This window comes from Rhineura floridana, chromosome 6 (genome assembly GCF_030035675.1).
Source record: "Rhineura floridana isolate rRhiFlo1 chromosome 6, rRhiFlo1.hap2, whole genome shotgun sequence".
Classification (NCBI taxonomy): Eukaryota; Metazoa; Chordata; class Lepidosauria; order Squamata; family Rhineuridae; genus Rhineura; species Rhineura floridana.
Window position 1 is genome coordinate 109,792,798 of NC_084485.1, and position 288,358 is coordinate 110,081,155.

Consider the following 288,358-nt stretch of genomic DNA (forward strand, 5'->3'; position numbering starts at 1 on the left):
CCTCGTGTGCCCGTATATAGCTAAACAGAAAAAGTGAGATGTTCTTCCTTATGATTTGAATGGACAGGGGTTTTTTTATGCCAAACTTCTCTTTGTGTGTCAGTGTGCAAAGCAGGAGTGGGGAACCTTTGGTCCTCCAAATATTGCTGAACTATAACACACATCAACCTAGTAATCACGGTCAATGGCCAGGGATGATGGGAGTTCACCAACATCTGGAGGGCCAAAGGTTCCTCATACTTGATGTAAAGTATGTGCTTTTCCATAATAAACATAGAATTCTTTTTGACATTCTATCCCTGTTAGATTTGCCAGGTCAAAAGCATCCTAAACCCTGAGATTTCTGGGGTGGTCCCTAGTGATGCCATGGGATGGTCCCTAATGATGTCATGGTGTCATGGGGTGGTCCCTAGTGATGTCATGGGGTGGGTCCTAGTCCTAATCATGATACATTAAGTATCAACCACAGTTGCTTGGAGCATACAATTTAAACAAAAACATTTCTCTGCTAGAAATTTAATATAGAAATCTTTGCTAAATGAGGGTGTTCCCAGGTCCAGCTGAAGTGATGGAAGCATTCCATCTCAACTGATTTGGGAGCCTGGATAGGGAACATTTAATCTAGCCTACTTGCTTCTGGCAAGTGCCCTCAGGCCAGTCCAGGCACCAGAAGGCCACTGTAGGAAGAAAGCCTAGTGTTGTGGAGATGTTAGATGGGAGCACTCAGGAATAAAGATGGATGCCCCTGCATGGGGCTGCAATTCTAAACACACTTACTAAGGGACTGTGCCCCATATAACTCAATAGTACTTCTGAGTAGATATGGTTAGGATTGTGCTGTTTGTAAGGCTTAACTAGGGATCCTCTGCAAAGATATCCATATCCAAGCAGGGTTGGCAACCCTCTGTCTGGAATGCCCTGCCCCTACCTTTTAACATGGCTGATCCAAACTTCTTTACAGATTTGACCCTTCACTTCAGAATGAGGTTTGAGAAATGAGTAAGAGTAAGACCATTCTCTACCCTTTCTGCCTATCCTGTGGTCTGCTATAAACTCACTTTGACAGCCAATCCAATTCCAGTGAGTAATAATTGACAGAGAGAAAACACACATGATTTAGTCTACCTTCACAGGCAGCAGCTTAGGAACAACAATTGCAGCCACACTTCCAAATATGTGAATTCTCTTTTACCACTATTGGGCAAGAAACAAACTGTCATTCAACCAACAAGGTGCATCATCAGTGGATTTAAGGGGATTGAGCTGAGTGCATAGAACCACTGTTGTTTCTTCTATGGATGTAAGGGAGTGAGGTTAAAGGTAAATTAAATGCAAATAGAAAAAGAAAAACCAAAGACAGTGATGATTTCCTAAATGCAATACCATACGAACCACAACAAGATGCCTATGAGTAAGGCAGAAAACTCAGCATCCCACAAGCAGTCAGGATTCATAACCAAAAACCAAAACTAAAAAAATCCTGGCAGCCAGTCATCCAAGGTCATAGAAATCCCTATGCAGCACAACCTGACCCGGGGGCTTCAGTTAGTGCAGAACGCCGTGGCACATTGCTGGCATGAGTGAGACCCTGTCCACACATAATACCTCTGCTATGAAATTTGCACTGGTTGCCGATTTGCTACCAGACCAAGTTCAAGGTGTGCTTTCCATGTTACAGGTGCCACATAGTACTTGTTCTGCTCTTGTAAGAAATTGATCCTTTAGTGTGGCAGCACCTATGCTTTGAAAGTCCCTGCTTATTGACATTAGGCAGGCAATTTCATTGTACTCTTTTTGGCTCCTGCTGAAAACATTGTGGCCCTTGGGTCTCTTTTCTCTTTTAGGAACAAAGGAATATGCCTTATGCTGACTCTAGCTCAGTACTGATGATGTGGACTAGTATTGGCTCTCCAGGATTCCAGGCAATACACTTTTCCAGAAATGGAATTTTGGACCTTTATATGCAAAGCATATGCCCTACCGCTGAGCTACAGCCCTTCCCCTGTTTAAAAAAGTTACTTTTAAAATTGTTCTTTTCACTTCACTAATGAATGCACAGCATACCTAGGGCAGATCCACAACATTCACTGAAAGCATATTCAACACACATTTGAAGCATATGAATCCCACCATAAAATCATGGTAACTGTAGTTTGGTAAGGGTGGTGGAAACTATAACTGTCAGGGGGAAACTATACTACCCAGAATTCTTTGGGGGAAGTCATGTGCTTTAAATGTGAGTTGGATATGGTATACAAGCATTGTGTGGATCTACTTCATAAATTCTGCCTGCATGTAAATCATTTTAATTAGTTTTTTAAAATGGAAATCAACTATAAAGTTTACTGGGTGGCTATGGGCTACTTACCATCGCTCAACCTAATCTGACCCTCAGGGTGAAAACAACAGAAGGGGACCATGATCACCCCAAGCTCATTTAACAGAAGTGGGGGGCTGATATTATGGTGTATATCTCTTGAACCAGACCACCTAGGAACTTAATTTGTGTTGAAATGAAAGCTGGAAGTCCAGAGATTGGGGTGACTCACCCAGAGTCCCAGAGAAGACCCCACAAATCTGGAGTCTCCATACAAAAATCAGAGACCAGGCAACCCTAACCCATTTACACATAATGTTTCCAGGATTACAATCCCTTGTTTAGAATATCAGTGTCCTGGTCAGAGTGAGAGTCACGAAACCGAGGCGAGGCTGGAATTAATTCCTGTTTTATTAGAGTAACATTAAAGTCAATGTGTTTCATAGACTGAGCTGTGCTAACTCACTACATTCCCTAACTAAGGTACCTAGGCTTACTCTGCAGCATGTGAAGTTGACTCAGCAACCAGTTCAGGGGGCGCCGCCTTAAGTAGGGAACGTCTTTGCTCGCAATCTCTGACTCCTGCGAAGTCCCACTTTCTCTCGACGTCTCATGCGGGGCAAAGGGGGGCGAGCCTCAGCCAGCTCATCTGACAGTACAGGCTCAATAGATGCCTCAGGAGGAGGGAAAGTGTTTGAAGTGCCAGGCTGGGAATCCTAGGGGGTGGAGCTGGTGCGCCCACCCAGTCATCCTTCAATGGCTCTGTTGAGGCATCTGTAGGGGGAGCGAAGTCTGCTTCGGCGGGAGAACTGTCTGTGGGAACTGGCAGGCTGTCAGCTACTCCCCCTCCCTCATTGTCCTCGAAAGTCTCATCTACCTCTGATTCCTCCCCCTGCCCTATCTGAGGAGGCTGGGACTCGGCCTTGTTAAGTGGGGCAGCCACATTTCTAGGTGGGGCATTGGGGGGGAGAAGGATATAGTGCCAGCCAATCCCCCGTTCCCCTCACTGGTGAAGAGGATGTGAAGGCCAGGCCATGAGAAGGGAAAGGCAGTGACCTTCCCTGTCACTGCTTCTCCACCAAGAGAATGTGTTAACTTACATGAATGAAGTTTAATCTATTGAATTGTCTCAGCTGTTTTTGAGACATCCCCAGGAATACCAGACTCAGAAGCCTGACATTGCCAATAGCTACAGTACCCTTTCACCTGTGGTCTGTCCCTGTGTTCTGATTCTTCGTGAATGGTACTACTTTGGTAAAGACAGTGTGCTCCTGAGTTTGGCTTTGATGCTGCGTTAGGTATCTCAGTTTTAGATTCCAACTGAAAAACAAACTTATCCATACTATATGTTTAGGGAAGGGCAAAGAGAAAATAAATTCAATAGGGTGTGTTTGTTAACTCACTTCTAGTCCCTCTTTCTAGTTTTGTTCCTGGCCTTTATATTTTCCTTCCTGTTGGACAATCAAGGGGAAACTGTTTAACTGGCTGCTATATAAAGGGCAAACTAAGCAACTGAAAATTAACTGTGGAAAGCAATTGGAAATTATTTTACTATTTTCTGGGTGGATTTTTTTTGTCCAGAAACCCTGCAAAGGCCTCATGATGAGTTCCACACATTGGGAAAATCAGAAATTAGGCCTGATTTACAGCTTAGGTGCCCAGCTAGCCAGCCAGCTAACTGTAGTGGAATATTTCTATTCCTCTAGGGTTGTTTTCATCCTTTGCCATCAAACACTTAAGTTTAGCCACAATGATTATGAGTATAGTGAGTGCTTTAAGAGAATAGGGTAGCCATTTTTTCCAGATCACTTTGTTATCTCTTTATTTCACCCTTTAGCAATAAGCACCCAATCCTGCTCTACTCATTATAATAACTGCAAAACAAACAAACTCTTATTTCTTACTGCGGGCAAACAAACATGTTTCTTTATTGCTGGCTGGGTAGATAGCACAAATGAAACTGAAACTGAAAACCAGAGCAAAGGAAAGTCCAAGGGGTGGAGTCTAACTCTAGCTCATAATACAAAATTCTAATATTTAACTCTACTATGCAGGTTATTTTTTCAGGATCACTTAAGTAATTATTGGGTGATTGTGATCATGGAAAATCCACCTTCAGTCAGGGATAGTCTTGAGTGAGCAGATTTTGGGGGGCTCTTCCAGATGAGGCTTTTGTTGTGCACTCACCCCACCTTATTCACTGAATTTTTCAGAGGGTCCTATTCTTAAATTGCTCCTGTTCTTAAAACAAGCTATCATTCTTTAGATGGAAGGTGTCATTCTCTGTCATGTCCCAAATTAAAAAGAAGGCAATTTCCTAAAAAAAAATCTGGCAGAAGCACAGCTGTAGGGGTGGTACTGCCCCCCATCTCACCCCCGCTACAGGCCCGGCAGCAGGACACCCTCAAGAATGTTCCACAGCCCAGAGCAGCTGGTCTCTAGAAATGCCCTTCACCTTCAAAGGAGCCTAAGGGTGCTCACTTCTTCCCTTACCTAACATTAACTTTTCCCACACTTTTCTGCCAACAATGTGACCAAAAACCAGAGCTTGGAAGATGATGATGATGATGATGATGATTAGTAGTAGTAGTAGTAGTAGTAGTAGTAGTAGTAGTAGTAGTAGTACAGAGCTTGGAAAAGTTACTTTTCATTGAATGCAATGGGGTTACTCCCAAGTATGTGCATCGAGAATTACAGCTCTAGCCATCTTCAGATATTGAACTGGCAAACACTATTATGCATATATTCTTCTGCATGCAACGTGTGTGCTCTACCAGTAAGCTATGGCTTTCCTTCAACCACATTTTTGATCGCCTAGACAGGGTCCTCTGTGAAAACAACTGTAAGCATGCAGGCTCTCTACACATATTATAGTGAATGTCATTGGTCAGTGGCAGAGCCTGATGCAGCAGTGCCAACCCTCCCCTCCCCTCACAAGCACTCATTATATCCATTTTGATATCTGTACATGTCTTCAGCAATAATGGTGACTGCAGTTTAGATCTCATGAGACATCTCCAGCCACAGAGGGAAAACAACCAATTCTTCCCAGCCCAGCAGTCTTATTTATTTAAACCAATCAGACAAAAAGATTCATGCATTTCATGAAGGACTATCTGAGGAAGCAGGCCTTCTAAGATTTATATCTGTAGCTCTTCTTTGTCTTCTTCATCGTCGTCGCCGTCGTAGTAGTCAGAGCTTGGAAGATTACTTTTAAAAAGTAATAAATTACAGTTACAATTACAATTGATTTGAAAGTAATTGATTACTTTGCTTTTTCTCAAAAGTAATCACTGTAATTACATTTCAGTTACCGGTACTTTGATTATATTTAAATATAAAAATAATGGATATTCTAAAATACAGAAGGCTTGACAAAAGATAGGAAGTGCTACAAAACAAAACAAAAATATTAAAAGTAAACCTGTGATAGCTGAGGAGGGGATGTTGGAACTCAGGGAGAGAATTTGCAGCAGGAGCCATTTTGTATATGTGCTGAACATAATAAAGGATATAGGCCTACAACTCCATGTGGCCTATAACTTCATGAGAGTCACCCTTTGAGAGCCACCCACACCACATGATAGAGACTTCATTGGGATCCTAGAATTGGAGCAGCAGTGCACTGAAAGCAGAGCATCAAATAAGTAGGGCTGCCAGGTCCATGGCCTGAGACTGATCCTGTATCTTTAGGAGAAGAGAAAGTCAGCCAAGTGCAGGTGTTCTTGCAACTCTGTAATGAGAAAAACTACAAGGTGGAATTCTCCCTTCCCTCTGCACAACTTTTAAAGACCTGTTGGAGGCTGGGCCTGGCAACTTATAGCTTTATCTTATTATTATTTATATAGTGCTTATAGTGTTTATAGTATTTGAAGTGCTAAGCACTTGGTCATGTTGCCTCAAAATAAAGCTGTGTGTTCCACTGATTTTTACCAAGGGAAAACGATATCAAAGTGGAAATTGAAAAAGGAAACATACTAAAAAGCCAATTGATTTTTGTAGTTGGTACCCAAATAACCTGTAGAATCTTGCAAAAGGGTTACATACACTTGCTTATTGACACCCTAGCTCTCTGCAGACAGTACATTAAAAAAAGAAGAAGCTTGGCACCCCTGTCAGCTCAGCTTGGCGCACCCCTCAGCTTGGCGTCATGGGAAACCATTCAGCTTGCCCACCCCTAAGGCCAGACCTGTGCGCAGGCACAGATGGTGGCTCATAATCTGACACTCTTTCCCATCCATAATTTGAGGTGACCATCTCATTCCACCTCATTCCAGTCCTGACAGTAGCAGGCATCCGCTAGTTCCTAACAGCTGGGAAATAAAGTAGTTAACCAAGGTGGCTTCTGAGAACACTCTATGTCCCTTTAGTATTGTTCTGTATCTTATAGCTTCACATAACACATAAATTTAATTAGTACTGCATATCTTTAAACCTCTGTCCCCCCCCCCCCCCAAAAAAAACAACTACTCTACTTTGGAACAGGAACTGAGGCTGTAGTCCTAAAAACAGTTACCTGGAAGTAAATGCAATCAAATATAAAGAGATTTACTTTTGATTATACAGTACATGCATATTTTCTGAAGTCCAGCTGAAATGTTGAAACTGAATAGTTCTTATTTAAAATACAATGAAAAGCTCCTGCAGCACTGTTGTAATAATTTGTTTTGCCAAGGAATCAAGAAGTTCGTTGACAATGGTTGGCAGAAAGTAAATAATAATACACAAATATATGACAATTTCATTATAAGAAAATCATGTCAAAATTGGGAGGCCATTCTTTTATATGCTTGTTAGCAACAACATGGATGCCTTGTGCTTTTGAATGGTGGGTTTGCCTTGAAATTTTAATTGTATTCTGATTCATTTGTTGTTTGTTTATTTTAAAAATGTATACCCCACTTTCCATTTAAAGTAAATCCCAGTTCAGATTACAACAAAATTGTAAAGCAATACAGAAAACAAAACAAAACCAATACATCGGCAAGGGAGAGGGGACACCCCATTCTATCTCCAATGAATCCTATTCTATTCATGCTTACTCAAAAAGTTATCTTATTATTATCTAGATTCCAAATTTTGACTAGTTTACCTGTCTCCAGTGCTGGAATTCTCTCACTGCAATGCCAACTTCATATCTCTTTGAGTAGAGCTGTATCAGCACAGCTGTTGGTATGTCATTACTAAGGCACCGAGGTGAAAATGCATATAAAATGCATATTTTAGGCTAACATGCATACAGAGATGTTAATTTTCTTTTCTTTTTTAAGGCAAGAAGGAAAAGGGCGGAACAGGCTAACACATGTGAAAGAGCACACGTGAAAGTGGCAAGGACCAGAAGTGGACTGATCTGTTCACCCTACTAGCGACACATGGAAAGTAGCTGCAGTCAAGTACCTTATGTTACCTTTTGCAATGGGACCTCCCAAATTGCTCTAACCAGGGTGCTAGCCCTAGACTTGTGGCGGTATCCAACTCACTCTTTCCATCAGCACAAGGATTTCTACTTATGCAATGGAACTTACCCACCCTCTCCTCTCCCTGTGTGCTCCCTAAATCTGTTCTGGGGTTTCCTCCAACCATCTGGAGCAGATTTGGGGAGGGCACATACAGGGAGAAGGGGGGCCAATTTCCATTGCACACACGGAAATCTTTGTGTGACCAAAAGAGTTGGTTGGACACTGCCCTTAGTGGGATTTATTTGAATATAAATCATTTTCAGGAGCAGAGCCTCCATCACACTATAGTGGATTTTAAAATGGGATCCAAGTATATATGACAAGCATGTTGAACTAGAGTCAAAGAAGAATAGCTGGATAGCTCAGATAATAGGTTTGCTTCTCTTTGTTTCATTATATATTCACCCTACAGACCTCCGGTCTCCTTCTTTGTTCTAAAATTGTTCCTATCTCACTCTCTGTTGTAACTTATATGACCCACTGTTCACCAATTCAATTTCATGATGCATTCCTCAGAAGTGACTGTGATCTAGTGATAAAGGCACTGGAAAACCAGACAGTGTAAATTTGATCATAAGATTGTGAGCCTGATGCTAGAAAATTGCCACCAATTGACATGAGACAAAAGAGGAAAGAGTCATCAGGAAGCAAAGAACTTTTGAACTCATTTAAACAAATATGTAACAGAGATGTACTTTTCTCATATGAATAGATTTTGCTAGTGCCAAGTCAAAACATGTAACACATAATAATTAAACAGAATCATCCTGCACTTGTCTGCTGTGAGAACTAATGTTTGAAGTGCAAAGTCCCTGTTTTTCCCAAAACAATAGACTGGCAATGTGCTTTCAACTACAGTGAATAAAGATCCCCATCCAATTTTGTTGGCTTGTTCCACTGAGAGAGGATGATCCCATCATCTCTGTATGCTGGATTATTGCTACACCATGCTAACCACAGCATAACTTGGTGCTATACTCAACCACATAGTCATGATACTATCAGCAGAATCAATATTAGCTATAGAAACAAAACCTAACACAGCAACACCGATGCACACTCCCACAGCATCCTGACTTTCTCTTCTCCTAAAGATACAGGATCAGTCTCAGGCCATGAACCTGGCAACCCTAATCCCATGGGATTTTTTTTAAAACATCCACCCACACTTACTGTGTAGTAGAATCTGCAGAAAATAACTTATAAGGAGTACCAAGCAGATAGAAGCCACTAGCTTGTGCAGGGGAGGGGGAAAACAGCAACTCTTTATGACCCCAGGATTTCGTGGGGTTATTCCAAATAACTCACTTATCAATCACAGAGACTGAAAGCTTATTTTTATTGAATAAAACACAATTTTGTTGTATTGCCATCCTGGGTTCCTTCGGGAGGAAGCGCAGGATATAAATTAATCAATTAATAAAATAATCTTAGAATGTTGTATAATCTTAGAAGGGGGTGTGGCTGTGAGGGACGTGAGGGGGCATGGGATGATTATCATGAAGGGGCCTTTCACTTCTCAACTTGCCATTACACTACTGGGTGCGTTAGGAGAAATTCTTGCACTGACAGAATGTTTTGTTTAGTGCTATGCTGAATACAACCAGAAGTACCTGACCTTATTTCTTCAAGGCTGTGGCTTGGTGTGGTGGAGGTGAAAGTACCTCTTTAGCAACAGATGGAAGAGATTCACAGGACAGTTCCTTTGCAGGGAAATGAGGTCCCTTTTGGGATACAAAAGATTTCTAGCTGCTGAGGTGAAAAGCATCACTTGTATGCTCAGATTGGATTTAAAAATTAAAATAGAGACAAGCGCTCCAAATCTTATATTCCTAGCTGTCAGGATTCCAATCAGGTGATAAATGGTTTAAGAGGTGTGAGTGTGAAATTAAATTGCCCTAAAACGCTCAGTAATCATACCTCTTCCTGATATAAAGAAGAAGGATAAAAATTAACATTCAGCTGAAGCAATACTTCTAGAGAATTTCTAGGCAGGAGCCTTAAGGCTGGATTTCTCAATTTAGAGGGTGATTTTTCCAGAGGGGCACAGGACATTAAGGATTAAGATATGGAGAATGATAGACATGCCAGGGATTATCACCTGAGAGGAGGTTTGCCTGCTGTTGGATACTGGCAGAGAGGCCTCTCCTTTGACTTTTATAACCAGAATGAAACCTCATTCAGCCAATGCAGGCTGCCCATGTCAAAATTAATCAAAATACATGTGATTTCATAACAGGGTCCTAAAAATACAAGGTTTGTTCATCTGCCTTTCACTTTCTTTGGTCTTCCTCACTGCTTGGTGTTCTGATGCTTGCACAAAGCAGCCCCTTTGAGCAACATGCTCCATCACCAAAGACCCTCCTTGCCTCATTCTGCTCACTTGTGTGCTCCTAGTTTTCTAGACTGGATGTAGGTCCATATCTCCCATATGTGGGTTGCAGTGATTACTAGGGTTGCCAGGTCGGAACCATCTGATAACCTGAGAAAATGGGGGCGGGCCCTAGTGACGTCATGGGGTGGGCCCTAGTGACATCATGGGGCGGGCCCTAGTGATGTCATTAAGCATGATACATTAAGTAAGGGTGATTCGATCATTAGGAACATAGACAGTGGGGTGTGTGATTGGCGTGTAGACCGCAAGGTGTTTTGCCTGCCTGGTGCGAAGGTTGTGGATATCGCCCGTTGTTTAGATAGTTTGGTAGACAGTGCTGGGGAGGAGTCAGTGGTCGTGGTGCACATTGGCACCAATGACATGGGGAAATGCAGCCGTGAGGTCCTGGAAGCAAAATTTAGGTTGCTAGGTAGGATGCTGAAAGCCAGGACCTCCAAGGTGGCTTTTTCTGAAATGCTACCAGTTCCACGCGCAGGACCAGCCAGACAGGCCCAGCTTTGCAGTCTCAATGCGTGGATGAGACGATGGTGTCGGGTGGAAGGGTTTAGATTTGTTAGGCACTGGGGAACATTTTGGGACAAGCCGGACCTGTACAAAAGGGACGGGCTCCACTTGAACCAGAATGGAACCAGACTGCTGGCACTTAAAATTAAAAAGGTAGCAGAGCAGTTTTTAAACTGACTGAGGGGGGAAACCCGACAGGAGCTGAGAAAGGTCCGGTTCGGAATAAACCTCCCCCCTGGGATAAAAACCAAAGAAATGATGAAATTTTAAAAGGGGTAGGCCTAGAAGTAGGCATTGTGAGAGCAGGGGCACAGGATATAAATTCAGAAGAGCAAAATTACCACAGGCCAAACCACAAGTGCCAAAGACACTTGAAGAGAGACACTGCTTACAAGTGCCTGTACGCTAATGCTAGGAGCCTGCGAACCAAGATGGGAGAACTGGAGTGCTTGGTCTTAGAGGAGAGCATTGATATAGTGAGCATAATGGAGACCTGGTGGAATGGAGAAAACCAGTGGGATACGGTTATCCCTGGATATAAACTATATCGGAAGGACAGGGAAGGACGTATTGGTGGCGGAGTCGCTCTATACGTGAAAGAAGGCATTGAATCCAGCAAGCTCGAAACCCCAAAAGAGGCAGACTCCTCCACAGAATCGTTGTGGGTGGTGATACCATGCCCCAGGAGGGACTTAATACTGGGAACGATCTATCGTCCCCCTGATCAAAATGCTCAGGGAGACCTTGAGATGAGATATGAAATTGAGAAAGCATCCAAACTAGGAAATGTGGTAGTAATGGGTGGCTTCAACTACCCGGACATAGACTGGCCGCATATGTGTTCCAGTCATGACAAAGAAGCAAAGTTTCTAGATATTCTAAATGACTATTCCCTAGACCAGTTGGTCATGGAACCGACCAGAGGGACGGCAACTCTGGACTTAATCCTCAGTGGGGACCAGGACCTGGTGCGAGATGTAAGTGTTGTTGAACCGATTGGGAGCAGTGACCACAGTGCTATTAAATTAAACATACATGTAACTGGCCAATTGCCAAGAAAATCCAACACGGTCACATTTGACTTCAAAAGAGGAAACTTCACAAAAATGAGGGGATTGGTAAAAAGAAAGCTGAAAAACAAAGTCCAGAGGGTCACATCACTCGAAAATGCTTGGAAGTTGTTTAAAAACACTATATTAGAAGCTCAACTGGAGTGCATACCGCAGATCAGAAAAGGTACCGCCAGGGCCAAGAAGATGCCAGCATGGTTAACGAGCAAAGTCAAGGAAGCTCTTAGAGGCAAAAAGTCTTCCTTCAGAAAATGGAAGTCTTGTCCGAATGAAGAAAATAAAAAAGAACACAAACTCTGGCAAAAGAAATGCAAGAAGACAATAAGGGATGCTAAAAAAGAATTTGAGGAGCACATTGCTAAGAACATAAAAACCAACAACAAAAAATTCTATCAATACATTCAAAGCAGGAGACCATCTAGGGAGGCGATTGGACCCTTGGATGATAAGGAAGTCAAAGGTGTACTAAAGAACGATAAGGATATTGCAGAGAAGGTAAATGAATTCTTTGCATCGGTCTTCACAGTGGAAGATATAGGGCAGATCCCTGAACCTGAACTAACATTTGCAGGAAGGGATTCTGAGGAACTGAGACAAATAGTGGTAACGAGAGAGGAAGTTCTAGGCTTAATGGACAATATAAAAACTGACAAATCACCGGGCCCGGATGGCATCCACCCGAGAGTTCTCAAAGAACTCAAAGGTGAAATTGCTGATCTGCTAACTAAAATATGTAACTTGTCCCTCGGGTCCTCCTCCGTGCCTGAGGACTGGAAAGTGGCAAATGTAACGCCAATCTTCAAAAAGGGATCCAGAGGTGATCCCGGAAATTACAGGCCAGTTAGCTTAACTTCTGTCCCTGGAAAACTGGTAGAAAGTATTATTAAAGCTAGATTAACTAAGCACATAGAAGAACAAGCCTTGCTGAAGCAGAGCCAGCATGGCTTCTGCAAGGGAAAGTCCTGTCTCAGTAACCTATTAGAATTCTTTGAGAGTGTCAACAAGCATATAGATAGAGGTGATCCAGTGGACATAGTGTACTTAGACTTTCAAAAAGCGTTTGACAAGGTACCTCACCAAAGACTTCTGAGGAAGCTTAGCAGTCATGGAATAAGAGGAGAGGTCCTCTTGTGGATAAGGAATTGGTTAAGAAGCAGAAAGCAGAGAGTAGGAATAAACGGACAGTTCTCCCAATGGAGGGCTGTAGAAAGTGGAGTCCCTCAAGGATCGGTATTGGGACCTGTACTTTTCAACTTGTTCATTAATGACCTAGAATTAGGAGTGAGCAGTGAAGTGGCCAAGTTTGCTGACGACACTAAATTGTTCAGGGTTGTTAAAACAAAAAGGGATTGTGAAGAGCTCCAAAAAGATCTCTCCAAACTGAGTGAATGGGCGGAAAAATGGCAAATGCAATTCAATATAAACAAGTGTAAAATTATGCATATTGGAGCAAAAAATCTTCATTTCACATATACACTCATGGGGTCTGAACTGGCGGTGACTGACCAGGAGAGAGACCTCGGGGTTGTAGTGGACAGCACGATGAAAATGTCAACCCAGTGTGCGGCAGCTGTGAAAAAGGCAAATTCCATGCTAGCGATAATTAGGAAAGGTATTGAAAATAAAACAGCCGATATCATAATGCCGTTGTATAAATCTATGGTGCGGCCGCATTTGGAATACTGTGTACAGTTCTGGTCGCCTCATCTCAAAAAGGATATTATAGAGTTGGAAAAGGTTCAGAAGAGGGCAACCAGAATGATCAAGGGGATGGAGCGACTCCCTTATGAGGAAAGGTTGCAGCATTTGGGGCTTTTTAGTTTAGAGAAAAGGCGGGTCAGAGGAGACATGATAGAAGTGTATAAAATTATGCATGGCATTGAGAAAGTGGATAGAGAAAAGTTCTTCTCCCTCTCTCATAATACTAGAACTCGTGGACATTCAAAGAAGCTGAATGTTGGAAGATTCAGGACAGACAAAAGGAAGTACTTCTTTACTCAGCGCATAGTTAAACTATGGAATTTGCTCCCACAAGATGCAGTAATGGCCACCAGCTTGGACGGCTTTAAAAAAAGATTAGACAAATTCATGGAGGACAGGGCTATCAATGGCTACTAGCCGTGATGGCTGTGCTGTGCCACCCTAGTCAGAGGCAGCATGCTTCTGAAAACCAGTTGCCGGAAGCCTCAGGAGGGGAGAGTGTTCTTGCACTCGGGTCCTGCTTGTGGGCTTCCCCCAGGCACCTGGTTGGCCACTGTGAGAACAGGATGCTGGACTAGATGGGCCACTGGCCTGATCCAGCAGGCTCTTCTTATGTTCTTATTATGTTCTTAAGTATCAACCACAGTTGCTTGGAGCATACCATTCAAAAAAATTTCTCTGGTTGGAAATTAAGATAGACATCTTACCTAAAAGAGGGTGTTCCTACGTCCAACTGAAGTGACAAGGTCATTCCTTCTCACCGGCTTAGGGAGTATGGATGGAAAATGGAAATGGACTGTCTTCAAGTTGATCCCTATGAATAGGGTTTTCATGGTAAGTGGTATTCAGAGGTGCTAGTTATCATGAGAATTACAAAGTCATTTCTTTTAATGCTGAAACAAGGAACCTCAACAGAATGAAGAAAAGCAAACTATCCCTTTCCATGACTTCCTTTGCTTTTAGATCTGCTTCAAAATGTTTATAAGAATTTTGCAACAGAATTGACAATGAGAGACAATGCCATAGAACAAATTTGGCCAAATGAAGGGAAACATTATTTATTATGTTATGGCCAGAGAGAAAAAAACATTATGACTATTGTCCTTATGGAGCTTCAGTCTTTATGCAGAATTTTGCCATTTTGAAGAAACACAAGTTGTTATCAGCTCAGTAGCTATTTTTTCTGGAAACAACATTTGGTTTGTATTCATTTGTCATTTTATGTTTTCAACCCTTTTCTTCATAGCCATCACCTTATCAGTTTATCTCATGGAAATGTGGGGTTATGTGAGTCAAAAAGTCAATTCATATAGCAAAAGGGATAGCACTGTATAAGGATATGCAGCATTGTGACATCACTGGACTTGAATAAGTAAGAGCACTTGGGCCTGCATAGCCAGGCCACATTCACACCATAAATTTATTCCATTATTATCCCACTTTAAACAGTCATGGCATCCCCCAGAGAATCCTGGGAAGTGTGCTTTGTGAAGGGTTCAGGAGACCGCTATTCCCCCCAGAAAGCTACAATTCCCAGAATTCTCTGGGAAGCAGGACCACCTGCGAAACCACTCTGGAGATTGTAGCTCTGAAGAGGAATAGGGGTCTCCTAAAAACTCTCAGAGCCCTTCACAAACTGCCCTTCACAGGATTCTTTGGGAAAGCCATATAAAGTGAACATAGTCAATGCAATGGCATTAGATAATGGCATAAGGTTGTATTTAACAAAGTCCTACTCAGAGTAAGCCCATTAAAATTAATGAACCTAAGTTGGTCATGTCTATTAACATCAGTGGGTCTACTCTGAGTAGAACCAGCAAGGAATATCACCCATGGCTTTGTGACTAATGAGAAGCCCTGGGATATAAATATTTGCCTGACATGAATGAAAATTTAGATAGGTGCTAACAAACACTAAAGTGTGTGTGGGGGGTGATACCTTGAGGAAAGGTTACTGAGTTTAAAGCATAAACATTGCATGAAGACAGATAATGACATACCCGTTGTCTGACATCTAGATCTAAAATTATCTACAGAACATGCTGATTGTTCAGTCAACAATGTTTTTAAAGTTACAGCTAGTAGCTTTGAAAATACACTGTACATCAAGCAAGGCACTGCAGTTACAATCTTTGGGGATAGAGGATAGTGGGGAATTGCTTCAAACCCAGGCATTTCATTAGGAGCAAGAAAAGGATATGTTCAAATGGTTATCATGCCTCCTGGTTGAGCTTAGGGACAAATTTTTAACAGCCCAATTCTCCCACCAAGGAGCCCTGCCTGAGTCACTCACCAACACTATAACAATATGCTGAAGACTTTTCTGCCACCTGCAATTTCCTATCCTGTACTAATGTTAAGGTCAAATATATAGATCGGTACATGATAAGACTACTCTCATCCATGATTTGATCGTGGATGAAGGTGACAATTTGGTGTGCATTACCGAGACCTGGGTGGGTGAGCTGGGAGAAGTTGATCTGACCCAGCTTTGCCCACCTGGATACTCGGTGGAGCACCAGCACAGGCTGCAGGGATGGAGGGGAGGAGTTGCTGTGGTCTACAGAACTTCCATCTCTGTCACCAGGAAACCACTCTGTCTTGGAGGTGACTGCGAGGGCCTGCACCTGGTGTCGAGCCAAGGAGACAGTAAACTAGGGTTGCTGCTGGTGTACCGTCCTCCCTGCTGCCCAGCAGCTTCTCTAACTGAGCTGGCGGAGGCCATCTTGGCTGTGTTGATGGAGGAGCCCAGAATGATAGTCTTGGGTAATTTCAATGTCCATGTTGAGGCTGCCTCTAGCGTTCCAGCTCGGGACTTCATGGCCTCCATGGTGACCATGGGGCTGTCACAAGTTGTCACCGGCCCAATACATAGGGCAGGTCACACCCTCGACTTGGTTTTTGCTTCAGATGGAGCAAGGGGTAGTCTGGAGATTGGGGGGGTGGATGTCACCCCATTGTCATAGTCAGACCACTTCCTGGTGAAGTTTAGACTTGTAGCTCTGATCCTTCCCTGCAGCGATGGTGGACAGATTAAGGGCTCATCCAGACGACTGCAAAATGTGTGACACGCCTGCTATGTGTGTTCATTATTTTTCGGTCGTCCAAATGACATCTCGTGCTGTTATGCATTTTCGTGGGTTAAATCCGCTCCTTGCAATACTGGCAAAAATGCGATTTGCTGTTTAAAATCGGGAATCATCTGCTGTGCCTTCAGGAGATAGGAAGCAATACTGCGGACTTTACAGCTGATGGGCGGTTCTTGGGCGTTTCCCCTTGCCCCTTCTCCTCATTCCAGCCAATCACGTATCTGCACTTTTGCGCATGTGCGAGAATAAGCCCGGGAAAATTGAACCAATCATCGCAATGGTGGGGTGTTGGGGGGGTTTCTGCAACTACTGAGCAGATGCATTTTATTTTTTGCCAGCCTGCAAACTGGGTGGCTGCTCTGGGTGAGATCTGCAATGCACAGCAAGCGAGAAAGGGGCTGCTGTTGGTTTCATGCCTGCCTCCGGAAAGCTTTGTCAATTTCATTCTACCTGCTGGGGTTTTAGTTTCAAATCATTTTGCCGGCAAAAGCCTATCACACGGCCACCGTGGCTGCCGCCTCAGCTCACCTCCCCTCCCCAAATCTTATCGATTGTTCCCCAAAGGGAGCGGTGGGCAGCCCATCCCTCACGTGTGCTCCTAGGCAGGCTTGCCTTCACTCGGGGAAAGCTGGTCTCAAGCTGCAAACAGTGGAGGGAATTCGTTTTACCTCGGCGTGATATACTTTATTCGTTTGGTGCCATGGCTTAAGCTGCTTCAGTGGCTTTAGCCTCCCCGCCTCCCCTCCCCCTGCCCCGCCACTCCTGCAAAGACCTGTTTGCTTTCTCTCTCTCTCTCTCTCTCTCTCTCTCTCTCTCTCTCTCTGTTTAAAAACAATAAACTCCAGCATGTGTTTAAGGAAAAGGGAGAGGAGCTGTTGCTTTTGTGTAAGGGTAGAAAAGCATACAGTCGCTTTTGCAAAATATCGCAAAACAAGCCAACCAAAATGCAGTAATTATTCGCATATAGGCACCTTGAGACACCTTGGACAAATAAGTGCAATTGCCAGCGTGTGTATCTCCTTAGAGACTGGAGAACCATAAAGAATGAAATTGACAAAGCTTTCCCGAGGCAGGCGTGAAACCGACCAGCAGACCCTTTCTTGTTTGTATTTGCAATATTATGCTTAAACGAATGTGTGCTTTTCTGCCTTTATGGATATTTAAGGAGATACACACACTGGCAATTGCACTTACTTCTCCAAAGAAGCAAGAAATGTGTCACCCCCCCTCCTTCTCCCTTTCCTTGTCTCGGCAAAATGATTTTGAACAAAAACCCCAGCCGGTAGAATGAAATTAACAAAGCTTTCCAGAGGCAGGCTGAAACCGACCCCCCCTCCTTCTCCCTTTCCTTCCCCAGCGAGAACTCCTTTACAGCCATATTGTGCTTCGTTGCAAAGGGGGAGAGGAGCATACGTCATTTTTTTGCTGACCAGTTGGTTGATAGGGGGAGGTTTTAGAGGCGGAGCTTGGAAAAAGCGAAAAGAATGTAGGGATCTTACAGCTGGGTGCAAAAAAGCATTTTTTTTATTGGGAAAGAGCGAACTAAAAGGCAAAGTGAGGACTATCAGATGACAAACTGAATATGGAAACCGTGGATTATCCCGCTCCATTTGGATAAGCCCTAAAATGGTCCACCTCTGGAGACTAATGGAATCCACTGGATTCCCAAATGCCCTGGGGGAGTTCCTAGTAGATAGAGCAGATGACCCTGTTGAAGCCCTTTCATGCTGTGGAACAGCAATGCGTGTCGGGCTCTTGACACAGTTGCCCCCAAGCGCCCTCTCCAGCATTGTAGAGCCCAGTTTGCACCTTGGTACACCAGTGAGCTAAGGCTAGATGATGGCTAAAGCACAAGTGGTGAAAGACGTGTTGTGAAGCTGATCGGGCATGAGTAAAACATCATAACTGTGCCTTCTGTGTGGCAGTGAGGGAGGCGAACAAGGCCCACTTCTCTGCCTCCTTCGCATCCTCAAGTAGCCATTCAGTGGAGCTTTTTTTCGTATTGTCAGGGGTCTGTTGACATCAACTCCAGGAAATTGAGTTTTAGACCCTTTGGAGGCCCACTGTGTATTGTTTATAAGGCACTTTGAGGCTAAAGTTGCTCGCCTCCGTAGCAGTCTTGATGCCCCATCCACATCTACTGTAGTTCCCAATGAGGTGTCCAGTGCAACATCTGTTGCAACTTCCTGAGAACAGTTTCAGTTGATGTGGCCTGATGACATAGACAAGGTGCTTGCGATGATGTGGCCAGCAACATGTCCTCTCAACCCTTGCCCTTCTTGGCTTATTAAGCTTGCTGAGGGGGGTTGACCTAGAGGATCCAGGGTGCGGTCAATGTGTCATTGCAGGAGGGAGTGGCTCCAGCCATCCTGAAAGAGGTGGTGATCCGACTGCTCCTGAAAAAGCCCACCCTGGACACAATGGTCTGTGACAATTACCGACCGGTCACCAATACCCTCTTTTAAGGGAAGGAGATTGAGAGGGTTGTGGCACAGCAATTGCAAGTCCTCTTGGATGAAACAGATTACCTTGACCTGTTCCAGTCTGGTTTCAGGCCTGGTTATGGGACTGAATTGGCCTTGGCTGCCCTGATAGACAACCTTTATTGGGAGAATGAGAGGGGGAGTGCGACCCTGTTACTCTTACTTGGTCTGTCAATGGCTTTTGATACCATTGACCATGGTATCCTTCTGGGCCAACTTGGTAAGATGGGTATTGAAGGCACTGTTTTACAGTGGTTCCGATCCTATCTCCAGAGTCATTTTCAGAGAATAGCATTGGGTGATTGTCTTTTGGCCACCTGGCAGTTGTGCTGTGGGATGCCGCAGGGTACCATCTTGTCCCCCATGCTGTTTAACATCTATATGAAGCCCTTGGGAGCAGTCATCAGGAGATGTAGGGCAAGGTGTCAGCAGTATACTGATGATACTCAGCTCTATTTCTGTGTAACATCTGAATCGGGAGAGGCCATGCAAGCCCTGGACCGCTGCTTGGACTCGGTGATGGGCTGGATGAGGTCTGAATCCTAGCAAGATGGAGGCTCTGTGGGTTGGTGGTTCTCAAGTTCAGATAATTGGTCAGTTGCCTTCTTTGGATGGGGTTGTACTCCCTTTTAAAGAGCAGGTCCATAGTATGGGGGTGCTCCTAGATCCATTTTTGTTGCTAGAGGCCCAGGTGACCTCAGTGGCTAGGAGTGCCTTTTATTAGCTTCGGCAGATAAGACAGCTATGGCTGTTTCTGGACCGGGATAGCCTGACCACTGTGGTCCACACACTGGTAACCTCCAGGCTGAATTACTGTAATGTACTCTATGGCTGCCCTTGAGGTTGGTCTGGAAGCTGCAGCTGGTGCAAAATGCGACTGCAAGACTGCTCCCCAGGGCAGGGTATTGCCAACATGTCATGCTGCTGCTGAAGGAATTGCACTGGCTGCCCATTTGTTACCGGGCCAAGTTCAAGGTTCTAGTTTTGGTGTACAAAGCCCTATATAGCTTGGGACCAGGATACCTGAAATACCATCTTATCCCTTATATATCCAGTTGATCACTATGCTCTGCAGGTGAGGTCCTCCTGAAGATACCATCTTATCAGGAGGTCCGTTCTACACAACATAGGAAATGGACTTTTAGTATGGCGGCACTTACCCTGTAGAACTCCCTACCCTTAAATATTAGACAGGTGCCATCTCTGTTATCTTTTTGGCGCCTATTGAAGACCTTCCTCTTTCAACAAGCCTTTTAAGTTGAGACCTTATCCCAGTCTGCTTCTGTGTTGGAATTGCTTTTTAACCTGTTTTTAAACCTTTTTTAAAAAAACAATATGTTTTTTAACCTTTTTTAAAGATGTCTTCAAAGCTTTTTAAAAAATGTTTTTAAAGTTGTTTTGCTTTAATGCATTTTAAAGTCTATTTTTATGATGTTTTAATGTGTTTTTAGTGCTTTTGTTTGCCTCCCATGGCTTCTGTTGGGAGGAAGGGCAGGATAGAAATCACATAATAAATTAATAATAAATAATAAAATAAATATACTAGAATAATATAATAGTTCTATTTTAGGTTAGCAATAGTTCCAAGTATGCCACAGTAGCTGAAGAATATGAAATGATCATGTATTTATGTGCATGTGCACAAGAGACATCCTACTCAAAGATTTGGAAATGGAGATTAATCCTGAAGAAACTGCAGCAGCTATGGTTGTGCACTGATCACAAGATTCGGTGCTTCAGAGAACAGTCCACCTGAGCCCAAGGCACTTGGTAGGCTGCCTGATTTAGCTCAGGGTCTGTCCAACTCTTTTTCCTCTTCTCTTCCCCCACACCACACATTAACTTTTGGGAATTTTTTTAAATGGCTGTAAGTCCCCCCCCCTTTTGATAGAAGTGAATGAAATTTGCAGGCATAGTAGCCCCTCCAGAGTGGATCAATCTTGTCACGTTATAGGCCAATAGATCAAGCGGGGTTTGTGCTGGAAACCTCTAACCGTTATTTATTTAAAAACCTATAACTTCTAAAAATATTTGGGCAGATCTGCATCAAATTTGCAGACAAAGTCATCCTTTCTGAGAGCTTGAATCCTGCCAAATTTAAGGACAGCTACAGCGGTTTTCCCACTGGGGCAGCTGTTACAGTGTTCGGGTGAATAAGAAAAGGGTACCTTAGGGATCTCCCCTAATATTTTGTAATTGGTCTGAAATTGTAGACATGGCAGATGTGCCCTGGGTAAGGCACTTGTCAAATTCAGAAAATAAGTCCATGGGCTATTTAATTTTGGGGATGGAAAGAACTAAAAGGGATTTACTTTCTGGTTAAAATCATTGCCTCTGATTATAAGCTTGAGCTGTCAATCAAAACAGGGCTCTACTTCTGCCCTTTTCCCACTCTGGTGTTTCCTCTCCCTTCCGCTATCATACCACTCATTATGGTAAGCTTAGTTACATTACTTTTGCTATCCACATATTTTTTGATGTTTGGATGGCCAAGGTGCCACAAAATACTTCAGGGATCCCTGCTTCTGTTCATGCCACCTCCTACAGATCATGCTTTGACTCTAACAAGCCAAAAAAACCACCAAGGCACCCTGCTTCACCTCAGAATTCGGGATTCATCCGAATGCACACCCCTAGCAGCAATTCATACTGACCACATTTTAAGAAGTAATGAAAAAAAGCAAAAATAGAAGCAAACTAGGGACGATGATTTATAGCGAATGTCCATGGTAAATGTTGGAGCATGTGAAATATGAACACTCCATCTATAGGATAGCTTTAGCTCCAACAACATTTTCTCAGTAGCATCCGTAAGAAGCAAAATGGACCGTATTAATTGAGGCTGCAATCCTATACCCACTTACCTGGGTATTAAGCCCAGTATTTGTATAACAGGTCACTTTCAGATGTTTGATATTTTCATTTGAATTACTGCAACTTGAAATAGCACTTCATGTACATATGCTATCTGGGTGGTTATTGGCAGCTGCACCTCTTGTGGTTTGTCCATGGCTCTATGGCCCAACCCATCCCCCAATGTGGCTTATATAACTTCAGGCTCCAGGACTTATTCACCAAGGCAGTATAAAGTTCCCTCTCGTGAAATTAAATAAATTAGCAAGTAGTTATCAGGGAAGAGAGTGAGAGTCAGACAGGCCCTCCCTGTCATGGATTATGTGAGGGTAGAAACAGAGAAGGAGGTAGATGGGTGACTGCCTCCTTTCTGAAGAACACCCCCCCAATGTAAGAGAGACACCAACTTACTTTGATTTCCAGTCTTATCACCAAGATGGAACCACACTCTCTTCCTTCTCAAGGCAATAAAAGACAGACAACCTTGGAGACTTAGGAGGTAATCAACCTTCTCTTGAACCATTCAGATGGATAGGGATTGGATGCCAGGCCAGCAGTAGCCAAGGGTTGAGGATGTGACCTCTAAGGCCCTTCTTTTGTTTTCGAGGCATTGCCTCATCCCCAGCAATATGGACAATTTACTCTTCTTCTACCTCAATCGCTATTTGTGTGGAATGCCACATATTATACTTTTTAATTCTGAATCCCTGGGTAGTAGTGTCTTGAGCTGCAGCAATAACATCCCAAAGCCACAGATCATTTTTTTTGTTAAGCATGGTGATTATTATGCCAACCTCAACACCTTAACTACATTATAGTAACTGGCACATCAGATAATAGATCAAGGCTTAAAAGTCATGCTTGTTCCTTTACTGTATCATCCCAAGCTATAGTAGCCAATCTGCATGGTATTTATATCACAAATGAACACTTGGTTGATGATATACACAATCAGTGTGTTTCACAAAGGCAAAAGGAATGGGGTTGAACGTCTAGACTAGAGGAAGTACTGAAGCCTTAATTAGTCAGAAGCCTTGCAAAGATGGTGGCTTTGAAGACAGCTTGCTGGAATCTAGACTTATACACTTCTCCCATTACTACAAAACTTTTTCATGCTGTGTCTACAAGGCAATTGTGTCCAATTCAGTGGCTTGTAATACCCAAATCTCTCTGGGAAGTGTTGCATATAAATCATCTATTAAAAAGGTAGAATATGTGATATCACTGGAGTTTCTTTTAAGATTCAGTATATGCCTTTTCAATTTTGCTTAGCTTCAGGGGAGATATCCCTTCAAACTGAAATCATTTGATGCATCTCTCATTTCCTCGGTAATTCATAAATCTGCTCCCCCCATCTTAAATGCTTTTGCTTTTGTGTTGCTATGTGCAAGTGTAACCCACAAATATCCCTATACTAAATAGGAGAAGTGGATGGGTTCAGTCTTTTCTGACAGTGTGATTCGCATCCATAGTTGTAGTGACAAGGAAAAGAAACAACAAGGATCAAATTTAAATGTATATTGAAGTAAAATAAATGGTTCTCATATATGATCAGAACAGGTAAGTAATAATACTCTTAACAGTCTGGTTGCTAATGCTTCGTAGCAGTAAAGAAATTACCATTTCTCCTTTTTCCAGCAGTTAACAGGGTGCAACAACAACAAAAGAAGCTCACGGTCCTTTTAGGTTTGCTGCTATTTCCTTGTGCAGGAAATAAAATCTTCTTTCTTTGTTGCTTGAATCCAAAAACCAAAGCAGGCCTGTGATTAATATTGCGTTTGCTGGCCTTCCCATCCCCTCTGGAACAGCTTCCTCTTCTTGAGTTAGACTGCACTCCTGGAATCTTCTCTGTACATACATAATTCAAATATATACTTAATGATAATTCTATATATAAGTACAGGGAGATACATATTTTACATTATCACAAAATTATGACTTTACTATTAAAGTCTATATTAATTCCACTGAAACAATATCTAACCATTCCCACAAATAATTGTTGATCCCTAATTCATAATTTGGTCCCAACACATACCTAAAAACAATCAAAGCAGGCCTGTGAGTAACAAAAGAGTTTGCTGGTCTTCCCATCCCCTTTGGAACAGCTTCCTCTTCTTGAGCTAAACTGGACTACTAGAATCTTCTGAGAAGCCAGCCCACTCAGAAGTGTACTTACTGAGCATGCGCCAATAGCTGGTTCTAGAAAGAGATGGGGAGGGAAATAGCCACACCCAATGCCAACAAACACAGGCATGCTGGATTTACCATTCTTTTTAACAATGCTGATAGCAGCAACTGGATTGTGTGTTCCACAAGCATGGGACATGTGTTTCTAAATGAGATTGTTCTGCAGCCCTTGAATATAATTCCAGAACACACCCCCCCCCAGCAAGATGCTAGCTTTTTCTGGGGTGTGGGTGGAGAATTATACCTAGTTAGAATGTGGCTGAATGAGTCCTTGATGGAGGGAGATGCAGACTTAATGTGCTGAGTGGGAAAGTAACATTGTGTCCTCTAGCTTTGCTCCTAATCTGCCCACATTGATCCTATGGTTGGAACAGTTCATATGTGCAATGCATGGATTCTGTTAGGGTTGCCAGGTTCATAGCATGAGACTGATCGTGTATCTTTAGGAGAAGAGAAAGTCAGCCAAGTGCAGGTGTTCTTGCAACATTGTAATGGGAAAAACCACAAGGTGGAATTCTCCCTTCCCACTGCACAAATTTTAAAGATACAGAAGACCTCTTGGTTGCCAGGCCCGGCCTCCAAGAGGTCTTCTGTATCTTTAAAAGGAATGGAAAGGAAAAAGCTGGCTCTCATGAATACCCCTACAGTGAGTAAGCGTTCCCCATTGACTTCCATTATAATTATTTTCTTAGACTGACTTTTTTCTAGGCGTAATTTTGGCCCAGATTGGGACCCACAGGAGCGCTCCAAATGGGAATTGGGTGTTGTCTAAGTCCCCCCTCAGCCCCTCCTCCAACACCCCCCCTCGGAAAGCCCCTTATTAAGGCCTTACACTGGTTTCTGCTGACATTCCTTCTGCCAGGATGGGCTTTCCTAGCGGACCCCCAGTTGAGCTGGCAGGGTCCTGGCTCTGCCATGGCTGAGCTGGGGTGAAGGACTTCTGCCAGAGGAGCCAAGACCCTGCTGGCTAAGCCGAGGGTCTGCCACATCCAACTCCCCTCAGCCCAGTGTAAGTACTAGTTGGATTGCACCCGAAGTGAAGGACCCATCCTCTCTTTCCCACAATACCTTAGAGCATAATCCCTAATCAAGATTACTCAGAAAAAATTCCTACTGAATTCAATGAGACTTACTCCCAGGTAAGCAGAGTTAGTATACCAGCATTAGGTGGTACAGTTCGAGGATGTGGACAAGGTGCTTGGACAGATACGGGCGACTACTTCCGCTCTGGACCCTTGCCCCTCGTGGCTAATAAAAGCTAGCAGAAATGGAACGGCCGGCTGGGCCAAGGAGGTGATTAATGCCTCGTTACGAGAGGGAGTGGTCCCACCTTGCCTGAAACAGGCGGTAGTGAGACCGCTCCTAAAAAAGCCCTCCTTGGACCCTGATAACTTTAACAACTATAGGCCAGTAGCAAATGTTCCATTTCTGGGCAAGGTTCTAGAGCGCGTGGTCGCTCGCCAACTCCAGGCCCTCTTGGATGAAACTGATTATCTGGATCCATTTCAATCCGGCTTTCGGCCGGGGTTTGGTACAGAAACAGCCTTGGTCGCCCTGTATGATGACCTCTGTCGGGAGAAAGACAGAGGGAGTGTAACTCTGTTGGTTCTCCTTGATCTGTTGGCGGCTTTTGATACCATCGACCATGGTATCCTTCTGGGGCGACTCGCAGATTTAGGAGTTGGAGGCACTGCTTGGCGGTGGCTGTGCTCCTATCTTGGGAATCGTCTCCAGAAGGTGATGCTTGGGGAACACTACTCGAGTCCCTGGGTGCTCCAGTATGGGGTCCCACAGGGCTCAGTTCTGTCCCCCATTCTTTTTAATATCTATATGAAGCCGCTGGGTGAGGTCATCAGAAGTTACGGAGTGCGTTTCCAGCAATATGCTGATGATACGCAGCTCTATTTCTCCTTTTCATCTTCTTCAGGTGAGGCTGTTGCTGTACTGAACCGCTGCCTGGCCGCGATAATGGACTGGATGAGAGCAAACAAACTGAAACTCAATCCTGACAAGACTGAGATGCTGCTAGTTGGGGGGCCCTCTGCTCAGATGGTTGATGTCAGACCTGCCCTAGATGGGGTTACACTCCCCCTAAAGGAACAGGTCCGTAGTTTGGGGATCTTATTAGATCCGCTTCTGTCACTTGAGGCCCAGGTAGCCTCGGTGGCACGAAATGCGTTCTACCAGCTTCGGCTGGTAGCCCAACTACGACCCTATCTGGACAGGGAGAACCTAGCCTCAGTTATTCACGGTCTGGTAACCTCTAGATTGGATTACTGTAATGCTCTCTACGTAGGGTTACCTTTGAAAACGATTAGGAAACTTCAGCTAGTGCAGAATGCTGCGGCCAGAGTTCTTACTGGGACGAAGAAATTCGACCACATAACACCTATTCTGGTCCAACTGCACTGGCTTCCAATATGTTTCCGGGCCAGATTCAAAGTGTTGGTCCTTACCTATAAAGCCCTTAACAGCACTGGACCGCAATATCTGATGGAACGCCTCTCCCGCTCACTCCGCTCGACGTCTAAGGCCCTTCTCCGGGTCCCAACCCATACAGAGGCCCGGAGAACAGTAACAAGATCTAGGGCCTTTTTGGTGGTGGCCCCCAAATTATGGAATGCCCTCCCAGATGAGATACGCCTGGCGCCTTCTCTGTCATCTTTCCGGTGCCAGGTAAAAACCCACCTCTTCACCCAGGCATTTTAAAGTATTTTAAGCTTTTTAATCTTATTTATTTTTTTTAGTTTTCTTTTACTTTGTTTATATAATGTTTATATTGTCTGCGCAATACACACTTGCTGTATTTTAAATATTGTGGTTTTATCATGTTGTACACCGCCCTGGGAGCTGCTAGCTATAGGGCGGTTTAGAAATGCAACTAAATAAAATAAATAAATAAATAAAATAGGGGCTCACCAATATCCTTAAGCTACTTCACTGGTAACCCTGATGGATGGCCTTTATCCACCCTGGGCTCCTACTGGAAGGGTGGGAAACAACAACAACAATCCCCCATCTGCACTGTACTGGTCATGAAAACAGCATCCCCATAGAGGGGAAGGGAGGAGCAGCAGCTGTAAATGGAGTCTAATCATGTCACTCCCTGTGACCAACAATGTGCCACTCTGGAGCCTCATACCTTTCTTCATGGAAAGTAGGGAAAGGTGCATCACATGGCATCTGCAGAGTGACAGGTCAACATTACACTTTCAAAACACAAAATGGTCCAACAATTTCCATTAGACTAACTTCTTTTTGTGTCTTGAAAAATGCAAGCTATGTTTCACTATTAAACTTTACACCATGGAATTAGCATGCATTTAAGCCTTTGTGAATGTTAACAACAGTGTTTAGGGACATAGGGAATATAGAACAGAAGGCATGGAAAGGAACTAGGATCCATGCTGAGTAAAGGTCCCACACTCTGGCTAATAGACATTTTCTAGTTTAAACACATTTAGAACAGCCTGCCCATGTGGAAACCAGACCTGCTCTTTGGAAAAAAAATAATTCATATTATCAGGAGTCCATGATGGATAGCGACCAGAATCTGTATTAGCATCCTTATTGTAGCTATTGTGGTGTGATTGCAAATAAATTAGTGTTGTGCCACAACGATTTCTCAAAAGTTTACTTCACCAGAGAAAGAAACCTCATATTTTATACTTCTTTTGTAGGACATTTTAGAATTTCTTTACACTTTTGCTGGGTGGAGGATTGAGTTTAATTTATTGTTACAAAGTGGCTGTGGGTGGTATGTGTTTTATTCTTCCTATTAAACATTGATCCAACATTCTGTAGCCTCACCAGCTGGCTGTGCCTTCTGATTTCAAAAAGCCTTATGCTTTTTGTCTCATCATATCTTACCCATGGTTTTAATTGAAGTGTGGGATGATGGGGTATTGGCGTATACTGAGCATCTGAGATCTGTGCTCTCATCGATTCTGTTTTTAAGGGAAGCCGTTCCTTTTACCTTAAAAAATTCTTTCTGCACTGATTTCTTTAAAAGTGAAAAGCCTTCACACACACAAAAACCCCAGCCATCAGTTCTGTACTTACAGGAAAGCCCAGTGAAGAATGTCATAGGTTTTTCATGAAGTATGGGCACCCAGGGAGTCTGCAGTGCAGACAGACCACAAGAGAGGCAACAGAAACCTGCACCCCACCTATGAGAATTTATCTAGAATTTTCTCTCCTCTTTGATATTTTTCACATGCAATTTCTTTTCTCAGTAATTGACGAAGAATGTTAAAAACATGTAGAGACATCTCTGGCACTGTCAGAACTCTGGAATAAGCACCAGGACTCACAGAACTACCATTACTATGTTCAATTCTAGTCCAATATTGTAAGTGACACTAACTTTCTAGGGTCTTGGGCAGAGGTGTTTACCAGGCTTGCTATGTAATATCCCTTTAACAGCAAGTGCCTGAAAATGAGCATGGCTTTTCTGCATACAAGCATGTGGTCTATCACTATGTTATTGCTTCTCTTACGCTTTGCCATCAGAAGGTATGGGATCTCTAGGGGAGGGGAATGAATGCATACTAAGGGGCAGAAAGGAGAAAGCACGGGAGAACATTACAAGGAACATAATTTAATCTTTTGTGAGTATCATAAGAGTTGTGTGTTGGCATATACATTTTCTTATCACGGATTCACATGCCATTCCTCAGATGAAGACTGCAACATGACTTCACCTTCCATTGAAAAAATGCTAAAAACAAGAGAATCTATTCAGGTAGGGATCGTCTGAAGCCATTCATTTAATCATCTAGCCAAATACTTCATCAGCATACATTGAAAGAGTGGATATAATGTCCCCCTTTATTCATATTCTTTCTGATTTTAATGTAGTTGTTAAAGGGTACCTGATCTGCTTTAGGCGATCTTGAATAAGCATACCTTAGTCATTGAATCAGTTGAGGAAGCAACAACTTAAAAATGAAAAAAAATCTCTGGTGAATGAAGAAAATGTGAAGTCTGAGTCCTTTGTATCAGCATTTTAAAAAGTCCACCTGCATAGTCCAGAGGCACTCAGATCTCAGACAATACAAAAGTGGTTTGTATTGTGTTTCCAGTAAGTTTTACATCCCTTCATTCTTCCCATTCTCGTTTTCTTCAGAGGGTCAATATATTATATTTGTTATGAGCTGTAACTTCTTTTTGTGACTTCTGCATATAAAATAATTTATAATCATAACACTGACAGTTTTATAATATGAAATTTTGAGATTTTCAGTTTTGTCCTGCAAGCAAGTATGCTAGATGTGATTTGTTGTGTTTGTATTATGACTAATAGAGGTTTAAGGTTTGTTGTATTAAGTATGTTTCATGTTTTAACATTGGTTACCTAATTATTATTAATAATTATATATATACAATCTGTATTATGGTTTATTTTATGTAGCTGTTCTTTCAAGGCCTCTGAAGAAAGTCTTCACTGAAATGCATTGGGCATTTTCACCATTTTATAAAAAATTGAATACATTTTCTTAGTACCATTTTGAGGCTTTGTCTGCCTCTTTGTTTTTTACTTTATAGTAAGTCAATTAATTCTTGCATCATCTAATTCTTGGCCTTGAATATCTACATTTCTTAACATGCTAGTAATGATTCCTAAGATGGTAAATATTACTTAGGCATAGTTCTCAGGCTCAAACTACACACTGGTCCACTTTGAGTGTAACACTAAACTGTTTTAGCATGACCTGCATGAACAGCCATGAGTTCAAGCTTTGCTGGGATGGCCATGAGGAGGCTGGTAGTGTATACATCCCCACTTTTAAACTCATCTGAGTTTTCTGTTATATCCAAACTTAGAGCTTTCTGGTTACTTGAAACTATGGTTTGTTATCAATCCAGGATCATACACCATGACTTGATTCTAGCTTGTTTGAAGTACCTATCATTTAAACAAATCAGAGTTTATCTATTTCAAGTCCAGTTATGAGTCCATGTACCTCATTGTGCTCCCAGTGAAGCTTAGTGCAACTGGATCTGATCTCTGCAGTAACCCCCTTGTGAGCCTCTAAGCACAGCCCCCCACGAGCCTTCTACCTAAACAGCCTTCCACTAATTTACTTGGCTGCTATTTCTGACAAGAAGAGACATCTCCCCCAACACCAGTGACTAGGACGTTGAACTGTGCACAGAAACATGCAAGGCAAAAGCAGACCGGACTAATATCAGTACCCCTGGCAGAATATTACATTTTACAGGTCTAACTTCTGCACTTATGCACTTGTGCACTTTTTAGCGTCCCATCAGTGCTAGAGAGCAAGCGGGGGAAAGACCTTTTCCCTTCTGGAAGAGGAGAGACTTGGTGGATCATGTGTGGGTAGAGGAAAGATGTGATAAAGGAGCTGAATTCTTTTCCAGATTAAAATCCAAGATAGAACAGGATTACGTGGCCCTCATGCTCACCTTGTACTTTAGGCATGCATTAGAAGCGACAAGGTTCATATTTCCAAGCCATGAAAAATGAGTGTTGGAGACATCACTAATTTCTTTTAACACCTCTTGCTGACTTGGAATTGCACCTGATTTTCCCTCATGCATATTTCTTCTTACTCAAAGCTACCCAGAACATTTCTTGCTCCTATGAATTATCACTGGATTAGAAGCAGAATGAAGCATGCTTTTCCTGAAAGAGATAGCACTGTATTTCACTAGAAAATTGTGTGTGTAACTTTACCATGGCTAAATTGTTTTGTACAAGGTGGATTAGGTGACGTCTGCTACAGTAAGCGACTAAATAAGATCAGCATGGTTTATATCCTTTTGGCAGAGAAACGTGAACAAAGCTGAATGTTGCAAACAACTTTATTATGCTGGCATTTGACACTTTAGCCAAGGCTAAATGGAGTGTCAGTGTAATGAACATGTTATATTTTCCCTTCTATTCATTTTGTTTATAAATAGCTTTTCCAGGCAGGCCCAGGCAGTGGCTATGTCTTGACTTACGTAGATCTAATCTAAAAGTCTAGCAGTTGACAAGTTGGTTAACATTTTATCTCTCCCAGATGTGTGCGGCTGCAGATCTTAGTACTTCTTATATACTATATTCTGGACCTTGTGCAATGCACACATCAGGGAGGATAAGTCCACAGAGGCTAAATATATATTAATTCATTAATAAGCAAAAAAACCCAACCCTTGCAGTTTAAGAATGTACCTATAGCCAATCTATAGCTTGGCTATAGTTCTATCAAACTTTAAAAAGCAAGGACATTGGGCAGCTATAGTGAATGCACCAGGGGAGCAGGAGACCTGACCTCCTCTGTGAGATATTGTACTGTTCTGCAAACTTGTCAAAATGCAAACACAATTTCGGTTGGTTTTTCACAGTCCAGTCCACTTCCTGTGGAGCTTGGAAGAATTTGGTAACAAGAGATAGTTGCTAGGAGAAGTCCTGTTCCCCTCACAGAGCTACAATCCCCAGAAAGCAGCTGACTGTTAACCACTCTGGCAGCTGGCAATATGTCAGGGGAAGAGGAGACTTCTCTCTGCACCCTTCACAAACTACACTTCTTTGGGAGAAGCCATGATTGTCTAAAGTGCAATAAAGGTCTGGTGTGGGTGTGGCCCCCAGATTAGCCTAGCCAAGCAGCTGTGAGTCTGTGTTTTAGAACACTGATGGTTTTTATTGAGCGTGCCTGACACTATAATAGACTTCTATGCTAAATTTCTTAAATTAATTAAAAATCAGCCGTGCAATTTTTTAAACTTTTAAACTGCAGAAGATGAAGGTCAGAGTATGGGGCGAGGTCAGTAATAGGATTACTGGTACTCCATGAACATAGCTGATTTTTAATTAATTTCAACAAATTATGAGACCACTGACAGAAAAAAGTGCAACAGGTGTCTGGAATTTATTTGTCTTGTTTTACACTTTGAACTCTAGATTCCCTCTGAGTGTTTCACCATGAAAACTTAGAGGGTTGTCACTTCCGGGAAGGGTGACTTCGCTTGTGCCTGCTTTTGGGACGGGCTCCCGCCTCAAAAGAAGCTTATTCAGATATAAATCAGTCAGAACATTTTTTTTTGACTGATGAAATTTCTCCCGGGCAGGGAGAAACGTAGAGATCAACCTCAAAAGCCTGTTTTTGTTGGGAGGACTGGATTTCATTAATTTATGAGATAAGGTCCAGCCAACAATGCCGGACGGACTTTCGAACAAGCTCTATCTGTTTAAGCGATACGTTTATCTTTTCTTTAAAGAGAGAACGGACTAACAGGCAAGCACCCTTCTTTCTATTATTTTTTTTACTTGGTTTAAATTGTTGCAGCAAAAGGAGATTTGTCAGATTGATCGGCTTTGGACAACTTCTGGGTGAGCTATAACTCTTCTCTGTTATTCACGAAATTAACAGCTTATCTCTGTTTCTGTCGCAAAAAGCTGTCCTGGAAGTGCATTCTAAAGATATAAACAGAAGAGGGATTTCTATTCCTGATTTCTATTCCGAGGAATATTATATTGTCTGGGACTATTCTCTTTTTGGTCTATTTTATTTTGACGAATCTGCTTCTTCACGACGCCACTAACTGTTTTGATGCTGGGAACTAAATTTGTTTTGCATTCTTGAACATAGAGAGATAAGGCAGGCTGCCCTGTTTATACTGTGATGTCATCAAGCCTGGAATATTAACCCAATTGTTGCTGAAATAAGAAGTGGTTCTTCTTTATTTTTGTTTTGCTTTGTTTTCGTGGTTTTAAAAATGGCAATCAAGAAAGTGGCTGAGAATCTGGAAGTAACTATGTTTCAGAAAATAATGGATGAGATTGAGATAATGAAACAAACCCTGCGACAGGGTAGTAAGGAGCTGAAAATTGAACTGAGCAAAATGACGCAGGAGCTTAAAGAAATAGGGGATCCTGTGAGAGAGGAGAATGAGATCAGAGATGAGAAAAGAAAAAATAAAGGGAAGATACAAGCCCTGGCGATTGGAACAAATGTGGAATTGGAAAAAGATCTGGAGTTTATGGATTTTAGAAATAAAATCTACTGTTTGGAATTTAACGTTATCTCTGAAGAAATTAATGAAGATATTAGAGATAAAGTTATCAATGGCTTGGATAATCTTTTGGACTGGAATGACGTGATGGAGTTTGATATAGAGAAAATCTATGGAATTAACTGCAGCCATGTGACAATGGAAAAACTCTCAAGAGATGAGCCAGTGCATTTTGTAAAAAAGAAGAACAGAGATATGACTTTACAACAGTATTTCAGCAACTTATTCAGAATGGATGGCAAGAAAATATTTGGGATAGAGGAAATTCCCATCAGACTCTTATTATATGACTATGGCTACAACAGCAAGATTATTATGGAATACTGATAATGGAAGATTGGACACTGAAATTACTGGACTTAACAGGACTATTGAAGATGGAAGATGGAACTAATAGGGATAATGGAATAATGGCTATTGAAATTATTGAACCTAACAGATTTTGATGAGATGGATTAATCAAAATGTTTATTTGGACTATGGTTATGACAATAAGATTATTATAATTATTAACGAGATGGATTAATCGACATGTTTATTTGGAGAAAAATGGATAGATATATTTCTTAAAGAATTGAAACCTCTCTTTGACTTTTTGTGGAAAGAATAAAGTAATGTTTATGAGATTTGATGATTAATTAAGATAACTACTGGAGGAAAGTGATTTTATAATATGATTTAAGAGACAGGATTGTTATATATTGTAGACCTATAACTGATTTGATCTGTGACAAATGGGAAGTCAATATTTTATTTTTTTTTGTTTAATTATTTTTGTTTTGTTTTTTGTCTTTGAATGTTTTATGATTTTGTTTTGTATGTTTTATGAAAATTTGAATAAAAATTATTGTAAAAAAAAGAAGAAAACTTAGAGGGTTGTTAAGCAAGCATTTCTGAGTTCAGGACTATAGGTTTTGTAAGGTTTTGTTTTGAAATGTGCTTTTGGAAAGCATCAGAATGGCATGGGGGTGTTTTCAATTTAACATTGCAGAATGCAAAATATGAATGCTGGCTATAGTATACAACCACTCTTGTGGCTGTATAATTAGGGTAGACATGTAATAAATGACATAATAAGATGCACACTATATGTACAGAGCGGACAGTACCTTCTCTACATTCTGTAGGGATCTGGGGCTATTTCTGAAGTGAACCACTGTCACCCCTGTTCATTCACTTGACTTCTTCATACGCGCCCAGTCCAAACAGTGGAGAAGTGGAGGCAGTTCCTCCTTCTCACTACTGTCAGTGCTCTCAGGGAATGACAGCAAAGAGGATAAATAGTATATAACATGTGCAGGGCCAACACATGTATCATCTCATTGGCATTTCAGAAAGTATGCTGGCTATGGAGGTTGTAGAGCACTGGAGAGTTGTGCAATGATTTTTTAAAGTTAAAAGAAACATCCCTTGATCACATTGCATGCCAAACATTCTAAATCAAAAGTGAATAAATAAATAATCTCTCACCTCTCCCCAGTTTTCACCAGCAATTTCTTTTTACCCTTTGTTCCATAAATGGTTAAAAATGAATTCAGCTGAAATTATTGACTCAGAGCTAAAATGGTAATCTTTGGGGAATGAACACATGAGAAGTGGTGGTCCTTGCAGCTGCCAGAACCTCCTCTGTCCTCAGTATGTTAATCCAAATCTTTACAGAGAGCCTATGTGCATACAAGTTGTATGCATGTAAGATAGACTTTGTATAGTAAGTTTGATAAATGTGCAATGATTGACCCTTTTCCACGCAGTCCCTCTAGATTATTTATATTTATTTATTACATTTATATCCCACCTTTCCTCCAAAAAGCTGAAGATGGTGCACACTGTTTGTCCACTCCCCATGTTATCCTCACAACAACCCTATGATGTAGGCTAGGCTAAGAGACTGTGACTGGCCCAAGGTCACTCAGCGAGCTGATTGGGATTTGGACCCTGGTCTCCTGGTCCTAGTTTGGCACTCTAACCGCTACACCCTACTGGCTGTCACACTTGTTATATACACAATGCTTGGTTTCCCACTTAACTGTGTAATAGAATCCTAGGCCTTTGATTATTTCTTTCTGTGACTTTGAAATCATGAAATCTAACAGAGATTTTAGCCCTCCATCAAGTTACTAAATGACCATGGACTGCCTTCGTCGATCCCGACTTATGGTGACCCTATGAATAGGGTGTTCATGGTAAGCGGTATTCAGAGGTGGTTTACCATTGCCTTCCTCTGAGGCTGAGAGGCAGTGACTGGCCCAAGGTCACCCAGTGAGCTTCATGGCTTTGTGGGAATTCGAACCCTGGTCTCCCAGGTTGTAGTCCAACACCTTAAACACTACAAAATAATAGCACTTCTGTGAAGCCCTACAGCAGAAGCTCTGTTAAGGCAGATGTCTGGACTGCTGAATGTGGGCTACAGTAATAAAAACAATCTGAGTGTTTAAAAAAATATTATGATTCCTGGAATTGGAATATAGGAGAGATGAGTACAAGGTCAGCAAATAATTGGTTATTACTTGTTATTACCATTTTTTTAAAGAAATAAAATAATAATGACTTAACATTAGTATTATGTTATAAATGTAATCCTTGGTTGCCAAGCGGTTGAATAAGTGGTCACACTAAGAAGCTGCTGTTCATTAGAAAATGGAAGAGTCCATGGTGTGGACATGTGAATGTACTCTTGTTTTTAGGATGGGAAATTGAATTATGTGAGTGCTTGTGACTTGAGGTGTGCTAAAACAGTAAGCTTGAGTGCATTGGTTTAGAATGTTGATAAGTGTGTTTAACGTGAGTGTGTTGGTCTTGTAATGGTGTGCTTGAGTACACTGAATGATATCTATTTCCAGCTGTAGTCAGATGAAATTCTGTTTGCTATTATAAAGTGGGCTGTTTTATTTTTTTAAATTATATAGTGATTAAGAAATGAGTTGATTTTCTTTTGTCTAATCTATCAAGTTTAAAACTAAGATTGATTTTTTTTAAACTTGATTTTTCTTATTTTCTTTAAGTCTGTGGGATCTTTTGTTCACTCTACTGTTTTTGTAGTTCATTTTTATGTGTAATGGTTATACTAAATGTTGATACTAAAGAGGATGTTCTGTTCAGTTATCAATTGTATTTTATAGATTTGTGCAGGTTTTTTGTATTTGCTGTTTAAGATGTTTTAACTTACGTTGTTCACTGCTTAGAGTTTCATTTAAATATAAGCAGTGTATAAATTGTCTAAATAAATAAATAATAAAAAGAACATTGCATGTTTCAGGCCTAGTTCCCACTGACATAGCAGACTTGCAGTTTGGGTAGACTGCAGGTTAGACTATCATAACTATATGCTGAATAACAACAACAACTCTGTCAAGTGTAAATGACAGAAAAAAGAGTTCCAGCTTAACTTCCTTGTCAATACGCTTCTTTTCTAGGTGGCTTTTGTTTTGCTGTATTGAGAAGCATTCAGTTATGTGAACTACCACCTGCAGTCTGAAGTTGTACATCCCAGACACAGGTTTGCCACCTTACTGAGAAGTAGACCTTAGTGTCATTTTGATAATGTTTTTTTCTGGCAGAAGCACACACTTGTTTCCTCACAGCAGGCAATGGTTGCAGGGGGTCTGTTCTGCATTACCACAATTGCTGCTTGAAATTTCCAATGTTTTGCTCATAGTAAGCATAATTAGCCCTTAGTCCACTACGTACTTCAGAGTCTTGAAAGTCAGTTCCACATACAGAATGGAATGGTGGAGGAGGGCAAATTACTCTGAGAACGACTAAACTTTTTGTAAAATAGAATCATCATCATCATCTCCTCTGGTATTTGAAAAAGCAGCACTCTCATTGATAGATTTAATAGAAAGGATTAATTTCACTCAGTAAGCAAACAGTTTAATACTTAAATCTAAGTATTTATGTTCACCTGTCATTTTCATGGTCCTCTAAATTTGGTTTTTGACCAAACCCCCTTGGAGGGACTGTGCATTTCTGAAGGACCCTTTATCTGTAGATTTCAAGTGATTTTTGACTCATTGAAGTCAGTGATTAAATTGAACATGGAGAGTTCTTACAGGAATCAAATGTGATTGTTTTATACAAGCTGGGTTGTGCAGACATAGGAAATTGCCTTAAGCTGAGTAAGACCATTGGTCCATGATATTCAGTGCTATCTACACTGACTACCAGTGATGCTCCAGGGTTTCAGGCAGGAGTCTTTTCCAGCCCTATTTAGAGATTCGAGAATTTGTACCTGGACTTTCTGTATGCATTCCATGTGCTGTACCAGTGAGGAACAGTCCAAAAGAACTATGTCAGAAAGGAAGGTTCTAGACCTGTAGCAGAGCATGTGGAGGGAGAAACACAGCTGGCCCCCTGACACTGGTGCTTACTTGGACAGGACAAGAGCTGGGGTGAAATTGGGGCCATATGGGTGCACCAGCAGAAAGCCAGATTGGCAGCAGATTGACCATGGAGCACCAGATCCATCCCACCACACACACTGCTACTGCTCTAGACTTAATTTTTTCCTTAACAAATTATTTCTGAATTTGCAGGAAAATATATATGAGGGAGCTTATTATGTTTCCTCACTTATCATCTGGAATTTATAGTCCAGCAATAGGTTCATCATGTGTAAAAACCAACTCCTGCTTTTTATGGGCTCTGGGCAAAAGACATAGAATGAGCCCCCTGGCCCATCAGCCCACTGCCCTGTAGGCACGTATACACATGCACAGAAGGCAAGGCTGGGCTGGCAGTTCCTCCTCATGGTGCTGGTACCCATAATGGTGCTGGGTGATGCTGTTTCTCACACCACTGCCATGCAATGCTCTCCTTCCTCTCTGGGCCCAAAAATAGGACCAACCGAGCAGCCAGTGCTGTCGTTCTTTTTCTCTCCTGCCCATTCATCTGCTGATTCCCAGTGGGTACATAAAGATGGGGGTGCGTGGTGGCAAAAACCAAGAGGCATATTCACTAATTGGCATGAATGAATGAATCATTTTATTACGGTCGCAGACCACATATTAAAAGAGAAACATAAAAACAAACATACAGCGTGGAGGATTTAGATATTTAGGAGACAGATCTACCAGAATTCCAAATGCCCATAAACAATTTTTTAAAGAGCAGGGTGACAACATTTTTTCCTAATTTGCATTGAAATGAGAAGAAACTTTGCGACATTAGCGGTGACATAAGATGACACATCACTTAGACAGATCGACACCAAATAGACAGGATTGCCCTTAGGCAAAGCAGTTAGCAAAGGGGAGATTAATTTCCTTCTATAGGCAAGAAACCTTGCGATTTAAGAATGTACCTATAGCCAACAGATATTTCTATCAAACTTTAAAAAGCAGGGAAATTGGGCAGCTATAGTGAATGCCCCAGGGGAGCAGGAGATTGGGTGGGTAGGCACTGGGCAGAGGGAAAGCCCCTTTTATTTCCAAAAGGACAACATTGTGAACAGTATCATTGCTTTTCAGCATTTTCCCCACCTTTTTATTCTACAGCAGGCATGTGTAGCCTCCCACCCAAATTTAAAACAAAGCTGTCCTTTATTTCACTTTAGACAGTCATGGCTTCTCCCAAAGAATTCTGGGAAGGGTAGTTAGTGAAGGGTGATGAGCGTGATGCCTTGTTCCCTCACAGTGCCTCAGTCAGAGCAGCTGACTCTTAAACCACTCTGTCCACTGTAGCTCTGTCAGGGGAATAGGAGTCTCCTAACAACTCTCAGCATACTTCACAAACTAAACTTCCCAGGATACTTTGGGGGAAGCCATGACTGTCTAAAGTGAAATAAAGGTCTGGTGTGGGTGTGGCCCTCTAATTAGCCAAGCCCAGCAGCTGGGAGTCTGGCTTTTAGAACACTGACAGTTGGTTCTTACTGAGCATGCCCAACGTTATCATTCAGTTCAATGTAAAATTTCCTAAATTAATTAAAAATCAACCAGGCATTTTTTTTTAACTTTTGAACTGCGGAAGATGAAGGTCATAGTATGGGGCAAGGTCAGTAATAGGATTACAGGTACTCTGTGAACATGGCTGATTTTTAATTAATTTTAACAAATTATGCGAACTCTAATAGAAAAAAGTCCCAAAGGTGTCTGGTTTTTCTCTCTCTTTTTACACTTTGAACTCTCGATTCTCTCTGTTTTGTGTATCGCCATGAAAATTAGAGGGTTGTTAAGCAAGCGTTTCTGAGTTCAGGACTGTAAGTTTTGTAAGGCTTTGTTTTGAAATGAGCTTATGGGAAGCATCAGAATGGCATGGGGTTTATTTTCAATTTAACATTGTGGAATGCAAAAAATGCGTGCTAGGTATAGTATACAGCCACTCCCATGGCTATATAATGAAGAACAGCAGCAGCGACCACCACCATCATACTGGAGTCAAGCAGTTTTCCTTTGCTTGTGTGCAGATCTCTGCAGCTGCTTAGTCAGTGGTGTAGTGGCAAATTCAGAAGTGCAGGGTCCCTACATGTTAATCATAGCCATGTCCCCTCCTCGCTTTTGGGTTTTTGTTTTGATGTGGGGTTGAGAATAAGATCTTTGTTAATGCCTAGGAGCCAATCAGCATGAAAGATGAGAGTGTTAGCACTGAGAAGAGTCTTCTCAGTGTTTGAGTCATCTCCTTTTACACTGATTGGCTCCAATCATCAGGAAAGACAAGGAAGCATAGCTGAAGACTCTTCTCAGTGGCTAACACACTTCCCTTTCTTGCTGATTAGCTTGTAGGATGCTGAAGACATAGGGACCCTGCTCCCAAAAAGTAAAGAGTCTAAGACCCCCTAAGCACCCCTGTGCTCAGTGAAGCAATCCCTTTATGTGAGGCACTGGTGCACACACATAACCACACAATTATATATAAAGAGAGAATCTTATTTTTAATCTAGCTGTTTTCAACAGTGGACACTGAGTTTTGATAAAAGTCAAATCTTTTTATTAACATTCTAATGGAATTTACTCTTTAAACAGCAATAACCAAAATTATTTTCACTTCCAAGTCAGCAGGTATGACATTAATAGCAAAGCTACTCACAAAAATGGCTTTACACATTGAGTTTGATCCCTTTTGAGCTACAGCCATTAGACCTGAAGAGTCCTGAGCTTTTTAAGAAGCTTTATTTGTTACACAATACACCAGTCTGTCTTGTACAGATATGATGTTTGTACACAATACAGTGTTCCTCAGTGCACATTTAAGTACAATACCTATACTGGAGAGAAAGTAATTGATTTAAGAGAGATGTCAGCTCAGTAGCTCATTTCATACTTTCACAATACAGCAATTTTTCTAAAGCCTCCCGCTTTCTCCTTTCTTCCACGGTGCTGCTCATCGACACTTTCCATCAATTTACCTTAAGCATCCAAAACAGCAAGGGACATTTCTGAACAACCTCAAGTATTCATCCTGGATCTGAATTGAAAATATGAAATGAACACAGTAGCTTATTAACAGGTAAATATATGTATTTAAGCATCTTCCAGAGAGTGTCACTTAGTCTATTATAAAGGTTTTTTCATAATTGGCCTTGGAGAGGATTAGGAAAGATGCTGAAGGGCTTTCAGAATGCAGGGTACAGAGTCTTACGTAAAGGCTTCAACCCAGAATCAGATAACTACAGTTAGTAAACCTCTTTAATTATTTCATAGGATTACTGCTGTACAATCTGAAATGCCTTGCTTCTTAAACCGCAGATCTGTGAGACATCAATCAGATTTCAGAGTCTTGGGACATGATTGTGAATTATGTATGTGCATGAATTACTTTATTCATGTAAGGCTGCATCCTTAATACACTTACTTGTAAGTATGGCCCACTGAAATAAATGAGTGTTTCAAGTTAATATGGATAGGACTGTAATGTAAATCCTCCAGCTCCTCTGCCTCCGACAATATTGTCCCCTTTTGTCTCTGTAGATGCTTCTCAGATATAGAGCACAGGCTTACAGTCACCAACCGTGCAACTGATGAAAATAGCTTTTCTGACTGATAACTTTGCCATTTGTAATGTTTGCAAGAACACAGTACACAAGTTGTAGCAAACCTTTGGCCCTCCAGTAAGATCTTTGGGGCTGTGAACACACTAGTCTCCTACAGCAAAGCATTTTGATTAGCCACACCTGGAGGGGAAACAGGTTGATCTGCCGATCAGTTGTTAAACCTCTTTGGAGCTGATTTTTTTTTTTTTAAAAAATGCACTTAAGTGGATCCTGCCAGGTTTTACGGTAAAAAGGGGTGGGGTTTGACTAACATCATGTGCCCCCTGTTTTCAGAAGAAAGAGGTGGAGATGTACTGGAACTGGCAGAACAGTGAGTGTGTTTCTACCATTAATCACAGCTCCCACCATTCCTGACTATTGGCCATGTTGACTGGGGCTGATGGGAGTTGGGATCCAACAACAGCTGGAGGACTACATGTTAGCATCTCTGCACTACTCCATTTACCCCCCTCACATGTTGTGACTTCCTTCATACCTCCTTCTGATGGCTCCATTCTGATGGCTCACGGTAAAGTGAGATGGAAACTCTCCAGCAGTGTTTTCAGATTATCATTTTGTATCATTTCCTCTCAGACTCCCATTTTTTCCCTTTCCCTTTTTCTTTTTGCTGAAACCCCTCTGTGCCTCCATTTTCTTATCTTTCTCTGAGGCAGTGACCCCAGCCACAGACGTGGGCTCTCATACCTAATCTAGTTTAAAGGAATGCACGATTCCTTCCTTTTTTGAACTGTTCCCCCCATCCACTGTTTTGCAAATGAACCAAAACTACAGTCTTTTCCACTGCAGTACTCCCATAGTCCAGATAGATAAAGGGTAAAACTAGACACTGTGTTAAATGTGTTTAGCATTTAACCTAAATGTACTTTTAAACAACAACTGCTGCCATAGGGAGGGATGGTAGCAGGCAGGGAGGGGGGCTTAACCTTTCCATCCCAAGCTGCACTTCATACAAAAGTCAGCCTTCTCCTCACCCTGTGCCCCATGGCTACAATTTGCCAATAGGAGAGTCCTTCCTAAAGCAAATTGTGGTTGTGAGAGGCCACAGACTCTTCCTTTGCTTGGAACATAGCAGGAGAGGAAAAAATTAACCATGCCACCTCAATCACCATGGTCCTGATCCCAATCACTCTCCTTTTCCAGTAGCAGCAATTGCTGTGTAAAACTGTACTTGCATGAAGTGCTGAATTGCACTTAATATACGGATAGAGGAGAATTGTACTTTGGTCTATATTTTTAAGTGAACAAACCTAATTTGCATCTCCAGGACTAATACGCGGATCACAATGTAATTTTCCATTGGAATTAGCACTGCTGCAAATGTTGTGATATAGTTCTTGGCTCAAAAAAGTATCAAAATACATACAAATACACATTTCATGGTAGCCTCAAGCTGTGCCTGCAAAGGATGAACAGAAGAGTCAGGAGCGCACTTAGAGTTGCTCTCGATTCTTTGCTTTGAAGTTATATCATCTGACTTCCTGGTGATATCAAATGATTGACAGGAGGGTGAGCCAAACGGCCTGTCAAAGCAGCGCACAGGTAGTGAGAGAGTTCAGAGTCTGATCCACTGGCCCGGTCCACTTTCCCAATCCTGGTCTATATGGAAGCCATTCTTGAATATGTACAAGATTTTTTGCTCATTCACTCACTGCCCCTTAGCATTGTCACACAAGGGATCTGTGCAAACCTGCCCACAGTCACATAGGTTGGAGGTATTATGTTTAAAGGGAGGTTGACTCAGCTGAGTTGGTCCGTTTTGACCATCTCAGGAATTGCACTGGTAGAAGGTTGGTGAGTTTTCCCAAGGATGCATATTTTTAATTGGCCTGACCACTGCATGCTCCTATGTGAGAGCAACCTTTGAGGTTAAAGGAGGGGGGGGGAAGTGAATAAAAAGCTTTTTCAGAGGGATGTAAAAAAAGGAGGGCTTTTTGTTGTTGGTAGGGATGGTTGTGATATGTGTGCATATCCCAGAGTATTTCTAAGCAGAAGAGAATACTTACTTTTCGTGATAAAACACAAAGAAAGATGAAGATGAACAATCCTTGAAATGCATTGAAGATTGTAAAAAGGTATGCTGTGACCACTGATCCCTGGATGACATGGAGCACGCCAAAGATCCAGGTAGCCCCAAGGAGAAAGAGGAGAGAAAGAGCCCCTCGAGCACAAGATCTAGACAGACGGAGTAGAGTTAGCATTCTCTCTCTCCCTCTCCTCTTTATAAGAGCTCCAGCAAATGCAGGAAGTAATTTGTGCAGTTAAAGAATCCCTGACAGCTACATTGCAGTTACATGGTTCGTACTTTAGGGTGTGCTGCAGTGCTATTACCAGAATGATATTTTTCTTGTTCTCATAACAAAAAGCACTCAAGAAAGGGTAAAAACTGGATGGTTTTTAAAACACTGGCTGTCTTAATCTTCAAATCTGTTTTCTCTGGTGTATTGCAGAGCCATATGATTTGATTTTAAATCTACTGTTAGTGTAATTCCCCAAGGTAAAGCATATGTCTGTTATGAAGTATACCCCCAAAGAAACCTTGGAAAAAAATGTGTAGTATGCTCTTAGGTCAGCACATGTGCATGACATCAAAGGGATCTTTTGGCTGTTCCTCAGTTTCAGCCTCGGAGATAGTGCTGGCTGTAAAACCAGACTCTCCCTTTATATTAAAAAAGAGTTTTGCTTTTACAATGCAAGGGAACTTTAAATTGTTGTGGGGTCAGACTAGTGATGTCCTAATAGCATACAAATCAATTGCTTGTGATTTCTCCCCCCAACTCTTTTCGTTCACAGTCTGTAATATAATAAATACACCCAGCCATGCTCGTAGACTCTGACAAATTACACCATGTTGTCTGGCAAATGAGCTCCCTGATTAGTTTTCCTTTTTCATTTTCAGTCCAGCAGTTGCTGGACTTCCTTCTCATCAGAAAGCCTCTCCTCCCCCCCCACCTTTTTCTCTGTTTTGGTGCTACTTCCTCAAAAATAAATAATTTTTTGACTTCATTAGAGGCAGCGCACTGCATGAAGCTGATAGGGCGAGGAATGGGAGAAAAGTGATCAATCAAACAAATGCTAAATCCTAACTATAAATCTAGTGCAGTGAGTTGAAACTGCAGGAGTGTTTCTAAGCAACAAAAACAGTAAGTTGTTTTCAATGGTCCCTGTAGCACATACTCCAGCTTTCCCAGCACAAATGGTTTTCAAGGTCTCTATAAATCAGTTTTAAAGAAAATGAATTGATGGGGAAATTATAGCAGCACACAATATAATAATTAAAAAAACCCTGAGAGAAGAATAAATGAAAGAACATGATTATTGACCCCACCCCCCATTTCTGTCTTCTCCAGAAACAGAGTGTATCATCCAGAAAGCAAAGGCAAGATACAGCCCAAGTATTTTTGGCCCCACTGAATTCAGTGGGAGAGTTAAGCACAAGCGTAGCTCCTCCTTATTGAAACAAATGGTACTCCTGACTGCAATCCTATACATGCTTACCTGAGAGGAGGGCCGCCTGAACTCAGTAGGACTTACTTCTGAGTAAACATGCATAGGATTGCACTGTTAGTTTGGTTACTTCACAATATATGGCATTTGTTGTCCAGAATAAAGGTTTTATTTTTACTTGAAGCACAGCTTTTAAGAACCAGAATCTTAAAAATGTAGAATTAGAGCCCCCCAAATCTTATCAACCCATCAATATTTCCACGTCAGCATTTTAATATGACGATATCCAACCAATCAGGTCTGCTAGGTAAGGTAAGGGGAACTCGTCCCAGACAAGTTGTGTCTGTGCCTTGTTCCGGTTCTCCTCATACCCACAGGATTGTTGGTTGTACTGTCAGCCAGCTCTCGGATCTCCAGGTGCTGCTTTTAAATGCCAGGTCGGTTGCTAATAAAACCCCCCTTATCCACGATTTGATTGTGGAGAAGGGCGCCGATCTTGCGTGCATTACCGAGACCTGGGTGGGTGAACAGGGAGGAGTTGTGCTTTCCCAGCTTTGCCCACCTGGGTATTCGGTGCAGCACTGTGGTAGATCTGAGGGCCGGGGAGGTGGGGCTGCTGTGGTCTATCGGAGTTTTTTCTCTCTCACCAAGCACCCTGTCCAGACGGCGACTGGTCTGGAATGTCTTCATATTGTGCTGGGCCAAGGAGACAGATTGGGAATACTGTTGGTGTACCGCCCACCTTGCTGCCCAACGGCTTCCCTAGCTGAGCTGACGGAGATAGTCTCGGAGGTATTGTTGAGGTCCCCCAGACTTGTGGTACTGGGGGATTTCAACATTCATGCCGAGACTGTCTTGTTCGGGGCGGCTCAGGACTTCATGGCCTCCATGACAACCATGGGGCTGTCTCAAATTGTTACTGGCCCGACGCATGTATCAGGACATACTCTTGATCTGATCTTCGCCACTGATCATGGAGATGGTGATCTGAGGGTGGGGTATTTTTCATCTACTCCATTGTCATGGACAGATCACCGCTTGCTGAGTTTTAGGCTCACGACAGCCCTATCCCTCTGCAGAGGTGGGGGACCTATTAAGTTGGTCCGCTCCCGGAGGCTCATGGATCCTGTAGTTTTCCAGAGGGCTCTGGGAGTTTTTCCGGCTGATAGCACTGGCGCGCCTGTCGAGGCCCTGGTCGACCTGTGGAATACGGAGATGACCCGGGCCATTGACATGATCACTCCCGCACTCCCCCTTCGGTGCAGAACCCATACAGCTCCGTGGTATACCCCAGAGCTGAGAGTGATGAAGCAAGAGAGAAGGAGGCTAGAGTGCAGGTGGAGGCGAACTCCTGACGGATGTAATCATTCTTTGGTAAGTGCTTCCACTAAGTTGTACGTAAAAGCAGTTAGGGCGGCAAAAAAATCTTATTTTGCTGCCACCATTAGATCATCTCTTTGCCGCCCAGCGGAGCTTTTTAAGGTGGTACGAGGGCTTTTACATTCTGGCCCTCATGAGACTAAGGAAACATTGGAAGCCCGCTGCAACGAATTTGCAGAGCACTTCCGGGATAAGATTATATGCATCCGTCGGGACTTAGACTCTGACATTATGACAGATGAATCCATTGAAGTTTCCAGAACACGGCCTTGTCCTGTATTATTGGATGAATTTCAGTTGGTGCAGCTCGAGGAAGTGGACAAGGTGCTTGGAATGGTGCGGGCGACCATGTCTGCTCTGGACCCTTCCCCATCTTGGCTGGTGAAGGCTGGCAGGGCTGTAACCACTGGCTGGGCCAAAGAGGTGATAAATGCCTCCTTGAGAGAGGGAGTAGTCCCTGGTAGTCTCAAGGAGGCAGTAATAAGACCTCTTTTAAAGAAACCTTCTTTGGACCCAGATGTTCTGAACAACTACAGGCCGGTGGCGAATGTCCCTTTTTTGGGCAAGGTCTTGGAACGGGTGGTCACTGGTCAGCTCCAGGCGCTTTTGGATGAAACCGATTATCTGGATCCATTTCAATCCTGTTTTAGGTCCGGTTTTGGCACTGAAACAGCCTTGGTCGCCCTGTATGATGACCTTTGTCGGGAGAGGGACAGGGGGAGTGTGACCCTGTTGGTTCTCCTTGATCTCTCAGCGGCGTTTGATACCATCGACCATGGTATCCTTCTGGGGAGGCTCGCGGAGTTGGGAGTTGGGGGCACTGCTTGGCAGTGGCTCTGCTCCTACTTAGCGGATCGTCGCCTGAAGGTAGTGCTTGGGGAACATTGCTCGATTCCCTGGACTCTCCATTGTGGAGTCCCTCAGGGATTGGTTCTGTCCCCCATGCTTTTTAACATCTACATGCAGCCTCTGGGTGCGGTCATCAGGAGTTTTGGAGTGCATTGCCATCAGTACGCTGATGACACGCAACTCTACTTCTCCTTTTCACCTTCTTCAGGTGAGGCTGTTGATGTGCTGAACCGTTGCCTGACCGCGATAATGGACTGGATGAGAGCTAATAAACTGAAACTCAATCCAGACAAGACTGAGACACTGTTGGTGAGCTGTCTCTCTGCCCAGATGGTGGATGCTCATCCTGTTCTAGATGGGGTTACACTCCCCTTGAAGGAACAGGTTCGGAGTTTGGGTGTCCTTTTTGATCCTTCCTTGTCGCTTGAGGCTCAAGTAGCCTCGGTGGCACGGAACGCGTTTTACCATCTTCGCTTAGTAGCCCAACTACGCCCCTATCTGGACAGTGATGATCTCGCCTCAGTTGTTCACGCTCTGGTAACTTCTAGATTGGATTACTGTAATGCGCTCTACGTAGGGCTGCCCTTGAAGACAGTTCGGAAACTTCAGCTAGTGCAAAACGCGGCAGCCAGGTTGGTGACGAGGACCAATCGGTCCGCTCATATAACACCTGTCCTGGCCCGCTTGCACTGGCTACCTATTTGTTTCCGAGCCAGATTCAAGGTGTTGGTTTTGACCTATAAAGCCTTACATGGTGTGGGACCGCAATACCTTGTGGAACGCCTCTCCCGCTATGAACCTACCCATCCACTTCGTTCAGTATCTAAGGCCCTCCTCCGGGTACCAAATCATCAAGATGCCCGGAGGATTATTACTAGATCCAGGGCCTTTTCTGTAGTGGCCCCCGAATTGTGGAACAGCTTACCAGAGGAGATACGCCTGGCGCCTACGGTACTTTCTTTTAGGTGCCAGGTTAAGACCTGGCTATGCTCCCAGGCATTTTAATGTTTAATGTTAACGTTTCATGTTTCATGTTTCATGTTCTAGTTTTAAAATCTTGCTGCTATTTGTTATTGATTTTATTGTAATACTGTATTTTAACCTTGTACACTGCCCAGAGAGCTATTAGCTACGGGCGGTTTATAAATGAAATGAAATAAAAAAATAAAATAAAAATAAAACTTTTAGCTGTGCAATGGAACTTCCCTGCCCTCTCCCTTCCCCATACATCCCCTGTGCACCCCCCCTCGTGAATCTGTTCTGGAGTTTTGGAGAAACACCTGGAACAGATTTAGGGGTCACACAGTGAGAGGAGAGGGTGGGGAAATTCTTCTGCACAGCTAAAAGTCCTTGCTGTAGCAGAACTATTTAGTGGAATAGCACCCATAAACTTTTTGTTTAAAAAACCCCCAAAGCAGGGATAGCTAATTTGTGGCCATCCAGATGTTGTTTGACTCTTACTCCCATCAGCCCCAGCCAGTATAGCTAATTGTCAGGTATGGTGGGAGGTGTAGTCAAGCAACACCAGGAATGATTATATTTCTAAATGGGCTTACTAAATGCAAGTCATTAGTCTCAGTTTTATTTATATTGGTGGCTATAATAGAAAAGCAGTGCAAGACTGAAAATGCAATATCTTACATGTCTATATATGTCATTCCCATTGAGTTCAGTGGGGCTCACTTATAGGTAAATAGGTTGAGGATTGTAGCTGTGGGCCTTTGTCAGCAAGACAAATGCCTTAATACAACGTGAAGTACATTTTCCTTCAGAAGTGATGCTAATATAGAATTACATCAGTGGATAGCTATTTTCCAATCAACTGATGTTAAAAAATTGAGTCAAAGCTGACAGTTACCTTATATTTTCATAGCAGCTGACTTCTGGCTTCAACATGGCTGTTTGTCGAAATACTTTATATATAATGACACCAAAAGCAATCAAATTAACCTGGAAATATATAAATATACATATTAAATTTAACAAGAGGAACATTGGAATTATGGCAGTATTTTATATTTAGAGCAAACAAATTAAACAGTTTTTGTACTGTTGAAAGAAAAGAGCCACTCTGATCCCTTTCTATTAAACAACAAAGAGTACTACAAAGGATTGTAACTCTATATCCTTTCAAGCATATAATAAACAGCCGTCTGCAAATGTTTATTGAATTTATTGGTAAATTTCTTTAGGTTCCGGATCCGAATTTCCCCCCATGAATGTATACATGAAAGATATATTCTCATATAGGTATTTCCCTCAAATTGAAATGATACAGATATTTCACAAGAAAATATTTTGATCACAAGCATACGATTGCCTGCAAAATAACTCTAGTAACATTATGAGAAGGCTGAAATATTGGAGTGTAAAAGATACAAGAGAAATATTTGTGAGGATTTCATAATGAATTTCAGAAGTAATTTTGGTAAAAGGGGTAACATACTGTGGATTTGGTATTAACTTTACATTTTTTTCACTAACTAAGAAGAGGTAATAGCCAGCAAAATATGGAACGGTGGCATAGACAGAACAAATAACAATATCCTGCAAGATAGTCATCCATGTGAGAGATGATATGACAAGTGAAACTACTGACCAGTGATGTGCCTTGTGCTGGCTCTGTCTTGGAAATAAGCTGAGCTATTTCCACAAAATTAAGCAATAGCTTGGTTTCTTTGTAAGACAAAGAGGAAACCCCAAGCCTTCTTTCTCTTAAACGTTGAGCCCTCTGATCCCAAAACCCCCCAATCTCCCTTCCCATTTTCCATTAAACCCTAAATACTTGCTGGGCTGGTGGTGGCAGCAGTAGCAACATAACAAGTAGCAAGTGCTACTAATGAAGAGATTAACATCTTCTGGTGCCTGGTGCACTATGTAGAAACATAACAGGACTCTTGGATAAAATACATTTCCACAAAGCCACTAGTGCCTTTTCTCCTGGTTCACTGCAATGTAATGTACCAGGTTCTGGAAAAGGCGAGGAGAGATTATCCTCCCCTCTCACTATAGCTGGATTTCCCTTACTTCTGGTGATGCTATTGTTGGCAGCACAGGCCAGTAGGTAGAATTTAAAGGGAAGGGAGAATTGTGTTGAGGAGTGGGTGGGAAGGTGGTAAACCAGGGACTCCTCTGGCTTGGCTTTTTAATTAAGCCAAAATAATTCTAGACTGGAAATGCAGACAACATCTTTGAAGTGAACATTGTGAGCCACCAAACATGTATCTGAGCTCTGCAGCTATGAACTTCACTGACATTTTGCCAACATTTGTTTATTTTTTAAAAAAACCCAGCATATTTAATATCCAACTTCATGAAATATAATATCCTACATGAAGGTATCTTCTGGAACATGTGCTATTCACTTTAAGGGACAGCAGCACTCTCACATGAAGTGATCACTAGAAAAAAATAAGGAATTGCAAACTAGGCTAGGGACCTGTGAGGTTTGCTCAATAAAGTTATGCTTGGATTTGAAGCAACTGATAGCGTCTGATTGGTTATTCACAAGCACCAGTTATTCACAAAAAAATATTCATGAGCAATAGTATACCAGTATAGTAATTTTAAAAAAAGTCTTTATATCCCGGAGTCTACCTGCACCTCTATCAATAACAGCAGCACATTGTTTGGACAGTTTGCCAGAAGACAGCTTCTGAAGTAGGCTTTGGTGTTTTATAAAACTTGCACAATACCCAAAGGAGCACCTCAACACCTTCATAACTTGCAGAGTTCCACAAATGAAAATACAGAAACTTGCATATGTATAATACTCTCTCAAGATGAAGAATCACCTCCTGAGTAACTCTCATCCAGCCCTATTATAGTCCTATTATAATCTCTAGCATGTACAGACCCTCCTCCCCATTTCTTTTTGTCATGTGAAAAAGTGAAAGAGCCTACAGAATGTAAATGGTGTGTATGCAGACTTTGTTTGCTTGTTTGCTTATTCAAAGGTCCGTGACTGCACAGACAAAGCCTACACAACTAGTGTTTGTACATACACAGATTCTTTCACACCTTCATCCACATACAGGGTGAGATCATTGGTCATAAGTGGCTATGATCCCATTCCGCCCCCTCCCCTGTATACATGGAATTGCTCCTTCAGAAAAATAAATTCACCCGGCACAATGAAAGGCTGAGCTGAGAACTTGAGAATTTTCAGGAATATAAAAAATATATATAATGAGTGAGCCACTTAAAAAAACACATTTTATTCATAATTTGTTCCATAAAAAACATAACATTAACAATAACAATAAAGTGCAATGTACACATTTTTGCATACATTGTAGATTAGCTGTATAGTATACATGCTACTCATAATACTTTTCATTGCATAACAATATTTTTTATCAAGTATAGAATTTTTTGCTTATTTTTATCCCAAAAAGTCTCTCCAAAGACTTCCATGAGTAGCAAGAGCTTTGGAACTAATAGGATTATCCTTTGTCCAATGAACAAAGCCCTACCATTGACCATAAAAGTTGTCTACAGTGTTTTCTTGTCTCATTACTTTTTGTGAATTCTTGATGTAATTGTGTTACTTGGTTCTTGTAGATTTTCAACTGCTGACTGAATAGAATTAATGAAATATCCACTTGTTTCCTCATATATATTCCACATGCCACAAAAGCAAAATATATTTAAAACCATATTTGAAGGCCCAGTGGAAGAAGACTTACTTGATGAGAGATTTTTGTGTTTAGATTGTGTCTGGACAAGATTGTCTTTAGACAATCAAGAAATGATTTGTTGTAATCACAGTCTGGGTTTGATTACATGGTACAAAGGGTTGTCATTTTAGAAACACATAAGCTCTATCAGGCCTTATACCGGAATATGAAATCTCATTACATATAGGTGGCATAGGGCCATGAACGCCAGTCCCAACCCGACACCCCTGAGTGTGTAGTCCAACTCCCTCTGCTGCAGACCTTTCTTTGTTGACCAAGAAAGCTATGACGGGGACTTCTACCTGTGTTTATCTATGTATCTATGTATCTGTCTGTCTGTCTGTCTGTCGGATTTGTATACCACCCCATAACCGAAACTCTCTGGGAGGTTTACAACAATTAAAAACATTAAAAACAAATATACAAATTTAAAAACACATTTTTAAAAAGCAATTTAAAAACACATGCTAAAATGCCTGGGAGAAGAGGAAAGTCTTGACCTGGTGCCAAAAAGATGTTGGCACCAGGTGTACCTCATCAAACAGATCATTCCATAGTTTGGGGGCCACCACTGAGAAGGCCTTCTCTCTTGTTGCCAGCCTCCAAGCTGCCCTTGGAGTAGGCACCCGGAAGAGGGCCTTGGATGTTGAGCTATGAACCTGCTCCTTCAGGGGGAGTGCCACCCCATTCAGAACAGGTTGGACATCCACCTTCCTGTCAGAAGAACCACCCACTAGCCACATCTCAGTCTTGTCTGGATTGAGCCTCAGTTTATTAGCCCTCATCCAGTCCATTGTCGCAGCCAGGCACTGGTACAGCACATTGACAGCCTCACCTGAAGAAGATGAAAAGAAGAAATAGAGCTGCATGTCATCAGCATACTGATGGCAACGCACTCCACAGCTCCGGATGACATCACCCAATGGTTTCATGTAGATGTTGAACAGCATGGGGGACAGAACTGACCCCCGGGGAGCCCCATACTGGAGAGTCCAGGGTGCCGAGCAATGTTCCCCAAGTACCACCTTCTGGAGTCAACTCCAAATAGGAGCGGAACCACCGCCACTCCCACTCCCAACTCAGCCAGTCTTCCCAGAAGGATACCATGGTTAATGGTATCGAAAGCCACTGAGAGATCAGGGAGAATCAACAGAGTCACACTCCCCCTGTCTCTCTCCCAACAGAGGTCATCATACAGGGCAACCAAGGCTGTTTCTGTGCCAAAACCAGGCTTGAAACCCAACTGAAATGGATCCAGATAATTCGTCTCATCCAAGAGTGTCTGGTTGAAAAGAAGTAAAAGCTTCCACACAACTAGGAACCTACTTTATCAGGGTTCCTTATTGTAGTGAATGTGGGTAGAATCTCCTTTCAGACCTTTCATGCTCAACATGGGAAGGTCTGGGACTGAGCAGGTGGGAGCAAGGATGCTGGGAGCAGGGCCAGTGTGTGTGTGACCCCATGGCCCAGATGGTTTGATGCTTACTATGCAGGCATAACACCTGAACGGGGTAAAGTAGTCCTATCACACAACAGTTCAAAATCTCTTATGGTTAGGAAAAACTATAGCCAATGAAGGAATCATCAGCTCCTGCAGAAACCAGCTCCAGCAACAACCTGAGAAGGTCCAGACAGGGCAACCTCTCCCCCACTTTCTCAAAAGACTTGGGTATCCTGAGGGAAGGAGGCATAGAGGAAGAGAAGCCTAAACCAGCAAGCTTCTGCACATATCAAATGTGTCAAATGCATGCTTGCTAACATACTTAACAACAACAAAAGATGTGGGGGAGATCAGGACTGTGGCAGATAGCCCTGTCCCATGCATGCTGCAGTCCCAACAAAAATCCCCTGAAGTTGTTATTTGCCTTTGGAGGAAAGCTGCTGTTCGTACTAATATTTAAAATTCTGACCTATATAATACTTCTGAAACCAGCACTTTGCAAAATTAATTATACTATTAATTTGACCTTTATGATAATTATACGTAGGCTTACTTTGTGTGATATATATTTACATAATTCACTTTGCTTCTAGATGGCATAAGTTTATTTGGAATGCTCTTATTACAAGTAGGGGAAAATGTAACCAGAACACAAAGGGGTGATACTTGAGGGATGTTTTAGGAGACTAGATATCTTAAATAAGTGGCATCAGCCAAATCATCCAGTTTCCTCTCGTCAAACTGTTTTAAGATATGCTTTCATCCTGCTTGACATCTAAGCAGTACTTGGAATGAAGTTTGGCTTAACAAAGTTTAACTAATTAGTTCAAAAATCTCTGAACTACACCTAAAAGTAGTCCCCATAATTTCTGGGTGAACTGAATGTGAATTAAGTTCATTTTGGGATACATCTTTGACCAATGTATAGTTCATCTTAAAGTTCATTATCTTAAATGTGTTTTTTATGCTTTAGACTCTTTGGGCCTTTAAGGTTAAAGATCACAATTGTTGGGAAAAATAAACGATTCATATTCCACTGTGTGTGTATTTTTGATGTTTTCTTAGTCGTCTTAAGTATATTTTATACTTCAGCACAGACAGTTTGTAACAAACTAGATGATGAAAAAAATAGCCAGGGATCATTTGGATGAACTTGAATTGAACTGCGAACTGAATGTGAACCAAATTAAGTTGTTTTGTAAAAGAATGGGAGTGAACTGGAATTAATTCCCTTTTGGACATGTTGAACCTGAACTAGAATTAGTTCCATTAAAAATGAATTTTCCACGCTCTGCATCTAAGTGGCAAACTAGGAATTTAATTTCAATTTCTTGTCTCTCTACCCTAATAATTGGTTGATTCCAGAATCCAGAGTGAAGTTCTGTACATGGAGTGGGCATTCTAGCTTCCCACTCATGGAAGGGAGGATGTAAATTTCACCGATTCCCTATTTATTCTGCGACCCCTTGCATTCCCAGCCCCAGTCTGTGTCTGAGCTTTAGGCTCTTCCAGAACAGTGTGAAATGTGTTGTGGGTGGTTTATAGAGGAAGGGAGAATCAGAAAAAATGCCTCCCACTTCATGAGGAGGAGCATCCATTGTATTGCAAAATTCCTTCTATTAATGGAATAACTCCTTCCATGGATAGAAGGGCGCCACTGGATCCAGCCAATGTGTGACCCATCCTAGCACTTACTTAGGTTTTTGTCTCCATTTGGCTACACCCTTTATCTTCCCCCTTTATTTCCGTGTCCCATCTCTCTCTTTATGTCTCTTGCCATGCTGCTTCCTTTGCATGAATCAAACTGCTTCCCTCTGTTTTGAAAGCTTTCATCTGCCCTTTTAAGTCCTTTCTCAAGATACATTTCTTTAACACAGATGCGAGCTCTTTGGAATTGGAGACAGTATCGTAACAGTCATTTTGCTTGTGGCATACACTTGTCATATCTTGTGCCTCACTGAGTCCTTAGGATACCCTATTTATCAAAGTCTAAAAAAATCACAACATTTCCAAGCTGGTATGAAATTTATAGATGTCTTTGGAAAGTTCTTAAGTCTTTAACTAACAGCCTTGAATAATCATTGCATATTATTAGAAAGGTGGGTCCCCTCCCCACCTGTTTTTAGTTTGTGGTCTTACACCATCTGCTGTAAGTGGGTGAGAAGTTGCAGTGTACCAGAGGGAGAAATAAAGTTGGAAACTATCATTCTCTGAGTTTTAAATACACCAAGAACACTAATAAAAACAAGATAAAGCTGGACAAGAGCCAACTCTAATTCCTATTGTTTGACAAAGGAAAAGCCTTGGACTTTCCTGTACAATTAAATAAACAAATACATGGTTTCTCTTACACAAAAGAATGTAGCTTTCACCCCAAAGCCACCCACATGACTATGGTCCCAATGGTGTGATTTTCTAATCTTTTGAAATCTACTAGCAGAATCTACTATTGGATTCATTATCTGCTAATTAGGATTATGACTATTTAACAGTAATAGTTACTGGTATTTATTATCTGCAGAGGTGGCTTTTTCATGAGGTGAGGTGATACAGCTTATTTATTTATTTATTTATTTATTTATTTTATTTTATTTATAGACCGCCCATAGCGAATAGCTCTCTGGGCGGTGAACAGCAGAGTTAAAATACAAAGTTACAATAAAACATATAAAATCACAACAAAGTAGAATAAAAACATTAAATATAAAACATGAACGTTAAAATGCCTGGGAGTATAACCAGGTCTTAACCTGGCGCCTAAAAGAAAGTACCGTAGGCGCCAGGCGTATCTCCTCTGGTAAGCTGTTCCATAGTTCGGGGGCCACCACATAAAAGGCCCTGGATCTAATAACAATCCTCTGGGCATCCTGATGGGTTGGCACCCGGAGGAGGGCCTTAGATACTGAATGAAGTGAACGGGTAGGTTCATAGCGGGAGAGGCATTCCATCAGATATTGCGGTCCCACACCGTGTAAGGCTTTATAGGTCAAAACCAGCACCTTGAATCTGGCTTGGAAATGAATAGGTAGCCAGTGCAAACGGGCCAGGACAGGTGTTATATGCACGGACCAATGGGTCCCCGTCAACAACCTGGCTGCCGCATTTTGCACTAGCTGAAGTTTCCGAACGGTCTTCAAGGGCAGCCCTACGTAGAGCGCATTACAGTAGTCCAATCTAGAAGTTACCAGAGCGTGAACAACAGAGGCGAGATCGTCACTGTCCATATAGGGGCGTAGTTGGGCTACTAAGCGAAGATGGTAAAACGCATTCCGTGCCACCGAGGCCACTTGAGCCTCAAGCGACAAGGAAGGGTCAAAAAGGACACCCAAACTACGAACCTGTTCCTTCAAGGGGAGTGTAACCCCATCTAGAACAGGCTGAACATCCACCATCTGGGCAGGTAAAGAGCTCACCAACAGTGTCTCAGTCTTGTCTGGATTGAGTTTCAGTTTATTAGCTCTCATCCAGTCCATTATCGCGGTCAGGCAACGGTTCAGCACATCAACAGCCTCACCTGAAGAAGGTGAAAAGGAGAAGTAGAGTTGCATGTCATCAGCGTACTGATGGCAACGCACTCCAAAACTCCTGATGACCGCACCCAGAGGCTGCATGTAGATGTTAAAAAGCATGGGGGACAAGACCGACCCCTGAGGGACTCCACAATGGAGAGTCCAGAGTGTCGAGCAGTGTTCCCCAAGCACTACCTTCTGGCGACGATCCGCTAAGTAGGAGCGGAGCCACTGCCAAGCAGTGCCCCCAACTCCCAACTCCGCGAGCCTCCCCAGAAGGATACCATGGTCGATGGTATCAAACGCCGCTGAGAGATCAAGGAGAATCAACAGAGTTACACTCCCCCTGTCCCTCTCCCGACAAAGGTCATCATACAGGGCGACCAAGGCTGTTTCAGTGCCAAAACCGGCCCTAAAACCGGATTGAAACGGATCCAGATAATCGGTTTCATCCAAAAGTGCCTGGAGCTGGCTGGCGACCACCCGTTCCAAGACCTTGCCCAAAAAAGGGACATTCGCCACCGGCCTGTAGTTGTTCAGAACATCTGGGTCCAAAGAAGGTTTCTTCAAAAGAGGTCTCACTACTGCCTCCTTGAGACTACCAGGGACTATTCCCTCTCTCAAGGAGGCATTTATCACCTCTTTGGCCCAGCCGGTGGTTACAGCCCTGCCGGCCTTCACCAGCCAAGATGGGCAAGGATCCAGGGCGGACGTGGTCGCCCGCACCATTCCAAGCACCTTGTCCACTTCCTCAAGCTGCACCAACTGAAATTCATCCAACAATGAAGGACAAGACCACGCTCTGGACACTCCAGTGGAATCATCTGTAATAACATCAGAGTCTAAGTCCCGACGGATGCAAGCAATCTTGTCTTGGAAGTGCTCCGCAAATTCGTTGCAGCGGGCTTCTGATGTTTCTTTAGTATCATGAGGGGCAGAATGTAAGAGCCCACGTACCACCCTAAAAAGCTCCGCTGGGCGGCAAAGAGATGATCTAATGGTGGCAGCAAAGTAAGACTTTTTTGCCGCCCTAACCACTTTTACATACGCCTTAGTGGAGGCACTCACCAAAGAATGACTGCATCCATCAGGAGTTCGCCTCCACCTGCACTCTAGCCTGCTTCTCTCTTGCTTCATCACTCTCAGCTCCGGGGTATACCACGGTGCTGTTTGAGTTCTGCAAGTAATCAGTTTTGGGTGCTGTTAATAATGGGATGATGTTAACAGTGGGAGGTTCATCCATGAGGCACAGGCTAATCTCTTTCAAGTACACATCTCTAGTCCCATTGAAATAAATGGAAATTCCTCAAGAGCACATTCAATTACAAATGGTAGATGTACAACAGCATGGTCAATGGTGTCCTAGAGTCATTTCTATGTCCCATTACACTAGCTCTTTTGGAATTTAGTTTCATCCCTGATCTATGTACATTTATTCATACATTGGAAAATTTATATTTATAGGCCACCCTTCTGGACATAGCCAGGTGAAGTAGGATTTTTTTTGCCTGTCAGATGATTGGACATGCTGGTGTTTTTTTCACCTACTCTCTGCTGGTTTTGTGGTAGGTGTCTTTAGGTGATTAACCTTTTAAATAAGTTAATGGCCACAATGGCAGATGGGTGCAGGGAGTTATCAGTTAGTTAAGGTCTGGTGAGCACTGTTAGGTGCCTTGAAAGGTGAAGTCCCAAGACTTGCCTTCAAGGCTGTGGGACCTGCTGGTCAAAGTCAGGGGGTCCTGGGAGGGGGTGAAGGAGGAAGGCCTCCTTACTCACCTGAAAAGGTGGGGCTTAGGGGAAGGGGTGGATGAAATGCTACTTCTTGCCTTGACAGGGTTCACTTGTCCAGTTTGCTATGTGCAGTTAGTACCCTGCACCATGATTCTCTTCTGCAGATTTGTTATATTAATAAATATGGCCCAGGTCATCCAACCTTTGTGTTTTGCCTCCTTATTTCCCTCACAAGCACATGTAAGTTGGATGTTGAACTTGCTTTCCTGCAAATACAACATCAATATATGTGGTTACAAAATGCCTAAACAGGGGTAGTGTAAAAAGAGCCACTATGCAGGACACTGAAATCTATAAGATGTGAATTCTCACATCACCACTAAGAGTAGTTATTGCTTTTTCCTCAGCTGTAATATGAATGTAAAATTTAAACTGGTTACTATGAAATTTAGAATTAAAGGTGGGTTTTTTGTGTGTTTAGGTGGCAAAATTCTCTATCATATGCTCCAAAATGCAGTCCAGCCCCCCTCTCCAAACATATTAAGTTGGGGAAAAGGGTCTTGTGAATCCATCATCTTTTAATGGTTAGGTGACTTGGAATACATGTAGGTCTCAAAATCAAGTGCAAACTCTCCTCTGCATTCTCCAAAATGGAACAAAAGAAAACAAAACAATCTTGCAAAAAAGGATGATATGAATCCATCATATGATAAAAAAAAGATGATAAAGGTAAAAAGAGAGAAGGGTTATGTCATTATAAAGAAAGAGGGAGGGCAGGAATAGCAAAGTATGATTAGTAGCTCAACAAGTAAGTAACTTGGATTCCTGCATCGAACAGGGGTTGGACTCAATGGCCTAACAGGCCCCTTCCAACTCTACTGTTCTATAATTCTATGGTAGTATAATCTCTTTGGGAGAAACAAGACAAAAAGCTGGTCTTACACAGATGACCCATGAGAGTCAATGAGAGTTTTTGAGGCAGGGGTAGTCTCAAACAGCAAGGAAAGCCATTTACAGTTTCCAACTGCAAGAAAGTTTTCTGGATGGAGACTCAGAAACAAAAGGCTTCTGGGCTCTTGAGGGAATGCAGAAATAATTTGGTCGTCTGCAGCATAGTTTCTTTGTGCTAGCCTTCCTAGAGAGAGGTGAACTGGTAACATTACAGGAACATTAACTAGGCTGAATCTAGATTCTCAAATTTTGAGAACTTGAATCTGGATTATTTCCATTTATGAAGGATATTGTATCATTCTTGTGGTCCCCAGTTACAGCCAAGCCTGCTGTGGGGTAGGAATTTGTATTTCTTTCTTAAACCATTGCAAACTGCTTGATCCCAAAGGTATTTGCCAAGGCTTAGCTGCCCACAGCTTGTTTATATTCTTAGCAATATTTGATTCTACAGCTTTCTGTGTAAACAACAAAAAAGTAAAATTTAAATGAGAAGCTATTGAACACTACAGTATACAAAGAAACCCACCAATGTACTAACACTATTGTGCCTTTTTACAGATGGAAAGAACAGCAAGTATGAATCATTGTAATTCTAAGTTCCTCCAGAGAGAATTACAAAACCACATATCCTAGTGTGTTAGATTTTGCATTAGGATCCATGACTGAGTTATAAAGACATCTAGACAGCTCCATATTGAGCACACATTTGAGAAACACAAGTTATTTCATCTTCTGTTTGCAGATTGCTTAAACATCTGGCTTTGAATGTGTTTCTTGCCTTATGTCAGCATACAGGAAGAAGAGCTGAATTTTGATTTGCCCAGCCGTAGCCTTTGTTGTGGAATTATCCAAAGAATGGCTGTGGATATCTAGTAGTTTTCCAAAGCAATTTTTGATAGTTTTTTAAAAGAATATTTTATGTATTTTGTCACCCCAGCTTCAAAGAGGAGACATTTCTCCTGCCTATTCATAAGAGGTTATAAGTGACTTGATGGTGTTAGGAGGGCAGATCATGTTAAGCTGGTGTGAAGAGAGGAATTGCATCCAGTGACTGCAATTGTTCAGTAAAGGGTGGCATTAAGGAGAGTAAGGCAGAATTTGATTATGGGAACCTCTGTGAGAAGAAAGAGGGAAAAGAAAAGTCAGCTGGATGATGGAACAGGCACAATACACTGTCTTGCTGACAGGCAGGCAGGATGGAATCTGTCAGTTTTGGTTTCTCTCAGTTTCTTGTTTTTCTGCTTGTAAGTTCAGTTCTCCACATTTCCACATCAGTTTGCCTTTTTTTCTTTTAAAAAAAAGAAAGTCCTCATGAAAATTCAGCAGCATTTTAGTGCAAATTTCTCCTTATATGCACATCTTTGTATGCAATTTTGCCTAATACACACATCTTTGGAAAGCATTTTTTTGTTATATAATGCCTTTTTGTACACTATTTTCAAGAATATATACATTTTGTGCACATTTCACCCTAGCAGATGCATCTGAATAAATGTACTGAAACATTCACAGAAGTGTGACTTTCAAAGGAAGGCTGTGTTTCAGTTCACATATTGTTTTAGAAAATGCAAAGTGGATAGGTTCATCCATAAATGTGAAGTGCATCAAATTCTCCCCCATTCCTACTGGTAGGCAGTGGAGTAAGCAGCATGCTAAAATGTGGTCCTGAATAGATAGGCAATGCCTTACATAGTATGGCATGGAAAGTTAAACTAGAACTAGGACTGAAGCACAGGGAAGTGCTGCATTAGTGAGTTGGGTAGGGCTGTTGTGCAGTCACAAAGAGAGGGCTGTTGTGCAGTCACAATGAGACAACAAAAAGTTACTGTTAATCTACTGCAGTCTCTGGCATTCATTAAACTGGTGGGGACATGAAGGGTATAATTACTAATGTTTTTCGGCCTTTCTCTTTGATCTCCTTTGTCTTCCCCTTCAGTCTGCTGAATAGCTGTGAATATTTGTGATAGAAAATGGTTTTTTTAACCTGTCTTTAGAATGGGGCATAATTACCCTGAAACAAATTAATAACTGCACACTTAAACAGAAGCAAAGATGTGACTGGAACTAGGACAGAATGTAAGACTTATTCTGCTTTTAATTACTTAAAACTCAGCAGAAGCGCACTAATGTGTAGCAAAACTTTCTGTGAAAGAGAAGTATTTGCCATTCTAGTAGCAGGGTTTTCCAGTTTCTTTCTTTTAAGCATTGGTGAAACAGCAATGAGCAGTCCCGTGGTGCCACAATGTCCTCAGGATGACCCAATGGGTATGATGCTATGTCATGATGTAACATTGTTCTTAGGGCAATTGTTGGGGGGAAAGATAGGTGCCGTCAGTGTCCATTGGGACACTCATCTTCTTCCACCAGTAAAGCACCTTGGAATGAAGCTAAGCTATATCATGTAATTCCCATTGGGCTATTCTTTAGGACATTTCAACACTACAAAGCTACTAACTGAAGCACTGTCATTGCTTGGACCAGTGGCAAAGGCTTGTTTGGGTAAGGGAAAGAAACTGGGAAATCCTCAGTGCCTCCTTTCAAAATGGGTAAGTCTTAAGTCCCTACCCAAAATGGCTGGGGGTGGGGAAATGGCCTGTGAATGTTGGGGGGTTCAGCTCAGTGGTAGCTAAAGTGCATTCTGTTTTTCTGCAGCTAAACATATAGTTAACGTGCCGTGCACAAACATGCATGTTAAACCCTTAAGTTGATTTTTATTTCTTTTTAGAAAAGCAACTTTGGAGAGGAATGATTGAGAACACAAAAAGTAGGAGCAGGGTAACCCTTTCTCTGCTGCCCATTTGTCTCCCTCCTAAATTGCCTCACCAAATAGCTTTTCTCCCTATATGGTTTCAAATGCATGTTTACAACATACATTTTTAAACCTCATAAGGGAGGAAAACAACTTCTTGAGGGGACAGCAGCCTTGGGGTAGAAGAGTGGTTGGTGGAAAAAGAATTAAGCATTTCCCCACAGCATACCTCTTTTTCACTTTCAATTGACTGCACTGAAGTTGCTTTTCTAAAAAAAAGAAAGAAAAATTACATCATTGTTCTGTGCATTGCACATAATGTGTGGCTACCCAGAAGAAAGACTGCACTTGTCCTACAGTTAAAATGCTAGTCATTAAGATTATAGGTAAACCCTCTTCAAGATGTTTTTCACAGAACAGAAGAATGCCCTGATGTTGTCTTGTGGAGTACATATATTAGTGTTTGATATTATGTAAAATAATTCTAGATTTAGCGTAATCAACCACAATTTTTAATTGAGTGCTAAGGGTTTTAAAATACACAAAACCTGTTAATGCATATGCAACAGTTCTGTGTTGACTTGGAGTCATAGTCCCAATGGAATCCATCTAATCAATTAATCATATATTGGTTTTTTCTTCTCATGGTAAGAAGGCAGAGTGCTTGTTCTTATAAGATGCTGTGTGCCTCCTGTTGTTTTTCCCTGTGCAGTCCCTATGATTTCAGAAATGCCACTCTGGGCCGCATGTTTCCAACTGGAGATGTAGGGAGCAATTCTGAAATGACTAGCTTAGGAACCTACAGGAGCTGGTTGGGCTACCCCTATTTGTTTGTTTGTTTAATGTTTATTCATTTATTAAATTTATACCCTGCTCTTCCTAACGGAAAGAGTCCAAGGTGGCAAACAAAAACATTAAAAACACTCTAAAACATCTTAAAAACAAAATACTTTAAAACACATTAAAACAAAGCATCTTTAAAAACATATTAAAAGAAAACATCTTTAAAAAAACTTTAAAAACATCTTAAAAAGCAATTCCAACACAGATGCAGACTGGGATAAGGTCTCTACTTAAAAGGCTTGTTGAAAGAGGAAGGTCTTCAGTAGGTGCCAAGAAGATAACAGAGATGGCGCCTGTCTAATAGTTAAAGGGAGGGAATTCCAAAGTGTTGGTGCCATAACACTAAAAGTCTACTTCCTATGTTGTGTGGAACAGGCCTCCTGATAAGATGGTATTTGCAGGAGGCCCTCACCTGCAGAGTTCAATGATCAACTGGGTGTATAATGGGTAAGACGATCGTTCAGGTATCCTGGTCCCAAGCTGTATAGAGCTTTATACACCAAAACCAGAATCTTGAACTTGGCGTGGTAGCTAATGGGCATCTAGTGCAATTCTTTCAGCAGCGGGGTAACATGTTGGCAATACTCTGCCCCATTGAGCAGTCATGTCACTGCATTTTACACAAACTGCAGCTTCTGGACCAACCTCAAGGACAGCCCCACATAGAGTACAATTACAGTCATCCAGCCTGGGGGTTACCAGTGCATGGGCAACTGGGTCAGGCTATCCTGGTCCAGAAACAGCCACAGCTGTGTCTATACTAACAAAGATGGATCCAGGAGCATACCCATAGTACAAACCTGCTCGTTCAGAGGGAGTACCACCCCATCCAAAGCAGGCAATTGACCAATTATCTGAACTACAGAACCACCAACACACAGCACTTCTGTCTTGCTAGGATTCAGTTTATTGGCCCTCATCCAGCCCACCACTGAGTCCAGGCACTGATCCAGGACTTGCACTGCCTCTCCTGATTCAGATGTTACAGAGAAATAGAGTTGGGTATCGTCAGCATACTGCTGACACCTTGTCCCAAATCTCCTGATAACCTCTCCCAAGGACTTCATATAGAGGTTAAACAGCATGGGGGACAAGATGGTACCCTGTGGCACCCCACAGCACAACTGCCAGTGGGCTGAAATGCTGTTCTCTGAAAATGACCCTGGAGATAGGATCAGAACCACTGTAAAACAGTGCCACCGATACCAAGTTGGCTGAAAAGGATACTATGGTCAATGGTATCAAAAGCCACTGAGAGATCAAGTAAGAGTAACAGGGTCGCACCCCCCTATCCTCCTCCAGATAAAGGTCATCCATCATTGGTCAACCAAGCCAATTCAGTCCCATAACCAGGCCTGAACCCAGATTGGAATGGGTCAAGATAATCTGTTTCATCCAAGAGTACTTAAATGTACTGCGCCACAACCTTCTTGATCACCTTCCCTAAAAAAGGGGTTATTTGTGGCTGGGCAGTAGTTGTCACAAACCAGTGGGTCCAGGGTGGACTTTTTCAGGAGTGGTCAGATCACTGCCTCTTTCAGGGCAGCTGGGACCACTCCCACTCACAAACATGTGTTGATCACACCCTGGATCAACTTGGTCATACCCCCTCAGCAAGCTTTAATAAGCCAAGAAGGGCAGGGGTTGAGAGGACACGTTGCTGGTCACATCATCACAAGCACCTTGTCCACATCATCCAGTCGCATCAACTGAAACTGATCCCAAGATGTTGTGGCAGACATCTTACTGGGGACTACAGTAGATGTGGATGGGACATCAAGATTGCTATGGATGTGAGCAACTTTATCCTTGAAGTGCCTTGCAAAAAATTCACAGTGGGCTTCTGAAGGGTCTAAAACTCTTGTTTCCTGGAGCTGATGTTAACAGACCCTTGACAGTACGAAAAAGCTCCTATGGGCCTGGTATGTAATTAGATGATTCCCAGCTTTTGCTTGATTTAGTCTGCAATGTTATATTCACTTAGGAGTAAGCCCTATGGAACTCAGCAGAACGTCTGATATATATAGGATTGTGTTGTTAGTGAATCATGCATGAATTTAAATGTATCATTAAGCCAAATCTTAATTGCTCCTATCACTGAAGCAAACTATAAAATTTTGCCTATCTACGATGTTCTATATATTCCATGAATATTATTAATGCCATTTATACAGACCTTAATTGGCAAAAGTATTCTAATTTTAGTTTGCTCCATTCCTACTCGCCTTTTTGTAATGTCCAACAAAACACTTTACACCTTCATTAAAAATACAAAGCTGCCACAAAAAAAATTATAGAATGAAAAGAAGAGCATTATAGAAATAATTAAGGTTAAATTGTTGGGGGCAAGTGCTATCAAAATAATCCATTATAAATTGTACTGTAGCTGAACAATCCAAATAGCAACTATTCTGAATATAAGCATATTCAAAGGGAGAGGGAACAGACTGTTCCCCACCCCCATATCCATTGATATGACTACTGAAAACTGTCTGGTATCAAAGCTTTTTAAGGATTAGACCTTTTGTGGCTCTCTGTTCCTACCAAGAGTCAACCTAGGAAAGGGAAAGTTAATTCCAAAGATTTTGACACACTACTTCTGAGTCTGTTGAGAGCTCCACATTCAAAACTTCAAAAATGAAGCTCCCAAATCATCCCTTTTCTACTTTCTCAGGCTCTCGCTCAATAATTGATGAAACCATCTATATGCTGATGTCAAATCTTAGAAAAACTGGGATGGTGGTAGTGGTGAGGGAGAGACATCTCCTGCTGCTCTTTTAGTTATATACTCACTTTAAAAATATCATATTAGGTATGGCTCCTTCAAAAATGTCTGATGTTCGGAACAGCTGCATAGGCATCATTCTCCTCAATCACCCTTATTATCAATGTCAGAATTAACAAGCTTGAATTCTGATGTGCAATCTGTCATGAATGGGGAAAGATTTCTGTCTTCTGGCTAACGTATGGGTAAAAAATGCCGCTTCAGTGCTGTTCCAGTCAGGATAGAAGAGAGTTAAGCTGATAACAATGCAACAGCTTAAGCCGGAAAATGAAAATGTATGCCATATTAATTTCCTGAAATTGCACACAAGCTGGCAGTCAAACAATGAAAGGGATGTCTTGCTGTCTAATTTCTCTCATTATCATCTCCCTGATGAATACACCTGCCCAAATGCTTTCGTTATTTGCTCTAACTTGACACAGTACTGGAAAATATTTAAGAACAAGAAGAAGAAGACATATTGAGGGACAACTAGAAGAGGGGGAAAACAAAAGAGGCGAGAATGGAAGATTCTGTACTAGGACATGCCTATTTTTTATTTGTTTGTCTAAGGCTGCAGTCCCATACACTTACCAGTTATAAATCCCACTGAACTCAATGGAACTTGCTTTTGAGTAAGGCATGTGTGGCATTGTACTTCAGTTATGGCAAAGGGTCAAAAGAGACATGACATTCGTTAAGTGTCTAGGCATGCCCTGTGTTCTGCAGGGGAGACCCTTCTTGGGGTCTCATCGATGGGCATGGCATGATGTATGCTGATGCAGGATATGGTAGTACGTCCATGGGGGTACTCCAGATCCTGAGCACCCTTCTTCTGGAAACAGAGCAGTCCCCCTCAATGAAGTCTTTTAGAAGGAAATCCAAAATACATGATCTTAACACAGAGGTTTAGGGGAAGAGTGTAATTTCTGTTTTATTTTAAAACAACGGCTGAATTTTAAAGCTTGAATTGTTTTATTGCTTTTTGATTTTGTATGTGGCTTTATGGCATTTTGTGCACTGCCCTTTGGCTGAAGAGCTAAATACATAAATAATAAATAATGCAACGATGAGTACAATCGACATAACGTGGAACACTTTTTAAAAGTGTCTTTTTTCAATAGAAGGTACTGAAGAATATGCTTAATCCTCCCACTAAAATCAATCAGACTTTCAGGTGCTTATCTTTGGCTGGGTCATGGTCTTGGTGAATATTTGAATAAGCCAATTCCTATGGCCATAGGGAATATTGACAGTGCACAGGCAGAGTGGACCTTGGAGAGATAAAATAGTTGAATGTTGAGAATGCGGGTAGAAGGAAGAAAGCTTGAGTTCTAGAACAGATTACCAAGAGAAGTTATATCTATCTATCTATCTATCTATCTATCTATCTATCTATCTATCTATCTATCTATCTATCTATCTATCTATCTATCTATCTATCTATCTATCTATCTATCTATCTATCGTAAGTAAAGGATAGATTTTGCTCTAAAACAGGGGTTCCCAAACTTTTTTTCCCCATGGACCACTTTAACATTGCCAAGGGTCTCGGTGGACCACAATGATTTTTCTACCTGTTATAGCAATTCTCACATACTGTGCTAGATGCTGTATGATTTGTAATTGTATTTTTAGTGCTTCTTTTATTTCTTGTATATTGTATGTTGCTGTATTGAATTCTATAGCATTCAAATTGTAATAGAATATATAAGAAATAAAAGAAGCAATAAAATAAAATGAAAATATGCCTATGGAACAAAAATGTGAGATATTTGCTGAGGGATTTGTGTGTGTAGGTGGGATTAATTGCATATAGAGTTGCCAGGTCAGAGGCATCCCAAATCCTGAGATTTCAGGGGCGGGCCTTTGTGATGTCATGGGGGTGTGCCCTGGTGGTGCCCTGGTGATGTCATGGGGTGGGCCCTAGTGATGTCATCACTAAGCATGATACATTAAAGCATCAACCACAGTTGCTTGGAGCATACTATTCAAACACAAACATTTATTTGCTTAGAAATTAAGATAGAAATTTTAGCAAAATGAGGGTGTTTCCAGGCCCAGCTGAAGTGGCAGATTCATTCCTTCTCACCTGCTTAGAGAGCCGGGGTAAGGAACATTTAATCTAGACTACTTGCTTCTGACAAGAAGGGTTTAAGTGCCCTCAGGCCAACGATGGATGCCCTTGAAGGCTGCAATTCTAAACAAACTTACTAATGGACTAAGCCCCATAGAACTCAACAGGTCTTACTTTGGAATAGATATTGTCAGGATTGTGCTGCTGCTAAGGCTTGACTAGGGATCCTCTGCAATGATATCCATATCAAAGCAAGGTAGGCAACCCCCTGCCTGGAATGCCCTGTCTGCCTTTTAATGTGGCTGTTCCAAACCTCTTTACAGATTTGACCCTTCACTTCAGAGAGAGGTTTGAGAAATGAGTAAGAGTTAAGAAGATTCTCTAATCTTTCCTGCCTACTCTGTTGGCTGCTATAAATTCAGTTTGACAACCAACCCAATTCCAGTGAGTAATAACTGACAGAGAAAACACACATGGTTTGGTCTACCTTCGCAGGCAGTAGACTGGGAACAACAGCAACTTCCCAGTATGCGAATTCTCTTTGACCACTATTGGGCAAGAAACAAACCACCATGCAAACAACAAGGTGCATCATCAGCCGGTTTAAGGGGGTTGAGCTGACCGCATGGAAACACTGTTGTTGCTTCTATGGATGCAAGGGAGTGAGATCAGAGGTAAGTGAAATGCAAATAGAAAAAGAAAAAGACAGTGATGATTTCCTAAATGCAATACCATACCAACCACAACAAGATTCCTATGAGTAAGACAGAAAACTCAGCATCCCACAACCAGTCAGGGTTCCTAACCAAAACTAAAAAAAATCCTGGCAGTTAGCCAAGGTCACAGAAATCCCCATGCAGCACAACCTGACTCGGGGGCTGCAGTTAGTGCAGAATGCTGTGGCACGATTACTGACATGAATGAGACCCTGTCAGCACATAATACTTCTGCTCAGAAATTTGCACTGGCTGCCGATTTGCTACCAGGTCAAGTTCAAGGTGTGTTTTCCATGTTACAGGTTCCACATAGTACTTGTTCTGCTCTTGTAAGAAATTGATCCTTTAGTGTGGCAGTATATTTGAAACTCCCTGCCTATTTCCATTAGGCAGGCACTTTGTACTCATTTTGGCACCTGCTAAAAACACTTTTGTTTAGGCAAGCCGACCCAGGCATATAGAAATTGTTATGTTTTTCATGTGTTTTTAATTCATTGTTGGTTTTGTTATTTTGAATGTTTTTAAATACCTGTCTAACTGTTTTGTCAATAATTTTATTGTTTTAATGCTTTCTATAAACTGCTTTGAGGATTTTTTTACAATAAAGCAGTATATAAGTGTTGTATATAAAATACATAAATAAATTTTGGAGTCACTGTAGCCCTTGGGTCTCTTTCCTCTTTTAGACAAAATAATCTGCCTTATACCAAGTCAGGCCATTTGGTACCATCTAGCTCATCAGTACTGATGACATGGACTAGCATTGGCTCTCCAGGATTCTAGGCAATAGTCTCTTCCAGAGATGGAATTCTGTACCTTTACGTGTAAAACATGTACCCTACCACTGAGCTACAGTCCTGTTTAAAACAGTATCTTTAGGGCAGATTGACACCATGCATTTAAAGCATATTCAACATACATTTGAAGCACATGAATCCCACCACAGAATCATGGAGCTGTAGTTTGTTAAGGGTGGTGGGAACTATAACTGTGAAGGGGAAACTACACTTCCCAGGATTCTTTGGGGGAAGTCATGTGCTTTAAATGCAAGTTGGATGTGCTTTAAATGTATTATGTGGATCTGCATTATTTCATAAACTTTGCCTTCGTATAAATCATTAAATTTTAAAATGGAAATCAACTACAAAGTTTATTGTGTGACCATGGACTAAGCACCATCCCTTAGCCTAATTTGCTCCTCAGGATGAAAACAACTGAGGGAGGCCATGGCCACCCCAAGGAAGAAGGGCACACTTAAAATGTAGATGAAACAATAATTTACAACTATAATGTGAAATCAGATACTTATCGGTACATAGTATGAAGAAGTATTTATATAAGCATGAACGTGAAATATGTTTATTATTTACACAACCTGTAAATATATTTATAGTGCAATCCTATGCATGTTTACTCAGAAGCAAGTCCCAATGTATTCAATGGGGCTTACTCAGACAGGAAGCATGCACTGGACTGCAATTTAATGATAAGGAACTTCACTCACCCAATCCAAAATTCAGAATCATGCCACAGTAAGCTGTTTTGCAACTGTTTTATACTTGTTTTATGGTTATTGGATTTTAAAAGGCTTTGTTTCTTGTTGTGAGCTGCCTGGGTTTCCAACCCTACCTCATAGGGTTGTTGGAAATATTCCATATACACACACACACTGGAGATGTAAAAATACACACACCACATATAATAGTTTATTGTCAAAACCAGTTGGCCATTGCAGAACATTTTTTTTGAAAAAGTATTAGTTCCCTGCCAAATAAAAGCAGTGACACCTAAGTAAGCCCTGCTTAACTTCTTTTAAAAAAGGATTGGAGGGGGAATGAACAATTTACAACACAATCCTTTTCTATGTTCATTCAAAAGTCCCATTGATTTTCAGCACAATCCTAACCATGTCTACTCAAACATAAGTCCTACTGAATTCAGTGGAGTTAACTCCCAAATATGTGGAATTAGCATTGTAGCTTTACTCCCAGAAAAGCTTCATATTGGGAAGGTTTTCAAAACAGGTGATGAATAAGACAAATAAACTGCCCTCTTCCAGTAAAATTTAAACTTGTTTGACTCCTTAATTAGAACAGTATAACACTGCAGCATGTACACTTTTTAAAACTTCTGTTCAAAAATTATTTGAAAGATAAAATGTATAATATGCCATTTTTGCAAGTAATTAAACAAACCTGCATGTACACTTTTATAATAATTATAACTAAAATTGTTTACTGTGTATGCCTGCCAACATACTGCTGTGATCTTCTGTTGTAGTGCGATCGTATACATGTTCACTCAGAAGCAAGTCCCAATCCTGTACTGAGAAAGTACTCTTTGTGTTGCTGAAAGCTATATACTGAATTCCTGATGTGAGAGAAGCAGGAAACAGAAACTGTTCTCAGAACTTGAAATTGGATTTAGGTATTGCCTGGGGGTCAACAAATCTTGTCAATCACAACCCTGACTTCACTTATTGGCTGAAAACCTGAACAGGCAGGGATTAGAGCAGCCAGTACTAACAGAAGTTGTGAGGGAGCAGCTGACATTTTGGTTTATACCTTTGAACTACTTTTTTTTTTAAATGAAAACTAAGAGTTTGGAGATTAAGGTGACTCACCCAGAGACCCAGAGAGGACCCAAAAAAACTGGGAGTCTCCGGGCATATACCAAAGAGATGACAACCCTAGCTGCATCAAAGTAAGAGGTGGGAAATGGCTGAAAAGGCTTGTACTCAAAGTACTCCATAGATGCATTGTCTGCTATCTACAAAAAAAAAAAAAATCACTTAAAACTTATCAGTATTTCCCTTCTCCTCCTTCATCCTTCCCCTTCCCCAAATAATCCCAGTTTTGCCTCTTTTTCTTCCCAAACCTCATCTTGGAGCTGATCCCATGCATATTGACTCAGTAGTAAACCCCACAGAGATTGATAGAAGATGTGCCTAGGATTGAGGCCTTAAAATCCTATGCACCTTTATTCAAAAGAAACCCTAACTATGTTCTATGGCACTTACTTTCAAATAAGCATCATGGTATGCAGCCTTAAAATGTCTTCCCCACCTCCTTCAGTCATATGGAGAATGTTCACGTAGCTGAGGAGGAACACTTTCATTTTTCAAGGGGTTGTAGTGGTACCTTAAAGGGGGCTAGAAAACAGGGGGGAAGGGAAAGGATTGTGGAAGATGTAAGAGGGGAACGATAGCAGTTATAAGGAAGGAAGAGTGCTGTTTATGAAGCCCTTGCTTGTTTGACTTGACTGCCTTGGCACACAGGCACACACAAACACCGGAAGAGAGAAAGTTCAGGAGTGGTCACCATATTGGATGCCAAGTGTGAGGGGAGACAGACAGACTACCTGCCTTTCATGGCTACTGCAGGACTGGGTAAAAGAGGTTGCTACCACTCCACCTCTTCGGGGAGGGGACTTTTCACAGAGGCTGGTGGCTCTGAGGACAGTAGGGCTGTGAATCCAGTCCAGGTTTCAGTCTGAACTTTCAAGGAGCTGCCCAAGGTGCTTTATCAGCTTTCGCACCTTGGAAAGTTCCTTGAAAGTTCAGACTAAAAGCTGGACTGGATTCACTGCCCCACTAACATTGGAGCCACCAGTCTCCACTGTACCTAGTAAGCTTCCATGTCCCAAAAGGAAGATTTAGCAGGAAAGAAAGAATGAGACAAGGAATAATCTGTTATGCTCTGCTACTCCTGAGGGAGGGAGGGAGACTGGGCAACAACATACAGTGCAAAGCCTTGGAGCAACGACAAGAGAGCAGCCAAGGCTCCCGACGTTTTTCATAGACACACTATGGACCACCAGCATGAAGCTCATGGACCAGTGATGGTCCGTGGACCACAGTTTGGAAATCTGTGTTCTAAAAGATATGCTGCATGCAGTTCAGAGACCCTATGAAAATATCAGAGGGAATCTATACTGTTTAAATTTTTAAATTGTGTTTTAAATTGTTTTTATAAGATCTGTTTTAAATTGTATTTGTTTTAATGTTTTTAGTTACTGTAAACCACCCAGAGAGCTTCGGCTATGGGGCAGTATACAGGTATAATAAAATAAATAAATAAATAAATCTAGATGTTGTCCAGTAATCTGGCTGGCTGGTGGACTCATTGGCAAGACCTTCAAAATTTCAGAAAGTTTTGTGAATTGGAGACTACATGTTTCTCCTTTGGACAAAAGGGATCCTGTACTTCCACATTATCTCCCCCAACCCTCTCCTTTTGGGGAGACTTTTTATTTTCTTCTGCTACTGCTATTTTTGTTTGTTTCAGTACTGAAAAATAGAGCAAATGGAATATTTGGAGGTTTTAGAGTGAAAGGGTTTACTGTTTGTGATATAGTGTGCACTGGATATGACTGTGCACAAGCAATTTAAAGCCTGTTTTGGAGGATCTTGCATGTGTTTGAAAAGAACTCAGCCAGTAGTTTAATTGTACCTTTTTCTTCCTATGAGAACTATACCTGTTGTCTATATCAGTACTATAGCCAAAAGCAGCCATCTTGTGGTGATCCCTAGTCTGCTGGGAAAGTTTGGAAGGTTACTTATTCATACATCTCGATGGGTTCGCCGTGACACAATTCCAATTTTGGTCCATTGTTCGGAGGATGTTGTTGGCCTATGGGAGAGACCCAGGAGCGTATGGGCTACATTCCTTCTGGATTGGTGTGGCTACTGCCACTGTCCTTATGGGCATGCCCCCATAAAACATTCAGGCCATTGGCAGATGGCTATCTGCTGCATTCAAAACTTATGTTCAGTTGGAAGTGTTGTTTCTGATTGTTTTCTTGTTCTTGCAAGTTTTCAGAAACTTCCGGATCTGGCCCAGATTGTTCTCTGTGGGCATTCTATTTTGTTTTGGGCCCACAGGAGGGCTAGTTCTTCTTCAGTGGGGACACAGATGCAGCTATCAGTTCATTGGGAGGCCAAGTGTAGCATGCTGTGGGGAGAATTGTTACCAACGGTCTGTAAGATTGTATTTTCAAGCCGCGTGCCCCATGTTCTCATTATCCATCTGGGCGAGAATGATTTTGTGCAGTGGCCAGGCTTGGATTTGCTGCAACGGGTGACCACAATTTCCATTGGATCAGGTGTTCATATCCTGATTTGTTTATCATGTGGTCAGATACGCTTGAGCGTAGGGTCTGGAGGGGTGCTATTCACCCCAACAGGTTTGATAGGTCCCAGCATTGGGTTAATAGGATGGTTAGACAATTGGTTCTGTCCTTGGGAGGGGCATTCATTCCCCATAGCAGTATTCGATTCCATTGTCCTAATCTCTTTAGGGAAGATGGAGTGCACCTCTCAGAACTTGGTTGTGATTTATTTTTTGAAGAATTGCTGCTGGGTTTGGCAGCTTTGTTTTCTTTGAGTTGAGGTGATCAAGCTTCAGCTGATCCCCTCTTGTGGCATGGAATTCGGACAGGTGAGGAAGGTGGGGGTAAACAGCTGGATATTGAGGCATTCTTGGGTTAAGAGCACCCTCTAGGGAACTGCCAGTGCTTCTTGCCTTTGGGAACTTGGGGGTGTCCTTGTGGGCCTAATTTGCGCATTAGGGTGAACGCCAGTACGGTGGGACCAGGTTGCACAGATTGGACCCACACCCTTGGTTCTACTAACAAGGAGGGACAAATTCTTCTCCACCATTTGCTGGGGAGCCACAGCCAGCAGCTGACTGACATGCCCAGGGGACTGGAGGGAAATCTCCCTGCCAGAAAGGTTTTATCCTCACCTGCCTGAGTAAGATTCAATTTGGTTGGCTTGGTTTAATTGGTTTAACATTTGAAAAAGTTGTTATATTTTTAAAATAAATATAACATTATTCCAAGTTTTGTGTCACGTCTTCTTTTGGGTGTGGTGGCAATCCACCTGCTATGTTGTTTAAAATGTTATGGTCAGGACAGGGATCATTTGCCACAAAGGTTCAATTTTTTGTGGCATTTCTGTGGGAAGAGTATTGTGTGTTCCTGCCCTATGGCAAAAAGTGTTTTATTTTAATGTTAAAAAGTGGGTATAATGGTACAATACTGTTTTACACAATAAAGGTGAACATAATTTTGCCAGTAAGGTGGAGTGGTTAGAGTGATAGAACAGGGTTCAAATCCCCACTTGGAGCTCTCACTGAGTGACCTTGGGCAAGCTGTGGTCTCTCAGCCTAACCTACCTCACAGGGTTGTTGTTAGGATAAACTGGGGAATGGGAAATGTATGTATGCCACCTTGTGCTCCTTGGAGAAAAGGTAGGAAATAAATAAAATAAAATAAAATGGCAGAATAGTCCAAACCCTGATCAGCCATGCTAGAGGGGGCTTGGATGCAGCAGACGTGTCCCTCTGTGAAACCCTGCCTGATTTAGCTGTCCTCCACCAGTTGAGGAGCTTTGTTGGTGACATAGAAGCCCCATCAGCAAAGAGCACCCCAGTGCACTGTTGACCATTGAACCGCACTGTCACTGAGTCTGTTTTCCATCAAGTCTGCAAAACTGTAACTAGGGGGAGTTATGTCTTAGCCCAGTCTGGGAACGGACTGCCAAGGCCGTTGCTATGGTAACCATCTGATAGACTGGGAAAGTTCTAACAGAGTCTGTAAGTTGTGTCTTCTGAATTATTGCCTCTGAACTGAGAGGTTGTCTTCTGTGTTTACCCCCAGAGGGGGGGGTGACTGAAGAAACTCTACATGTATTTACTCTTAAGCCTTTGGCCGTAATGTCTTAATAAAGACTCTTAACATGCTCTAATGCTCTGAAGAAGATTCTTGCTCAACTTAACTCCAACGTAATGTATGCTGTTTCACGCAACAACGCTCACACGTCAACATGCACTGGCCTAAACAGCAGGGGGATGGAAGCTATCAGTGGTGGCACCTCCGTCAAAGTTAACCACCTAAACCCCTGAATGAGGCATTTTGGGGGGCCAGAGCTGAGTTGGTCACATGATAACAATGGGCCCAATCTGGGCCTATTCAATGCACCAGCCTCGAAGGTGGTGCAATGGAAGGTTATTTTCCCCTGTCCCCCACTTTATGCCCTGGCTGGTGCGAGTGACAAGCCTATGGAAGCAGCAGTGGCTATGTTGCTCCATCAAGCCCTGCTGCTGCTGGCCAGGATTTGAACTGACCCCCGAAATAAATACCCTAATTACCCTAGCCTTTTGCATCACTTCTGTTCATGGGTCATAACTATTCTTACCCAGTCATGCAGGCAGCTTTTCTTCATTTCCCAACAGCTTGCACTAAATTTATTACTTTATTTAAAAAGTACATTATTGCAAACACCCCATCCTGCCTGACTCGGGTACTTTGATCTAATCTGAAACATAGCCTTAGAAAAAGTGGTTTTGGTGGTTCTAAAGGCTACAAGGAGAAACAAGTCGGGGAAATTATCTTTGGCTTGCAGCTTGTTTTACAAAGGTTTAAAGTGCTCCTTTCCCCCAATTGCTCAATCTATCAAAGACTCACCCAGTCCTTTTCATGTATTGTATACTTACCAAGAGAATAACAGTAAATAGGATCAATTAGGCCAGTGGCATACTCTTCAGAATTCTAATGGTATGTTTGTATTAATGAGTACGTGTCATAGGAAGGAACAGTGTTGTTGATACACTTGGAGGAGAGCAAGTACTTGGTGAAAAATGCCTACGTGAGCTCAGCTTTTATATCCAAAAGTGTACTATTCAAAAGATCTGCCTAAAACAAAGTATCCTAAGCTAAGTACCCAAACTAATCCACAAGCATGCTGTGATGACCCCATGCAGCCTTCAAAGCATAGTATGCTATAATCTTAACTCCTCAAACTCCCCATTTAAAATATACGACCTGGATCCAAAACAATGTGTGACTAGTTCTGGGTTCCCAAGATAACTTTGCACTTGTGTTTCTTAAACATTAAAAACCTTTTTTTGAAACTGAGAGAGTTCAAAAGCAGTTTGATTTATGGCATGGCAGTCTGTCTCTAAATGGGGTAAAGTGAAAAGTCCCACTAGGTGTGTCTATTGTCCAAGCCCTTTGGTTCACCCCAGGTAGTTCTTTGAATCTTGGCTGATATGATTTTCGCTCACTAAAGGTGTCATGTTTTTAAGAAAGCTGTGGCATGCTTCTTTTTCTTTTTTTACTAGAGAGTTCAGTTCTGGATAGAGCTCCTTTGAAATTGTTGCCACCTACCCATTAGGTTACAGTTGGTATAGCACAGGGGAGGAGAGCCTGGCTGGGAGTCCAGAGTCTGCAAGTTCAAATCCCCGCTTGTGTCTCCTGGGTCTCAAGGGCCAGCTAAAGATCACCCCACAGTGAGTGGCTCAGGGGTTACGTGCCCTGCCATCTGTGCAGCCGTGGGCAAGCTGCATAGTCCCAAGGAGCCCAGTTGTCCCCCAGCTGGCAGTTGCGGACAAGGAAGGGGCTGGCTTGTGAAGTTGTGGCAAGCTGAGCAGGCCCTAGCCAGTGGGGGAGGACTAGCCTCAGAGGGAGGCAATGGTAAACCCCCTCTGAATACCACTTACCATGAAAACCCTATTCATAGGGTCACCATAAGTTGGGATCGATTTGAAGGCAGACCATTTCCATTTCCAACCAATTAGGTTTACCCATAATGTTAGAAAGCCATTGTTATTTACAAATTCATTCTTGAGGTTTCAGTTGTTCTTCTAACTCCTGCTCCACAAAACAACACCACACTGCTGTTTCTGAAAGTGTACAACTACCCCACCCTTTTCAAAATTGCTACATCACTATATCAGGCCCTATGCAGAAAAAAAGGGGGGAAAGGGAGGAATGTAATGTATTAAGACAGAACTTCATAATTCGGAATGTTGGGGTAGAGAATCTATAAGCAGAGGTTATCCATAACTTGGGATGGGGGGGAAATTAAATTCCATTTGCATTTAAAGTCCAATCTATCAAATTCTCACTTTCTGAAACAATATGATAACCAAAACACAGCCATCCTTCAAAATTCATACTTTTCCAAACTTTGCTATACAGTTCTCCAAACAAACAGTGTTTACAAAATGCATGTATTAGGGGGGACTATTCATAGAAATGAATATATTAGTAACAATAACATACAGAAATGCATTATATTAGGAGAAATTGCTTGCAAAAATGTGTACATTAATCAAAGCTGCGTACAAAAATGTGTTTATTAGGAGAAATGTATTAGGTTAAATGCTGAAGAATTTTCATAATTTTTTTTAAAAAATTGCAAATTGCTGAGAGAACTGAAAATGACACATCCTTCCATCCCTATCCATAACCCATGCTCCTCAATGAATGACTATTACCATTACCACTTAGGATCATGTTTCACTTCCTCTACCTGAAATTCTCATTTGCAATTGCAATTTTTTATATTTCCAGAAGTTTTGCTGTTCAAGATAACATTATTGCTGGTGTGTCCACAAACGTGCATGAACTCCAGGCACATGGATGTGTGGTTCCATTCTCATGAGTCCCTGGATCAGGATGAACAAGTTTATCCACTTGACCAGATTTCATAGCATCTGAAAGATCTTGTTCTAAACTACAGAGTTGGACCTAGTGGTGGTCATCACACTGATCTAGCAGAGGCTTTTGTTGGTGGAAGAGAGAGGTGATATTCACTTATTCTCTCTCCCCACCAAATACTCCCAATCTACTCCATAGGGTTGAAGGACCCCATAGGGAACAGCAGTTGGGAGAGGGGATTAGCAAAAACCAACTCCCTCCCTTTTCCACTGAGAGAAGCCTTTGCTGGGTCAATAAAAACATCTTCTGTCTGCATGAGAAAGACCATTGGACTCTGTGAAATGGGGAGAAATTTGATATTGTTTGTATTTTCATGAGAAACTGCCTAATTCACACTTCTTGAAGCAATACAGAAACCCACATCTCTGAACTTTGCAATGCAGTTCTCCAAATATTGTGTCCAAAATGCACATATTAGGGAAAGGTTAATAAAATGTATATATTTGTGAAGATGACATACACAGATACATTATATCAGGGAAAATTCCTTGCAAAAATGTCAGCAACAGTTAAAACTGCATGCAAACAGGTGTTTATTAGGAGAGATTTGCACTGAAATGCTGACAAATTTCCATGAGGATTTATTTATTTATATGTAAATTATTGTGGAAATGCAGAGAACTGAATTTAAGAATGGAAAAATTAGAAACTGAGAGAAACTGAAATTAACAGGTCCCTCTTGGAAACACCATTTTTTCCTTTATCAAACTGCTGAATAGATTCATGGTTATAGTATTTCATGCTACTTTAATCACATTTTATTGCCAAACAAATAAGGGCCAGAAGTTACAGCTTAATTGCCTACTCACAGCATCCACTCTATCAGTGTGCCTGCTCTTCTAACACCTCTTACTTGATCTCAGTCCATTTTTGCATGTGTAACTTAGTGGTGCTTAGGAAATATCTTCAAGTAAACAGGCAATTTTTAAGATATTTTGTCATTGTTTATAACAGAGCACCACAAATGTTTTCAAAAGATCAAACGTTTGAAGTATGAATTAAAAAGGCGCCTTTCCCAGCAGAAATAGAGGTTATCAATTTTTGACTTGCCTGCCTGTGAAATGGTGGGTTCTTGCCTCCAATGTCGCAATTTTGTTTAAAATAGCTTGATGATGGCAGGGTACACGCGAACGATAAAATCATAAAGATGACAGCCTAATCTTCAAAGATGACCGATCACAGATAAAAGATTAAGTAACTCAGCATTTGAAATACCAGATTATCTGTCTCCTGGTATAGTGTCCGTGTATACCTCCTGCTGAGTTCTGAAGAGATATCAGTGACATGTAAAGATGCTACATCTTACACACCAGAATTGCTACAGAGAATTCTGTTCCCTCAGGCCATCAGGCTGAAAGAAACAGGACCTCAGCTGAAATATTAGTTAATCAAACATGTCTGTGAGTCAAGCAAAGTACTTGGGCGCATAAAGATACACGTTTGAGAGGGGTCATTTAAAAACAGCTAAAATATGTCATTTTGCTATATAATTAGCACTCACAGGTGGGACGGCAATGGGTTAGTGATTATTATACAACTGTTACTATCTGCTTTATGTACCCTAATAAAAAAAGGGGGGGAAAGATACTTACAAGAATGATCAGACATGCCGGTCCTATAAAACTCCATATAAAGTTGTTCTTTGTGCTGAGCCAACATCTGAAAAGTAAACAGCACATAATGTTTTGAAATGTGTTCACAGATGAAACTCCTTGTCTTGGGAGTAAGGTAGTACCGAAGACTATGAAGCTCAATGGCTACTAGTCATGATGGCTATTTATTACCTCTAATATCACAGGCAGTGTGCTTCTGGATACCAGTCACTGGGGAACATGTGTGGGAGAGAATTATTGAGCTCATGTCCTGTCTTGTGGACTTCCCATAGGCATCTGGTTGGTCTTAGGGGAAACAAAATGCTGGAGTAGATAGACAGGCCTTTGGCTTGATCAAGTATGTTATGGTTTCCAGACCTGTGGTACTTCTCATTCTGGAAATCTGGTTGCTCAGAGAAGCCACAAGGCTTATCCTCTGAATTACCAGACCACTGACCACCTGCTTTACAAGTTCTCTTTTTTAGCATTTCATGATAAATATCATGAAATTGTATTCATCATAAAATAAATACGATTCGTATGGAATTTGACATGGAGGATCTACTTAGGAAGAGGATAATCTGGTCAGATTTCAAAAAATCCTGATTATTTTATTACAATAGCTCAACATTTTGCTTTTAGTTGCTGGCGTGCCATGTTGCCAACATTTTTAGATCCATTAAGAATAAGATAAAGCCAACCAAGAGGCAAACTAGAGAGAAGAATATTACAATAGTTAACTCAGGAAAAAATGAGATAATAAACCAATGACTTTGCAGTAGAGGGAGACAGTGATGAACTCATTTTATCAATACTGATAAACCACCAGGGGGGTTAAAAGGGGGGGACAGATTTCCATACTAGGATGAATGGAAGCATTAACCACAGTGTGCAAAAAGGGAGAAGGTATAGACAGAGATGAAGAATAACACCCTGCTTGTACAGAACTGTCTCCTGTAGTGAAATGAATGGAGGACTGTTCATTTCACTGGAGGAGGCAGCTGTGCACAGGCATGGTATGTGACAGCTCACTTTGCACATCTGACCTACCACAGCCATAAAAAAACCTCTCCTGATCAGGGTGTATACATTTGAGTCTAGAGATTATCAGGGGAACCTTCTATACATCACAATATGTATTCCCCACAGCCCAATGAGTGTGGTAAATGTGTGTAATCAAGTTTCCATGCATTCATACCCTGGTGGATGTGGACTTTGCATGCAAAAGGGGATCCGTCTGGTGCTAGATTCCTTCATGCAGTACTTAGGACTTCACTAATGCATACAGACATTGCATTGGGAACAGTGTGCGTAGCACTGAAGAAATGGTAGGAGTGATCAGCATTAGCAACACCAATCACCTCTTTTGAGGACAGGAGGCTGAATACTGGACACCTTTCTTAGTTGGCTGGAGGACCGAATGGGACTCCAGATTCAGGTCACCCGTCCCTTTTTGAAAGGTGAGCACCACAGTCAAAGCTGACTGTGCCTATCATTTCTTGGATGGATAGTCACACATCAATAAATGTACATAGCAATGTTGAGGCAACTCACTTTTACATGAGCAAAGATTAATATTGGAAACATGCTCAGCCGATTGCATCCCAGTAGGCTGCTGCAGCAAAAGGATATGTTAGAACTATGATATGCTATAATAATACTTTAAATCAAATGGATACTGTCTATAACTAAAGCCAGAATGTAAACAGTGAATTACACATCAGTTCTTTCGTAGTATTTGGATCCCAATGCTGCAGAAATGCCAACTACCACTGCTGGGCTCACATAGCCAAAGATATAGAAATTCTTGTGTAAGAATCCTTTATTGTAGATTACTCCGACCACTATAAGGTACAGGTGAATGCCTTCAATACACATCCACGCAAAGGCAGCTAAGAGAAAGTAATGGAGTAATCCAGCAGTGATTGAACAGAATAGCTAGAAGAAAAAACAGAGGAAAGTATAAGTGAATAACATAAAGGACTTCATATACTGCAATACAGGTTAAAAATGTTGTCACAGTACAGACAAAGCCTCTTCCACAGAACAATTGTCTTGATATGAAAATAGCTCAGGCCCTGTTATGGCATGGAACCCATCAAACTCATTTCATTTTAAAACTCAAGCCATATGCACATTTCTTTTGCTTTGTATACCTACAATCACATGAAATATACAGATTGACACAGCAGACTATGGTCACATCTATACCATACATTTAAAGCACATAGTTTCTCCCCAAAGAATCCTGTAGCCCTCACAGGGTTACAGTTCCCACCATCCTTAACCAAGTACAGTTCCCAGGATTCTTGGAGGGAATGTCATGTATGGTGCAGATACAACCTATTTAAATTGCACACGACCAATGTCATATTTTCCACCAAATAGATCCATACCTATGTAGCCACCACCCCCTGCCACACACAAGCATATATGTACAGTAAGTAGCCCTCTTTGGCACTGGAAGAAGAACAGGGCAACCCCTGCTGCATTAAAGTGGCATAACGCCTTCTGATATTATTGGAACATGGCCAGTTTAAATGCAAATAAGAATTTGCCTTCATTTTCCTTAATTAAGGCCCCCATCAACATTCATGCAGAGACTGGGAAATGCTACATGAACCTCTGAAAATGGCACATATTTTTGCTTTCATGTTTAAAATGATGATATGGTACTAGGAAAGGCTACGCACCTTATTACTGCTCATGTTAATTCCAACAAGAAAAATAAGCTCAGCCAGGAAAAGGCTACAACAGAGATTTTTATGAATTGTTGTCCTTGTGCTTTGAATTTCACTGAAGAACCAGAACGTGAAAATGCACATGGAGAGGCAGATCAATGAGATAATTATTCCGAGCTGAGTGATTCTTGTAAGAATATAATAATCCTTGTCATCCTGGGGGAAAAAGTATAACATAACATATTGAAGAGAATGACTCAAGAATAGCTTCTTTGAAATCTCATTTGATAATATGGTTCTGATTTTCCCTCTTCCCCCCCCCCCACATTTTTTTAAAATGCTAACCAAAGTTTTTTGGTAGGAACACAGTGCAAATGTATAAGTGATTTTAGTAAGGTTTACTTGGCACAAGACTCAATGCTCTGAAAAAGCAGTGAAGAGGACTTGGTACTAGTCCCCAGCAGACAACACGCCTGCTGTTCCATTCAAGGAAACTTGTCATTTCAGAACATCTCTTTGAGGTGGAAGTTCTGTTGGGCGGGGGCAGAATTTCTGCTACTGAAGAAATGCTTGGGCCTAATTAGGAATAGGTGAATCTGTCATTTTGGTTCTTCTCATTTTTCCAATCTTAAATTCAGTTCTTCACATTTCCACATCATTTTGTGATATTTTTAAAATAAAAAAGTCCTCATGAAAATTCATCAGCATTTTAATATTAATTTCTCTTAATATGAACATTTGTATGTGATTTTGCCTAGACACATTTTTGCCAAGCAATGTTCCCTAATAAAACATATGTTGTATGTATATATTCATTTTTATGCACACTGTATTCCAGTAAATGCATTTTTATACACATTACTTGGCTGGAGAACTGCATGGCAAAATTTGGAGAAGTGTGAATTTCAAAGGATGGCTCTGTTTTGGCTCACACATTGTTTTGGAGAATGTGAATTTGTTAGGTTCACCTTTAAATGAATTTTAAGTTAATTGAATCCCCCCACCCTCCAGGTGTAGTTGACCTCCTTGGTATGAGAACATCTAGAATGGGGTTTTGAAAGTAATTCTGGAACTAAGACAGTGGCAGAAGGATAGGTTGCAGTCCAAGACACTATGAAATTTTGTCACAACATGTAGATGAGACTGGTGCAAATTTCATTGATCCAGACAAGTTGTAAGATCAAAAAGGAATAATCCACTGTGCATTACTGCCATCCTGTGCCATTCAAGTTAACTGCCTTTCTCTGGGGAATTCTCTGCTGGGTGAGTGAAGATTTGGCAGTTTTTTCTCTTTTGAACCCCACCTTCCTAGCATAGCGGGAACAAAGGAAAGAGGGCAATTGTTGCAGATTTTTGTTTTGTAACATGCACCAAAACCCTCATACTTTTGAGAACACACATAGTTTGTCCCATTGTTGTGCAGTTAGTTGATGTGTGGGATTTGGGGTATGATTTCTAAAATTGGTGGGGGTCAGATAGAACATGGGCTTCTGAATGTCTTCAAATACACCCCACTTTTTGTCCCATAATCTGAGCACAGAGCACAGCCAAAGGTTGACTGTAGTGATGGAAGCATATATTACCTGGTTGATTTGCTGCCTGACTACTACCTACTCATATACTGTCTGGGCATGGCCAAGGTCAGATGAGGAAGGTCATGTTGCCCAGATCTGGCAGACTACAACTCCCCTCCGCTTGATCTCAATGGGCCTGGAGAGACATGGATGGAGTGAAGACAGGCCTACACATCTCCTGACTCAAAAAGCTACATGCAGCCCAGCAGCTACATATTTTGGTCTGCAAGATGCTTTTGATCTTCTCTCACTCACTCTAACAGACCAGGAAAATCAAGGGATTTATTGAGTCCATAATAGCAAACAAACATGGCCACTTTTGACTTCATAAGTTACAACTTGTGTGAGATGTCACTGTGCACAAATAACTCCAGCCTATCTTTGAAATGGACAGTGGTGGCAGCAAATAAGCCCATGAGATCTGGGTGATATTAACCAGTAGCACATGTGGTTGGGCAGAGCCACATAGCTTCCCCTCCCAACGCCAGCATCACTGCTGCTTTCCTGAATGGGTCTGCCATTCTGGCACTCCCACTAGCACAACCATGAACCCCTAACCTTGCGGCCCCCTCACCTCAGTCCTGTCCAGGTAAGCAGCAGCTCTGCTTTACTAAATATGCTATAGGTAATAACTAGTCAGTACATAATTGTGGGTGGGCACATTCTTCAAATATTATATTTAGTTGGCTTTAACCACTGTTTTTCTTGGGGGTTACCTTAAAATTCCCAGTGTTGCAACTCCGCTGCTATGACCAGCTCCATTGATTCAAACTACTTACAGAAAAGAAAGTGCAATGGGACTATAGGGGAAAGTTTGAAATGGTGTTTTCAGGAGGGCAAAAGTAAACTTGACTATAAATAAATAAATGTATGAAAGGTCAGAGCCAGACTTTTAAAAGCATGGTGCTTTTAATTTTTTTAAAGAAGAAAATGTAGAATGAAACACACACACACACACACACATTTTATTGTAATGGCTGTGCATATCCATTTCCAATGCAGGAAAACAAATATATAGCACTTAGCATTCAACAAAAATAACTGCTCAAGTGCATTGCTGTATATCATGTTAAAGGAAAATAGTAATAAAATGGGCACGGATTGTAAATATAGGCCAAGCGATCACACACACACACTATATCAAAGCACTACAAAAGTCTCACCTTTGAACTGAAAATGTAAGTTGTTGTTTAGCAACCAAGAAGCAGAATTTGTGAGCATGAAGAGCCCAGCATGTGTCAGTGCAATGTGCTTGCGCTAATACTCTCAAGTTGGCCAAATCTTGAGTCCAAAAATAAAAAGCTTCCTCCCTAAAGTTATATTTAGACTCGTTCACAGCCCGCAAGGAGTCCTCAAATGCAAAAGTGTGCATTTGCATCTACGGGGTGTTTACTTAATGTGGGTTTAAAATATTAAGTACCTTAAGGGAAGTGAGGCATAACTTAGAGGACATGTTAGAATGAATTGTTTTTCTTTTCTTAAATAAATAAATAAAATAAAACAGCCTTATTCTCCATCTCTTCATTATTCTAGTGGACAATTTTCATTTGTATTAAATGATATTCATTACATTATTCTAACAATTCACTAATAGGCAAAAGCACCTTGCGGTTTAAGAACCTACCTATAGCCAACAGATATTTCTATCAAACTTTAAAAAGCAGGGAAATTGGGCTACTATAGCAAATGCACCAGGGGAGCAGGAGACCTCACCTCCTCTCAAAGATATTGTGCTGCCCTACAAATTTGTAAAAATGCAAACACCATTTGAGTTGGTCTTTCACAGTCCAATCCACTTCCTGTGTAGCTTGGAAGAATTTGGTAACGTGAAATTAGTGAATTTCTCTGCTTTTTACTCTGGGAGGTAAAAAATGGGATCCTGTGCAAGTTTGCTGAGAATGGATTGATCATTTGCATGCTTACTGAGCTCAGTGGGATTTACTCCCCTGCAATCATGCTTACGATAGGTAAAACTGACCACAGGGGGGATGTGGAGGGGAGGAGGAGGAAGGGCAGAGATAGGGGAGAAGGGCAGAGGGAGGTGGGGGATGGGAGTAGGCAGGTGGGGGAGGAGAAGGGGAGGGCAGGCTTGATCACCTGCATGTTTATTGAGTTCAGTGGGATTTACTCCCATGCAATCACTTTTAGGATAGGTAAAACTGACCATGGGGGGGAGGAGAGGAGGGAGGGCTGGAGTGGCCAGGGGAGAAGAAAGAAGGAAGAAGGGAATGGGAGGAAGAAGGGAAGAGGAAGGGAGAGGAGAGGGGAAGGAGGGGGAAGTCAGGTCTGATCATTTGCATGCTTATTGAGTTCGATGGGATTTACTCCCATGCAATTGTGGTTAAGATAGGTAAAACTGACCATGAGGAGAAGAGGAATGGGAGAGGAGAGGAAAGGAGGAAGGGAGGGGAGAAGGGAGCGGAAGGGGGAAGGAGGGGATTGGAAGGGGAAGGGGAGGGCAAAAGAGAGGTGATGGAAGGGAGGAGGAGGGGAGGGCAGGTTTGATCATTTGCATGCATATTGAGTTCAATGGGATTTACTTGCATGCAATCATGTTTAAGATAGGTAAAACTGACCATGGGGAGGAGGAGGGAGAGGGGAGGAGAGGGGAGGAGAGGAGAGGGAGGAGGAGGGGGAGGAGGAGGGGATAGGAGAGGGGGAGGGATGGGCAAAGGAAGGGAAAGGGAAGGGGCAAGAAGGAGAGGATAGGAGGTAGGAAGAGGGGAGGGCAGATTTGATCATTTGCATGCTTTTAGAGTTCAGTGGGATTTACTCCTGCGCAATCATGCTTAGGATAGATGAAACTGACCTGGGGAGGGGCAGGGAGGGGGAGGAGGGCAGGATGGGGATGGGGAATGGGAGGAGGATGGGAAGACATTGGGTGGGTGGGCACTGGGCAGAGGGGAAGCCACTTTCCAAAAGGAAAACATTAGGACAGTATCATTTTTCAGTGTCTCCTCCACTTTTTATTCTACAGCAGGGACATGTAGTCTCCTATCCAAATTTAAACAAATGATGTCCCTGGCGACATTCACACCAGACCTTTATTTTACTTTACACAGTCATGACTTCTCCCAAAGTATCCTGGGAAGGGTAGTTAGTGAAGGGTGCTGAGAATTGCTAGGAGATGCCCTGTTCCCCGCACAGACCTTTAGTCAGAGCGGCTGACTGTTAAACCACTCTGGCCATTGGAGCTCTGTTAGGAGAATAGGGGTCTTCTCTCAGCACCCTTCACAAACTAGACTTCCCAGGATTCTTTGGGGGAAGCCATGACTGTCTAAAGTGAAATAAAGGTCTGGTGTGGGTGTGGCTCCCTGATTAGGTAAGCCCAGCAGCTGTGAGTCTGGCTTTTAGAACACTGACAGTTGGTTCTTACTGAGCATGCCTGGGCTTATCATTGGTTTCAATATTAAATTTCTTAAATTAATTAAAAATCAGCCAGGCATTTTTTTTTAACTTTTAAACTGTGGAAGATAAAGGTCAGAGTATGGGGCCAGGTCAGTAATAGGATTATAGATACTTTGTGAACATGGCTGATTTTTAATGAATTTCAACAGATTATGAGAACTGTCAGAGAAAAAAGTCCAAAAGGGCTCTGGTTTTTCCCCTCTCATTTTAGACTTTGAACTCTCTCTTCTCTCTGACTGTTTTGTTTATCGCCATGAAAATTTAGAGGGTTGTTAAGCAAGCGTTTCTGAGTTCAGGACTAAAAGTTTTGTGTTTTTGTGTTTGTTTGTTTTTTGAAATGAGCTTATGGGATGCATCAGAATAGCATTAGGGGTATTTTCCATTTAACATTGCAGAATGCAAAAAATCCATGCTGGCTGTAGTATTTAGTAAAGTATTAATGAACAGTTGAATTATAGCTGCTTGGAAAGAAAATATGATAGGCTCTATGACAGAACTACCAGTTCAAACCCAATGATATTTACAGTCCCTGAAGAAGGATGTGTTTAGTCAGGCAAATGGGGAGGGAAATTAAAATATACTTCTACAATTATAGCTAAGCTGCATGTTTAGCAAAGGACTGCTTTGGACTGAAGATGAGAGATCACATTAATCCCCCCCCTTAAAATAAAAATAAAACTCTGTGATCAAATAAACTTAATACATCATGTGGGAATGCAACTAACCTTGCCTTCTCTCCAATGTGCTACAAAACAATCCTAAACATATTTAACAAAAATATCTTTCTGTTAAAGTCCTACTGAGTTCGGTGGGATTTATTCCAAGTCTGTTAGAATTGCCACATTACTGTGGAATCCTATGTGTATCTTTCCATAATTCATTGCGGCTTACTCCCAGGGAAGTGTGCATAGGACTGTAGCCTAAGTTGGAAGGTTTGTACTTAGGGGTAGCATTCACATATGCATTCTGAAGTGGTACATGCATGGCTGTAAACTGTGATCTTGCTAACAATTTAGTTGAGCTTTTCGCCAAAGGCTCGTAGTCTTTGTAAAGCCACAAGTCATGAGCTAAAACTCTATGTAGCCTGATGTGCTTTGTGTGAAGAGGTGTTAGCTTGGCACATTCAGTGTTAATGAAGCTGGCATACATGTGGATGAATTAGTGGTGAGGGGGACCTATCCATATTGGGAAGAGTGCAGTGCATTTTACACATGAAGCATGTACTGAAATGCCTGGAATAGGGCTTAAAAGATCTAAAAGGAACTAGGACTTATTGGAAGCCTCCTGGTCTCAGTGCACCCTTGATGAAGTTGCCTAGAGGTATTAGGGTTTGCTGCACTTCCCTTGGCATCAACCACATTGTCCCCAGACATGGACAACTCTGTGGGGGTGGGAAAGGTACATCAAGTTTGGAAGTCTCAAAATGTTATATATCCCTTGCCCTTTGTGGGTGGATCAGAAACTTTTGCATCTGCTTTTCCCTACTCACTGGAGATCGGGGAAGGAGGAAGGATTTGGTTAACACTGCAAATCTCTAAACTTTCCTACACATCTGCACTATATAAAAGTGGCTGAGCATCATGTAGACTTTAAGACATGTGCATATACACAAGAGTATCTAAAGCCTCTCTCCACCGCCATAATGTGCCTCTAGCTGGAATGCCTATGGTTGAATTAATGGTAAGGGGGAGTTATCCATATTGGTAGGAATGCAGGAAGGACTCTAAGTGCCTTTGCACCTGGTGTTATATTTTTATGAATAATCAATCCAGGGTAAATCTGGCTGATGATCAGACTCCTGGATCCATCACAAACTGGACTGGGCATAGATGTTCATCCCAAATGTGTAGTATTCCCTCATATAGAAGATATTCCCAGCATATAGATATTGCTGCCTATTACATCTGTTGCATGTGCTTACTAGATAAGGATATTTAAGGAATTCCATCTTTGTGAATTCGTGTGAACTGACCTGATCTGCACATCCTGGACTAAGTTATCTACTGGCCAGTAGTAGTGTGTGTGTTGGAGTGGAGCTGTCATTCCGGCTCTGGTGTCCCTGCTGCTTACCTGGAGAAGGCTGGGGTGGAGCTATCGTTAGGTCAGTGCCATGTGGGTGCAGTGGCAGGAGTGCCAATTTGGTGGTGACATTTCTACCAGTGCATCCATGTGGCCTCAACCTTGCCACTACCCAGTCCCAGTCCTGTCCAGGTAAGCAGTAGTGAAGCTGGTGTTGGGAGCGTGGCTCCACCCCATCACATTTACGGCTACTACCACCAACTTCCATACTTCCCAAATGTTCCAACACAGTTCTTGGTTAAAATAAAAAGCTGTATTAAAATGCATGTTAACCTGCACATTTTATTATGAGAGAAAAGATGCTTAAAAATACATATACAAATGTGGATTTTTTTCAAAATATAAAATGTTCAAATTAATGAGGCAACAAAGTGAAAAGGACTAACGGGTGAGCACCTTCAAAAGTAAAAATGGAAACAAACAGATTTGTCCATGTCTGTCTCCAGCTGCTCAGTGACTGTAAATTGTCTCTCTGCCTCATTCTCTGCTTGTAAAATGAAAACAGCAATGAAGTCTCAGGGTTATTAATAAAGATGAATTATATAAAGATAATAAGTACTCAGTGCATTGAAAAATTCTCTATGACCATTATACAAATAATAAACACAGGTGAAAAGCTTACCAAACCCTGAGAGTAATCAGTATCAAATGTGTGAGAGAAAATGTGCATCACATTGTTATAATGGATTATTCAGAGATTCTGGGAGGGTAAAGTTCAGGGACAACCTAGCCATGAAAATATAAAATGCTGCTGAAGAATTATTCCATTGTGTATTGGCTTAGCAAGAACAAAGTGATAGAACCAAGCAAGGAAAGAAACAATGATTTAACTACAAAAGTCACAAGATTCTGCACTTAAACTACCAAAAGAAATTAATAGATACTATATTTCAAAAGAGCACTTACAACTTCAGAATTATTTGAGGACATCAAAACAGCAAAAGGGGTAAGATGATTACATGTGCATGAGGTATGAGTGCTATTGAAATGTGTCCGTTCACATCCTTCTGTGGACCAGTTTCCTTCCATTGTGTCTTCTGAATAATTCCAAAATGCACACTTGACATCTTTTTTGTCTACAGTCTGGAACAGAAACAAAATTTGTAATGGATGGCAAAAGGCACGAAGTCATTCAATAAGAAATATCTTTTACATTAGCCAAGGCAATCCATCAGAATGTGTTTAATGCACAAATCCAAGAACCTGAACCGTTCATAATTCAGGTTAAGGAGCAACACAGGAATAAAAACAAAGAAAACCAAACAGAAATATGAAAAAAGATAGTTAAAAGAATGCACACTAAATAAAGGAGGACACTCTCTATATTCACTTTTCTCATTTACGGATATTCTTTCTGATTTTAGAAATTAACTGCTCACATAATCTATTTGAAACATATATACAATCTGTTCTTTTTGCTCCTTTCCTTTTTCTAGTGTTCTTGTTTTTAACCAGTGTTTGCTAACTGTCTGTCTTGAGGGCGTATTTGAGTCTATTGCAGTCGTTGGGCTGTTGGTACTGCCTCATCCTCCACTCTAATCTTTCTTGTTTCAGTCTCAATTTTCTTCTTTCACACAATTCCCCTTATTCTTCTGCAAAAACAAACAAAAAACCCCAAAACCTTTCCCCTGCTTATCTGCAAGGTTCATAATGTATCATATTCATTTATTATTCTGTTATTTATTTATTACATTTGTATCCTGACCTTCCAAATAGATCAGGGTGACTTCTTCACAACAACCTTGGGAGGCAGCCTAGGTCGAGAGATAGTTACTTACCCAAGAATAGCTAGTGGGATTTATGGCTAAGTCAAGATTGAAACGCAGATCTCCCCGGTCCATGTCTGCCATTCTATTTCCTAACAAACCACTATCTACCATACACTACATAATACCATGTCATGTGTTACAGGAGGAAGGAACAGTCATTCTATGGGTTCTAATTCTTCAGTGAAACTGTTACTATTAATTTCATTTATTTATTAAGAGATTTGTAAGCCACCTTTCAATGCCATTGCCCTCCCTATGTTGTACATGGGATAGTTAAAGAATGAAAAAATAACAATATAGTTACACTATAAAGAAAACAATATAAAGAAAAATCAGCAAGCTACACCTCTGAAAATAACAAGTAATTTCATCAAGACACAATAATCAATGAAAAAAAAAGATGTTAAGAATCCTATATCACAAGTGATGAGTCATACCTACCACCTGGGGGGCATTCTATAGATGTGAAGCCACCACTGAAAGGACCTTGTCCTTAAGACCCAGAAACTTCTCAGGCTAGAAAGCAGAGTATTAGAAACTGATCTGGATGCTCATAGGCTGCTTTCGCACTGCACTTTATACCATTATTCTGATGATTTCTTACCTAGTAATTTGTGCATCTTGTTTGATCATTCACGTGATGTAAAAGGTACAGTTGCAGAAATCTAGTGGAATATATTGGCATTTAGCACTCACTTTCATGGTAAATGATTCCAAAAATAATCTGTTTGCAAGCTTGGAAACCCAGAAAATTGTGCGGGTTTTGCACTAGCTGCAGCTGCTCACATGACAGGCATCCTGGCATGCAATGCATTCCTGCCCTTTAGATGCATGTTTTTTATTTTGCCTGAAAATTGTACTGGTATTCTGGCGTAGGCACGGATAGCAGATTCCTCTTCTTCCTCCCCCCCCCCACAACTCTGTGTCCAGACACTAACTCAAGCAGTGAATTATGGGGAAACCACAGTGTGCATGTGTATAACAGCTGAGGGACAAAAACAAGCCATTATTAGTTGCAGCAGTGTGACAGATGGAATGAGCAAAAAAGCCATGGTTCTTTAATTTATTATTTATTTATTAGATTTATTAGTCGCCCATCTGGCTGGTTGTCCAGCCACTCTGGGCGACGTACAGAATAAAAACATACAAATTAAAACATTAAAATCTCAACAGTAGTAATATACCTAACCCACCCCAAAAGCCTGTCTGAAGAGCCAGGTCCTCAAGGCCCGGCGGAAGCTCATCATAGCAATGGTACTGCAGTATGAAAGGAAGTTTAGAAGCACTACCATTTTAATCCACAAAACTGCTGCAATAATCTGCATGTGTGAAAGCAGCCCTAGTGAAGTAGGTAGTCCTTTCGACAACCTGATCACAAACCATTTAGGCCTAAAACCAGGACTTTCAATCGGTTCCAAAACAAACAGACAGCTAGTATAACTAGTACATAATACGTAGAATGTGTTCTGGTTCTTTGATTCCCACAAGCATACTTGTTGCCACATCATGTACTAATTGAAGTTTGCAAATCGTCTTTAATGGCAGCCCATGTACAGTACATTATAGCAATCTATTACTGATTACCCACTGCATCACATGTTTCTAAGATTTGGCTTATCCATTTTTGCTAAATTTTTGCTAGGTTCCTGCTAAATTTTGCTTATATAGTTTTCCTTCTCTGGGTAATATGACAAATGCAACAGATGCACACTTCAAAAGTGGAGAATGCCGAGAGGTAATGAGAAGATTTGGATTACACTAACAAATTATTGACAACTGTGTAGCAGAACCAACATGCATTTATTATTTTTGTCAATTCCTATCAACACTTTGCAATGTTAACACACTCCCTTTCTTGGGCTTGCTGTGCTGAAATTAGGGTTGTAATTTCCCCTCTAATCATGTTATACACATATCAGCAAACGACATAGCTGTGAGTGAACAACCAAATGAAAACAGAGCTGTACTCGTTACAAAATAATTGCAGGCTTACTTTTAATCAGGTGATGATTAGCAAGAAAACCTACCTGTGCATGTTTTAAAGTCAATGTTATTTTCTCAACTGGATAGAGCATAGGTGGCATGGAGTTAATTGCAACAGCTATAACTGATGAGCCTACTATCTCTCGATGCTCTGAAGTTTCCAATGATGTGACGTTCTGGGATGATGAGAGCAGAGAGCCAATGTTGCTGTACCGCAGAAACACAACTGCAACAGTGCCTATCAATCGAACAAACTGTGCTTAGTAGGTTGTAGCTTGTTTTTTAATAGTTAAAAAAGCGCTGAAGATATTAATGAAACAATAAATAGATATTCATACTTCTTTTGCATAAAATATACAAAACAGACAAAATCTTTGCAAAACTGTTATTAAAAAGGTTTTAGAGACAGTGAAGAAAATCTGCCTTTCACGACAATATAACCCATCAGTATTAACAATGATTATTTGTGATGGAAATTTGAGCAGATGGATCCAGACTTGCCATTTGGTGAATGTAAGGGCTATTTTGATTCACAGAAAGCACTTAGATCCAGCAGATACTCTAGCTTGAGTGAAAAGGAAAATAATTTTTGCCAGTTTCCTCCCCTGCAGCTCCCTGTGTCACCTCCCACACTGTTCCAGAAGCCCCTTCCCCCAGCCTTCCAGTGCAGATTTTCAAGAAGAATAGGAGCTGCAGAGGGGGGGGAGGAGGAAACTGGCAAAAATGGCTTCCTTCTTTCCCAGATGGGTGTGTCCTGTGAGTGGACTTTTGCTCATGAGAACTCTGGATCCAACCCATTATAGTTTTGGAAGGTGTATCTTCCAGTTGTAGGAAGTGAGATGCAAAGATGTCATTTAGGAGGGAGGGTACTGGTTTCAGATCCTGTATAAGTTTTCATCCGGAATATCTAGCTCAGGGCTGTAGAACCTCAGGCCTGGAGCCAAAGGCAGGCCTCCAGGCCTCTTTGTCTGGCTGTTGGGACTCTCCCTAGTCTATACCTCTTACCTAGCCACACCCTCTCTACCTAGGCCACACGCCTCACCAGCCTTGCATCACACCCTCCTTGGGTGGTTATGCATAGCTGGAATGTGCCCTTGACCTCCGATAATGCCTCTTGCTTACCTGGATGGAAGGCAGAGCGGGATGTGTGAATATGTGTAGAAACTAGTCTCCTGTACAAAGGTAAATATTTACATTAATTACTCCACTCAGGTTTGCCTCTGGCCCTATCCACTACTGGCATAGCACCCAGAAGGGAATGTGGCCCTTCTGCTGGAAAAAAAAATGCTTCCCCTTCCCTGATCTAAATCTATGGGCAACTTACCAGTTATTCTACACACTGAGTCCATGTTATAACCATGGGCTCCTTCATTAGATATACACATCAAAGGCTCAAGCACCCTTGCTTCAAAACCTTAACAACAAAATAATGGTTGTGTGTATGTATGTATGAAAGTGTGTGCATGCACATATCTATCTCTCTATCTACACACACAGCCAAGAAACCACAGCAAGTGCTCTTAGAGTGCTGTGGGTTGCCTGGTTCTTGACATATATTCAACGAAGTTCTGCTTGATCTCTCTCTCTCTCTCATGAGTGTGTGTGTGTGCGTGTGTTTGTGAATGGGCAGTATTTGCCACTTCTCTCATTGCAGCCTTGCAGAAAATCTGTTCTGGAGAGTTTGGGGGAACCTTCCAGAACAGCATGAGAGGTGACTCGGGATTGTGGGGGAATCAGTAAAAATCACTACTATACTCCTTGCAGCAGAGGGCCTCTGCTGGATCTTGGCTATTTCTGAGAACAGTTCTATCCATGGAAGTTACACTCTGGGTCAATCACAATGGTTGGTTTTTTGTTTGTTTTGCAATTTAGCTTTGAAGGGCAGGTATTTGAACTTTGCCAAGAATACCTCTACAATGAAATATCTTTGAGACATTTTGAAATTCCATCACTGCTTTTGAAATTCCAACAATTCCTGAAGAATTTACTCCCCTGAATTTGCAAAGAAGAAGACTTTGAGAAAAACCCATTGTGCTCAGATTCTATGTCCTAGTTCCTCAAGCCACTATTCCCCCTAACCTTTAGAAGTAGATGCTTCCTTTTTCTTTGCAGAGACCTTTATAGAGTCTCCGCCCATGTATACAAGTTGGTGAATGCGCTGCATGCGTTGCATGTCAAAGGCAAGAACTTTGAGAGCTGTAAAAGAAAGAAAAAAGAATCGTACCATAGAATAATAGAATAGTAGAGTTGGTCAGTAAAATGAGTACTCAGCATATGCTGGGGGGTAAAGAAAGGCCGGGGATGGAACTGGCAATCCTACCCCATATATATGGTCTGCCTAGTAAACGTCGCAAGACAACACCCTAAGAGTCGGAAACGACTCGCACTTCAAGTGAGGGGACACCTTTACCTTTAGAGTTGGAAGGGGCCTATAAGGCCATTGAGTCCAACCCGAGGCTCAATGCAGGAATCAAAATTAAAGCATACCCAACAGGTGGCTGTCCAGCTGCCTCTTGAATGCTTCCAGTGTTGGAGAGCCCACCATGTCCCTAGGGAATTGGTTCCTTTGTCGTACTGCTCTAAAAGTTAGAAAGTTTTTCCTGAAGTTCAGCCAAAATCTGGCTTCTTGTAACTTGAGCCCCTTATTTTGTGCCCTGCACTCTGAGATGATTGAGAAGAGATCCTGGCCCTCCTCTGTGTGACAAACTTTCAAGTACCTGAAGAGTGCTTTCATATCTTGCCTCAGTCTTCTTTTCTCAAAGCTAAATATGCCCAGTTCTTTCAATCTCTCTTCATGGGGTTTTGTTTCCAGTTCCCTGATTATACTTGTTGCCCTCCTCTGAACCTATTCCAGTTTGTCTGCAACCTTCTTAGTGTGGAGTCCAGAAATGGATGAGGTATTCAAGATGAGGCCTAAGCAGTGCCAAATAGAAGTGAACTAACAAGGGGGAAAACCCCTTTGGAAATGGCAACTACATCCCAGCCTAGGAAATCTTCTTTCTTTCTTCTTTCTTTCATTTATACCCCACCTTTTTTTTCATAATAGAAACCCAAGGTGGCTTATAGATGGTTCCCAGGTGGTCTCCCATACAGGCACTGACCAGACCTGACCCTGCTTAGCACAGGGGGCTAACTTCGTATGCCTTCAGACCATAGCCTGGGACCAATTTTACAGTTCTGCAATTAAGATTACACTGGCTTTCACATTTATTGCAGATTTTAGAAGCCAGAGTTCTGCCAGATATTTCAAGAGGGAAGACAGCCCCCTTCCACCATTCTGCAGCGCATATATTCTCAGGACTTTGTCAGTCCTAGTAGGCATATATTATTTCCATTTTTGTATCTGTACATCCTTTCCTTGGAAAAATGCAACCCCTAATTTGCTTTGTATTCAGCGACGTGCGTAAAGAATAATGGAAACTACTTTCAAAAGAGCAAGCATTTCATTAAGAATGCATTTCTGAAACGGAATATCAATTGCAGTTTCTAAAAGCATAGGAAAAGGTACCATTGAATAGATGTTATTTTATAATATTTGGAGGGGGAGTGAATATTTCATGATTACTACACAATGGTATAGAATGCCGTTGCTCAGTACTATAATAATGTTTGTTGTCAAAACCAAAGAAAACAATGCAACATGACCCGCTCAGGGCAAAAAAAATGATATTGGAGGACACAGAGTCCTTTAATTTGTTCTGTTCAGTGCAGTGCTTCAGTCATCCATAACAGAACAGAAAAGTCAATCAGACATTTTGTTAAAAGCAAAGCAAAACAAAAAGTTAACTAATGGGGCGGAATTACTCAGCTGGCTTGTCTTTTGCTTATTGCACAGAGCACACACATGAACACACAAGTGATCTAAAGTTTTTAATACACCAAATCTCAGCAAATGTTTTTTAGAGTATAAGAAATAATTCCTACTAGACTGGAGTGTCGGTGTAGCCTGTAGTTTATGCAGTTATATGCCCAAATGTTTTTGCCCATCATATTGAAAAATGAATAGCAAACAGACAGAGCTAGGTGGTATAGGTTGGTTCTGCAATTTGAATGGCCTGGGCACAGCTGTGGTTACCACCCACTGACTGGCTGTGGGCAACAGGCAAGCACTCTGCCTCAGTTTTGTCTCTGATGCTGACCTATCTCATTGGGTTCCTGTGATGACATATGACACAAAGGCCATGATCTAGTTCCTGGAAGGCACATACAGAGGGCACAGTGCAGAGGTTCTGCATATTTCCAAACACACTGAGAGATGGTCAAAATAGTGTGCAGTTGCCTTAATCTAACCTTTAGATGCAGTGTGTGCACACAGTCTTGCCATGTGCCAGAAAGATCCTTACATACTTTCAAGCAGGCCAGGCCCACACACAGGCTAGGCTCTTCCTGGACTGTGTGAAGAGTCTGACAGAAGCAAGAGGACTTTGTGCAGATGTCTTTATGAAATGACCTGATCCTCACCTCTTGGGCTAACATGAGGACCAGCTATTCCCGCGACTTTGCATTTCTCTAAATGTTATCCCACAGTTATAAGCAGTTTAAACATATTAAAATGCATGTTTTGAGAGAAAAGATTCATTTAAATAATATCTTAAAGCAGGAATGCACATTTAAATAATTTTTAAATGATGTATTGGTGTATGTGTGTTTTAAAAGAGTGACCAATTAAACTGATGAAGGAAAGGATCAGAATTATGTGTAAACACATGAAAAGTCACATGGACTGGAAATGGACAGATTTATCCGTCCTTGCTAAAGGGCTGCCAAGGGAGGAAACCGTCCAAGCCAGCATTCCAAAGTGGAGAGACCCTACAGTAATTATTATATACCCTCATTTACAAGCAATATAGCAGGAATTGGTCAAGGGTGTGAAGTGTATAGGATTCGCCTTTAGAATAAATGCATCACCATGTTGTATTTATGGGCGCGAAGTCAGACTACAGCAGCAATTTGAATTTTGTTCGTACTGTTCCATAATGTTATGGTATATATATGTTTGTTCTGCATGTTAGAGTGGACACATATGGATATGACTGAGCAAAAGCAGCTGATAGGATAGAACAGAAAATGGCAGTAAAGACATAGCTGATCATTGGATCAGGCATTTCCTTTCTAACACATGCACAGAAAATAAGGGAGAAACCCTTGTGCAAAGAGATGTTGTGTCTTCCATTCTGTTATCACCAGCTTAGAATACATCCAAGCATCTACAGGATTTCATAAAATTGAAAACAATAACAAAAATCTCCACAAGGAATTTTACAACAGTACTTCTGATATCAACAATCCATCCTGGAAGGAAAATGGAACCACTCTGCAATATTATTTGTTCCTTTTTGCGTACCTAAATCACTAGCATTAACCTCTACTTCTGTCATCTTTTGGAAGCTCTGGGACACAAGAGCCGTGGTTTGTTCCGCAGCATGCATCAGTTTAGTGAGACTTCTTTTTCTGTTATCTTCTGGGATAGCTTCCCACGCTGCAATTTTATCCTTCTGTACAAAATTGTTCAGAGTATTAACAAATTCCTGTGAGATTAATAAATTTGAAAAAGGTACTTTAGGTTATGTACTATATTTTATAAGTGGCAAAAAAAGAAAAAGAAATCAGCTCCAAAGCTCAATTCACTCACGTTAAGAGTTCGATTATAGAGCATTTCATTGTCAGAAATCGTGTTATTCATGGTGCTTAGTAAGGGAGAAGATTCAGATAATGCTTCAACGTAGGAAATCACATCTACTGGTGAAATTTGTCCTACAGTGTTTTGATTGATTTCTTGTAGTATAGCCAAGGGTCCTTTTATTTTTCTAATCTGAAAGGAAGTTGAAACCATTAGGCATGCCATTTCTAGCATTTAAAGTCAAATGAAGATTCATAATCATTTATCAACATTAGTTAACAAGATGAGCCAACACGGCTCTATAGCAGATATAATAATGGATTCATACTCGGAAGGCCCACTCTCAAATCTAGCTATGGCTCACTGGAGGAATGGGGCCTTCCAGATGATGTTGGACTCCAGTTCCCAGCAGATCCAGACAGCAGGACCAATGGTCAGGGATGATGGGAGTTGATGGGAGTTGTAGTCAAACACTTCTCCATCCCTGGCTTACTGAGTAACCTTGGGTTAGTCCCTGTCTTTCAACCATGAGTGACTACATCATACAAGGTAGCTGTGAAGATAAAACAGGAAAACCCTGTGTATGTTGCCCTGAGCATTGTGGAAGATCTGTTGGGTTCCTGTAAAGCAGTATCTTCTTGACTCTTTTCTAACCAGGATGTAAAAGAAGGACCCAGAGTTAGAATCCTGAATCTAGCAGCCTAATTCTATATGTCACTGCACTGCGCCGTTAAATAACGGGGTTGTAACCAGAGTACAGATGCTGTTCTGATTTAACTTTAAACTTTGATTGCATTACATAATAAACTGGTCCAGGGAGATGTTGTGTGGTCATAGGAGCAGCATGGGTCAAAACAAGCACAATCCACAAACACACTAGCCTTTTTCAGATGTTCCGCCTGAACACAATGAAAGCAAAAGGTATGTGGGGAAGGAATGGGTGCCACATCTGCCTCTGGTGTCCTGTGCATGCCTGCCTCAGCCATTCCCAACCTTCACAAAGGTTTTGAACGGCTTTTTAAGTACATTTGACTGACCATCCTTAGAAGCCTCCCTGTGATCAGGAATCCTGTGTTATCAGGGTTCTCAATTGTGAGGAGGCTTCTAGGCACATTCAGAACTTTCTGCTCAATGTGAGAAGGATGAAGAGGGCATGATATGTTAGGACAGGGCCAATGCGTATGCCATGTCAGATCTAAGTCCAGTGCTATAAGCTGGTGTACCTGATATACTGTAATTAATGGCTATAATGGCATTGCAACTGACAGACAGCACAGGAGCTAGAGTAATGTATGATACTATGTATGCCATTTCAGGAGAGCAGGAGAATAAGATTTGACTATAAATATATATGCGAGTCTTACTTACTTTAGCTAAAGTTCTGTTAATATTTTGAGCTATACAGACATAGTTCAATTCACACTTTGGTGTTGGGATTTCTGCTGAAAACAAAAGGGAGTATTAAAGGTCTGATAATACAATCACTGAATAAGCATGATAACAGTTTGGCTGATAACTCAAGCCCCAGTTTTCCCCATTTCGTATTTTTTAAAAATCCAAATATTTTGTGTTTATGTGCATGTCACAATGCATGTGACATTGTGCATGGGTCAGCAAATCTTAATTCATGGCTAGCTCTTTGATGGAGGACTGAATTTAGGTTGATCTTGTTGGATTTGTACATGTACCAAACCACATTTGGACAGTGCGGATGCAAAATTGACATGGACTGGAAATAGACTGAAATGTTTATCCCTATTTTAAATGCCTTTACAAATCCATAGATAGTAGCTACCTTTTCAGAAGATACATCTCTTCTTCTCTCCCATGCAGGGGAGAATGCAAGTTCTAAGATGGTGCTGCTGTGTTACCAACGGGCATTATTTAAAAGCAAGTAAAGGATGCTCTTATATCTTCTGTAATATTTTAATCATGTTCAGATTTATGTAGATATAATCCAAAATAATTATTTCTATATATTAAGTGATTATAACTCATATGATTAATTAAGAAGATTTTTTAAAAAAATGTCAAGGCTGTTTTTATTTTGTGATTTTGTATTTTAAATTTGGTTATATTTTATGGAAAGATGTTGAAGGGTCTTGAACAATTTATGGAAAGATGCTGAAGTATCACTTTCAACTGAATGTGTGGCTGCCCCAAGAGGTAACAGCACATGTGACTCCATGCTATGACTTGTTATCCATGTTGTGACATCACAACATTCTGCATTTGCCTGCCCCAATCAGTGGCAGCCAATTATGTGAAATGAATCTGAGGGAAACACAGCATATCTTGAGGATGTCACAGCATGAGGTAAGCACTTCTGCATTTTATGGGAGTTAAAGTGTGGGACTGCCACACACTTAATATAATGACTTGTGATTCTAATAAATGCAGTAGATAAATGTGTAAACCAACACTTATAGCTAAACTGACTTAGTTGAAAAATGCAATCTGAACTGCAGCACACACACACACACACATGATTCTATGGTGATTTCACTGTACCAAGTTGTTGTTTAAAAGGTTAACTTTGCCCAGTTTTTGTACGACAACTCTGAAACATCTATTTCTGTGTCTATAGCTCTATTATAATAACAAGGCGACAGTCACTTACACAGTGTATTTGGCTCCTTAACCATTAATGTACATTGGTTGGTACAGAATAGAAGAAAAGCGATTATATATTTTATAACTCATCACAGGTTACATCCATTTTTCTGCAAGCACACATGCCAGTTTTCTCTTTTTTTAATAAAAAAAATGTAGGTATTCATGTCTTGCCAGTTTTTCATATCCAGCTGATTAATCTAACTGAAGATAAAAAGTCACTGGTGGGTTTCTCAGAAGATATAGTTCTATAATAACACATAAACCTCTATAATATCATTTACCTTGGCAGGAAGTGCCGTCATTTGGCTTAAACTGTAATTTTCCTGTGGATGGTTGATAACCTTCCTTACAGGAACAGTTATATCCTCCATTCACATTTTCACATTTCGCATGATCTCCACAGGTAGCGGTTGCTGGTTCATTGCACTCATCTATATCTGCAAATATTGTGAGAAACTGAATTTTAAAAAAAGGTTTTACATACTAACACCTTCCTGCTTTGTTGACAGTAGCCCAACTTACTGCAAGCAATTTCATATCAAATTTTCATATATAGTTTTTTTTAAAACACCTGCCTTGCTCCACCCTCCACCCTTCAAAAGGGAGCTGCCTCAGGAGAAGGACTATGAGGGGAGAGAGACTCTGTTGCCATCAGGGGAGGCTGTTTCCACCTGCCTTGCTCCACCCTCCACCCTTCAAAAGGAAGCTGCCTCAGGAGAAGGACTATGAGGGGAGAGAGACTCTGTTGCCATCAGGGGAGGCTGTTTCCACCTGCCTTGCTCCACCAGCCTTCAAACGCAGCTTCTTTAGGAGGACTTTCTGATCTTTGGGTTGGGCTGTGTGGCTTGGGGAATAGCTTCTACTTAGTTGTTTAGTTTTATTGTTTGTTTTTTGATGTTTATATACTTTTATGTTTGATGTTTATATGCCTTTATTTTGTACGTCGCTCAGAGTGGCTGGGTTCCCAGCCAGATGGGCGACTAATAAATTGAATAAAATAAAAATAAATAAATAAATAAATAAATAAAAAAGAGAGAGAGAAAAAAGCCAAACTGTTCATCAAATGTAATGGAAACATATGTGACAATTAGACAATTATATCGCTGTGCAGGATAAATGTCAGAGGAGTGAGAGCAGTACTTAATTTCAAAAATGGAGAGGGCTGTGTGGCTCAACTGCAAAGGAAATCCAGCTAACTGGAAATATTGGCCCCAATTGTGATTGTAAGAGGTCTGTAGTAGCTGTTATTTCGCTGTGTGGCAGAAATGCACTCTGCTAATGATCAGGGGTACTTTTGTATTTATGATTTGTTCACATATCCCAGGCTTGAGATGAGATGTTCAGGTTAGAGCCCCAGTAAACCCTTGTTCAAAATAAATCTTGTAGAAGTAAAGGTTCAAACTAAGCTGATGTTTTCCCCTTGGGTACTTAGTTCACGTTTACATCCCTAAATGAGGAATGGGGACCCTGTTGCCCTCGCAGATGTTGTTGGGCTACAACTCCCATCATCCCTGCCCATTGACTAGGGCTCCCATTATGATGGGAGTTATAGGCCCACAACATCTGGAGGGTCACAGGCTCCCCACTCCAATGCTAAATGAATAATGATCCAATAGAGATCCTGATTTCATAACAGATGTTAATTAGAAATGGGGTTGTTGTTAACATACTTCATGTGATAAAACTGGTAGGCATTATATTGATAGCAAAAAGCAAAACACTTCATAATGAATTATGTGATATAAGTTTCTCAACACTTCCTACATATCCAAATATATGGGGTGTTCATTGGCTCGGTGTTTGGGCCAAATAACAAGGGAAACTGGGGTGATTTAAGGTTTTTCTTTCTCCACTACTGAGTCAATACCCCTCCTCTGAGTCAGATCTGGGCTCCGAGAAAGCTTCACATCACTCAGTTATTCTGTTCTTTCTGTACTTTTTTGTACCTTATAGCTCTGTGTTTTCCTATATCACTATTGATTCCCTATGTCTACAGGTTTAGCAAGAAATGAGGCCAGGCCAGGCACCAGTGGGTGGCCAGGCTGGGCACTGGCCAGGGGCCCAGGAGCTCACAGGGGCCCCTCACCACCAGCAGAGCAGGACCTGGTCACCACTTCCTGCTGCCCATCTTCGTTGCTGCAGGGGTCTGCCAGTACTGCCTGACATGACTCGAGTGAGTGTGTGATGAGAGGCAAAAGGGATAGGTGCTTGCTTGCTCACAATAGAAAGTGGCGGCAGCAGCAGCAGCGCCTCTTCCTTCTCCTGCAGGAGTTGCCGGTGGGCGAGGTGGGAAAGGATGGGTGGGAAGCAGGGAAGCTTTTGCTTGAACACCTGAGGAGAAGGAAGAGGCACATCTGTCGCTGCCACTGCTGCCTCACATGATATGAGTAAGACCCATCCCCTTCACCTTGCATCACTCCCTCCCTCCAGTTGTCCTAGACAGCAGAGGTGCCTCCTTCAGTGTGCAATGAAAGCCTCCCTCCTTCTCACCTCTCTTTTCTCACCTCAGAGACTTGCAGCATACTGGGAACTCCTGCAGCCCAGAAAGCACAGCAAGAGTGGCAGTGGTGACAGCAGCCCCCACCAGGGAGGGGCATGCAGTGAAAGGAAGTCCTAGAGGGGTCTGTGAGAGAGGGTGGAACAGAAAGGGGGAAGGGCATGGAATGAGGCAAAAGAGAGTGGTGTTTGGAGGAACAAGGAGCAGGAGGGTTAGGGGGTAGTAGGGGGTTGGAGAGAGAAAGAAAATGTGGGTGTAGGGCTGGAGGGGCTGGTGACAGAGAAAGAATTATTGGAGAGGATTGGGATGCAGGAAAAAGAAAGGAGGGGGACGGGCAGGGGGAGGGGCAGAAATGGCTTGTGAGTGTGTGTATAAGAGAGAAAGAACAGGTGTTTGGGGTGTGAAGGTGTAAAGAGAAATGGGGAATGGGTAAGGAGGAAAATGAGGAGTATAGGTATGATGGTGAAAGGGGGAGGTACAAAATGAATGGGAAAAGATGGATGGAGAACTATGGTACAAGATGAATGGAGAATTATGGTAGGGAAAGGGTGTCATGGCCCCGTCAGAGGACTCCTCAGATGAGGACGACTTGGGAGTAACAGCAGCAGACCCAGGAGCAGCAGACTCAGAAGGAGACATGGAGAAGCCTCCTGAGAATCCAGCTCCTTCTCCCCCTCAGCTGCAGAGCACCCCAGATACAGCAGAGTCCCTGCAGCCAGACACAGACAGTGAACAGGATACTCCCCCCTCACCTGCAGAACGTAGACAGCAGAAGGTCAGGCAGAAGAGAGGCAGGCCTGTCTCCTTAAGGCCCAAACGCTGAGGACTCACACCTGCTGTCAACCTTGCTCTTTATAAGGCACACCTTGGCTGCAGCTTGTTGCTGACTGCAACGTCAGGCGTGGCTTGTGTGTTCCTAGTTTCCTGGCACCCTCTTTTGGACTGACCCCTTGGCACTTGATCCCGGACCCCTACTGACCTCACTTCTGGACTCCTGACTCGGCAAGTACGCTTCGGACAAGCCTGGCCCTTATCAGCTCCCCTCCTCCTAGACCTGGCAGATTTATGACCAGACTGCCAGCTAAGGACTTTGCTTCCCTGCCAACCACCCAGGAATTTCAAGCCCCCCACCGGCACTGCTGACGCAGTGTAGAGCTCACAAAGGGGTGCATAAGTTGTTATGGCAGTGGTGGCTGCCACGAGACAACATCTGGGTGCCCTGGGGAAAAGGGGCCACTGTGCCCAATGGCCCCCAGAAACCTGGAGCCAGCCCTGAATGAGGCTATTCAAGATATTGCTTTCAGATCACTGAAGAACTCTATATTTTGTTGTTGTTAAAGCACAGCAGCAGCTTAAATGCTTCATTTAAGGGTTTGTTTGGTGTTTTTTAAAACAAAAATCCTACCTTCGTTTTCTTTAACAAAAACCAACCCAACCCATATATTGCCCTACCAGAAATTGAGGGATTCAGACTCAGACTCAGCTGTTGCTTTTTCTCTTTTTATTAAAGTAATAGATACATCCAAAGCAGTTCACCTCATTAACCTAACTTCTCTTTCTAGGAACCCAGCTCTACTCTAGCTCTGACTAAGCATGACCTCGCAACTCCAAGATGTTGACTCAGCAACTGGGTTCCCCCCCCCCGAGTCAGCTTGGCTAACACGCACAAACAAAGACTCCACCTCAGTATCAACTGTTGAACTTCCCGCCTCAAGCATCTCCAAGAGCGGGGTGAAGTCAAGTCCATAAAGTTGCTAGATGCGCCTGAGTCTACCATAGCAAACACCTGAACATCTTGCCCTATGGATAAGCCTAGGTGGACTTGCAAATGTAGGGCAGAGTTTGGTGGGAGAGGCTTAACTTGAGGTCGCTGACTTACGGTCAATCCTAGCTCATGGACCTGTACAAGAGGTAAGATTTGAAGTTTTCCTGCACCGGGGTCTTTTCCAATTTAGAGGGGCATGTCTTAGCCAGGTGCCCTGCCTTCCCATAATATAGACACAGTCCCTCTTTCTGATGCTTCTCTTTCTCTGCCTCCATCAGGCATGACCGCATCACCCTATCTGCATGGGCTCCACCCCTGGTTGCATTGAGGTTCCCATGCCAGGGGAGATCTGGGTGCAGGGGAGTGGTAAGGGAGGCTTTGCGCTCCTGGCAACGACCTTCAAGCTGGCTCTCTATCTGCAGGCACAAATGAACCAGCTCTGAGAAAGTACTCGGCTGCGGGGCTTGCGCCAGCTCGTTCAGGACCTCCATTCTGAGCCCATTGTGGTACAAATACATTAAACTAAAATCCTTAAAGTCTGTTTCCTGCGCAAGGATACCACAGGTGTAAATGTAAGTCCTAACAGAGTTTTTCTGCTGCCGCAGGTTTACCAATTGGTGGGACACAGTTTCTCTCCACTGGGGTTCTCGAAACATCTCAGGTATGGCGTCAACAAAGGCGGTATACCAGGAGAACACGGGGTCATTTCGGAGTAACAACGGGGTGGCCCACTGGGCAGTCGCTCCTCCTAAATGCCACCCTCACATCATCATTAGGGAATTCCAACTGCCACACTCGTATGTAAAGCTTGCACTGGGCTATGAATGCGGCGAATTGCTCTACTTTCCCACCATAGTGGGTGGCATTCCCACCAGCGACTTGACCCGGGGTCCCTGTCTTTGCTGTGTGGGGATCGCCTGAGTCACCATTTGAGTCATTTGAAGGCGCGAGGTCTGGTTCTTGATTCTTAGAGACTGCGTCTCAGTTCGGAGGCTCTGAACTTCGCTTATCAGCATTTCGACGGCTCTCTGTAAGTTCTCCCTGGTTCTGCCGCTTGCTTCCATTCCTTCCATCATGGGGGAGTCAATTGGAGGAGGTTATGGCTGAGTCAAACTGTCCTGCCCAAAGTCGAGGGATTCAGACTCAGCTGTGGGTTTTTCTCTTTTTATTAAAGTAATAGATACATCCAAAGCAGTTCACCTCATTAACCTATCTACTCTTTCTAGGAACTCAGCTCTGCTCTAGCTCTGACTAAGCACGACTTTGCGATTCCAAGACATTAACTCAGCCACTGGGTTCCCCCCTGAGTCAGCTTAAGTAGGCTTGGATTGTGCACAAAAACAAAGACTCCGCCTCAGCACTTACTGTTGAACTTCTCACCTCAAGCATCTCCAAGAGCGGGGAAAAGGTGGTTTGATCTCAACTTCCCCCTCCAATGGATGGGGGCTGCTAACAGTCAGTTCAGGTGTGGGAAGCTGGGCTCTGCTCAGCTGGGAAACATCTGACAGGCGAGACTGAACCTCTGGCATGGGCAGCTGGAGTGTGTCCAATTGAAGAGTGTCAGACGGACCAGGTGGAGTTTCCACCAGGAGGTCAGAAGCTGAGGGGGGCTGAGCTGTCAAAGACAGGGCTGGGATGCCCTGTGAATCCACCCTGCTTGCTGCCCCCTCCCCGGGTTCCCTGTCCAAGTCCTCATCATCTGTTTCGCCCTTGTCTATCCACCCCCTCCGTGTATGGCTCACGACAGAGATTTTCAGCTTCACATTGTAGCTGAAGTGGCTTTCCAGTGGAGTAGAGCTATTACACAAGTTTCTTGGAGGGTAGGTCACTGTTGCTTACTGGGAGGGAGATGGCAAGGCAGTGGGGGAGGTCAGCAAGGTGCAAACTCACCGGCGGAGCAAATCTGCTGTATCTGCTGGTGAATTTGCACTGCACTGACCTCCCCACTGTCTTGTCCCTCCCTGTCTGCTTCCTAAGAAGCAACAGTGACCTACCTGCCCAGAAGCTAGTGTACTGGCTCCACCCCACCCAGCAAGCTGCTTCTGCATTTTAAGGCCTATCAGAGACCACAAACAAGCATAAGAAAGGAAAGGTTGGTGTTAAGCTGCAAAGATGTTTAAAATGTGCAAGCAAGATTATACACCTTTTGACCACCTCATAACTGTTTTAAGGTAAGAGATAGCAACAGTCAAAACCCCACTTGCCCGGCAAGGGAGTATGAAGTGAATCCCTTTTACTTCCCCTCCTCAAAAGCTCCTAGACCTATTTGTCTACAATTTGGCAAGTTTAATTCACTTTGGATCTTGTAATCCTGTGCTGGTAAATTCCATCCACTTTGGCCAAAAGCGGGAGGGTGGGGATGACAGCCATTTCTTGATTCCTCATTGTAGTGAATAGGGAGCACAGAGCTTCATTTTATGCAGAGCAGCTGAAAAACTGAAGTGCAGATTGAAGTGGAGAGAGTGCAGAGTCAGGAAAAGATTTAAAAAATGCACAGATGAAGGTGAATCTTGGGGATCGTGCACACCCCTATCAAATAGATCAAAAGCATCCAGATTCTATGTAATACATATCCCACATTGTATTTAATACCAGGCTGCACTTTCATGAAATCCAAGCTTCCATTGAAGGCCACATTAATGTTGGCCATATTTCAGGGATGAGGCTGATGATGTAGCTGCCTCTTCTAACACAAGCTAGTCCAATGAGAATATATGGCTGTGGGCTCTTGCTTCTACCATTCCCCATATTTTGGCTCTCTTTGCATCTCTACTATTTATATGAATGGAGGACAGACACCTACAATATATTTAAATCAGTTCTTAGATTATACTGTTTCTGTGGGTCATTTAACACCTCAGATGAAACTAGTAATAGGAAACTGCTAATCAAATATACATATTTTAGGATTGTGCATAGGATTTGGCCTATTCCTGAATCCGGGATCAAATTGGGCCGATTTGGGCTGAGCCAGGATTGGGCTGAGTAGGTTTAAGACTGCCCCTGGATTGCCCTTGGTTGGGCTGGCTGAAGTGATCTGGGGCTTTCAGGGGGAGAGGCGTTGGATGGGAAGGCTGCAGGGCTCTGCTTCACCAGTATGTTTCCTGAACAGATCGTGCTGTGGAAGCAGACCCCAGGAGGATTGATCCTTCCACTCACCAGCTGTTGAGTGGAAGATTCAATCCTGCCAGCTGCACACTGCTCCTACACAAGTGCCTTCTCTGCAGGAAAGATGCTTGTGAAGCAACATCTCACTGGACTTAACTCTCCTGCTTTCAGTTGGGAGGGGGTGTAAGGAGACCCTAAATTAATCCCATTGCCACTCCTTCCCCATCACCGTCTGCTCTTCTACATGCTCCTTCTGTTCTTCTCCACTCCTGCACAGTGTGAGAAAAGGGAAGACGAAGAACTCCAGCAACCAAATGGAGGATCATGGGTTGGGAATTGGGCCTGCCTCCAAGCCGTCTCATGCACACCAGCAAGGGAGGGGGGCTGATTATTGTGTGTCACAGTCATTGCCAGTGATTGACCCCTCTTCCCTTCCCACTGGTGGTGATAAGACTTCAGCCCCTGACCTCAGTGAGATGCTAGCAATATCCCCTGGACTTGGCTCGGGCCACACTTCCCTCCTCCCTGAAGTTTGATGACTGCTATGACCTGGAAGTGTTCAGCAAGGTATAGAGAATGGGGGATCCCTTTCCCTATGGCTCCTGGAGTGCCTGGTAGCCCCCAGCTTTTTTGTTGGGATTCAGGGGAGCAAGCACAGAACCCCTCCCCAAGGTTGTGTCTCTCTCCTCCCTCCCTCCCAACACGCTGTTCTGTTTGCTCCTCCCATCCCTCCTGCCTCCTTTTGCTCTTGAGCTGGCTGGTGTGTGTAGACTGGGGAGAAGTTTGCTTCCTTTTTACCAGGGTCATGATGATGTCATAGGGGCAAAAAGGGAGGTGTCCCACCCTACACTTACCCTGTAATTGTTGCAGGCCTGTCTCTGCCTCGTGCCCTCCTTGTGGGTGAAACTGCCCCTGCAGGATTGCATTCTCCTGCTCTCATGTGGAGGTGGGGAAGGAGACACAGTGTCTCCTTCTCCCCTCCAACCATATGTTTAATTAGGGTTTTAAAACCCTAATTAAACATTATTCCTGGCCCCTCCCAAATTGATTTGGGACTGGTAGATTGAAAGTAGTATCAACTCTAGCAAATCAGCAATACTTATAGCATAATTTCCAGTGGAATCTCCCTCCCTTTTACTTTAACATTCCATCCTCCAAGCAATTTCCATCTCACATCTACTCACTCTCTGAAACGCAGTCCACAACAGTACTGAGCTGTCTAGGATGAAGCTTCCCCCCCTTTCAGCCTGCTCTGTGTAGGTTTCCTAGTGGAAGCTTGCTATTTATGCAGAAATGCGAGGGTTTTCTCCATGGTGGCACCTGAACTTTAGAGTGTCTTCCCCAAAGAAGTACAGCTGACATCATCATTGCGCTCTTTTTGGTGACAGGTTAAGATGTTCCCATTTGCCCAGACATGTTATATGGTTATGTTGCTTTAGTCCTGCTCTGTAGTTTTAATAGTTTTTGCCTCTCAGGTCACTGTTTTGATTTATTTAGATTGTGTATGCATAATTTTATCCACGTTTATTGTACATCACCCTGGAAGCCTTGCATATATTTCAAATAAATAAATAAATAAATAAATGATATTAATAGCAAAATGATGTTGTGTCCTGATTGGATGCAGTCACTTGCACTGCTGCTCTTAACTGGGCATGGCAATAAAGCTGATGGGTTGTATTCAACAAAGTTATTGCCCAAACAGAACAACTTCTGCTCTCACAACAGACCTTCCCTTCCCTCTTCACTCCCTGTGCACCCTTGTGCCCCACCAACCCTCCAGAGAAGAAGGGGGATTGAAGGGGTTCCATGGGGGAGAAGAGGGAAGTTCCATTATGTCTCACACTCACTTCATTGGATTTAACCCATTGCTCTATTCAGGATCCATTTTGGCCTGTCCTCTTTCAGTTGTTTCCTTTAATGTTTCCAAAAAGCATTGCCTTGCTTCCTGCTGCTCTAATCAGAATGCTTTTTACATTGCAAGTTGTTATTCAAACTGCAGGACAATAAGTCTGAACTTTAGCCAGCATTCTTTCCCTGCCTATTCCAGAACACTGGGCTAGGGTTGCCAGGTCAAAAGTATCTCAAACCCTGAGATTTCAGGGGCAGGTCCTAGTGTTATCACAGGGGTGGGCCTGAGTGATGTCATTAAACATGATACATTTAGCATCAATCACAGCTGCTTGGAGCATACAGTTCAAACAAAAAACAATTCTCTGACTAGAAATTAAGATAGAAACCTTAGCTAAAAGGTGGAGCCTGGGTAGGGAACATTTAATCTAGCCAATTTGCCTCTGGCAAAAAGGGTTTAAGTGCCCTCAGTCACCAGAAGGCCATTGTAGGAAAAATGGAGCCTAGTGTTGTGGAGATGTTAGATGGGAGCTATCAGGAGTAAAGATGGATGCCCCCGAACAGCTGCAATGCTAAACACACTTACTGAGGGACTAAGCCCAACAGAACTCAAGACTTACTTTTGAGTAGATATAGTTCGGATTGTGCTGTTGGTAAAGCTTGACTAGGGATCCTCTGCAAAGATATCTATATCAAAGCAGAGTTGACACCCCCTGCCTGGAATGCCTTGCCCCTATCTTTCAATATGGCTGCTCCAAACGTCTTTACAGATTTGACCCTTCACTTCAGAAAGAGGTCTGAGAAATGAGTAACAGTGAGAAGATTCTCTACCCTTTCCTGTCTACCCTGTGGGCTGCTATAAACTCACTTTGACCCCAACCCAATTCCAGTGAGTAATAACTGAAAGTGATAAAACACACATGGTTTGGTCTACCTTCACAGGCAGCAGCTTGGGAACAACAACAATTGCAGCCACACTTCCAAATACGTGAAATCAGTCCTTTAGTGTGGTAGCACCTACACTTTGGAACCCCCTGACTACAGATATTAAGCAGACACCTTCATTGTACTCTTTTAAGCACCTGCTAAAATAATTTTTGTTTAGGAAAGCCTACCCAGGCAGATAGAAGCTATTGTGTTTTTTATCTGTTTTTAACTCATTGTTGGTTTTATTATTTTGAATGTTTTTAAACACCTGTCTGTTTTTGCCAATAATTTTGTTTTAATTCCTTCTGTAAACCACTTTGAAATTTTTTACAATAAAGCGGTATATACATGTTGTAAATAAAACAAATAAATAAATTTTGGAGTCACTGTGGTCCTTGAGTCTCTTCCCACTTTTAGGAACAAAGGAATCTGCCTTATACTGACTCAAGCCATTTGATCCCATCTAGCGCAGTACTGATGACACGGACTAGCATTGGCTCTCCAGGATTCCAGGCAATAGCCTTTTCCAAAAATTGAATTTTGGACCTTTGCGTACAAAGTATGTGCCCTACCACTGAGCTACAACCCTTCCCCTGTTTAAAAAAGTATCTTTTAAAATTGTTCTTTTCAATTCACTAATGAATGCACATCATACCTAGGGCAGATCTACACCATTCATTTAAAGCACATTCAACACATATTAATGGACATGAATCCCACCACAGAATCATGGGAACTGTAGTTTGTTAAGGGTGGTGAGAACTATAACTGTGATTGGGAAACTACACTTCCCAGGATTCTTTAGGGGAAGTCATGCAAGTTGGATGTGCTTTAAATGTATTGTGTGGACCTACGTAATTACCTTTACCTGCATGTAAATTGTTTTAATTAATTTTTCAAAGTAGAAATGAGCTATAAGGTTTAATGGGTGACCATGGGCTACTCACCATCTCTCAGCCTATCTGCCCCTTAGGATGAAAACGATGGAGGGGAACCATGACTCTTCTCAGTGGCTAACACACTCATCTTTCATGATTGGCTCACACAATCCTGGAGACATAGGGACCCTGCTAACCCAAAAGTAAGGGGGTTAAAAACCCCTGAGACCCTGGATGACTACACCCCTGGGCACAATATAAAATGGAAAGTCATTCCACTTCTTATACTGTATAGTATGCCACTATTTTTCTTTTCCACAGGCCGCATCACTATTTCCTCTTTTGTCACAATAAAAGAATAGGCTCCATGTAACCTCTGCAAAGTAAGAAACTGTAAACAAGACTAGTTTGATAAGCAGGATATACAGAGTACACTGGTACAACACAGATTGAGTTGTCAAAAACTGGAAGTGTCAAGCACAAACAGCAAAACATCCATTTTCATAATGGTTGTATAGATCAGCCAGAGATCAGTTTTATTATTACAAATGTTTTTCTCTTCATGTCAGCTGCATAAAGGAGCCTGAGTCCTAAATACAAATAAATAGCTTTCTAGTTCTACCAAGAGACAAACAGACTCACAACACCCTGCAAAACCTTTTAAGCTGAGTGACAAAATAATATACTGCATATCAATCAGGTTTAGAACTGCACTTATAAATAGAGTATTAAAAATTAATGCATAAATTAATTCTAACAGCACTTTCCCTAAAATATGATAAACACTGTTCAAAGATAGTTATACATAATTCAGTGTAATTCAAAATTATCGGCGAAAAAGAAAGAGGTTAATTACCACCATAAATCATTTATAAGTTCCCCCCACCCCAACACAGAATGTATGATTTTAGCAAACTCAGGGTGCAATTCAAGGATTGCCTGCTCAAGGAATGTCCAGTTGAGATCAGTGAGACAACACACCTGATCGTCTTTGAAAATCCAGGGTGAGCATCAACGATCAGCAGTCAGGCATCTGCTGACGACCCACCACCCAGGGGGCCCACTGACAAGACCCCTGGATCATGATCATCATCATCATCATCATCTTCTTCTTCATCATCATCTTCTTCCTCCTCCTCACCTCCTCCTCTTCCCCACTGCAACCTACTTGTTCATTGGCCCCTCACTCAGGCCCTACAACAGTAGTAGTGAGAAGAGCAAAAGATAACATTCCATGCTTGCCCAGTGGCTTTCTGCCTGGCAGGCAAGCAGCAGGTGACAGCATTGATGAAGAAGAGGAACAGCAGTAACAGCTGATGGCGATGAGGTGGTGGTGATGAGGTAGACTTACTGAGGGGTGGAGTCCTTGGGAGGGCATCTTGTCTAAGGGCCCTCCAAAACCGAGAGCTGCCACTGAGCACAGCTAAATAAATAGATACCTCACACTTTTGCATCATTAACCAGGGATGGGAAGAGATATTTTGCTGCTTCAGGATATAATCCCACAATCAGTTTGCATTGTCACAATGGAGCTGTGAGGGCACAAGTCTCATATTATGTGTGCAGTTACATTGAACCCCAGCATTTCATCATAGCTTTTTTAAGGGTGTTACAAGGGACCTCAGGTTGCACATGGTTTCATTGACCCCCAAAAAATATTAACCCCCCTGGTTAAAGTGCAATAAAGGTTTCCAGGATGCTGCTGTGCACACAAATCTCCTGTCTATCGAGCAGGTGATTATCACTGCCAGCTCTGATAATCTTTTGCAGGGTGGAATTGGAGGAGATGGGTATAAGAAGCATGCTCACATTCTCTGCTACCCAATTCGGTGCTATCATGGCTGACAGTGATGATTACATGATCAATAATAATAATAAATAATAATTTAATTTTTAGGCCGCCTATCTGGCCGAAGCCACTCTAGGCGGCGTACATATTAAATTCAATAAAATACAAAATACAGTAATACAATAAATACAATAAAATACAAATAATCAACAGTGACAGAATAGCAGCAATTGTAATACATAGCAACGGGCATTGAGTATATAATTAGCCCATCCCGATAGTCCCAAAGGCCTGATCAAACAGCCAAGTTTTTAATGCTCGGCGGAAGGTATCCAGGGAAGGGGCATGTCGAAGATCAAGCGGGAGGGAATTCCAGAGAGTGGGGGTCGCCACCGAAAAAGCCCTCTCTCTAGTCCCCACCAACCTAGCTACTTTTGTTGGTGGGATTGAGAGAAGGCCCTGCGTGGCGGATCTTGTCGGGCGGCATAGTTGGTGACGCTGGAGGTGCTCCTTCAGATAAACCGGGCCAAAACCATATAGGGATTTAAAGGTTAACACCAACACCTTGAATTGGGCCCGGAAAACTACTGGAAGCCAGTGTAGATTAAATAATACTGGTGTAATATGATCACGGCGACAGCTGTTTGTAAGTAAACGAGCTGCCGCATTCTGTACCAGTTGAAGTTTCCGGACCATTTTCAAGGGTAACCCCACGTAGAGCGCATTGCAGTAGTCTAATCGAGAGGTGACCAGGGCATGTACTACCAGTGGGAGCTGATGAACAGGGAGGTAGGGTTGCAGCCTGCGTATGAGGTGTAGTTGGTACCAGGCTGCCCGGCTCACTGCCGAAATCTGAGCCTCCATGGACAGCCTGGAATCAAGAACAACCCCCAGGCTGCAGATCTGGTCCTTCAGGGGCAATTGTACCCCATTAAACCTCAGGTCAACAGGACCCAGCCTACCCCTGTCTCCCACAAGCAGTACCTCGGTCTTGTCAGGATTTAGCTTCAGCCTGTTCCTTCCCATCCATCCACTCACGGATTCCAGGCACTTGGACATGGTCTCCACAGCCAACTCTGGTGAAGACTTAAACGAGAGATAGAGCTGTGTGTCATCCGCATATTGGTGACACTGCAGTCCAAATCTCCTGATGATAGATCCCAGCGGCTTCATATAGATGTTAAATAGCATGGGAGAGAGGATAGAACCCTGTGGCACTCCACAAGTGAGGGGCCAAGGGTCTGAAACCTCATCTCCCAATGCTACCTGTTGGTGCCTGTCAGAGAGAAAGGAACGGAACCACTGTAAAACAGTGCCTCCAATTCCCAGTCCTTCCAGGCGATCCATCAGGATACCGTGGTCAACGGTATCAAAAGCCGCTGAAAGATCTAGGAGGACAAGAAAGGTGAATTCTCCCCTATCTAATGCCCTCCTCATATCATCCACCAGAGCGACCAAGGCTGTTTCAGTACCATGTCCAGTCCTGAAACCCGATTGGTATGGATCCAGATAATCCGTTTCATCCAAGTGTGCTGACAATTGGTTAGCCACCACTCGCTCAATGATCTTGCCCAAAAATGGTAAATTCGAAACAGGGCGGAAGTTGTTCAGAACTTGAGCATCCAGGGAGGACTTCTTTAAAATAGGTCTTATAATTGCCTCCTTGAGGGCCAGTGGCATCACACCCTCCACTAAGGATGCGTTTACCACCGCCCTAATCCCTTCGCCCAGTTTCTCCTTGCAATTCACAAGGAGCCATGATGGGCAAGGATCAATCAGACAAGTGGTAGGCTTCACAGAAGAAAGCACCTTGTCCACTTCCTCAGAAGGGAGAGGCCGAAACCGATCCCACTGGACCGGATTGCAAATGGTCAACTCTGGTTCATTCACTGCATCCATGGCGTACGGAATCGAGCTCCTTAGGTGTTCGATTTTATCAGCAAAGTGTTTTGCCAATTTGTCACAGGAGGTCTTAGAATGTTCCAGGGGTACCTGAGCAACTGGACCGACCAGGCTTCGGACCACCTGGAACAACCTCCTGGGACAACACTCTGCGGATGCAATAGAGGCAGCAAAGAAATCCTTCTTTGCTGCCTTCACTGCCACCTGGTAGGCAGCTACTGCTGCTCTGACCTGTGTCCGAGCACCTTCGGAGCGAGATTTCTGCCACCGGCGTTCTAGTCGTCTCACCTCCCGCCTCAGATTGTGCAACCATGGTGAATACCATGGCGCTATCTGAGTTCTGTTCAGGGGGAGAGGACGTTTCGGGGCAACTCGGTCCAATGCCCCGGTGATCCCCTCATTCCACTCCATCATCAGGGTTTCGACCGAGCGACCTTCAGCAGGTTCCAATTCCCCAAGCGCAGTCAGGAATCCATCTGGATCCATCAAGCGCCTGGGGCGGACCATTCTAATAGGTCCTTTGCCCCTGCGGAGGGCGTGTGGCAACGAGAAATCTATATTCACCAGATAGTGATCTGACCATGACACAGGGGTATAAGAAATAGCCCCCACTTTCAGAACACTTCCCTCCTCTCCCAGGACAAATACAAGGTCGAGAGCATGACCGGCTACGTGGGTGGGCTCAGTATTATTAAGGTGCAGTTCCCAGGAAGCCATGGTTTCCAGGAAATCCCGAGGGGCTCCAACGAGAGTGGTCTCAGCATGCACGTTGAAGTCCCCGAGAATTAATAACTCTGGGGACAACACTCGTACATCCGAGATCACCTCGAGCACCTCGGCCAGGGAGTCTGCTGTGTTGCGGGGCGGGCAGTACACAAGCAGAATCCCTAAACTGCCCTTCGGGCCCAACCTCCAATACATGCAATCAACACACTTGGTCCTCGGGAGCGGAGGTCTGGTAAAAACCAAAGATTCCCGATAGATGACTGCCACTCCCCCTCCCCGCCTTCCCACCCTCAGCTGCTGGGCGCAGCGGAAACCCGGCGGACACATGGCCTCAAGAATGGGAGCTGAGGCCTCGTCCAGCCAAGTTTCCGTAACGCACACCAGGTCTGCGCATTCATCCAAAATCATATCATGGATGATAGATTTTTTTGTGACACAGACCTGGCATTACACAACAACAGTCGAAGGTCGGTAGGAATCCTGCGTCTCCCAGTTGTCTTCTGGATTTGGGCAGACCTGGAACAAGGGATGGATATTATACATCTATCTCTTGTTCCTCTAGACTGACATGGTCTGCCCCCAGCATCAACCCAGCGTCTGCCGCCCAATCTTGATATAGCTTGGCCCCCCTCCCTCTCTGTCATAACCCCCCGGATCTACACATGCCCCCAACCCTGTCCGCTTAATGGACAGGCCACCCACCCTAAACAATATACAAAACGGAGGCCCACCTCCGTAATACACGCTGACAACAATCAGCTAATCCCTCAATTAATGGGAGGGTACATGTGTATAGTAAAAGAATGATATGAGTGAGCCCCTCTTTCCTAACTAGATATAAAAGTCCTTCACAACAGCAGTCTTTTGTACTCACATAGTACGAAGATCTGACTTGAGGATTGCCCTTCAATAGGAAGTCAGTTTTACAAAAAATCAACTTGGAACTAAAATATATGTTTGAGATTTGATAAAGAAATACTCCTGAGCATAGAAATAGGTTGCCAATAGTTTTCCAACTCAAGCTCATATTAGTTATATGAAACGGAGTCCAACATATGCCAAATAATTAAAATGTGCTTTTGGAATAAGTTACGTATCTTTACGTCACATGCTCTTGGCCAGTTTGAAGGTGAGTCATACTTCTTTTAAATAGGTGAATTCTGAACTGGGCAGAATTCGAGCACATCCCTACTTTGTGGTATATGCAGTATGATCTTCCTTCACAACCCTTTGCTTGCCCTGAGCGATCAGGTCCCTAAATCCTTCATAACATTTGTTATGCTGAATGTAATGGCAGCAGTGGGGAGAACAGGTTTACATGTGCAGCCCTGAGGCCCCTTTCAACATGCTCGCCCTCTGCGTGTGAGTAATGTGTGAAGACAGCAGTAGACTCTAAGGTGAGAAGAAATTTCTTGTATTTACTACATTGGGAAAGATAATTTCAATTTACATTAAGGAAGATAGTTTCAATTAAAGTTCTGTCAGTTACTTGTTGACGCACACTTTCCTGCCAAGAAGGGGGTGACGTGCCTGTGGGATCTTCTGCCTCAAGTACCAAAATAATTTGGCTGGTCTTGGATCCTGTGCACCATGACTGGGATGAATGGGGTGCTGCTATATGCTGCACCACTGCAGGCAATGGAATATTCTGGGTCATCCCTTCATTTTGTTTCTACATTAGTCTACTCAGCTTCCTCTCAGTAGTCCACACTGTAATTTATCCAAATGTCTAAAGAACTGAACATTTTTTTACCTCTCTGGGAATATTTGGATAAATGAGGTTTATGGTATGCTGAAATACGCAGCTGATCAGAAATTTGGGTGATCTGAACTTTACTAACATAAGGTTAAAGTGATATAGGACATTTATAAAGTGAATTTGGATAAGTATTGGAGACAATTAGAGGTTTTCCTGTACTCCATTGGCCTCTTCATCACTCTCAGCTAAGGACAAATTTTAGTTTCTTTCAATTTCTCTTTTTTCTAATCTTAAATTCAGTTCTCCCCATTTCCACATCAGTTTGCATTTTTTTAAAAAAGAGAGATCCTCATGGAGATTCATCAGCATTTTAGTGCAAACTTCTTCTAACATATACATTTGTGTATACAATTTTGCCTAATATGCATATTTTTGCATTTCAATTTCTCCTAATGCAGTTTTGTAAATTAGTTTCACTAATATATGCATTTTAATGCACAATTTATCCTAGTGCATGCATTTTTACACATTACTTGGCTGAAGAACTGCTCTGCAAAATTCAGAGAAGTGCAAATTGCAAAGGATGTATTGTTTCAGAATGAGGTATTTTCACCTTTAAATGCTGACTCAAATTTCTTCCCCATTCCTACTCTCAGCAGACAGAATGGCAGTATCTTAAGGCTGCAATCCTATGTAGAGTAAGCCCCATTGAACCCAGTGGGAGCTACTTTCGAGTAAACAGACACAGAAGTGTGCTGTCAGTGTCCATTTTGCCTAACTGCAATTGATATTGTGCTGTTTCTCAAAATTGTTGTCCTTTGTTGAGCCCAGACATATGATCACTTCCTCTGTGTGAACTTCGGTCAAGACATACATTCCAGTTATGGATGACGACCTCAATTTCTAGAAACCAAGAACTTATGTATGATATTGTGGTTGAGACTGGTAATAGAATCCTATCAAGCTGAAAAAATGATTTTATAGAAGTATGAAGTGTTGTACAGAACTATTAACCAAATGCTTCCCTAGCTTAAAATGCAGGCATTTCTCTCATATTGAGAGTATGAGGAGAATAAATTATCAAGACTAGAAAGTGTAAAAAGTGTATTTTGTACAAGCTACAATCAACATTGGGATAATTAATATACAGTATTTGCAAAGAGTGTAAGTGGATTTTTTTGATGGTTTCTCTGGCTTCCCTGGGCAGCCCAGCAACATAAGAAAAAATCCAGAGGTTTTTTTTTTAAAGGACAATACAGTTTTTCCATAGAAGAGGAATCTATAGGGTCTATAAAAATTGTTAAAGAATACATTTTTCTACCAGCTTTTGTTCAATATATATCCTAAAAATATTCCATTTCAGATTATATAAATTCCAAATACATGCATACTACATTGTACAGGGGTAGACTATATTATGTTGAACTTACTTGTTGACTCTTATTTGATAGGATTGTGAATTGACATATGGAGCTCATGGAAATTGATGGTGAATTGACATTAGGAGCTCCCAAAAGCCAGCTTTCCCCAATTCATGGCAGGAAATGTGAGATCAAAATGCTTCATATTACTTCTCCAATCAAGTGGATGGTAGACCAGAAGAAGAAAAATGAATTATGAATATATTGTGGTTGAAATGAAAGATTTTGCTGAGGCTAACCAAATCATGTTGATCTGAGGATATCAGAATTTAGTAATTTATTATTCAGAAACTGAATGAAACTGGACAAGAATATTGAACTGGAAGTTTCATGATTGACCGCAAGTAACTCAAGCTTTACAGTTCTATGTAACCTTTGGTAATTTATATCAAACCAGATTAATAAGTAGCAAGAAAAGTATACCTGAGATCTTTTGGCATCTTACCTTTACAAGAAGTCCCATCATTGGTCACAAAGGTGGTATTGCCATTACTAGACTGGAATCCAGGTGCACACATGCAATAATAACTTCCCACAGTATTTGTACAGTTAGCATTTTCTCCACAAAGTTGTGTGGCATTTGCACATTCATTGTCATCTGCAAAGAAACAAAATCAAATTATTTGCATACTCTATTGAAACTGCTCTCCTTCTCTGTACAAGAAAGATGTTGAGATACCAGTAGCACTTATCTGTGTCTACTACCTTGAAATTGTTTGAAGAAATGCATCTGCATTAAACTAGGAAAGGCACCAGGACTGGATGGATTATTGGCAGCGTATTACAAATGTTTGGAGGAGGAACTCTTGTTACCTTTACAATGTACAATGAATTTAATTTTGCAAGAGGGGAAGATACCAGATAGTTGGAAAATTGCTAATATAACATTAATACCGAAAGAGGAGCAGGACCTAACTAAAACAAAAAATTATCGGCCAATATCTTTATTGAATAATGACGATGAAATTTTTACAATGATTTTGGCAGAAAGAATGAAAATAATATTGCAACAATTTATTCAGGAAGATCAAGCGGGGTTTTTACCTAAAAGACAACTATGTGATAACGTCAGGAATGTTTTGAATGTGTTGGAATATCTAGAACAACGAAATGACATACAAGCAGCTTTGATTTTCTTGGATGCTGAGAAAGCATTTGATAATTTGAATTGGAAATTTATGTTTAAGGTTCTAGAGCAAATGGATTTTGGAGATAATTTTATAAAATGGATCAGATCGATTTATACATCACAGAAGGCACAGATAATTGTCAATGGGGATTTAACGGACTCATGTGAAATACAAAAGGGTACAAGACAGGGATGTCCACTGTCCCCTCTTTTATTTATTTTGGTTCTAGAAGTGCTGCTTAGAGACATAAGGCAAGACAAAAGGATTTCGGGAATAAAGATAAAAAAAGAGGAATATAAACTGAGAGCATTTGCTGACGACTTGATAATTGTATTAGAAAATCCCTTGGAAGGAATTAAAGTATTGATGGATAAACTAAAAGAATTTGGACCATTAGCAGGATTTAAGATCAACAACCAAAAAACAAAGATGTTGGTGAAAAATTTATCTTTAAGGGATCAAAAAGAGTTAATGGAGAAGACAGATTTTAAAATAGAAGAAAAGGTGAAATATTTAGGTATTATTATGACAAATAAAAATTCAAAGTTGTTTCATAATAATTATGAAAAATTATGGACAGAGATTAAGAAAGATTTGTTAAAATGGGATAAATTACAGTTGTCATTAATGGGTAGAATATCTGTAATAAAAATGAATATATTGCCGAGAATGATGTTTCTATTTCAAACAATACCTGTAATATCCTCTGATTTACCTTTTAAACAATGGCAAAAAGATATTTCTAAATTTGTTTGGCAGGGGAAAAATCCAAGAGTTAAATTTAAATTATTACAAGACACCAAAGAAAGAGGAGGGCTGGGATTACCAAATTTGAGACTTTATTTTGCTGCTTGTTGCTTAGTCTGGATAAAGGAATGGATTGTATTGAGGAACAAAAGATTATTGGATTTGGAGGGTCACAACCTGAAGTGGGGATGGCATGGATATCTATGGTATGATAAAGTAAAAGTTAATGTGGATTTTAATAATCATTTTATAAGACGTCCTTTGTTGAAAATATGGAATAAATACAAAACAAGGTTTTTTTCGAAAATACCACTATGTGTTTCAAGTCAAGAAGCATTTTATAGAAGAGAAATGGCTGGAAAAGAGAAATGGTTAACTTACCAAGAACTATTAGAAAATGTGCATGGAGAATATATAATGAAAGAGAGAGAACAACTAATAAAGGAAGGATATTGTTCTCAATGGTTTGCCTATTTACAATTGTTAGAAAGATACAAAATGGATAAGAAAATGTATGGGTTTGAAATAAATAAATCTGATTTTGAAATAGGTTTGTGTACAAATGATGAATGTATAATTGCAAAAATGTATAATTTTTTATTGAAAATGGACATGGAAGAAGAACAAGTAAAAGAGTGTATGGTCAAGTGGGCAAAAAATTTTGGTTATAATATACAAATGGATCAATGGGAAAATATGTGGAAAAAAGGTTTGAAATTTACATTATGCTATAATCTTAAAGAATTTTTTTATAAAATGATGTATCGTTGGTACATGACTCCAGAAAAGTTGTCAAAAATGTATAGTAATGTTTCTAATGTATGTTGGAAATGTAAACAACAAGAAGGATCTTTTTATCGTATGTGGTGGTCGTGTAAACAGGCAAAATTATTTTGGGCACAGATAGGTAGGATGATGCAAAAAATCAGTCAAAGCCAGAATTTTTTTTATTGGGTTTTATGGATAAACAAAAGGAAAAGAAATATGGAAGAATAATATTATATATGATTACGGCAGCAAGATTATTATATGCACAAAAGTGGAAAATGGAATCAATACCAACAACGGAAGAATGGCTATTGAAATTAATGGACTTAGTAGAGATGGACAAATTGACATGCCTTCTCAGAGAAAAAATGACAGATACATTTCTTAAGGAATGGAAGCCTCTTTTGGACTTTTTGTTGAAAGAAAAAAAATGAAATGATGATAATGGGATTTGACGATTAATTAAGATAGACTATGGAAAAAAGTGAATTTCGTATGTTTTAGGGGACAGGTTTGATATATATTACATACTTATAGCTGATCTGTGACAAATCGGAAGTCAAGTTTTTATTTTTATTTTTGTTGTATTGTTTTTGTTGTTTGATTTGTTTTATGAAAATTTGAATAATAAAAATTATTACAAAAAAAAAGAAAAGAAATGCATCTGCTAAAAAGATGGATCCATTTCTAAATAAGAGATTTGATAGACACATACTTACCTTGCCCGCCAGAATCGCTCAATAAATATCTACTTGTTTGTGAGTTTATGGCAAATACTCATTACCTGTAATGCCCATTACCTGTAATGAGTATAGTATTTTTATTACAGTTGCTCCTCAGCCAACAATAAGGACTGAGAGCTCTCATAGTAACCAGCTTTCTTTTCCTTTTAAAAATCAGATCAAATTGGGGATTCTCACATTTTACATAGGCTTCTAGATCCTGAGCTAGAACTCACATTATGAAGCAATCATTTTTCCTTTTACATATTTAGATCTGTACAATGCATTTCTGTACATGACTACTTAGAAGTTTATTATTCAGTTGAAGTGTGTTCAATTGAACTTAATCCCACTTAAGTACGTATAGGACTGTAGCCTTAATCTGTTTGTCATTACTCATTGTTTATTTTGTAAATGTTTATCTGGTTTTTAAAACAGGTTTTAAGAAAAGAATGTAGCTCGTATTTCTTTCCATGGAAGACATGGATTCAGAATTACTGAATTACCAGGGAAGTCATAAATTCAAAATCTAGAAAATATTTTCAATTGGGGGGGACACAATAGAAATAATGAATTTGTGCTAACAGGCCTTTGCAAGGTATAGATATGAGGCATGTGCTAGTTGAGTATTGTGTGAGACAGCAAGAAGACAATGAATGAAAGTATATAATTTATAGTAGGATCATAGGTATATTTAAAGCAATGGATGAATGGACCTGCGTGGTGCATGTTTAGCCACTCAGCACACCCTGGACTGCTATTGCCCTCTGAATATTTTGCATATTTCTGCAAACCTCAGGATTTCCTCAAGAATGCTGATATCTCACTCTTGAATCGCAGTGTCCCTGTTTGGTTCCAATCCTTCAGTAGCCCTGTTTGGAATAATTCATCATCTGAGATTGCCATTAGAGGAAGTTGTAGAGGCTTTAGGATGCCTAATGTTTTTTTGGGGGAAGTGTACACTATTGAACATTAGGCCAGAACATTAAAGAGATTGTCACTGTTGCCCAAGGGACAATTTGCCAAGAACATTAATATCCCTACTGCCTTGCTTATTCATGGCTGCATGCACTGATGTGCATGTGGAACATGCAAGGTGTTCCCCATTTACTGTCATGTTACACACAGTATGCATCAGCCTGCTTAAGCAAGGAACCATCCCTGACATTGCACCGACTCAATGAATGGATAAGCATCTGGTCGCTCACTGAATGTGAGAGGCTTATGAAATAGTAGAAGATATCGTCACCATCATTCTTTATGTGAAGAACAATTGACATTTTGTTTTGGAAAATGATAGGTTCCAGTTCTGAAGCGAATGAGCAAGAATGCTGAGAATGTGAATCATTTAATTTCAAGACAGCATGCCTGCTTTCAGCCCCTGCTTATTCTTGTATCTCCTCTCTTCCATCTTCTCTTTTGTAAAATACAGCCAAATAGTTGTGACATGCGTTTGTTTTCTTCAACTTGAAAAATCAATGGTACCGTAAGGAAAACATGACTTTATTATAACACTCATGTGGTGCAAGGAAAGCTCCCACATGGTATAAATTGTCTCATTACAGTGGTCATTATTAAAATCTTTACAATTTTGGCTGATTAACTTTATCATGGTGTTGGCATTACTTCCTCAACTAGGTGCTTGCAAAGATTTTAATGGAGACCCGTATATAGTAGTTAACACTCCTGTTCGCAGATTCTTTTCAGACAAGGGCTGCCATTTCCCTCCATTTTCTTAAAGGAAACAAGTTCCTTTTATTGTTCCCTTACAAGGCTGGCTTATATTTAGTCACCCACCCTGACTGACTAAATTCCTGTGGCATTAAGTTGCATTCAAAGACAGTCTGCAGGAATGACAGACTTAAATGGATATGTTCTAAGAAGCAACTTCTTAATACTAGGGAGTCAATGAAGTATATCACCAGGAGTATAACTCCTTGTTTATTTCAGTGTCAGCCTCAGCCCTTTATGGATAGCATGGAAAAGGATTTTAGTAATAAAGTGCCTGGAAAAAGTTTAAACAGTTTTCCTGACTGTGTTTTACTCCAATCTTTTCTTTTTAGTTTAATTTACACTTAGCGTTCTAAAACACAGAATGAAGCCAGTAATAATGCATAGCCTATGTATAATGCTGAAAGTGCTTCATATATATTGAACCTGTAAGGTAAATGAATATTATTATACCCATTTTCCTGTATAATAATGTACTGTTTTTCCTGTCAGGATATTCTTCTGTCAATGAGGAGCATCCTCAAACTGCTGCTTATTCAAACTGCACCAGCTCTTGAAATTGTGGCATTTTTGGGGGGGGGGAGAGAACAAAATGAAACCCTCTGCTGCTTCATCTGTCATGATAAACCATCCTCCCCAAATATTAGAATTTATCCACCTCCCTCAGAAGTCTCCAGAATTGCCTCCACTTTCACATGAAACAAATGGCCCCATGGAAGTGGGTGGTAGCGATATTCAGGGCCGTATCCAACTTATTTATTATTTATTTATTAAACTTATATCCCGCCCTTCCTCCTGGAGCCTAGGGTGGCAAACAAAAACACTAAAAACACACTAAACCATTTAAAAAACAAAAGTCTTTAAAACATATTAAATCAGAACATCTTTACAAACATGTTAAAACAAAGCATCTTTTTTTTCTTTTTTCTTTTTAAAAAGCTTTAAAAACATCTAAAAAAGCAATTCCAACACAGACGCAGACTGGGATAAGGTGTCTGCTTTAAAAGACTTGTTGAAATAGAAAGGTCTTAAGGTCTTCAGTAGGCACTGAAAAGATAACAGAGATGGTCCAGAGCTTGGAAAAGTTACTTTTTTGAACTACAACTCCCATCAGCCCCAGCCAGCATGGCCACTGGATTGGGCTGATGGGAGTTGTAGTTCAAAAAAGTAACTTTTCCAAGCTTTGCGCCTGACTAATATTTAAGGGGAGGGAATTCCAACATGTCGGTGTCACTACACTAAAGGCCCGCTTCCTGTGTTGTGTGGAATGGATCTCCTGATAAGACGGTATCTGCAGGAGGCCCTCAACTGCAGAGCACAGTGATTGACTGGGTATATAACTGTAGGTGCAAGGATCTGTAGAAAAGTCAGTGTGGTAGAGTAGTTAGAGTGTTGGATTAGGACCTGCAAGGCCTGGGTTCAAATCCCTCCCCCAGTCATGAAGCTCACTGGGTGACCTTGGGCTAGCACTATATCTCAAGCTAACCTACCTTGCAGTTGTGTTGTGAGGATAAAATGGGGAGGGGGAGAAGAACCATGTATACCATCTTGAGCTCCTTGGAGGAAAGGTGGGATATAAATGTTGTAGTAATAGTAGTAGTAGTAGTAGTAATGATGATGTGCATTGTAGTGGTTTGAGCTTGCACTGCTTTCAGAGGAACGTTGCAGGGTAAGAGGAAATTCTAGACAAGCAACTGAAACTATATGAATGAAAAGACAGTAGGCAGCAATCAAGACAAAATGATGGACAAAGGAGAAGCGTTCACAACTTTCTGGGCACACAGCAGTAAAATGCCTGGGCTCACGGCAGTAGAGTGACATGCTGTATAAGAACTTTGAGACTATTCACATGATTCCAATGAGCAGCCAGTGGCTTGACAACCCTATGTATGCCAGCTGATGTGTGCAGGATTCTGATTTTGGCACACAAGCCACAAATGTCACTCCAGCCATTAACCAGTTGTTTCCCCAACTGAGTTACTACACGTCCATTTGAACAGGTACAAGTTACTACAGGTCCATTTGAATGAAACTGGAAAGTATACTAATGGGAGGATCTAATCCTCAGTCATATGTGTGTATAGTTCTATTGAAGTCAGGAGTGGGTTGTATCCAGCGAAGTTGTCCTGTTTGTGCAATAACTTCCCTTCCTTCTTCCACTCCATGCACCCCAAAATCTGTTCTGGGTTTCCCCCCAACCATCCTAAACAGATTGGAGGAGTGCAAGGGGTGCACAGGGAGAGGAGGAGGCAGGGAAGTTCCATTGAGCAAGGAGAAGTCCTTTTGTGAATGAGATGACTTTGCTGGATACAACCCAGTATATTCAAGTGCATTGTTTTCATAGGATTCTTAAACCATTAACATTACTGGTATAAGCAACACTGGCCTTTCTAAGACAAATTTAAAACAGTTGTTCCAAATGATTTTTTTAAAGGATGAAGAAATAATATGAGGACAGTGAACACACAGGTTAAAATAGCCCTTTCACTCTTGCAAAATATTCATAATGTATTAATCAACAACATGTTTTTAATAAATCAAAGTCTTGAAATACATTACACAAATCAATTCTAGGAGCCAAGGGCTTACATTTATTCCTCAACTTTTTATCATAATGTACATTGCTATTGAATGCTGCGTGGTTTGAGGGAAGTAGGTTGTATAGATTGGAAATTTGGTAACCTTTGTGAATAAGTTTGTTTTTCTCATCTTAGCCAGAACGAATACTTTTTGAAAGCAACCAGGCATGCATCCTGTGGTTGCATTACTACCTAGATTAATTATGCACAACCAAATAACCCCTGGCAAAGATACTTTTCAAGCATTGCAAAATAATATTTCAGGAATGTACTAGAAATTTGTAAGTTAAAAAATTATATGAATGAAAAACTTTACCAGCCAAGTGATAAGGAAACATTGACTTGCCAACAATAAAATCTGTGTTCAATTTAATTCTATACTTTTGTCTCTTACAGGAGTAAGAGACTGTGATGTTCCAGTTGAGACACATAAAAAGGCATGTACACATTAATTGGCTCCCTCCATTCAAAGGGATGGTAAAGTAATTACAACTGAATTATGCCATTGTGCTTAAGGGTTCAATGGGACGAATGGAATTCTAGTACACTTTTAACAGTGTACAGCAAATTGTTAACATATTATTTATTGGATAACAAATTGTGTATTCTTTGCATCCTTACTGTTCCCGTTAAATATCTAAATGGCAGGAAATTATGAATAATTCAGATTCATGAATAATCCATAAACATTCATGAATAATCCATAAAACATATGGATTAACACAACTATAGTTTTCTAAATGATGTTGGAAATTACCATGGGATAGCGACTTCCGGGAAGGGTGACTTAGCCTGTGCCTGCTTTTGAGACGGGCTCCTGCCTCAAAAGAAGCTTATTCAGATATATCAGTCAGATTTTTTTTTTTTTTTGACTGATTAAACTTCTCCCGGGTAGGGAGAAACGAAGAGATTAACCTCAAAGCCTATTTTTGTTGGGACGACCAGATCTCATTAATTTATGGGACGAGGTCCAGCCGACGAAGGTGGGACGGATTTTCAACAACAAGCTCTATCTGATAAAGCGAACGTTCATCTTATCTTCTAAGAGAGAACGCACTAACAGGCAAGCACCCTTCTTTCTATATTTTTCTTTTACTTGACTTAAATTGTTGCTGTTTAAAAGAGATTTGCCAGATTGATCGGTTTTTGACATCTCACTGGGGAGCCATAACTTCTCTCTGCTACTCACTAATTAATAGCTTATCTCTGTTTTTGTTGCAAAAAGCTGTCCTGGATTTGCATTCTAAAGATATACACAGAAGAGGGATTTCTATTCCAGATTTTTATTTTGAAGAATATTATATTGTCTGAGACTACTCTCTTTTTGGTCAATTTTATTTTGACGAATCTGTTTCCTGACGACCGCCATTAATTGTTTCGATCCTGGGAACTGCATTTTGTTTACTTAAGCATGGAGAGATAAGGCTGTCTGCTCTGTGTATACTGTGATGTCACCAAGTTTGGAGTATTAACCCAATTGTTGCTGAAATAAGAAGTGGTTTTCCTATATTTTTCTTTTAAAATGGCAATTAAGAAAGTGGCTGAGAATCTGGAAATAACTATGTTTCAGAAAATAATGGATGAGATTGAGATAACGAAACAAAACCTGCGACAGGGTTGTAAGGAGCTGAAAATTGAATTGAGTAAAATGAAGCAGGAGATTAAAGATATAGGGGTCCCTGTGAGAGAGGTGACCCTGGAAGGGGTCCCTGTGAGAGAGGAGACCCCGGAGATTGGAACAAACGTGGAACAGGAAAAAGATTTGGAGTCTATGGACTTTAGAAACAAAATCTATTGTTTGGAGACACAGGAGATTAAAGACATAGGGGTCCTTGTGAGAGAGGAGACCCTGGAGACTGGAACAGGGGTCCCTGTGAGAGAGGAGACCCTGGAGACTGGAACAGGGGTCCCTGTGAGAGAGGAGATCCCGGAGATTGGAACAAACGTGGAACAGGAACAAGATTTGGAGTCTATGGACTTTAGAAATAAAATCTATTGTTTGGAACTCAATGTTATCTCTGAAGAAATTAATGAAGATTCTAGAGATAAAGTTATCAATGGCATGGATAATCTTCTGGACTGGAATGATGTGATGGAGCCCAATATAGAGAAAATTTATGGAATTAACTGCAGCCATGTGACAATGGAAAAACTTTCAAGAGATGACCCAGTGTATTTTGAAAAAAAGAACAGAGATATGATTTTACAGCAGTATTTCAGCAACCTATTCAGAATGGATGGCAAGAAAATATTTGGGATAGAGGTAATTCCCATCAGACTCTTACTATATGACTATGGCTTTGACAGCAAGATTATTATGGAATACTGATAATGGAAGATTGGATACTGAAATTACTGGACTTAACAAGACTACTGAAGATGGAAGATGGAAAATGGAACTAATAGGGATAATAGAACAATGGCTACTGAAATTACTGAACCTAACAGATTCTGATGTGATGGATTAATTGAAATGTTTATTTTGACTATGGTTATGACAATAAGATTATCATAATTAGTAATGAGATGGATTAATCGATATGCTTATCTGGAAAAAAAAAATTGATAGATATATTTCTTAAAGAATTGAAACCTCTCTTTGACTTTTTGTGGAAAGAATAAAGTAATGTTTATGAGATTTGATGATTAAGTAAGATAACTACTGGAGGAAAGTGATTTTATAATATGACTTAAGAGACAGGATTGTTATATATTATAGACTTATAACTGATTTGATCTTTGACAAATGGGAAGTCAATATTTTACTCTTTATTTTTTATTTTTTATTTTTGTTTTTTTTTTTCTTTTTTTTTTTTTGTTTAACTATTTTTGATTTTGTTTTTTGTCTTTGAATGTTTTATGATTTCGTCTTGTATGTTTTATGAAAATCTGAATAAAAATTATTGAAAAAAAAAAAAAAAGAAATTACCATGGGATAGCTTGGGCATTTGATAACTAGCATGGACAGAGCTTTTTCATCATTTGAAACAATGCCTGTGAAGTAATGTGAATGTCTCCATGTAACTATTGCTGAGTATCTCTTCCAGAAGTAGTTGGTGGGGTGGTGCAGGCAGGGCTTCTCAACAGTCAGCATCACTGTTGTTTCCAGAGAGGGAGGGAGAAGGGGTTAAGTGCAGGGAGCTCAGTGCAGTGTGGGCATGGCATTGGACCACGCTGAACTCCCTGCCCATTCTCTCTCCCTCTCAGTAAGCAGCAGTGATGCTCAGCATTGGGAAGCCAGGCGCGCAACACCATCCTACCGGTGCCAACCATTACCTATCTGTTCTTAACTGAATATGTCTATTAAGTAGACTAAAAACCTGGATTTGTGCCAAGATAGGCAAATCCAAGCCCATTGGTTTCATTGTGGTTAGATGCTCCTAAGACAATTAGCCTGTAGGTGGATGGTAGACAAGTTAAAGGAGCCATATTTATGGATTTATTAGAATTATTCTTATTAATGTGTATGAAATTGATTGATTATGTCCATGACTGGTTAAAGAAAAGCCACAACTTTATAAGAGCCATTGAAAAAGAACTCTGCAATAATCTGGCTGATAATTTTATCCAAAGGGCTAAACTCATTGAAAGTAGTGATTCTAACAACCACCAACTATGCTTCAGCTACCTACACAAGTCTAAAATAAATTAATTTGCATAATATTTAAATATATTTCTTGTATCCTAGCTAAAACTATTTAAAACAAATTCTTAACTTTATATCTTTAGCATTCATTCAAAACAAATGTGTTCATGGCTAGTTTTCTACATACAATAGGTACTTTGGGCAGAGTAACTTTTAATATGCTGTACTGAATATTTATAGTAAAACTTGATATCACCTTGCTGAGGGAATATTTTCATGAACTTCAGCATATGCTGGATCAGTCTTCAAAATCATCTTATGTATACCTTTGCTATTATTCTGAATGATCAAAAAGTACAATCAGGATAACATAGTCTAAATTGCCTTTGGTCACTCTCAACTAGGGATGGGATCCATTGGCTTGTGCCAGTCCAAAAGCATTCCATTGACCTAATAGGCCAGTATCGATTCAGGTTTGTTATTTGCCGGCTAGCCGGTTCTTTTACCAATCCATTTATTTTCTCACAAAAAATATTGATACTAATATTGATATTTTGAAATGACACATCAACAATTTTGAAATGAAATATCGATAAATGAAAGGAAAGATTGATATAATTATTGTTCTTAGTAGCAATATTTTAGAGGTGGATTTGTTTTTTAAAACCTGTTTTCGAAAATAGCTGTGGAAAATCTCTACATAAAAATTCAATCTGCAATGATGGAGAATAAGTGAATTAATAGAAAATTCAGCACCAAATCCAAATTGGGTGGAATTCTAGCACATCCCCACTCTCAACATTGTACAGGATGATTTGGGTTTTCATTCTCACCAATACTCATTGCTCAATCTCCAGACCCCCCTCTTCTGCTATTACTATGCCCATGCCTCCACAACACTGGCTTACTGTTGACACTGCCACCATGGGAAGGATGGAGATATAAGGCCCATACTTGATGCTGAGGAGGTATGGGGAAAGGAATGCAAGAGCTCAGACCACTGGGGGCTTCCAGTCACCCATGACATCACCTGTGTTTCATATTACACTGCCGCTGAGGGCTTCTACTGAGAGGGCCTAGTTTTTCACTTGTCACCACCTATAGCCAAACAAATAGCTACCTGGTAATAAACATTACTCTCATTTCACTTAAAGTCCACATTCACTTAAACGGGGCTTCTACTGAAGTAGCTCTTGGTAGACTCTGTTCAAAGTTTCTATACTATTTTCTTCCACTACCACAAGAGAGACTGTTAAGGCACAAAGGATGAAATTCAGCCTGATTCCTTCCAGAATAAACCTGGACACCAAGTCCCCTGTGGTCAAAACCTGTCGGGGATGAATTTGACAGCTTCAGGCTGGAGGCCACTGAGGGGCCATCACAGTATGAAACTGGACAGCACTGCCTAGGAAGTAAGCATAGCCAAGGAGGCTGGGGAATACACTGATTCATTGCATCCTGCTGTTCTCCTCTGACAGCGGCTCTCTGCTGGCATGGCCTCTGGGGGAAACTGGAGCTGCCTTTCCATAGTGCAACCTCCATGGTTGAAGTGGGTCACTTAACCCCTCCAAAGCAAGGAAATGAAGGCTTCCTGTAAAACAAATCCCAGCGACATTCACCCTGCTGTGCTCAGCTTGTGTAGAGGTCTCAGCACAGTGGGCAGTCTGACATATATTACCCCTTCTGCTCCTGTACTGAGTCTCCAGTTATACAGAAGAGAAAACAAGTTCACAATAGCAATGTCCAGACTAATCCCCACCTTCCCTTTCTTTCAGATGGTGCTCTGGATAAAATATTTTAATGGTATAATAAAAACGAATTTAACTCTTAAAAAAAAGGAGTCATTCACATCAGCACAAAAGAGATTATCGTTTGCATGCATGTTTTATCTGAAATTTTGAAATATGTGAATATTGTACTGCATTATAAATCACTTGGGAATGGATTTCTTATTGCCCACACATTCCTTTTATGTCTGAAAAGGATGCTTTCAGATATCAAATACCTGGAGAGGAAAAAGCTTAACCAAATAGAAAAGAATTGATTGCACTGAAACAATGATAAACTATGATTTATCAGTTTGAGTCTAGGTGTCTTCTCAGGCTTTCACATTCTTCCTTCCCCTGTCTTCTGGTGGAGCTAAAATCTGAAATGTTCACTTCCATTTTTTACTAACTGAGATTACTGTTATGTCTGTATTTGGACAAACTATGGTTAGTCTTAACTATGGTTTACTGAAACAATCGAATTTCGAGCCATGGTTTATGAAACTGGCAATGATGCCATCAACTTGGATGGCTTCAAAAGAGGATTAGACAATTCATGGAGGATATGGCTATCAGTGGATACTAGCCATGATAGCTATGCTCTGCCACCCTAGTCAGAGGCAGTATGTTTCTGAAAAACAGTTGCCAGAAGCTGCAGGAAAGGAGAGTGCTCTTGCACTCAAGTCTTGTTTGTGGTCTTCCCATGGCATCTGGTTGGCCGCTGTGAGAACAGGATGCTGGACTAGATGGGCCACTGGCCTGACCCAGCAGGCTCTTCTTATGTCCTTATGTTAAGTTGGCTTGTTTCAATGAACCAAAGTTAAGATTAACCACAGTTCAGCATTTGGACATAATAGAAAATGGAAGTAGAAGATTACAATCTCCTCCTTGTGGCTGTGCTGGAGAAGAAATAGCATGAACCCCAGGTTTGCTCAGGCTCAGTTGTCTGCAACAATTAATTTATTTTATCTATAAAAATATTTATACACCACCCACTTATATCAAGACAGTATACAAATACAATATAATACAAAATACCATAAAACAATATAAAATATCATAGAAATCACTAGCTTATCATAACAAAATTTAAACTGAGAAGCTCTGTTAGCATAAAAAGGTCTTCAAGAGATGCCTGAAAGTTAGTAGCAAAGATGCCTGCCAAATCTCTGCTGGAAGAGCATTTCACAGCATGGGAGAAGTAACACTAATGCTGACTTATAGCTGAAGTCAATTGGGCTTCTGAAACATGGGGGACCACTAACAGTACTCCTCTGATTGATCTCAGTAATTGAGCTGGGATATAAAGGCTCAGGTGGTCCTTCAGGTATCCTGCACCCAATTTGTTCAGGGCTTTATGTATTAATACAAGAACCTTAAGCATAGTTTATTGTTATGTCCAAATGCAGCCACTGTCTTGGTTCCATTTTCACACAAGGTCAGTTCAAAAATTCTTATGTTGAGTGAAGCACTGACCCTTTTCTTATAGCACACAGACCTTTTACAAAGCTACCACAAACAAGCTGAACTGACCATGGGAGCTGAAGGGTCTCTAACCTAGTTGTTAGAAACCTTTTAATTCGAGATGCAGAAGGTGTCAGGTGTCAGGTGTTATCAGCGCATCTTTTTGCCTGTCAGGATGTATGCACTTTGCCAACGGTGACTGGATTATTAATGTTATGAGTTTGAGATAGATGATTTCTATGTGTCCCCTTCAAGCCTCTGATTTGGAACCCTGCACCTAGAGGTGGGCTCTGCAGCTGAAAAACCTGCTCCATTGGTCAGATGAGTCTCCTTTGTCAGTCTAATAGAGTGGCCAGGTGGGCTAATGAATCTGTCAAGTGCCCATTAACTGGTGAATGGGCCAGGGAGACCCTATTGTTATTTAAACTCTTCAGGAGAGCCTCCCCCACCCAGCGCCCAAGAGAGGCTTGTGTTTGTAGCGAGTTGGGGGAAACTGGGAAGACACGCAGAGAGGCCTGCTCCCTGCATGATGGCTTCAGATGCCTCCTATAAGCCTGATGGAAAAGCAAGATCTATTGGACTGCTAAAGCTTTGAATCCCTCCATCTTATGCTTAGGCTGTGAATGTGTGCAAATAAACCACATATGATAAAGACACCATAGTTTCCGATGACCTTCATTCCCAGGAAACTAAACCCTGGTTAAGCGCAGAAACCCCTGGAAGTTTTACACCACTCAGAGATTGGGATAGCCCCCAACTAATATGTATAGTTTTCTGTTTCTTGTGATGGCTTAAGGGGTGGTTCACACAGAGCTTTAGTGCGGGTCTGGTGCTACTCACAGCCCCTTTTAATTGCATGGATCACACGACATTGCACGCAATCAGCAGCTAGATCGCAGTTTCTCCCTTTAAATCCGTAGTATATCAATGCTTTTTTAATCTGAAAAGGGAAGGTAAAAATGACTTCAGTTCGTATCTCTGAGTGCTTGTAGACGCTTTACTCCAATGCTTTAGGTGGGTGTGTCAATCGTTCCCTTCTCCACGCCCACTCCCTCTCCCTTCCTTCTTTCATTTCATTTCCTGTTTGTCTGCTGGCTCCTGTTCTGAAAGCCTGCTGCAAACTGTGCTTTATTTTTCTTTCTCCCCTAATTTGTGCACAAAAGCATAACACTGTTTAAGCAAATATTTGCATTCCAGCTGGATTATAGCAGTGAAAATACAAATAATCACACTTTATGAAACTCTGGAACAAACTGAGCATGCTCAGTTGCCAAGGTAACCAGAGGAAGTGAAATTTTGACCTTAAGAGGGTGTGGTCATTGGAAAGCTACATGATTAATCCTTTTCCTTCAGTGTGAATGAAAAGCACTGGGTTTGCAGTTGGCTTTGAGCCCCCTATGTGGACTGTGCAAACAGAAAACGGAGGTAAGAGCAGCGTCTTTAATATGATGTTTTGCTCCCGTGTGGGTAAGCCCATGTTCATGCAACATAAGGAGTGTAAAACTCTATAAAAAGCCCAACATTTGAATACTATTGCTAAACCCAAATTCAAATCACAACCCTACACATGTCTACTTGAAATTAATGCTGAGTTTAATGGGGGGTGTTCAGGTATGCGTGCACAGTATTGCAGCCTTAGAAGGTTTGCATTTGCGTGGCATCCAAAAGGTCAGTTTCTGCTTCTGCTGAAGAATTCAGACATTCCACCACAAGCAAGCCAGTCCTCAGTCTCTTAAAAAGTCTCAATTCCGTATGGGTGAGTATGCTAGTATGGTCTCAAAGAGCTTGCAAGCACATTAAGGTAAATAATATATCTGTCATAATATATATTACCTTGATCTTTGAGACTTTGTTGCATTTTATTATAAAATAACCACAAGTGACAAGGGCTCCTGTATGATTTCCCCCTCACATTTGTTTTCATACTTTTAATATTTAGTAGTCCTTCAGAGGAATGGAATGGCATGTCCAAATATGAAGCAGTTCTGACCTGTTTTGTCTAGGGGCTCATCCAAATGGAGCGGGATAATCCACATTTTCCATATCCAGTTCGTCATCTGACAGTCCTCACTTTGCCTGTGATAAGCATGTCTTTGATGATTTCCCACCATTATTTGGCCTCCAGATTAAAGTATTGAATTCTGACAGTTTTGGTTTTGAGACCCTAACATGTGCCCTACTGCCCATTTCTAAATTGTAACATCAGCCTTTATAAAAGAAATATAAAAAGCATTATTGCAATAAATATTTATGAGGAGAATAATAATTTGTTTAGTGTCCAAGAACAATTCACCCTTGCTTAGGAAGTATCATCAGAAGACAATCTATAATTTGTAATCTCTCATTTGTACAATACAAAAGAGGAAAACATTAAAATGTGACTTGGCTGCAAGCAAAATATTCAGTCAGTCAGTCAGATATCAGTGAAAGCCCAGGGATAAAGAAGATTAGGAGCTAGATTAGTCAGGTTAGATAATGGGAAAATATTAGCATGATACTCTGAGATGGGAGGGAAATGGGCAAATTATTTATCCCCATGTATTTATTTTCTTCTTCCCATACAGAAAGGGAAATGTCTTTGCAGGAGCAGCCAGCACAGAGCTACCCCTGATGCTGCTTACTGGTGCAGTGCGAAGGTGGGGCAGGGCAGCAGCAAGGTTAGGGCTGCGCAAGCATACTGGCAGAGCCAATCAGGTTTCCCTATCTGTCTGCCTATGGAGTGCCAGCATCCCCGCTCTGTGCCCAGGGACTTACCGGGCCATGGGGTGAGCTTTGCGGCCATGGCCAAATCTTGTGCAGCCATTTTGAAGGGGTGGGGCATGTGCACATGGTGTGGATGCACTGATGCAGCACACCATGGGGGCGGGGCAGCCTAGCCGATTTAGGCCCGCGCTGCCTTCCACCTGCCCTCCTTCGATTTCCAGGCAGGACGGAGAAGGGAGCAGCACACGACATACGAGAAGCCAGGCAGTCTTCGGCCTCATTTTTCTTTATTGGGCTTTGGCACAGTTTGAGTGGGGCGGCGAACATGGCCAGGGGCTTTTGCTCAGGCCATGGTGTGGCCTCAGGGGTGGTTTGTCCCCTCCTGGGCGGCAGCAGCAGCAGCAGCAACAAGGGGAGTCACACCACTGTGGGTGGTGGGTGGCTGGTGAGAGGTGCCCATCCACCAGGCCTCAGAGGCCATGCCAGGGGCAAGGCCTGGTGGCCAATTAGGCATCATGTCTCTCCTCCCCCTCCTGTTTAGGCTGTTTGGGTGCAGTGGCGGTGGGGCTTGTGGGAGGTGCTTGCTGATCAGTCCCCCAAGCCATGCCAGTGCCTGGGCCTAAATAGGCACCAGGCCTCACCCCCTCCTCTTTGTTTTAGACCCTTTTAGGTGTGTTGGCGGTAGGACCTAGGGGCTGGCAGGAGGTGCTCATGGATTAGCCCCCCCCCCGGCTGTGCTAGGGCCTGGTGGCAGATTAGACTCCAGGCCTTACCTCCCTCCTTATATTAGTGCAGGGTCTTTAACGGGTAGGTGGCCTTGTGCCAGTTAGGCCACAGGGCTTTAAGGCTTGGGGCTTTGGAGCTTTGGGTGGAGAGCTATTTAGGTGCCAGAGGGGCCTTGGGTCTATTTGGGAGTGCAACCAACATTTATTCCCTACAGCCACCCTTGGAGATAGATATGCCACCTAAGAAAGGGCAGGGGGGCGAAGGGAAAGGGCAAGACCCCCAAATTGGGGAGTAGGCACCCCCCACAGCTCCTGTAGATGGGGAGGGAAAGAACGGGCCACCTTAGGTGGCCATTCTGGCCCAATTGGAAGCTTTGGAGGGTGCTTGATCTCAGCCAGCTGTGCCTGTGGCTTGGCCTGCGTCAACAAGCTCTACGGTGCCACCAGCTAAATGACCTCATGGGCAAGCACGTTGGGTGGTGAGCGGGGCTAACAAGCCTGCTATCAATTCTATCCTAGCCCGACTGGATGCACTCAAGGCGTGGCCCAGCCAGGCTGATCTGAGCATGCCCAGCACAGACCCAGAGACAGCTTCCACTTCGCAGACCTCACAGGAACCTATAATGGATGGTTTACCAGATGAGTTTTCCCAACCACGTGCCAATGGGGTTGGCCACAATGGAGCTGGCCCCCATGGGGATTCCTCTATGGGGGGATGGGACAGGCCTGGCCCTTTTCCCTCCAGTCGGAAAGAGAGGTAGACCAGCAACCAGGGTCTTCACATTGGGTTGGAAGTAGCCTGCCACAACAACAGCCTCTCTTATCGGAGGCCTGTGAACAGGTGTGGCAGTCCTCTCCAGGCACGGTGACAGAAGAAGTGACTTCATCCTCCCTATCTGACGCTCTCCCTGCAGAGTCAGCTGACCCTCTTGGCTCCATCAAGGAGGGTGCTATCCCTTTTGGGGAGACTTCAGCCCCCTTAGGTTTTCACCTACTTCCCGCTACAAAAGAAATTTTTTTGAAAAGGGGAATATGTGGACCTCTTCTCCCTTTTATACAGGGAGCTGGGGGAGGATAAAGACTCTGATAACCCCAAAAGGTGGTGCATAGAGCGCACCTGGGCTAACTGGCTGCCCGCTTGTTTGACATATATGGGGATGGTGATACAGAAGCAGCTGCTAAAGAGCTCAGACCTGACTATATATCTGGACATCATCTATTGCGGCTACTCCAAGTTCCAGGGGCAGCTTGTCTCGCCTATGATGAGGTGTTTCATATGAGGGCGGCTTTTGATACTTCCCTCCCCTGGGATAAGAGGCTGACCTGTGGTTACAATTCATGTCACACTCCAGGCCCGTGGTCAGGCATAGGATAGCAGCAGCAACCTCCTGGCTAGACAGTAAGCAATGACACCTCCCCGCATGCCTGTGGGCCAGGGAGTTCAAGTCTGCCTGCTCTGCTGGGAGTTTAGCTCCCATGGCTTCTGCAGTTAGAATCCATACAGATTCAGACATGAATGTGCAATATGTGGGGGGCCCCACGCTTGCACTAATTGTCCCAGGGGTAGGCCCTTTAGGAGTGGGAACCGGGACGCCACTGGCCCAAGGAAACAGGGACCTCCTGGTGCAGCTCAGGTAGAAGAGCCCTAGTCCAGTTAATCTCCCTGAGCTCTGACATTTGCTTAGTTATTATCCCCTAATTCAGGATGCACAGATTTTGCTGGAAGGCTTCACAGTTGGCTTTCAGATCACTTACTCGGGTCCAAGGTGCACCTTTATGTCCTGCAACCTTAAGTCGGTGGTGGGCATGGAAACAGTGGTGTGGGGAAAAATTGAAAAAGAAAGGTGGGCAGGTCATGTCCTAGTCCCCTTTACGGCACCACCCACCCCTTCAGTCAGAGTCTCCCCCCCGGGCATTGTACCTAAGAAAGCACTGGGCAAATTTCTCCTTATACATCACCTGTCCTACCCACGGGGCGAGTCTGTTAACGACTTTATTCCACAGGACCAGTGTTCCTTCCACTGCACATCCTTTGACTGTGTGCTACAGATGGTTAGGTGTGGGATTGGCACTCTTATGGGAAAATGTGACATCAAATCCACCTTTTGTCTCCTCCCTGTCCACCTACAGGATTTTGAGCTGGCTTCACCTTTGCAGGTGAATATTATGTTGATGGGGCTTTGCCCATGGGCTACTCAATCTCATGTTTGGTTTTCAAGTGTTTCAATTCCTTCCTGGAGTGGGCGGTTAAGAGATGGGTGGATTTACAGTCGGTTGTACACTATCTGGATGATTTCCTGTTTGTAGGCCCAACCGATTCAGATGTATGTAAGACCTTTATGGACCATTTTGCTGTGCTGTCAGAGGACCTTGGACTCTTGCAGCTAAGAAAACAGAGGACCCATCCACGACTCTCATTTTCCTGGGCATCAAGATTGATGCCATTGCCCAGTGCTGTAGGCTTCCTCAAGACAAACTGTTGGCTCTTGAAGAGAAAATATCCAGTGTGGTTATGTCTAAAAAGGTTACCTTGGCTACACTTCAGGAATTGGCTGGCCATATGAACTTTGAGTGCAGGGTTATAGCACTCAGACGTGCATTTCTGAGGCGCGTATATGATGCCATGTCTGGTTCATCACAACCTCAGCATCACATATGGGTTTCTGCTGCTTTTATGGCTGACCTAACAGTCTGGTCTACCTTTTTGCGGAACTTTAATGGAGTCTCCCTCTGGAGAAGGGACCGCCTTTTAGAGGCTGAACTGCAGGTGTACTCAGAGGCTTCAGGCTCTTTTGGTTTTGGGGTTACAGTAGGACCCCGCTTATACAGCAGGTTAGGGATCAGGCCCCCGCTGTAAAGCGGAAATCGCCGTAAAGTGGAACCCATTGACTATAATGGGTCGCGTCACGTGAAAATGACGCAGAAATGCTGCAAAAGCATTTCCCCTAATTGAAAGCCGCCGCATCAGCGGAACGCTGGAAAATGGAATGCTGGAAAACGGAACGCCATAAAGCGGCGACAGTGGCTGGCTGCAGGGCTGGGCTCAGGTTGGCTTAATCTGGGATCTCACCTTCCTGGAGTTTTTTTTCATTGTCATTGCACTGCACCTCTGGCCAGATAAGTTAGGTAATTCTGCAGTCCACTATTATTGTTGTTGTTGTTGTTGTTGTTAATAATAATACACAAGGTACAATAAAAAATCAAATTAATTTACAAAGCAAAATACATAAACACAGTATAAAAGTCAGAATTCACCAGTGGAAGCCCGTAAGCCACCCTCCCCACTCTATAAAAGTGTCAGAAAACTGAAATTATGTTGACTATGGAGGAGGGCGACAAGCAGGTAAAGGTTATTGCTCCCCTGGTGTGGCTTGCCGCTGTTTCTCTTTTGCTGTGACAACCTGTCTACAGTGCACGTCATCAACACCTTGTCTTCAAAAAACCCCAATGTCATGCGCCTTGTATGTGCATTTGTGCTGCAGTGTCTCCGCTATAATATTTTGTTCCTGGTGTGCCACGTTCCGGGTATTGATAACAGTATTGCTCTTGCTCTGTCATGGCATCAGATGGAGAGGTTTTGCCAGCTGGTGCCGTTTGCAAGGGCTCAGCCAGACGTGGTCCCCACAGCACTATGGGAGATTGGAGGCTTAAGTCGGAAAGGGCCATTTGCCTGCCTGTTGCAGCCAGTACAATGGCCAGCTACCAGAGAGCAGGTAGGGAGCTATCAGATTTCAGGGAGGCCAGGGGCTATGTCCAGGAATGGCCCATCCCTGTGGAACATCTTATTGAGTTTGGTGTAGAAGGCAGAAGGAAGGCCTTTTCTGTCAAGACCATTCGAGGTAAGCTTTCTGGTCTCTCTTTTCTAGCCGAGGCGCAGGCTTCCAGGATTACTCAGGTGACTTTAGAGTTCGCTGGATGTTGGTTGGGCCCAGGAGCACCCAGGCACCCTGGATGGTCGCCTCCCCTTGTTCCCCCCCTTAGAATATTTGTTTTTGATGGTAGTCAGGTGAAATGATTAAATATGCACCCTTCCTGGAAGCCACCTGTCCACTAAGATTGCTTTGACAATCCTATTCGATGTCCAGGGATGAGGCCATAGAAAGACTTGCACAAATTTATTGCTGGTTCACACATACATATCCATCACTACATGACTGCAGCTTGATTATCGCATCAGGCAATGACCTGCATATGTGAATGAGGCACCCCAAACATAATTAACAAAAGCTTCAGATAACAAATATCTGATAATAGTTTTTCAATGGAGTCAGTTCACACTGTCAACTTCCAGTGGTGAATTGGGGATGAAGGAAGGATCAAACTCCAAAGTTTGCTTAAGTCTAATATAGTGCAAATTTGCCTTTGTTAATAATTCCTCTTTCATTTCAGCCCTTCTTCTAAGGGTATTTCCAAGTATGTGTCAATTACAGATGTATGGCATGGATATATCAGGAAGCACAAGCATTGCATGAAAACCTAGGAGAGAATCTCCAAACCCTTTTCTGTACATGGCAAGAAGTGATAGTCCCAAAAGAACAACTTGACCAAGACCTCACAAAAAAGAAAGTTGTATTTGAAATGTCCCTTCCCATACCAAATGTTCCCAACTAAGGAAGCCACAACGATCATGAAATCAACATTGTTCTTAGTCCTAACCAGTCACACAAACCAACCAACAACTTAAATCATATGACTAATATAAAAGTTAACACTGCTGGCAATTTAAAATATCTGGCAAGCTTGTACAGGCATACAAGTGATCTATAATTAGAACATATAAGATATATAAGGGAAGCCCTGCTATATCAGACTAAACATTCATCCCGTCCTGCTTCCTGTTTCCCACAGTGGCCAACTGGATGCTTCTAAGAAGCCCACAACCAGTGCATTCAGGTAACAGGCCTTGCCCGCTGTTGCCCCCTTTTCTGTTGTCCACTGTGCTGGTATACTGCTTCTGAATATGAAGGTTCCATATAGTGATTTTAATGGCCATTGAAAGGCACTGCTCTCAACATCCAGGCATTGAACATAGATGTCTACAAAGGGGCGCCTTCTTGTGTTTAGATGAATGCATGTGGATATACAATTGGGACTCTTCCATTACCGAAGGTTCCAATCATATAGAATTTATGTGCATTCAGCTTATCATGAATAGGCCAGCCCACTTCCCAACCTCTTTGCAGATGTCTGTGCTCAATGTGTGCACACAGATAAACACAGAAGACCCTTCACCTCCACGTGTTTAACCCTTCAAGTGTGGGAGAGAATTTCTAAATAGGATGTACATATTAGCCATATTTGGGCATTCAGTTTCCTCTTATGTAAGCAAACACAGGAGGGGAATTAAGAGTACATTGCCAAGACCTGCCCCCTCTAGAGCATAAGCCATGCACAGTTCAAAACCCTCCACAAGTGTATTCATGGAGGCTCCCCACATGATTAAGAACATCATGTTTTCACAATAATTATGTATATACCTACATGTAAACTTTGCACACATGAGATCCAGATTAAATAGCAAAATTCTTTCCCTGCCTGCAGGGCCAGTGTCAGGCATGACTGGGCCCTTGGGCACCAGCCTGCCCTGGGTGTGCAGCTCCTGCCTTTCCATCTACCTCTCTCCTGTCTTCTGCTGCTGCACGCAGGGCTGCCATAAACCAAGATGGTGACAGAGGCTTATCTAAGGGGCTGACGCCCATGCTGCCATCTTGGTTGATGGCATACATGCGCAGTATGCTACATGTACATACATGCCTGCCATCAACCAAGATGGCGGTAGGGGCATTAGCCCCTTAAAGAAGCCTCCACCGCCATCTGGGTTGATGGCAGCCCTGCACGCACAGCATGTGCAGCAACAGAAGACAGGAGAGAGGCAGGTGGAGTGTGCGAATGGGCGGGTGACCTGGAAGCTCCCTCCCTGTTATCTGTGACAGAGACCCTGCCACCCTAACTCTCCCACCCTAATAAGGGACCCTTCGGGGGCTCCTGTTGGCTGTAGGGGCCCTTGGCCAGGGCCCAACCTGGCTGCCCTTTGGCGCCAGCTCTGCCTGCCTGAATTTATGAGGAATGCATGCTTTGCCCGCCTGTATGTATGTGGGATAGCAATATTACTTGGTTAATTCTCTAGGAAACTGTTTCAGGGAGACTTCTCAATATGAGCTACACAGGAATCACATTTACACTAAGAATGCTACATATTACATGCAGCTTTTCCTGCTCTGCCGTTACCAGTAAAATGAACTCAAAGAGCCCCAGAGGATAAAGCAACGTAAGACGCATAAGAAGCCACAAAGAAGCACAAAATAATAGCTTTATAGCACTTTTTTTTTGTAGATTGAATAGGAAAAATACAGATGTATCTGAATTGAAATTATATCAGTAAATATGGAAATGTATCCATTACACTTTTCTCACAAGCCCTACAGTTCCTTGTAGTTATGCAAAACATAAGAAACCAAATAGGTCATATATGCATGGATTCTCTTGATGAACTGTAAACTGTAAACACAGATCATATACAGATGCATTATCCACATTGCTATGGGCATCTGAAGACAAATTATCCATCTGGATCTCCATTTTCAGGATTCGGCTACTCCTTAGTCACACAAAGCTCTTTGTTGCATGTGATATACGTGTGGACTGAAGCCATATTACTAAATTGTATGAAAAATCAATTCATTGCTGTTATATGTGAAGATCTCAGACAACATGATCATAGTGCTTTCACTCCCATGCCTAGTTATTCATTGGAATTCCTCAGTGACCCGTGCTAGCATTGGGTCGTGGGGTGAGCTTTTTACTTCAGTGTTAAGATTTAATGAAGTGGCCGATTAGTTCAATCCAAACACTAGCGTACATGTCTCATTTCAACCCCCTGCTGCAATGCATTTTGAGTTGGTCATTCCACTAGTTTGTTTTCACCAATCACATTTAAGTTGGGAATGTGAACCTGGCAACTAGGTGAAGGTATATTGCATGACTCTACAGCTGAAGCTAAGTAGATCTGGCTTTATATGCTGGTTTGCATGGAGACCACCTGGGAACCTTCATATCGTGCTCTGAGTTACTTAGAGAAGATGGCAAAGTGAAACAAACTTAAGTTTTAAGACATGCGGCATGCCTACAGGATTATGCTAGAAGTTTCCATTTTGTTATCATTCCACTGTGAAGATATATAAGCCCTGAAATTCATTTCAGTATCCTTATTTCTCTCTTGAGCAGCTAAAGGATAACAGAGCAATACTATGTTGAGGAGGAGAGGGGAGGAATCCTATGGGGGATCCTAAGCCCTACTGGCTCACTGCAGCCAGAGTGGGAGGTGGGGGATTACTTTTTCATACCTTTTTTGTCTATTATTGTTTCTCCCTCCCCCCCCTTTGTGGTCAATGGAAAGTAATTAATAATTCCATCTTCCAGGTTTACGTAGTTGACTCCTTTGGGGGGCATCCAGAGGAATGAGGGGCTTAGATTCCTGTGGATCCTCAGCTGCCCGCAATGTGCCCCTGAAACATACATTTGGGGCCCTACTATTGATGGGCAAATATGCCAATTTTGGCTTCTCTCCATTTCTCATTTTCCAAGTCTTCGGTTCTCCACATCAATTTGTGGATTTTTTAAAAAATAGAAGTCCTCACAAAGATTCATCAGCATTTTAGTGTGCATTTCTCCATTGTAATGTGCATTCCCATTTTTGGATGCACTTTTGCCTAATGTAATGCATTTTTGTATGTCATTTTCATTCATACTTTAGGCACACTTTCCCCTAATATACACATTTTTATACACATGCTATGGTTGGAGAACCGCACTAGAAAATCTGGAGAAGTCCAAATTTTGAAGGACAGCTGCGTTTTGGTTCATACATTGTTTCTGGAAGTGCTAATTAGGCAGGCTCACATTAGAATGCAAACTTAAATGAACTCCTTTCCCATCTCTAGGTCCTACTGCTGGTGGAAAACTACCCGTGGGACATCTACACCAGCATTCTGCCCAACAGTGTATGTGCCAAGCCATGGATTGGCATCCCTCTGAACAGCAGTTGCCCCACTTATAACAGTGTTTCAGCTGGCCTTAGGCTGGCTATTGGATTGCTCTCTAAGGCTCATTCAGAGCATATCATTTCTTAGAGACTGTAATGTAAATTCTTGTAGATGGTTTAATTTGTCTTTCGACTTGAAATCTGAGAACTTCTTCCCTAAAGCGAATGTGCAACCATTTTGACTGGTCTGGTATCCACTGCCCAGAGTTAAACAGGCTGGATATATTTTCATAGAATCATAGAATAGTAGCATTGGAAGGAGCCTAGAAGGCCGTCGAGTCCAAACCCCTGCTCAATGCATTTGTATTTGATTTGACATTTATTATTTTATGTACATTGCCATTATTTTTAAATGTAATATCACACACATTTTCCTTCCCTTCATCATCACATTATATTTATTTATTTATAGCAGTATTTAGATACTTTTTTATAGTATCTATGACGAGAGATCATATATATGTCATCTAGCGGTAGTATAGGACTGCTAGTTATTATGTGAAATGCACCAGGGGTTACCACAAATTAATCTCTCAATCAAAATAGCAGATCACAAAGATCCATGCTCAGCTGTTATATGCTAAATCTTTTTTTTTCTACTTTAAGGAAAGCAGTGCAATACAAAGGTCAAAACTACACTTGGTTATAGGCTGTTTTCATACCACAAGATAATCATCTTTCTTTTATTACAGAGTTGTGCATTTCTCCTGCAGTTTGTTCCAAGCCTGCTGCAACCAGAGCCTTTGTCATTGTGCTCTTTCACATTGAAATCTATTCCTGTGAGACAGGGCACTGCTAGTATTCCAGGTTTCTCATCTGTATTTCAGACACTATTTAGATCAAAGCTCTGGAAATGTCAATGAATGAACCTTAGAATTGAGTTGTTTATGCTCCCACATGTGTTACATAGAAGCTACAGAGCAAGGACATCCAAGGCAGCATAAACAAATTGACCTCCCTCCGCTTCCTTGTGCCATATAAAATGTTTGTTCCTAATCACACTGTTATAGTATATTTTTCAGCCAGTAAGATTCTTTCAAATACTTTTGTCCATCAATCATAGCAAAGAAGTGCTCGGCTGTAAGATAATTGCAAGTTGCCACCCACCAAGGTCATCCTCAAATTCTCTGTTTCTTTGCCTAGGCAGTAGCTGGTCATGATATTAACTGATGTTTTGTTATCCACATCGGATAAAAATATATCCCCCCCTTTTCTTTTACAGCTCTGGGTTTTTCCGTTACTGGACCACAACTATCAACAACGTAATTGGGTATGGATTTAGAAACAGTTTATGTTGTTTAACAATGTTGCCTAGAAAACATTTTGCAGACAATGACAACTAGTGTAATAACCATACTTTTGTTTGAGAAAAATGGCACATGGTTTATGTTGCAGTTTCTTCCTGTCAAGACATAATTGTAGAGTCATTTTGTTTGTCTGCGTTCTTTCCGCAAGGGTGGGGGTGGGGGAGAAGTACACAATGAGAGAGGGAGTGAGAGCGAGAGAGAGATCCTTCAGAGAAAGCATGTGACTGAGAAATGCAAACCACTTTAAAAACAAAAAACAAAGTGCCCAGTTCTAAAAATCAATTCACATATTTAATAAATATTGAGATAGGCAATATCTACATTTTATGTTCAGTGTTCTTCACGAATACTTCATCTTTTTCAAGTACATATTTCCACATACCTGGTTATATCACACAAACACTGAAAACATAATTGTATGAAAACCCATTTAATTTTCTATTGAAATTCTGTTCTGACATGGTGGACTCTTCCTGAATTCCAAAACAGGCAATGTATTATTTTTCCATTCATGTCTTACTCCAGTGTCACACTGGAAATAAATATATACGTTCTACATGTTCTAAAAAAAAATCCCATGCTTGTATACACTGGCCAAGTGCTGAGGATGAATTGCTATACACATTACAAGCTTCTGTCTCAGCATCATGGAGGAATCACACTTTAGTGGGTATGCAAAACGGACCGGCATGAGTTCAAAGGATGTCAGAGCAGCCATGCCACCAGTCCTGAACTAACAAGAATAGTGATTCATTTGCTTTGTGCAATGAATAAAGAATCTTTGAAAGGTAGGCTGATATATAGAGGTCACGAAAAGCTCCAAAGATCCACAGCAGGGGATTTCTTCCTCTTTTGTACACATAGGAGAATTTTCTGTGCATGCAAAGCCTGGACTCTTCGGGGAAGAAGCATGGTATAGAAATTTAATAAAAACAAATAAACAAATAAATAAGTGGCATACTAAATTATCTAGCCCAGACTTTCCAAGGTCTCAGGCAAAGGCCTTTCCTGTTTCCTACGTGAGATTCCAAGGAATCTGACCAAGACCTCAAGTATTACGTGCTCTACTACAGAGCTACACCAAGAGGGAAAGGGGGAGGGATGAAGCAACAGTGAGGTTGCGGCTGTGCAAGCACATTGGCAGAGGCAATCTGGTGCTCCTCCCAGTGTGTCTGCATAACTCTGTCCTTACCAATGCCTCCCCCTTCCCCCTCTTTTTCCCAGGAAGCAGCAGTGACATCACTGCCAGGATGCTAGTGCCCCACTGGATGGCCTGAACTGTAGCAATCAGCAGGAGAAGTTTTTCATGCTATGGAGATTAGCATGATCACCTGCTAATTCCTGCAGATCAAACAGCTGGTGAAGGTACAGCTGCAGGAATTAGTTTACAAGCTTCTAACCCTACCAGTAACCCCATCTGTTTTCTCTCAGGTAATTCTTGTTACAGCTAAGATGACAAGAAATAGCCGCACATACAGTTAAAGCCTTCTTGGACCATTACAACCTACAGTGTTGATGAGAAATCAAATGTTTGAAAGCTGCTGCATGAAAAAATAAATCTGCCCATCCCAACAGAAGGAAAGCTAGCATGTCCAGAAGGATGGTTTTAGCCTAGTTTTCACTCTAACATGCTAGCTTGTTAAACGCAGGAAGTGAGCATTTAAATATGCAATATGTTCTTCAGCTTTCTGAAGTCCAGAAGAACTGGATTGTGTGCTCTTTCTGCAGGTCTGAACTGACAGTATAATTGCATTCCCAGGGGCACATTCATATTTTGGTTTTCCATACTCCCACATCAACTTCTAAAGTTTCAAAGCTTGAGGGAAGAAAGAACATGATGTTCCTCTAGGAGCAGGAACTATGTGTCACTTTGGGAAACAGGACAACTTAATGAAAGTCACGTTTTCCCATGGAAAAGGGGCTGTGGAACATGAATTCAAACAATGGGAAGAATAGGAGCATCTCACTAAGGCAAGGTAGATCTAAACAACACAAACGTAGTTCACACAGAGGTCTACATAGAAGTAGTTTACAACTGCTAATTGTACAATTACTAAGCAATCTCTTGATAATAATACAGAAAGATGATCTTAATTAAATGAATAGCTCAATTCTAGTGGGTGGAAGTGACAGCATCAACACTTTTGATTATCTGCTCCCTATAGGAAATAAGGTCTTATTTTTCTCTGTAAAACATATATCAACAGAAGTAACAGGGTTCTCCTGTGTGATCTATTTTTTTTCTTCCAGGACCTAGAGAACAATTTATGTAATGTGAAAATTTGCCCTTTCATGTCAACCACATTTTTCAATATCATTGTTTTCACAGACAATGCAAAGTAAAACCTATTACCACCACCATCCTTTTGATGCATATATCCTAGGAACTAAACACAGAAACTAAAGGGTAGCATTGAGGATGGAGGAAGGAATGTTAAGATAGTGTCAAGTATTTGAAAAATCTTTCCTTAAAAATAGTTAGGGTAGGAGATATTAGTTGATATGCTGAAGTTGGTATTGAGCAGCCGGTGTTTGGACTCCAGTTCAGCATGTTATTTTCTGCTGTTGACCCCCTCCAAACACATAAATGCCTTCTTCTTATGAGAAAGTTTGAGCCCTGCTAGAAACAATGTTCATAAGTCTCTAGATCATCTCTAGAGTTGCTACCTTTGTTTATCACAACAGGCTCCCGTGCTTCTAAAAGCTGCATAGCTGCATGAAATGTAAAAAGTTCAACTATACATGTACTGCAGCCAAATGGCAAAAACAAACAAGCCCTTTTTATTTTTCTTAGGGATGATATAGTGACTATAATCCCAAGCATAAGGAGATAGAAAAAGGAAACAAAATGTAGACCTGATTCAGGAGAAAGGGAAGGCATGATTAGACAGTGACAAATGTAGTCATGAGAGTCAGAAGTGGATACAAATTAAGTATGCTTACTTGCATGTAGATGTGTCAGCTAAGCTTACTTTTCCTTCCAATTCTCACTGGACTTTTCGATCAAAGTACAACTGCAATTTTCTGCTTCACGTCCTCTAAATACATTGCATTTATGGACCACACCCTGATCCACATAATGTAGATTCAGGATATGGTGAACTGGTTCTACAATTGTGTCACTGTGTCAGTTCTCAGTTCAATGTAAGTTTATCATACCATCATTTCAGTAACTTCGTGATGGCTCAGTAATTTTGTCATTAACCTTTCTTTCTCTTTCCTTAATGCCCTATAAAAAAAGCTCAGGGCAGCAACAGAACTCCAAAAAATAGAAACAAATGGCAATATCTTAGAGAGCCCAGTCACCACTGACAACCTGTATCTGAAAGGTCAGCTCTAAAGGTAGGTCTGACAACACTTCTGAAAGTTGTTCAAGCTTCGATTTGGTCCAATCTCCAATCAAGATAGTTCCATAACTGGGAAGAGGGCAACCAGTCTCAGTGTCCCTCCACGTTCAAACCTAGTTTTTAGGAACTCACTGTTTTTTTCTGACAGTGTGTTTAATTATTTGATCCTGCAATTCAAACAGGTAATAGCAGTGTTTGAGCAGTGTGAACACCACTGTGTTCACAGCCCTGCTGCTCATCCTGGCCTGAGGTCAGGGAAATCGCTGCCAGGCCAAGCACATATATTGGGTCTGAAGCTGTAAAGTAATAGCAGTGGGGCCAGCTTGGGTTGCAGTGGACCCTGGACTGCCTCAGCTCATCCCCATAACACCCCATTTGGGGGCTTTCTGCAGGCTACCCCAGGCAAGGTTCCCACTGGCAATACTTGCGCCCACCTGCACTTTTGATGGGTAGAGCTCTGCCCTGGAGAAATTACACTGATATCACTCCATGCGTGGAGACTGCCAGGGCTGGAGGGACCCCATTGTTCAGTAACACACACACACACACACACACACACACTTTGCACAAAGAGGTTTTGGATTGCAGCCTAATTTGCCATGTAATTCTTTTTAAAAAAACATAGTGTGCATCTTATATCCTTATTTTTGTAGCCCAAAGGTTGCTGCAAATATCTGTCTTCTTTCCCAAAGCATTAAATATTAACAAGGGAGATGATACACTGTCCAGAACAGATAAACAGCAAGCTTATCTTAATGAAGCACTGTTTGGGAGAAGTACTTGGTGATGTGGATAAACTTGGGCCAGGTTTGACAGCAAGAAAAACTGCACCATGTGATAAAGACAATAGATCTATAACCTTCTCGCCATCGGATACGGGCTGATCAAAAATCCGAGGGCAGTGGCTCTGACTTTTCTTCCATGGGAGCCAGAGAAAAATGGGAAAGTTCCTTCGAGCTGCTATCAGCTTTTATTTAAAAAACAGGTGCCTCTGACCTTTAGGATAATATTTAGGCTGTGCGATGGCCAAGTGCTTAATAAATGAGATGCTACTGCAAAGTTAAAAGTACACACCAGTCTAGTTCCTGCCTGTTATTCTGATAACATGGAAAATAGAATTTTGTGTATATAGTGTATAATTGTCCAACTACTTAGAGCCAAGTATTTGGCAGCTGTAAATGTGCAGGAAACAGGTCATATGAATCCTGTAGCCATACAATGCACTGTTCTGGATTCACTTGGAACTTTGTGGATATAGAAATGGCGTAATGTGGTAACATTTGGCTAGAAACTTCTCCTGACCTGCTTTTCATATGGCTAGAACGACCTTATGGTAAACAATATGTGAGGTTCTATCCAAAGCAGGGATGGAGGAGAACTTTGTCTGGTCTGCAGTTTTAAGGGAACTGGCCTAATTCATACCTCCAGATCGGAACATAATTATCCTTCGGATTTTGCACTTCTCCAAATTATGTGATATAGTTCTCAACTAAAAAAAAAGTACAAAAATGTATAAAATGCATTTTAGGATAGATTAGGTTTAGAAGGAAAATATATGTGTCAAATTGCACATTTTGTGAAAAAACATGTTTATGTACTTAAACAGAATTTTCATCCAGCTTTTTTTAAATAAATCACAGATTAATGTGGTAATGGGATGGGAGATACTTATGACTAAAACATGCATTGACATGAACTGGAAATAGACCAGTCTTCATCAAACTGGTGCCCTCCAAGCCTTTTGTCCAACAACTCCCATAAGCCCCACCAGCAAAGCTATGATGGGAGTCATATTCCAAAACAGCTGGAGGGCACCAGGTTGGTGATGGCTGAAACAGACTAATCTGTCCATCCATAAACCAAAGTACAGAAGTGCAAACATTTAAAATACTTTCTGCCCCTTGCAGTTCCTTGTTTACTGTAATATTTTCACATGCTAAGCAGTATTTTTTTTATTTTCATGTAACACATATTACAGTTAGCCTGGGGTTGCCTCTCAAAAATAGCTTCCCCATGACAAATGATCTCTGTCCCAGTCCAGACTTACAGAACTGCGTACCATGTGGGATTCCAACCATTTCAAGGCCCTTTATAACAACAGCCACTAGAGGCTCAAAACATGACTGCAGAGATCCAAATGCTAAGTAGTTTTATACATTATGGTCAGCAATCACTTGGCATAGTGAATCCATTTTCAATGGCATCCCCACAATGCCTGCAGTGTATGCTGCGGCATTTTCACTCCACTTAGAAATGTAGTTTTTGAGTTCTTGATTCTATTTTCTTATATTTCTTTGTCAGTGAAACATGCCACACAAGGCCTTTAATTACTAATATGCAAATAGATGATTTGCATTGAAAATATATTTTACTTTATTGTTATTTCAGTGCATCACCTTCCAAATTAATGGATTGCCTTGACTTCAGATTTTTAAAATTCACAGCTATGCTGTCCAGCTATATCAATCAGAGTGAAATCTAAACAGCAGCCAACTGAAGTGCAGACTAGGGATGGAATCCTCTCCTTTTTTTCCCTTCTGTTTTTAAGTGGCCCGCTGGTGGTTGTTAATGATCTGATTCTTTTTTCCTCCAATTTTTTTTCCTTTGCAGAGAATTATCAACATTATAATCGCTATTTATTCACGAATTTCCACTGATATCAATCTTTATTCTGAACTCTGTAATTATTGCGTGTTGACATTCCTTTTCAAGTGCATTGTAGAGCAGATTAAGGCAGATAATCAAGTCAGTGTCTTCCCCCTGCTGCTTACAATCAACACCTCATTCCTCCCTGCTGCTTTCTGTCTGTCAGTTACAATCAACACTTCATCCACGTCAATGAAAGGGAAGACACATTTGAAGAGCTCAAATAGAAAGTAGATCGATAAAAGTATCACTCAGGCTATTGATGATTTCAAAGCTAATTTAAAAATATCAGAGAAAAGAAGAATGAATCAGAAACCAGGTGTAGAGAGTTGCTACTTCAAAATTTTCTCCACAAAGATAGAGAATATCAGAAATAATAATTAATCCTATTGCAAATCTGATTATTGCAGAAACAGAACCCATCTCTAGTGGAGACCCAAGTGGTGCCAATGTTGTTGCCTTGTCACTTGGGACCTTTAAAATGTCACTATTTTCAGGTGGGATTCAATCACATACCAGCAAATTCAGGTTGCACAATTATAGTTGATTGGGAGATCTCGTGCAAGAAACCCACTTCCCCACAAGACTGTTTGCGATAAGGAAAGTGATGAGAAAATGCACTGGAATGTGTGGGATGACACTTGCTTTGATGCAAACAAATCAGAATAGATGCTCATTAAATAGCCAATATAATCTAATCCACCTGCAAAAAATCAGGTCATCTGAAAGTGCCCTTAGTAAATAAAAAATAAATTAATCCCATTGTCCTTTTAAAATGACTGATGAATTTGAGTCTGGGAAGAATGTAGGCAGAAAGCTATGGTTGGGCAAAGTAACTAAAAGGGGCTTTGTATTTATCGCCTCTATTCCAATGGTGAAAATGAGACTGATTCTTCAGCAGGTGTAAATTGGGTGTCATTCTGAGCGACAGAGCTATGGTAGTTTATGTAAATATTGTACTTACGAAGCATAAGACTGGATCACTGCTAATTTCTGTTGCAATGTACTGAGTTAAGGCAACTTTCTGAATTACTATGATTGGGCTGGAACTTCTGATTCACCTGAGGCATTTTCCACATCATCACTGGATCCAATCAAGTTTGAGCAGCCCCATAGTGTTGTATTAGGACAGGGGACAAGGCATGGGAAGCTGTACAGCTCAGGATGTAACAAATACAGGTAGCCTGATATATTATTTACAAAGCAGTCTTGGAGATTTCAACTGGTCCAAAATGCAGCAGCCAGATTACTGGCAGGGGTTCCTTTTAGAACTCCTATAACCTCATTTTTAAAACAGCTGCATTGGTTGCCAGTTTGTTTCCAGACCCAGTTCAAAGTGCTTATATTAGTGTTTAAAGCCCCAAATGACTTAGGTCCCAAATATCTGAAAGACCACCTCCATCCCTACAGATCCTCTTGGGTGCTGAGATCAGCAGAGGGGGGCTTTTGGTAGTCCTACCACCTTCAGAAGCTCGGGGGAAGGGAGGATAGCCCAGGAGAGCTATCTCCTGCTCTGTGGCAGCCCCTAAGCTGTGGAACTTCCTCTCCACAGAGGTGCATCTGGCAACTTCATTGTATAACCTTTGATGATTGCTGAAAACACACCTCTTTACCCCGGTCTTTGACACCTGAGATGAATATTTTTAGGACCCACCCTATTTTCTGTGATGTTGTTTAGGTTGTTTTTAACTGTTTTGATTACATTTTTAAATTGTTGTAACCCACCCTTGGACCTCTAGGTGAAGGGCAGGTAATAAATAACAACAACAATAATGATGATGAGCTGGGGAGGATGGAGTGGCAGATTCAGTGGCTGCATTCACAAGCCTGTCATTTCCTGCTGCCCCGGTAGAAGTGGGGATATTCTTTTTGCTCTACTTTTTCTTGCACCAGCTCCAGGCTGGTGCAGCTGAGACACCCAAGGATAAAGCCCCATAGGGATCAACCTTCCCCACCCAAGCCACCAACATTGGGGGCTAGGATTGAAACCTTACAGCAAAATCCTATGCATATGTACTCAGAAGTAATTCTTGCTATGGCCAGTGAGGCTTGCGGTCTAATAAGTGTGTTTAGGATTACAAGCTTCTTTGTATTCAATATGAATAAAAGTTAGATCCTTTCAAAATTAGGGTCTAGTGCTTGTCAGTTATCACAGTGAATTTGGCCAAGATATGTCAAAGGAGAAGCAAGTTTATTTCACAGTGAGCAAAACTACTGCCTACATGCTTTTCCTTATAGGACTACTTTTTATTTTTTATTTTTATTATTTAATTCTTTTTTATTTTTTATTATATATCGGCTGAAAATTCAGGAAGGCAGCTTGCATATCCATGAGGAACCAAGGTCCCATAGGGCCCTCCTGTGGATAGAGCCCTAACCTGAAGATGATCATGTACAAGAATTTCAGGGCTACTGTCATAGGTACTGAATACCAGCCCCAAACACCTTCTTTATAGACCAGCTGTGTAATGCATGATTCACTCAGGTATGCTGAAAAAGCCATAAAGACACACACTTACAATGGATTACTTCCCTTAACACACATTAATTACTCTTTTTTAAAATTTAGGATCACAGTATTTAAAGAGATGGATATGTTCTATTATTGCAAATGCTTGCCTATGAGTGGAACAGGAATCAGAATATAGTTACTTAAGCCTGGCATGTGATTTTAAGTATGAGATGGTAAGTTTCATTCAAAATGCACCATTTATAGTGATTTGTAACTTCTCAGCTCTCACTGGACTCTAAACACCATCCAATAACTGCAACAAAATAACAATGAATCCTTAAAAAAATCACCATTGCTTCATTTGCCTTTTTCATGCAACAGTTAAACTTGCCACAGAACAGAAATTATGAGTCTGAGATACAACTACTGAACCTGTTATCAGTAGCCCAGATGATAAATAATTCAAGATTTAAGGGGATAGTAAGATATAAATAACAATTTCAGTATTCAGGGATGCAAACTTTGTACAAGCTGCCAAAGGCTCCAACAGAAATTGCATGGTTAAAATCAAATGAATCTGAAGGTCTTGAATTAACATGGATAGGAAATGAATTATAACCAAGTTGCTTGTAAGTTACTTGGAAACCTTTGGGTAACAAGTGAATAACAAGTCTAATAACAACAATCATGGCTCCATCTGCACTCTACATTTAAAGCAGTATTATACATGGCTTTCCCCAAATAATTTTGGAAACTATAGCTTTTTAAGGCTGTTGAGAGGAGACCCAGTATTCCCCTCACAGAGCTATAATTCCCAGGGTGGTTTAACAATCCTTCACTGTTCCAGGGTGGTACTTAAGTCTGTCTAGACACATTTAGATTACCTTTTTACTTTGTTCTACCGTAAAGTTTTGTATGATAGCTTTAAAAAATATTACTGAGATTAAGGTGAATGGAATAATGGATTAAATAAAGTTCTTCATTAGCTACTATGAAATATTATACAGCCACGAGAGCGGCTGTATCCTATAGCAAGCGTGGATTTTTCACATTCCACAATGTTAAATTGAAAATACCCCATGCCATTCTGATGCTTCCTGTAAGCTCATTTCAAAACAAAACCTTACAAAACTTATAGTCCTGAACTCAGAAACGCTTGCTTAACAACCCTCTCAATCTTCATGGTGATACACAAAACAGTCAGAGAGAATAGAGAGTTCAAAGTCTAAAAAGAGAGGGGAAAAAACCCAGAGCTCTTTTGGACATTTTTCTGTCAGAGTTCTCATAATCTGTTTAAATTCATTAAAAATAAAGCATGTTCACAGAGTACCTGGAATCTTATTACTGACCTTGCCCCATACCTTCATCTTCTGCTGTTTAAAAGTTTAAAAAATGCCTTGCTGATTTTCAATTAATTGAAGAAATATTGCATTGAACTGAATGATAGTGTCGGGCATGCTCAGTAAGAACCAACTACCGGTGTTCTAAAAGCCAGACTCACAGCTGTTTCATTTGGCTAATAGGGGCCACATGAACACCAGATTTTGATTTCATGTGAGACAGCCATTGCTTTCTCCAAAGAATCCTGGGAAGCATAGATTGTGTAGGGCGCTGAAAGGAGACTGCTATTCCACTGACCGAGCTCCAGTGTCCAGACTGGTTTAACTGTCAGCAACTCTGATTGAAGGTCTCTGAGGGGAACAGAGTGTCTCCTACCAACTCTCAGCACCCTTCACTAACTACACTTCCCAGGATTCTTTCAGGGAAGCCATGACTGTCCAAAGTGAAAGAAAGGCCTAGTGTGGATGTGGCCAGGGACAGCTTTGGTTTAAATTTGGGTGGGAGGCTACATGTGCCTACTATAGAATAAGACGGTGAGGGAAACACTGAAAAGCAATTATAATGTTCAGAATGTTTTCCTTTTGGAAAGAAAAGGGTTTTCCCCTCTGTCCAGTGCCCACCCACCCAAACTCCTCCCCTCCCCTCCCCCTCCCTGTCCCTCCCCCGGGTCAGTGTTGGACTATGTCCTGGGAGACCAGCGTTCGAATCCCCACACAGCCACGAAGCTCAGTGGGTGACCTTAGGCCAGTCACTGCCTCTCAGTCTCAGAGGAAGACAATGGTAAAACCACCTCTGAATTCCATTTACCATGAAAACCCTATTCATAGGGTCGCCATAAGTCAGGATCGACTTGAAGGCGTCCACTTCCATTTTCAAACATGATTGCACAGAAATAAATCCCACTGAACTCAAAAAGTATACAAATGATCAAACCCACCCTCCCTTCTCCTCCCTCCTATCCCCTCCCTCTTGCCGCTTCCCTCCCCTTCCTTTGCCCCTCCCTCCCCATCCCCATCCCCTTCCAATCCCCTCCTTCCCCTTCCCCTTTCCCCTCCACCCCCTCCCCTTCCTCCTCCCCATGGTCAGTTTTACTTATCTTAAGCGTGATTGCACAGGAGTAAATACCATTGAACTCTATAAGCATGCAAATGATCAAACCTCCCCTCCCCTTCCTTTGCCCCCTCCAATCCTCTCCTTCCCCTTTCAACTCTTTCTCCTCCATGGTCAATTTTACCTATCCTAAGCATGATTGCACCAGAGTAAAACTCAATAAACATGCAAATGATCAAACCTGTCCTTCTCCTCCATCCCCCTCCTGTCTGCTCCCATCCGTGTCCACCCCTCTGCTCTTCTTGCCCTCCCTCCTCCTCTTCCTCCTCCCCTCCCCATCCCCTGTGGTCAGTTTCACCTATCCTAAGCATGATTGCAGGGGACTAAATCCCACTGAAATCAATAAGCATGCAAATGATAAATCCATTCTCATCAAACTTGCACAGGATCCCATTTCTTACCTCCCGGATTAAAAAGCAGAGAAATTCACTAATAGGCAAAAAACCTTGCAGTTTAAGAATGTACCCATAGCCAACAGATATTTCTATCAAACTTTAAAAAGCAGGGAAATTGGGCAGCTATAGTGAATGCACCAGGGGAGCAGGAGGCCTGACCTCCTCTCTGAGATATTGGACTGCCCTACACATTTGTCAAAATGCGAACACAATTTGGGTTGGTCTTTCACAGTCCAATCCACTTCCTGTGTCTTTTGGAAAAATTTGATAACATGTGCCTCTGAGCATATGGTGAGTGGTGGCAACACCTGCAATCAGCCCAAATAATAGAAAGAAGACATGTGCTGTGCTGATCTTGTTTTAGCAGGGAGGAAGCAATATTATTAAGACAGTTGATACAGTTCAGATGGTCACTTAAATATGTCTGATTTCCTTTGCAATTTTAGTGAAGTTTCCTGTAGGAAATCATTTTCTTTTGTTTCTATTTCTGTGAATATGTGAAGTACAGCAACACTTTGCAAAATTTACACTAAAAAAACTCCAGAAATAATTGTGGAATAATGGCACTGACAATTCTGCAGAATAGTCTCCAGTGGACCTCAGGAGTGTCTCAGTTTGCACAAGCTAAAACAGTGGGAAGTGAAATATATTCTAGCAAAATTCTAGGTGTGCTCTATGTTTTTAATTGACCGTGCCCATCTTGCCTTAAATGAAGTGGTTTAAACATAGCAGGCTCAAAACATGCATCTTCTTTTTCCCAACAGCTAGAGTCATTGCTTAACTAGCAACAAATTGTAATCAGTCTGATTTTACATCAAACTGCAGTTTCAGATTCAACTGTTAGTGCACCCCAAAATAGAAATAGAACATAACCTCCAATTTGAAACACAAAAGGCTGTCTTCACCATGATATGACATTGACCAAAAAAGGCTTTGAAATTAATAACGATAAATTTGACACAGATTTCTAAGATGAATAATGAGGGAAATAACATTTTTTTAGATTAGATCTCTGTAGAAACATTAGTAACACAGGGAAGAAGCAAAGTAAGAAGAACATCAACAAAGATACACAAACAAGGCTTGTTTTATTGTTTTAAATTATTATTTGTATTATTTTAAATTGTTTTTAGATTTTTAAGTGCCTTTTACTGTTTTAAGGTTGTGCATAGTTTAATTGTATTTTAATTGTATGTTTTTCTATGTTTTTAACTACATGTACTATTTGTAAGCCGCCCTAAGTTCCAGTTTGGAAAAAGGGCAGGGTAAAAATAAAGTTTCAATTCAATTCAAATATAATTCTCTATCTTTGGAGATGGCAGGTGTTTCCACCACTCACCATATGCTCAGAGGCACATGTTACCAAATTCTTGCAAGCTACACAGCAAGTGGATTGGACTGTGAAAGACCAACCCAAATTGTGTTTGCATTCTGACAACTTTATAGGACAATACAATATCTCAGACAGGAGGTCAGGTCTCTTGCTCCCCTGGTGCATTCACTGTAGCTGTCCAATTTCCCTGCTTATATATGTATATATTCTTAACAATAAAATGTGGTTAAGAGTAGAGACTAGATGCTAAGCATGTAAAGTTATATGAGCAACAAGGAGGCTATTTCTAAGTAGATACTCTTTTTTAAAAAAATGACTACATCAGAACAGTATAGATCAGTGTTTCCCAAACTTTTTTTTATATTTTTTGTTGCTGGACTACAACTCTCATCAGCCTCAGCCAGCATGGCCAATGGTCAGGAATTATGGGAACTGTAGTCCAGCAACAAAAAAATAAAAAAGTTTGGGAAACACTGGTATAGATGAATGATATTGGGATGTTAACATTTGACAAGACATTTTGGATTCTGTTTTCTGCTTGCATTTTAACAGCAAGTTTTCAATTTCAGGTTTTATGTATGTTTTAACCACCGAGAACTGAACAGCAAAGGCAGATCTGCAACAAAGATCTTGAAACTGTTTAGTGTTGTGCTATTCAAAATAAGAAAAATAGCTCCATGGGCATTAGAACCAATAAAACCAGCCATAATGCTTTTCTTCTCCCTCCGCTGATGTTAAACACTGCAATAATCTAATGTTCTTATGATTTCCTAAATCTCCTCAAGAAGGAGGATATTATCTACTTATTTAATTATTGAATCTCCTGTGACAGAGAAGCTTTACTAGTAGCAGACCTAAGTCTATTGAATTCTTTCCCCTTTCTTATTAAAGTGCTTTTGCTTAAAATAATAACCATAAGGCCCACTTGATAATAGAAACTAACAACAAATATTGGCACAAAGTTAGGACTCACGAGGGCCAGTTATTATGTATTATTTATTTAATAGCAGAACTACACAATTTGTGGTCCATTGTCAATTCCAGATTTTGGGCCACCCTTGGGTAACCAGGTACCATCAGTGGACCCATCTCCCTGTCCTTGCAACTGAACATCACTACACATTCACTTGGTCTCTCTTTCTGAGCCAGGTCCACACCTCTGATAAGGAGAGGGCAAGTTATGTAGGCAACTCTTACTATTCTTCTTGCTCTTGTCAATGTTTGGTTCAGTGAATAAGTGGCTTTCCTAGTCAGGTGGAACCACACACTCGCTTCCTGGCACTGGTGTGGCTGCCACTTATGGGAGAGAGATGTGAAAAGATGAAGTGGTGCGGGTGCACTGGTGGAGTCAATGCAGTGCTTCTTCTGGTGTGCCTGCACCACAGTGACCTCCCCAATACCCTACTCTTCTGAGTAAGCAGAGTGACACCACTGCCAGGAAGCTAGCATTGCGGCTTCATGCCATCAGGTGAGTCACTTCTGGTTAAGCACCACCAAAGTCTTGCAGAGGGCAGGTAGAGAGGAGGAAACAGAGGAGAAGCAGGCCCAGGGAGCATCAGTAGCCCCCTGATTGAATATGAGCCCTTCAGCCATAAAAGAGATCCTGGGAGGTTCTCTGTTTTTTTTGTTCATCTGCCTGGGGCTGCTAAACCTAGGGGAAGCCTGTCATCCACTCAGTGGACCACTATGCCTGGCTGGTAGACTAGGTTTGCCTTGGTGAGTCACATGTTGTATCTGATTTATGGATTTCTGCCACTTTGCCTCCAAAAGCAAGGACAAAATACATTCCAAAGAAGTACATAATCTCTTCTGCGAGCACACACAGAATGACAATGTGGATCTGTCAGAGTATTGAAAGCACAAGGCATAGTAGTATAAGCCAACTACTTGTTTACACAAAAGGATGTACTTGATGTTCAGCTAATGAGTCTTTCCTTTACATCATGCAGCTGTATAAATAGTGTTAGTTATGCCTTCCGCCCCTTCACATCTATTTCATATACTGGGTGCACAGAGACCCAACATACTGTATGGCTTTTGCATAATTTTTATAGTCCTATGATTATACAGCCAGCGTGGATTTTTCGCATTCCACAATGTTAAATTGAAACTATTCCCATGCCATTCTGATGCTTCCCGTAAGCTCATTTCAAAACAAAACCTTACAAAACTTATAGTACTGAACTCAGAGACACTTCCTTTACAACTCTGTAAAGTTTTATGGTGATACACAAAACAGTCAGAGGGAATCGAGAGTTCAAGGTCTAAAAAGAGAGGGAAAAAAACCAGATCCCTTTTGGACTTTTTTCTGTCAGAGTTCTCATAATTTGTTGAAATCCATTAAAAATAAGCCATGTTCACAGAGTACCTGGAATCCTATTACTGACCTTGCCCCATACTCTGACCTTCATCTTCCGCAGTTTAAATATTAAAAAAATGCCTGGCTGATTTTTAATTAATTGAAGATATTTTGCATTGAACTGAATGATAGTGTTGGGCATGCTCATTAAGAATCAACTGTCAGTGTTCTAAAAGCCAGACTCACAGCTGCTGGGCTTGCCTAATCAGGGAGCCACACCAACACCAGACCTTTATTTCACTTTAGACAGTCATGGCTTCCCCCAAAGAATCCTGGGAAGTGTAGTTTGTGAAGGGTGCTGAGAGAAGACTCCTATTCCACTGACAGAGTTCCAGTGGCCAGAGTGCTTTAACAGTCAGCTGCTCTGATTGAAGGTCTGTGAGGGGAACAGGGCATCTCCTAGCAACTCTCAGCACCCTTCACTATCTACACTTCCCAGGATACTTTGGGAGAAGCCACGACTGTATAAAGTGAAATACAGGTCTGGTGTGGATGTGGCCAGGGACAGCTTTGTTTTAAATTTGGGTGGGAGGCTACACGTGCCTGCTGTAGAATAAAAAGGTGGGGGAAACATTGAAAAACAATGATACTGTTCACAATGTTTTCCTTTTGGAAAGGAAAAGGGCTTCTCCTCTGTCCAGAGCCCACCCACCCAATCTCCTCCCATCTCCCTCCCCCTTCCTCCCTCCCCTTCCCATTTCTAACCTCCTCCCCCCCTCCATGCCCTTCCCCCAGGTCAGATTCACCTGTCCTAAGCATGATTGCACAGGAGTAAATCCCACTGAACTCAAAAAGCATGCAAATGATCGAACCCACCCTTCCTTCCCCCCTTCTATCCCCTCCCTCTTGCCCTTCCCCCTTCCTTTGCCCCTCACTCCCCATCCCCTTCCAATCCCCTCCTCCTCCCCTCCCCCTCCTCTTCCCCATGGTCAGTTTTACCTATCTTAAGCATGATTGCACGGGAATAAAGACCATTGAACTCAATAAGCATGCAAATTATCAAACCTCCCCTCCCCTCCCTCTTCCTGTGACCCTCCCCCTCCAATCCCCTCCTTCCCCCTCTCCTCCTTCTGCTCCCCCTCCCCTCCTTCTGCTCCCCTCTCCCCTCCCTTTCTCCTTCCCTCTTCTCTCCCCTCCCCTCCTCCTCCCCCATGGTCAGTTTTACCTATCCTAACCATGATTGCATAGGAGTAAACCCCATTGAACTCAATAAGCATGCAAATGATTGGACCTGCCTTTCTCCTCCTTCTCTCCCCTCCCCTCCTCCTCCCCCATGGTCAGTTTCCCCTATTCGAAGCATGATTGCATGGGAGTAAATCCCACTGAACTCAATAAACATGCAAATCATCAATCCATTCTCAGCAAACTTGCACAGGATCCCATTTCTTATCTCCCGGATTAAAAAGCAGAGAAATTCACTAGCAGACAGAAAACCTGCGGTTTAACAACATACCTATAGCCAACAGATATTTCTATCAAACTTTAAAATGCAGGTTAACTGGGCAGCTATAGTGAATGCAGGAGCAGGAGACCTGAACTCCTCTCTGAGATATTGTAATGTCCTGCAAATTTGTCAAAATGCAAAATGAAAGACCAACCCAATTTGTGTTTGCATTTTTACAGAGGACAACAAAAAGAGAAGAACAAGAGCCCTATTCCAAAAGATTAGACAAATGAAAGGCAAATTCAAGAGTAGGGACGTTGAATAATCAACAGGGGAACACACTGACTGACTGAGATGTAATAAAAGGAAGATGGAAGCAATAGACTGAAGAACTCTATAAAAGAGATGCAAGGATGACAGATTCATTCATGGAGGAACCGTATGATGAAGAACCAGAAATTTTAGAATGTGAGTTAAAAAGATGCTCTTAAGATACTTGGAAGAAACAAATCACCAGGAAAAGATGGCATACCAATAGAGTTGTTACAAGTTACTGAGACTGAATCTGTCCAAAATTTGACAAAAATCTGTCAATAAATATGGAAAACTAAACAATGGCCCACAGACTGGAAGTGTTCCATATATATCCCAATTCCAAAGAAAGGGGATCCCAGGGAATGCAGTAATTATCAAACTATTGCCTTAATATCCCATGCAAGTAAAATAATGCTCAAGATTCTACAACAAAGTCTCTTACCATATATGGAGCAGGAAATGCCAGATGTCCAAGCTGGATTTAGAAGGGGAAGAGGCACCAGAGATCATATCGCAAACATATGTTGGATAATGGAATAGACCAAGGAATTTCAGAATAAAATCACCCTGTGCTTTATAGATGACAGCAAAGCCTTTGACTGTATAGATCATGAAAAACTATGGTATGCTTTAAAAGAAATGGGGGTGCCACAGAATCAGATTGATCTGATGCATACCCTATACTCTGGACAAGAGGCTACTGTAAGGACAGAATATGGAGAAACTGATTGGTTCCCAACAGAAAAGGGTATGAGACAGGGGTGTATTTTATCACCCTATTTGTTTAATTTGTACGCAGAACATATCATACCAAAAGCAGGACTGGACCAAGATGAAGGAGGTGTGAAAATTGGAGGGAAAAATATCAATAATTTAAGATATGCAGATGATACCATGCTATTAGCAGAAACCAGTAATGATTTGAAAAGAAAGCTGATGAAAGTTAAAGAGGAAACCACAAAACCAGGACTACAGCTGAACTTCAAAAAGACTAAAGTAATGACAACAGAAGATTTATGTAACTTTAAAGCTGACAATGAGGACATTGAACTTGTCAAGGATTATCACTACCTCGGCACAGTCATTAACCAAAATGGAGACAATAGATAAGAAATCAGAAGAAGGCTAGGACTGAGGAGGGCAGCTATGAGACAACTAGAAAAGGTCCTCAAATGCAAAGATGTATCACTGAACACTAAAGTCAGGATCATTCAGACCATGATATTTCCAATTTCTATGTATGGATGTGAAAGTTGGACAGTGAAAAAAGTGGATAAGAGAAAAATCAACTCATTTGAAATGTGGTGTTGGAGGAGAGCTTTGCGCATACCATGGACTGTGAAAAAGACCAATAATTGGGTGTTAGAACAAACTAAACCTGAATTGTCACTAGAAGCTACTATGATGAAATTGAGGTTATCATACTTTGGACACATAATGAGAAGACCTGATTCACTAGAAAAGACAATAATGCTGGGAAAAACAGAAGTGAGTAGAAAAAGAGGAAGGCCAAACAAGAGATGGATTGATTCCATAAAGGAAGCCACAGACCTGAACTTACAAGATCTGAACAGGGTGGTTCATGACAGATGCTGTTGGAGGTCACTGATTCATAGGGTTGCCATAAGTCAAAATTGACTTGAAGGCACATAACAACAACAACAAATGCAGAGCTTGGAAGATTACTTTTAAAAATAATAAAATACAGTTACAGTTACATGGCCCCAAAAAGTAGTAATTACCATTACAATTACAATTGCTCTGAAAGTAACTACTTTACTGTTCCTCCAAAGTAATCACTACAATTACATTTCAGTTACTTTAAAAAAACACCTACAAGGTGCTGGCCTTGGCTGCTGCACATCTAAGTAGCCTAAAACAACATTACAAATAAACAAACACATACAGAGGTAGTAGAATAATTATTTTTATTCATAAGATAGCAATGGTGGTCTCTCTGCTGGTAAGGGTGGTGGGGAGGGAGGCTGAGGCCACTACTCAGTTCTTTGCATGTTAAACCAAGTGCAGCCCCCCCCCTCAGCCAGCCAGCATAATCTCTGTCTCTTAACCACCTCCCGGACCCTGCCCTGCCGTCAACTAAGGGACACTCACTCAAGCAAACATTTTCCCCTGAGATGCAAAAAAGTTAAAATACTGCAAATGCAGCACAGTAGCCAGAGAGGGTGGTGGAGGCCACTTTGTGTGCCAAGTGCAAACACAGTATTCTCACACACACACATGTTATCATCTTTCACCTCCACAGTTCTTTATCTCCATTCTGCTGCTGCCTCCTTCTCCTCCTTTATCCATGTTCTTGACCTCCGGATCCTTTTCCTCTCCACTCCATTCTTCACCACCACTATCTGTTTTTTAAAGATAATTGTTTTCTCCACTCCACCCTGTTTCACTCTCCACCTCCTCCCTCGTCGCCTCCTACCCATCCACAGAGCATGAGGAAAGAGCAACACTGCACAGAAGGCCAGTTTGAGGCACATGATTTTCATCCACAAATCAGAGGAGCAGAAGACTTCCCCTGCTCCCCCCCAAGTAATGCCCAAAAGTAATTCTGGAAACGTTACAATTACTCCACAAAAGTAGTAAAATTACTCCTAGTTCTATTACAATCAAAATGTAAAGGAATTACCCACTCGTTACTCAAAAAAGTAATGACTTACAAGTAATTCGTTACTTGTAACTAGTTACTTCCAAGCTCTGAACAAATGGCAGTACAATATCTCAGAGAGGAGGTCAGGTCTCCTGCTCCCCTGGTGCATTCACTATAGCTGCCCAATTTCCCTGCTTTTTAAAGTATGATAGAAATATCTGCTGACTATAGGTACATTCTTAAACCACAAGGTTTTTTGCCTATTAGTGAATAAACTATCATACTATGAAGATCTAATTCTTAGTGCAAAGATTGTGTCATCACATCATGGCTATGCTGTGAAGTTCACTATTAGGAAGTAAAGTCTCTTTTCTATATCCAACCTCGGGCCAATCATAACAAGAAATCAGGTGAATTAAACCTGATAAGAAATCAGGTTTATATTTCACAAGTACTATACAAAATCTCTACAAAACTCCCTTTTACTTAACTTCTGTTGCCTGAATTCATTTCTCTGACTACTCTAGATGGAAAGTCATACTAACTTTGAAAAGTTTTCCTCTGAATAGACTTTCAAGTCAATATACATTTGAAGCTATTTGTTTTCCTATTTTCACTGTGGTTGTTATGGAAATAAGATTTTTTTCTGTATGCACTGTGAATTGCTTACACAATAAGACAGCAGAACTAACATCATGTATTGTACTAAATGTTCTCTTAAATGCTTACACCACATTGCCCTTGCCTCTGCAATCAGGATAAATATCTAAATTTCAGTCATTAAAATATTAGGCTCATGATTTTATACTGAGCATGACTCTAGCAAACATGTATATTTATTTGTTTGTTTATTGCATTTATATCCCACTTTTCCTGTAAGGGGGTTAAGGTGCTGTACATGGTTCTTCTCATTTAATCCCCACATCAACCCTGTGAGGTAGGTTAGGCTGAGAGGCAGTGATTAACCTGAGACCCCTAGTGAGCTTCATGGCTGAGCAAGTGTTCGAACTCTGTTCTCCCCGATCTTAGTCCAACACTTTAACTACTATAGCACATCTGCATTGTAGTAGGGATCCTTATGAAATCCTCTCCAGATGTTGGGGTTCTGAATGATCTGAACTTGTTTTGAAATTGTTACCAATGCATTAGTAGACTTTGTTCAGCCTCTTGTGCATGCACAGTTTGCAGCACTTTTAGGTTCAGATCTTTTTCTCCCTTACTTGTTACTGATGTGCACAAGCACATAAGGGCATTAATTAATGCTCTGCAGAAACAGGAATGCTGATGCAATCATTCAATCATATTGACGATTCCTTTTGTGCAGTGGCTTGTAATCAATGTGCATGGGCACTTGTGCACATTGGCATAATAGGAAAGGGATGTGAACTGAAAATTAGGGAAGCTGTTCATGTGCCAGCTCTGAAGGTGATTTTAAGAAATTGTTCAAGTTGTACCAGAAAGTGGAAAAGCTGAATATGGGACATAGAAAAATAATGGGATAGAACAAGGGAGGGGGACATCTGCTCATTCCTAGGCTGTTGTTTTCTGTATCGCAAGTTCAGTCCTGAATAAAAATTCCCCTGAAAGGTAGATAACTTTTCCTCACAATACTATGGCATTGGAAGCATAAAGCTAAAAATGGATAGCCTATGCTGATCCTTCCGTTATCCCCATCGGTATAATGGACAGATGGATACCAACTTGGATTCAAGACTTTTTACATGTGATGTGTGAGGATTACCCTGAAAGAGTAATGGGATCCTCAGCTATAAATGGGAACATTGTGTGCATTTTCCCAGTAGCTTTTCTTCATGTAGATACCTAAAGAATCACTTTGGCATGTAATCATGTAAGCACCAAATATGGCATCTGAATGCACCTTAATGGCAAGGAAAAAAATGTCACTCTCACTGGTTGATATTTGTATCCCACCATTCCAGTGAAATATTGGCCAAGACAGTTGACAGTAAAAAGAAAATTCCTCAGTACAATAAAATTCAGAATACCCATGACAACATTTTTAAATACACCATAAATATCATACACACATACACAAAAAGGGCAGAAACTGCATTTAACAGACCTAAAAATAATAATGGCGACTGACAGCCAAAAAAGAAAGAAAGAAAGGCATTTGCCTTTGGCACGATGACATCCAAGAGTAGCTGATGTGATGTTTATTATTCCAGATGAACAGGTGATAATGCACATATGATAACTCCATTGAAAGCAGGAGTGAGCAGTTTCACTCTCGCAGGGCCTGGAAGACTTCGTGACCAAAGAGACGAAAGAGCATCGGAAAAGCGCCTGGGACCTTTGGCCTTCATATGAACCCAGGAAGCTGCCTTATACAGTTCTGAGCCAGACCCTTGCTCCATCTAGCTCAGTATTATCTTTACTGACTGGCAGTGGCTCTCCAGGTCTCAGATAAAGTCCTCTCCCATCTCTTTTTCCTGGGGACTGAGCCTGGGACCTTCTGCATGCAAAGCAGATGCTCTACCATTGAGTTATGGTCCTTCTCCGAAGCATATACTTTACCATTAACCTATGACACCCAGCTCCTAAGTTTGATAGAAGCTGCAAAACTCGATAAAAAAGTACTACCTGTACATCATTAGTAATAACAATAAATTGAAGCAACTATAGCTAACTATAGGTAGCATGGCCTAGGCTATGTTACTCCATATCAGGGAACTTGTCTTTGCATAGACTTGATATATCAGCATGACTGTCCTTTTTATATTATTTATTTATTATTTAATTTAATTTGTATCCCACCCTTCCTCCCAGCAGGAGCCCAGGGCAGCAAACAAAGCGCTAAAAACACTTTAAAACATCATAAAAACAGATCTTAAAATACATTAAAACAAAAAAGCATTAAAAACATTTAAAAAAACAACTTTTAAAAAGGGTTAAAAACATTATTCATAAACATATTAAGCAATTCTAACAGACGCAGACTGGGATAGGTCTCAACCTAAAAAGGCTTGTTGAAAGAGGAAAGTCTTCAAAAGGTGCCGAAAAGATAGCAGAGATGGCGCCTGCCTAATATTCAAAGGGAGGGAATTCCACAGGGTAGGTGGTGCCACACTAAAGGTCCGTTTCCTATACTGTGCAGAACGAACCTCCTGATAAGATGGTATCTGCAGGAGGCCCTCACCTGCAGAGCACAGTGATCGACTGGGTATATAAGGGGTAAGACGGCCTTCATATGATTTTTATATGCCAAAATCAGTAGAATGGCAGAGTATTGATTCTTCCATTTGAATGTCCAGGATGTGATTTTAGAAATCAAATTTTCTTTGCTGTTTTTTGTGTGTGCAACAACAAGCAATGATGATCCCAGCTTTAGTGGGGGTGGACTTGCCTCACCCCCTTGCTTTGGAAGAGACTTGAGTTGGTATCTCCCAAGGGGAGTGGGTCCACAGACCATGTGGGCTCCTTTCACAGCTGCAGCCCCTGAGAGGCTCTTGCAACACCCTTTTTTCAACTGCTTCACATTGCAGGATTTCTGTGTGTAGTGATTTGGCCCATTTGGTCTGTTTGGCATTCAGTGTGGGCGGCTAAGGGAAAGTAAGGCCTTATTTGATTGTCACCCTGAGATATTTTGGGTTGAGGGCACTCATGAATCATTGCCCACAGACTGAGGTTTGGGTGGACTTGTGGTGCCTTTCAGACCTGGCATGTGCATTTTAGTGAATGCTGGACAGTGGGGCCCAGGTGTGGGCATGCAAGGAAAGGGGATTTCCCCCAATCCTTGGCTTAACCAACAAGGTGGTGGCTTGCATGCCCAGGGGTTTGGAGGGATGCTTCCCTCACACATGTTGACTTCACCTGCCTGCACTTATTCATTGCCTCTTGTTTCAGATCTTCCATTATGTACGCATTTGTGATATGTAAAGCAAAACAACCTTTTCTCCGCTATTAGCATGAGTTGAATCTTCTTTCAGGGTGTGCTGGCAATGTGAACTTACTCCCTGGGTCATTGTTCTTCCCTTTTTCTAGAAAAGCTTGAAATAAGTCATATTTTTATTCTAAAGAAATCTAGAGGCTCTTTGTAAGAAACATATATTAAATAAAGATATATGCTAGTCACTGCTGAAGCTTATGTCCACTCTCAAAATGACTTGTTTAGATGGCTGCCCATGTGAATAGCCGTCATTATGAATAAAGCAACAAACCCCCTGCATATCCACCCAAGCTATTTTTCTAAATTGCAGCACTGATTACATGGGTACCTCTAAAATAAACAAAGATTGGATCCAACTGCTTGGGAGAAAATAGCCATTTATTGTGTGTGGGGGGGGGTCAGCAAATTTCATTTTCCTCCTTGCGAAAACAAAAAGAACTGAGTTCTCACTCTGGCTGATATAAAACTCTTGCGCATATACAGATTTGAGCTTGTGTTTCATGGTTTTTAACACATTATTCAAAGATTGACCACACATGTCCTCCAATGGATATAGTCCTACAGAGATTTCTAAAATCCAGATGCAATCAATGAATGGAGGAAGCCTGGGATTGGGATAGCTGGCTCCATCCCTGACCTCCATGAACTGATTGTGCATGGAAATTTCTGTGTGTGCAAGCTGTATGCGTGGAGGCTTTCTCCATGAGATATCCTGTATAAATTTCAGGCATGATTCCACCCTTTCCAAGCATTGATTGTACCCAGATTTTAGACATAGGAACAAAGGGTTGTATCCAGTGTAGCACTAAGTCATTGTTCCATCGGCACAAGGATTTCCAATTGTGCAATGGAACTTCCCCCTTCTCCTCCCCCTATGCCCCATAAATCTGTTCTAGGGGTTCCCCCAACCCTCCTAAGAAGATTTGAGGAGGGTGTGGAATGTGTAGGGGAGAGGAGATCCTTGCACTGATGGGATATGTCAGTTGAATAGCACCCATAGGAACATAAGCCTTATACTGTGTCAGACTATTGATGCATCTACTATAGCTCAGTATTGTCTACAGTGATTGGCACTGGGTCTCCAGGATTTCAGAGTGGGTTCTCTCTCAGCCCCACCTGGAGATGCCAGGGATTGAAACAGGGACCTTAACCATACAAAGCAGATGCTCTACCATTGTGCTACAGAGCCGTCTCCACAGAGTTAGTGCAAGCAAGTTGGGTGTGGTCTAGCTGGATCCTATTCCCCACCCCAGTTAATGAGATGGAACAACTGACAATAATTCATATGAAGCCCATCTACCAACTGTCATTCTTGATGATTATGCAAGCTCACACATGTTTAAATGAGGATTAAAAAGAATAAACACTGTTAGAAGATACATCAAAGAAAGAAACCCATTAAATATCACTGTAGTGGTAAAACAACAAATATGGAGAAGACAAAGATGTCCAAAACAAAAGTTTGGATTTTTCCCCCTCCCTTGAAATTGCTGTGATCTAGAGGGGCTATCAAAAATAGGCAGTACTCAAAAGATGTGGAACGATGAAGTCTTCCCCTGCCACTGTCATTCAGCAGGAAAAAAGGAGTTACCAAAGTGAAAGCAGCATGACCAAAACAACCCTTCATTGTGAGTTACTCTTCATAAGGAGGAAACCATATCAGATATGAATGTAGTTTAAGAAAGGAATGAAGGCAGGGTAGATGGAGGATAGTTAATAATCCTGCTGCCCTGTGACAGTGAAAATGTGAGGTAGATTTTCAACCCTTTTAATTCTACAATTGCATGAACCATTCCATTTAAAACTATGAAACATTCCTGGTACAAGGATAGGGATAAGTGTATTTTCATTAGTAATATTAATATAAAGACATATGAACTACTCCTGAATTTATTTTAATAAGTACTTTCCAAAAGATCCTACTCTTTAGACAGTGAAGACAGAATATTGTTTCCTCATCCTCCATGCAAAACAAAAACAGCGATTTCCTTCCTACTCTGTGTTTGCAGTTGCTATTGACCACAGAGATTAAGGTGGAAAAGCAATGTTGTTCTAAATGTCTATGGTTTCCTTCAACCTTCTAATATACACAGAACTGGTTACTTCAGTTGAAAGGCTACCAATGCCACAGAATCATGTTTTGCACTGTATTTTAAAACCATAGGCTATAATTCTCCAAAGCTCTGATATGTGGCATGCTCTAGCTAGAGTAGGAGATGGGCTGAAGGCTGGTGGAAGTGGAAAAGAGGAAGGACTTGGAAATGGGGTTTGACAACTAGAGTCTATGAAGGAGCTCAAATTAAGCACCATCTCAAAACAAGAAAAGGGAGTCCCATTGGTGGATTAGTGAGGACACGTTTTGGACAAACAGTTCACTTCAGTTATCTGTAGTGTATAGGTAAACATTTCAAACAGGAACCAAGTGCATCCAAGTTAGACAAACTCCTTGAGATGGCATAGTGTGGAGTACTGCTATATTTATACTATTGTTTTGAAACTTCAGCCAGACTCCAAGATCAACAGCTGTTTTATGAACAAGTGGGACCTTCAAAAATGTTACAGTATGGACTAATGATCTTGTTCAGAGTTCTAGCCAGCCATGTCTTTTTCGAGAATACTCAGTTCCATTCTTGGACAAATAATGAGAAGACATGATTGCCTAGAAAAGACCATAATGCTGGAAAAAACAGATGGGAGTAGAAAAAGAGGAAGGCCAAACAAGAGATGGATTGATTCCATAAAGGAAGTCACAGACCTGAACTTACAAGATCTTAACAGGGTGGTCCATGACAGATGCTATTGGAGGTCGCTGATTCATAGAGTCGCCATAAGTCGGAATCGATTGGAAGGCACATAACAACAACAGCAACTATCTAAAACAATCAGCATTATGTGGCCACTGAGCATGCTCAATTATTGTTGGGTTTGGGGTCCCTCCTAGATTTTCCACTCAACCTTTTTTGTACTTCTGCCAACATCAGGGTTCCCTTGAGCATGCTGACACCCTCCTTGTCTATGGATGGTGCTATTTTGATTACATAAGGATAAGCACTTGGAGAATGAGTTCACTATTAATACAAATAATATTTAAAAAACTATACTGTTGCACAGACTCAAATGCATTTCTATTCATGTACAGCACCTTCTGTTTATGCATCCTTTTACTTCATTTCAGATCAGGAAGCTATGGAAATAGTACATTTGCTACTTATGGACTTTGAAATAGGCCTTAGTTTCAGTGTTAGCTCTCAATGGAATAATTTATGTCTCAGGTAGACAGAAAATAGCCCAGACTTTCAGTTAATACTTTTATGATTTCTTAAGTGAATTCTCAGACATCCTCTTTAAATATAATCTGATTAACCCAAGTACTACAAAACAAACAAAGAGGGAATTTCCTTTAGGAAATGGGACAACTATTGGCAAAGGTTAAACATGTTGAATTAAAGAGATGTGCCTGAATCTACAGTATATGAATCGTTGAAATTATAGAAAATTGTGGGGTCTTTTCAAAGAAAGAGGAACTGGCACATTTGTATCATGCCTCATTATACAATTTTGAATGCTCATAAGTAATAAGCAAAGCATTCCTGTTTTTAGAAGTCTCACTGTGTTCATTATGATTTACTCTTTAGTTTGGGGCAGCCAATATGATGCCTTCCAGAATCCAGATGTGCTTGGACTTTCACTCCCATAATTCCTGGTCATTGACTGGGGGGCTGATGGGAGTTAGTGTCCAAAAACATCTGGACAGCACCATGGTGGCTATCCCTGCCCTAGTTAGTATATTTAGGACTGCAGCTTTACAAGGGTAAATTCAGGGAGCATCTTTTCCAGTTTTACTCTGTAGTCTGTGCAAAAAAGCAGTGTCACAATTGTCCTGGCCATTATGATATGCAGCTGATAGTTCAAACACATTAAACAAATCTTATGATCCAATCAGGGCCTTTGCTGGGATCCCACAGCTTCATATATCTGGACCAGGATAGCCTGTCCACTGTTGCCCATGTGCTGGTAACCTCCGATTACTGTAATGTGCTCTATGTGGGGCTACCCTTGAGGTTGGTCTGGAAGCTGCAGCTGGTGCAAAATGTGGTGGCAAGACTGCTCACTGCGGCAGGGTATCGCCAACATGTCACCCCGCTGCTGAAAGAATTACACTGGCTATCTATTAGCTACCGGGCTAAGTTCAAGATTCTAGTTTTGGTGTACAAAGCCCTATACAGCTTGGGACCAGGATACATGAAAGACCATCTTATCCCTTATATACCCAGTCGATCACTGCACTCTGCAGGTGAGGGCCTCCTGCAGATACCATCTTATCAGGAGGTCTGTTCTGCACAACATAGGAAATGGACCTTTAGTGTGGTGGCCCCGACCCTTTGGAATTCCCTCCCCTGAAATGTTAGACAGGTGCCATCTCTGTTATCTTTTTGGCATCTTACTGAAGACCTTCCTCTTTCAACAAGCCTTTTAAGCTGAGACCTTATCCCAGTCTGCATCTGTGTTGGAATTGTTTTTTAATATGCTTTTAAACCTTTTCTTTTTTTAAAAAAATGTGTTTTTAAAGCTTTTTAAAAATGTTTTTGTTTTAATATATTTTAAAGTCATTATGATGTTTTAAAGTATTTGTAGTGCTTTTGTTGGCCACCCTGGGCTCCCACTGGGAGGAAGGGAAGGATATAAATCAAATAATAAAATAAAATAAAATAAATATACACATTGCAATGTCCCTTTGCTTGTCTGCCAACTCTGTTCTTTTTAGATTCATAATATTTGGGTGAAGCACAGTATCCTGTCAACACTCAAAAAGAGCTAGCAAGGAAGTATTGATGTGGTAAAATAGCCATGCTTTTGCCATGTGCCATTTGATATCTGCAGCTATAGCAACAGAATTCAGTCATCTAAAATTCTGAGATTGGCTTAGGTTTTAACAGGTTTAGGGTAGTGTGCATGAAGTGGATACATTTTTCCATGCAGGTAAAAGTATAGGCAATATAATCCTAAAAATAATAAAGACTGCCCATCAAACCATTGCCAACAATAAAACCATGTACATGGCACCATGATGTATTATTTGTCAACTCCAATCAGTAGTGGTTGGTGGAGTGGCAAAGGCAGGGTGGCATTTTGTGGCTGGCTTCCGAATGGCAAGCTGTACTACTGCTTACTGAGAGGGAGGGGGAAAGGTGCAGGGAGCACAACACAATGCGGGTGTTTTGCCATGCCCATGCTGCACAGTGCTCTCCGTGCCTCATCCTTCCCCTTCTGAGTAAGCAGCAGTAATGCTTGCCATTTGGAAGCCAGCTGCATAATGCCGCCCTGCCTTCACCACCCCGCCAACTGCTACTGACTTCAATAACATCATTTAATACACCTAAGCAGTACTGAAGTGGCAAATTCAGAAGTGCAGGGTCCCTTCATGATAGTCATGCCACATCCACTTCTTTGTTGTTGTTGTTGTTGATTACGACTTATGGCAACCCTATGAATCAGTGACCTCCAACAGCATCTGTCATGAACCACCTTGTTCAGATCTTGTAAATTCAGGTCTGTGACTTCCTTTATGCAATTAATCCATCTCTTTTCTGGCCTTCCTCTTTTTCTACTCCCTTCTGTTTTTATTATTATTATTTATTAAATTTATTAGTTGCCCATCTGGCTGGCTGTCCAGCCACTCTGGGCGACGTACAAAATAAAAACATACAAATACCTTAAAACATTAAAAATCTCAACAACAATAATAAAACCTAACCCACACCAAAAGCCTGCCTGAAGAGCCAGGTCTTCAAGGCCCGGCGGAAGCTCATCATAGAGGGGGCATGGCGGAGATCATTTGGGAGGGAATTCCACAAAGTGGGGGCCACAATTGAAAAAGCCCTCTCCCTAATTCTCACCAGTCTAGCTGTTTTAACTGGTGGGATAGAGAGAAGGCCTTTTGAGGCTGATCTTGTTGAGCGGCATCCCTGATGATGTCAGAGGCGCTCCTTCAGATAGACTGGGCCGAAACCGTATAGGGTTTTAAAGGTCAGAACCAACACCTTGAATTGGGCACGGAAAACAACCGGTAACCAGTGCAAATCCTTCAGCACTGGAGTGATGTGATCTCGACGGTGGCTGCCTTTAATCAGGTGAGCCGCTGCATTCTGTATCAGTTGCAGCTTCTGGACCATTTTCAAGGGTAACCCCATGTACAGCGCATTACAGTAGTCTAGGCGAGAGGAGACCAGGGCATGTACCACAGATGGGAGCAGATAGTTGGGAATTAGGGGCGCAGCCTCCGTATCAGATGGAGTTGATATAGTGCCGTCCAGCTCACAGCCGAGACCTGAGCCTCCATGGACAGCTGGGAGTCAAGAATGACTCCCAGGCTGCGGATCTGGTCTTTCAGGGGCAATTGTACCCCATTGAGCACCAGGTCAACATCCTCCCCCCTGCTGACTTCTACAAGGGCAACAGTAAGGAAGAGGAAGCTGACAGGCAGTCCTGTTCCCCCACCCAGTTGCAAATAAAACAGCAGGTAGGCAGGGGATGGCTCAGGACAGACTGAGGTTGGTGTGGCAGTGCCCCATTTCCCCAAATGGACAGGCCTCCACTGGAGTTAGGGAGCATTCATTGTGATCAGGATCTTCAGTGTGGAACCTGATTCTTGCTATCACTCTTCCTTATTCTCCTCATTTATTTCTTTTCTCCAGGTGCCTTTAAAGGACCAGCTTTTGTTTCTCTTAATTGTATTTTTTACTGTTCCAAAATTCTCTTTCTTAAAAAAAACTTTTTTTAACAAGAGTTTTTGTTCTGATTTTACTTTACTTTATTTTAATGTATAATCAAGGCTAGAAGCTCCCCTGGGTAGTGGAAATGTGTGAGGGTGTTATAAAAGAACGAATGCTATTAATATTACAATTAATACTAACGTTATTTGAGCATGTTGGTGAGTCATCTAACTTGTTCTAAACCTAAAATGTGGACTGTTTTAACTGCAATTTAGACTCTGTGTGTGGGATACATCTTGCTTTAATTATTGTGTTCCCACTTTACAAATGGAAAACACAGTTGAGAATCACAAGAACTGTTGACCCAAATGATCAAATTTCATGGAAAATAGTTGAAGTCCTAAGAGATACAAACTATCTAACTGGACATAAGTGAAACAAGATTTCTTCTCTAATCCTAAACACTGACTTGGAAATCAGTCCTGTTTAATTCAATAGATAGAGCTTCCCTCCAAGCAAGAATGCCACTACTGTCCTTTAGCAGGAGTGAATTTATGATACCGCTCTACCTTTGTGGGCAGAAGACTCCCAGGGGCAGAAGATCTTGGGAATCTTCCAATAGGAAAGGGGCAATCAGACTGCTATTTAAGCCTGCTTTAACCCCATCAACTTCCTTTCTTCTCTACTGCAGTGCCCATCCACCTTCCTTCCCTCCCTCTACAGTGTGGGTTTTTTGCTAGTTGCTTTTTCCAGGGGCTGAGTACGAATTTTGGGGGAGTTCCTGCTTGGCCCTTGGGACTCCTCTTTTTTTTTGCCTAGTCACACTGTAGAATTCTTTGATTTGCAGGCAGGTAAGGGAATTTAAGAACTTAATTGACAGGCACCCTGAGGCACCACTGGGTTGAGACCTTGTGACTATTAACTCTGTCTCATGAGTCTTCACACAGGGTGTGTTGGCAACTGCACCTTAGATCTGGGTGGGGACCCTTTTTCACCCTGAGGGCTGCACTCACTTCTGGACAATCTTCTGGGGGCCACATGCCAGTGGTGGGTGGGGCCAGAGGCGAAAGTGGGCAGACCAAGGAATGCAAATTTTACCTTTTGTACAGCAGGCAGGTTACTTTCTACATACACTCTGTCTTCCACCCAAGGAAGCAAGAAGCATTGTCAGAGTTCAAAGACACATTCCAGCCTGGCAAAAATACTCCCAGAGAGTGTGCAGGAGGGCTAGAAGGGGTGTGACTGGGAAGGGGGTATGGCCTGGGGCAAATCAAGGGATGGAAAGATATGTCACTTTCGCTTCTCTCGGTTTCTTATTTTTCCAGTCTTAAATTCAGTTCTCCCCATTTCTGCAGCAATTTGCATTTTTTTAAAAAAATAATCCTCTTGAAAATTCTCCAACATTTTAGTGCAAATTTCTCCTAATAAACACATTTTTGTAAGCAATTTTAACAAAGGTACACATTTTTTGCAAGCCATTTCTCATTATCTAATGCCTTTTTGCATGTTATTTTCATATATTCATTTTTATGCACACTTTCTCCTCATATATGCACTTTTGTAAATTTTGTTTAGTTGGCGAACTGCATCCCAAAATTCGAATAAATGCGAATTTCAAAGGATGGCTGTTTTTTCGTTCTCATACTGATTCGGAACGTGCAAATTTGATAAATTCTGCTTAAAATGAGCTGTATCAAAATTCTCACACATCCCTAGGCAAATCCCACTTTACAAATGGGCCACACAGAGAGGTTTGGAGGGCTGCATCCAGCCCCCAGACCTAAGGTTCCCACCCATGCATTGTGCATTTTTCCTATGTGTTGGCAAGGCTAATGAACAAATGTTCATTGTCTATCAGTCATTCTGCTCTAATTTCCTGCAGGCTTCCCCTCATAAAGTTCTGTGACCAAAACAATCAACCTTACATCTTTTGAGGCTGCCTAGTTTCTGAGGAAGGAAACTGAACTGGTCTGTTCCTTCTGCCAAAATAAAAATCACCCAGATTCTTCAAATAAACCTGAAAGGGTACTATTATGCTCTTCTCAGGGATGAGTGACTCTGTCAATTTCTGGTTATCTTAAGCAAGACCTGTGGGACAGGTGAGCTGTTTCATTAAGTCAAAAAGAGAGGGGGAAAGGCTGCTGCTTTCTGGCCATTTAGAACACCTGTGTTTTAACATTATACAACTCATAAGAGGCCTTTGGTTTAGAGCTCTGTTTTTATTTTAATGCTATCTAAAAGAAGTATTGTTTTCAAAACTTCCTGAAGGTGTGATTTAAAAAAATAATCTAGTCGTTAATTATCTTGGTTGTCATGTAGGGTGTATAGCCTCATATTTAATAAAGCTCCATGTGCTTGCTTAACTCCTTAGTTCCTGAACAGTTATTGAGTCAAATCAGAAGGCTGCTATGAATGCAAACCTGTCCATTTTGTGCTGTTAGAAGCAAATGTTTCCATTGACATTTGAGGGTCTTCTTCTCAACTATTGGCTCTTTTTGTAGGAGATGATGAAATTCCAGGCAGGTGGAAACCCTTATAAGAGTCTCTCAGAACTCAGGATAGGAAAAGAATTGGTGTGAAGAGCTTTAGTAATGACTGGCTTTTGGAACACCTTTACAGTTCCATGCTGCGGAGCTATGCCTAGGGCCAGACTTTGTAAAAACCAGTTGTAACCTCAGACTAAGGATGAGGCATGCTATGGTAGCCATTCGACCCATATGTTTCTCATAAGAGAAAGACCAGTAATATTATAGAAAGAGGGTATGAGGAGCTGCTTGATACTGAGACACACCAGTATGGTTCATCTACCTTAGTATTTGCCTACGTTGATCGGTAGTAGCTCTTTCGGGGCAGTCAGACAGAGAAAATTCTTTCCCACATTACCTTTAAATCCCACTGGATCTTAGACATATTCTTTGGGCCCATCCATACCTAACTGCAAAATCCGCATTTTCCATATTCGGTTGGTGGCCTCGAGATTCATACATGTCTTGTTTGTGGTCAGATTATTGTGAAAACCTGATTATCCAGCATCCGTACGTGTGGGCTTTTTGTGTGTGCTATAATTCCCAGCATCCTTAAACTACAGTTCCCAGGATTCTTTGGAGGAAGGCATGTGCTTTAAATATATGGTGTGGATGTGACCATAGAGTTGGAGAGGACCTTACAGGCCATCCTGCTCAATGCAGGAAATTCTAAGCTAGAGCATCCCCAACAGATGGCTGTCCAGCCTTTGTATGAAGATCACCAAAGAGAGAGAAGCCTTCTAACTAATTGGTTCCATTGTCAAACTGCCATTACTGTTGAAAGAAGTTTATCCTACTGCCCAATTGAAATCTACCCTCCTGTGATTTAGGGTCTATTAAATATAACCCTGCCCTTTGGGGCAGGAGAAAACAAATCTTTGCTTTCTTATAAGTTACATCCTTCAGGTATTTGAAGAGTGCTATCTTCATATTGCTACAAACACAATGTTTTTCAGTGGAATTAGTTAATCTTCAGTTTTGTGTAGGGATGAAGGATCTGTCCACTGCAATTCTGGTACATCAGCAGCATCCCTAATCCGCCTCTTTGGCCCAACACCAGATGCAGGCCCTTCAGTCGTGCTCTAAGGAGTTTCCTGGTGTTAGTGAGTGAACTCCTATGGACTACAGCAACACCTCCCCCCCACCCCTCCAGTCTGGGCTGATGTCATATGAGCACCCAGGTGGGCAGATCTGAGTCAAATCTGGGCCACCCATCTCTCTCCCCAGGTCTCAGTGATACACATCAGGTTGTGGCATTTTGCAAGCATTTTCTCATAGGATAATGCATTTTTGCATGTTATTTTCATTTATATATTGATTTTATGCACATTTTCCTCTAACAGATGCATTTTTGTAAACATTGCTTGGAGAACTGCATTTCAAAATTTTGATGTGAATTTTGAAAGATATCTGTGATTCTGTTCTCATATTGTTTAGGAAAGTGTGGATTGATAAATTCAGCGTTATCGGGAGAAGGACAGGGGGAGTGCAACCCTGTTGTCCTTACTTGATCTCTCAGCAGCTTTTGATACCATTGACCATGGTATCTTTCTGTGCCAACTTGGTGAGATGGGTATCGGAGGCACTGTTTCACAGTGGTTCTGATCCTATCTCCAGGGTCGTTTTCAGAGAATAGCATTGGGTGATTGTCTTTTGGCCCCCTGGCAGATGTGCTGTGGGGTGCCGCAGGGTACCATCTTGTCCCCCATGCTGTTTAACATCTATATGAAACCCTTGGGAGCAGTCATCAGGAGCTTTGGGGCGAGGTGTCAGCAGTATTCTGATGATACCCAGCTCTATTTCTGTGTAACATCTGAATCGGGAGAGGCCGTGCAAGCCCTGGACTGCTGCCTGGACTCGGTGATGGGCTGGATGAGGGCCATTAAACTGAGTCTGAATCCTAGAAAGTGCTGTGGGTTGGTGGTTCCTGAGTTCAGATAATTGGTCAGTTGCCTGCTTTGGATGGGGTCGTACTCCCTCTGAAAGAGCAGGTCCATAGTCTGGGGGTGCTCCTGGATCCATCTTTGTTGCTAGAGGCCCAGGTGACCTCAGTGGCTAGGAGTGCCTTTTACCAGCTTTGGCTGGTGAGACAGCTGCAGCCGTTTCTGGACCGGGATAGCCTGACCACTGTTGTCCACACACTGGTAACCTCTAGGCTGGATTACTGTAATGTGCTCTATGTGGGGCTACCCTTGAGGTTGGTCTGGAAGCTGCAGCTGGTGCAAAATGCGGTGGTGAGACTGCTCACTGGCGCAGGGTATCACCAACATGCCACCCCGCTGCTGAAAGAATTGCACTGGCTGCCCATTTGCTACTGGACCAAGTTCAAGGTTCTAGTTTTGGCATACAAAGCCCTATACAGCTCGGGACCAGGATACCTGAAAGACCATCTTACCCCTTATATGCCCAGTCGATCACTGCGCTCTGCAGGTGAGGGCCTCCTGCAGATACCATCTTATCAGGAGGTTCGTTCTGCACAATACAGGAAACAGACCTTTAGTGTGGTGGCACCTTCCCTGTGGAATTTCCCCCCTTTGAATATTAGGCAGGCACCATCTCTGCTATCTTTTCGGCACCTTTTGAAGACTTTTCTCTTTCAACAAGCCTTTTAAGTTGAGACATATCCCAGTCTGCATCTGTGTCAGAATTGTTTAATATGTTTTTAATAATGTTTTTAACCCTTTTTAAAGTTTTTTTTAAAAAATGTTTTTAATGCTGTTTTGTTTTAATGTATTTTAAGATCTGTTTCTATGATGCTTTAAAGTGTTTTAGTGCTTTGTTTGCCACCCTGGGCTCCTGCTGGGAGGAAGGGCGGGATACAAATCAATTAAATAAAAATAAATAAATAAATAAACAAATAAATGTGAATTGAATCTAATTTCTGCCCATCCCTAGTTTTGAGTAATCAAAAGTTAAATAAACTGACTAGATTGCTATTCTGAAGGAAAAAGAAAAACAAGTTCTGCATCTCATGCAATATACCTGACCTGTGCTTTTCAAAATGACTTTGCTGAGTCTTGTGAAATCATTCCAGCAAGGCAGCTGTGGTTTCTTATATACAGACTGTACAATTATTTCAAAAACCTGGCAAATATAATTGCTGTGCATTTGGGAAGGAGAGACGTGATGGCTTTTCAGAGCCCTGACTTCATATAAAGTAAAGTAGGCCTGATGGCACAATATAGTCTCATGATATGTGGAAGAGCTGCTAGGATGGAGATTGATTCATCTTTCAGAATGTAAATTGCGACTGACATTTACAAGAGAATCTGGTGGCTATTGGATATCCCCTCTTCCTGCCTACTGGCCTGTGTAGAACAAACAGCTCAGCTTTGTTGTCCTGCCATATTTTAGAAAGTTAAAGTAAACACTGTGATCACACTGTTTATTTCAGTATTCTGTGTCGTGCTAGCAAAACAGCAACTGACAGTCAGAAGTCAGAAGGCAGCCAGTGTTAAAACTATATAACAACCTGGGAAATCTACAAGTATGGCAGCCCATTTTATCTTTAATGTAGGAGGGAAAATTCCCCAACACTGCATTTCAATTGGCTTCTTTGTCACCTACTGTTATTCAGTAGTATCTGAATTGTTTTTGGATTGGGGTTATATACAACACCGAAGTTCCATTTCTCAGTAATTTAGATGCCGTTTATATTCATACCTAAAACTGTAATGGTAATTTAAAGAAGCAGCTCAGTCCTCCATTCTGTATTCCTCATCTGACACCTTATCATCCTCTTTGACATCCAACATAAACTCCTTTCTTTATCACCACCAAGTCTCTTCATGATTTGAGCACATTCCCCCATTCACTTTTATTATCCACAGCAATCCTGTGGAAAAAGTTTAGGGGACTTGGGTGACCTTGTTTTGGTCACTGTGTTTATTAGGAATGGGGAAGCTGTGGCCCTCCAGAGTCTGTTGGACTCCAACTCCCATCTGCCCCAGTCAGCTCAGCCAATGATCAGGGATGGTGAGAGTTGTAGCCCGACATCAGGAGGGCTAAAGGTCTTCTAGCCCTGATGTAGCCCAATATTGTTGGTGGTGTTGGCTTTCTAGAGTCTTGGGCAGGGGTCTTTCCAGGCCTACTACCTAATACCCCTTTAACCACAGATGCTGGAAAGTGAGCCTTGGCTCCCTGATGTATTGGGTAATTTTATCAGTCACCATGTCACAAGTATCTCATGAGGATTAGGTGCTTGTCTTTTGTATTTACTTGTTTGTCTGTTTATTGTATTACATCATTTGTTTAAATGTGACCCCCTGTTGGTGTCTTTGGTTTCATCTGTTTTTTATATTATTGATAATTGACTTTTTTTAAAAAAATGTTACTGAGTTTTAATTTTGTATAAGCTTCCTTGAGTGCCATATGCAGAAAGTGGGATATAAATTGAAATATTAACCAGTGGATTTCTCTCTTTTCATTCTTCCAGTTCCTTCAGTCATTAACATTTCCAGTGTGCATAGTACATGGACCAAACACTGCAAAAAAAGGAACTTAGATGGGATTGTGCATATGACTGCATCAGGATTCTTTATATGTGCTGTCTCACTGATTGCCCAAATATTCTTAGGCAATCAGCAAACACTGCAAAAAAAGGAGGAAAGCATTGATGCAATCCTGATAAATGCATCAGCATGCCCCCACCATACTCCTGACACCTGCAGTCCATGTCTAAAGAGAGAAGCCTATTCTACATATGCAGAATATCCACATGCAGGATTCTACACATATAGAGCAGGCTCCCCTCTATGGGCATGTGTTCCTAGTACATAGACAGCAGAGACGTAAGGCCAGCAGAGGTGGCTTCACTCCTTTCTCTATGTGGTGAAGACTGCATGGAGGATAACAAGTGAAGTAGGTTAACATGTGAAGTGAAATAACTTCACAAATATTTGAAAGACATGAGTCAACCCAAAGCAACAATTTCAACCACACACAAAAAGGCTAAAATCTCTTTAAATTATCCCATTTTGTTCAGGACATGTCTACATGAGATGAATCGTAGCTCAGTGGTAGAGAGTCTGTTTTGCATGCAGAAGGCTACAGGATCAATCTCCAGGTGGGCGAGACTCCTGCTTGAAAGCCTGGAGAGTGGCTACCAGTTACTGTAGATAATACTTAACTAAATGGACCAATGGTCTGGCGCTGGATAAGGCAGTGTCCTATGTTCCTAACTTCCTTCTCTCTTGATTCTGCACATGAATGTGCATCTGGCATGTGTATTTTCAGGAAAATGAGGATCAAGTTGTACTCTGTGTGTGCACATTTCTTTGTTATGGGAAATTCCAACACATTCTATGATTATCTTCCTCATGTCTTTCATACAACCTACTGAGAGTGCACTGACTCAGTACCAGATACTCCCCTCAAAAACAAGAAAAGAAAACTGTCTGGGAACTTTAAATACACACCTAAGCCCCATCACACATGCATGAGGGCTTCCTAGAATTCATATTCCTCTTGTTCATAGAGAGACATCTCTCAAGAGTTTCCATATTTTCTGCAATGGAAAAAGGATTTTGAGCTGTTTTGGGAATGTGAAGGGTCTTCAAAATGGAGAATGAGCAAAAAGTACATGCCTAGGACTGTATCCAACTGAACTTTACACAGAGTAGACCCATTAATTTCAGTGCATCTACTCTGACTATGACTAACGTTGGATGCAACTCATGGATCTTTAGATCCCACCTCCTGCTTGAGTTATATTGCTCAACCCATTTCTTTTAGTACTGCATGCAGTCACTGCTTTTTTAAACAGCAAAGTATTGGTTTCATAGTTGTATACATGTACAAGGAATTAAACTGACAATTGACATATTTTGGATGTTCAAAGCCATTTTCCTAAAAAAAGGAAAAGGATTTTTTTTTTAAAAAATGGTTAAATATCACTTATGAAACCAACAGCTACTATAGCTTCTTTGGTTATATCAATACAAAGTTCCAGAGTTAAGAATGGAGAAGGGAGGTATTTAAATAACATCATTAAGGATATCATTAAAAGCTAGCTATTACTGAACAGGTGCAAAATTGTTAAATTGCTGCTAATGATAGCAACAGTGAGTATTACCACCTATTTAACTAACATGCTAGCAATGTGTGTGTCATTTAGGGAGCTGCAGCTTATAAGAACACATGAAAGAGATTCTGCATCGATGATAACAGAACAACTGTTGTTCTAGAAACCAAACATTATAAATTGAAGAGAAGCACACATTTATCTCCAGAAGCTTTCCTATGAAAAATGAGATTAAAAACCCCCCACACTACAAGATCTAACATATCATTAAGTCACAGCATTGCTCCCCATACTTTAGCTTCAAGCGAATAACTAACTCGACTATCTTTTAATCCTTTAAGATCCTATCCAATTAAAAGCAGATGGTAAATATGTTCTTAGAAGACTACACAGAAGAATATTAACCAAGAGTTGTGCAAAGCTCTGCCTCCAAGAAACACATTTTTGCTTTCCAAGAACATGTCCTGCTATGCTACCTAGTTCTTATGTATATATAGTGTTTCCTTCCTGTAGGGTAGATGTATTTTATTTTAGTTCAAACATTTCTATCTTTTACTTCAGTACAAAATGTTCAGGGAAATCAACAATGAGAGTTATGAAGAATAATAAAACAACCCACAAACAGGGCTGGCATCATCATGCGGCAAGCTTGGGTAGATGATACTGGGGTTCAAGCACTCAGTCAAGGTCCACCACTTATGGTGTCCCTGGGCACTGGGAGCTAGGGGTTGTATCCAACGCTAGCGCTCCTCAGAATAGACCCATTGAAATTAATGACCCAAGCTATTTCATGTCCATTAACTTCAATCGGTCTACTCTGAGTAGAGCTAGCATTGGATACAACAGTAGGTCTGGTAGCCATCCGCCTATGTAGGTCACTCTGGGGAAGAGTGGGAAATTTTGTCCAGGGGTTCCATGATGCAGGAGAGGACTCACCTTGCCAATGGCCCTGAAGTTGTCCCTGACTATAAACCACAACAAAACATTGTTCAAAAAGTAAAAGCACAGGATATCCATCAGTAAAACAGAGACCTACAAAAACTGTGAAAGCATAAATATGTTTATTCTAAATAAGTCCCACCAAGTTCAATGGGATTTACTCCCAAGTAAGTATATATCAATCATCCTTCAAACTAGAGTGAGAATAAAATAATCTCTAGCTAGCACCTAAAAGCTAGGAGAGTAGCCACCAAGTGTCCCTTAGGAGAGAATCCACCGCCACCACTCACTTGGTTAGAATTACAGCCAGAACCTCTAAAGGGAGGGGAACCCTGACTACAGGTTTAACAGACAGACTTTAGTTTCACAGATTATAGGGTACACTCTACAGAAAGTTACATAGGGTTGTATTCTATATAGCACTAAGAAGATCACTCTGTCAGCACAAGCATTTTTGCTTGCCCGATGGAACGAGCTCCCCTCTCCTCCCCTAACATGTTATTCTGGGGCTTCTCCTGACCCCCAGAACAGATTTGGGGAGACTACAGGAGGCACGTGGGGGTAAAAGTGGGGTAAAAGTCCCATTGTGCTAGTGGGAATCTTTGTGCTGGCTTCCGCTTGAACAAAGAGTTAGTTGAATATGGCCCCAATACTCCATTACCTCTGAAATCAGTAAATCCTAAGTGCACACTTCTTATGCCCTACTCTACTGCGTTTACTGAAATTTTATGCTTCACTTTTCCTGGTTTGTACCCAGGGACATCAAATCTCAGTTCACTGAAGGGGACCAAAGACATTTTAGTAGGCAGAGAGGCAGCAAAGTTCAATGACTAGATTTTGGATGCATAAATTTCAAACTAGCAGTGTATGTATTAAGAACATTTACTATTGTGCTCTTTTAAAATCTCTCACAATCCAGATAGAGTTAATCCCATCAATTTTAATTCAGGGTTGAGGAACATGGAGACCTCCAAATGTTGCTGGACTACAACTCCCATCATCCCTGACTATTGGCCATGCTGGCTGAGGCTGATGGGAGCTGGATTTTGATGAGGGAGAGTCACAGCTTTGTCATTCCTGGTTTAATGGAAGAATTTAGCATGAGTTTAGCTCTCATCCATTTTTTTCCCTGTGTGACAGGAGAACCCCTCTTTCCTTTCACTCATTGCTGATTATAAGGGAGTAGTAACCTATTTATGTGATCACATATCACCTGATAATTGTGTGTCACATAACAGGAAAACTCATTCTTGGATAACTGATCTGTAAAATTCATCCTGGTCACCTATGTAGGCTATTACTTTGTTATCACATGACGAATATGGTCATTGCCCTTTTCTTTTTCCTTATAAACAAAGATTAGATTGATGATGACAGAATTTCCCCTTTTGGAAATATCTTCACTTTGTCTACTTAGAATTTTTTTATATGAGTAATGCTTTGTGGATATCAGATTTATAAAAACTCTGAATACAAAGGCAACCTAGAACTGATTTATTTAGCTTTTCACTGTTTTTCTTTTATTTGTATGTCTGTTGACTAAACCTGGTCTAGGTGATAGATTTATACATTTATATTATTTCCTGTTCTATCCCTGATGTTGTCATGTATTCTGGGAGGACCATTTCTTTCATCCTAGGTTTTGTTTTGTCCACGCAAAAGCGGCTTTATGAATGCATGTTTGAGTATTAGTATAGTGGAAATTAGAAGATAGAAATTTTGAATCCTCAAAATGTTTCAGTATTTATGGATAATGAATGGATGTAGGGGCAATAGCCTCTCTACCATCCTATGCACATTCATTAGAATATATGTAATGGATACCTTCAGATTTCCTCCAATATATTTATTATTAATAGATAATGAACAACTAAAACTACTTCTGTCTATTTAAAAATGCATGGGAAAATTCGGTTTTGGGAGTCGTGGGCAAAAATGGTTCTAATCCTATGGACACTTTCCTCGGAACAGGCCTCATTGAATGCTTTGAGCATTGTGCAACTTTTGCTTGAGTAAGCATACATAGGCTTGCAGTAGCAAATGAATAAGAATGGAATAAGAATGCATGGAAACTCCGCTGAAGAGCTTCTCTTGTCATTAAAGCTCTTCTTGGTTCACTTTCCAATAGCTTTAGGTGAACTCCAGTCAGAACCTGATGGAACCCCTCTAAGGAACTGAACTACTTGTATCCATTGTCTTTGGCCTTCCTGTGAAATCCCTCAGATATTCCATCTGAAGGGAAACTACCAAAATTAATGCTTTAAGTGAAAACAAAAAGGGGGATCTGCATTAAATATTGGACAATATCCTTACCTCCTAACAAGAGTGTTCAGGGTTCTAGCCCAAAGAAGCAAAGAAAGTGGTGGTGCATCAAAATGATGCTACAAATCAAACTTCAACAAATTGTATAGTTATAAAATACTGTAAAAAGCCCCATATATCTTGTCAGAAATGCTGCATTGTTATTTTCAACTAAAATGGGTCTTCAGTATACTGTATAATTTGATAGGGAAGCTCGGAGGGTGGCAACAAGGAAGAGGGCCTTCTTAGTGGTGGCCCCCAAATTATGGAATGATCTCCCTGACGAGGTGCGCCTGGCACCAACTCCGTTATCTTTTCGGTGCCAGGTCAAGACTTTCCTCTTCTCCCAGGCATTTTAGCATGTGTTTTTAAATTGATTTTATATTGTTTGGAATTTTAAAATTGTGTTTTAAATTGTTTTTAAAATATGTTTTTAAATTGTGTATTTGTTTTAATGTTTTTGATTGCTGTAAACCGCCCAGAGAGCTTCGGCTATGGGGTGGTATACAAGTGCAATAAATAAATAAATAAATAAATAAAGACAGCTTTGAGACCTCATCTTTTTTTTTGCTTCTTTTGATTTTCAGTGCTGCCTCTCCTTTCACCCCTTGGGTTTCAGCCAGCCAGCCAGCCATGCCCTCCATCCAGGATACTCTTTTCCATTCCCCACCCATGCCCCCCCTGTTTTATTTTCCAAGTGAGTCTCAACCTTCCATGGCTTCTGAGCAGAGCTTGGAAAAGTTACTTTTTTGGACTACAACTCCCATCAGCCCACTCCAGTGGCCATGCTGGCTGGGGCTGATGGGAGTTGTAGTCCAAAAAAGTAACTTTTCCAAGCTCTGCTTCTGAGCATGTTCATTCCTCATTGGACTATTAGTGTGTGTGGTGATGGGAGGATTGATCTCTTAATTTTTTAAAAAATGTCTTCTGCAAACCTTAGGGTTCCCCAGAGAATGCTCCCTCTGCTCCCTCTTTTTTTCTCACTTTTCTGTCAGCACTCACCACTTGTGATCACTAGTAAAGGAAATTATTTTGGTGGCAGTCCTAGTTTTCTACAAGTTATATAAAACGCACAAATTCATAAGCACAGTAAATGAATCATGCAACCATCCAATGGCTACGTCAGGTGCCCTCCCATATCACGCCTCAATGATAGGACTGTCAGATGAAGAGATAACTAAAGATAGCCCAAGAAAAGAAACAAAATAGCAATGATATGTAAAAAGCTCTATGCAGAGCAGCTTGCCTACCGTAACATCCATTTATGCCAGGTCCTTTTATGCCAGGTCCAGTGAATCCTGGGCTACAATAACAGCCATGAACTCCATTACGAATTTCACATTTTGCATGCTCGTGGCATGGGTTGGTACAGTTCTGGAAGGAGTAGCTACTGTCCAACAGGGTGGACATAAACACTAAATGGAATTTAAAAATATTGTTAGTTTTGTATTTGTAAATCATATACTGAATTGTAAAAGTAGTTCTGTGCAAATGAAATGTTGTTGGGACAAAATTGGCACTGAGTTGAGAAACCCTATTCCTAAAGAGTGCTATTGAACAAGGCTCTAAAGTAGAATTGTAACGCCAGTCCTAAGATCTTAAGTTCAAGTATATGGATCTGCCCTGAAGAGCATCAACCTTCAAGTGCATTCAGAAAACACGAAAATGGTGCACATCAAACAAAGGCACACAGTGATCTTGAATTAGTCATAAGTATTTTCATACTACTACGTTTCCTTGCACTGGCAAAAGAGACAAATACTTAGTCCAAACAGCCAAGGAGGCAAATAATGTACACCATCAGGTCCTCCCCATCAAGGATTTTAACTTTAGTTTGTCATATAATCAGTACAACAATGTAACTTTGTGGAAGATTACATTTACATGCAATAGCAATATCATTTTTGAATTCTTTCATGTTTTTCAAGGTTACAGTTTGATCTGGAAAAGTAAATAGCTCAAGCACTACTTGCCTCATTGTGAGTATGATAATGGACCACAAACGGAATGGATCACAAACTGATTTTAAAATTCTCCTTGGGACCGGTGATTGCAATCAGTATGTGTTTTATGAAAGTTTGCCTTTCAAATATATAAATTCATTTTTCCTTAATAGTAACCTTTATTATTATTTCACATAAGCCACTCTGAGCATTATTTCCCCAGGCAAATTTATTTTTGAATAAATAAATGCATGTTTCAACACAAATAAAAAGAAGACAGAATACTAACAGTGCATACCAAACCATGTTTATTCAGTATAAGTCCCTCAGAGTTTAGTGGAACTTACTCTCCAGAAAGCATGTTTAGGATTGTAGCTAAGATTTCGTAAAATTATGAGGAGCAGTTTGAACTGACTAGTAAAGCTGGACAATTCTCTAATATGCCTAATATTACTCTCTAATAGTACTTCTTTGAATCATAGTCTTACTGTTACATGTCCAAGATTAATTGCAGCAGGAAAAACAAGAAGCAGCTTTCTATGAATAATAATTACGAAAAAAAATTTAAAGGTTAAGATTATACAACTTTGTACATATATAATTCTGTTTGGTTCCTGTATTACCTTATGCATTATTTATGCATTTCTTCCTGACAGAAAACCTATTATTATTATTATTATTATTATTATTATTATTATTATTATTATTATTAAATCTGGCCATTTGTGAGATATGGCTTTGGTTTAAGAAACTGGACAATATTCACAGGGTTTTTTCCCGCTACAATTACATTTCTATCTTCTCAAGGTCAGAATTAATTGAAGGTCATGAGATTCTTGCCATCATTTTAAAGCATGTCCCGTTTCTCCTGCCGTTGGACTTTCTCTGCTGAAATGGGGTTGTCAAATCTAGCAACTACAATAGTTAAACATGATAAGCTGCCTTACATTGATTTAAACCATTGGTCCATTAAGCTCAGTATTGGCAACAGAGAATAACAGTGGCTCTACAGATTAACAGGCAGGAGTCCCTCCCAGTCCTACATAAAGATTCTGGGGAATGAACCTGTGACCTTCTGAGTGCAAAACAGATACTCTACCACTGAGCTATGGCCCTCCCCCACAGAGCTCCCACACTATTCTCTCTCTTTCCCTTTCCCAAGGCCCGTCCACCAGTGTTTTTCTCTTGTATCCACCTTAACCATTCAGAAAATAAAATCACCTACCTAGAACCAGTAGAAGTTTCATGGGTGGTGCTTCTATGAAATGCTCAGTCTTGAGTCCCTTTGTAACAAAGAGACCAGTCTTGCTGGAAAATGTATGATAATGTGCAAAATGTTTGCACATGCCCATTAGAAGAGTGGAATCCCAGCAAAGCTGCTTCTGTTATGCTGTCATTTATCTGTAGGTATGCTTCTCCAAATATATTAAGAGAAGGATGAAATAGGCTCAAACGATGAATAACAGATCAGTGGGGAGACAAAGAAAAGGAATTGTGTAGAAAGGCTGGTCAAGTAGATGAAGGAATATGAGTGAGGACAGGGATTTGAGCAGGGAACAGACATGAGCACAGAGTGCGAGTAGATGAGATATAAAGGAACAATGAGAAGATTTTAAAAGAATACAGGGAAAGTGCTGTAGAGCAGTGGAGCAAAAGACTGAGGCGAGTACACTGGATGGAGATCAGAATTGCCCTGGAAGGCTGTGGGGAGTAGACCAGGAATGAAAGAGGTAATGAGTGATGGCAAAGCAGCAGTCAGAATTCCATCACCCTTGCCCAAAGGTGACTGAGCAAATCAGAGTTTTATCCTCCCAAAGGAATTGGCAAAGGTTGTGTTTGCTTCTGTGTTGACTGCTTTCCTTGGCTGTCAAAGGATGTCCTGGTTGCCGTTTGGAATTCGGTCACTTTAAGAGTAGCAGCATGAGAAGGAGGCACAGGAAATCCACTGAGATTTCTTTTGTGTGGAAAACAAAGATATAAAGTCATGGTAGGAAGAAGGCAGGAAACTGAATGTGCAGCAAGGAATTTCAGGGCCACGAGGGAGGCTTAAGCAGGGAGGTACATGTTAAGGCCCTAAATGGGTGACATAATCATCATGAGAGGATGAAAGGAATGTGTGGCAAATAATATTGGGGGTGTGGAGAAGACAAACTGTGCTACACATAACAGAGAATGGAGGGAAATATTGCAACACAATGCAAACATACACACAATCTCTCCCACTCTAGTATAACATTTCTTTCCTGCTGACAGTCTATTTTGTCTGTGATTGTTTCAGAATTTGCTGTAAAATTCTTTTAAATGATATATTCTAATTTTTTAAATTATTTTAAAAACATATTTCTATCCAGCTCGCTGTTTATGGTGGGGGACAATAATGTAGTGACAAATTCAGAAGTATAGGGTCCTTCCATGTTAATCACAGCCATGCACCCCCTCTTTTACTGCTGGGTTAAGAATGAGATCCTCTTTAAACCTTCTCCCACAACAACAGATATCCCTAGGAGCCAATAAGCTTGAAAGGGGAGATTGATAGCTATTGAGAAGAGCCTTCTCAGTGGCTGACTCACCTCCTTCCACTCTGACTGGCTCAAATCAGCAGGAAAGGACAAGGAAGCATGATAGAAGACTTCTCAATGGCTCACACACTCTCTTTTCATGCTGATTGTCTCAAAGGATGCTGGAGACACAGGGACACTGCTGGACCCTACTCCAAAAAAAGTAAGGGGTCTAAGACACACACACACACCCCAAGACCCTAGATGACTGCACTCTGGATGGGGAAAGGACCTTGCCGCTTTTTTATCCCTTACTATTGCTTTGAACCTTTGATTTCACCAGAACTCAAGATGGTGTATGGAACAGAACATTTTAGGATTACTGGAGTGTCTTTGTTTAAATTAAGAATTGTACTCTTTCCCCCTACATGCAGAATCAGTGGAAACTTTGTATGAAGTCAATACATGACATGATAGGGAGACTATACAGTCCCTGAAGATGGAGCCATACTGGTTTTCCTTGTCAGGACAGATCCCACACAGGCATCACAGCAGAGCTTGGAAAAGTTACTTTTTTGAACTACAACTCCCATCAGCCCCAGGCAGCATGGCCACTGAATTGGGCTGATGGGAGTTGTAATTCAAAAAAGTAACTTTTCCAAGCTCTGCATCACAGTCATGGATGGTTTTCTGCTGCATTCTGAAACACCCCCAGTTATACTGCTGGGAGCTCTTGCTCTCATACCACAGAGAGCTCCCTGCTGCCTTGCCCCTCCACCTCTTGGTAACCAGCAGTGGTGTGTGGCACAGGGCCGGTTAGCAATGCCACCCCACCTGTGCTGCCTTGTCAGCTGCTACTGTATGCATGTAGTCATCTTGGGGTCACACTGGGGTTAGATTTCCTGGGGTCAATGTGCTTGGGATTGGGGCAGATCAGGCATAGTTCAATATATTTTGTAGAGCTCTGTGGAAATGGCTTCTTGAAATCATCCACTCTCTTTATGAGTGGAGAAATTGGGAGGGTGACCATTTCATCAAATTTCTCCCAGGGGAAACTAAATTCTCCCAACAGTTTCTTGAGGGTGGGACTCACCATTAGTAATATTAACCATGTTGGGAGCCTGGCCACCATCCCCCATAATACCCTAGATCTAGTGTCATTCCAGTTTGTGTCTCTGTGTGTGTAAATGGTGCAACTCTTACTGTGTCTTTATCTGCATTAGACTGTGATTTAGTCTGTGGACAGAGAGTGGAGAGGAGCCCTCTTCACTCCAATATGATCTGATCACATATTGCATAATGCTCCGATTGTCTTCCCTGCAAGTTACCCAGTGCTTACTCAGCCAGAAGATGGAGGCTTCTTCAACAGGTGGCACACTGTGCCCCACCCGGTGGTGTCGTTGGAAGTTATTATGGCAACAGTGATTGCTAATTTTCAAACCATAATATGCCAAATTTGTGGTGGAGAATGCCGAAAACAGCAACCTTGCATCTCATCCTCCTCTTTTCCTCACATAACATAAACCCAAAGGCATTCTAAATCCCTCACACAGCGAGGAAGAACGGGGAGTGGGGAGCTGCTTACTTATATAAGGTCAGGGTTCTAAATTGTGGAGAAAGCCTATCCAAGCATAAAGGGGGAAGCTAGCATGCTCATCCCCACTCTTCCTCATCATGAGAGGGATTTAGAACACCTGAATAGGACTGTAGTGGCTTGTGTGATGTGGCATCATTACATATGGAGTTCCTCTGTCCCTGCTGCACTTCATTGACTAGAACTTGGAGAAGCAAATAAATGTGAAGTGAAATGACTTTGCTTTGCAATACTGAAGTTTACCAGGAGGGTGAGAAGACATGAAGCTGCTATTTGCAATAAAGTCTTCTTGTTGGATGAAAGCACTATCTGTAAGGTGCCCCCTTTTGGGTAGGTGCTGCCCTAATATCCCATCAACATACAGTTTGCAACAATAACTATCGGTGATTTTTAAAAGACTATCATAGTTTACTCCTACTCATTCTGAGCATTCTGAGCCTAAAATGGGGTAAAATATATGTTTAATGTTATTTATTTATTAAAAATGTGACTTCCCCCCAAATTTTCCCTAGGGAATCACATATTTCTAATCTCTTTTGCTATGGAAACTTACCATACTGGTTAGATTTACTCATGTACAGGAAGAGTTGCGAGTGTATTTTCAGCAGCATTTCCACAGTCCTTTTTGAGGTCTGACAAAGAGGAAGAAACCACATAAGAAGCTCAGAGGTGAAAAGGAGAGAAAAAAAGATCTTGATGAGGAGCTTAGATGAGCTGAGAAGGTAGGAATGAAAGGTGAAAAGCAGAGGAGAGCAGGAAAGAGGTCAGCTCATAAAACCATTAAGGATAATATGAGAAGCTTACATCAGATGTTAGCAGGCAACGGAGAGCCAGCAGAGATGACAATTTGGGAATGTCAGAGCACTATCTTAATGGAGGATTATTTTCACAACAGATTAGTGGTAAAACTGAATGTTGAGGGTATCAGCTGGAGCCTGAAGAAAATGAGGTCGCAGTAATCAAGGATGAAGAGGATGATGGACTTGACAAGTTTTATATTTTTGTGGTGAGAATGAAGAGGAAATGGAAGATTTTAGAGACATTTGGGAGATAAAACCACCTGGATTTAGTGATAATATCTACCAGTATATAGGGATAAAGAGTGGAGTGACACATGGGAAGGAACAGTAGACCATGTGAGAAAATGCTTTCAGAATCTGCAATATTGCCAAGGCTTTCTTATTGCTCTGAAATCTCAATAGCTATGGATGGGGGGAAAAATACCTGATGTAGTCAGAATCTGAAAACTTTAGACCTGTGTATATAAAATTTAGAGGTGAGAGAGAGGGAGAAAGAAATAGAGCCATTGCTGACAGTCATGTAATTTTGTGAAATGGCATTAAAACTAATCATACATTAGGAAATGGTAGGAGTGACTCTATTGCTGGAGACTTCTGTAAATATTTATTTTTAAATTAACATTAGTCCTTCCACCTTCATTGCTAACTTTAATTTGGGATTCTTGAGTAAAGCCAGCTCAGAGAAACTGCTTGATAATAACCGTACATTAAGGCCAGGATCCAAAGATCCAAGTTTCTCAAGCCCAAGGGAGAATATATATTAATTCCTGTCAAACAATGATACTTCTGCAGCTCAAAAGGCTGGAAAAATTTGGCCTTTGTAAATTCCCACATGAAACAACCTGATTTACACCTCCGGGACTAATGTGTAGATTGACACTTAGTTAATTTTGCTATTAAATAAATTTAAATTTAATAATTAATTTGAATTTCAAGCTCTACTTTGAGGAAAAATGCACATATGAATATCTATTTGGAGAGAATATACACATCACAATTCATTTTTTAATTTTTAATTTTTATTAAAAATACATGTCACAATTCATATTAAAACAGTGTTTTTTAAAGTAGTTTGTGATTTTTTTTAAAAAAGATTGTAGATTAATGTGGAAGAAGGACATAGTGGAATTATGAGTATAAACACAGACAAAGAAAAATAGTTCCCTATTCCAATATGTAGCACAGGGGACTGCTGTGGGTTATCATCAATTATTGCTATTGTTAATGTTTTTGCTTATTTTGCATAAGTTTACACTGTTATTGATTTATCTATTTACTAGTTTCCTAATAATATAGAATCTGTAGATCAATATTCTTTAATCTTGAGCCCCCAGATGTTGTGGGTCTACAACTTCCTGTAATCCCAGGCCTTCATCAGGGGATAATGAACTTTTACAATGGTTAACCAAACAATCCTGAGAGGATTGTTATCAGTACAATACAGGACCAAAATTGTTCGCTTAACCATTGTAAAAGTTCATTATCCCTGATGAAGGCCTGTGATTACAGGCTGAAACGCATTGGGCTTCTTCGAAAAAATATTCTGCAATAAAACCAGTTTGGACTTCTTTGAAAACAATCTCGCAATAAAACCAGTTTTCTATAAAATACTTCAGCATTCTGGTCTTTGACCCCCTTTTTTCTACATATCAAATTGGATGCTCACCACTCTTTATCTGGTCTACAACTCCCATCAACCCCGGCCAGTTTCCAATGGCCAAGGATGATGGCAGTGTACAACGGTATAAATAAAAACTACTTTAAAATATAGTAATAAAACAAAATAGCTAAATACAATAAAATATAATTACCCAGACAGTAGCACATTTGCCCATGTCTGGTTCCACCCACGTCTCAGAGAACTCTTGAGACTCAGTGTGAAGAACTTCTCTGTGGGCAAGGAATGTGCCATGAGTGAGCAGCCCTGGAGCTTGTCCAGTGCTTTATTTATTTTTATTTATTTATTTCATTCCATTTCTATACCGCCCTTAGCCGATGGCTCTCTGAGCGGTTCACAGCAAGGAATAAAATACAATACAGTAAAATAAAAATCAGGTAAAATCACTAAAAACATACAACTTGAGCATATAACAACTTGGTATAAAATTAACTTAACAATAAACAGATTAGCCAAGAGATGCCTGGGAAGGAATGCTGTACACAACTGGGCATTGCCAAGAGATTATTCTTAGCAGCTAGAAGCACCAGTCCCTGTGCCAAAAGTGTTTGATTTACATTCAAAAGTCATTTGATGTAAAGGCAGCCACCTGGCTTCCTCAGTTCTCATTACCAGAAGTCTGTACGAATACCAACAAATGGGTTTGCTCATCCTTGATTGGGTCTTCTGGGGGAGGTTTTTGAAGATCTTCACTATGCTCTTCAAACAATTGTTTCACAAACTTTCCAGGCTCAGGGATTGTAGGAAGAATCAACAGTTTAATTCTCTTCAGGTAAATGAGAACAATGATAGTCAGGATTGCTACACATAACGGAATGAGAATGTATAGAAAAACTAGAAGAATAGTGGGGTTCCTGGCAAATGACGGGATGTGAGTGTCTGTACCTGCCTTTTCCTTTCCTTTTTCTGGTTCTTATTGCCTTTCCTCTTCCTCTAAATGAAATCATCTGGAAAGGAATGAACCCAGTGTGCTTATTGCCTTGTCCAAATCCAAAAGAACTTGTGCCCCTGGCAGAACAGAGGGGTTGTAGTAATGCCCTTTTGGTAAATCTGCAAAGCTTCCAGAATGTTGACATCTGGCCTGCACTAACCCCTGTTTTGTGCACTAGTGTTGCCATGAATATAGATAGCTGGCACTAGCAGGTATCGGTAAGAGAAGTTCCTCTATATGTTGATGGGAATGTTGCTTTGGCATAGTTCGTAAGGGCGATGGTTCACAACAGCAGAATGTAAAATTAATTTTAATCTAAGATGAGCTAAAACAGGTTAAAGATCCCACACAGTAGATTTTTAAGTCACTGAGGCACAGTTAGTACTACTGAATTATAGAAACTGAAACTGCAAACTACATGACATTTTTAATGGATAACCCTCTATAAAGGAATAAATAGAAAATTATATTCTCTCTGCAGTATGTGTTTGCTTTTAACTAAGATCTCTTCTATTCTTTGTCCAGGCACTGCTAGATTTCTGAGAAGAACCCTTGAAACAAGGAGCTGCAGGGATGACTGTGATTTGCTGAAAATTGCCTCCCTCTATGTTCTGTTGAATAATGCCTTCTATTGATAGCAGGGGTGTAGTCATCTAGGGTCTGGGTTTGTGTGTCATGAATCTCTTACTATTTTGGCAGCAGGGTCCCAATATCACCAGTGTCATTTGCTGCTAAGCCAATCAGAGTGAAAGGAGGTGAGTCAGCCAGTGAGAAGACTCTTCTCAATAGCTAACACACTTCCCTTTCATGCTGATTGGCTTCTAGGATATCTGCTGTCGTGGGAGAAGGTCCACATGGGAAAGCATGAGGAGTGTGGAGATGACAATGGAGAACAAGGAAACAAGCAAGGGAAAGTGGAAAAGGAGGTAGGAGAGGAGAGAACCTGGGTTGAAGGAATCTCTCTCTGATGCACTCCTCCAGTTTGTTAACAATGATCTTATTCTCAACCAAGCAGCAAAAGGGAGGAGGGGAAAGATGTGTGGTTTGTTCCAGCCCAAAGCCAGGAGTAATAGGGAAGGAGGAGAGAAAGAAAGAAAAAAAATGGAGGGAGGAAATGTGTGTGTGTGATAGTGTTTCAGCTTTTAATAATATATATGTGTGTGTAGGGTTGCCAGGTTCAGGGCCTGAGACTGATCCTGTATCTTTAAGAGAAAAGAAAGTCAGCCAAGTGCAGGTGTTCTTGCAACACTGTAATGGGAAAAACCACAAGGTGGAATTCTCCCTTTCCCCTGCACAACTTTTAAAGATACAGAAGACCTCTTGGTTGCCAGGCCTAGCCTCCAAGAGGTCTTCTGTATCTTTACAAGTTGTGCAGGGGGAAGGGAGAATTCCACCTTGTGGTTTTTCCCATTACAGTGTTGCAAGAACACCTGCACTTGGCTGACTTTCTCTTCTCCTAAAGATACAGGATCAGTTTCATGCCAGGAACCTGGCAACCCTACTTTCAGAGCAGTTGTAATTGTAACAGTAATTACTACTTATTTGGGCCATGTAATTGAAACTGTAATTTATTACTTTTTAAAAGTAATCTTCCAAGCTCTGGTAACTATTATGAAGGGACCCTGCACTTCCAAATTTGCCACTACACTACTGAGTCCACCGTATGTTTACTCAGAAGTAAGCCATATTGATTTTAATGGGTTTTCTCCCAGCTAAGTACACATAAGGATGTAGCATAAAAGTAGTGGTGCTTAGCTATCACAGAAAGCTTATTCTCCTCTCTATTATATCAACTTTCCACGTACAAGCTTTTGGCATGGGACTGATTTGCAAGAGATTCCAAAATTACATTATGGATGTTGCTCAGTCCTGTGCAGACTATACTACATGCAAGGATCACATACCTTTCCATTCACAAACAATTCTCAGCTCTCTTTCTTGTCATTTTTTGTTGTTGCCTTTTCTAAGTGCTTTTGGAAATATAGGCAACCAGAACCTAACTTGGTACTGAATTTGCCACCTTGAGCTGATGGTTTCAGTGACCTATCAAAAAAGCCCCAGTATTTTTGTGCTTTTTGGTTCCATTGTGTTTTATTGCTCCCTGCCCACATAAAGAGCTTCATTCTTTTTATCTCATCATTCCCTCCTTGCTGGTTAGGTGAACAGGTATCAGGAATATTTGCCTGTGCCCCTATTAACTGTGTAGTTCTTACTTCTCACACAATGCAACAATTATCCACAATATTTGGATTGTTGTGCCTGCTGGTATTTCCAGAAGAAACTCCAGGTTTCAGAGGATTATAAATCGTCTAGACAGTCAGCTAGAAGATGTGTTTTAAATTAAATCAGCATCTATCAGCATCTATCAATGGGCAAAAAGCTGTGATTTTAATAATTTCTTTTTATACCAGTTCCTATAGTTCCCAACAACAGAACACAAGAAATGTCAAACAGATCAACAGAACCATGTATAAATAGTATTATGTGCTGTTAAAACATTATGTATTAAAAGTTGTATCATCTCTAGAGACAGATCTGAAGAATATGCAGCAAAATCCTATGTATGTTTCCTCAAAGGTAAGTCCCACTCTATTCAGTACAACTTACTCCCAAGTAACAATATGTAGAATTGTAGCTTAAAACCTATAGTCACTCAAGGAAAAATCTGTTAACAGACTGAATTCAACATTTCACTACTGTTTTTAAAGATCCTGAAAAATGCATATCCTGATAATACTGTTCATGAAGTCTTGTCCTGATAGCTATTTGTGCTGTGATATTACATGCTATTTGGAAATATTATTATTATTTATCAACAGCAACAACAGCTATTTATACAGTCCGCAGGACTTTGGGGCAGACTTCTGGGGCCCCATTCACCAGAAAAAGCAGGATGGCCATCAAATGCAGTTGGCCTACATCACTGCATTTTAATAAAGTGAAATAATGTAGATTACCATCTGTGATCATCTCTGCACCTGTAAGATCATTAACTCCAAATTTGAAAATTGTGAGGCAGATGCATGATGTGTCCCCTTTTAGCATCAGGTATAAGACAGCCAACAATGGTTTATGGGTGAAAACAGGCCACAACTTTAATGATTAGAGCAAGTAAGCGGGGTTGGCATAGCAGAACGGCAAGGATCCATTCTGGCAGCCCATGTTGAGGAAATGCTGAGTTGTCAAATAAGCAGTTGGGAATCACCTTTGGGAGTTGGCCAGCGTTAGATCCAGGTGAGGTGCAGATCCAAGGTGCCTGTGATCCTGCTGTCCAACCAGGGTGTGAGATGGATGAGGTAATGCCCCTTCCGAGCTAGGGGCACAGCCAGTGAAATAACCCACTAGACCCCTTATGGGAATCCCCCTTATGTTTGGTCCTGCCCAATGTCATTTCTGCCTAAGTTGTGACAGAAGCAAAGAACACCTAACATCATACAGCAATCAGCTGAGAGCCAATTTGAGGGATAGATGTAAAAACCTACTCAACTGAGAGCCAGTTTGATTAAGAAGAAAAATTCCTATCTAGCCCTGTCAACCAGCAACCCTGTTGAAATAACTCAGTGTCACACTAATACTGAGGGAGGATAGGTGGGGAAACTGGCATGTGAAGAAAGGCTGACATCTGGCAGGCCAAGGCCTTTTATAGGGCTGACCCCGACTCCCCGCCCCTTTGCAGCTCTGGGATTACAGGTGATCCTGCAAGAGTTGGCATGGGTGGAAAGATGAAATTCCCCTTCTTGTCGCTGTCTGGGAACAAGCTCTACCTTACAAAGGCACCCTGCGCTAAGGTGGCAAGGCTCAGCTTACTGCACCACTGCCCCCAAAATTCTCTGTATCTGGATTTGTCCTGGATAGTCAGGGTTCAGTTTTTTAAATTTATGAATTTTGAACTGAGCCCTGAATTCTCTTTTTATTTATTCCTTCATCTTTCTGTACAGCCATTTAAATGGCCTTTATGTGATTTTATAAAATCCCAATGTGCACCAAGTGTCACGTTATAATATTATGCAAAGTATCCTGAATGCTAGCTTGCAGAGAAAGCTTTATAAATGCTATGATGATGATGATGATCTATTATTTCTTTAGTATTTAATAATAGGGATGGGCAAATCTGTCAGTTACAAATTTTTTCTAATCTTAAAATCAGTTCTCCACATAGTTTTGTTCAAAAAGTCCCAGTTAAAATTCACCAGCAAACTGCTCCTAACATGAATGTGTGCATGCAATGTTGCCCAATATACACATTTTTGCAAAGCAATGTTCTGTAATATCATGCACTTTTAAATGTTTTTCACTAATAGATGATTTTTATGCACACTTTACCCTAGTTATATGCATATTTGTATGCATTATTTGGCTGGAGAACAGCTTTGCAAAATTAAGCAAAGTGTACTTTTTGAAGGCTGGTTCCATTTCAGTTCTCGCATTGTTTCAGAAAGTGCAGATTAGGTAGGTTTGCCTTTAAATATGAACTGAATTAAATTTCTCCCCCATCCTTTCTTTGGAACCTTCCTGATAGTTTGGCAGGATTTGGGGAACATTTTGCCCTTTCTCAGGTTGTTTGCATTTCTATGAACTGTTGAGTTCCCATGTGAAAGGTTCTACCACATTCCTCAAGAACTCAGTTCTTACTTTTTGTGTGTTAGTTTTCCTGGAGATTTGGGGCTAAGTCCAGAAGCTCTCTAAGTCAAAATGATTTGTGTCTGCTGAAAATAGGGAGCCGTGATTCCTGACATTGCAAGAATCTTGTTTTATTTAAAATTGCAAAATGAAGTCTAGACAAAATGCTGCTGTAGGGCACATTCCTTTGTGTTTATCATGTATTGGAAAAGGTTGCAATTAATTTTTATTCATTGGTAATGCTTTCTGTAGAAAGACTGGAAAGGTTGATGGGTATGTTGTAGTTTGAAATGATGTGCCTTGTTTATGCCGGTTCCTTGTGGACCATTACTGTAGTATTTGAGTGGAACTATATGATTATAGTCTTAGGTTGTCATGCAAATAGACTAATTTTTTCCCATTTCCCCTTCCCTTTGCTATTCTTGTCAATAGGATGGATAAATCTCACACCTTATTCTCTTTCTGATAGACTCGCAAGGTTGTCATGAGAGTGGATTAATCTTGTGCCTGTGTTATCGCAAAATTCTTTCTTCTGACAATGACTTATCATTGAAGTTAAGCCCAGTATACTTTATACACAATCTGTAGCCTGGTGGTGACAAAAATGTAATAAGAGCTAAAAATGGCACACAACTAATCCATTCTTATCAGGATATTTAAATTGCAATTTCATGGTCTTTCCTGAATGCCTCGTATAATCAAGGGAGAATAGTAGGGAAAATAATGTATTAGAAACTTTGGCTCCAAATATCATTCTAAGGGGACGACTCACTCACCATGTGGACTGGTATTTTCAATGTGTACAATTTATCCAGCTCCATTGTTACCAATGTAAATTTCCTTATTGGCTCCAGTGGAAGGTGGGTTTTTACCCAATAAAATCAGTTCAGATAAGCAATCTGGCTAACCACTGTTCCATACCTGTTACATATGAAAATGGGCTGGATGAATTATTATCATGAACAAGAGCTATAATTTGACCTTTAACCCTGGCCAAAATAATGCCAATTTGTGTTTTATGATAACTGACAATGCACCTCCGTGGACATATGAATGAGTTCTGAGAGCTCACACATTTAAACTGGTCGAAAATTGCTTACATAGTGCAAGTTGTGTAAGTATAGTTCAAATGGAGACTATTGCTTAAACTTACAAAAGCTCTGCCCAAGCCATTTGTTGTGTAAAAATTGACGTATGGACACGGTATTATTCTGATGTCAAAATAAAAGGAATTACTTGACTTAAACCATGGGGGGGGGAATCAAAGTTATTGCTCCTTTATCCCCTTGACACTGATCTTTGTGCAAAGTTATGAAATGGTTTGGAAATGAGATGCTCTGTATGATCATAATGTAATTCTTTTTAAGTGTTTGGACATGCTGCTGTAAACCTTTGAGGAAAAGAAGCTCCAAGTATAGATTTGAAATATATTATTGCGCCCTGGGCATCTCTCACCAGACAAAACAATATTTCTTTTAGTTGTTGCAGTCTCTTCAAAATCCTAAATGAAAAGTTTTAAATTGGCCCCAAAGAGTTCTTCCAAGATATTATCCCCCACACACCCATACGCATTTTGCCAGTGTGGTTCCTGACAGCAGACTGTAGTAGTGACCAATGTGGTGGGACAGAACCATGGAACCACCCTTCCCATATCAATGTTGCGAGAGCTTACCTGCTTGGACATGGGGTAGGACAGAGTGGTGGCAATGTTGGGGCTGTGCAGATGCACCAGCAGGGCCAAGATGGTGCTTCTGCCAGTGTATCTGCACAGCCCTGACCTTGCTACCACCCTGGCCCATCCCTGTTCAGGCTCTGTGGCTCTGCCTCACCCCAGATCTACTACTGCTTATCCTTGAAATCCACACTGAGGTTGAGGATGCAGAAATTGGTTTTTAATGAAGAGCATCAATTTGTCAATCAAGATGAAAAAGCCTACATTCTTCCTTTTTCAGTTTGTGAAAACACAAGGCTGCCTTATGCTCTAATGGTACAACTTGATATAAATAGAGCCTGCTGGATCAGGCCAATGGCCCATCTAGTCCAACATCCTGTTCTCACAGTGACAGGCCTGGTGCCAGTGAGAGGCCAGGTGAGACATGGGACAAAGGCTCCAGCTGCTCCTGAGGACCCCAGCTGCTTCCGAGGGGCCCCTGCCTAGATATACAGGTTCAGGCTAAGATGGTGAAGCTCTGCGATCCATGACAGCTCTGGGTTGCAAATTAAGCCCTGCAACCTGATGCTGATTGTGGAGTGGGTGCTTCACCTACCTCCAAGGGCTCATCCACATGGCGATTTAGTGTGTGTGTGATGCTACTTATATCCCCTTGTAATTTGCATGATTCACATGGACATTCAAGGCAAGCAGAAGCTATCATGAAGTTTTCCCCTTTAAATCCATATTAATCCAATCTGCTGATAATGCAAAAAGGAAAAGAAAAACTGTCACTGTTTCAGTTTATTAGTCTGTGTATCGCCATAGGCTGTTACAGAAGAAATACAGTCATATATACATTGATGCAAAGGTACAATTCATGGTTAAAAAATAAAATTTTAAAACATTATTTGCAACCACTGTTCTTAATAAAACTGGCCCTAAGTATCTTTGCGGCCAAGGCAAAATTTGCAGTCGAAGTTATTACATAGGGTTGAACTGAAGATAATAAAAAAATTACTTTTTGAGATCTATTTAATTCATTATTCGTATTCAGAATTGGAAACAAAAATCTTGCTCTAGGATGAGAACACATTGGGCAGTCTAACATGTAATGCAAGAGATCATCAGGTACCTTGCACCCAGCTATGCATAGCCTTTGTTCATACGGGGTGCCAAGATATCTACCTTGTAAAGTGGACGAGGGCATTACCTGGAATCGTAGTTCGGTATATGGTCTTCGTAGTGGAGCCCTTGTTAAAATATATAAATAATTAGGCCAAGGAGAATTAGCAATAATAAGCGTAAACCATTTAGAAAAGTGTGAGTTAGCGATCGCTACTCTGTCTTGTTGGAAATCTTGATCATAAATCTGGTTACGGAAAGCATTGGAATTAAGGTTACAAAGTAAAAGGGGGGGTTAGAAGGTATTGTAGCCCTAGGGCTGGAAAGTTTTTTGCCCAAACCCCCTTTGCCAGTTGATCCTCCCAACACAATTTAGTCAGAGAGGACTGGTCAGTAACCGAAAGTTTTTTCCAGTATCTTAAGAACGTTAGATCTGTTCTGGCCATTAAGGAGGGGGAGTTGAGTTCAATTCTCAAAAAAGGAGCCGGATTGCCTTTGGGGAGACCTAAGATGTGCTTATAGAAGGTGTTTTGGATTGGCTGTAAGGCTAGGCGCAGAGAAGGGCCCCAAATCTCACTTCCGTACAAAATTGACGGAGGAATTTTTGATGTATAAAGTTTGATCATATGTTTCATTAATTGGCCACCTTTCGTGTAGAAAAATTTCTTGAATAGGCCGAGACCCCTTAACGCTTGAAGCTTAATATGGGCCAATTGATGGGACCAAGACAATTTATTATTGATAAAAATTCCTAAATATTTGTAAGTATGTACCTGTTCCAAGATGTGGCCGTTTAGGAGCCAGTTGGTATTGGCTTTACTATATTTTCCACAAACCATTATTTTAGATTTGGTATAATTAATTTTGAGGGATTGTGCATTGCAATAATCTTGAAGGTGTAAAAGCATTCGTTTAAAACCAATCTTATTTTGCGAAAGCAGAAGTAAGTCATCGGCATAAAGTAAAACAGGAATTCTCCTTGATTTGATCGTAGGGGGAAAAATGCAGGGGAGGCCGTGGCTGAAACAATATCATTAATAAAAAAATAAATAAGAAAGGGGCTAATATGCAACCCTGCTTAACACCCTTTCTCATTGGAATTTTTTGGGATAAGACACCATTAAAGCCAAGTCTGATTCTTAAATTGGTGTCATAATGTAGAATTTGGAGTAGCCATAGTAGTCTTTTATCGATGCCAGCCTTATCTAATTTCCTCCAAAGGAGGAGTCGATCAACTGAATCGAATGCTACAGCAAAATCGATAAACGCTAAATAGAGGGAATTTAATGATCTCTTTTTTACTTTCGTGATGAAATGGTGAAGGATATACAATTGGTCGATTGTGGAGGCCCCTTCCCTAAAACCTGCCTGTACGTCTGATATGAGAGTGTGTTCCCTATCCCAGTCCAAAAGTTTATTTAAAAGATAACACCCATAAAGTTTGGCCGCCACCTCTAGGAGGCTAATGGGACGATAGTTGGTGGGATCACCTTTTTTAAATATAGGGATTACTATGCTCGTTTTCCAGCCAGAGGGAATACATCCAGTTTCATTAATTTTTGTGAATAGTATAGCTAGGATAGGGCACCACCAAGTAGGAAAGGCTTGATATAGATCAGGTGGAATCATGTCTTGGCCTGGGGCTTTCCCTAAACGGAGTGAAGAGATTAAGGTGTCAATTTCAGCTTCAGTTACCGGGAGCCAGTTTGGGGAGTCTGGAGGAAGAGAGGGTGGATCATGGGGGTGAGTGGTTAAATCTCCAAAGACCTTATAAAAATATAGAGTCCACGTTTCTGGTAAGATCGGTGGAGTTGTAATGGGTGGTTTGTCAAATAAGGAACCATGAACTAAACTCCAAAACTCCCTCTGGTTACTCTGGAAAGCTGCCAGGCCAAGGTGTTGCCAAAGAATAGAAGTATAGGCTGTTCTTTTGTGTTTCAATAGGTTATTATAATCTTTTTTAAGTTTTAAAAGTTTGGCTTTAGCCATTTCCGAAAAGTGGTGTCTGGTAAAGCGTATTTGGTGGGAAAGTTGTTTCTTTTTAGCTAGACAATACTTATCAAACCACGGCTTACTGCTAGATGAAGAATTAGTAGGGTACACATTGGATGTAGTGACTGTCGAGAGAAGGTGGTTAAGGATTCGTTCAAATAGCTCCCTGGTGTCATATGCAGGCCTGGAGGCTTTTGCACGCAACTCCATCATGATGGGGGATGATAAGATTGTTTTGACCTGATAGATTAGTGTTGGGGACCACCTTCGGCGTTTCGGGCCCTGAAATGCCTCTGGGTCAGGTAGTGTTTGAGGGAGAATCAGATAACCCATTGAAAAAGAAAGTTTTAACGATAAAGGGAGGTGATCACTATCCGATCTGTCCTCGATGGCAAAGTCTATTACACAGTCTAACAGACGGGGAGAGATCAAAATGTAATCGACCACGCTAGCTCCTCTCTTAGATAGAAAGGTAAAAAAACCCTTGGACGAATCAAATTTTGACCCATTGAGGCATAAAAGTTGGGCACTGAGTAATAACCTAAATAGGGCATAACCATTAGAATTAATCACCTTATCACGTGAAGAGCGGGGCAAGACTACCAGATCCCCCAGACAAAGTTCAGGGGGAACCAGAGATTTTGGAAAACTGGGGCCCATCCTGGCATTAAAGTCTCTGCCAATTATTAAGTTGAGAGAAGGATATTTTTGGTGAATTAATTCAATGAATTCAGAAAAATCATCCCACTCATGGGACCGAGAGGAAGGGTCTTGGGGAGGGAAGTAAACATTAATTATAAAAGGAGGGAGGGGATTTCACAAAGGGGGGGAGAAGGAGTGGGGATATTATTAAGGCCTGGCAATAATCGTGGGATGGGCATATTGTCTCAGTAACTGTGACATTTAGTATATTAAGAGATTAAAATCGCTAGCCCACCGCTAGGATGGCCTTTCTGGGCCAGGCGTTTGGCAGGCTTAGTCCAGCATTTAAATCCTTCCAAGTAAAGATATTAATCTTCCATTAACCAGGTCTCTTGGAGGCCTAAGATGTCATAGGAACGGAAAAAGGATGGAAGATCGGGGGTAGAAGCTTTATTATTCCAGCCTGCTATATTCCAAAATAATAGATTAGTGGGTATAGTAGGAAAAGAGGCAGGGAGATCTGGAGAAACATTCTTAAGTTCAGTGACAACAGGAGACGACAAAGGATTTCAATGGATTGAATCATCAAAAGGTTGAATTTGATCTAATTCGGGTCTTATTACACTAACATTTGAGATAGGCAATTTCCCCCCCTGGGAGGTGACTTTCGAATAATGATTGGGCTGAGGTACTATTTCAATCTCATTAGTAGTCGAATAATATTTTTCTTTCAGAGGTACTTGAGAAGGGAGTATTACTCGTGATGATGGCATAGGGGAAGCCCCAGGGAAGTTTGCTTTAGAGGGAGAGTGGCCAGAGAGGGAAAGCTTTTGCTGAGATCGCAAGTCTGCCTTTAAGCGATCTAGTCTATAGATTATTTTTATTTGCTCTTCTTGAGAAAGTTCCGGAAAGACTTCAATAAGTTGTAAATCTTCCGACTCTCTCGATTCATTATGTAAATCAATTATAGGACATTGTGGGTCCAGATCGGGCACATAAACAGGGGAAGGGACGGTGGATTTACTTACAGGGTTACTTTGTCGAAAAGGTCTGTACACCAGAGGGAAGGGGGAAGCTACATTTTTGAAACAGTGGACAATGAATAGGCCGTGGTCAGCCAGATATGTTTTTAAAGAATAAAATTTGTTAGAGACCTGCTTGCTTGTGAAAGATATTACCACTCTAGTCGTGCGTTGATTGCTATACAGAAAGAGAATTCCACTTATATCTGAAGGGGCTAATTGGATTGCAACACGAGATGTTAAGTACTTGCAGAACTGGTATTTATCAGGATAGTGTCCGTGCTTCCTCAAAAAGTTGGGAAAATTGAGTAGGACCACTTTGTTTTGCTCTAAAACTAAGTTCATGTGGGCCGAAGATAGCTTATTTTTTGTTACCTTTTGGAATGAAGGTTTCTCAATTGAGATAGGTATAAACACTTTCCTTACAGGCAGGTCAGTCTCAATATTTATACCCTCTAAGGAATTTTGGCAGTTAAGGGGAGGAGAAGAAGAGGGATAATTTTCCAAACAGTTTAGATGGTTGGTAGAATTAGTTAAACCAGAGTCCAGCCGAGACGGTTTGGTAGAGGTCTGGGGTATTGTAGAATCTAATTGTTTCAGGATTTCAAAAAGGGGTTTAAAATTAAATTTCTTATAAGAAGGGTGGTTAACATTCTTTACGTTCTTAGATTTTTTGCCTTGCCTTGCTGCTTTCCTGGACTTCATGCTTTTCGTTAACGGGACTGGTTGATTGATGAGCTCAGCGTGCTTTGAGAACTCCGCCTTATCAGAATTAGCTGTATCGTTGACGGGTTGCAATAAGTTATTTGTGATGGATTTTTTTGCTATTAGGGTCAAGGTCTTTAGAAGAGCATTACATTCCACGAAGAAAGTTTTCATTGAGTCAAGTTCATCAAGGACCAGTAGTAATGGACCCAAGCCACTAGCAGGGGGTAAAACCTCTGGAAGATCCTCCGTCATTGTGCTCTTGTTTAAAGATGCAGGAATAGCAGGGGAATGAGGTAGTGCGTGGGGGCAGGAATGTGGAGATAAGAGGCAAGTAGTTGGATTCCCTTTAGCTAATAAGTCGGCAGCAGCCAGTTCCATGCTTAGGGGAGTTGAGTACGAATCTTCTCTCAGTGGCGTAAATTCATTTATATGATTTAAAGACCAGTCCAAGATTAAAGGTGTCATCAGAAAGTCAGGTTCCGTCGGAGGGTTTGTTAAATCAAGTGTGTCTGAAGCAGGTCCATGCGTAAAAAACGAAGTAATTTTTGGCTGAGAGAGTCGATGTAAAGATGATTGGGACTGAGGCTGCTGGCTATCCGCCAGCTCTCTGCGTCTTTGCCTTGTCAGGACCATTGTAGGCAACCAAGTCGTGGACAGAAAGCCAAGAGCTTGGGCTTTAATTTCTCCCTATAAAGTTTTTAATTCCGTTGAGGATTCAAAAGACCCCTGGGGAGAGGTACTCCCTTGACCAGACGGATAGTAAAAGAACAAAGGAGGTCAATAAAAGGAACAAATAGTTTGTTGGCTTGGAGATTTTGTAGCCGGAGGTGTCTGGAGAAATAATGAATGTACGCAGTCTTGCCCAGACAACTAGCTTTCAACGATAAAAAGGTGAAAGCTGAGTAGAGGTAAAGATATCACAGCAGATAGAACTAATTGGCAAGAATGAAAGGCGATATAAGGAATGTAAAATTATCTTCTCACAGAGGAAGAATCGGAGGAGGTCGGAACACGACCGCCATCTTGGAATCCCCCGGCTCTCCCTCGAAAAGAAAAACTGTTTCAGCTGCGCTCCTCTTGTAGGCGCTTTGCTTCGATTTTTTTTAGTGGGTGGGCTCTCTTATGCCCCATCGCCCGCTCCCTCTCTCTGCCACCCACTAAAGCTTCTGCAGCCACTGCCTACTTTGCCTTTCACTCACTCCCCCCATCCGCCTTTCACTCAGGTTTGGACAATGAAGAAGGGGAGTGGGGAGTGCAGTGTATTGGCCTTCCAGGCTTGCCATGCCAGGAACTGCTGAGTCAGCCCCAGGCTGTGGTAGTTAGTTCCAGGCCTGCCTTACAAGCAGCACCATGCTGTGGCCTTGTTCCCTGTATATGATTAGTTATAGTAAAGTTCTTGTTGTCGTTTAGATCATCTGTGTGGCCTCTTCCTTCATGATACTTTTCAGGGGATATAGCCAGTTTCATTTTTTCTTGTCAATTGTACACAGAGGCACTCTCCACCCTTTATCCTTGAACCGGAGGGGGTAAACATGTAAAATTAGAGGGCAGGGCCACAAGGAAACAGCAACTCTAATCCTTCCCAGAAGAATGCCTACTAGTGTGAATGGAAAACAGCGGATTTGAAGCTACCAAGTGTGGACCTTGCAAATCTATCATGATGGTAAAAGCAGCATCTTTAGTACGAAGGTATGCTCCCATGTGGATAAACCCCAAGACAACACCCCCTTCAGCCAGCGTAAGCTTCTGCGTTGTCACATCAGCATGCGTACATGCCATGCATAATTTTATACACTTGCACATAATCTCATACACATTGATCCACCCAGTTCAGTACTGTCGGCACATGTTGCCAAATTCTTCCAAGCCACACAGGAAGTCCAAATTTATTTTTTATTTTTATTTATATCCTGCCCTTTCTCCCAGTAGGATTCCAGGGCAGCAAACAAAAGCACTAGAAACACTTTAAAACATAAAAACAGACTTCAAAATATATTAAAACACAACAACCATTAAAAACATATTAAAACAAAACATAGAATCATAGAATAGCAGAGTTGGAAGGGGCCTACAAGGCCATCGAGTCCAACCCCCTGCTCAATGCAGGAATCCAAATCAAAGCATTCCCGACAGATGGCTGTCCAGCTGTCTCTTGAATTTTATTTATTTATTTATTAGATTTATTAGTCGCCCATCTGGCTGGTTGTCCAGCCACTCTGGGCTACGTACAGAATAAAAACATACAAATACATTAAAACATTAACATCTCAAACAGTAGTAATAAAACCTAACCCAGTGTCAGAGAGACCACTACCTCTCTAGGTAATTGGTTCCATTGTCGTATGGCTCTAACAGTTAGGAGGTTTTTCCTGATGTCCAGCTGAAATCTGGCTTCCTGCAACTTGAGCCCATTATTCCGTGTCCTGCACTCTGGGATGATCGAGAAGAAATCCCAGTCCTCCTCTATGTGACATCCTTTCATGTACTTGAAGAGTGCTATCCTATCTCCCCTCAGTCTTCTCTTCTCCAGGCTAAACATGCCCAGTTCTTTCAGTCTCTCCTCATAGGGCTTTGTTTCCAGTCCCTTGATCATCTTTGTTGCCCTCCTCTGAACCCGTTCCAGTTTGTCTGCATCCTTCTTGAAGTGCAGAGACCAAAACTGGACGCAGTATTCAAGATGAGGCCTAACCAGTACTGAATAGAGGGGAACTAGTACTTCACGCGATTTGGAAACTATACTTCGGTTAATGCAGCCTAATATAGCATTTGCCTTTTTTGCAGCCACATCACACTGTTGACTCATATTCAGCTTGTGATCAATGACAATTCCAAGATCCTTCTCACATGTCGTACTGCTGAGCCAAGTATCCCCCAACTTATAACTGTGCATTTGGCTTCTTTTTCCTAAGTGTAGAACTTTGCATTTATCCCTGTTGAATTTCCTTCTGTTGTTTTCAGCCCAATGCTACAGCCTATCAAGGTCCCTTTTAATTTTGTTTCTGTCTTCCACGGTATTAGCTATGCCCCCCAATTTTGTATCATCTGCAAATTTGATAAGCAAGCTTTGTACCTCCTCATCCAACTCGTTAATAAAAATGTTAAAGAGCACTGGGCCCAGGACTGAGCCCTGTGGTACCCCACTTGTTACTTCCCCCCAGTTTGAAAAGGAATCATTGATAAGCACTCTTTGAGTACAATTCCGGAGCCCACTGTGGATCCATCTAATAGTTCCATCCAGCCCACATTTAGCTAGCTTGCTAATCAGAATATCATGGGGCACTTTGTCAAAAGCTTTGCTGAAGTCGAGATATATTATGTCCACAGCATTCCCACAGTGTACAAGGGAGGTTACCGAATCAAAAAATGAGATGAGATTAGTTTGTCAGGATTTGTTCTTCATAAATCCATGTTGGCTCCTAGTAATCACTGTATTGGTTTCAAGGTGCTTACAGACTGACTGCTTTATAATCTGCTCCAGAATTTAAAATTTTTAAATTTTAAAGTGACAGTAGCAAATTAGCAAAGTATTTCCATTTAAAGAGACATAACTATATTAAAGTAACCACATAAGTTTGTGCACTACGTAATCTTGTAATAAATGAACATCTCTGTTAAATATAGTAACTATATCTGACTGATTTGTACCATGTCTATATTTCACAGGTATCAGGGCTATGGGTAAGTTAAGGGTTCAAAGGGTATAAGCAATATTTATTTATTTATTTATTATTTAATTTATATCCTGCCCTTCCTTCCAGCAGGAGCTCAAATAACGGCACCAATATGGGTTTAGGAAAGCCACTGAAGTGGAAGCTGGATTTGGTTAATACAATTAATACACATATAACCCCCCTTCCCTCTGCAAGGACTATAAGTCTGTGAGGCAATTCTAAGCACACATTTTCTATTAAGTGTTGCTGAAGGCAGTGAAACATGGTTCTGAGAAAGTAGATTTAGGTTTGGATTGTAAATGTCATCACTGATTAAAAATGCAATCCTATGCATTTCTATTCAAAAATAAGTCTCACTGAATTCATTGAGACCAGTTAGGTATTTCAGCCTGCAGTCTGAAGATCTGGCTCTATAAATAATAACCTAACAAATTAATAATATACAACATGCCTGGTCAGAGGTTTGAAGACAGATTGATTCAAACAAAAGCTGATCCTGGGATCATTTGACACTCATACATTTCACCATGGGTGAGATATGCAAATTCTCACTTCAGATATTTCATCAAAAGTAATTGAAATCAGAAGTTTTATTTATTTGTTTCATAACATTTATATCCTACCTTTCCTCCAAGGAGCACAAGGTGGAATACATGATTCTCCCTTCCACATCTTATCCTCACAACAACCCTGTGAGGTAGGTAAGGCTAAGAGACAGTGATTGGCCTAAGGTCAAGGGAAAAGAAAGGAAAAGAAAATGGGGATTCTCTAACCATTGGTCTCTACGCACTACACTGGCTCTTATCTGCCATTCTTTGATCCTGATTGTTTTGCTCGATATGCAAGTTAGATCAAAGAATTGCGTTGAAGAAAGAGAGTATGGTTTGCTTTTGGAGAACTGAAAATATGCAGATCACCTTTTAATTTTACTTTAGGTCATTGAAGTTTACACAAGTTTAAGAAGAATGACCCAAATGTCAAAAGTCCTTAAGATTTACAAAGAAGCCTGTATGATGCCTGCTGTACTCAAGAAAGTAATGAAGCTCACACATGAAAGCAGACGAAGGAAGAAAGGGAGATACTCAGTAGAAAACACTACCAATCAGGCTTCTCTAAGAGTGTGACTGGAAGTACCTTCTATAATGGATGTGCAGTCTTTGAGTACAAATGCTGTTCATTGAACAGTGCTTTGAGGTTTAACAGACAAAGCTTATTGGTTTTTAAGGATGTAACTGACACAGTACTTGACTGTATAGCTTTATTAACAGACACTTTGGCTTTGCTGCAGACACAGCACAAATAGGCAGTTTAATTTTACGTTAAAAAGATGGATCATATGGTGCATAAAAAAAAGAGCTTGGCATCAGGGGGAAAATATTTTAAATGCTATACAGTGAGTATTCTGGGGACTCCATCCATATGGATGGAATAGCTCCATGAAATAGAAGACTGGTCCAAAACAGAAAGTGTAGTTCATAAAGCTCATAAAGCCAGACATTTTCAAAAGAGAAAAAATAATAATAGCCCTGCAGCCAGGCATGCAGCAGGACACATATGAGCAGACAAGGAGAAGTAAGGCCGAGTGGCACTGGACTGCTCCTCAGCTTCATATCCCACTGGCCAGTGGTAAGCAGGCACCTGTAGACTATTAAGGTGGAAGGCATGCCTCCAAGTCTTACTCAGCAAGTGGCTTGGCTTCTGCCCATCCTCCCTAGGTTACACTGTGAAATCGAAATGAACTGCCTTCAAGTCGATCCCGACTTATGGCGACCCTATGAATAGGATTTTCATGGTAAGCGGTATTCAGAGGGAGGTTTACCATTGCCTCCCTCTGAGGCTAGTCCTCCCCAGCCGGCTAGGGCCTGCTCAGCTTGCCACAGCTGCACAAGCAAGCTCCTTTCTTGTCTGCAGCTGCCAGCTGGGGAGCAACTGGGCTCTGTAGCAGTCATCAAATAGGGTTTTTTTTCCCCTCACCTGCACTGACCTAGGTCATTTTTTTTTTAAATTGCTACTCTGCACTGATCAGCCATGTACTGTTGGGACATGGGCTATTAAATAGATCTCTTTACTGGCAAGGACTGTACTATTTATGCATTTCTTTAAAGCAATGTTGCAGTGCACTTCAACCAAAATATATGCATACAATCAAGCAACATAGGCCACAGGCTTACAACCTAAAAGACATGATACAAAAGGAACAAGGGGTGCAGAGAGAAAAGGAAAACAAACAAACTTGGGCAAAATGTCTTAGGCATGAGGGGTGGCACCAACTCTTGGCACTCTTGGGGGAATCAGACAACTCATTGGGATGGGCTGCAGAGGCAGTGATAGCTCTGAAACTGGGAAAAGAAAGCCAGTGGGGGCCTAAGTCAGACTGATACCTTCCTTGGTCAGCCAGGCAGCTCTCTTCAATCATTTCTTAAAGCACCAGCCACACCTCAAGAGACAGTATCTTTTTATGGGGCCAGTTGCCTCCTGAGAGGAGTATGGGAGAAGGAGAATAGGGCAAAGCAACATCTGCATCCCTTCAGGACCTGTTGCCTCTAAATAAAGTACTTGCCTTGTAATCTTACATGTGGAGATGGAATCCTTTGATACAGAGGTGTTACTTAGCACGCCAGATATACTACGCACAAATCTCCCAAATTAGCTTCATTTTTGGGAAATCTGTTTTGTGAACTAAGGCGTCATGCAGGTCAGTATCCCACCACATACAAAAAACAACGGCTCCCCTGCTGTTCTTCCTTTTGCATGGAGAAACCCACACAGAATCCCACTGCACTTAGGTCTTAGGGCTCATCCAGATGACTGTAAAATGTGTGACATGATTGCTTTGTGTTTTCAGTATTTTTTGGTCGTCCATATGATGCCATGCACTTTTGAGCATTTTCGCGCGGTTAAATCCACTCCTGCAATACTGCAAATCATGCAATTTGCTTTTTTACACCGGGAATCATCTGCTGTACCTTCAGGCACTCGGGTAGTTCTTGGGCGGTTCCCCATATCCCTTCCCTCATTCTCAGCCAATCATGTATTTCCGCTGTTGCACATGTGCGCGACTGTCCGGGTAAAGCCTGGGAAAAAGGAACCTATCAGAGCAATGGTGTGGTGTTGGGGGGGGCCCTGCAACTTCTACTACGCAGATGCAAATAAGCTCATTTGCGCAGAAGCAGCAACAGTGGTTAATTTTTAGCCAGCCTGCAAACTGGGCAGGCGCTCAGGGTGAGATCTGCAATTGTGGTTGTTTGTAAATTTTTTCAAGGGAGAAAATATTTATCTTTGCCTAACCTCCACCTCCCACCCCTCACCCCCCCATCAAATGCCCTTCTTGAACATATTGGTCTTTGCTTCCAGGCATCCAGAGTTGAGGGAGAGGGGGGGAGAAGGGAAATATAGGCTTTCCTCTTGGATTACACACACTCACACACCCTTAGTCAATTTCGCTTTCCTGCCTGCAAGGCTACTCTCTTTGAGTCTTGTCAATTTCAACCACAGCCTGCAGTTTCTCTGCAGCCCAGCTGAGCTGAAAAGCATACAGTGGCTTTTGCGAAATATCACAGATACAAGCAAAAAACCCACAGGAATTACTGGCATATAAGTGGTTTGCTAGAGCGTCTCAGCCACCTGCAACCATAAAGACTGGCGGTCTACCTTCCTAGACATGACATATCGTTACTTGCTGTTCTGGAGAAATAAGTAGAATTGCAATCGTGTATCTCCAGAAACATTAAAGGTAGAAAAACATACAGTCGGTTTTGCGAAATATCACAAATACAAACAAACAAAAATACAGGAATTATAGGCATATAAGTGGTTTTTATGTTTCTTTTATCAGAGGGAACACTGCAAAGCCTGTGCTGGTCGCTTCAGCGCAGATTTACACAGCAGCACACGGGACTGTTTGCCCGCATTCCGTGCCCGAGCCAAGAGCGGCCACCGGTGGGGGGGTTGTTTGCTTCCCTCAGGGGCAGCATTCCTGCTGCCGAGCCACATAATGGTCCGGGGCTGAACCCTGCAGTGAATGAGCCCAAGGGTTATGGGGGGATTCGCCCGGCAATTACAAGCGCTGATCCCTTGCACTGCCCACAATCCCCATGGATGGTCAGGGGCACCTGGAGACACACCCCCTGGCCGGCGCTGCTCCAGAGTGGTGAGCAACAAGGAACTCCATTACAGCCACTACTACCAAACCATCAGGAAATTCAAACTTTTGTGCTTGTACGTTCAAGCACATGCGCCTCGTTGTGTTTTGTTGCAAAGGGGGAGAGGAGCATACGTCATATTTTTGCAGACCAATTGGCTGATAGGGGGGAGTGTTATGGGCAGAACTGGGAAAAAGCGAGAAGAAGTACGGGTCCTCTCACTGTGTGTGTGGGTGCAAAAAAAGTGGTTTTTTTTATTGGGAAAGAGCGAACAAATAGGCAAAGTGAGGACTGTCAGATGACGAACCGGATATGGAAAACGTGGATTATCCCGCTCCGTTTGGATGAGCCCTTAGAGTCAGCTTATGGAAACAGGCACAGTAAATTTTCAGTTCTGTTGCACTAACAGAAGAAAATGGGAAGAGTGATGCTGTTGTATGGATATCCCAGCTTATTCCACAGGTGGGTGGGTGATTACGTGCATCTTCATGCAGATGCAAATGTGTATCCATATCAAAATACCACACGTGGCCATAGACATCTGCAGTGCTCTTTTATACATGGGTATTTCCAGACTGAACATTTTATCTGCTAAAAGGTTGCTGGCACTTAAAATTGTCATATTGATTCATTTCTTAAGGCTTATGCTACTTTTCCTATTTAACATTTATATTGCATGAAAAAATGTGCGAATCTAACCTATCTCAGGAAGAATTACAGCAAACAAACCTTTTCTTTAATGGTTATTTTCTGTGTCAGACATCAGGTAACTAAGTGCATTGGATATGAAATGAGGGGAGCCAGAGTGAAGTAACTTGAGATGAAAATAAATAAAAAGTGCTATGGACTACATTGATCTTCTCCCAACTTGCTTTGTGTATTCTTTGCATGCTAAATAAAGTATGACTTTGACACAAAAACCTACAGTTTTATTTGCATACGTCAGTGAATGATACAGTTTTATTGGGGAGGGCTAAATTTCACATAGAGAGCAAGGCTTGGTGCCTACATTTTGTATCACAATTCTGCAAAAAACTTTTATGGTTATTCATCCATTGGAATGTTTCCAAGCACTCTCCTATAGATGCAAAATGGGTGAAAACTGTTCATTGATTTTGTAACTAAAAGTGCACATAGCCACTTGGTAATCTGGCCATTGGTGATATATTTTCAAGTCTTGAGAAAAATTTTACCACATAATGATCTGCTTGATATTTGTTTATGTGTTCACTCATTCTAAAATTTGTGTGCCATCTTTCAAGGAAAAGCCTCAAAGATGGCTCACATAGAATAAATAAAACAATTCTGGAAATATATAAAATTATTATCCAAATATAAAGCTAGCAGCAGATTAAAACAATACAAAGTCTATTATTATTGATTTTGTTACTGTTTTTATTACTTGAGGACAACGGGCCAGCAAAGTAAGCCCTCTTTCTCTGCTTCCACCATCACACAGTAGGCACAGTTATGTGCTCTAACACATATTTAGACATCTTCATAGCAGGACTTCTGCCGCCTGCACTCTAGCTGTGACCTGGCCTGTATCATTGCAAGTAGCTCCCCAGTATACCATGTAGCTGAACATACTCCACAGTGGCAGAGGGAGTGCTCAGGAGCAATCATATCCATGACCCTTCACATTTCACTGTTCCACAGTGAGACAAGGACCTCAGCACCTGCTCCATCAAAGGGGGTGTAATCCCACCCAGAGCTGGACACATCCCATCCATCTGATCCAGGAAACCATCCATTAACACTGTCTCAGTCTTGTCTGGATTAAACTTCAGTTTGGTGGCTCCCATTCAGTCCATTATTGAGGCAAGACATCAATCTAAAACATCTGCTATCACACGCCTGCAGGTGTAGAAGAGAAGTAGAGCTGTGTATCATCAGCATACTGCTGACAACAAACTCGGAAATTCTGGATGACCCCACTCAGTGGTTTCATATAGATGTTAAACTGCATGGTAGATAAAATCAAACCCCCATGGAACCCCACACTGAAGCTCCATGAGGTTAAACAGTACTCCCCAAGCACCAGCCTTTGAAAACATTTGAGGCTTTTCTGTTTAGAGAAAAAGCGAGTAAGAGGTGACATGGTAGAAGTCTATAAAATTATGCATGGCATGGAGAAAGTGGATAGAGATAAGTTTTTATCCCTCTCTCATAATAGAATTCATGGACATCCAATGAAGTTGAATGCTGGAAGATACAGGACAGATAAAAGGAAGTGCTTCTGCACACAGAGCATAGTTAAAGTATGGAACTTACTCCCAGAGGTGGCAGTGATGGCCACCAACTTGGATGGTTTTAAAAGAGGTTTAGACAAATTCATGGAGGGTAACAGTATCAAAGGCTACTAGCATGATGGCTATGCTCTGCCTCTGCAGTTGGAGGTATTATGCTTCTGAAGAACAATTGCTGGAAAACACAAGGAGGAGGGAGAGTGCTCTTGTGCCCAGGTCCTGCTTGTGGGTTCCCATCGGCATCTGTCTGGCCACTATGCAGGGCCAGTGCCAGGTCAGGATGGGCCCTTGGGCAGCAACACCCCCCACAGCTGCTCTGCATCCCACATTGTGATGTCAGCACACTGCAAGAACAGATGGGCCACCGACCTGATGCAGCAGGCTCTTCTTATGTTCTTATTTTAAAACAATCATCTAAGTAGCAGTGAAACCACCACACAGTGGTGCTGTCCACCCCAACTCCCGAAGAATACCATGGTCAAAATTTGCTGCGAGACCAAGGAGAATTAATAGAGACACACTCCCCATCTCTGTCTCCCAACAAAGGGAGTCATACAGGGTTACCAAGGTAATTTCTGTGCCAAAACCTTGTCTAAATCTCACTTGAAATGGATCTAGAAAATCAGTTTAATCCAAGAGAACCTGGATCTGGCCCACAACCACTGCTCAAGAACCTTGCCCAAGAAGGGGACATTGGAGACTGGTGGATAATTACTTCAATTTTCTGAATCCAGAAAGGATTTCTTAAGGAGTGGTCGTAACACCTCCTCCTTTAAGCAGGAAGGGATCGCCGCTCTCACAAGGAGACATCAATCACCTCCCTGGTCCAGATGGTTGTCCCCTTCCTGCTAGTTTTTATCAGCCATGAGGGGCAAGGGGAAAAAGTGCACATGCAGTCACCCAGACCGAACCAAACAACTTTTTCATGTCCTTGACCCACACTAACTTAAACTCATCTAACACAACAGGATTAACACAAGACCATGGCCTGGATATCTCTTGAGATTCATCTGGTCTAACAGTGGAGTCAAGGCATCAGCTGTTGGAGTAGTTTGAACAGCTAGATTTCCAGCACATCTTCCCCCTGGTGGATCTCCCCACTTTGGACTGCTCTGTAATGCACCTTACCATTTAAAGACCATTTGAAATTGGGCTATTCAAGACACAGGTCCATTACACAAATTTGCATAAAATCTGCATATGTTAATATATATGTATAGATGCCTCTGAGAAATTAAGATGGTGACTTCCGGGAAGGGTGACTTAGCCTGTGCCTGCTTTTGAGACGGGCTCCTGCCTCAAAAGAAGCTTATTCAGATATATCAGTCAGTTTTTTCTTTTTTTTTGACTGATTAAACTTCTCCCGGGTAGGGAGAAACGAAGAGATTAACCTCAAAGCCTATTTTTGTTGGGACGACCAGATCTCATTAATTTATGGGACGAGGTCCAGCCGACGAAGGTGGGACGGATTTTCAACAGCAAGCTCTATCTGATAAAGCGAACGTTCACCTTATCTTCTAAGAGAGAACGCACTAACAGGCAAGCACCCTTCTTTCTATATTTTTCTTTTATTTGACTTAAATTGTTGCTGTTTAAAAGAGATTTGCCAGATTGATCGGTTTTTGACATCTCACTGGGGAGCCATAACTTCTCTCTGCTACGCACTAATTAATAGCTTATCTCTGTTTTTGTTGCAAAAAGCTGTCCTGGATTTGCATTCTAAAGATATACACAGAAGAGGGATTTCTATTCCAGATTTTTATTTTGAAGAATATTATATTGTCTGAGACTACTCTCTTTTTGGTCTATTTTTTTTTGACGAATCTGTTTCCTGACGACTGCCATTAATTGTTTCGATCCTGGGAACTGCATTTTGTTTACTTAACTATGGAGAGATAAGGCTGTCTGCTCTGTTTATACTGTGATGTCACCAAGTTTGGAGTATTAACCCAATTGTTGCTGAAATAAGAAGTGGTTTTCCTATATTTTTCTTTTAAAATGGCAATTAAGAAAGTGGCTGAGAATCTGGAAATAACTATGTTTCAGAAAATAATGGATGAGATTGAGATAACGAAACAAAACCTGCGACAGGGTTGTAAGGAGCTGAAAATTGAATTGAGTAAAATGACGCAGGAGATTAAAGATATAGGGGTCCCTGTGAGAGAGGTGACCCTGGAAGGGGTCCCTGTGAGAGAGGAGACCCCGGAGATTGGAACAAACGTGGAACAGGAAAAAGATTTGGAGTCTATGGACTTTAGAAATAAAATCTATTGTTTGGAGACACAGGAGATTAAAGACATAGGGGTCCTTGTGAGAGAGGAGACCCTGGAGACTGGAACAGGGGTCCCTGTGAGAGAGGAGACCCTGGAGACTGGAACAGGGGTCCCTGTGAGAGAGGAGACCCCGGAGATTGGAACAAACGTGGAACAGGAAAAAGATTTGGAGTCTATGGACTTTAGAAATAAAATCTATTGTTTGGAACTCAATGTTATCTCTGAAGAAATTAATGAAGATTCTAGAGATAAAGTTATCAATGGCATGGATAATCTTCTGGACTGGAATGATGTGATGGAGCCCAATATAGAGAAAATCTATGGAATTAACTGCAGCCATGTGACAATGGAAAAACTTTCAAGAGATGACCCAGTGTATTTTGAAAAAAAGAACAGAGATATGATTTTACAGCAGTATTTCAGCAACCTATTCAGAATGGATGGCAAGAAAATATTTGGGATAGAGGTAATTCCCATCAGACTCTTACTATATGACTATGGCTTTGACAGCAAGATTATTATGGAATACTGATAATGGAAGATTGGATACCGAAATTACTGGACTTAACAAGACTACTGAAGATGGAAGATGGAAAATGGAACTAATAGGGATAATAGAATAATGGCTACTGAAATTACTGAACCTAACAGATTCTGATGTGATGGATTAATTGAAATGTTTATTTTTACTATGGTTATGACAATAAGATTATCATAATTAGTAATGAGATGGATTAATCGATATGCTTATCTGGGAAAAAAAAAATTGATAGATATATTTCTTAAAGAATTGAAACCTCTCTTTGACTTTTTGTGGAAAGAATAAAGTAATGTTTATGAGATTTGATGATTAAGTAAGATAACTATTGGAGGAAAGTGATTTTATAATATGACTTAAGAGACAGGATTGTTATATATTATAGACTTATAACTGATCTGATCTTTGACAAATGGGAAGTCAATATTTTACTCTTTATTTTTTATTTTTTATTTTTATTTTTATTTATTTATTTATTTTTTTGTTTAACTATTTTTGATTTTGTTTTTTGTCTTTGAATGTTTTATGATTTCGTCTTGTATGTTTTATGAAAATTTGAATAAAAATTATTGAAAAAAAAAAAAAAAAAAAAGAAATTAAGATGGTGAGTGGCTGGGGTCAAAGGTAGGGAATCTCAGGCCCGGAGGTCAAATGTGGCCCTCTTTATACCAGACCACATCCCTATCCCTGGCCACACTTCTCACCAGCCTTGCTCCACACTGTCCTTGAGTGCTTTGGCGTAGCCGAAATGTGTCCAGAGTGATCACGTCTCTTGTTTGCTTGGATGGAAGTGTGTGGACAGAAACCTTATACATTTGCATAGCTGGAATAAAGCCTCTTCTATTATATGATTTCACATCTATTACTCCACCCACTTTTGCTTCTAGCCTTGCCCACCAATGGTGTGTGGTCTCCAGAAGAGTGTCCATGAGAAAATGCGGCCCTCAGGTTGAAATAGGTCCCCCACCCTGTATAAACAGAGACAGGAAGGTGTAGGTGATTTGGGCTGTACAGCAAAACACATGAAGTCTGGGCATCCTGGGGCAGTCCCTTACAATGCCCCTGTTTGACATAATACACTTTACTATCCTAAGAGATGTCCCCATAAGACCACTAAATCTAGAGTCAGATTACCTGTGCACCGTGGAATGTGAAAGAAAACGACAATGAATGCAGCTTTATAAACTGTGCTATGGGGGTTCTTGCAAAATGTCTTAGCAGTCAATTTTAAGACACAGAACATGTCAGCTGAAGTGCAGAGGGCATACATTTTGCCAATTAATTAGCTTGATACAATATGTTTCCCAGAGAGAGGTTGATGCCACTGTCTATATTTCAAGTACTAGGCATATTATGTATATAGAAGCTAGTGACGTTTATTGCAAATTCTTCTATAAATGATGCCCCACCAGGCAACAATACAGGAACCACAAACGAATGATTGTTGTTTGAAATGCAGCAAATAGCAGAGTTATGGCAGGTGTGACACCTGAGAGCTAAACTGAAATTTATAGAATGCATATGGCAGAATTTTACTTTTCTTTTTCATTTACTGATAAGACAACATGACAGACATCGCAAAATGAAAACAGATGAAATGAATTTCCACATGGAAATTATGCCAAGTTTCATAGTCTCTCCAGGTTCCTAGAGAACCCAGGATCTATTCCCACATCAGCAGCTAGAATTTGAAAACTCTGTAATATCCCTCCCCATTTTGCCATTTGACGATGAGCCAAAACACTGAATGTTACAGAGCAGCTAAACTGATAAGCTTCTTCACAACTGTTCCAAGATCTTTCTGATTTACTTATCAAGGGGGTAACCCTCAGAAAACTCCCCAGAGCTGTGCTCCTTATATTTGTTCCCAATGAAACTTATAAAAATAGCTAAAACATGCAATATAACGAAAACCTTATTATGTTTTGTTTTAGCTCTGCTGAGGTAAGACTGAGGTGAATCAAGTTAACAACTGGGTACCAGATCTTCTTACTTGTGCTGATACAAAACAAGGCCCTCTGCGGAATACGTTTTAGAAGGGCATGGAGAATTTATTTTTAATCAGTTTTGAAATACAGACGTATAAGAATTCCCTTTGGCAGCCTCACTTGCATACTTGAAGAAAGGGAAAGGGCAAGTCTGAAATGTGGTGGGAGAAAACATGAGACAGGGGAAGCTGGAGGCATTATTTTCAAACTATGTCAGCTCCACTTTTGTTGAGAATTCCAGCATCCTCTTTGCATCAGGAACTGGTAGGCAGACGACTCAAGAAACTGTGTGTTTGTACTTGCTGAAATTGATAGGCTCAAGATGAAAGCTAGTGTTTAAAGAGCTAATGTGTAAGACATTAAACACCATGCCATACAAACCATGCCTAATCCTGGTGACCACAGCTAAAATTGCATCAGGCGGAACAAAGGTTATGACACTCTTTCTTTGTTATTTAAGCTAATTGGAAGAGTTGGTATTGTGTCTCTTTCATTGATTATTATATGGCATGCAGTCTGTATAACTTTAGTTTTTGTGTATGTGCTTCAGTGATCTTATTTGAGCATGATAAGGATGAGATTCCTGGGCCTTCAGAGATCATTTACCCATATTAAAGTACCTGAGGGAAGGGCATAGAGACTAGACTCATTATCTGAATGTCAGTTGCCCATTTACAGAATGGAAACCACCATTACATTGGTCAAAGGGCTGTCTTGAGAAGACCAATGAGCTAGTTTTTAAAGCACAATTATGCATGGAATTAAAGGTGGATTTAGAAAACCACTTTACTAGACTTCGGCACCTGATGTGAGGCAATGCCATCTTTACAACCTGGCCAGATGAAACTTGGTGAAAGGACTCAGGGTTAAGGTCACCTGGGTCCTTTAGTCCTTTGTATGCACATTTTGGCTGCTTTCACACATTGGGCTGATTGCGTTAGTTTAACGGATTAAAAAGGTAGCGCTTCTGTCCCGATCTCTAAAATCCCTTTCACACTGCAGTACCTGTTGTGTTAAGGAACAGCAGCTTTTTCAGCTGATATACCGGCATTTTGTGCAACTGTCTTTCACATGGTTTGTTTTTGTCCTTCACCCATGCACACTGTTCCTCACTGTGTAGGAGGTCTAAGATTTCGTCCCATCACCATGAAAGCCCTCTCCCTTTAGGATCTGACTTTTTAAATTGTTTTAGTTGTATCAAGACAGGGGTATGTGTGGGAAATCCTGCTGCTATCTGCACTGATGCCAGAATACCGGTACAACATTAATCAGGGAAAAAGATAAAAGAAAACCGTGCGACTAAAGGGTGGGAATGCACTGCATGCTGGGATGCCTCTCACATGAACGGCTGCAGCTAGCGAAAAACTCCTGCAATCTTCCGGGTTCCCAGCCTTGCTAACGGATTATTTCTGGTATTATTTATCATGGAAATTAACTCTAAACTTCCACTACATTCCACTAGAATTCTGGAGCTAGCTTGTGCATTGTGTGAAAGATCAAATATAATGCCCAAATTACCAGGTAAGAAATCGTCAGAATAATGGAATAAAGTGCATTGGGAAATCAGCCTTTATCTCATTAAAATCCATGAATCTTATAGCTAACTCATATCACCTCTTCCTCATGCCTTTGGTAGCTATTGTGTTAATTTGTTTTATGAACAAATCCTTCAACAAATCGCTGCCTGCAAAGGATTGTCTACCCATTCACCAAACTGCATTTATTTGCAGCATTTAGCTAACAGCTGTTTAGGTGTGCCTGCATGCCTAGGATTAGGTTGGCAGGGTAGTTGATGGTGATGTTCAAAGCCATTGGAAAGGAATCAGGCATCCTGTTTGTCGACAAAAGACACGTGCTACCATGGACACACACAGAGAGACACAGACACAGAGCACTGATATGAAAAAGGCAGTCAGTACAATTGCATGGGTGGCTACTGGCTCCCTATATTTGGCTTAGTAGATCACACATTCTGCAAGCCTTCAGTGCATTACTGAACTGTCTCTGAGGCTTGGCTGATTTTGGGTGGAAGCAGTCATTATATAGGTCAAAAACAGTGAAACCTGATTGTGGTGATAGGTCAGTCCAGTGCTATGGAGTCACTTTGTTAGTGTGTCTCATAACAGTTTATCATACTATTAGAATTTTGAAATAAACCTATTAGAGCAGCTTGGGTTATTCCACTCCAATCTTCCTCACCCCTTTGAGTTCATAGGACTCTTCTCTAGGGATGGTGGAAAAACATAGTTTTGTTATCATTTTAATGTGAACATGAACGAAAAGAGAGCTATTTTTTGAAATTTGTACCTTTTTGAATATTGCAGGGTAGTACAAATGTGTAAAAAAGTGTATATTAGCAGAAAGTGAAGGCATATATTAATGAAAACGACATAAAATGTGTATATTAGGGACAATGGCTTGGGAAAAGGTGTACATTTGGGAAAACGTGCACTAAAATTCTGACAAATTTTCATGAGAACCATTTTTTAACAATCACAAACTGATGCAGAAATTTGGCAAACTGAACTGAAGAATGGAAAGCTGAAATAAACTGAACTTAAGAGATCTTTCCATCCCTACTCTTCTCTTGAAACTCCAGTTTGGATTTACACTGTAACTGCAACTTTCATTATACACCATGTTACTTTCTCTAGTTTTTGCATCAAAATAATTTTAATCCAAACATTGAATGTTCCCTGCTGGGTGTCTGTGTGGATAGGCAGTTTAAGAAACACAAGGGAGATTTGCATAACATATTTTCAAGGGAAACAAAGAGAAAAATTATGTGATAGCGGTCAAGCACTGGAAGGGAAAAAAAGAAAAACTTGAAAATGTAATCAGTTCATGTTAGCGTTTGGGCAGAAAGGAAAGTTTTCAAATATATCAAAGGATGGGGGGGGGAAGAAAACCCAAAGGATAAAATACAATCTCCACATAATAAAAGGTGGAACAAATAGCAAGGATTCTGACACACAAAACTAAAATAAATGCTTCTAGTATATGTTTAATTGAAAGAAATTGGGAGCAGACATGCATTGGGAGGAAAACTCTGGAAACCCAAAGGGGGGCACAAAAGAACTAATTTGTAGTAAGGAGAGTGTCAGTAAATTCTTCAAAGAAGTCAACAAAGAAGACTCAAGGTTCAGAGTGTCTCCAGCCTAGGGAGTTGAAAGAATTGCTTGACAAACTAGTCAAACCATTAGCAATAATATTTGACACATTGTGGAAACTAGACTGCTGTGTCTAACAACCTGAAAGAGGAAAAGTGCAGCATGGGTTCAACGGTCTAAAGGAGTGAGTTTATGGGAATGAGGATATGATAGATAATGTGGTCAGTTTCCAAACTGCTAAGAGCTTTTTGGACACCTTCCCTCTAGATTATGTATTTTAGATTACTTCACACCCTATTCCTGTTTAAACCACCACACTCAATTTTGAATTAAAATTGAAAAATGCTGTTGATCCAGAGATGGTCCAATTGCAAAAAGGTGTTAAAAGCTGCTGGCGTTGATGCTGAACATAGTGATACCGACAATGTCACTGTTAATAACCCTGGCACACCACTCCAGTTTTTACAACAAATGATAAACATATAATGTTAGTGGGCGGTGTGTCTTGGGACTTCATTGCATAAAATATTTTTACATAAATGGTAATCCTATTTCAGTGGGGGAAGTAAGGACTAGACAGGGAGAGATTGTTCTTCCAAGGTTATTATGAGGACAATGACGAACTTTCTTAATGACTTGAAGAGTAAAAGAAAATGCAGCGAGATAAAATGCAGGAACTAGGGATGTCCATAGAAGGTGACTCAAAAGGGTTAACCTCGGCAATACAGAAAATATTTTTAAACACATCTTACAATTCCATGGAAAGTTTGAAAATGTATTGGGAACATGAATTACAAAAAGAAATAGATCCAGGGGATTGGAAGATCCATTGGGTAAAATCCCCATATAGATCAATCTCTGCCAGAAATAGGGAATTGTTTTTAAAAATACTGTACACATTTGACTTTGTGTAAGCTATTATTAATTAATTCAAACCCATCACCCAGTTGTTGGAGGGGCTGTCCCACGATGGGTATGTATTTACACCTGTGGTGGGAATGGCCCAGAGTTTATTTTTATTTTTTTACCAACGTATTTCAGAAAATTGGTAAAATAACAAACCAACATAGGCTGCTTTCACACTGCACTTTATTCTGTTATTCTGATGATTTCTTATCTGGTAATTTGTGCATATTTGATCTTTCACATAATGTACAAGCTAGCTTTGGAATTCTAGTGAAATGTAGCGCAAGTTTAGCACTAATTTCTGTGATAAAAGATACCAGAAATAATCCGTTAACAAGGCTGGGAACATGGAAGATCATGGGAGTTTTTTGTTAGCTGCAGCCGTTCATGTGGCAGGCATTCCAGCATGCAGTGTGTTCCCACCCTTTAGTTGTGCAGTTTTGGGTTCTTTGCCTGACAAAATTTTTACCAATATTCCGGCATCAGCACAGATAGCAGCAGCATTTCTGGCACACACACTTGTGTCAATACAACTAAAATAATTTTAAAAGGCAAATCCTAAAGGGAGGGGGCTTGTATGGCAATGGGATGAAATCTTAGACCTCCTACACAGTGGGAACAGTGTGCATGTGAATAATGGGTGAGGGATGAAAACAAGCCATGTAAAAGATACTTGTGCAAAATTCAGGTATGTCAGCTGAAAAAACTGCTCTTCCTAAACACAACAGGCACTGTAATGTGAAAGCGTTTTTAGAAATTGGGACGGAAGTGCTGCCTTTTTAATCTCTTAAACTAAAGCAATCAGCCACATGTGAGAAAGCAGCCATATTAATGTCTCCCCACAATTGGCTATTTTAAATTTATTTACAGATGATGACACAAATTTACAAAATAAAACATTAGTCTCACATTTATTACATGTGGCACTTTTTATGGTAGCACACTTTTTGAAATATTTATCTGGGGCTAATACAGAATATTGGTATAAGTTAGTTTGGAATGATGCATGGCTAACACAAAAATTAATACAAAAACTTTGCATCTGCAGAGATCAAAACAAAAGAGATAAATTTATTTTGACTTGGGATGATTTTGTACAATATTACAATATACTAATCGGGAAGAATACAGTCAAGCTCCTTTGCCAGCATATAGATGGATTTGGTTTCTTCAAATGTGTTTTATTCCGGTTTACCCATATCCTAAAAGGAAAAGAATAAATTCAAGTAAGGTAATCATATACTGAAAATTATAAAGGAAAGTTTTTTGGCTCCGGAAATTAAACTCCATAAGTATGGTGTAACACCTATCAATTTGAGGATTTTTTAAAAAATTCTGAGGAATTTAAGTTTATGTGATATGATTTAAAAATGTTGTTTTAGTGATATATTGAATAATTTAATAAATTTGAAAGACTATAAAACCAATAAAGTTTGACTTTTTAAAAGGTGTTGACGCTGCATGAAGTACTTTGATGCAAATACACATTCTTCTTTGCATTAAGATGTTTTTGTGAAGTTATTCCTATATTAAAGTACAGTTGATCAGTTTTGAAGCACAGGCTTGCTACTATAGTACTATATTTTCATTGTACCTGTTTCCTTCATATTTTCTACCCTATGCATTATATTACTTCAGTAAGCATTAACAGAATGACTTTGTTTTAGTTTTTCATACACAGAGAGAAGAGCCGTGAAATTGTTTGCTTTCTTTATACGTGAAATCCTGTACAGGCTGCAAGTACAGTAAGGATGGGGAGGATTCCACATCTCGGAGCGATTCCACCCCTCAGATTGCTCCCCTCAGACTCATGCACGGATTAGAATGTAGATCTGTAGATTAAACGGCATGATTTGATGATCCACTCACGTGTCTGCATTGTACTTTCCTCCCATACAATGGCCCTGGGTAGCCTTATAAGCACATTGTATGGAAAAAGATGGCTGCCCCCATAGGTGCTATTCTTCAGGAAGGGACTGCATGTTGTGATGTACAGTTGCTTTCCAGGGACATTTTAAGATAGCTTTTTTACTGTGTGGACATGGAGGAGGTATTACCTGCTCTAACTACCTGTAAATGTTAAAGGCAGCTGTCAGACCATCTCGGTAAGGGATTTTTTTTAAAGTGATCTTTAGGATTTTTAAAGAGGTTTTTTTCCCCTTAAAAAATCCCCTCACAAAAGGGATGAGCTGGAGCCAGTTTTGTGCACACATGAAACTGGCATGGGATGAAAACAAGTTGATCCATGCATCCCTAATATACAAAAGCTACTGATCATTCATGCCTCAGGGTGGGATGCTATGCAGATGAAAAAGGAAATGCTTTAGGGTTGCGGCAACATTTATAGGCCAAGGTCAGCACCATTATGATATTCACCCCCATCAGTGAGACGGAAAGTGGCATTCAAAGGTTGGTCCACAGTAAGATGTGATCCAGGCCTCAATCACACGATAAAGGTCTAATTTACCCAGGCATATTATTAAACTGTTTCACTATTGCTTTGAATTGGCAGGTTAGATAATTTATTTATTTATTTTATTTTATTTTATTTTTATTTGTTAAATTTTTATACCGCCCCACTAGCATAGCTCTCTGGGCGGTGTACAACAGAAAGTATATACAATAATATAATCTCTTGTAGCTACCTCTTCAATCTGTTTCACCCCCCTTTTAATTGCTGTCTAGTACTACCCAGTAGGAGAAAGGATCACAGATCTGGCATTCCTACTGCGTTTTCCATGATGCTAATTGATGCTGGTTGCCTTGGGGCTCATGTTGGTGTTCATGCAAGGGAAGGAGGTCCGGCAGTGGGAGGAGACATAAGAGGAAAATGGAAGAGGTGGGATTCTCAATCTTCATCTAAGCAAGGTGGCGAGGCGAGAGCGCAGCAGCCGAGGCGCACCTCTCTGTGCTGCGCCCGCTGTCTGGCCGGCCCCACTTCGCCCCCAACAAAGGATGTGTTTGGTGGTTGCCGTGATGAAAGAAACCTGGTGCAACGGATCCATCTTCGGCATCCACAACTCCATCGGGATGCTCTATGTCTTGCTGCAGGAGGACATTGGGCCCCCCAAAAAAGACATGTCTTGCTGCAGAAGGACGTCTCTCCAGTTCAAGACAGCTATATCAGTGCCTGTCTCCTCTCAGGGGCTGCTTGCTTCTTGTCCGGGGATGCTGCTGCGGCCCAAGACGCAGGAAGGCCACGGTGAGGAAAGGCGTCCAGTGGCTTCTCGCTCTCCCTCCCTCCCCCATTGGGCTCCACCTTTGGGACCCTTGCAAGGCGAACCGGCGGCTCCAGGGCCAGAACTGCCATCCCGCCGCCATAGTAAGTGGGAGCCCTGGCTTCTGTGGGCTGAGGGGGCTGCACCACACCCAGAACTATAGGGATAGGACTATGACTGAGAGAGTGTGGCTAGCCTTGCACAGTAGCCCAATGTCTATAACACCTATTTTGCCAAAGTGAAGGGGGAGGTAGTTTGTGTTAACTTTGAATTGTATTACAAATTGTATTGTTTTATTGTTTATTGTTTTATTGATGTATTATTGATGTTTTATTGATATATATTGATGTTTTATTGGTATATTTTATATTTTTCATAAGCCGCCTTGAGGGCCTTTTGGCCGGAAGGCGGGGTAGAAATATTAAAATCAAATCAAATCTTTATTCCTTTTCTTTTTCTTGACAATAAAACAGGGTACTACTTGTGTTGCTGTCACTGTCTACATAGAACCCAGACATTTCACTACCTTTTAGCCTTTATTGTGCAGACTTCTTTTTCAAGGTGTTGATCAGAATTAATATAGTCCCTCTACCCAGTGGCATTTATTTCAGTTAGGAGATTAGAAATGTAAATTTGCAATAAAAGGAAAAAAAAGAAGCTATTTTAATGAATATTTTACGCATGACTAATTAACACAATCCCCTACAGGAATTTGGAAGCAATAAGAATTTGACGGAAAAAATAAATTAAAAATTAATAAAGGGATTCCCAAACAACTTTGTTTATGAGCGTTACCAATTGCACTCTTAGTTATGAATATTTCAAACTGTTATGTTGTTTGAGATATGTTATTCTTGGAGTGTTCATAATTTTAAAGGTGATTAGGGAGGAAAAGACAGTAACATACCAGATATAATGTTCTGAAATTATAATGCCTGTTTGGAGAACATACAAATCACTTTTCTTGTTAATACAGGGGTTGTCCCACATAGAAATATGCTTAGGGACAGAAAGGGAGTTGGTTCTTGCTACTCGAGAGGTACCCTGAGGCACACAGAAAAATTGCAGAGAGTGAGGGAGAAAAGTCCCTCATTATTAAAAATAGCTTAAAAACTATTGGTCTGTAGATGTGCAGTTGGTGAATTTGGAAGATAAGTAATTGTAGTCAAGGGCTATGTGCAGGCACAAGAAATAACATGGCTGTTAGTGGGAATAGACTGCTTCACTTTGCTTGCATTTCACTCATGGCCAAACTACATATTAAGCGCAGGGACAGCTAGAGATCTCTCACCGCTCAGAGTTTGGGGTGGTGCGCAACATTATCATTCTTGAAATTGATAATTTAGAGGTGGATATTTTTTAAAAAAGTCAGTTTTCAGAATTAGCCATAGAAATTTTCTGTATTAAAATCTGATCCTCAGCTATTGAGAATTAAGTGAATTAATGAAGAATTAGGTACCAAATCCTAATTGGGCGGAATTCTAACACATCCCTACAAACCTTCATCCAGTTATCCTTATCCGGTAAAGCCGTGTCATGGCCAAAAAACACCTACTCTTCCCATCTCCTATTGGATTCATCCTGCTGCTGAAGGCCCTAGCTTTCCCTCCCTTTGAAGTATTTTCAGATAGATCATAAGGAGGGATATGTATACAATCACACATATCCATTCTTAGTTTCCCTTGATCTCTCCATCTCTCTCTCTTGACCTCTAGCTTTTCAGCTCCTACCACTCCAATCTTCTCCCTTTTGCCTAAAATACTGAAGCATCACTGTGCTCTTGTCACTATCTCATCTCTCTCTCTCTCTCTCCCCTCTGTCTTTCAGATGCCCTCTCCCTGCTGGAAAAAGTGTTCAGTTATTGCCTTTTCTTTTGCTGTTCAGCAAAAACTTTTTTCTAGAAAAGTTCTGGTCTTTTCTGTTACTGCCTCCTGGGTCTCTTATGAGAGTTCTGTACCACCTAGACTAGTGGTGGCAACCTTTATGCCCACTCCAAGGGCCACATTTGCCAATGGGTGTGTGGTGAAGGCTCCATACCAATGAATGTGGTCAGAACCTGAAGTGGGCGCAGCCTGTACAGGTGGTGATTGGGGCCATTCTCTCCCCCGCTCTGTGTGTGTGTGTGGGAGAGAGAGAGAGAGAGAGAGACAGACCGCTTTGTTTGGCTTTGGGGGAAATGATCTACATGGGCTGGATGGCGCATGAGGATGACGCTCCCTATGTGCCATCCTCATCACAATTGTGCCCCCCCAACCTGCCAAACAGCAGTTGGGCAGGATGAGAGGCTCCATTTACACAGGAAAGTTGGCAGTGGCAGAACTGGAGCATGGGGGGCTTGGCCTCAGGCCCCGCGCTAGCACATAGCCAGGTTGGGCACTGACATGACAGCCCAGGATCTCACACAGGGCATCAGGGGGCCCTCCCAGGATAAGCACAGGCCAACAGAGGGCAGCTCCACAGCAACAAAGTCTATCCTGCTGAGCTGCACTGGTGCTGTGCAAAGATAAGTGGCAGGCCAGTTGCTAAGGAGCTGCCCCAGTCTGTCCTGAGTTTCAGGCATGGGTGGAGGGGCAGAGCTAACTGGCCTGTAGCAGAAGAAGCGAGGCAATGCTGAGGTGAGAAAGCAGCTGAAAAACCATCTATATTCTCATGTCTACTCAGAAGTAGTCCCTGTTGAATTCAGAAGGGCTTCCTCCCAGGTAAATGTAGTTAGAATTGCAGCCTAAGGCTGCAATCCAATACATGTCTACTCAGAAGTAAGCTCCATTGGGTTCAATAGGGTTTACTCCCAGGTAAGCATGCATTGGATTGCAGCCTAAGAATGAGACGAGAAGCTTGGAAGGAAAGTAAGAAGGCTTTCCTGGTTTTCTGAGGCTGCAGTCCAATAATGTCTCCTCAAAAGTAAACAGCATTGGATTCAATGACACTTACTCCCAGATAAGTGTGCATTGGATTGCAGCCGTAATTCCGTAATAATTATTGCCTCCCCACCCCCTTGTTCCCTTCACCCCACTGATCTGATAGTGGCTTTGTGTGTGTGTGTGCACGTGTGCATGCGTGTTAAGACCTCCTTTTACAGGCAAACTTCTGTTGTTAAGATCTGTACTGGGGCTTTTGTATATGAATTCCCTCTCTCCTCCCCCTTGCCTCCCCACCACCCCAGTTTTAGCTGGGAACATCCTATTATTATTTTCATTTATATCCTGCTTTTTATATAAGGAGCTCAAATATGGTTCTTTCTCTCCACACCCCTTGAGGTAGGGTTAGACTGACAGACAGTTACTGGACCAAGGTCATCCAGTGAGCTTCATGGCTGAGCAGGGATTTGAAACTAGGTCTGGCAGGAGGTCCTAGTTATCATTTGTCTCTTTAACTTGGAAACTTGTACATTTGTAATGCCTGATGGTAACATGGCACATTCAAATAGGTTGTCCCTAGAAAGGCCCCTTTTCCTAGTCCTTCATACAAAGTGCTATATTAGCAGTACTAATAGCATTAAATCTCCACCAGTGCTGTGTGTTTATTCTGTGCTACATGCCTATCATTAGCATGGTAAATCAGAATGAATTCTTAGGAGCTGAGGCCTACAAAATTGGTAAATTTACCCCAACAAATTAAAATAAATCAAAATTTTGTATTTTTGTAATCAAATTTTTGTATTTTTATTTTACAAGAGGAGCTTGCAATATTGGCGAAGATTTGTTTTCTTTGAAAGTAGTGGGGCAACAGGAAAGGAGGAATGTGGTTTGAGGGGGAAAGAGAGGGAACAAGGGTCCTCTGATAACCTGTGCTCGAGCACCCCTAGCAACCTGGAGCTGGCCCTGCTTGGGCCCCTGGATGGCCCACACTGAAGACCTCTGAGGGCTACACGAGGCTGTGGGTTGCTGACATGTGAGCTAGACTGAAGTTCCTAACGTTGTACATGCTATGTTTCTGTGCATTTGTTAAATGTGCTATTTTCTTGGCTGTCTCTGCTGGACCAAAGTAGTCTGTCCTCTAGCAGAACAGAGCGCCAGCCATTCTTGTTCTAGGAGGGCTTATTCTATGAGCATCTGAAAGCAGCATAGAGCTACTAGATTCTGTTTATGCTATGTTAGATAAAAGTGGGAGCTGTGGGACTGTTCTCAGTTCCATTTCCCATGCCCAAAATGCCCTTTGACTGATTCTGAATCACGATGACACAAAATGAAGTTGGAAAAAATGTGTAGCCACAATCGAGTAGAGAAATGAAATGGGGAGCTTGCCAGTAAGCACAAATAATGAAAAGTGTTAAGTTTCAATCAACATTCCTTCAAATACTTCAAAGAGTAGCAGAAGCAATACAAGAAATGAACAGTAACATGAAAACTATCATTACTAGAAAGAAGAAAAAAATGATTACATGTGAATTACTGCCTCATGTGTACTTAATCACTAAAGGGCCTTTTTGAAGTTACAAAGAGTTTGAAGTTACCATTAAAGAAAGTTTTGCTAGAATGCAGAAAGACAGATCGGAGAGAGGGGAGGGAGAGTAAGAAAACAAAATAAAAGCAAAGCAAACAGATAACTTATGCAAATATAATGTATGTTCTGAATAAAAAGAATTGTGATGAAAATGTCCTATATAAGAAAGGTTTTATATAGATAAATCAATATTAATAATTTTTTTAAAAGGAATAGTCTAAACAAAAGAAGAGTTCGTTTTAATTTATAACTAGACAAGCAACAGAAAAAGATGGGATGCAAGTAACAAAAAACAAAAGTAAGGTAGCAACAACACAGATTCATCACACTTTTTTTCTAGTCTGCACTAGCAACGATTTTACCAATACTCAGGATTCTTCCTTTTTTGCTCCCTAACAGTATCTGCAGAACTATCCTTTTAAAACAAGCCAATCAGTCAAGGCCCATGGGAACAAATAGAAATTTTGCCCTGCAGTCTCTGGCTGAGGCCAGCTTGATTATCCTCCTTCCCAACCTGCTCTTTCAGCCCCATGGGAACTATTCACAGAAAAAGGAGCTCAACATGTTTAAAGGACTTCTGAATCCTATCACAGTGAAAGATTCTGAGTAAGTACAACCCTAGTGAGCCTTAAGCATGGTGACAGAAAAATCCTATACATGTCTACTCAGATGAGCCTTCCTGAATTCTGATGAACATATGTCCAGGTGAGTGGCTATAGGTTGCAACTACAACGTCTGTGCCAATGAGCTGCTTAACTCTAGCTGAGGCAGGAAGTGAGCAATTTGCTTCAGGGAGGGGACAGGGCCTGGCTTAAGGCTGCATTCAGACAGCACCTTCTGACATTTGCTTACCTGTTAAGTTTTGTGTTTTCATTCAATGGTGATCACTCGTGGCCGAGTAAGATTGTCTTCCAAGATAAGGTCTTTAATGGTGGGTCCGTAAGTGACTGTGGAGGCCAATTCTGGATCCACACAGCCTCCCACAGTGAGGACATGGTTTCCAGATGGAAGATGGTCATGATGAGGATTTGTTTGTCGTGCCTTCCGCTTAGCTTGTTTGTCCCTTTCGCTCTGTACTCGTGCTTCTTCAAAGTCCATAGCACCTTTGATAATGGCCGACCTCCATTTGGGACGCTCATGGGCCAAGGCTTCCCAGTTCTCAATGCTTATGTTACATTTTTTTAGATTTGCTTTGAGAACATCTTTAAACCTCTTTTGCTGTCCACCAACATTCTGTTTTCCATCCTTAAGCTGGGAGTAAAGTAGCTGCTTTGGAAGACGGTGATCAGGCATTCGAACAACATGGCCGGTCCAGCCAAGTTGATGTTAGAGGATCATTGTTTCAACACTGGTAGTTTTTGCTTCTTCCAATACACTAACATTAGTCCGCCTATCTTCCCAAGTAATTTGCAGAATTTTCCGGAGGCAGTGTTGGTGGAATCTTTCAAGAAGTTGGGAGTGGCGTTTATAGATGGTCCATGTTTCACAGGCGTACAGTAAGGTTGGTAGTACAATGGCTTTATAAATAAGCATTTTGGTCTCCCTGCGAATATTTCGATCCTTGAACACTCTATGCTTCATTCGGGAGAATGCGGCACTCGCAGAGCTCAGACGATGCTGAATTTCAGCGTCGACGTCAGCTTTTACAGAGAGATAGCTGCCAAGATAAGAAAAGTGATCGACATTCTCCAGTGTCACACCATTAAGCTGGATTGATGGTGCTACAGGGGAATTGGTTCGCACTTGCTGATGAAGCACTTTGGTTTTTTTGGTGTTAAGCGAGAGGCCAAGCTTTCCATATGCTTCTGCAAAGACATTTAGGATAGGTTGAAGATCTTCCTCTGAATGTGCGGCGACTACATTATCATCGGCATATTGAAGTTCTATGACAGAGGTTGTAATTACCTTACTTTTTGCTTTCAGCCTACTGAGATTAAAAAGCTTTCCATCTGTTCAATATGTGATTTCCACACCAGTGGGAAGTTTCCCCACAACAAGGTGTAGAATCATGAGAATGAAAATAGCAGTTGGAGCAATGACACATCCCTGTTTGACACCTGATCCCACTTTGAATGGATCACTTTGAGAGCCGTTGTTATCCATAATTGTTGCTGTCATGTTGTTATGGAGGAGTCACAAAATATTCACAAATTTATCAGGGCATCCAATTTTCAGAAGGATGGTCCAGACAGCAGTTCAATTTACAGTATCAAAGGCCTTAGTCAGATCAATAAACGCCATATACAGAGGTCGGTTTTGCTCTCTGCATTTTTCTTGAAGCTGTCGTGCAGTGAAGATCATGTCTACTGTCCCCCTGGAAGGGCTGAAACCATTTTGGGATTCAGGGAGGATGTCTTCTGAGATAGGTAGGAGGCGATTTGCGAGGATCCTTGCAAGGATTTTACCTGTGGTAGCTAGAAGAGAGATGCTTCGGTAGTTCCCACAATCTGTTCTATCACCCTTCTTGAAAAGAGTGATAATTATCGCATCCCTAAAGTCTTCCAGGATCTCCTCCCTCACCCAGATTTTTTCGATGAGTTTATGAAGTTGTTGTGTAAGTTCAGGCCCACCTTCTTTGAAGACTTCAGCAGGAATGCCATCAGGTCCACTAGCTTTGTTATTCTTCATTTGATTGATGGCTTTACTGACTTCATCCAAATTAGGGGATACTGCAAGCTCATCTCTAATTTGTTGTTGTGGAATTGAGAGAAGACCTCATCAGCCACAATAGAGTTATGATTAAGGAGGTCGTGGTAATGCTCCTTCCAATGCAGTGCAATAGACTCTTTGTCCTTTAGAAGTTTGGTACCATCTATTGAACGTAAGGGATTTGTACCATAATTTGTTGGTCCATAGATGGCCTTTGTGGCATTAAAAAAGCCCCTTGCATCATGAGCATCTGCAAAATGCTGAGGTCCAAAGAAGAATTAGAGAACTTAACAATGCCTGGTGGATAAACAAAGCTCAAGAAATCCAGCATTTTGCAGATGCTCATGATGCACGGGGCCTTTTTAATGCCACAAAGGCCATCTATGGACCAACAAATTATGGTACAAATCCCTTACGTTCAGTAGATGGTACCAAACTTCTAAAGGACAAAGAGTCTATTGCACTGCGTTGGAAGGAGCATTACCACAACCTCCTTAATCATAACTCTATTGTGGCTGATGAGGTCTTCTCTCAAATCCCACAACAACAAATTAGAGATGAGCTTGCAGTATCCCCTAATTTGGATGAATTTAGTTGTTTTCAAAACAAAAACAAAAACCAAAGTATGCAGCCTTGGAAATGTGGACTATCAGAGTTTTGCATTCTAAGTTTCCTGCAGTTTTCCTGGATCATGCCTTCACTGCTCATCTAATTAAATTTTGGATGGTACTTTGGCATACAGCACAGTGAATAGTGGGGGAACAGAAGCACACGCATGCATGGAAAGGGTGGGGGAGTGGCAAGATGCCCGATGATGTTTGTTGTTGTGTCATACCATGGTCAACAAAAAGCCACAATTCCATAATGCAACAAGTACTGTAGTGTAAAACAAATGGGACAGAAATGCTATCATCATAACGAGTAAAACTAACAGAATAAACCCTACACCTGAATGCAGTCTAATACATTTTGCTGCCTGAGGTAGTGAACAAGATGGCACTCTCCCGTTCTGTGTACAGAAACTGACTGGCCAATAATGGCAAAGGGGCAGCACCCTTCACCATATCTGAGGGCAGCAGGCTAGCTTAGAGGACACAGATGTGTCCACCAGACGTCACTGATGCTGTCTACAACCTAGCATCCACTGCCTGAGGGAGACATTTCATTTTGCCTAATGATAGGACCAACTCCAGGAAGGATTGCAGAGAGGTTCCAAAATGTCTTGCTGAAGTTAATAAGCAGTCAGGCTAATGTCTGCAGTCACCCATTGAAACAAAATTATTTTCTGACCACTCCAAATGAATAACACTTGCTTTGAAAGATGTTATAGTTCTACATGAGTGTGTGGAGACTGCATTCAAGCACTGTTCTGTTTTAAATGCATATACATTTATTTTCTGACTTTTCATCACTCTGAGCAAAAGCTCTCAAATATTTTTCTTTATCAAATGATTTATAAATGCAATTTGTTGCTTGGGAAAAATGTTACTGCAATGATTCAAATTAGTATCACCAAGAGCTTTTAATTAAAACCTAAAATATGTATGCCAGTGTAAAAAAAAATCAACATTTTTACGGTTTTATTAATAAGGCTATTTGTTAAGGGCTCCTGAAGCAATGGTGCTTTTGAAGATAAGCACTAAAACAACATTAGTCTGGCACTTGTATTAATTCTTTATAGCTCTGGAATCTTTTTTTTTTCCCCTTTACAATGGAAAATTTCCCCCCAGTGCTTTGTGCAGAAAAGCACCATAGGTGTTTCTGCCTGGAAGGGTGATTGTGCTGCGCTCTCTCTCTCTCTGTATCTATGTAAAACGTATACAATACAAAGGAGCTTCAGCTGAAATATGGAGAGCTGCCATAGGAACACCATCAAAAGCTGGCAAGAACATTTATCTGGAAGAATCAACACTGTTGTTCTAGTTTTGAATTAATGTGTTTAACTGTAGTGGGAGAGGAAGAATGTGCTATGAGCTCAACAGGGGTGCAGTGTAGCCATCAGTATTAATAGGAACTTTATGCTAGAAGAATCTGCAGGTAGTGAATAAACAGCTGGGGAACAGTTTGATTCACAGATGCTTCAGCTTTGCTCGAAAAGCCTGTGGTGAAATTCATGGATGTATTACAAATAAATCTATTGCTTTTCCAGCTGTGAATCACAAATAACAGTCTGAGTGTCCTGTGCCAATTGCCCTAAGAACTGAAACATATTGGTTGGATAACATAAGCACTTACCCTATAATAGTTTCACCCCAGCACTTTAACAAGCAGAACAATACTGGGATGTCAGTAACTGAAATCAAATTTTGTCCAACTAGTTTTGAATGAGATATCAAAAGCAGTGCCAAATTAATGTGACACATTTGCCATGTTTAGAGAGGACCAAACACTTTTGTAATGTCTGCCTTCAAAATGGTGGAGTTTGGGGAAATTTCTAAACAGTAAAATATGAAGAGAAAGGAAAGGGATCGATTTTTAAATAATTGGTATCCATTCATTTAGATATTCACTGAGATACCCTTTCAAGTGCAAAGTTTTGTTTTCTGTAATGTGTTAATTGGACTAAAAATTATTTGCCCCAAGGAGGGTTACCAACCGTGCTCTTTGAAGAGTACATGTACTCTTTTTGAGATGGTGCAACAGCATACTCTTACTTTTCACTTATTGAAGCCAAATGTACTCTTTTTGAAATGACAAAATGATGGTAACCCTAGCCCCAAGGCTAGTTCAAAGGCGGTTGCCCCTGAAAAATGTTTCCTTGGCACTCCATGTGGGGCTGTAAAACTTGAAAATAGCTCTCCATATGGATACCCCAATTACATGGAAAGTCTTCCTGCCAGTGTAGCACTTTCCCTGCAGCCCCGGGTGTTGGTATATTGCATTGTGATCATATAGTATAAAATAGGAATTAGCACATAAACTGAAACAAGCAACACACAGTGGTAAAACCTCATACACCTCGCCCACAATTCATCACCTGAAATGGGATTTTTGATTAATGTTTAAACAAAGGTCAGAATGGGATTTTTTATTCATTTTTAATCAAAGGTCAGAGTGGATATTATGTTTTTAGAATAGTGTGTGTGGGAATTGTGGCTCTATACATCCACTAAAATGTAGTATAAGATACACAGCACAAGCTATGCATACTACTCAGAATTTCAATGGGACTTACTCCCAGGTAAGTGTATAAAGGATTGCCAGATCATTGACCTATGCATCTCTGGGGTGTTCTGAAGGTCATTTGAGGACATGGATTTAGCTATGGGACAAAGCCATGAGACTATTTCAACATTATATTTTACGCTGCATTTTGTGAAGAGGAACAAGTGATTCTTACACCTGGAATAGACTCCTGAACCCACTCGATCAGCCTTCAGCAACCTGATGACTTCCAGATGTTGGACTACAACTCCCACCAGACCCAGCCAGCATTGTCAATTGTCAGGAATGATGGGACTTGATGCCCTTCAGATGTTGGACTACAAGTTAGTGAAGGCTGCCCTAGAAGCAACATTCAAATTGACCCTGTGTGTCGTCCCCCGCTAACTCCCTCTTCAGATGTTCATGCAGTTCTTCCTGAATATTCATACAGCAGGGGTTAGAGTTGCTGCTATGATGCCACTTCCCTGACCTACACAATTTAACACAAGAAGGAGAGCCCGAATGTATGGAAAAAGCTCAATATTTAACCTGATTATTCTCAAAACATCTACTTCACTGTAGAGTTTGGGGACATGCACAGAATCTGCATCACATGAATCTTGGAACCTAGTAGCACCTAAAATATTTGCATCTGTGATTGGGACTTCATTTCCAAGCAATACAATAGCACTCTGCAAATAGATTTATATCTACCAGTGTTTCTGTCGGTCCCACAGATAGCCCTGTGGCAGATTCCTTGAAAAACATAGACAAGATAATATTGAGAAGACTTTTATGTTTTTAGATGACTACCCAAATTACGTTTGGTTTGCTGCTTGTGTGGAATGGATGTTTGGAGTATGAACGGACAATTTTTTCTTTTATAGAGAGGACAGTGTGCTCTGTTATTTAGAAAAACTTAAACTGTATTTGTAAACTCACAAGTCCTTCATAAGTTGTTCAGCAACTATGTTTCTGTGTATGTTTTTAAAGCATAAAATAAAGCAGCGTTAAAGTAAATGGCACAATAGTTTTGTGGAGTTCCACAGAAACAGGAGATGTAAGAAAAATCTGGCAGTAAGAAGAAAACAAATTAAGATAATATGGTGCCAGATTGAGTTGCTTCTGTGTGCAAAGAAAAGGGCTAATACAGATTTCTTAAAGTTTTCTGGTCAAGGCACTATAATATTCTTAGCTTTTCTGTCCCATGGTAAAAATGTACAGGTAGCTTGATAATGTTTCATTCTGAAGTGGAATTATAAGCAAGCCTTTTCCCACATAAGTATGGAATTACAGTTTGGTTAACAGAGACAAAACAAAACTCCTTTATCTTTTTATTTATTCCTTTTTAAAGGAAGAAATGGTAGTAAAACAGGAGCCGCCCGTTCATCTTTAGAGTGAAGAGATTATCAAAAACAGATTGAGAATCTTGCTCAGTTGGTATTTCCAGCTCTCTCTTAGTCTCATCTTCAATTAGGAATCAAATTTAATCAAAAATATTATTGGTACTATGCCATGTTAGATTTTCTAGGCTTACATTGCATTTTATTAAAAGCAATATTGCTTGTTACTGTGGCTCTTTGAACTTGTCATCCTGAAATATTCCTACTTCTTAGCATATTTTACCTAATCAACTGAGGAAATTCTATAGTGGTGATATGATTTATTTGAATCCAGGGGTTTCTGTAGGAGTCTTGATTTCCCAATATAATTCAAATTAGGTATGTAAATAATAGCTTTTTGTTCTCTAGCATGACTGTAAGAACCGGGAGCCCAATTTCTAGGCTACTAATGCAAGTTTCCCAACCTAATACAAATCTCCCAGAGATAGCCTTTCATGAAAAATGAGGAGGGATGTAAGACATAATGTCCAAGCTTTCAGCTCTTTCTACTTGTTAGTTTTTCCATGAGGGCTAAGTACCAGACCTTTTGGTACCAGTATTCCAGACTGGCTCCATTTAGATGTTTCCAAAAAGTTGCTTTTAGATCTTTCCAAAAAGACACTGTATATAATGAAGGATCTTTTCTATGATGGTTTTAAAGTACTTGTTAAGTAGTTCTGTACATTTTTGTTTGCCATTTGGATATGTTATGATCAAGTGGTTTATAATTTTTCATATAAATAAAATTAAAATAAATAAATGAAAAAGAAACCAAATGCACAGTTATAAGATTGGGGATACTTGGCTCAGCAGTACGAGAAGGATTTTGGAATTGCTGTTGATCATCAATTGTTGTTGAGCCAACTGTGTGATGTGGCTGCAAAAAAGGCAAATGCTATTTTAGGCTGTATTAACAGAAGTATAGTTTCCAAATCATGTGAAGTATTAGTTCAGCGCTGGTTAGGCCTCATGTTGAGCACTGCATCCAGTTTTAGACACCACACATTAAGAAGGATGCAGACAAACTGGAACAGGTTCAAAGGAGGGCAACAAGGACAATCAGGGGACTGGAACAAAGTCCTATGAGGAGAGACTGAAAGATGTGAGCGTGTTTAGCCTTGAGAGGAGAAGACTGAGGGCAGATATGATAGCACTCTTCAAGTATTCAAAAGGTTGTCACATGGAGGAGGGCCAGAATCTCTTCTCAATCATCCCAAAGTGAAGGACACAGAATAATGGGCTCAAGTTCTGGCAGGAAGCCAGATTTCGACTAAACATCAGGAAAAACCTCCTTACTGTTAGAGAGGTATGACAATGGAACCAATTACCTAGGGAGTGTCAGGCCCAGGATGTGACTCAGGAACCAGACCAACGATTGTAGTTAATTCGTGTTTTGTTAGGGTAATGTCCGAACAAAGACTGCGTTTTCTCATGAATCAATACAGGGATACAGGTCCTGCGGCATTGGGAGAAAGTTGACAGAGCAAGGGACTTCTTCCCGCCTGTTCTTTAAGAAGGGGCCAAACGGGCGCGCAATCTTTCGCTCCTCCTTAACTGCCCCTCAGGTACTGCCCTCCTTCCCCCCCTTCTCTCCTGTCTTTTCAGCTGTCTGCGTGTGCGCGGTGAGGGGGGAAGCATCACCCCCTCCTCTTCTGAAGTTTCCAATTCCAGGATGGGGGATAGGGGAGAGGCTGATGGTAAACTGCCTCCCCGCTTTTCGGCTGTGAGCAGCCTTCCCTCTTCCCCCTCTTGCTCTGAGCCTGAAAGAGGGGGAGGCGTGAGAATGTCCAGGGAGGGCTCAGGCTCCCCGTTGCTAAGCGACCTTATCACTGGCAGTTCCTCTGTTTCGTCTTCGCTCCAAAGGGGGGAAGTTCCTCCCCCTTCCCTCTGCCATCCATCCGAATACTCTTCTCCCAACTCTCCGGGATCCTGCTCCCCGGGATTGGGACCCCAGCTCTGCCTTCCGACACCATCCCCCCTCCCAGGCTGTGCCCCCTACCCTTGTCTGGCTTGGGACGGTGGGGAAAACGTTGATGGAAAAGTTTTACCAATTCTGGAGCATGCACATCAGCTGCATCTTCCCATGATCTGTCAGCCACCCCATAGCCTTTCCAGTGAATCAAGTACTGCAGCTTGTGGCGTCTGATCCTGGAATCTAAGATCTCCTCAACTTCAAACTCAAGCTGCTCATTTACCAGGAGTGGAGCTCCGGGAGGTTCCTCCGGCCGTAACTCACTGGGAGAGGCGGCTTTCGTTAAGAGGGATCGATGGAACACAGGATGTATTTTAAATGTGTCAGGCAGCTTCAGTCGGTACGCCACGGGATTGATTTGAGTTTCTATTTCGAAAGGACCCACCCTCTTGTCTTGTAATTTTCTACATTTGCCCGGCATCTGGAGGAAGCGGGTGGACAGCCATACCTGGTCTCCCGGTTGAAGGGGGGGGCCTCCTTCCTGTGCAGGTCAGCAACTCGCTTGTACTCCGTTTTGGCTTCGTTTAACTGCTGTTTCAGTGTCTGTTGCGCCGCTTGCAATTCCTTAAGGAAGTTCTCAGCTGCCGGTACCAGCATTCCTTCTGAGCTGCTTGGAAAGACTTTAGGATGGAATCCATAATTAGCGAAGAACGGGGTTTGTTGAGTGCTGGAGTGCAGAGAATTGTTGTAGGCGAACTCTGCAAAATGCAAATATGATACCCAGTCATTCTGTTGATAGGACACATAACTTCGTAAATATCTTTCCAAAACGGCGTTCAAGCGTTCCGTCTGCCCATCTGTCTGGGGGTGATGGGCGGAGGAGAGTTTTAATTCTGTCTGCAACTGTTTCCACATTGCTCTCCAAAATTTGGCTGTGAACTGAGTTCCTCGGTCTGAGACTACACTGTTTGGCAATCCATGCAGCCGGTAGACTTCTTTTATGAATAACTTGGCCGTTTCTTTAGCCTCTAAGGCCCCTGCACAAGTAAGAAAGTGTGCCATTTTGGTAAGTAGATCCACCACTACTAAGATGGCTGTCATTCCTTGGGACTTGGGTAGATCAGTTATAAAATCCATGGAGAGGTCCTTCCAGGGTTCGTGTGGGACAGGCAATGGTTGTAACAGTCCTGCTGGTGTCCCTGTTTGTGTTTTTGTCCGCAGACAGGCAGAGCAGGACTTTACATAACTCTCAATATCCCGACGCATTTTAGGCCACCAGAAGTCCTTGGCCACGTTCTGAATGGTCTTGTAAATCCCAAAGTGTCCCGCTGTGATGGAATCATGACACTGGCATAGGATTCTGAGCCTTAATTCCCCTTCTGGCACATATCTGGCGGTTTTGAACCATAACAGTCCATTTCTCCAGTGAAAGGTTACTTCTGAGTCTTGACCTTGTCCCGTCTCCTGCTGATATTTTAGCATGTCTGCATCTTCTTGTTGTGCCTTTTTGAGTTCCTCTTCCCATGAAGGCTGGCATACTCCCAACGTTAATTTCTCTGGCGGGATTACGTACTGAGGCTGGTCCTCGGATTCACTTTCTTTGTATTGTGGCTGTCTGGATAAGGCATCCGCTCTCTGGTTTTTGGCTTGGGCATGGTAAGTAATCTGGAAGTTAAACCTAGTGAAGAACTGGGACCATCTTATCTGTCTCTGGTTCAGCTTTCTGGCTGTTTGGAGGCTTTCAAGATTCTTGTGGTCGGAGCGCACTTCAATTCGATGAGAGGTCCCCTCTAGGTATTGTCTCCAGTTTTCAAAAGAGTCCTTGATGGCCAGCAGCTCCTTCTCCCAAACTGTGTAGTTCTTCTCTGCAGGCTTTAACTTCCGAGAGAAGTACGCACAGGGGTGCAGCTCCTTCCCTTCTTGGTCTAATTGTAGCAGGACCCCCCCGATGGCAAAATCTGAAGCATCTGCTTCCACTACAAAAGGGCAGTTCGGATCAGCAAAGCGCAGAATGGGCTCAGTAGCAAACCTTCTCTTCAGATCCTCAAAGGCCTCGGTGGCGTTCTCTGTCCATTGAAACTTCTTCTTCCCCCTTAAACAGTCAGTCAGAGGAGCTGTTAATTTGGAAAACCCTGGAATGAACTTTCTGTAATAATTGGCAAACCCCAAAAACCGTTGTACATCCTTTTTGGTGACAGGTTGGCCCCAGTCCAATATGCAGCTTACTTTCCCTGGGTCCATCTCCACGCCTTCCACTGAGATTCGATATCCAAGGAAGTCTAGAGACTTGAGGTCAAATCCACATTTCTCTAATTTAGCATACAGGTGATTTTCTCTCGGTCTCTTCAACACCGTCTTCACATGCTGGTCGTGGTCTTCCTGGTTCTTTGAGAACACCAGGATATCATCTAAGTAACAGATTACATACGTGTCCAACAAGTCTCTAAACACGTCGTTCATGAATTTTTGAAAAATTCCTGGACTTCCACAAAGCCCGAACGGCATGACCAGGTATTCATACTGTCCGTAAGCGGTCAAGAATCCTGTTTTCCATTCATCTCCCTCCTTCATTCTGATCAGATTGTATGCTCCTCTCAAATCCAACTTCGTGAAGATTTTTGCAGAGCGCAGTCGGTCCAGCAACTCTGAGATCAGGGGCAGCGGGTAGCTGTTGGGGATGGTGATCTGGTTCAATGCGCGATAGTCCTTACAGGGTCTGAGTTCCCCCCCTTCTTTTTCACAAACAATAGTGGCGCTCCAGCAGGGGATTGTGAGGGGCGTATGAATCCTCGCCTCAGGTTTTTATCCAGGAATTCCTTCAGGGCCTCCCTCTCATTCTCTGTGAGAGAGTAGATTCTCCCTGATGGGATGCTGGCTCCTGGCACTAGATCAATCACACAGTCGTAAGGGCGGTGGGGGGGTAAAGTCTCTGCCTCTTTTTCATCAAACACATCTTTGAATTCTTCATACTTTGGCGGCAGGGTCACTTGCTTGATCTCTTGCACTGCCCCCGCTAAGGTGTTCTTGATTCCTTCAGGTTGACAGTTCTCCTGACAATACTGTGAGGTGAACCACACCACTGCCTCCTTCCAACTTATTTTGGGTTCATGCTTTGCTAGCCAGGGCATTCCCAGAATCACCTCAAAGTTCGAGAGATCTGACACGTATAGCGAAATGAACTCTTCGTGCCCAGGGATTTGAAGTTTCACTTCCTCCGTGGCTTGTGTCACCACTCCTGACTTCAGGGGTCTCCCATTGATAGTCTCCACAGCTAGGGGAGCGTCCAGTTTCCACCGGGAAATTCCATGACGCTTGACTAACTTTGCATCAATAAAATTTGTGGAGGCTCCACTGTCAATTAAGCAGTGGAATTAAACACCACTCCTCTGGAAGTTGTAATCCGAATAGGCAAGACCAACACCCCCTTTGAGGGAGGTTGGATCGTTGGGGGGCCTTTATACAACGCTGCCCCCAGTCCATCGGCCTGCACGTGGACTGGGTGTTCTAGTTTCCCGACGGCTCAGCTTTCCCCCCTTTTAGTCCACAGTCTCTGGCCACGTGGCCCGGCTTTGAACAATAAAAGCATAAACGTTCTCGGCGGCGTCTTTCCTTTTCTTCTTCCGACAGTCTTGGCCTAGCCCCTCCCTGTCCCTCAGCTGCATTACCTGCCATTCCTGCAGAGGGAAAGGTCTTGCTGCGAGATGCCGAGGCTGAGTATCTCGGGACCTCCTGCTTCCTTTCCAGGCGCCTTCCTTCCATCCGGTGATCTATCTGTAGGCATAGCCTGATGAGCCGTGGTAGGTCAGCGGGGGGGGGAGGTCCTGGCCAACTCATCCAGGATTTCAGCATTTAATCCACTCCGGTACATAAACATCAGGGCGGCGTCATTGTAACCCGTTTCCTGGGACAGAATTTTAAAAGCGTTAGTGTACTCGGAAACAGTCCCTTTAGCTTGCTTCAGAGCGCCTAGTTGCCGCGCTACTGTTTCAGCCCTTTGCGGGTCTTGAAACATCTCGGTCATCTCCTGTATAAATCCTCTGTACCTTCCTAAGACAGTATCCTTTCTCACGAGATACGGAGTCACCCATTTTGCAGCTTCTCCCTCCAGGAGGCTAATCACGAAAGCTACTTTAGCCCCATCATCTGGAAATTCCGTGTGCCTGACATCCAGATATAACTCACATTGAGCCACGAAGGTTGCCAACTGATCACTTTGTCCCGCGTATTTCGGGGGCAATCCAATGGGAACCTTTACTACGGCAGCTGGAGGGGCTGTTCGCATCTGGTCTATCGTGGCCTTCAAGGTTTGATTATCCGTCTTCAGCGCCTTGACTGCTGCTAGCAGGGCTTGAACATCTGTCTGCAAATCAGCTACCTTAGTCCTCAGGAGTTCCACTTCTTCCGTCTCAGAAGTGGGGTTCGTCCCCCCCGCTGCTCCCTTTGACATCTTGTCCCAGTCAAGTGAAGAGAGCGTTGAGGGTGATTTAGGTGGCTCTGTCAAGCTGTCAGCCCCAGGATGTGACTCAGGAACCAGACCAACGATTGTAGTTAATTCGTGTTTTATTAGGGTAATGTCCAAACAAAGACTGCGTTTTCTCATGAATCAATACAGGGATACAGGTCCTGCGGCATTGGGAGAAAGTTGACAGAGCAAGGGACTTCTTCCCGCCTGTTCTTTAAGAAGGGGCCAAATGGGCGTGCAATCTTTCGCTCCTCCTTAACTGCCCCTCAGGTACTGCCCGCCTTCCCCCCCTTCTCTCCTGTCTTTTCAGCTGTCTGCGTGTGCGCGGTGAGGGGGGAAGCATCACCCCCTCCTCTTCTGAAGTTTCCAATTCCAGGATGGGGGATAGGGGAGGGGCTGATGGTAAACTGCCTCCCCGCTTTTCGGCTGTGAGCAGCCCTCCCTCTTCCCCCTCTTGCTCTGAGCCTGAAAGAGGGGGAGGCGTGAGAATGTCCAGGGAGGGCTCAGGCTCCCCGTTGCTAAGCGACCTTATCACTGGCAGTTCCTCTGTTTCGTCTTCGCTCCAAAGGGGGGAAGTTCCTCCCCCTTCCCTCTGCCATCCATCCGAATACTCTTTTCCCAAATCTCCGGGATCCAACTCCCCGGGATTGGGACCCCAGCTCTGCCTTCCGACAGGGAGGTAGTGGGCTCTCCAACACTGAAGGCATTCAAGAGGCAGCTGGACAACTACCTGTCAGGTATGCTTTAACTTGGATTCCTGCATTGAGCAGGGGGCTGGACTGGATGGCCTTATAGGCCCCTTCCAACTCTACTATTCTATGATTCTAGGGTAAGCTTAGTATAACCATCATGTCCCTAATTTCTTAACAATGGTTTCCTAACACATTTGAAATCCTAGGCTTAGCAGGAAACCTGGTTAGCCTTCACTGCGTTAACTTTATTGTGGACATGTTTCTTAAATACTGTGAACATGGGAGGATCATTCTGGATAATATGTAACCTAATGGCTAACTTCTGATCTTTAATGATGCTGAAGAATATGGAGCTGTTATATTTAACCTGGTCAGAAATATTGCACACATTCCACAAGATGCCATTTACAAGTAACATGACTGTCACAAAATAAAATGGTTATTTAGCATTTTTTAAAAAAAGAATGAATCACATTATCCAAAACTCTTAAGTATTTTAACTATAGATCTTTCCTTTCCATGTTTTAGTGACCTAAAATTAGTAATTATACATATAGCAGAGAATTCTTGGTAGGTCATAGGCATTTGAGATGGAGCAGCAGCTGCAAATCAACCCCATTCAGTGAAGTATGCCGGGGGATGTTCCTGTGCATTTCCCATCCACTTTCTGGTCATTTGCAACTTCTCTAAGCTGAAGGAGCCTCATTTTTTCTCAATTATAGGAAAAAGAAGAAGAGATAAAAGATCTGGGTAGATAGATGGGAACCCTGAACAATGACCTTTCCTTTGTTAAAAACTAAAAATGTGAACACCCAGTGACAATAAATTCAGTCTCTTTCATTTCTTTTCCTTCTTTTGTTCAACATGTCACTAGATTCTATGACGCATTCTCCTTCAAACATCCATTATCTATTCTGATTCCTCCCATGTCAGAAGGGTTCTTTTATGTTTCTTATGCTTCTGATGAAATCCTACATTTCTTCAGGTCAGCGTTCAACTTTCTTCCCTGCTCTTCAACCTAACAAATAAATGTCACTCAAATAACAGAAGAAGCAAGTGCATGGGGGCTAAAGCAAAACAAAACTGCAGTGACTGTCTTAATTTTATCCTGGCTCTTTGTTTACCTTCATGTCACAGTGAAAATGATGACTAAAACTATGAGAAACATTTAATTCTAAATGAAATGAAAGTTAAATGTTTTAACTTAAATAGGATCTCCCCCACCCCACCTCCATCCACCCCACACACATATCTACAGGCGGTGTTTTTAAAATCAGAACTTTTCCTTAAATATAAGTGTTAATTAGAAAGAAAGTGATTAGTGAATACTAAGTTACACTACTGTGAGTAGCTTCATAATGTTATAACTTCATCAAGTTGTAGGCTCCTTTGGGAAGAAGTGTGGGATAGATATTTAAATAACAATAACAACAACAACGTTGTTTGGAATTTCTTGTATTTGGAGGTGTGCCTATGATCATGTGCTTTTGGCAGGAAAGGCTGCACACATCCCTATATCTCTTTGTGGAGAGGTGAACAAAGAGCTATTCCTTATTTGACCCATCTTGCTCTCTTTCAATATACCCTCTGATATCCTCCAGTACTAAATGTGCATTATCTAGTCTGCTCTACATAGAGAATTTTCAGAGAGCAGTGGAGATCCATGCACTCCTTGCACATCTCCTCTCAGGGCAAGGAAATGCTGCCAAAAATAGCATCCCCATTGTGAGCACTCTCCTTTCCCCTAGGAACACTTACCTTATCACGTGATGTTATCATGTTGTGAGATTGATATCATGTGTGGAACAATTGTTCTTAAATATCACAGAGAGAGGGAGACAACCTGCCACGGGGGTGCTATTTTGCACCACCCTCGTGGCATGCCTAATGTGAAGCAGAATCCTAATTCAACCCAAGTCAGCCTACCTTACATCTGTTTTTGAGTTATCTGCATGTTTGGTTTTTTGTTAAACTGGTGGAAGTAACAGTGTTTTGTTTTGACCTCACCTTTCTAGTATAGAGATGCATGACTAATTTTGTGTGGTGGAAGCTGTGTAGAAGCAATTCTTCAGCTGGGATTATATTATTCATGTTTAGTAGTTGTACTATACATGTGATCTTTGTAAGGTCTCTGCCTATCCTGTTCACCGTAAATAACTTTTATCCTCTTGACTCTTCCTATACAATATCTACTCATAGGCAAAAAACCTTGTGGTTTAAGAATGTACCTATAGCCCACAGATATTTCTATCAAACTTTAGAAACCAGGAAAATTGGGCAGCTATAGTGAATGCACCAGGGAAGCAGGAGACCTGACCTCCTCTCTGAGATATCGTACTGCCCTACAAATTTGTCAAAATGCAAACACAATTTGGGTTGGTCTTTCATGGTCCGATCCACTTCCTGTGTAGCTTGGAACAATTTGGTAACGTGCCTCTGAGCATATGGTGAGTTGTGGCAACACCTGCCATCTCCAAAGGTGGAGAATTATATTTTTGTATTTTGTTGGTGTTCATCTTCCTTTGCTTCTTTCCTATGTTACTCATGTTTCTACAGAGAATCTAATCTAGAAAATGTTATTTCCCTCATTATTCATCCTAGAAATCTGTGTCAAATTTATTTTTACTAATTTCAAAGCCTTTTTATTGGCCAATGTCATATGTTGGTGAAGACAGCCTTTTGTGTTTCAAATTGGAGGTTATGTTCTATTTCTGTTTGGGGCGCTTTAACAGTTGAATCTGAAACTGAAGTTCGATGTAAAATCAGACTGATTACAGTATGTTGCTACTTCAGCAATTACTCTAGCTGTTGGGAAAAAAAGAGGATGCAAGTTTTCACCCTGCTATGTTCAAACCACTTCATTTAAGGCAAGATGGGCACAGTCAATTAAAAACATAGAGCACACCTAGAATTTTGCTAGAATATATTTCACCTCCCACGGTTTTATCTTGTGCAAACTGAGACACTCCTCATGTCACTGGAGACTATTCTGCAGAATACTCAATGCCATTACTCCACAATTATGTTTGGAGTTTTTTTAGTGTAAATTTTGCAAAGTGTTGCTGTACTTCACATATTCATGGAAATAGAAACAAAAGGAAATGATTTCCTATAGGAAACTTCACTAAAATTGCAAAGGAAATCAGACATATTTAAAGTGACTATCTGAACTATCAACTGTTTAATAATGTTGCTTCCTCCCTGCTAAAACAAGATCAGCACAGCACATGTCTTCTTTCTATTATTTGGGCTGATTGCAGGTGTTGCCACCACTCACCATATGCTCAGAGGCACATGTTATCAAATTCTTCCAAGCTACACAGGACATGGATTGAACTGTGAAAGACCAACCCAAATTATTTATATCCTGCCCTTTATCCTAGTAGGATTCCAGGGTGGCAAACAAAAGCACTGGAAACACTTTAAAGCATCATAAAAACAGACTTCAAAATATATTAAAACACAACAACCATAAAAAACATATTAAAACAAAACATCTTTAAAAACATTTTAAACAAAGCTTTAAAACCATAAAAAAGGTTTAAAAATATATTTTAAAAATTATGTTTGCATTTTGACAAATTTGTAGGGCAGTACAATATCTCAGAGAGGAGATCAGGTCTCTTGCGCCCCTGGTGCATTCACTATAGCTGCCCAATTTCCCTGCTTTTTAAAGTTTGATAGAAATATCTGTTGGCTATAGGCACATTTTTAAATTGCAAGGTTTTTTGCCTATTAGTGAATTTCTCTGCTTTGAAATGGGATCCTGTGCAAGTTTGCTGAGAATGGATTGATCATTTGCATGCTTATTGAGTTCAGTGGGATTTACTCCCCTGCAATCATGCTTAGGATAGGTGAAACTGACCACAGGAGATGGGGAGGGGAGGGGAGGAGGAAGAGGAGGAGGCAGGGGAAGAAGAGCAGAGGGGAGGAGGGGGATGGGAGCCAGCAGGAGGGGGAGGGAAGCAGGACAGGTTTGATCATTTGCATATTTATTGAGTTCAGTGGGATTTACTCTGGTGCAATCATGCTTTGGGCAGGTAAAACTGACCGGTGAAGAGGGCTGGAGTGGCCAGGGAAGAAGTAAGAAGGAATAGGGGAAAGGAGGAGGAAGGGAGAGGAGAGGGAAGGAGGGGAAAGGCAGGTCTGATCATTTGTATGCTTATTGAGTTCAATGGGATTTATTCCTATACAATCATGGTTTGGATAGGTAAAACTGAGCATGGGGGAGGACGGAGAGGGGAAGGAGCAGATTGGAGGGGGCAAAGGAAGGGGGAGGGGAGGGGAGGTTTGATCATTTGCAGGCTTATAGAGTTCAATGGTATTTACTCCCATGCAATCATGCTTAAGATAGGTAAAACTGACCAGGAAAAGGAGGAAGCAGAGGAGGAGGAGAGGGAAGCAGAAGGAGGTGATTGGAAGGAGATGGGGATGGAGGGACAAAGGAAGGGGGAGAGAAGGGACAAGAGGGAGGGGATAGGAGGGAGAAGGGAGGCTTTGAAAGTAATAGAAATTTGACACAGATTTCTACAATGAATAAGAGAAATATAATTTTCTAGATTAGATTCTCTGTAGAAACAGTAGTAACACAAAAGAAACAAAGTAAGAAGAACACCATACAAAAATGTAATTCTCCATCTTTGGAGATGGCAGGTGTTGCCACCACTCACCATATGCTCAGAGGCACATGTTACCAAATTCTTCCAAGCTACAGAGGAAGTGGATTGGACTATGGGCTCATTCACACTGAAGTTAAACTCTGTTTTAAAGATGAAGCTTTTTCCATCGCAATGGGAGCTTAAAGATCACATTTCCTACCTTCCAATCACTGTTTTCCGTTCATACTGAAGGGAAAGAGTCAATCTTATGGAGCGCCTTCAACGCCACCAATTATGCCGCCCGACAAGATCAGCCACTCAAGGCCTTCTCTCAATCCCGTCGACAAAAACAGCTAGATTGGCGGGTACAAGAGAGAGGGCATTCTCAGTGGCGGCCCCCACTCTCTGGAACTCCCTCCCACAAGATCTCCGGCACGCTTCTTCCCTAAATGTATTCCGTAAAGCCTTAAAGACCTGGCTCTTTCAACAGGCCTTTGGGATCTCCGGGGAGGGTTAATTACTGTGACTGAAATGCCTCCTACCCTGTTTTAATATTGTTGCTGCTGTATTGTTCTCATACTGTTTTTATTGTATTATTGTATTTTATCTCATTGTGTTTTAACTGTTTTGTACGTCGCCTAGAGTGGCCTTTGGCCAGATAGGCGACACAGAAATTAAATTTATTATTATTATTATTAATCATGCAGCTTCCTAATGACCACGTCCTTGGCAACCGAACATGCTGTTTGTTCCAGAGTAAGTTTCATAAAACAAAGAAAAAATCCTTAAGTTTGATTATTTGTAGTTTCAGAATACAGCAGAAATACAAATATTTGCTTGATCAATGTTATGCTTTTTTATAGAACTTAGGGGGGAAAGGGGAAAAAAGCACCTTTTGCAGCAGGCTTGCAGAACGGGAGCCAGCAGGAAATGACATAACAAAGGGAGTAGGAGGGAGTAGGCATGGACTCACAAAAACATCGGAGCTAAGTGTCTGCAAGCCCCTAGAGATACGAAGCACAGATGGTTTTTCCTTCCCTTTTTGGATTAAACTTGGATTTATTTGCTGCGGATTAAACGCTGAAAGCACCGGGATGCCTTCCATTTGCCTGATATGTCATGTGATCACTGCGAATTAAATGGGCATGCAAGCAGAACCCATCTCACATTAAATCGCCATGTAAACCGGCCCTGTGAAAGACCAACCCAAATTGTGTTTGCATTTTGACAAATTTGTGGGGCAGTACAATATCTTAGAGAGGAGGTCAGGTCTCCTGCTCCCTTGGTACATTCACTATAGCTGCCCAATTTCCCTACTTTTTAAAGTTTGATAGAAATATCTGTTGGTTATAGATACATTCTTAAACTGCAAGGTTTTTTTGCCTATTGGTGAATTATCTTTCAACCAGGTGCCCATGTTTCCTGAAAACGCTATGTCATCCTCAGCTGGGTTTTCTTGTAGACACAGGAAGATGTAGAGATTGCCTACTGTGACATTGACATCTGTCCATTGTTAGCTTTCTTAAGTGGAAATCTTTTTTTTTTTTTTTACTTTTAAAGAAATCGGTGCAGAAAGGTTTTGGTAAAAGGAAGGGCTTCCCTTAACACCAAAATCCACAAGCATACCAATCTCTGGCTTCCCATGCTTTAATCAGAACTCAGACTTAGACATTATGAAGTAACTTCTCTTGTGGGTCTTTTACAGATCAGGAAGTGCAAGCAGTTGGGGAGGCTTCAGAGTGCTGGAGAAATGTTTAATGGAAAGAGAAGCACGTGTTCACCATGCATGGCCACCAAGCTATGATAAGGTGAGCTAAATCCTGCACCCATTGAAAATTTGTGCCATGGAATGACACAAAAAGATGGAAGCCCCTTCTGTTGAGGAAGAAAACTTAGAAAAAATTAGAAGACAGGTTTTGACACATCACCATATGAAATTAATTTTCTTTTATGTGCATGTTAACATTAGAGAAATACATGTGTTGTGTGCTGTAAAGATATTTTCTTAATTTGCATTTCTATGGACTTACTGTGAGTTGTCTTGGTTTTATCTTTGAGTATATAAATAGTCGATGTCAATTTTCATAGCATTTTCATCCTTTTTTCCCTTCTGATATTCCATACTTTCATGGATATTTTGGGTTGTCTCATTAGAGTTGAGCACTCAGGAATAGAGGCAGTTATTGTCAAATCAGGCTTGAAATGCCACTGCACTTTTGCTTTTATGAACAGCTTCAACATGATGATGATCATCTTGTTCACTGCTCTTCAGTCCTGACTGTTAGAGAGCTATCTTCAGCAGATCATTGCCTATGGATTTTTATTCTCATGTCTGACTCTTTGGGTGTGCAGACATTCAGAAAATATTAATGTTGGATTTTGGTCACAGGATGTGGAGAGTCATTGCAAAAAGAATATTTCGCTAAAAGGAACAAATGTGAATATGGGGTCCTTCAGAGCAAATATAGCACAACTTCATGTCCTAATGCACTGGTGTGTGTGTGTTTTAAAAACTGTCCAAAAATACATTTGGGGAAGTGAACATTTAGTTTACATAGAGCAATAGCCACTCCACACATTATCTGGAAAAGAGATTATGGAAATATTTGTATCATTCAACGCGAAACTTGTACACCTCCTCAAAGGGAAGATGCAGTTGCGGTACTCAGGGGCATGGAAAGAGGATGAAGTCACTCTTGCATTGTCTATCCCTTTACCTAGTAATGTGCAAAGAAACTCTTAGAATGACCTGGTATTACACAATTGTTAGAGTGAGGCCGAAAACAGTCACTGCTGTTCAAAAACATTTCCAGTGGTATCCAAAGTAATCAAAGCTTTTCACCTACTCAGATACTATTACCCTCCTTCCCTTTCTCTGAATTGATTTTGCTTGCCTTCAGTGACATCAGAATATAATCAAATCTGATTGGCTACATGACAATGAGAAGTCACCCTATTCACCTTGTAATTCCTGGTTATCTAAGATAACACATTTAAGAAAGTATTGCCTTCACTCTTAATTAAAGATGGGATCCGCTTTGGGATCCCCATCTGTACCAGTTCCTGTGGACTAGAAGATGGTTCCGTCCTATGCCTGCTTGTTTCCTCCAACTAATTCATTGATCCAATTCAATCCCCACCCCACTGAGCTGAAGCAACCCCATCCATCAAGGAAGGTGCTGGTGTGAGCCAAAAGGGCCGCAGAGCTTGATTTCCAATTCAACAAGGAAGAAGCCACATGTTGTCAATGTGATTTCTAAGAAGAGGAGAGAAAAATATTGCCAGTGGCAGGGAACGGGGCTTCCTCCTCCACCACCCAAGAAACCTCTGTCTTTTGGGGGGATTTTTTCTGGGAACTTGGGCCCAAAAGTGCCCTGCAAACTTTCTTCCTCCTGGACTTTTCTGGGGATGCTGCAGGGAACAGCAGCAGCAGCTACTGCTGCCCTTTCTCCCTGTTTCTGACAGGGCTTCGCGTGGCCCCACTTCCTGTTTTCACTGCAAACTTTCTCCAGGCAGAGTGGAGCCATGCTGGGTTGTGCCTTTGTCTGCCCAGAAAGGGGCGAGGTGGTGGAGGTGAGAGACCTTGCCACCGGACAAAGCAGCTCTGCTACGAAGGGGGAAAGGGAGGGGGTGGGCATCCTTTGGACTGAATCTCCATCCCCCCCATTTTTGCCTCTAGCTGCGAAGAAGCTGCCTGCTGGCCCACTGCTGTGCCTCTCACCATCACTTGGAGAAAGGAAGTGGCGGAGTTGCTGAGGTGGAGGCAGCACATGGGGTGGATGGGCCACTCATCCACCAGGTGTTGGTTGCAGGAAAAACAAACATGCATCCTTTGTAAATAATAATAATAATCCGGTATTGGGGAAAATCAGCTGTGGTCTCGGCAAGCATGCTCGCTTTGCATTGCAGAGCGAGCATACAAGCTATTTAAAATTCCAGTTTCAATTCCGAAATACACAGAATTATCCCCCGACTCTACTCTTAATTGGTTTTATATATCCTCATTGACATTGTCATATTTCTCAGTAAACATTGTTTATTGATTTTAATTTAGCTATATTGTATATTTATGGTGTTTGTTTTAACAACATTGCAAATTGCTCCAGGATAGGTAGTATTATTTGCAAATATTTATTTATTAAAATTACAAACTGTTTAACAAAAAAATTATCTAAGTAGTTTATATAACATAGTGTAAAATGTTTATCAAAAATACAGACAACATCAACAGAAATTAAACACAAGTATATAATAAAATTACATTTCTGAGTAGGTTTGACAAAACTTTTTTTAAGCATTTAACATTTCAAAGCAAAAGTTTAGCTGAAAACAACAGTTCTTTGTTAGGCTAAACAGCTACAATAACAAGTGATGCAGTCTACTAGATAAATACTATGGCTGGTATCCAATGTAAACAGAGTAGACCTGTTGAAATCAATGGACATGACTAACATAGGCCCATTAATTTCAATAAGGCTCCTTTGTTTAGAACTTAGTTGGACACATCCCCATATAGAGAAAATTATATAAAAATTTAGTAATCACCTACTGCAACATTTTTTAAAATTCTAAATACGTGAAAATATCTCATCCTTCTAAAATATGGTATGAAATTGAGCAAAGCATTGTGCATCTGAATTCCTGTTGATGTCCAATTGTGAATCAATGTCCCTTATGAAAATAATTACATTATTCATTCCTAACCAGCTATCAGTTGGGCATTAGAAGTTCACAAGTGACAAACAAGCAACACTAATGATACTGCTCTGGTCTACTTTCTACCCTTCTGTTTAACAGGAAAACAACTCTTCTTCACTTAAGTTCCCTGCCAATACTGCCTATTTACTGATAGTTTAAACAAGATATACGAGAGAGTTTATAGCAGCCTAAGACCCCCCTATTCTAATATACTGCCTGTATTAACATATTCAGTGATAAGCAATAGCTAGCAAAGTAAAAATGTTTTATCAACTGTCTTTTAGCAACTTATAAGAACAGTGGCTATTACAGTAATGGTACTTGTGGCAGTTAAGGAGCAGAGCGATCCTAAACCAGACAGATACGCCAGGAGACAGCTATGCCAGTATATCTCCTCTGTAGATTAAGCTGCATCCAAACTGCTCCTGGCTGGGGGTAGTATTGCAGAGGGAGGACAGTATAAACCTTCATTTTCTGCCCATCCATAGCCTCCTATGGGGTGAATTTCAATTGCACCAGTAATTTTGGTAGCATAAGTGACAGCAAGCTCTGTGGGTGGGACCACTGAATGACAGGATTTAGGATGGAGCATAACTTTGATTACCCCCTCCCTGCCCCTAACATTCCCCACCTTTCTGGGCTTTTCTTTAGCAGGTGTGTAAGTAGATAGGGCGGGGTAAACGATTTATGCTGGCTTAAGGCCAAATCAGCTGAGGAGAGATATGGCACATCCTAATGTCTCCGAGGTGGCACAAGTGTGGGTCGGGATTGCAAGTTACAATGATAAGTGAACGATTAACATGACTTAGATTTTACCAATAAATCATGTTCATTCAGTCACAATAGCTTAATATATATTACGAAAGGTGGTAAATGTAAAGTGGCTTAAACAAAACAAAACAAAAATGTATCCAAATCTAATTGGATTCATAGAATTGTGATGTTGTTGCCTTTCAGTGCCTCCTGTTGGGTTATTTTGATTACTAATTTAAAAGTGTTTGGCTATTCAGGAAGCATCACCTTCTTTCTGAATGGACTTCATTTGCCTTAATTGATGTCATCCCGTAGGCAAAACTGATTAGCTATGTAATGCCATGATGTCAGTTATCAAACTATGTGATCTGCCTTATACCAAGTCAGTCCATTAGTCCATCTTGTTCAATATTGTCTACATTGACTGGCAACAGCAATGCAGGGTTTCAGACAAGGGCCATTCCAGCAGGAAATGCTATGGATGAAACATGGGACCTTCTGCATGAAAAGTATGAGCTCTACCGTTGAGCCATGAATCTTCCTCAAGTTGCCTGGGGTTGCTGGTTTGGGGCCTGGCAACTCTTAAAATGGAAAATTCAGTCCAGAGCCAGTGTTTTATGCTGTAGCAAAGCCATACAACACATAACTGAGAGTGGATATAAAGTGGAGTAAGTGTGGTTGTAAAGTATGTCTCTGTTTTATCTCCAGTCCAACATTAGGTACAACCTCTCACATCTGGCTGCAATGCACATTGGTTTCTCTATGGATGACTGCACCCCCCGACCCTCTGACCCATGGTAGTGCTGCACCAGATACCCAGATGGGCAGAGCTGAGTCAGTTCCAGTCTACCTAGCTCATCCATCCAGGTCTCGATAATGCACACCAAGTCAGACATCTCACCCACAATTATATGAGAATTGTTGTATTGTGACTGAGCTGGCAATCACGAACAGAAGGATCAGATAGGATGGTGACTTGTCCTGGCAACCTAAGGCTTGCTTGTTGAGGAGTGGATTAAAGAAGGCAACAGTATTTGCTGCCCCTTCAGCTCAGCCAGCACAGACAGCTTTCTGTGTCATGTCTTTGGCTGCCTATGGCCCTGCACATGGATTCCATGGGCACCTATTTCCTGACTCAAGCCTACAGTGAGGCTAAAGTGCAGCCAGAAAAAAAAAGCCAGTATAAAGTTCAAGCCAGGCATAAATTGCAAATACTAAAATACAGATGTTGCTACTCTAGCAAATGCAGATTTTTATGTTCCAGCAAAATAAATTCCAGTCTCTTTAGGAAGGATTACTTGAGCAATAACCCAGCAGAATTAACATTGCTATGATGTATACTTTCAGTATTCTATTTTCTCTACCGTAGATATTGTCCTCAATCACCCTCAACTAACATTTGCTAAACATTCATATAACAGCTTTAGGCATGGACCAAATTGACATCTTCCAGTAATGAAAAGATAAGGTATAAACACATCAGTTTAATTCCCTTATAGATCTTTTACAGGCTTTTGATATGTTGTGATTCTCATCAAACCTTTTCCATGTACACAAAAGAAATTGGAGGGCAGATGTCAAGAGTTTCTGGATATTTTGTGCATCCATATTGTACAAGTGGGCAGAAATATTAATGTAAATAATATAATATTTCTCCCCAAGGTGGTATAATAAATTAGAAGCTGGCATAAGACAGAAAGTATTCAAACCAATAGTAAGAACCCACTTCTGAAATCATTATTTCATATTGATCGTTGACACCATAAATTGTATCAAGTCAGGATGAAATGGAATGTGGTGGTTGCTGAGATTATATCGTGTGAGAAAATAAACTGTACTGCAAAGAGATGCCAGGTATAATGTAACTTGGTGAATGTATTGAAAAATAGGTGCAAGAAATGTGTATTTCGAGGAGATAGGTGGAGTCCATCTATTGTCCCTCTAATCTGAAGCCCGTGTAGGGGGGTGAATCTGTGTAATAATCTGCTTTAATATGTAGCTGTGCCATTGCAATATTGAGTCTCCTTTTAAACTGTAACTTTTAAATCTGTGGAAGTATGAATGATGACAGAAGCTGTCAGAGGAGAGGCTGTGGGCTGCAGGTCAATGCCAGAAAGAAAAGAGGGGTATACCTGGGGAGCTTGGGGCTTCAGAGTTGCCAGGCATCCTATGTGCTTGAGACAGAGCATCCTATGTGCACAAGGCCAGTACAGGAGCATCTGCTTATCTTTATTGGCTAGACAGCCCCCTTTGAAGTGAAGTTAGCCTATGGCCTTAAAGGCTACAAGAATGGAATATGAATGACTCAGCTTCAGTAGTGTAGCAGAAGTGTATGTAAGGCTGCTAGTGCCCCTGGCTCAGTGAGATCCCACATGATAACAAGGAAGAGTGACTCAGAAGGTCTTTGACACAGAGTTATGTTATATTAACCACGTCTGCCTATTTTTCTCTTTTCTACGTATCTGCTGATCTCTTTCTGACACTTCTTGTAATGTATGAATTGGACCAAAATCAATAAGGTTAGATGGTTAATAGAAAGGGAACATTCTGCACACGTTTACATTTATTTCCACCCTTATTAAGATATTTTCTATTTTAGTATTAAAAATCTTCTCTCCCACTTGCTCCATTTGAAAACAAAACAAAACAAAAGGGAGCAAGCAAAGTCAGTTTCCACTACAGTCACTACATAAAATGGAAATTGCTTCCATATATTAAAAAGCTGTGGGTGTCACCATCAGAAGCAACAAGAATATCTTAGCTGTAGGCAATCCCTTTATTAAAGGACATGGGCTGTAGCTGTGTTCTGACTGGTAGATGGGACAGCAAACTCAATTATGTCCAGATGAGCAAATGTGTCAGATCTGGGCAGCTTTTCTTGAGTCCAACATGTTTTGTCATGACATGTAGAGCTTTTTTATTTATTCAGTATAAAAGTAAGACCCACACTCAATCTAACGATCCCTACCACCACACACACAAACACAACATAAGAACAAGAAGCAAATCTTGAATCAGGAATTAGATCTCAGTGGTAATGTGCTGCTTGCAAAACGTACAAGTGGCATCTCCATTTAAAGGATATTCGGTAAAAGGGCTGAGGCAAAACCCTGTCTGGGACCTTAGAGAGACAGTGCCAATCAAAGCAGACAACGCTGGGCTAGATTTGGTGCCACCAACATGGTGCCCTTGGGTGCTAGGGTATCCCCAGTGCAATACCAGGATGCCCATCAGACAATCAGTTCCCTTCTGTGTCCACCTGCTGACCCCTGTGGCTGCTCCAGTCCTAGCTTCTGCTGGGTCTTTTCTGCCTGTGCTTGCATTCTTTCACCCTGATTGGACAAACATCAGCAGGTTTGGATTTTATTGGTATAAGAAGAAGGAGTAAGCTGAGCAGTGCAAATGTAGACATGGGCCAAGGGGAGGAGTAAAATTTAAACATGGAGAGGCCTGGGCAAAAGGATGGGGGATAAAATGGAGTGGATTGGGTTGCAGGGAAGGCAAGGGAGGGATAAATGTGTGTTTGTATGTGATAAGATTGTTGAGTGGAGTACAAGGATACGCACACATTATACCTGAGGTGAGGGAACTGCATCAGGCCACTTTCAAGGTCTTAGTGTTAATATATATAAACCCCTGAACAATTCGGGAGTAGGGATGGATGAATCTGTCAATTTTGGTATCTCTCCGTTTCTAATTTTCCCAATTTTAAGTTCCTTTCTCTACATTTCCACAGTAGTTTGTGATTTTTTTTTTAAAAAAAATAGTCATGAAAATTCATCAGCGAAGTTCTCCTTATAGACACATTTATTGTATGCAATCTTGCCTATTATAAATATTTTTGCAATGCAATTTTGCCTAATATAGCACAATTTTAATCTTATTTTTACTTTTATGCACACATTATCCTAGTATATGCAGTTTTGTACACCTTCGTGGAGAATTGCACTGAAAAATTCTGAGAAGTGTAACTTTCAAAGGAAGGCTGTGTTTCATTTCACATAGTGTTTTGGAAAGTGTAAATTAGGTAAGTTTGCCTTTAAATGTAAACTGAATGGAAATTCTCTGCCTATTTGGGACCAGGTTACCAGAAAGACTGTCTGCCCTGGGGACATTCTGCATGTGGCACTGCACCCTATGGACATTTTCTGCTGTTGGCTGTTTTGTGGAATTCCCTTCCCTCTACTATACATGAAGTAGTAACCACCAGTTCCTTTAGATGTCTTGTAAAGACTTACCATTTTGCCCAGGTTACTGGCATCAAGTGTTGCTGAGAAGTCTAAAGCAATGAACACTCTCCCTGTGAAATTCAAAATAACGACTGTTGACCAGGGCAATTACAGTCCCAAATCTTGGCATGGGCTGAGAAATTCCATTTCATATAAAAATTTCCAAGGTGCTCCATCACTGCCCACCCCATTACCTTGCCCCCAAAAGGCAAATCATGTAGAAGACAAATTTGACAGACTTGTAGTTATTCAAGTCAGTTTGGTCTAAAGAGGGTTTTTAAAAGAGTATTTCAACATTATGCTTCTTCTGATTCTGCCTGACTGCAAAAGCTATGTCTTAAAGAAAAAGATTATACCATTGGCCAAAATGGTGGAATTAACTCATCTGTTCTTACATAATGAGCTAATGGAGCTAAAGTTACAGGCAGTTGTCATGACCTCAATTTTAGGCACTGCCTAGAAGATGTTATCTTCAGCAGAACAATTTTCTCAAATAGTTCCAGTGGCACAAATTGATGGATGAGTAAGTGTTGCATTGCCTGCTGATTAGCATCTCTCTTCCAATATAAGTGCTCTGCTATCAAAACCTAGCATGTCAGCCTGTGAGGCCTGAAATGGGGGGGGGGACACACCTCAAGATGGCTTAGTCAAAGGTTGCAAAGGCATTTTAAATTCTGTATGCATTAAAAGTCTGACTCAAAGCCCACTGGACTAGTTTTTCATCTGACCTCTGAATTCCACTAGATCATGGACAATAGGCAGTTGGGAGCCCTGAGCTCAAGTCTGTTTTCCTGGGAATTCATTGTTGTTGGGCAAGTTGCTATTTTGTGGCTTCAGGTTTCCATATCGTAAATAAGACCAACCATCTGCTTTATTGAAAAGCTTCCTTCTAGCGCTTTTAATGTGATTATTGCTTGTTCCAAGAAAGGTGCCACCTCACTTACCCGACATACCTTGTTTTGTGGGATTTATTGTAAAGCTTAATTGTTGCAAAACAGCTTGATTTCTACCAAAGTTACTAGTCCATTGCATCATCATTTTTGGAGCCTTTAGCAGACATAGGCTACTCTATCTCTGCAATTATGAGGCCTAGACCCATCTTTCTTTCATATATGGAAGTAGGACTTCTCAGTAGCCTAAAAAATCCTATAAATTTCCACTGTGAGTGATCTTGTGTGGTGAAATCATAAGCCTGATATAAATTTATACCTAAAAATATGTTCTATTATTCTTCCCCCCTGATGTTCTCCCATGTTGACTGCAGTAGCAATTGATATGCTTGTGTGAAAATTTAAAGTAAACACTAAATAAGAAAATTAATTTTAAAAAAAGTTCTATTATTTGAAGTCATAACAATCATATCACAACACATTTGTCTTTAATGCCCTGGGTAACACTGACCAGCAAGAAACCAAACAGAGTAATGACTGAAGAACTCAAGGTATCTATCCAAATATTTAGGGCTGGCCTCAGACATGCCGGGGCCCTTGGGCAAAAGCCTGCCCCGGGCCCCGGCACTCCCCTTCCACGATTCGCATGCCAAGAGCTTTGGAGCCCCCGCCATTCCCTTGCTTCAAGCTACCATTCTCAGCTGTTGTGTGGTTGCATGCGCAGCGCTGCCCTTAACCAAGATGGCGCCCAAGGTTTCCCTAAGAGTTGAAGCCTCTGCTACTGTCTTGGCTCATTGCAGGGATGCATGCACGTAGCATGCATGCGTGCCATCAGCCAAGATGGTGGCAGAGGCTTCAGCCCCTTAGCGAAACATGACCCTTTGGAGCTGGCCCTGCAAATATTCATAGAATCATAGAATAGTAGAGTTGGAAGGGGCTCACAAGGCCATCGAGTCCAACCGCCTGCTCAATACAGGAATCCAAATCAAAGCATTCCCAACAGATGGCTGTCTAGCTGCCTCTTGAATGCCTCCAATGTCGGAGAGCCCATTACCTCTCTAGGAAATTGGTTCCATTGTCATATGGCTCTAACGGTTAGGAAGTTTTTCCTGATGTCCAGTCAAAATCTGACTTCCTGCAACTTGAGCCCATTATTCCGTGTCCTGCACTCTGGGACAATCGAGAAGAGATCCCGGTCCTCCTCTATGTGACAACCTTTCATGTACTTGAAGAGTGCTATCATATCTCCCCTCAGTCTTCTCTTCTCCAGGCTAAACATGCCCAGTTCTTTCGGTCTCTTCTCATAGGGCTTTGTTTCCAGTCCCCTGATCATCTTTGTTGCCCTCCTCTGAACCCGTTCCAGTTTGTCTGCATCCTTCTTGAAGTGCGGAGACCAGAACTGGACACAGTATTCAAGATGAGGCCTAACCAGTGCTGAATAGAGGGGAACTAGTACTTCATGCGATTTGGAAATGATATTTCTGTTAATGCAGCCTAATATAGCATTTGCCTTTTTTGCAGCCACATCACACTGTTGGCTCATATTCAATAACAATTCCAAGATCCTTCTCACATGTCGTACTGCTGAGCCAAGTATCCCCCAACTTATAACTGTGCATTTGGTTTCTTTTTCCTAAGTGTAGAACGTTGCATTTATCCCTGTTGAATTCCTTCTGTTGTTTTCAGCCCAATGCTCCAGCCTATCAAGGTTCCTTTGAATTTTGTTTCTGTCTTCTACGGTATTAGCTATGCCCCCCAATTTTGTATCATCTGCAAATTTGATAAGCATACTTTGTACCTCCTCATCAAAGTCATTAATAAAAATGTTAAAGAGCACTGGGCCCAGGACCTAGCCCTGTGGTACCCCACTCATTACTTCTGCCCAGTTTGTGAAGGAACCATAGATAAGCTCTCTTTGAGTATGATTCTGGAGCCAACTGTGGATCCATCTAATAGTTGTTCCATCCAGCCCACACTTCAGCTACTCATCTTTGAGCAGCTGCCAAAGGACATAGAACCTCAGCCCTCTTGAGAGGCCATCACCAACCTGTGACTAGATTGCTTCCATTTCTCATTGCCTCTCTTCCTCACCATGCTCGCTTTGTCTCATCTCACCACCTCTTCCTCTGCTCACCCTCATCCACTGGAAGTAGAAGAAGAAGCCACCTATAAAAACCCTGGAGTTGCTTCAAGTCAGTCACTGGGGTGTGTATGGATATTTTCTATTAAAAAGTATTACTTCTATAGAAGAGAATGCATACTTTGGAATATTCTCTTATGTTTCCTTGTGGCTGTATCCCTAATATTCCTACTGATGAAAAGCCAGGCAAAATATGTATATGGTATTCCAAGAACTGAAAGGGGGGGAAGTATTAATTTATTTAGAACTAGGAATTGATTTTTAAAAAAAGGGTCATCAAAGTTTAGAAGAGTATTGAAACTATTGTGTTGCTTCCTTGGGTTAACCACCATCAAAGAAGAATGCTAGTATCGTATGTGTTGTTTTTGTTTCATTACTTCTGGGAATTGCATGCATTGAATTAAATATTGCACCTTTCTCTTTGATAATATATCCACCCCATCATCAATTAGAAAGCCCTGAAAAATTATAAAGTGTTTTTATGGTGCATGGAGAGTGAAAAATGTTCCTGCACACAGATGTGAATGCTGAGGACCCATGCTCAGTGTCTGCTGTCTTGATTAAATGAAACTACAGCTCCATTGCCAGGAGACCCTGCTTTACTGATGCATGTAATGACACGTTTGGACAGCATCATTAAACTTTGTGAGGTATCTGAAATGATGATCTCTTATATTCTGGGCACATAAAAATAATATATTACCTACACTTTATATATCAATGAATATAACACATGTGCTTTAAAAAAGTTCTAACATGCACACACATTTAGGGAAAAAAAGCAGAAGTATGCTCTCACTGTATTTTAAAATGCTGGGAGCCCAAAAGTTTGTTAAATTATTTCCCCTTCTCCACTGTGCATATAAAATAACTCCATTTCCTAGCATCCAAAACGTTATTGAAGGAGCTTTGATTACTATGCTTAAATGAAGTCCACAGAATTCCCAAATCAGTGCTGTGTTATGGTGCAGGAATGCCATTGTACTGCACTTTTGGAATGTGGCCTCATATCCTCAAACAAGTGGGATAATTCTGATATAACATTTTGCATATTGGATAACTCTTGGAAGTCAGTTTATATAAGTGGGAAACTTACAATAGCATGTATTATGCAACTTTCTCACTAATAATACTGTACGCATGATCCTAGATTCTGGGTTATGTAAGTACATATTTAAGAGAGATAATCCAGAATTTAGTAACGTACAGAAACTCCATGTATCAGTCTTATCCACATACACATTACAATGTATTTTTTTCATCCTCCCATTTGAAGTCTTTGGCCATTGTTTGACTGGTTTGAGGCAAGGACATGAGAACTGCCTTTGGGAATCAAATGAAAAGCCCATTTCATTTATCTCAGTACTCTTGTCTTCAACAATACAATGGAGATGTCCTCCTGAAGCTCATCAGCTGAGTATGAAGATGATAGTCATCCCCAGGAGTTTCACCTCATTTTATGGTCAGTTTCATTGTAAATATGGAAGAGTTTTGTCTTGCCATGACTTTTCGGCATGAACTACTACCAGAAGTGGCTCATAACACTAGCTTCCTGATTGTGCTGTTGCTGCCACTTCCTGGGAGGGGCAAGGTGGTGGGAGGTTGTGTAAGGAGATACGCCTAACTGGGTTTTTCATTCTGTGGTTCATATTAATGGATCAATGGATCAAAACCTAGTTGCAATGACCTCTGGGATACAGCCCTCACACTGACCTCAATTTCAGGATAGCTGGAACTGGTTCCCAGACCTCAGGAAAACATGTATTGGCTAGGGCCATGCACAGCTCTCACTGCCCTCCCCATGGCTCCAATCTGAGAACAATGCCATCAGGAGTCTAGACCAAGAGGCTAGATTCCTAGCAGGAGCACCCAAGGTGAAATGGTCAAAGCTGAGTCACCAGACTAAGATGCATCCAAACTAAGAGGAAGGCAATGGTAAACCACCTCTGAATACCTCTTACCACGAAAACCCTATGAACAGAGTATCCAAAATGCAACACAAGACAGTGGTGGAAGATGACCCCCAAGTCAGAAGGCACTCACCAAGCTACCGGGGAAGAACAAAGGACAAGTACGAGTAGCACTGTGACTAATGACGCAGCTGGGTCAAAGCCGAAAGGAAGCCCAGAGGCTGATGCACACAGATGCAAAAGGACAGTCCAAGTTGTACAACGCACACAGTAGAAACATGGAATGTGAGAAGCATGAACCAGGGAAAGTTAGAAATTGTCAAGCAAGAAATGGAACATATCAACATTACAACTCTTGGCATGAGTGAATTAAAATGGATGGGAATGGGACATTTTCAATCAGGCAACTACAAAATATTTTATGCAGGAAATGAGAAATTAAGAAGAAACGGGGTTGCTTTAGTAGTGAGAAATGATGTAGCAAAAACAATTAAGAGCTATAATGCAAGGTCTGAGCGAGTTATATCACTGAGATTTAACGGGGAAACCTGTTAACATAAACAACATCCAAGTCTATGCTCCAGTGGCAAATGCAGAAGAAGAGGAATTGGAGAAATTTTACGCAGAAGTACAGAAAGAAATTGATCACACACCAAAACAAGATGTGCTGATAATCATGGGGGACTGGAATGCAAAAGTAGGGAACAGAGAAGAACTAGGAATTGTGGGAGAAGGGGCTCAGGAGATAGAAATGAAGCAGGAACAAGACTTATCGAATTCTGTGAAGCCAATAATTGGTTTCTCGCAAAAGCATTTTTTGAGCAACCGAAAAGATGACTGTACATGTGGACATCACCAAATGGCCAATATAGGAATCAAATTGATTATATAATTGGTAGCAGAAGATGGAGAAGTGCCATACTTTCTGCGAAAACAAGACCAGGAACATACTGTGGTACAGATCATGAACTGGTCATATCGAAAATCAGAGTAAAGCAAAAGAAGAAGAACAAAGCAATCATAATCCCAAAAATACAATTTAAATAACCTCCCAGAAGAATATAAAGTTCAAATAAGGAACAGATTTGAGGCTTTAAACTTAGTTGACAGAGAACCAGAAGTACTATGGATTGAAATCAGAGCATTATCAGGGAAGAGTGCAAAAAGACAATACCTCAATGGATGACTGAACAAACTCTTAAAATGGTTAAAGAGAGAAGGAAAGCAAAAGCAAAAGGAGATAGAAACATGGTTAGAACCTTAAATGCAACACTACAGTGACTAGTACATAGGGACAAAGAGAAGTATTACAATGGTTATTGTATAGAAATAGAAGAGGACAACAAAAAGGGTAGAACAAGAGCCCTGTTCCAAAAGATTAGAGAAATTAAAGGGAAATTTAAACCAAGGGTAGGGATGTTGAATAATCAACAGGGAAACACATTGACTGACCGAGATGAAATCAAAGGAAGATGGAAGCAATAGACTGAAGAACTCTATAAAAGAGATTCCAGGATGACAGATTCGTTCACAGAGAAACCGTATGATGAAGAACCAGAAATTTTAGAATGTGAGGTGAAAGCTGCTCTTAAAATACTTGGAAGAAACAAATCACCAGGAACAGATGGCATACTAATAGAGTTGCTACAAGTAACTGAGATTGAATCTGTCCAAATTTTGACAAAAAATTGTCAATAAATATGGAAAACTAAACAATGGCCCACAGACTGGATGTATTCAATATATATCCCAATTCCAAAGGAAGGGGATCCAAGGGAAGGCAGTAATTATCAAACTATTGCTTTAATATCCCATGCAAGTAAAGTAATGCTCAAGATTCTACAACAAAGGCTCTTACCATATATGGAAAGAGAAATGGCAGTTGTCCAAGCTGGATTTAGAAAGGGAAGAAGCACCAGAGATCATATCGCAAACATAAATTGGATAATGGAACGGACCAAGGAATTTCAGAAGGAAATCACCCTGTGCTTTATAGATTACAGCAAAGCCTTTGATTGTGTACATCATGAAAAACTATGGAATGCTTTAAAAGAAATGAGGGTGCCACAGCATCTCATTGTTCTCATGCACAACCTATACTCTGGACAAGAGGCTACTGTAAGGACAGAATATGGAGAAACTGATTGGTTTCCAATTGAAAAGAGTGTGAGACAGGGGTGTACTATATCACCGTACTTGTTTTATCTATACACAGAACATACCATATGGAAAGCGCGATTGGACTAAGATGAAGGAGGTGTGAAATTTGGAGGGAGAAACATCAATAATTTAAGATATGCAAGACGATACCATGCTATTAGCAGAAACCAGTAATGATTTGAAAAGAATGCTGATGAAAGTTAGAGGAAAGCACAAAAGCAGGACTACAGCTGAACGTCAAAAAGACTAAAGTAATGACAACAGAAGATTGATGTAACTTTAAAGTTGACAACGAGGACATTGAACTTGTCAAGGATTATCAATACCTTGGCACAGTCATTAACCCAAATGGAGACAATAGTCAAGAAATCAGAAGACTAGGACTGGATAGGGCAGCTGTGAGAGAACTAGAAAAGGTCCTCAAATGCAAAGATGTATCACTGAACACTAAAGTCAGGATCATTCAGACCATGGTATTCCCGATCTCTATGTATAGATGTGAAAGTTGGACAATGAAAAAAGTGGATAAGAGAAAAATCAACTCCTTTGAAATGTGGTGTTGGAGAGCTTTGCGCATACCATGGACTGCGGAAAAGGCAAATAATTGGGTGTTAGAACAAATTAAACCAGAACTATCACTAGAAGCTAAAATGATGAGGTTATCATACTTTGGACACATAATGAGAAGACATGATTCAGTAGAAAAGACAATAATGGTGGGAAAAACAGAAGGGAGTAGAAAAAGAGGAAGGTCAAACCAGAGATGGATTGATTCCATAAAGGAAGCCACAGATCAGAACTTACCAGATCTGAACAGGGTGGTTCACGACAGATGAGGTTGCTGATTCATAGGATCGCCATAAGTCATAATCGACTTGAAGGCACATAACAACAACAACGTTTATTGAGAGAGTGACCAATCAGTACAAGTCCCCTGCAAATCATTGTGGCTTCTTTCCGCTCAAGGAAGCATCCTGTTTTTTTGCAAAGAAAATTAATGAATCATCTGTCAAAAGTTCCTCTGCATGTCACCACAACCAACTCAATGTCTGCTGAGTGTTTGTGTACAAAATCACAAATTCTCAGTCAACTTTTTTTTGCTTATATTGGCTTTTGTTGAATATAGCGAACGTTTTACAATTCCTGCTGACTTTTCAAGTATTTTTGCATGCGCTGCCTGGGTGTACATAATAGTCTATATGTTTAAATTTAAATAAAAAATGTGAAGTGTATAATTTATTTATTTATTTATTATACTTGTATATCGCCCCATAGCCGAAGCTCTGCGGGTGGTTTACAGTAACTAAAAACAAATACAATTTAAAATACATCTTTTAAAAAACAATTTAAAACACAATTTAAAAAATGAAAACAATATACAACACATGCTAAAATGCCTGGGAGAAGAGGAAAGTCTTGACCTGGCACCAAAAAGATAACAGTGTTGGCGCCAGGCGCACCTCGTCAGTAGCATCATTCCATAATTTTGGGGCCACCACTGAGAAGGCCCTCTCCCTTGTTGCCATTTTCCGAGCTTCCCTTGGAGTAGGCACCCGGAGGAGGGCCTTTGATCTTGAATGTAGGGTACGGGGGGGTGTATCAGGAGAGGCATTCCATCAGGTATTGTGGTCCCAAGCTGTGTAAGGCTTTATAGGTCAAAACCAGCACCTTGAATCGAGCTCGGAAACATAAAGGCAGCCAGTGCAAGCAGGCCAGAATCGGTTTTATATGTTTGGACCGTCTGGTCCCTGTTACCCATCTGGCCACTGCATTTTGCACAAGCTGCAGTTTCGAAATGGTAGTAACCACTACCTCTCCCCTTCCAGACAAACAATCCTCCAATGGATCAGAGGGCTTTCTGGGAGCAGACGGATGCAACTGGATACAACCCACACTATATAACACCCTGCTTGCTGCGTAGCTGGCAGGCTGGGCATAATTGCAGATTGGGACGAAGCTGCTGCCTCCATCTCGAATGAAGGCAAAGTCGTTAAGGACAGCTAGGTGGCCCCCTTAGGCACCTTTGGAGGTGATTGGCGGTTCCGGAGGCCTGTCTGTCACAGCTATGTGGCTCGAGGACAGGATATGGGCTGCCTTTGGGGCCAACTCATCTCATCTACCCAGGGGTTATTCGGCCCCGGGTGGAGATGATGTGGGAAGTCCCCCCTACTCACCTACAAGGTGTGGTCAGGGTAAGGGGTAAGCAGATGGGCTTGCCCTTACCCCAACAGGGGCTGGTCGTCCGAGAGCTGTTTGGCAAGCTACTTGCTCATAGACAGTTCCCGCACCTAGGCTTCCCTCTGCAGGTCACTTTAAATTGTTTTTTTTCTTGCTGTAATTTAATAAAGTGGCCCTTGTTCAACCCAAGCTGATGTCTCTGTGTTTTATTTTGTCCCTTAACTGCAAATAATGCCCTGCTTGCCGCGTAGCTGGCAGGCTGGGCACAATTGTAGGTTGGGACGAAGCTGCTGCCTCCATCTTGAATGAAGGCAAAGTCGCACGTCGCGTCTATGATGCGAGCACGATGCAGCAGACCTTAGGGGCAGAGCTGCTGGGCTTATTTAAGCCCAGCCGCCCCTCCTACCTTCCTCTTGCAGCTGTGACACCCACCCTGCCCTCCCTCTTTTATGGTGTGCCTAGGGGTCGCTTTGGGGCCGAGTAGGAATTTTTATCTTGCCCACCCTTGTTGGCGGGCAGGTTTTTTGCCTGCTCCACACTATGGGAGGAGGAGGGGATCAGGTTATGGGGCATTGTTATTAATAGGTGGTTTTGGCTAATTGGCTACTTGACATTAAGAAAGGTTAATGCCCTCTCAGGGCAGTTCGTTATAGCACTGGTAGTGGAAAGGTGCGGGAAGGGAATAGTTAAGGACAGCTAGGTGGCCCCCTTAGGCATCTTTGGAGGTGATTGGCGGTTCCGGAGGCCTGTCTGTCATGGCTATGCGGCTCGAGGACAGGATATGGGCTGCCTTTGGGGCCAACTCATCTCATCTACCCAGGGGTTATTCGGCCCCGGGTGGGGATGATGTGGGAAGGTCCCCCTACTCACCTACAAGGTGTGGTCAGGGTAAGGGGTAAGCAGATGGGCTTGCCCTTACCCCAACAGGGGCTGGTCGCCCGAGAGCTGTTTGGGAAGCTACTTGCTCATAGACAGTTCCTGCACCTAGGCTTCCATAAGCAGGTCACTTTAAATTGGGTTTTTTCTTGCTGTAATTTAATTAAGTGGCCCTTGTTCAACCCAAGCTGATGTCTCTGTGTTTTATTTTGTCCCTTAACTGGAAATACTTCGTAAATTGCACATATTGGTAGCTCAAAGTTCTGCAATAACATTTCCTTAATGGTCCCATATTCAAGAGCAGCTGATATCTGAGGCCCCTTGGACCTTCCACTTTGAAGCAAATTTTAGTTGCAATTCTATGCTCTCTCTGAAGGTATCAGGAGGAGGGCAGAGGACTTTGCAGATTTTGTGTGCTGCAAGCATATAGGGAGCTCCATCTTTGGAGAGAGAGAATTGACCTCAGAAGGTCCACTCTAGGCTCTGCAGAAAAGTCCATTGCAGTTGTCCCTCTGTCTTCAGTACTTCATTAGTAAAGAGGTCAAAAAGAGAATGTTCCAGGGGTGTGTCAGTGGATCAGAGGAGGCTTTAGATTCACTGGATTCAAAACCATACTATTTATCTTGATGTTGTTTGAATCAGCGTGCTGCCAAAGCTGTCTGTGGCTGTATGGCGGTAGTTGATACAGTTTTATTATTTGTTTTTATTGTACGGTATATTTACGTTTGTTTTTAACAGTGTTGTGAGTTGCTTGAAGACCTTCAGGTAACAAGTGACTTCTTCTTCTTCTTCTTCTTCTTCTTCTTCTTCTTCTTCTTCTTCTTCTTCTTCTTCTTCTTCTTATTATTATTATTATTATTATTATTATTAATACTACTACTACTACTACTACTAATAATAATAATAATAACAAGAAGAAGAAGAAGAAGAAGAAGAATATATCCCACAAATGGGGAGGGGAAGTGCACTGACCCTTGGGGAGAGGTGAAGTGCAGTGACTTATTTTCTCTCCCACTGCTTCCAATGGGAGTGAAAATCTTTTTAAAAATAATCCATTAGAAGGAAGAAGGAAAATGTAGCACCCCCTCCATTCTATCCTGCTGGTGTGAACCTGAAAGGTCTTTCGATTTGGCAGCCCATCTGCCTTTGATTCTTCCTCCCCCAACACAGTAGGATTGCTCTGTAAATGATTTTTTAAAAATAAATTAGGTTATTAGTCATGTCTAGCAATTCTTCCCACTCCGCATATGACCAGGGTCAAAGTGCAACATTTCCTGTTGGAAATATTATGCATGTATGTTTATGTGAGTGCGGAAGATGCAAATTAATACTTTACGTAGAAACAAACAGATAAAAAACCCAGACTGTAAAATTGACAGTAATAACTGAAGTTAAAAAAAATTTTAATTTTATTGAGGATCCGATTACATCTTAAGAGTAACACAACTTTAGAAATGCTGTGTGAAATAGTGCCACAGTGAGAACAATATGTGTGTATGTGTGTGTCAGGGAGTAACAAATCCTTAGCAGTCTCCTTTGGGACTGCTTGTACACCCTGCTTTGAATTAAATAGGGGGAAATCACATTGGTTTAAATTCTATAACAATTTTGGCCTGAAGCAATCTAAGCATTTTCCTCAACACAAATCAGCACCATTTAATTCCCCAGACAGCTGGCTTGAACACAGTCTCTCCACAGGACACCTGAATTACAGAATTAGCACATTTAGAACTCTAAATCACATTCCATTACACCAAGCCCTAAGGTCCAACATTATGGAGAGCAAGAATAAATTGCAGTTTTTTTCCTGAATTAACCCTCTTAGGCCAATCTCAAAGTAAAATTACGATGGCCTCCTCTTTAAAAGATGCATAGAAACTTAAGCAGTCCTTTCCAGTGCCACCTTCCATGCCTTTACCATGTTATTCCAGTCACTGATAAGTCAGATGTTTTATCTTGGGGCTGATGTTGGACACCCTTTAAGAATTCACTTCAGTAAATTAGGCTCCCGGATCAGATGTTTGGAGTTATTTTGACATGTTAACATATTTAGAGTGCAATCCTGTACATGAGAAAGTCTCACTGAATTCACTGGGGCTTTCTTCTAAATAAAACATGTATAAGATTGCAATGCTAATTCCCTTTTCAGAAACAATACCAACCAATGACTTTCCTCTGTCATTGGTTTGGTTTCAACTCTATGTTATTTTCCTACTACTGATGCAACACTTTTGAGAAATTAAATTATCCCTATTTTTAAAATAGTTTGCCTTCTGGGATCAAGAGCTTTCAGTAATTCTGAGAAAAGCTATTTGTGCATAGGAATAACAGGATCTGGAAGACCCCATTCTACTTTTTAAATTTTTCCTCTGGTTCACTCTGCCTTGTGGCTGCTGCTTCTGAATTTCACTTTAAGAGAATAATTTCTAGAATTAGTTCTGTATTTGGAGCATATACAAAGATTAGTAGTGGGCCAAATTCCAGCAACACTATAGACAGAATTTTTGTTATTTTCTTGGTGGCTTGCTTTACTTTACGGACAAAATGACTGAGGGTAGGTTCCCTTTAACACTAAAATGGGGTGGTGAACCTGTGCCCCCATATGTTGTTGGTTCCTGTAGCAGATCACCATGCCAGACCACTACAGAAACAATACAATGTTGATCGGGCACAGGAACAAGGACACAGCCAGAAGGGACTCAGAAGTCTATAGAGAAAGGTAAGTCCATTGGTCACTGTTTGTGGCTGGCAAAGCCTTTTTTAAGGTGCTTGGTTAAATAAGCTATACCTACCTCCCAAATTTTTCCCACCCCATCACAGTTTTGGGGGTGTTTTCTTTCCATCTCTCTCACCTCTCCATAAGTGTCTGAATTCAGCTCAGTCAAAAGAATTGGGCCAGCTTTAGCAAATATCCATAGTTTTCAGCTCCCTCAGTCATTTGACTATTTCCACCCTTACACTCCAGATACACAGATGTATATTAAGAAGATACTGTCAAAATAATAATTTTAATTTGATTGTATGTATAATTAATTGCATCAAGATTCCATCTGTGCAGTATTTACTGGCACTCATGTGCACTCTTGCATTTTGGTAGAACACCCCACAAAAACAAACACATGTAGGATCATGTCAATACTGTTTTTTAATTACTATTTATGCTTTACCAGTCTGCACATGTATGTGGAGATGCTGAGAGGGAAAACATCATACATGAATTGAAGGAATTGAAAACTTGCTGGGGGGATGGGGGAAGCAGAACAACAGAAAGTACATGATGAATTCTGAAGTTCTGCTTCAGGCAAAAGACCAGGTAACTCAGAAGTCCAAAACCCATACAGAAATTCAGATCTAAGGAGCACTTCAGAAGCATCTATATTTATGTCCTGGGTTAAGGAGATGTCTAGAGAGATTCTTGCAAAAGAGTTCTTTGTGTCAGTTTATGGGTTGTAGCCAATAAAGTTTAACTCAATATAGACCCATTCAAATTAATGGGCCCAAGTTAGTCATGTTCATTAATTTCAATGGATCTACTCTCATTACGACTGGGATCAGACTAGTATTTGCCAAAGGCCTTGTTCATACAATTCCACCCTGTACCACATCCCCCTGTTTCAGGAAGACCTATCACAGGGGTTCCGTGGGATCACCTGGCTCAAGGGAAGCTCAAGGAGTTTGTTTGGCCTACACCATTAAGTGAGCAAACCTGATCCACAGACTAATACACATAGGAACACAGTTATCATTTGGTTGTTGCACTTCTCCCAGTTTTCCCATACAGTTCTCATCTAATAAATAAACAAATGCTAAAAGGTGTATGAAAACGTGTATGTTAGGTTAAAATGTGTACAAAATGCATGTTTCAGAATAAAATACAATTCAAAATACATATTTTAGATAAACTTCATACAAAAATAAGTTCAAAAATAATGGGAATATTCATGTTCATTTCCTTTTTTAAAAACTGTGGATTGATTCAGAAATGAGATAGAATGGACTTTTGAATGAACACATGTGAAACTGACACAAACCAGAAAGAGATTCATCTGTCCTAGTGGCTGAGGTCAGTAGCAGTCAGCAGCGTGGGGCAGGGCCACAGAGTCATCCCAGAGCTTGGAAGTAACTGGTTATTTTTAATGAGTTACCAGTAATTAGTTACAATTTTAAATAACGAGTGGGTAATTCCATTACATTTGGCAAGTAAAGGAATGACTAGTAATTTCCCTACTTTTCAGCTGCAACTTTAACGTTTCCACATTAGGTTGGACGTTACTTGGGGGCGGGAACAAGGTGAAGTCAGCTCCTGGCTGTGATTGGTTAACACAAGACATGTGCCTCACACTGATTGGACCTCTGCGCAGACTCTCTCTTCCCTCGTGATCTGTGTTAGGAGGCACGAGGGAAGAGGTGAATAGGCAGGGCCTGCTGCTAGCATCTGAGAGGACAAAATGGACGCCGGAGGAAAAAGCCAGTTGAAGGACAACGGAGAAGGCAGCAGCAGAATGGCGAAGAGCTGTGGAGGTGAGTGACGATGATTTGTGTGTGTGTGTGTGCCCTGGTGTGTGTGTTTTCGGCTGGAGTCTCTGGTTTTGGGGGGGGCCCTCCGGCTCTCTGGCTACCACCCCTTACTCTCCGGACTCTCAGCTTCAATTTTAAAAAAAAGTAAGTTTCTAGGTGGTCTAATTCCTGAGATATACACCAAAACGTAACCCCCCCACAACTTTTTTTAAAACAGATCCATGCTCTAGCTACAACTCCCATCAGCCCAATCCAGTGGCCATGCTGGCTGGGGCTGATGGGAGTTGTAGTTTAAAAAAGTAACTTTTCAAAGCTCTGGCTGTAACCCCGCCCTTTCATGATTGTAGCCAATGACGCCAGAGTTGTGACTTGTTGATCCAGGCATGCCTAGGCTAAACGTCAGAATATGGTGGCTTTGAGTTTTTTGCAGTTTGCGTAAATAATATGGCTTAATGTTTTTTTTCCTCTTCTGTCCAAGAGTCAGACTCTGGGCTATGAAATATGAAAGTATTTAATATCTGCTTTTCTGGGAGTAAAGCCATTTCTGGGAGTAAAGCATGTACCTGGAGTAAACCCCATTGAACTCCATTAGGACTTGCTTTTGAGTAGACATGGTTAGGATTGTGCTGTAAATTAATGGGACTTGTGAGTAAACATAGTGCAGACTTGTGTTTGTGTTGTAAATCTCTCTCCCTCCAACCCTATTTTTAAAGAAATCAGGCAGGGTTTATCACAGTTTTTATTATGTAGGAAACTAATACTCATTTTTTAAAAAAATGAATGAAGTTTATTTATATTATTTATTTATATTATTTGATTTATATCCCACCCTTCCTCCCAGTAGGAGCCCAGGGCAGCAAACAAAAGCACTAAAAACACTTTAAAAATCATAAAAACAGACTTTAAAATATATTAAAACAAAACATCTTTAAAAACATTTTTAAAAGCTTTAAAAAGTTTAAAAACATATTAAAAAGCAATTTCAACACAGACACAGACTGGGATAAGGTCTCAACTTAAAGGACTTGTTAAAAGAACAAGTTCCTTATCACTTGAGGCTGCAGTTTTCCCTGGTTGAGTAAGCCCCATTGAATACATTGGGACTTGCTTCTGAGAAAACAAACATAGGATTGCACTATAAATATCTTTACAGGTTATATAAATAAACATATTTGATAGTCATGCTTATATAAATATTTTCATAGAATCATAGAATAGTAGAGTTGGAAGGGGCCTATAAGGCCATCAAGTCCAACCCCCTGCTCAATGCAGAAATCCAAATCAAAGCATTCCCGACAGATGGCTGTCCAGCTGCCTCTTGAATGCCTCCAGTGTCGGAGATCCCACTACCTCTCTAGTAATTAGTTCCATTGTTGTATGGCTCTAACAGTTAGGAAGCTTTTCCTGATGTCCAGTCGAAATCTGGCTTCTTGCAACTTGAGCCCATTATTCTGTGTCCTGCACTCTGGGATCATTGAGAAGAGATCCCGGCCCTCCTCTGTGTGGCAAACTTTCAAGTACTTGAAGAGTGCTATCATATCTCCCCTCAGTCTTCTCTTCTCCAGGTTAAATATGCCCAGTTCCTTCAGTCTCTCTTCATAGGGCATTGTTTCCAGTCCCCTGATCATCCTTGTTGCCCTCTTTTGAACCTGTTCCAGTTTGTCTGCATCCTTCTTCAAGTGCAGAGACCAGAACTGGACACAGCACTCAAGATGAGGCCTAACCAGTGCTGAATAGAGGGGAACTAATACTTTACATGATTTGGAAACTATACTTCTGTTAATACAGCCTGATATAGCATTTGCCTTTTTTGCAGCCACATCACACTGTTGGCTCATATTCAGCTTGTGATCAACAACAATTCCAAGATCCTTCTTGCATGTCATACCGCTGAGCCAAGTATCCCCCATCTTATAACTGTGCATTTGGTTTCTTTTTCCTAAGTGTAGAACTTTGCATTTATCCCTGTTGAATTTCATTCTGTTGTTTTCAGCCCAATGCTCCAGCCTATCAAGGTCCCTTTGAATTTTCTTTCTGTCTTCCACAGTATTAGCTATGCCCCCCAATTTTGTATCATCTGCAAATTTGATAAGCATGCTCTGTACCTCCTCATCCAAGTAGTTAATAAAAATGTTGAAGAGCACTGGGCCCAGGACCGAGCCCTGTGGTACCCCACTCATTACTTCCACCCAGTTTTGTCATGCTGTGTCCCTATAAGTATCCAATTGCATACTATGGTTGTACAATACTTCCTTTACATTTTAAGTATGCCTTGGGGTAGTCATGGTTCTCCATTGTTTTCATCCTGAGGGGCAGATAGGCTGAGAAATGGTGAGTAGCCCATGGTCACCCACTACACTTTATAGCTTATTTCCATTTTGAAAAATTAATTAAAACAATTTACGTGCAGGCAAAATTTATTAAGCGGATTCACACAATATGTATAAAGCACATCCAACTCGCATTTAAAGTGCATGACTTCCCCTAAAGAATTCTGGGAAGTGTCATTTCCCCCTCACAGTTATAGTTCTCACCACTCTTAACAAACTGCAGTTCCCATGATTCTGTGGTGGGATTCATGTGCTTCAAATGGGTGTTGAATGTGCTTTAAAGGAATGGTGTGGATCTGACCTAGGTACGATGTTCATTCAAGAGTGAATTGAAAAGAACAATTTTAAAAGATACTTCTTACTCTTACTCATTTTTCAGACCTCTTTCTGAAGTAAAGGGTCAAATCTATAAAAACATTTGGAGCAGCCACATTAAAAGATAAGGGCAGGGTATTCCAGGCAGGGGGTTGCCAACCCTGCTTGGATATGGATGTCTTTGCAGAAGAACCCTAGTCAAGGTTTACCAACAGCACAGTCCAAACTATATCTACTTAGAAGTCAGTCCTGTTGAGTTCTATGGGGCTTAATCCCTTAGTTAGTGTGTTTAGAATTGCAGCCTTCAGGAGCCTCCATCTTTACTCCCCAAAGCTCCCATCTAACATCTCCACAACACTAGGCTCCTTTGTCTCTGCTGTGGCCTTCTGGTGACTGCCCTAGCCTGAAGGCACTTAACCCTTCTTGCTGAAAGCAAGTAGGCTAGATTAAATGTTCCCTACCCAGGCTCATATATATAAAATATAAAAGATAAACGGCATTTTGTGAAATGTATTTTTGTCTACATTTTATACCTTATCCTTGGTTTTCCAAGCTTGGCATGGAATGCTTCTCATACAGAATTAATTTGAAATGCTGCATATTTATTATCATAATCATCATATTCAAAATAAAAAATATATGTACCGCCTTCAAGTTGATTCCAACTTATGGTGACCCTATGAATAGGGTTTTCATGAGGCTGAGAGGCAGTGACTGGCCCAAGGTCACTCAGTGAGCTTCATGGCTATGTGGAGATTTGAACCCTAGTCTCATTTTGTTCTCACAACAACCCTGTGAGATAGTAGGTTAGACTGGCCCAGGCAGGGTTATTTAGTGAGCAAAAATGATGCAAATAGGATCTCTTTTAATTGTGCTATCGACCTGCTTACTTCCACTCTGACTGGGGGATCTTGCAGCATGGGGAAGAGATGGGGGCACATCACAGCTGAAGTTCACCCATATAGGAGCATTATCTCTTGTTTATTACAGAGACGCCTGTTGCAGGTTTTGCTGCTGAGAGCAGCAGTCAGTTAGTGCGGCCACTTGAGTCACAGCTTGTTGATCCTGAGGAGGCAAAACTAGAAAGTGAGGTTCAGAAAGGAGGCCCTGTGCACGAGGAGGAGGAGGGCATGAAGCAGTGCCAGTTGCCCACAGCCACATCTGCAGAACAGCAAGTACCATGGTTTGGCTTTGAGAAAGCTTGTACATTTGTGAGCCAGAGTGGGGAAAATGTTGTTGTACGATGCAATTACTGCCTTCCAAGGATCAAAAATCTGAGATCAGCTGTTTCCTCTTCATCCAATGTGAAGAAACATTTTGAGGTAAGCCTTTGTCATGCTGGTCCTCAAAGAGTGTCCATTGTCTATTTATGTTTAAATTGTGAAGTTCCTCTTCCATTTTTTCTTGGATTCATGCTTTGTTCTTCTTCCTCAGAGGGCACACCCTGAGAAGCTGAGAGCAATTGAAGAAGCAATAAAGGCAAGAAGACGTGGCCTTCCTGAACCAATGCATGACACCCCTCCTCCCAAAATGCTGAAGCAGCAGCAGACAACCCTTGAGAGGTGGGGATCTGGCAGGGAGCCTGTCACCCAGAGCAATCTCGACAGGAGAATCATTGATTTCATTGTAGAGGAGACATTACCACTTCAGACTGTGGACAAACCATCATTCATTAATCTGGTTCGCATTGGACTCCCCAAAGATCTCACCATCATATGTGCCAAGACTCTGAGAGACAGAATTGAGAAGAGAGCATGCCACATGAGAGAAACTCTTGCAAACCGAATGGGTGCTGTGGCATATATAGCAACCACTGCAGATTGTTGGACCAATGGCAAGAAGAGTTACTTTGGGGTAACAGCCCACTGCATCAACCCAACTACCCTGAAACGTGAGGTCGGGGCCTTGGCTTGTAAGCGTCTGAAGGGGCGCCATACATACGATGTCCTTTCAAAAGCACTGCATGATGTACATGTGCAGTACAGGATCCACAACAAAGTTATGTGCACTACTACAGACAATGGCTCCAACTTTGTGAAAGCGTTCAGAGTTTTCATGGCCAAAGAACCAGTGGAAGCTGCAGGCACCAGTGACAATGATGGTGATAACCAGGAGGAGGAGGAGGCTGAGGTGGAGTTTGTGCCTATCTGTGAGATCCTGGACACAGGACCTGAGGCAGAGGAAGAAGCTGCAGACTCAGGAGAGGATTTTGTTTTACCACCACACCAGAGATGTGCTAGCCACACCCTCAACCTTGTGGCAACACAAGACATAGAGGCCGTGCTTTCTGACTTCTCCAAAAGTAGTCTTATTGGTCCTTTCAAGAAACAGTTTCGTTCCTTGATGGGAAAGTGCAGCAAGTTGTGGTCCAAGCAGAACCAGTCAGCCCAGATTGCTGAGTATATCCGTGCGCAATGTGGTGTGTATCTGAAGGTACCGAATAAGACCAGGTGGAATTCCACCTTTGATGCGTTGAAGCAACTACATGAGCTCCTGTCAACTGTGCCACTAAAAATGCATGCCATAATGGACCGCTGCTCCTTGTCCAGGATTAGAGCTGCTGAGATTGAAGTGGTACAGGAATACACAGAGATTATGGAGCCACTAGCCCAGTCCCTAGATATCCTGCAATGGGAGAACGGCATGTTCATGGGGTATTTGCTACCAACGCTCTGCAATCTGGACCGCAAGTTAGAAGGACTGGAAAACAAACCTGAGAGGTACACATACTGTTTTCAGCTGCTGAGAGGTGTGCACGAAGCCCTAAGAAAGCGGTTTGCAGCTATCTGGGAGGACAAGAGGCTTCTTCTGGCAGCCTGCCTACACCCTCGCTTCAAACTAGATTGGCTGGAATCGTGTCAGGCCACCACCCATACCAACAAGTAAGAACATTAGGGAAGCCCTTTGGGTGGATTACTCCAAGGGAAATGTTGTCTCAAGGGAGGCATCAGAGGGCTTAAGGTGGTAGGCAGGGGCTGGTCCTTTTCTTCCTGGGGCTCCTCATCACAACCTTGGGTTGCTGCAGGTAATCCTTAAGGGTCTGCTGTGCTGCCCCATGAGTGTGGTGACTTGGTCACCTTCCTACCTTCCATGTCATCATCCACAGGCTCAGGCTGGACCCTGAACCAGGGGACATGACAAGCATCAGGAAATGAAGAGCAGATGATGGTTTCCTAACATATATATGTTAACATATCCTCTCTCTTTCTTAGATACACAATGGAAGCCTTGCTGAAAGCTGAAGTAAAGATGGGTGTACTTAATGAGGACAGTGATCAGTCTTCAGATAAAGACCAGGAAGGAGATGACTTAGAAGATGACTTCTTTAACTTTCTGCCCCAGGGCAAGAAGTCAGCAGTGGACACTGCTGAGGAGGAACTGGTGAGGTACCTGAGGTCTCCCAGCAGGGAAGTGTCATCACTCCATGGCTTTCCACGTGTGCTGCGGTGTTTTTTGCAGCACAACACAGGCATGCCTTCAAGCACCGCAGTAGAACGCCTGTTCAGTACTGGTGGCAACGTAATGACTGTAAAAAGACATTCCTTGTCTGACATGCTCTTTGAGCATCTTGTTCTTTTGAGACATAACAGAAACATATTATAAAAGCATTTCAAGTGTAAAATCTGATTTCAAGAGTTGGGGTATCTTCATTGCTTGGGGGGATGTGAGATTCTGTTATGCCATTATGTTAATCTTATGGATAAAAATTTTTATTCTACTACCCCGTGTGTGTGTGTGTGTTTATTTTTAATATTGTTTTAGGCTTCTTAGATGTGCAGCATCCAAGGCCAGCACCTTGAAGGAGTTTTTTTAAAAAAGTAACTGAAATGTAATTGTAGTGATTACTTTTGAGAAAAAGTAAAGTAATCAGTTACTTTCAGAGCAATTGTAATTGTAACGGTAATTACTACTTTTTGGGCCAAGTAATTGTAACTGTAATTTATTACTTTTTAAAAGTAATCTTCCAAAAGATTAGTCATCCCCCCCAAAACTGATGTCACTACAGCTTCCCTGGACAATGTTAGGACCTTGCAGGGTGGTGGCAGTACTGTTGCTACAGAGACACACTGCTGAGTGTTGGACCTGTGGTAAGAAAAAGCACTATGTTATTTAAAAAAATCATAATCTTATTTCAGCTAACCTGTGGCACATATCTGTATCTGAAGATGAAGCTGAACCCCCCACCTCCACATGAAGACCAGATTTCATCCATCCTACTCTGAATAGGCATTTTAATATTTTTAATATTTTTAACATTTTAGTATTTCAGTATTTGTATTTAATGTTGTATTTGTTAGTTATATGTTTTATTTGTTTGTTTAATTGTTGATTTGAGAATTAGATGGTTTTTTAATATTGAAATGTAAAGATATATTTTTATTTGTTGTACACCGCCCTGAGAGCTTTGCTATGGGCGGTATAAAAATTGAATTAAATAAATAAATAAATAAATAAATAGGACTAGCATTTGATACAACCCAATGTTCATTGGTTTGGGTGTGTAGCAAAGGAGTGCTCTTTTGCAATGGTTTATAGAAGAGGAAGCTGAATGCCAGACTTACAGATAACAGTTTGGTGTTGCCAGTCAAAAGACAGGGATGGAGATTAATTATAGCATATGTTTTGTTTTTTAAGTGAAAGGTATGCTATATTTGATAGGAAATATGATCCAAATAATAGTCAGTAGGTTGCCATGGCAAAACGTCACCCACTTGAGCTCGAGGGGAAGGCAATTTTCATGGATCCACCACTCCATCTTGTAGCCTTTCTGTACACCACTGAAAACTGCTGTAGAAGTTTGGAAGACCCTTTGAAACATCATGGAAAAAGGAGGAAGAAGGAGATCAATGATAATCCCCTTCCCTTCCTTTATTGAGGGTCTCTCTGTTAGAGTTTGGTCACTTCTGCAAACAGTAGGGCAAGACTAGATTCAATCTGGCTGAAAAGAATATATTCAAGCATTAATAAGTCATTAACCACATCTCAGTAGTTTGGTCATTTATACTAATAAAGGTTAGAATTATCAGCTTACAGATACACACTTGTAGGTCTAATGACAACATCCCCTTAGCCATCTGTTCCCCACATTTCAACAAGGAAAAAGTTGCTTAAAAAACAACGCAGAATACTTTGTTATATGTACAGAACAGTTTGATGGCTTTAGAAAAAGGTAGAGTTTTAGACCATGTACCTGGTAATAAAGAAATAAGAGACTTGAAATCTGACAATAATTGATTTATTTTAAATGTACACACTGTAGAGTATTTTGAGAAAGGATACATGAAATTCAAAGAGTTTAATAGAAAATAATTACAAGCCAGGAGAACAATCTGCAATAAGTGTAGCAAATGAAATAATAATAATAATGAAAGCAAACTGGATTCAATTTAATCTACTGAAGCAAAACTCTTAAGACTGATCACATGATAATGGACATGATTAAAATAGCTGATGACAAATTTGATAACCAAGTAGCAATGGAAAATTCTGCACTGAACCACGGGAAAAACAGGTTTTTAAAAGTATCATAGGAATGGTATGCATTAGCCTTCAAGATGGTACGGTGCTCATGTATGAATAAAATGTCAGGCCAAGTAATCTTGAAATTATTATAATGTTTAAATTATAAACTCAATATTCCTGTGACAGATATTGAACACTTGTTTTTAAATATCAGCATCATACGCTATTTTGTAAAAAATCTTGAAAGTATCTAGGAGTGTGTGAAATGCCAAAGGCCCTGAGAAGATTCAAAGGACACCACAAATGTTTGTTGAACCAGGGGAGGAATTCTAACTCAAGAAGTTAGTCTCTGGGCTCCACAGATGATAAGAGGCTTCTTTATCAATTTACCATACTCCATACACATGCAATGGTAGAAAAGAAGAATTATAATTATGTGTAGAGACAATAACTAAAGCATATGGTATCATTCACAGACAACTCACAAGACATATAACACACATACATGTAGCATGTTATCTAGGAATCATTTGTCTTAAAAGACAGGCTAGGAAAAAAATTCCAGTTTACAAATGGATTCTACTGAGCCGGAAACCACTGTGGGAATCATTGACAGAGAACCGAGTCAAAACAGAGTTGCAAGATCATTCAATATAAGTGAATCAAGAAGCCACAAGCTACAGGCCAACTTTATTCACACTAGGGTTGCCAGATCAGAAGCATCCCAAAACCTGAGATTTTAGGGGCGGGCCCGAGTGAT

General features: G+C 41.5%; 2 protein-coding genes across 4 annotated transcripts in view; one reads left to right on the forward strand and one right to left on the reverse strand.

Annotated features, from left to right (window-relative positions):
* Nucleotides 1–39,983: 39,983 nt before the first annotated feature.
* On the reverse strand, nt 39,984–192,360 carry ADGRL4 (adhesion G protein-coupled receptor L4). Of its 3 annotated transcripts, none has more exons than XM_061633462.1 (16): nt 191,726–192,360; nt 189,808–189,972; nt 120,037–120,189; nt 101,310–101,465; nt 99,781–99,851; nt 98,425–98,604; nt 98,137–98,320; nt 94,872–94,988; nt 92,837–93,030; nt 89,947–90,123; nt 81,992–82,195; nt 81,016–81,236; nt 79,299–79,365; nt 48,601–48,692; nt 43,073–43,241; nt 39,984–40,483 (listed from the first exon to the last, which is right to left on the reverse strand). In XM_061633462.1, the coding sequence occupies exons 1-16, from the start codon at nt 191,850–191,852 to the stop codon at nt 40,421–40,423; spliced, it is 2,340 nt and encodes a 779-aa protein (XP_061489446.1). In that variant the 5' UTR covers nt 191,853–192,360; the 3' UTR covers nt 39,984–40,420. The 3 variants fall into 3 exon arrangements, with proteins under 3 accessions (XP_061489446.1, XP_061489445.1, XP_061489448.1); XM_061633461.1 differs by having other exon boundaries at nt 99,781–99,854; XM_061633464.1 differs by lacking the exon at nt 43,073–43,241 and having other exon boundaries at nt 99,781–99,854.
* Nucleotides 192,361–284,747: 92,387 nt separating this feature from the next.
* Nucleotides 284,748–288,358, forward strand: part of LOC133386874 (uncharacterized) — a 23,165-nt gene continuing 19,554 nt past the window's right edge. Inside the window, exons 1-2 of the mRNA XM_061630645.1 lie at nt 284,748–285,017; nt 285,348–285,646. Coding sequence (XP_061486629.1) covers nt 284,779–285,017; nt 285,348–285,646 — 538 coding nt within the window. The 5' untranslated portion in view covers nt 284,748–284,778. The remainder of the gene's footprint in view (nt 285,018–285,347; nt 285,647–288,358) is intronic.

What these genes read in the sequence shown, in the direction of transcription:
- ADGRL4 (XM_061633461.1), bottom strand. Translation starts at nt 191,852, where the DNA reads ATGGGCATGTGCAAACATTTTGCACATTATCATACATTTTCCAGCAAG. An exon ending in GAAACTTCTACTGGTTCTAG is followed by an intron (nt 189,973 to 191,725) that starts GTAGGTGATTTT and finishes AATTCCATTTAG; the next exon opens with TGTTTATGTCCACCCTGTTG. An exon ending in TGGCATAAATGGATGTTACG is followed by an intron (nt 120,190 to 189,807) that starts GTAGGCAAGCTG and finishes GTTTCTTTGCAG; the next exon opens with ATGACAATGAATGTGCAAAT.